This window comes from Phalacrocorax aristotelis, chromosome 9 (genome assembly GCF_949628215.1).
Source record: "Phalacrocorax aristotelis chromosome 9, bGulAri2.1, whole genome shotgun sequence".
In the NCBI taxonomy this organism is placed as follows: domain Eukaryota; kingdom Metazoa; phylum Chordata; class Aves; order Suliformes; family Phalacrocoracidae; genus Phalacrocorax; species Phalacrocorax aristotelis.
In genome coordinates, this window is record NC_134284.1 from 4,910,032 (window position 1) to 5,155,334 (window position 245,303).

A 245,303-nucleotide genomic window follows, 5' to 3' on the forward strand; every position below is an offset into this window, starting at 1 on the left:
AGAAACAAGTCAAATCACCTACGAAAACAACCAGCCTTGTCTTACCAGAACTAGGAACTATAGGATTAGCTGTATATATTTTAAGTCAGCCTTCACGTACAGCGCGGACCACTGGGGCCATGCCTGTGTGAATGGCTGGAGAGAGACCTGAAGTCACTGCGTGCCTGTTTCCATCTAAAAGGAGGTGAATGGCGTGACAAGGTGTTCGAGCTAATCTTAGTAGGCTGTATTATCTTGGGCATAATGCACTGTTAGCAAGGTCACGCAGCATTCAGAGCAAAGCTCTTTATATCTGGCGAGCTTCAAATGTAGACAGAATGACCCTGAGTCCTTCAACACCTGGATGGGGAGGTATGCCTCCTGAGAAAACCCTTTCATTCAGATTTTAGCAGTATGCCAATACATCTCATGCTCCCAAACCAGAAGTTTTTTCCTAAAATTTAATTCCAGTGTATCTCATGGAAGAGTTGATAATATCCTGTTTACTGTGAAGTAAGTGAATGTTCAGGGAAGCTGTCAATGACAGACAGCTAAAGGAGCTCCACAGCCAGTTTTTTAGTTAAAAAGGCAGAAGTACCCTCCTGTAAAAATCTCAAATCACTTTTCCGTATTACATAAACAGCTTTGGGTATTAGCAGCATCAAAAATTCTGCCACCTGTTAGATAAGGGAAACAGCTCTGACCACAGGAGAGTCAGAGCAGGACACTAGTGAGGGGCAATGGTGGCACACCCACGAAAACCGTAACGTTACCGTTTCAGACTTGGCATGGTAAGCCAAGGGGGAGACGATTTTCAAAATCTTTGTTTCAAAATGGAAATATTCTTCTAACATTACGCCTGCTTTATAATGCAGTATTCCATTACTTACTGGTGATTATAATAGGAAATCTTTTAATTAAGAACTTCAGCAGTTCACCTTTAACTGCCAATCACTGGATAATTGGCCCTTTTCTAATAGGCACTGTAGCTCAGGTATGCTAAAATGACTGTTTCTCAGAATAACTTACTGAAAGTAAGTTATTTTTGGAACTCATTTATAAGAGAACTTAATTAACTATTCCAGATCGTTAGGGATACTGCATTGCGTTTTTTTAATCCTCTGACAGGTTCCTCCAGTTATATTAATTCATTATAATTATTTTCAACTTTCTCGGCAGAAAAGGGTGAGAAAGAAGCGCTGAGCCATTGCCGGCTTTCTGTACGAAGTAGCCAGTACTTCCCCGAGAGGAAAGGCAGCTTTGGTGAATTTTATTGTTTCAGCTGCTGCAGCAGTATAGCAGAATGTCTTGGGGGTATCAGCTTGAGAGATGATGCCTTTCACCCACTGTCATATGGCAGAACCTTTTAAGAGCAGTAACACTACACCAGAGATATTTCCTCAGGTGAGTGAGAGCAAACAGATTTTTCTCACTGAATATATTTCAAATAATTTGAAAACAGCATCTTTTTGGGTAAAATACAGATTTGTTTTGAAACCCCACTTTACTAATTCAATTTTGACATATTTCACAAATTCTGGGAGCCAAATCCCACATTTTTATTTGTGCAAATAACTACTGATGTCTTTATCAAATGGAAGCAAAAATTCCAGTCACACTAGAAAATGAAGCAGACTTTGGTCCTGCAGTGTCATATGTAAGTTCTACTTCAAACAAGTCTGACTTGTAAGTGGAAATTTGTTTTTTTGAAAGCTGCAAAACTGAACGCAATAGAACCATCTGCTGAAAAACCAGCAACATTGTATCAGCATAGATTAATAATAACAGACCTTTGAGAAAATAGGGGACTCCAGAATTATTCTCTTTCCCAGATCTTCTAACAATGTTACTTAGAAGACAGCTTTACAAGCCTTCAAATATTTGTTATAAAGCTGAGTGATTAAAGCTACGAATTTTATGGCCTCTCCCTTTTCCAAAGCAGCAGAACAACTTATGTACATGATTTTTGGACTTCCCGTGTATCACTGCTAACTATTGTAAATGAGCATCTTTGAAGTGTTCATAACTACTAGCTGAATTATTCTTTTTTGTGATAATCAAAAATAAAAATATTTCATTCAAGCCCAAAAAAGACAGTGGTGATGTATGATAAAATACACACACACCCCCTTCCCCCCACCCCCGTAAATCAAATACTGGAGATCTGCCCTTTTACAGTTTTCTCAGAGGTGTGGTTATCTTCTACCGGTTCATGTACTATGCAGTATTGCTTCATTCAATTCAGTTATCCCTGCTAAAATCGAGCTCTGAGTACACTGGATTTATATTTTTAATTCAGAACAGGCCTCCACTACCTTTCTGAGCCCAAAAAAAAGGAAGTCCCAACCCCCTACCAAAATCCCTGCCTCTTCATCAGAATTTCACATATAAGTAACCTTCTTCCAGATCATCCAAGATGTTTTGAAGAGCAAAAAAAGCTTTCTAAGAATTAGAAAGCTTTAAGTCATCTTAGCCTAGTCACTAAACTAGAAGAAAATCCAACTGTCCTGGAAGTAATGCCAACATAAGTCAAATATTTTGTCTCATAACTGCTGGCCTGTGATGGCCAAAGCATGAACTGAGGGTTTATTTTTTAACACATGTGTTTTTTTTTGTAATTATTCCTGTGCAGCAAAATCCATGTTGTGATTACTACCTCTTCACAACTACTTATCAAGTAAGCTTCATACTGATTGTCACTTCTTAACTTCTCAAAAGTGTATTTGGGAAGGCATCATCACCTTCATATCTGCCCATAATTATCCACTCCTATTTTACAAGTTCCAGTGACTTACTGTACAAATGACGTGCAGACTCAAATAATCTAAAAAAAAAAAAACCAAAAAACTGCTGTTCAAACTTTTTCATGAGCCGTAAATACGAATTCTTACATATTTGTCTCACTAGGCATTTATTTTGACACATGTATTGCTATAAACAAAATGTTTTTTCTTATAATACTTTCTTCTCTCTTTTCTTCCATATTTTCTCTTTCTGGGAACTTCAGCCCCAACAATTTGTGCGCAAGGAACTTGTTTTTCAGAGGCTTGCGCAAAGCCTGATTGGTACAGATTGTTATATAGCATTGCATAATATCACGTTACGGGGGCTGATAAGTTAGCACTTACAATTCATAAAGCATACACTCCATCCCAGCCCTGAGGAACAAAGCCTTCTATGTTAGCTGCACCAGCTGCTGCAACTAAATTCAACAGGAACCATGAATCAGCATTCCTGGCCACTGCCAATTTACAGGTTGGATCGTAGGCACCAGTGGTGGCACTGCAGAGGAAGACACTGAGCAAGGCAGCACCAAGGCTCGCCCTGAGACTTTGTGCTTGTCCCCGCTGACCCTGCACACCAGGCTCCAGCAAGGGCGAGCAGCCAACAGCACACCAGTGTTTTCTTGTCCCTGCTTTGGACCCACAGGCCTTTTGAATCAAAGCCTGGAGAGCGGTGGGCCCTCAGACTGCTGCTCAGAACACTGCCACAATACCCCCAGCAGAGGTATGAGAGTCTTGAAGTTAGTCTAGTGATACGGTTTCACTGGCAGAACTAATCCACAGGTTTCTTCTGTGACTTGAGAAAAATGAAGTTGTGTCTGGATTCAGACTGGGCACCTGAGTAAGCTTTTCTTTGATTCAGCCTGCAAACTTACTTATATTGCTGTCTGTCATATGCCCTAACAGCTGGATCGCTCAGAAAATTAGCCCAAAACAGGGATGACATGACAAGATTAGATTTTTGGTCTGCAGAAGCTGAACCCAAAGGTGCAGGTGGGCATTTTGTGCTCGCAGGCGAGCACTGAGACCTTCAGCGAGGCAGCCAGGAGGTCCAGTCTCCTCCTCCCCCCTGCTCGCCTCCCGCTCCGGCCTCTCGGCACGGAGTGCTGGAGGACACCGCGGTGACTCGGAGGGGTCCCCTCCATCAGCCGCCCAGCGGGACGCGGTGAGGGGCGGAGGGAGCGCCGCTCTCCCGCCCACCGCCCCCGCAAGCGGCCGCTGGGCGAGCACCTGCCCCGCTTCGCCGAGCAGCTTCCCAGGGCGCCGGGAGCGCCCATCCGCATCCCCGCGGCATTTCCTCCCCGCAGAGCGGGCCCACCCGGGGCCGCCCTGAAGCCGGGCTGCGACTACGCCCCGCTGCCCCCTCAGGAGCCGGCCGAGGGGAAGGGGACGGGCGGGCCACCTCACGCGGCCGCTCCCATTTCCCACACAGCAGTCGCTCAGAACAGGTCCGCCGCTGTTCGCTGTAGACAAGAAGCGAAAAGGCGGACAGGGGGAGACGGCGAGGGAGCCGCGCCGAGCCGAGCCCGCCGCCGCGCCTCCCTCGCCAGGCAGCCCCAGCCGCGGGCGCACCGGGCCTACCGCGCGGCCGCCCTGCCCTCAATAGGCGTCCCGCGCGCTGCCTCCGCGGCCGCGCCGCCCTCATCGGCCGCGCCCGGCCTCCCCCGCCCGGCCGGCCTCCCCCTCCCTGCACCGCCCCGGCAGCCCCGCTGGGCCGCGGCAGGGAGAGCGCGCCTCTCCCGGGCACGGCGGGGCGGCGGCCTGCTCGGCCTCCCGGCTGCTCAGGCAGTCTCCCGGCCTGCCCCGGGAGGAGGGCCCGCTGAGGGGAGGCGGCCAGGCAGTACCGGTAGCCGCGGAGGAGGCGGCGGCGTGCGCGGCCCGGGTTGGCCGGGCTCCTTCCCCACTGCGCTCCGCAGCTGTCACGCACCTCCCTGTTAGCGTTACCGCCCCCGGGCCCGTGAGCAGCATGAGGGTAGTGGCTCTGATCAGGTAACGGGCTGAGGGAGCGCCCATGTGGGCGAGCGAGGGGCGTTCCGCAGGCGGCGGAGGGAGAGCGCGGGGCGAGGCCGAGCCCGCTCGGGAGCCGCACCCGCCCCGCCCCGCGCCGCCGGGGAGACCCTTCCGCCCGGCTCCGCCCGGCCGCCCTGCGCCGCACACCCCCCCCCCCCCCCCCCGCGGCGCTGCGCGGAGCGGGCGGGCTGCGCTGGGTGCCGCGGCGGGCGGCCGCTGCCTGCGGGCAGGGCAAAGCTGGAACGATTTATATTCTGCTTTCCCCACGTTCCCGGCGCGCACAAAAGCTACTAGTGTCTGTTGAAAAAAAAAAAAAAATAAAATAAACAAAACGACCCAACAAACGACACCCAAAATTATTTTCCCCGATCGCCTGCTCCGCGTTATCCCGGTCTCCCGGGTGCGGGGGGAGGCGGCGGCGGGAGCGGCCGCCCCCGGGCCCCGCAGAGCCCCCGCGCCTGCCCTTCGGCGGCCGGGCCTCCTGCCCGCTTGCACTTGAATTTTCAGGTGCTTCGCTTTTCCTTTCCAAATGTCTTAACCTCTCTTAGGATAGATTTTCCTGATGTCTTAGCGATCGATTTTCTAGTGTGTCTTTTGAGAGATTTTGCTCGGTTTTTTTTTAAAGATGAAGCTCGCTCGCTTAAATAATTGAAGTTTGATACAGCCGCGTCTGTCAGGGGCTGCTGTATTTGCTCCCCCCACACGCCGGCCCCTTTTGGTCAGTTTCTGCAGTTTTTGTATTGTAAATAACTTTTTGTGTTTTTTAGAAATAGACGAACATACTTTTCATTTTCTAACAAGGATGCGTGTTCTTTTACTGAGAAATAATTAAAAAACCAACAAGCTAGGAATCCTGCAAATGGAAAAATATTGTGCGGATGCGAGCACAGTATTTTTATTTTTGGGTGCAGTAACTATTTACTGAAGTCTTAACATTTAATGTATTAAATTTTCTCAGACAAAGTCTACTATCGAACCTTGTTGAAATTGGGGTTTGGCCTCAACAATTGCAAAGCATTCCAAACATCATCCAAAGAGGAAAAAATAGAGCAAATGTTATCTATGTTTTTCATTATTTGCTTAAATACGGAGTAGGAAAATCAGCTTCGGTGCTTTTTTGTGTTTTATAGATAAGATTTTGTCTTCCAGGTTTATTTATTTTGATACTTTGTAAGCAGAAGAATGTGTTAAAAGGCAGGATGAAATAAAATCCTAAAAACAGGTTTCTAACACAATTGCTATTTTAATGGGCAATTTTACAAGGATGGATTTAGTTTCACTAATAGTTTTAAGAAGAGTTTTAAAAAGACATCAAAGTGTCTGAAATCTTTGTAACAGAGCTAGCCTCAAAGATCAGAGGAAAAAAGTATTTGAAAAGTGCCTCTTACTTTTGAAAAGGTCAGGATTATGTATAAAACTACCTTAACCTGTTTCTTTTTCTTCTAAAACGTTGGCCACACTTAAAGTTGATAGCCTTGCTTTAAGGTGGTATTTATGGGGTAAACCCTGTATTGTGTTTTGTGCTAAATCATAGGCATTTTAAAGCCCGTCTTCCACCTGAAATAGGATGTTATTCAACTCTTTAATTCTTCTAGAATTTTCTTACTGTAAATGGTTACACTTGTCAATAGAAAGGAATTTGCTCACAAGTCTTTTATAGACCTGTATCTGTATGGTTACCATTTTCTTTCTCCTGGTATTTTGTTTGTTTACAAGCCTACCTGTTAGCATATTTGCAACGTTGTCAAAACTAACCCTGACCGTGACCCAGCTTCATGTTCTGTATGCTAAAGGCCTTGTGATTTTTTTCTGTCATGAGAATTGAGAGGAGTCCCGAGGCTACCTCAGTACCTGCCTTCCTCTCTCTTCTTAAAGCTTTTTTTTTCTTCTTTTTTTTTTTGTTACAATATATTAGACAACGGCCAGGCTGGGAGCGTGCGAGTCCACCTTACTCCCGCAGCACCGGCTGCCTGGCTTCATTGGGCTTCACCGTCATATTTTACAGCTAGAGTAGAAGGCCTTGTAGGTCGGCACCATTTCGGTTTGTTTCTTGGTATGGTTAATTTTTAGGGCCATGGTAACGGTAATACAGAAAATAAGTAACAGTACTGTAGCATGTGATCCAGTGAGCACTCTACAAATTTTGATCAAGTAATTTGTGGTCAAATGTAGGAAATTTGAATATAGACTCCTCTTAACTTTTTTTCTAGTAAATGAATTGAAAAGATTCATGGATTTATTCTAGTGTCCTTTTAATTTTTGATTTAAAAAAATTTTAGTATTGAAATGCTGTAAACAGCATAGGCAATTATCTACTGTCATATAATTATTTTTCTGAAGCTGTGTTTGGAGTTGAAATCAGAATTAGTGTGAAGCTTTTATGTTTTAGAATTAAGTAATTCAGAACGAAAAGAGCCTTTGTCTCATTATGATTCTGTTAAGCCTGAAATTTCACATTATGAAGTGAATGCTGTCTACATTTTGAAGCTACCAAGCACAGCATCCAGAATTAATGAACATGCAATTTTTTAAAAATTGTTTTTGACCATATATAGGTTAGAAGGAAGTTGTAGGTGTGCATGAGAATAATATCAGGTAGAGATGGAACCTTGAATTAGGCATCTATTTATTATAATATTTATATTTACTTTTATAGCACTCAAACATAAGCAACTGCTTTACAAAAATCTGTTAAGTACGAAAAGATGCCATGTTATTTATACTATTTCTACTTTAGGATTGAGTTATACAGCAGATTAGGGTCAGCATACAGAACTTTAGCATGGATGAAAGCAGAAATTGAGGGGAATAGCTGTATGGTTACATTCCCGTAACATACTTTCAAGCTCTTGCATAGATGGCTAGATAAAAGTGGGAACTTCACGTTTAAAATGCTGAAGAAGTTTGTTAGTGTGGTCACAAGGAAACTGATGGTCTGTTGTAGCAAGGACTGCTTGTGCTACCTGTTCTCCTGTTCATGTCTTGGTGACTGTAAGGCAAGATGCAGTTTTACAGAGCTGGTCTATGTCCCTGTTCCGGTTCCTGCTGTGGGCTGGCTTTGATGCCTTGGCATTTGAAGGAGCTGCACAGAAACTACACCTGCAGTTGTAGTTTGAAGGCTGTGAGTCTGAACGTGGATTTTGTAAGCAGTGTGTATTCTAGAGCACTCTTAGTTTTATTTTTAGACTGTAAAATTTCTTTTGATAGTGACTAAAATCCATGAAAAATACTATATGTCAATTACACCAGGAGAGCTGGATTCTTTCCTCACTGATAGTGGAAAAGGGTCCAGTAGATCTTGAATGAGTGTCAAAATTAATTGTCTTCTCTGCATTACAGAAGAATCTCGTTTTCGGTTTTTTTTCCAATTTTTTTTAAATTTATTTTTTTTAATCAGCAGTAATTATTTTTATTTGTGGTTATATGCAGCAAAAATTTTGTATGTTCAATGCAGTGTCAGCTGAACCTACTGCCTGTAATAATCACAGATTTTGAGAATGGGAAGTACATTTAAAATGTTAAACGTTGCCTAAAACTTCAGGCAGAGTATCCCATGAAGGATAAATGTTATTCCTAATGTGACAGTCTTCATTTAAAAAGATGGCTAAGGCTGCCAACTCTCTGGAGTAGGTATTGTTTTTTTAATCCAAGTTATCTAGTAACGAGTACAGATTAATTTGTCTCTGGAGTAAAAGATAGTCCTTGTTCTGAAGTGTAAGTGGCTGTTCTTCATGGAACCTCTCAGATTAATAATCAGATACAGAACTGGATATTTGCTTTATGGGTACCGTATGTAGGCACTATATGTATATGGTAAGTGTCGTGTGGTGAAACCATCCTTTTTCTACTGCTAATATTTTGCAACTTCTTTATTTTTATTTCAAAACTTTATAACCAGCTCTGATGATACTAACTTTTAAGTAGTTAGGCAAAAGCCATAAGGGGCTAAAACTTTTGTCAGTACTTTTAATTGCCACTATTTTCTTTTTCTTACAGTGGTGGGAAGGACAGCTGTTACAATATGATGCAGTGTGTTGCTGCTGGGCATCAGATTGTTGCTCTAGCCAATTTAAGACCTGCCGAAAATACAGGTATGAAAGCCACGTTTCTTGTAGATTATTTTTTTTTTATATTAGAAATAACGGCGGCACAGCTGTGCCTGAATTGAGTTCCTTTATGTGTTTTTATATAGTTTTGCATATTGAAGGGTAATCTAGAAATCTTAAAAGAGGCAGAAAAAAGAAAATGCTCTGGAGATGCATTAAATGTATTTTTCCTCAAAGGGAAGGAAAACACAAGAAGATGATCATCAGTGAAAGAGAGGCTTACACAGTTTGAAAAAAGGGAGAATAAAAATATTCCTGGTGGTAAACAAAGGGATTGTGTGAGGTCAGTAGCACAAACAGTAAAAGGTGGTAGAGGATATCAGCAAACGAAACAAACACTCTATTTCTAGAAAGGCTTTAAACTGGCATAAACCAGTCCAGCTGCCAAAAATATGCAGTTTTGCTGCTGCTCGTTAATTTTTAGCCTTATAGATCTTCCTCCATTATTCTAGCCCATCATTTGTGAACTGGACTGAGGAACTGATCTGGGTTGAAATGGACCTTGATGCACTTCGTTTTCCTGCCTTTTTCCGTACTTTTAGCTTGGACAGGTTTTCTGATCAGTTCCTCACAGGCTGCACCTAGTCTTATTTCTCTGAAAGAGAATGGGGGAAACTCAGGTAGTCTGAGTAGGTGGTGAGGTGAGAGGGTGAGCTGAGCACTTCTGTGTTGGACTAGAGCACAAATTGAACTCGAAGTGACACTTGAAAAAGGCAAGTGAGTTGTTTCCCAGTTGGTAGGGGAGAATGTTAAAGTGTGTTAACATAGCTTAACTGTTCAACATATGTTAAACAATTAAGCATGATATCTGGTAACTGTAGGATAGGAAGATACGTAGAAAGTGAAGGAAGAAGGGAGCTGCTGTCACAAAATGAGTCACGGATGTAACTGGCAAATGCTAGGGAGTACAGGAACAATTTATTTTCTGGGTAGCTAGGACATAATAATCTCTAATCTTGTTGAAATATGTTGTCTTTAAACTAATTTATCCACATCAGAAATGTAGAATATTGTCATTAAAATCATAAAATGCTCTCTTTAAGTGCGTAGTTGGAAATTTTGTGGAAAGTTAATTGAGGTGCTTCAGGCAGTAGCGGATTCTATGCCATTCATTTTATGTTATCTTGTACCACTGTTGCCTAGAGAGTCTCAATTAATAAAGAAACCGTGTATTCTGAACTGAATATCAGTTTAAAGACCTTGTCATATTCATGTATGTTGAAAACCACCGAGTTTTCTTTTAAATCAACTCCTCTGGTCTAAGTTGGTTAAGTCGTGATTATGGGTTTGGATTTGCCTGTGTTGAGCAAAGTGTATCTGTTTTATGGCATCAAATATGACATGACCTAACTGTTAGATCACAAATCTTTCTCTTTGCAAGATGTGCTACATAGGTATATGGCAGAGATGCTTGATGTGTCTGTGTAAATTAAGTTCTGGTAGTACAAATTAGCATTAAAATAGTGAACTGTGTTAGCTTTTAATAAAGCGGACATTTCACCACTAATGATGTATTACTTTATCAATCTGTTTGAAAAATTATCTGAAAGATTTTATATGTAAATGGTTTATCATATAGTTTGAGATTTAATTCAAATCCATGATGTCTGGATTTTAGCTGGTTTTTATTATCTGCTAGCTACAAACGGCTTGTAAGAAAATTCAGTTAACTTTTTCTTCTTGTTAAGGAAATAGTGGCAGAGAGTTGATTTAATTTCAAGCTTAATTCCTAGAAAGAGTGAAGGTAGAAAGGGCCTGGATATTATAACAGTTTTCTTTTTCTTTTTGTATATTGAGCAATGTCAAAACATTGTAGCGGTCTACTTTTATTCTACTTAAGCAGAAATAATCTCCTCTTCTTTCGTGATGACCGTGATAACAATTTTAACAGTAAAGTTTTTGGAAATTTTGACAACCTATTGCTTATTCTCAGTGTTGCAGTGCCTTCCAAATTTCTTGCTCTGAATATGTTGAAATGCATCTGGGTTTGTGCCTCTAAACTGTGTTCCTATTAAAATTACCATATAAATAGGAGCAGGATTGGACCATTACGAGATTTTTGGATGAAGCAGGGTAGAATACTAAAGAAGAAATAGACACCACAATTTCCAAATAGGCAGCATGTTTGTGACAGATGTCTTCCTCTCCGTATGTCTGTTAGGTGGAGAAATCTATTTTTTTTTCTCTTGTTTATAGAGGTATTGTCACCAAACATCTGTTTGTGAACTGAAAAATATTAACATTGAGATTTTCTCAGTGCTTTATAGTATTGTGATTATCTGTAATTGTTGAAATAATGTGCCTAATACGATTGTTTCTTAATTGTGGCAGGGAGGGCTGATGAATTGGACAGCTATATGTATCAGACAGTAGGACACCATGCTATTGACCTGTATGCTGATGCATTGGATTTGCCACTCTATCGTGGTTTCATAAAGGGTACCAGTGTAAATACTGGAAGAGTGTATACGGCGTGTCAGGAAGATGAGGTTGAAGACCTTTACCACCTCATGAAACTTGTTAAGGTACGCTGAATCAAAAGAATTAAATAATTGGGGAAAATTATATTGCTTAACTCATGTATGAATTTAAGTAAATGATCCACTTAAGTATTTAGGTAAAGTTTTGAGAAGAAAATTTGAACACTTTTACAAGTTTTGTTTCTATTCCATTGTTCTTCCTTGCACTGTAAACATACAGCGTAACTTTATTCCTTTTTCCTCAATGTATGTCAGATTTATTGATCTGCATTTCAAGTCATAATCTTGTTCCTGTTTAATAAAACCACCTGTAGCAGGTGCTCGGCATGTACTACAAAAAACATAATTGTAGAAGTTATCTATAAATAAAAGGTTTATGTAGTTTCATATTTGAAATAATGCAGTACTTGGTTTCTAAATGAGAGATCTTTTGGGTGTGTGCATTTATCAATATATGGAAAATAATGTCTAGACATTTCCATTTGTGTACACTTATGCTCTGTAAAGCAGAATCTGTTATTCGTTAGTACGTTGCAGATGATTCACAAAGTGTTACAAAATATTTTGCAATGATGGTTTTGATTCTGGTAGCCCTCTAACTACATTCTCATATGTCACAAAATAGCAATAACATGTTAATCCTTTTGAGCTATAAAACTAATTAAAGGGAGATATTGAGCCTACTCCCTAAAACACCTGAAATTTACTCTCTGTTTTTTTCCAAAATGTTTCATGTAGTACTTTATTTGTCACCGGAATTAAGTCATATCTCATTGAAATAAACAGAAAACCTCCCACTGACTGCAGAGGTTTTACACAAAGTTTGAGTGAACACGCTATGTCTATTCCAGTTAATTCTGTTGATGACTGTAGTGCACAGTACAAAACAATACAATGTCCAGAAAGTAATATTAATTGCGATTTTTAAAAAAGTAAATACGCATTTAAATTTTATTGATCAAACTGGTCAACTATGTTCTGAAACTTAAGCAAAAGATGTTTGTAGTCCTTAGTTCAGGCATTGAACATTTTACAATTAATGTGTTACATCTTCCACACATTTGTATCAGGCAAATCATGTTCCTCACCTGTGTTGGAGTAGGAGACTTTGAAACAGGAGAACATTGCATGTAGGCTGTACGGCCTCAAGTTGCACCAGGGGAGGTTTAGTTTGGATATCAGGAAAAATTTCTTCACCGGAAGGGTGGCCAAGCACTGGCACAGGCTGCCCAGGGAGGCGGTGGAGTCACCATCCCTGGAGGTATTTAAAAGACGTGTAGATGTGGTGCTTAGGGACATGGTTTAGTGGTGGGCTTCGCAGTGCTAGGTTAATGGTTGGACTTGACGATCCTGAAGGTCCTTTCCAACCTATCAATTCTATGATTATGCTCTAGAGTGCTTCACGGAGGTTTTAAATGGAATGTGCATATCATGCAGTATAGAAGTTGAAAGCGATATGGTACAGAAGTGTCGTGGTTTAGCCCCAGCCAGCAACCCAGCACCGCGCAGCCGCTCGCTCGCTCCCCCCACAATGGGATGGGGGAGACAATCGGAAGAGTAAAAGTGAGGCAACTCATGGCTTGAGATAAAGACAGTTTAATAGGTAAAGCAAAAGCCGCACATGCAAGCAAAGCAAAACAAGGAATTCATTCACTGCTTCCCACGGGCAGGCGGGTGCTCAGCCCTCCCCAGGAGAGCAGGGCTCCATCACGCATAGAGGTTACTTGGGAAGGGAAACGCCACCACTCCGAACATCCCCCCCTTCCTCCTTCTTCCCCTAGCTGTATGTACTGAGCCTGACACCATATGGTGTGGGATATCCCGTGGGTCAGTTGGGGTCAGCTGTCCCGGCTGTGCCCCCTCCCAACCCCTTGTGCCCCCGGCAGAGCACGGGGAGCTGAAGAAGTCCTTGACCAGTGTAAGCGCTACTCAGCAACAACTAAAACATCTCTACATTATCACCCCTGTTTCCAGCAAAAATCCAAAACATAGTCTAATACTAGGTACTACGAAGAAATTTAACTCTATCCCAGCTGAAACCAGGACAAGAAGTTTTAAATTATTTTTGAACCACGATAGTATTAGAAATTAGAAGGGCTAGTATATGCTGTCTCTTAAAGCCGCATGCTAACTGCTTTCTGCCACTGGGTAAGATAATAAATTACTGATCAATTTAATTAAAAATGAGCAGATTAGTGGCAATTAAGATGATACTTCCTTTTCGATTCTTGCTGTCTTTGGAGAAATGGATGCCTGACATAAATTAATGCTAATGTTAAATCTTGACAACTTCTGCTTTGAAAGTTTGTACATGATAATTATAACTATAGTTGAAAGAGATGTTATCAAGTTGTCTGGAACTAAATAACTATTTCTTTCCTATATAGAAATATTAAATCCACCATATGATATTTTAAAGACATAAATGTTAACAATATACTACCTTTATGTTAGACTTCAAATAACCGTGCTTTTACAGTTAAACCTACCTGTGAAATTCTGGCGCAAAAGTTGCAGTATAAGCCTTGCATATTCTGATGAAGAATTGCAAAATTGTCAGGGGGACATAAAATACAGCAACTGTAAGCCTTTGTTTTTTTGAGTTTTAAGAAAAACACATGAATATTTTTCTTCTGTGTGTTAACAGTAACATTGAAAGCTTTCTATTTTTATTTTTTCACATTTATTTATAATTGCAGTTTTGTAGCTTTACTATATAAGTCTTAATCACTGAGTGTTTTGCTTTAGCAATTTTTTTCCCCAGATGTTAATAGTTTTAAACACAGAGCTCAATTTGTGTTCTGTTGAAGGGAGGGGAGGAATTCTGCGGAAGCCTTGTCAAAACGCATCCTTGAGTGGACATAATTTCAAAACACTGGTCAAACTAACATAGCTCTGTTTTTCTGTCAAATGGTTTAGGCCCAAGAACACAGGAAAGGTGTGCCTAGATCAAAATCACATAGTGTGCCTCACTTTCATTTGTAAAGAATGCTTGTGTTGAAAGTACTTCTTTAGTAAAAAATTAAAACACATTTGAAAAACTAGTATGAATTTGAAAGTATTTGATGTCTTTAGAAACAGTGCTTTCTAAAGCATTTTGAAACCTTTTAGAACAAGGTTTCTAAAAAGTTAAATATTGCCCTACAGTGCTGGGAAACCCTGGATGACAGTCCAGTTTATAGGTCATGGGTCTCAGAAAGTGGTATTGACTGCCAATGACTGTAAACCTAATTTCATTGTCACAAACCCAGATGATTGATAGGTATGAAGGAAATTTATTTTTTTTAGTTGCCTAATGCTCTGTTTTAGATTCTGTAGTCAATATATATTGTGAAACATACCAGAGTATTTACATAACGTCTAGATGTATCTTACTATGCAGTCCTCACCTGATAGCAGAATATTTACTTTGTGAGACATGTATATCCTGAACTCTAAGGAACAGTTTAATCTGCTCTCCATGTTACTGAATAGGGATTACCAATACCCTTGTTTGTCCGTGTTCGTCGCTTTGCATGTTGGCGCTTTGTCTGGCAAAACATATAAACACTAGAGTTTCTTAGTTATCTGAATTATCCTTCAGGGTTTTATCGTGGAGCTGTCTTTGAAACCAGGAAATATGTGGGAAAACTGTGTTTCTTTCCCTGTAGTGGTTGGAAAGACTGCAGCATGGAGGTGTTTTTATGACACTTTCCTACAACATACTCCTCAATATAGGCATATTTAACTGCTTTCTCATCTTTTCAATGTAATTATGATTGTGTCTAAATAATACCTTGACGTTTTATGCAAGCGCATAAAGAAGTGGTGTTAGATGGGTTGATTTGGATTGATTTCTGTAGCTCGTGGAACTATGGCTAAACTTTTCTTTAGGGCAGAGGTTGTAGCAGCTTACAGACTACACAAACCAATGCAAGATAATTTGTTTCAATTCTGGGTTTCAGGAGACAGTTCTGTCCTCTTCCAAGTTTCTTGCCTTATCTCCTCTGCTCTGTGAAGGCTTTGCCTTTATTTGGTAAGTTTCTACCGCTGGAGTAATTTGTAGAATTCCTGACCTTAGTAAAAATGTTGGGGTTTTTTTCTAGCTTTTAAAAATCTTTTTCAATACCATTTTTCAGTACTTGAGTTTTTTGAAATTAGTGTTTCAAAAGTTGATTCTATTTATAGTTTTTGTCATATATTTCCCTGTATTTATTTTAAAGTAAGCAACTTGATTTTCAGCACATTTTCAGTTTTAACATGTTATTTCTGTCAGTGTTCTTTCTGTGATGCACTTTGTGGGTTCAGAACCTGCAAGCTTACAAAAAACCAGAGTGTACACTTGAAAGAAATTAATATATTTGATCGCAAGACTGAGGATTATTAATGATGATATCATTCACTGATCATCAGCTGAAAAATAAGTATTGACGTTGGATATATTGGATGTAAGAAATATTTGGAAAATAATAGCCTTTGCTTGTGGCACTGTTTAATTTTATCAGCAACAAAGAAGGAGAAAGAAAGAAAATTTGTGTTCTAAAATGCCACATACTGGAGCAGTGGTCTTATAACTCATTCACTAAGAATAAGTAACGTGTTTTTTAGTTATGGTGACAAAGAGCTTACTAATACAGTGTGACTCCTGTATTTAATAGCTATATTTTAAGGTCAGGATCATGATTTTTGAAACACAGACTGATGTTTACTGAAGATGGGAAGTATTATTGCCTGAGAGTTAAAATTGCAATAGCTGTGTAATTTTAGATGTTATTTAAGGATGGTATTTTGTCTCAAAGTACTTTGGCTGTGCAGGTTCAGGTGGAATAGAGGTAACTTAGATCCTATCATTATTCAGTGAAGCTCCCTAAGACTTGGGAGTTCAGGAAACAGTTCTCCATGGTTTGAGATGGATGAAATACAAGGTTATTCTGTGGCCTTTGGATAGGGATTAATTCCCTCACAGAAGATAAAGCTTTCAGTTTGTCATTATTGCTCATAGTCTTCTATGCTAAGGAAACAGTCTTCCTTTCACCCTTCTCCAGAATTTAGCTGCTGTGGCCAGTGGGTAAAACAAGTTCTCAGATTCAGTCTGACTGACTTGACTTTCTGTGGCTTTTGTACAGCCAAATGTCTAGATGCTCCCATCAGGAAAAGTACGTGAATAAATGTAACGTAGTATTCTACTGCAGGCGTTGCTTCACTGTCTTCACTGTTATAAAATGCATTTAAAAGAGAGTATTTAGAAATAGTAATTTGGCTGTTTGGTGCCCATTTTAATCAGCTCTCGGTAGCCCCTGTGACTTCAGTGGTAGTATTTACATGATAAACAGTAATAATGTACTCTTAACTCATACAAATAAGGTTTCCAGGTTTTCTGAGGAGTCTTAAAGTTCTAAACATTATTGGTTATGGAATCCTGATTGACTTCAAGAATCTGTAATCTGAGGACCTCAGCACACTGATCACCAAACTATTTTTGCCGTTTATAAATTCAGACTAGGTAGCTTCCCCCTCTCACTGATGGGATGCAGAGAGTTCAGAAGTGTGCAGAACAGTTTTATTCTAGTCATCATTTCTCATGTTTTCAGTTGAAGAAAATCTGATATTTTTGCTATTATGATTTGAATTATTTGTAGATGTATAGACTAATTCCCCAAACACATATGTCTCAGCATTTTTTAAAAAGATTAAATTGTAGGAAGAGGTATTTGTCTTTATGCTGAATTTCCAAAATATTCACTTCTCCTTAATTTTTCCCCCTATATTTTTAGATTATTGGAAATCAAGAATGCTGTGCCCTTGATATTTTGATAAATCAACTTTTTATATAATTCAGGAATTGAAACACAGAACTTATGTACAGCAAGTGAAATTATAACATCAGTATTTAAAAAAACATCCTAAAAAATCCTCAGTGCCCAGTTAGGGGAGCAGTGATAGATAAAACAATGGAATTCATTTTCTGGGCCCTATAGTACTCATGTTGAGTAGATGAACATTTGGAGACCATATTTCTTAGCACATTTCTTTTTGACTTTAGACATGAAAGTTAAATGTGAACTTTTAGAAATTGTGTGAAATGGCTATCTACTGATGAGAAATAAATAACCGTGCCTCTTCATAAAGTAAGATTTCTTGTTTTTTGAGACAGAATAGTTGCTGTGGTTTTTCATGTGGCATAGACAAAGTTCCTCTACCTTTTATAATGACCAGATCGTTATCTGTGAGAATTTGAATTGTGCCTTTGCACTCATCATGTTCAACGATTATCTTTTTTAATCAACTTGTTATTTTTTCCTTTAATTAATTCTGGAGTGGAGCTCCGTAGCTTCCTCCAGCTAGGGGATGACCATCAGCAGTGAATAAGAGTGTGAATTAAGGGAAGAGGGTAAAAAGTAATTGCATAGTAGGCAGCGGTTTAAGCACTGTAAAAATGATTATGTATCTTGTTCCAGGGTTTGTTTAGATTTAGTTTTTTTAGTTTGAATTCTAAAATGAGATGGGAACAAGGACATTTTTTAATCAACAGGATGCCTGTCATTCTCCATGTCTCATCTGAACTGTTCAGGAAGCTTCAACTTTTTTTTCCAGAAGGGGATCTTGAGCAACATCTTTGAGGTAGTTTCTTACCGTGAGAAATGTTGAGCTTTATGTAAACAAGAAACTCACTGTATTTCTCCTTGTTAGGTGTGTGGAGTTGTTTTCACTCATTCTCAGTCTTGTTGTGTTAATATTGAATAAGCAGAGACAGTCAGGCTGGTGGTGAAAGATGGTAAGCAAGCCCGAGGGCTTGTTCTGGTCAGCTTTAAACCTCTGATTGCCAGGTTTTCCTAATTTCCCATTTCCAGGGCATCTCTAGTGTGACCTTGCCTGCTGAATATGATGTTCTGGGTTGCAAGATTCTCACATGCATTTGGAAATGGGCAGCCAGGCATTGTTTACAGGATGCCAAATGAACCGTGCACTCGGAGCAAGTTTGATAAACACACATTTCCTCCTTTTATCAGTGAGATTGCAGAATGTGAAGTATGAGTTTCCAGTTTTACTCATACCCTTCAAACCTTTTCCTGTTTAAAAACTGAATCTCACTAATTGGATGATGATACATCCTTAGATTTTGTTTTGCTTTTTTGTTATTGTTGTTTTGAATTCTACTTACTGGTCACTGACACTTTATTTCAGTGCCTACCTTGGCCAGGTTTGGCAGACTTTCAGATAAAAGCTTTCCATTTGTTCAGCACAGAAAAGGTTCATCCCTATCAATGTAAAGTGAATGCTAATTAACAGTAATGACTTCTAATCACTTTGCTTTTATACTCCTTTAGGAGCACTGCTATTATCCAATGTAGTTAAGTGAAATGCTTGTATATGAATCAACAATGCTGTATTTCTTCTCACAGCTATTGCTCATAATCAAGCTTTGAATAAATTACGATAGTAAAATTGGTTTTAATGTGCTGTATTGCACGGGGAGAAAGGAACCTCAAATATCTTGTTAAATATCTTGAATATTTAAAGAGTTGTCTATTAACATTTTGGCATTCAGTATTGTAGTTAAATGGAAAAATACATTAAGATGTTTAAGTCAGCTTTGTAAATGTTATCAAAACTTTTTTCACGACTTGAATTTTATTTAAGTGACATGCGTAGACTCAGCAGCCTTAGTAACAGCCCCATTTGGATCCAACGGCACATCTGGAGGACTGAATTACTGAGTTAAAACACAGTTAAGTTTTACATAGAACAAACGTGTATCTTGAGAACTTCAGCTGTTTTAGCCTAGTGTTGTACTGTATGTTTGGTAGGTTAATATGCATCTCTTTTATTAATCTTGTGTATCTAACAAACTGTTAGTTTTGTGTACATGCATGCAACCTGCCTGCCTGCCTGCAATCATATACACTTCAAAAGGAGTATAAAAGTAATACTAGTGAAGTTTTATTAATACCTGGAAACAATAAAATAAAATGAAACTTTATTTTAGTAAAACTAGACTGCTAGAAACAATGCTAATAAAAAACAAGAGCTAAACATTACTAGACTGGTAGTATGTTCAGCAATTTAAAAATATTTCTGATTTAGAAACAGAATTAGTCTAAAGAATGAATACATACGAATTTCAAGTTTAGTGAACTTTCCCACTTAATATTCTACATATAGGGCCTGTCTGGAAGCCAAAGATGGCAAAGGCTGGATGAAACCCATTTCTGACGTGCACGTTAGTTTTTGTTTTTATTTATCTTTTAATAGTAAGTTGCTTGAAATGATTACTTAAATAACTTAGGAGGAATTCCAGCTACCAGTGTCTGTGAAGGAAATGGTGTCTTGCTTGGTAAATATATTTGTGTTGTCTGGTTTTTGCAATTTAAAAAAAAGAAAAAAAAAAAAGGATTTTCATTTTCTGTGGTAGTTTCCTTTCATGGAGTACCTCTGTCTTTGCATGTTTAGAGACACAATTTCTCCAGTTACCATCACAGTTCTTATATATGTGAATGTGAGTGAGTGTCCACAGGCACCGTCTGTGGTTTTGGGTTTGGATTTGTGTGTTTTGTTCATTCATTCACATAGCTGTAGACAATTTTCTGGTAGATGATTTGTTTGCCTGAGCATCTTCTCTGTTAACATTTATTCTTTGGTTTATTACAAAGTTATTGGCTAACTTAATTTGAAAACACCTTCCATGTAGCATTTCCTCTTTAAATGTGAATTTGAGTCAATGTTCATAAAAGTTCTATGTTTTTTTGCTGTGGTACTGTAAATCATGCTGCTTGTGGGTTTTGCCACCAAATTGTTGAATGAGAGCAACGCAGTTCTCTACAGTTTCATTTAAATAGATGGTACTATCCATACCTTATTTCAGTTATCTGGTTTCTTACTTGGCATCTTCATCATGCTTTTTGAGGATAAAAATGAAAAATATAAAAAATTAATTATCTTATTCTGTGCTGAGGTAACTGGCTGCTTTATATTATTTACAATTCTCATTAGGCAGCGGTAATATATGTTTTAAAATTTATTAGTGTTTAATGAAATGTAATCGGGGTTAGTTATAAAATACAGTCAAGGACAGTCGAGCTTTCATATAAATGAACAGTAAAACATTTATCAAATTTGTCTTCATAAATATTTTTATCTCCGAAGCCCATTCTTTGTAAAAATCATTTTGCTTTCTTATACAATTACCAAGTTATTTAAGCTGACTTATTTAACACCCCTACCCCTTTGATATGAATGTCATACTGCAGCAACTGCATGGTTAGATTATTTTCAACTGGGCACTTACTGTTTCTGATCAGTATATTTAGAGGTAATTCTTCTGGAAAAGCTGGGATTTCATTTGGTTTATATTGCACCAATGTTACATTTTCAAAATAGAAATGATTGATTTGTAACTGTCATTATGAAAAGGAATAAAACAGAACTGGCCTTTTACACTGTAAAAGGACTCTACAGTATTGAGTTATTCTATCTGTTGATAAATTCTGCCTGTGGAAGAATTGCATAACAGTCGTCACTCATTTTCATATTGATTATGAGTGGAATTCCAGTAATAGGTTGCTGTTTGCAAAGGATAAGGCGGTGCTGTGATTAGTTACCTTTTCCACGGAAAGTACTACAAAGGAAAACGCCAATGTGTGCACTGCAGTATTCCTATCAGCTTGACAGTCTGTTATGTGAATTTTTTGCAGTCCATTTTCCTTCAGAAATACAGCTTCAGTCTTTTTGCCTTATTATTGTTTTAGGTTTAGTGTATTTGCATGCTCTCCTAACTCCGGATTCTTTCTTTAGTTATTTATTTTCCTGACAGTCTTCTGTTCTTGGGCCCTGTCACCATTGTAACTCCTGATAACTGATACAACAGTGCCCTCTGTAGTTTCTCCCTACATGGTTACTACCTACAGCTGGTTTTGAGCATTCAGGTAAAGAACAGGATGTTTATACTTATTTTTAGCTCAAACAAAAGCCCTTTCTTTCTTAAGGAAACATTTTGATTTTTCACTGTTTTGCATGCAAGAAGGGGAAGAAAAGAGACTGTTCTGAGTAATCTTTTAGGTTTATAAGCTTTCTTGTCATTATCTAGTGTAAATCTGAAATCTTACCAGGCATTCAGGGCAGTCATTAAAACTGGATGGGATTTTCTGAGTTGTGTAGGCTTTCCTGAAGTTTTTATTTGAAGTGGAGCTTCCGAATAATTTTAAACTTCTCCTAAACTAAGTCTTGCATGATCTGACAGGGACTAAAGATATGTTCACATGAGCTTTATGAATGATGTTGTTTTAATTCACACAGTGACTGAAGTAATTGTTGTTCATTAGCATTGATTTGTCTCCAAAACTCAGTTACAATTTAGATTTCTCTTTTACCTCATTATAGCTTAATATGCAAATAACTTTTTATTCTGTGTTTTCTGCAGAACTTGTTGGGCAGGTTCAGTATCGAATACACATGTTCCCCACATTCACATTCATGCACATTCACACTCATACGTTGCCATTTTAATATTATAAACTACAATAAAAAAGCATGACCTTTTAAAAAATAAATGCTTTAACTACAATTAGTTTCTTCTGTAACAGCATCATAAAAGTCACTCTGTGAAAAGTTAAATGGCTTTATTTTATGATGGGGAGTGTTAATGCATGTGTAGAACACACTCTTAATGCACTTCTATGAAATGAAAATCATAAGTCATTGCCGTAAATTATAGTTAATGATATAACCATTGATGGCTATTCAAAACATTCCTGTATCTCTAATGATTTGTGTAAAACACATGACTGCCCACATGCCCGAGTTCGTTTGGAATAGCAGATAGATAAATGCACCAGTTTTCTACATCCGAAGACCATTTTTTCTGTGTAACAAGTGATAAGAATTTTGGTGGAGTAAACAGTACATCACAAACCACTCCTTGTAGTATTTGAGGTCTGGTAATAAATGATGATAAAGATGAAATTAAAATGGCCCTCTCTGATAAGAGGTGAGATGCTTCGGGAGTGTGTTGTGTAGAAGCTTTGATTTTTGTCTGCCTGTTTCGTGGGTAATCTCTAGCCTCTAGTCATATGACGTCTTTACTTTTTTACCATGAGATTTTATATACTGAAATGTTGCAGGAGGAAGCAACTGCTATGGCGTAATATGCACTGGCTAATCCAGAAAATACCCCATATTTACTATCCATTAACATAAAATGATTACAGAATTTCAAAAGGTCACCCGTGGTTTTTTTTAGTGAAAAACCTATTATTCTGCTGGCAGAAGAGTAATGTTAAATTTGGTCAGAATGATTTTACTTCACTCTAAATTTAACTGAAACTGAGACGAGCTTAATTCTTGCACTGATTGCATAATTATTGCTAATCTCAAATGTTGGGGTGATTTTTTTGTTTAGTTTTTGTTAATGAGCTTCTTTTGTTCATGTAGGGATTTTTTATGGTAAGACAAGTATTCTTTTCTTCTACAGTATGGCCAAACCATGGATTGTTATAATTTTTAAAGTGATCTTGAAAGTTTACTTCATGAAGAAAGGGCAGAAATTGAGTATTAAGAAAAAGAGGTGATATAAATTTATACTTTAAAGTAAATAGCTAATTTAGATATGATATTAATCTTTCCAATGCAACTTCATCACAGTTCACTCTCTTTAGACAAATCTGTCATTTAGATCAGTGGGAATTTTGCTTAGAAAATGAAATCTTAATTAAAATAATACTTTAATGAAGAAAGAAATAGAGGTGATTTGTTATAAGTGTGATATGGTGGGCAGTGGGAGAAGGATTTAATTTTAACCTGCAACCTTTAAGACAGATAAGATGCTGTCTATTTGGAAAAATGAATAAGGTGTATTTTCTTGCAATGAAACTAGAAAATTAAGATTCAACATAATTAAAATAGTGATAAATGTAGATTACATTATTGGAGACAATGAATTACAGCTTTTCTGTCTACGGAGAGCTGGCATAATTTACCAAGACTGGGCAAAAAAGTGACAGAGCAGCCACTGCATATGCTTATAGGAAATGTCCTGTTTAGTCCACACACTTTTCTCTTTTTAGTTAAAATGTCCATGATTATTTTACCCCATCCTACAACCATTACCTCCACCCAAAATACCACACTTCATCTAGTTGGATTATGAGAACCTTGTCTGAAATATTTAATGAAGGAGAATACATGTTTAAGGTAGATCTGTAGTTGAACACACTGTTTTCTAATAATTTGCTTAAGAATGATGACTAAATAATTTTCAAATGTCTTTTTGAGTTGATGAAAAATCTAAGTTGATGCAGGGTAGTTAAGGGTATTACTGAAGGTCATCTTAATTTTAATTTCCAGTATTTCTTTGACTCTGAAATACCAAAACATGGGGAGACTGAATGTTGGGAATGTCTTTTGTATAGAAAATAATAAATGTCTACACCAATTTACTTGGTTAACAGTTGCCTATGCTATAACAGTAGTTATAAGAAGAATAATGAATATTGACATCTAAAATGGTACATTGTTTGACATAACAAAAAGAAATACTGACTTTTCTCACTGGAGACATTTCTAAGAATCTTTATGACCTCAGAGGGGTCTTTATGATAAATTTAAGTTCTAAGACTTGTTTTTTTAGGATTTTTTTTTAAAGACATTTCTTCTTTTACTTTTAAGACTTCCTTTTTCTGTGGAACTTGATCACGTGAGAGAGAATCTTTGACAGCGTAATATTTTTAAAGAAAAAAATTAATATTTAGGTTTTACATGGTTACTTGATGGTCTGTCTGGTTTTATAACTATAGGAGGTATAGATGATAGTCTCAAAATGGCTGAGAAGTGTCAGTAGGTACTGAGGAGTTAGGGACTAAAGGCAATGACCACTCTTCCTTTGAAGTATTTTCTTATGGACCTATTTGTTTTACATTCCTTAGGCATCTTGTTTTGCTGTCTTCTACGTTATCCACAGCCCCCCATTTTTTTTTTTTCCCTTTTTTTCTGTTGTTCTGCTTACACAGTGACTTGATGAGTTGTACTCCACAGTTTATTTGAAGCTTTTTGGCCTTTTTTTTAAAATTTACCTTTGGTATCCAAAACAGTGATACCAGTGTATTTCAGGAAGGGACAGTTTATTACAGAATATGTCATCCAAGTAGGTGCATTGAACTATCTGGCATAGCTTTGTCATCTTGGCTTTCTTCAGCTTCTGTGTTCCCTGGCCAACGTACCAGCACAAAGGAAGGGTTAATTTGATAAGGTGTATAATATTTTGTAGAACTTGAGTTTAACCTGTAATGTTTGTGATTTTACAGAGCTAGATAACTGTTGATTTATAATTGCTTGGCTTAATTTATTAGTCTTTCCCATTCATGTAATCATGTTTCATTCTGCTACAGTTTGTTTTATAAACTCCAGTAATTCTTTTTTCTTTCACATTGCTTAACTTTCTTTAGACCTCTAGAGTTTTCCAGTAATCTTGATGTTTTTGTGCTACAACAACCCTTTTTGCCACCTTTAGGATTATCCTTATCCTTTGGAGACTGGTCCTGTGTTCCTAGGGAAAGTCTGTCAGTTATTATTTATTACCCACTTGTCATTGTGACTTATTCATTGCTTACATCACCATTCTCAAAAGTATTGCGTTACAGAAATGGTGAACGGTGCTGTGAAGGAAAGATCAATAAATGCTTTCAAAGGAAGATTTACCTTGAGACTTAGATCTTCTTTTAATACTAAATCTGTGCTGTTAGTTATGAGATTAGTTATGATCGCAATATTTTGACATTAAGTACCCTGTTTCTCAAAATGGAAAGATGTTATTGTGTTAACTAACTTTTGTGGAGCAGCATGACTTTGGCAGTTAAGTTGCATAACATCTGATTTTCCAATTTTCAATACTTAATGGCTTTTCCTGAATGCTTATCTTCTGAGCTGAAAATACAGTTTCCTTCCCTAAGACAAAGTGATAAATCATTAATATAATAAACATTTGAAAAAATTTCTTCGAATTTTAATGATACTGTTGTGTATAACTGAGCAAAAAGACAAGCGCTCTTGTCTGAAATCATCAGTTGGAAAAAAAATTCTCCTCCTCCCCATGCCTATTTAAATTTCTTTGAGAGGTTGATGACCCATGTTGTCTTTCCAGAGCATCCAGTTCCGAATGATATGGTGACTATTGACACCTTTTGAAAGGTGGTTGCTCTAGAAAGCTATGTAAATATATAATATTAAATTTATTATATTAGTTGCAAATTCCAACAGCTGAGAATTTTAAAATGGCAAATGTGTAGTTTCATGCTCTCCTTTTTATTATCTTGTACTTCATATAAGCTGGAAAAGCAGATTTTAGTCATACTATACTAAAGATTATATCACAAAACTCTCTAGAAGAACACTAAACAAAAAGGTTGCATGGGGGTGTGATGTGTCCTAATTTTCGATTTCTTGATTCTGCAATGTTAATTTTTTCCAATATTTTTGAAATGAAGACGATAAAATTCAAAAACATCTATGTGCATGCACACACACTTTGGACCAGGCACATGAGAAGGCTGGGAAGATTTTAGAGCCTCCTTTGCAGTTGAAACTTCTGCGGGATGAAATGAGGGACTACCATGTCTAGTTGGCAGTCTGCTGCTATTTCATAGGTTGGAAACAGGTTTCATGGGCTAGCTTTTTGTGTTTATGAGGTGACTGGGAGTTTCACTGGGAATTTTTGTATGGTCAATTTGTGTGCTCCATCAGTTGGTAGGTGTTCTTAGTGAGGTGTTATTATCAGCTGCTCCCAATATGGTTATATCTGTGTCATTCCAGCCTTGGAATATTCATGTTCTCAGTAATTATTTTGCCAGGCTGTCAGAATTTTGGCTGCCAGAATATTCTTTGGAAATACAATCTAAAGAGAGTGTTTGCCACATTAGTGGCAAATAGGCGTATAGTGCATTATAGAATGGTTTGGGTTGGAAGGGACCTTTAGAGGCCATCTAGTCCAACCCCCCTGCAGTGAGCAGGGACATCTTCGACCAGATCAGGTCGCTCAGAGCCCCGTCCAACCTGACCCTGAATGCTTCCAGGGATGGGGCACCTACCACCTCTCTGGGCAACCTGGGCCTGTGTTTCACCACCCTCATCATTGTAAAAATTTTTTTCTTTATATCCAGTCTAAATCTACTGTCTTTTAGTTTAAACCCATTACCCCTTGTCCTGTCACAACAGGCATTGCTGAACAGGTTGCCCCCATCTTTCCTGTAGTTCCCCTTTAAGTACTGGAAGGCCACAATAAGGTCCCCCCTAGAGCCTTCTCTTCTCCAGGCTGAACAACCCCAACTCTCTCAGCCTGTCCTCGTATGGGAGGTGCTCCAGCCCTCGGATCATTTTTGTGGCCCTCCTCTCTGGACCTGCTCCAACAGGTCCGTGTCCTTTCTTGTTGGGGGCTCCAGAGCTGGACACAGTACTCCAGGTGTTTTCACTTCCTTAATTATGCAATTGTGTCTTTATTAGGCAAGGTTCATCTAATGCTTAACTTCTTATTTCAGTGAAGTGTAGAACTCATTCTTCTCTTTGGTCAGTTGGTAATTTTCAGTAGTTGGCACGCATGACAGGATGTTGCATTCTTGTCAGTATGTATATTTAAAACATATGAAGTACAATCGGCCTAATTTGTTAATTGTATCTTGTTAACAACTGTTGACTGATACCACACTTGCAAGTCTCATGTTATTTTAGTACTGAAATGAAAATAGGTTTGGGATCCTTGACCTCTTCCTCCCAGGCATACAGTCACAGTGCAACTGTATGATAATATAATATGCAGTGTGAACAGGAGACACTGGTTTAAAACATTGAGACCATGAAAAATTCTCAGTTTAAAAACCAGCATCTCTCAATAAAGCAGTAGCAATTCATGTTGAAGGCCTGATATAAATATTTTGCTGCTGTTAAATAGTACAAAAGTATTTGTGGGAAGGCCATGCTTATTTTCTTCTTTGTAATGAGTAAGAAAGCTCAATAGTTGGCAGCCCATCGTGCAAATGTCTGGTCTGAGAACTGGAAGGGGACTGAAACCTTAACAAATGTGAATGGCCCTGAACTTCCGCTGCCTATAAACATTTCTAATGTCCTTGTCCCTATCTGGCTGATTTTTTTTTTTTTTTAAACTGTCTTTTTGTGTCGCACAGCCAGTTTGTGTTGGACTAGACTCAGAGACTGTTCCTTGGCTGGTGGATTCTTTGGTGAACAAAATACTTCTGCTCTTAATAAAAAACTGTTTTCCTCTTATCTTGTTACTACAGTCCACAGTCATTTATGCCAAGGCCACAGATCATGATAAGTACATATTTGCAATTTTAGATGTCTCAGTCCTCTGAAACTTCAATTTCTGCATAAAAACCACCTTAGTAAATAATTGTGGCACTTCGATTAGAGAAAAGGCATACGGTTGAGAACCCACAGTATGAAATTAATGTATATACCTTTCAACAATAAAGCATGCTGGAGATGCTTTTTTAGTTTGGGCAACAAAAATAATTTGGGAAATTCTGATTCAGGTAATATTGTCTTCTAAATTTAAATAGTCAGTTTGTTCTTAGTCTTGGAGAATACCACAATAATCTGCCTTCAGCTGAGTAATGAGTGAGACGGGATGATAAAAGAAGACATGCATTCTCTTCTTTGTGATGCAGTTACCTACTGGCAATACCAGAAAACTTAAAGTTCAGTTTCCTTTGATACATGTTTTTAAACATGTGGAACCTGGGTGGTACAAGGAAAACGCTGTTGGCTTTAAGCGGAGAAGGTACCAAAGGTATCTTTGATGCTGTACATAGGTGTTTTTGTCTTTCTTGCTGTCAGTTTGATATTGAAACAGCACATACAGTAATACTTCTCTTGAAGAGATTATTATTTGGATTGTACTGTAAGTCTAATGTTTTGCATTTTATTAAATCTCAAAAAAAGGAGAAAAGAGCTGAACAGAGGAACAGTGATCAAATGTATAACTTAACAGTTTTTGTATTTTCTTTGAGGTTTTTTTTTGATGTTTACTCATCGCTAGGATGGGTTATAGGAATGGAGGAACTAAGAAAAGTTGGAGTTTGGGAAAAAAAAACCCAAAACATTGAAGAATAATGAGATTTGGAAGAAGAGGAGGAAAGGTATACCTTATCTTTCCTCACTGCTCTGCAACTTGACCCTACATCACCTGTCTTCTTCGCTTTTTGGAATAGATTCAGGATCAATTTAGTTGACAGTTGTCTCTCTGGCAGGGTTCCTGATTTTTCTTTGCAATGTTTTCTTACCTACACCATTTCATTATATTTCTTTCTGCATACTTTTCTCTGTTTTTACTCTCCTTACTTTGTTTCTCTATTGCTAAACATTAGCCTGCATTTAATCTTGGTATCACCCCAGCAGGGTGTATTTTTTCTTATTCTCTAAAACGTTGATAACCTTCCAACCTGTCTCTCTCATTCACCATGCCTTCAATTTCGTGTTCCCTTTCTGGCAGTCTCATGATGACTAAGGACATGTCTTCCTTTGGGAAGGAAAGCCTCACTTTCACCCAATTGGAAGAAATAGAAAGTAATTTTCTCCTCCCCCGTATTCAGACACACATTTGCTTTCAGATTTTAAGGGGGCATAATGGCTACCACTGTGAGAGCAACCTGAGGCTACAGCCCTGTTGATGGTACAACATGTCAGAACTTCACAAAGTTGAAAATAAATTCCACATTTAAGCAAGCTAATAAGATAAAGCAGGATGGAGCAGACTTTATGATAAAAATCAAGAGATTTTTGCATTTTGTAACAAATTTTTTATGCTAAGCTTTAGAGAAAGGTGTTTTTTCTGTAATTTTTTCATCATTATCCCATTACAAAAAATCCTCTGAAAGTTTTACCTTGCTTTACATTTCTCGTTTGATTTTTCTTTTTATGTGCTGATATTTTCTGGTTTTGTCTTTTACCATTTGTTTGGCACTTTCTCATCTGTCTTTCCTTTCTGTTTCTTCCAGTCTCCTTCTGAATGTCCTTTTCAGTTATTTCCTCAAGGCACATTCTCAAGCCACTCTTTCTTTTTGCTACCCAAATATTTTCTGTCTTGGAGAAATAAACTCCCTAATTATCCTTCCTAAGGTATGGTGTTCTTGTCAGCCTGGGCTGGGTCAGTGTTGTTTGCCCATGTTGGCATTTCCTGAAGGTTTTCCACTTACAGCTCTACCTGGATTTAGGGTAAGTTAGACAATATGTGAATCTGATGTTTTAGGGCCTGGTTTACGCTTGTCTTGCTCCTGGTATAAGGAATATCATCTTTCATTTCAGAAGCATCAAGCCTCTGTAAAATGGGAAATTTGGACCAGATTTGCCGAGAATACTCATGCAAGAATAGATGGTCTCCACTGGCAATTTTCAATTCAAAAGCTCAATTAAGTTTTCAGGTTTTGGCCATCCATTTTTATAGAAGGTACCTTACTAGGGCTTTGTTGTGAAGCTGATTTGCAGTCATCTGACTGAAATGCAGAATCTCCATTTTGTAGGAAGAAGATTTCCAGAGGTTTTTGGTGAGAATCTTGAGGAAAATTAGATACTCAAATTTTCCTGAGCAACAAACAAAACTAGAAAAACTGAAATTTTTCTGCCTTCCTAAACTTGAACAGCTGATTCGCCAGAGAAAACAGCTTTGGGTGTTCTCTGCTGTTTTTTCAGGATCCCATCTGCAGGCTGGACAGGGCAGAAACATGTTGTCAGGTTGGGACCAAATGGGTAGGGAAAATCTGTTCCTAAGTTTGCAACAATTCACTATTCACATGGGGAGGTGTGGCCTTTTAGGTAAACTGACAGGAACCTAGAAAGAAAACTCCTGTGTTTACTGGAAACTTGCTAAAACAAATCTCCTATTACAAAATACTTCAGCTTTAATGGACTGGTACTTCTAATGAAAAACTATTCTGTTGGAAAATCCCAGGCACATTTTAGCCTTTAAGTGCTACTATATTACTATTACTAAATAATAGTGTTATAACTTCACCTTTTTCTGCCTATTAGCTTTATTTGTGTACTTGCCCTTAATATGAAACAAACCAAGATTGCTTATAAATGAAGTTACTATATTTTCTCATCTTTGCATCCTGTATTTTAAGGAAGTGTTTTAAGGTAATGTTGATTTTAAGTAGCTGAGGAAGCCTGCTGGAGGTGGGTGGCAAAAGTGCTGTGATGAATTGCGCATTTTAAAATTCTTCTGTCGTTTATTCTTAAGTACATCACAACTCTCTTTCCTGTTTCTTACTAATAACAGATTGTATTACCATTATATAACCTGATGGCACCTCTGATGCATATAGTCAGTTACAGTAGAGTGTATGTAGTTGTTATTAGACTGGAAAGGCAGTGGATCAGGCATAAACTGTACATTAAACTAAGAACCTGTCCACTGTTAATCAAAAGGAAGAGGGGATTCCTTCCTATGCACATCAAGACTGCTGGAAGAGACAAAGAAGGAGCAGCGCCAGTGGTTCCCAGAGAGGTTGGGGATGTTAATCCCTGGCCAGGCTTGCCACTGTCCTTAAAGGAAGAGCTCAGGATGCTCTTGGACCAGGAGTCATGGGGAGCCATTAATTGCCTGGGCAGTTTGCAAAGGAGTTGGCTTTTGTTGGGTAAATCCAGACAGTGAAGGCAGGAGACAAAGGTAAATATTTTCCAAATGTCTGAATAATAGGGGAGCTGAGGAACCCTCTTAAAAGAAAACACACCTTCTCAGGGGCTTGTGAGACTTGATTTTGGTGTTTTTTTGGGGGGGGTTGTCTATAGTTTCTGTGAATCTGCCTTAATTTGATAGGGGACATTGCCTATTTCTGAAGATTTCTTTAGCAAACTGCTCAGAGTAGGAAGTCCTTATGACAGGAATTTGATACCTTAAAAATCCTGCATATTAATGGACAGGTAATGCCATTAAGCTCTCAGCTAAAACAAAGCACAATGAAATAGAGGAGAATGGAATCTAGTGTTTGCAGCTGTCTTACATCCTGATCTTTAGCTATTGGACTCAATCAGGAAATCAGCAAATAATATTCGTGGCCTCTGCCATTCTGGTTGATTAGAATGCGGAATGGTCCCTTTCTGACCTGGAATATCTAACTATCTTTGTAACAAAAGCAGCGAAGAAATTAGGAGTTCTGCTGAGTGCTTTTGTTGAGTAAGCACCTTTTCCATAATCACAAGAAATTCTAAAAGTGTATTATTTATTCAGTATTGTAAGTTATATTTATTAGAAACAAAATTATATGCCATCAGAAGGTATTGAAAATGCAGGTCAAACTAAGAAAAAAAGCAGGGACATCTCATGCCTATATGTTGTTGAAGCTTGGTTCTCTTTAAGTACCTTTTTATTTCATTTCTATGCAAGAGGAGACAAGGCTACGTCAGAGATTAAAAAGGAAATTGAAGAGAAACAACATTCAGTTGTACCAGTTAGTGGTTGCCTATGTTGCAGGTTATGTAGGTTTCCCTGAAAGTAGAGTTCAGACTGAGTTTCAAAGTCTCAGCAGAAGTTGCAAAGATTTCTTAGCTGTCATTGTTCCAGGAGTGTACACTTCATGCAAGGCAAGTCATGAGGAGTTGGAGCATTTGCTTTGAAATAGATTTTCTGGTTAATCTTAGAAGCAAACATAACTTAAAAGCAGTAGGCCCATCACTTTGACTTAGTTTGCTGAACTCTTTTATAATGGATTAATATCTATTTTTATATTTTATTTTCTAAAGTGTGTATAGTGGTTACAGTATTAACCATCATGTCTAGCTACATCTAGTTTTATACTTAATAATTGTCTTTTGGGGTTTGTTTCCCTATGCACTGGGGATAATTGCAATACCAGCTATCTATTAAGAATTTTCTTAAGCACCTATTTAGTCTTTCTAATAGGACATTTGCAAAAAATCTTTTAGGCAGAGTAGCTAGAAGAATCTATGGATGAGAATCTTCTTTTAATGGAAAACAGTTTTTTATTATTACTGTTTTACCTGCTGAGCTTTGATTTCTAGTGTGATTGACCACGATTCTTAACACAAAATCAACTCAAATTTCTCTTTCTGAAGACCTCACAATGCATCTTGTTAAGTGGGGTTCCTCTGGGAGTGGTGGGGTGGTTGGCTGCAGTGCTCCTCCAAACCATTATCATGTTACCAATCATGCTAAGCTTCTCTTCTTCTAACATTGAAAATATAGAAGTTTTCAGTTAGAAAATGGTGATTAAGTAGCTGCTTTCAGATTTGCCTGACAGGATTAATGTAATTTAGCTTTGCATTTCTAGAATTAAGAACTGCAAAATATCAAGACTCTTAAAGAATTAACTCTCTTTTCCCATGTAGCTTTTAAAGATGGCAGTGGTGCCCAGTCAAGGCTGGTTAACTGAACAGGAAATGGAGGCAGAGAATCAGAAAATGTAGCTATGAATTCACATATTATGAAAGAATAATGATAAAATTACTAACATAGTCAGATAAATTAACTACTGTGCCATTGGTACTGTGGTTTATGGCAGCGCTCTGCAGGGAAAGGAAGGAGAGGAGAGTGGTTGTGTGGTTTACATTCTGCTTTTTATTCATACCTGACAAAGAACAATAAACATTAGCTGTAGTGATGAAGTCATCTGTACTGTAACAATAAATAATTAGCATAGCACTGATTTCACAAAGACTTTTTCAAGTGTCTACATACCACTGGTTATTCAGTTTGATTAGTGTTTACTGTTAATGAACACAGTCTTCCATTAGAGACACAGATCTAGTAGTCATTGCAATTGATGATGTCTTCCAAAATCCATCCCTTAATTCACATGCAGCATGGATAGCACGCGATGATTTAGCACATTCAAAGAAGTATAATTTTTTATTTTATAGTAACTGTTATTTTCAATAAAGCATCCAATATCCAAGTAATTTGAACACTATTCCTGCTGTTTCATTGTATTGTAATATAAACATAAATGCAGTGTTAAAAGCTATACCAATGGTGTCAGACTCCTTAAGGACTTGAGAAAACTGTCATAACTTCTAAAATAGCTGATAATCGTTTGTGGGTCAAAAAGAGCAGCATGCTGTATTGCTTAGCTTTCTGCTTTCTTTTTCTCAAGGTTTGTCTGAGATTTAATTTTATGTGAAGTACACAAAACACTGTCAGGGAAACATTATCACTTTGTAAAAGCTGTTTAGAATATGGTCTGGCACAAAATGTGCAGAAAATTAAAAAAGAATACTTCCAACTTTTTGCATAGAGCTGAGCTGTATATATTATTTGAAGTTGTGGCCAAAACTAGTATATGTGAGTGTGACTGCATCTTGATATTTGCAAAATAAGCCTAGAGCTACAAAATTCTATTTTAAAATTTAAAATTATATGCATAAATATATATGTATTGAATTACATAGAAAAAATTGTATAAGGAAATTTTCATATATGTGGTTTTGTGTGTGTACATGTATATGTATGTGTGTGCATATATACATAGCTCTTTACAGTTCTGAGAGGGTTGGTTTCTTTTTTTGTCCTATCCATTTCACAATATTTCCATTTAAATGCATATTTTGATTTTTCTTCTGGGACTAGATGGAATGCCTTTCCATTACACTACTAAAAAAATAATCTACTTTAACACAATATTTCTCCCTAAAGGGATGGTCTCTTCTAGTCATATGATATTATTTTTCACAGAGTGATATTAACATTCATGATGCCGTGATTTTATCTTGATTCAAAAGATGTTTTGTTCTTGTACTAAAAAGATTAAGGACTGTCTTTTGTGTCCTGTTGCTAAAAAATACCTCAGAACCAAGGAAATCTGAAAACCTCCCAAACCCAAAACTATCTGCATGTTCTTTGTTAAAGATGAGGTATTAGTAAAATTCAGAGTACAAAATTTAGAGAGGATAAAAATGCGTGGCACATTTATGGAGTTTAAAAGAAGACAGAAAGAAAACATTCCAAGTGAAGTAAATTGGAAGTCAAAGAATCCTGTAAATTTGAATTTATAAACACCCCTGTATACAAATGCATCTTTCAAAAAGACGCACTTAAGAAAACGTACATATTAATGTCTGTAGTGATGTGATTCCTTGGCATTTTAAAACAAATCTTCAGTGTGCAGTCCTCAGAAGAAGTTTATGTGAGATGCATCGATAATATAGAATGATGAAGCTGCTAATTTTTGATCAGAATGCTACAGCTTTTAAGCTTATTAAAATTTATATATGTTGAGAGATCGAATTATGTTGCAGTTGCAAAGGATGGGAGGAGGAGTGAAATCACACGCAGGTTTTCCCAGGTAGTCGTGCAGAGTCCTGCAGCACGCAGCATAGTAGCCCAGTAAGAAGGAGCACGGTGGGACGCTGGTCAGACACGTGCTGTGCCCCTGAGTACACTGTCATTCAGCTGGCACATCAGTTCACGGACGGGTTCACCCTACATGCTTATGCTTTTACAGTTGGTCCTGTCTTAGGACAGAAAACACAAGAAGGGGGAAACCTTTGAAATAAAAATAAAAGTTGTGGTTTTTTTCTAAAATCAATTTGAGGAAAAACGATGTCCTTCATATGTAATCAGGTAGTCATCGTGTGTTGCATAAACAAGTTGTTTTCTGAACTGTAATGGTCTTTCCCTACAATCTGTATTACATGAGAGGAGTACTTTCACAGCTTTTTAAAAAGATTAATCAAAGAATCATATTATACTCAGTAGTTTTATCTCTCCTTCAGAATTGCAATCAGTTAAAACCTTACTCTTCTAGTAAAATGATTACATTCTTCATCTGTCTGAGCTCTATCTTGTACGCAGGCCTAAATCAGTGCTTCTGTGCGACGTTTAGGATTTTTCAGACTACTTAGTCTACTTCTGTTTTTTTAGAAAAATTTGTTGCTATCAACAGATTGCTTTGTCCTAGAACACCCAGGCAGGGCTGTATTCCCAGAATACTTGTTACTTACAATGATACTCAAGCGATTTATAAATTAAAAGGCAATGTTCTGGAAAGGAAATGAGGATCTGTCAGTGGGAAATAGCCCCACGTCTTGTAATTAGAATGAGTGGCTTATTTTATGGATCGCATAAACTCTATTACAGAAGTAGGCAAGGCCTGGAATAAGTGAACTGCAGCCATGTTGCAGAAACATTACCAACTGTGAAATGTTACATGTTCTGTGTATTAGAAAACAAAAAGGTGAAATTAATGCAAACTTAATTCTATGCTGTACTGTAATACAGTAAAACCAGTAAGGATAACTTAGACTTGTCAGACTTGTGCAGGCATTAACAGTTCAAATAAATCATTGGTAAAACAACTTTTTAGAAACTGTTGCAATTGAATTGAAAGCATAGTCACTGCTAAACCAGATGACCAGGTTTGTTACCAGCCTTAATTTGGATGGGAGACCTTTTTTTTGTGAAAATGGTAAAAGGAAGAAGCCATGATGTAAACCGGATACTAAATTTATTCATGTCTCTTCCATTACTGCACTGACACTGGTGATTTTTTGTGCATGTCTTGTGTGCATCTTACCAACCTGAAAGAGGTACTCTGTAGTGCTCAGTATATCTGCCAAACGATTTTTATACATGCTTTAGAATTTATTTTTTTTAATTATGTGTCTCTTTGAATTTGAATTACCTTGAGGTGTAGGGGAGCTGATCCCCTGTGAGCTCTGGGGATTTTTTCATTGATTTTTGAGGACATTATGCTGGGATTAATGCAGCTAGCTGTGAATGCAGCTTGGACGTTCTGTCTGTACCGTAGTTGTGCTGTGCCTGCTGTGAGCTGCAATACTGTGTGAAAATAAGGTTGTCCCCACTCATTTAGAAAGGTGAGGAATTCTCTCTTCACAAACACTTTGGAAGGGCATCAGAAGATGAGGCAGCAAATAAAACTAGTGAATACAGGCAGCTGAACTCAGACAAGGAGATTTAGTCTCATCAGAGCTGTTGGTAGATACCATGTGATCCCTGAAGAACTAAATGCCGATGTGGGATACTCAGAGACATGATATAATGGACTGCGTAAAAGTTAACTCATGTAGTTCTGTAGATACCTAGTCACAGTGTCAACGTGGAATCATTGCAAAAGCAAACAAAGGAGTTTTAAGTATAGGAATAAAACAGATTGTAAGCCCTGCTGAAAACCTCTCTAGGCTGTTTGTCTTTATTATTTATGGAATAAGTTTGTTTCAGAGAATGAATGGTGTTAATTTCCAGACTTTGCAGAAAATATCTGACCATTATTATTATGGGCAAGTGAGAGTTATTGCTGTCTTTTGACTTTAATGGGGGGTACCAGTAAAAGGTGCTAGGAGATACGAGAGAGAGAATCTAACACAGCATTAATTTCAAAAATATGCTTCCTGCCGGTCACAAGATGTAACTGCAGAGACGCTTTGTTCTGTAGTCCCGTTAACAAGTCAAGCCTTATCAAACTATATGTCAAAGAACTGAATAAAAATGTTACAGAGAGAGGCTACCTGACCAAGTTCTCTATAGAGTGAGAATCTGCATCAGATTAACTACTCAGACCACTCTGAGAAAATTAAATTTCTCAGTTCATCTCATGAAGTAGCAGGCATGTGCTGTGGCTGAGGAATTCCACCCCTCAAGTAATGGATACACGTCAGTTCAATCACTGCTGAAGACATTCAGAAAAGATACATCTTGTCCAATCAGAGATCTATAATTTTTTTTTTTTTTTATATATTACAAAGGTAGAATGTTTTCCTGGTATCGATGCTTACATCAGAGTATTTTACTAGTCTGCCAGATATTGTAAGAGATGGGAATTTTAGTAGTCTTCCATTAAAATAAAGTGAAAGCCCATAATGTGTGTGCAATTAAATGGGTGCTTTGAAGCTTGGACCAGACGGGGAGCTTTTGAGACTTCTTTCATAGAATCATAGAATGTTGGGGGTTGGAAGGGACCTTGAAGATCATCCAGTTCCAACCCCTCTGCTGTGGTCGGGGACACCTTCCACTAGACCAGGTTGCTCAAAGCTCCATTCATCCTGGCCTTGAACACTTCCAGAGATGGGGCATCCGCAGCTTCTCTGGGCAGCCTGTTCCAGTGCCTCACCACCCTCAGATAATAAAGAAATTCACAGTCTAAATGTACGTACCTGTAGCTGCAGGGACTGATGTCAGAGATTAGGTCATAAGTTGTTCGCTCTTCAAAGACCTGAAATTTAGGCAGCTTCTGCTCTGTAAAGTCTTGCAGTATACTCTTTGAGTGTAAGGTATAAAATGGAAACTGGGAGGCAATGTGGACCTGCTGTACTGAGTGTAACAATCTTGCAGCACATCTGACATGCTTTTACATGTATTGCCTTTTTTGTTCAGGGTGTATTGTTTTTCCTTACATGTATTAAAAGTTTGGTTTTTTTCTATTAAGCTCTAAATATGTAAAAATGTATTTATTGTAAATGGGATAATGCTATCATTAAGAATGTATTATTACCTACCATTCTGTCAAGTTTATCTGAACAAAGGTAGATGTTGACAACTTTAAAAGATTTGTGACTTTAGGTGGCTGCAGTGGCTGAAACGTCTGAAATGTATTCATTCAGCATACATTTAGGAACTGAGATTGTATACAAAAGTACTTGTTTCTCCTGTGATAAGAAAATGGGAAGAATCCTTGATTCTTGCTGCTAAGCAGTCCAATGAGGGGGAAGATTTGATTCTTCCTGTAAATTAAGTCTTGTCAGAGAGCATATTTTAATAGTATTTTGGAATGTTTCTCTTAAGACTTGGAATCATTGCTATCATTTCAGTAATGCTAGGTGACCTTGTCTTTTCTTCAAACACAGTGATGGAAAAATAATCCAAACAAAGGCACTTTATAAGAGAATCAAACCTGAAAATCATAGTGTGGCATTTTTTGCTTCACTGGAATCTGGGAAAAAACTTTGTTGAGAGTTACAATATTTTCATCAATAGGAGTAAATAATGTCATAGATGAGGAGCAGAAAATAAGAGTGTTTTCACAAGGTACGTGCAGAATTCTCTTTGTTTTGCTCAAGGTCTTTGAATCCTCAAGGAATTCTCACTATGAGAAGTGCAGTGCAAACACTGGAGTTTTGGAAGAGTAATCAATGGGCAAAAAGGACTCTGTAAATGCTTAAATCTGAAGAGGATCGTTGTACTAAAAATTAGAATAAAATATATACCGTTTTAAAAAGTGATGGTTTTGCTTTTTAAGGAATATTTTATCTTTTAAGGCTAAAATTTAAGGAATATTTTATCATGACAGGCTCACAGTCATGAGTGTGCCTTTGTTTAATTCATTTTTGCCAAGTGGTATTTTCTGATTATTTGGACATAATGATTTCCAGGATAAGTGATATTTAGACAAAAAAGATAAAGAAACTAGATGTATTAACTTGCTGTGATTAAACAAACTTCTGGTGTTGTATTGTTGAGATTCCTAACAGTTTTAAAGAACTCCCAAACCCTGTTGACTTCTGGAGAAGTAACAAAAATTCTGTAGAAGATTAGAGGAGGGTTCACAAGGTTTCTGTTCCAAGTCCGAAAAGAAGGCGGCCTTTCTTTTACACCTGTGTTCCAAATAGAGAGACTATTTTCCTCCAGCTTAATGTCTTAGGAGGTCCTTTGTTCTGCTTTTATGCAAGGAGGAGTGATGATAAGATCAGAAGAGCTGGTTATTGGCAGTGCAGATAATGAGAATATTTCTGAGAGAGTCAGTCTAAAATACGTTGTCATTGTAAAAAATTGAAATTTGGAATATTTATTAGAGATCTATGAGATTTTGCATATGGTACTTCAGAGTCCATTCCAAGTTGATCTGCTTGTAGGAGTAATAGCAACTTAACGATTTAGTAATTTGAAAACGTGTAAAGGAAATTCTGAAGAGATTGTTAAGAGTGATACGATTTGCAAATAAACGTGCAGATGTAGCAGGAGAAGTGACATTGTTTCATGCAGAAAAGATTAAATACTTGCATGCTTACAGAATAGAGTGGTTTCCTAGTGACAGTAATTGATCAGTATAATGTAAACGTTGCCTTTAACTCTTTTGCGTATCTGTGGATGAAGAATAATCTTACTAAAGTTGGTGAAGTTTTACTATTAGTATGGCAATAGGCCTGAGCTGCCTTACTATGCAAATAGAATTCAATATAGTCTGGGTTTAGGTTTCTCAAGTGTCTTTAAGTAGCAACAAAGATGAAATTTGTCAAATAACCTTTAGAGAAAATTAACTCTGAATATAATGTTTTAAGACTTTTATATGTATAAACATAAGCTCCTAGAATGTTTTCAGGTGAAAACTGTGCAGCTTTCCTGCCAGCTGACTTTTGTTTGTCCATAGTGGCCTACAGTTTCCCATTAGAGTAATACCAAATGAGGTAAAGTAAATCTTGCACCCTCAAGCATGCCTTTATTCTTATACATTCATTATAAGATAACTTTGTATTACAATAACTCATGCCACTACAACAGTCTCCAATAAAATAGTAGCTTTATATTAAAAATTGAGACTTTGATGCTTTGGGTGATGATTCAGTTTTGATTTAAAAAAAAAAAGCTATGAAGAAAGTGAAAGCAAGAGGGTTTTCTGTAAATTGTCCATGAACAGTTAAAAATTTTGAACTTATTAATTACTCTACAGATACTTGAGCATTATAGTTTTTGTGACAATTCAGGAACGATTGCAAATATTTTGCATCTGCTCATTGCGTGTTAGTTACATAAATCACGTTCGTGTTGTTAAATGGCACCCTCAGCAGTGATGCAGGCATGATTAACTGTTTGTAAAAGTCTAAGTTAAGAATCTTGAGACTTACTGGTGGAATTTCAGCTTTGCCTTCAAGGGACTGTCAGGCCAAAACGCTGTTTTTCATGTCTATCATATTAGATGTTTTTTACTCAAGTACTTCAAATTACTGAATCTGATCAACATTTCAGGCGGTAGTAATGAACACTTTTGACAATGTTTGCATGACTTGTTCAAATATTGCATTGAATAATATTATACCTCAGTCAACCTTAAGTGGAAGTTCATTTCCTCTTACAGAATGTAGTATTTTGCTCCAGTACCATATGCTCCAGATGCTATTTCTTCAAGGCTAGTTGCCGTAATGCTAAGTTTGACAGCTAAATTTTGATGGAGTATGTGTTTTATAAATACTTTTAGTATCTCTTTCCTACAGATACAGGGAGTAACAAAGCTCTGAATATTTCGTATTATGAAAAGATATTCTCTAAGAGGTAAAGTTTTTGTACAGTTCTTTGGAGTTTAAGTCATAAGGAAAATACAAGCAAATTGCTGTATTCTTAAAAGTCTTTTTTTTTCCTTTTAAAGTAACTAGAGTTCAGTGGTGATGTGAGAGTGCATGTATATCTCTGTGTGTGTGTGTATATATAAATGCACATTAAATAGGTTTCATAAATATGAAGTGCAGTTTTGAAAGATGTTCTTAGCTGTAGTATATGCGAGAGTGAGTTATCTAAGTGTATATAAACATACCTACATGTCATACTTGTTAGTGACAATAAAATTGACTTATTTAATCTGAAGTTCTTACATGATTTATAATGTGTTACAATAAGCAGGGAACTATTTTCCTTTAAATGTCACGTTACAGTATATAAGAGTTAATTTTTGAAAAATCTAAAAAAAAATTCTTTGCTCTTAGGAAGCTATATTCTTCACAAGGAAACAAGGGAGGAATAGAAGATCTGTTTCTAAAAGACAAAATAGCTTATTTTCATTTAAGGCATGTTTTTCTCCCATGGTTCTGAGTCTTGTCCTGTCATATGTTATAAGAGGACAACAAAAGGAAAACTTAGAATTTTGTCCTGGCCTGTCTGCTGTTTTACTTGTGCAAAAAACCCTGTTTGCTCACAGAATTAGTAACGTGAATGAAGTTACTTATGTGCCTCAGTATTTGCCAGCATGTGTTCTGAAATACTTCATTAAATAACATTGCTTTGACAATATTCATATAGAAATAAATGAGGCTAGACAGTTAAGTCGTGTATGACATTTTCCTAGTGTACCTTCCCGTAGCAGAATTCTGTTAATGAGTTGAATTATCCAAACCATGCTGCGTACCTCAGGTAACCCGAGCAAGCTGTAGAGTCTGTTCAGGGTTTGTTTTGGATCTCTGTACTGGGTGTCTGTCTTGTTGGTCATCATTGTGGAGGGGTAGGTTGCCATTAGCATCTAGAAGTTGGTCCACATGGAGCCTATGCGGTCAAAAGCTAATGTAGAGCAAGTAAAAAAATCTTGCGTGTAGATTAAGAACTTAGTTTATCAAGGCTGGCTTTTGGCTATCTTACGGTTTGTTAAAGATACTATTTAAGGAAAGAAATCCAAGAGTGAAATTCTGCCTTGCCTGAAGACAGAGAGTATGATGCAACTGGACTGAGTTGCATTATCTAAATAATGGATCTTCTCTTGACTAGAAACTGCAAACTAATGTTCCTTTGACCTTCTTTTTCTTGATTTAGTAAGTGGTTTGTCTTCAAGACAGTGATCTAGAACATAATGGTATAGGCCAGTACCTGCCTTCATAAGGCGAAGACACTTTTCTCTTTTTTATTTTTTCTGTTCTGAAGAAGCCACACGTAATTGTATATGTTGGTATCTTAAACACTTAGTTTTTAAATTTAAATCACAGTGGTTGGCTACTAATTCTAGATAAATGTGTAAAAAGTGTTCATAAATTTGCTTTGTCTTTCATGTAGTAGCTGTTGATATAATTGCTGTTGATTGCAAAATAGTTACACTTAGAATCACCAACATTTATAATATCTGATCTAGCATGGGAACAGGAATATGTATGGTTACTTGACTCTTTTATAGTTGTTCACTGGCATCTTGTTGTTACAGTGTAATGTCTTTTATTCAATCTGGAGTTGACTGTTCATGCTTAATTTGGTTATCAAATTAAGTAATCGGTCTTCGTTGAGGTAATTTCGTAAATAAGATTTCCTGAAAGAAGTGTCTGCAGGCAAGTTTGCTCTGTAATTATTTGAGCATCTGAGAGTTGAAATCCCAAAGGTGGCACAGACATTTATGTGAAACCAAATCTCTGCACAAAAGCAATTTTTAACAAAAAAAAAAATATTTTTGTGCAGCTGCAGACTGTGGTCTCCCTGTCAAAGACTTTGCAGCTTCTGCTGATGGCAGGTAGGCCTCGTGCACTCACATGAGTTGCACAAAGAAAACAAAAGCTTATAGTTCTCTACAAAAGTCCTTAGGTAAGCTTTGCAGTACTGGATAAGTCTATTGATTTTTATTTTAGTACTCTAGGTTTTTTTGATAGGTATATCTAACTATATTAAATTTTAGTAAATGCATTGTTTTTACCATGACTTATTTTTAATTGGAAAAAATGAATCAGTCAATCTAAATGAAATAATTTAGAAAAAACAAATTGTGAAATAGTGTATCCAAAAAGATGTCTCTATTTGCTTGTATTCTCTGAAAACAGTTAATATATGAGATAACATAAAAACATTCATTAATGAATGATTTGTAATTCCTAAGAGTAATTGTTCACTTTGTAAATGCAGCTAAATGGGGAATCAGTATATCAGGAAAACCTGCATTTATCGAGTGATGTATGACTATAGTGGAAGATTTTCCTGGTTTTCCGTTTCTACTATTTAGAATTTAATTCTAGCCTTTTGAACCACAGTATTTCAATATACTTCTGTTTGATATTAGACTTTGAGAATGGTATTTGTCTCTTTCGCTCTCTGACCTTTTTCATTTGCAGTGGTGTGTGCATGTGCTCCTGTGCATGTAAACGCGCCCCTGCACTGTCTCCCTGAATCTTTGGTGCTTCCAGGTAGCAAGAGGACCATACGCTAATTAAACGTTGCAATTACGTACTGAAAGCTGTGACTGAGAGCTGATTAATGCCCCCCTACACTGAATTAATAGATTTTGTGTGTGTGTGTGTGTGCATGCAATATTTCAATAATTGCATTTGTAAAACTCTTGAAGGTAGGCCATCAGTTTTGCTTAAGGGTGGTTGTGTGTCTATCTGTGCCCTATGCAGGGCATTCGTAAAAATGAATCTAATTAGCTTTTAAAGTGGATTAGTTATATAGTATCGTCTCCTTGTATAGATACTACTGTTGAAAGTAATTTACTTTTGAAGTGAGTTAAGCTAAGCCCACTGAAGACTACTGAAGTTCTTAATGAAGGTGTTCACACAGGGATTTCATGTGAATCCGCATTAAATTTCCACCCCTGTTTTTGGAACTCCTTCTTCCTAAGGAACGAAGGCATGAGATATACATGCTTTGAGGTCTCTAAGTGGAAGACAGGAAAGTCCCAGATGATGTGTAGTGATCCACAAATTGTGCGATTCATAGCTAGTCCGCAGAACCTTACCAAACAACGGTTTTTCAGTTTGAAGTAGAGTTGTTATATCCCTATGTCTCGGGGATATTTCCATACTGTCTTTGATTACTTGCAGCTGCCTCTGACAGACATATCAAAGCTTAGAAAAATCACCTACTCTGTTTGAAATCAGTATAATAAGTGATCTTAGAATGCTTCACAAATTATAAGGCAAAACTCATATTTAAGAATTTTCCACTCAAATAACTGCAGAAGCCTAAAAGTCCTGTTCCTAATGTAAATATTGCCACACACCTGCAAATATGTTGTGTTTTAATTTGAAGTTTTGCAAATAACTGATAATCATTATTTAGACACAAAAAATCTTTAATTTAAGCATGTGTAACAGTTTTCTGTTACTCATGCAAGCTTCAAGGAAGATATTAATTGGGAAGACAATTTTATTTAGAGATAATCTGTTTTATATCTTGGTCATAAAACTAACTATTGTGGCAAAGCTGTGAAGCAAATGTTGAAAATTAAACCCGGTTTAACCATTCTTCAGCTATTTATACTTCAGTTTCTTACATAGATCTGTACTAATCAGTCAATTTTTAGGGATATTGTGCTTTTTCTGAATAGGAATGTTCAAATTTTCTTGCAGTACACGTGAACAGGCACATATAGGCAGAGGTCTAGCACTTCCTTTTTCTTTGATATTGTTTTGGCTGTTGTATGCAATATTTCACTTAAGATAGACATTATTAAGGTGGTGAATACTTATTTGCAGTGATATGCTTAGCAGTAACCTTTACTCATAATGTGATATTGTCAGTATGTCTTATTTTGTTCAGCTTTCTCTGGCGCTGATGAAGCCTAAGGCTGCTGTTTCTTTGAGTTGCTGATAATTTTTTATCTGATTAACTGACACATTTAGTTGAAATCAGACACAGCCCTTAGGCTGGGCATGGATTTAATTTAAAAAGTATCAAAGGTTTGCACTGTGTGCTGTTTAATCATCATGTTTATCAGGCAAAGAAAAATTACCGGAAGGACCATAGGGAGAGGGTTATCTTAAGGAGCAGTAACTTGGGAAATTGATAATAACTCCGAGGTAATTTACAGCTAACTTTTACATTCATTAATATAACATTTCCCACTAATAATTAGAGTGTATGTAATATACTAATTAAATCGAAAACATTAGCGCTAATTTTATTTTTGCTGAACTCTGAGAGGGTCAGGTAAAGACATTAAAATGTGAAATTAAAGAAAACCTCTGTACTAATACTACTGCAATGAATATTTTACTTACTAGTAGAATACTTCTGTCAGTATTATATGCTACAACGCATATGTAGACAGGTCCCTTCCAACCTGTGATTCTGTGATTTCCTCAAATTACCGTCACTACCCTTAATTGAATTTCAGTCACTGAAGTAAAAAAAAAAAGCAAAATTGAAATCACAGTGTGCTAGCATAAATTACTCTTATATTTCTGTCTATATTTTACTTCAGCTGTGAACCAGTATTCAGCCAGTATTGTGCGTGGGTATTACAGAGCTACCTTAACAACAACATAACAGTAAGCATACTCATGGCACTGATGTTTTAGAGCTCTCAAGAAACTGTTCAATTTTTCTCCTATTTTCTGATAGAAAACACAGCTAAAAGTAATTTATGATACACAGAGAGGAGCAATTTTGAATTGTGTTGTTCATCAAACTGTTTAAAAATATATCTCTAAAAATACGAAGCATTAAAAAAGTTGTACATTTTAGTACAGTCATGGTTGCAAAGGTCAATTTGCTGTTCTAACACAATTGTTCATGAAGATTATTCTTCAAGAATGTTATGAACAGGAATAAATTAATGGTTATAACAAGACCTAATAATGGCGTAATTTCGCTTACAGTTAAAACACAGCTAATAATTATCTTATGTACATAAAAAAGCTGTATACTGCTGCTAAAAAATTGTGTTATTTAGATGCTTTTTAAAAGTTGATTTTTATGCCCACCTTTTACAATAAGTAATTTTGGTAGTTTTGAAGGGGAACAAAAAGTTTTAAAAAGTCCTATAGAAAATAAAAAGTTGTTAGCATCTATGCTTATTGTCTGGTTTTATGTACGTGTTACATACTTTGTGATGTAAGACTTTGTGACAGAGTATACTACGCTGAGTATAAATGCTTTCTGCATTATCCCGATATTTCAGAGAGCAGTTTATTTTTACTTTAGACTAACGTATTGCACTAGCAACATATTAGTAAAGTTTCGTGTAGTATAAATAATCTCTTAAATTAGCAGTACCCGACATCTTCTTTAATAATAACAAAAAAGAAGACGACCCAAGAAAAAAACACCCTTCCATATGAACTTTCCTTGAACATTTTTCCATTCTCTGTTACTTTTCATGTGATATAGCACCTAACATCTTTCCTCCAGAATTTTCCCAAATTTACTTCCTTGGCTTTCGAGTTCAGTGCAGATCCCTGATATTTAGCCCGCAGGCGTCAGCCTGCTCTACCCGTGCTGAGACTGCAGTTTTGTGAACATGCTATTTATGGTACCAAACATGATCAGATTCCACATTAAAAAGTGTAGTACCCAAGACCTGGCACCACCGATTCTAGGATTGATTCTCTGCTAACCACAATAAGCTCTGAATGAAACAAAATACTCTCTGTTTGCAAAACGTCCAACAACTTTCAGTACCAAACAGTGAATACAGTGAAGAACTAGTTTTCAGTTAGTCTGTATGCTTCAGGTGCCGAGCTGAATACACTGTGCAACGAGGCTTTATGTAAACTTTGTCCAGTTGAGGAATTTCTGAAGGCTGTTAGACCATAGCTCTTTTCTGTTCTATCCTTCTTCCCTTCAGATCTTCTAATTTCTTGAATTTGTGTTACTCCAACCTTGATTTGTTGAACCGCACAGAATAGGGGGATTGAATTTATTCCATTTCATGGTATGTAAGTATATTAACTAGTTCTCCCATTTCAAAGCATTTATTAAGTATATCGATGTTTTTTCCTTGTGGAAGCTGCTGTCTGGACAGTGATGGAAGTTCATGTTTGGTCTTTACTATCAGGAGAAACTAAACGAAAAGTGATGGTGGTGAATGGCTCCCTGACAAAAGTCTTTAAACATGAATGCTAACCACAACTGAAAAATGACATGATGTACTGCCATTTCAAAAGATGATTAAAACATACATATTATGAAAGGGAATAAACTAGAATAAGTGCAGAACATCTTGTATATGATTATTTAAATCAGATTAAATATAGCTTGTAAGCAGGCAGCCAATGAGTCTTCTGTTCTTTTGTTACTAACTTCAAGATGCATTTTATACTTATGTACATATATACATATGTATATACGTACACAAACAGATATTTGTGTTTGTGTGTGTATGCATATGTTTGCACGTTCATACACATGCACATCCACCCTCTAAATGTGGTATAGGCATGTATAATTAAAAAAAAAAAAAACAAAACAAAACCTACCAAACCTCAAAACAAAACCTATGAGTGATCTACTTGGTATTTTCAATATCCAGTTTGGGCCACTGTTGCAACAATTGCTTAATAGAAGTTCTGTAACCTTAAAGATTATAATGGCTTTATAAATTCTGTTACCATAGGATGATTTTGAAAGTTTCTAGAATTCAGGGCTAGAATTTTTGAAATCCCAAACAAATAGGTCTGTGAAGCAGCTCATTTTCATATAGAAGTATTGTGTTTGTACAAGAACAGGACACTTGTCTCTACTTTCAGGTACTTTTTTTTTTCATTTGAGGGTGTTTTCGTACTGAGTATCTTTGCTGATGTATACATTTTGTAAGAACTTGAAAAACAGAATGAATTTTAAAAAACAGACATGTTTATTGCTCTGTGAGCTTGTTAAAAAATGTATTGGGCACATCAGTTGCCATCTTCATGGGTGAACAGGAGATTCTGTGGAAATGTGTATTTGGGAAATCATGGAAGGAAGTCCTACAGGTATTAATTTCACTGCATATTTGTTTATTATAGGATCACAAATTTTTTGAGGTTTGTGATATAGTTACTGTCTTCTATCTCCGATACAACTATTTATTTCCAATTCTTAGAGAAAGAAGAGTATGTATAATGGAAACTGTCATGGTAATAACAGATTTGTAATGCACTATAATAAATATTGTGATGATAACAGTAAACATATTATTTGTTTTGGTGAGGAAAGAGAAGTGTATGTGTTACAAAACATGTTGCCCAGAGAAGTTGTGGATGCCCCGTCACTGGAAGTGTTCAAGATCTGGTTGGATGGGGCTTTGAGCAACCTGACCCAGGGAAAAGTATCCCTGTCCATGCCAGGTGGGTTGGATTAGGTGATCTTTAAGTTCCCTTCCAACTCTGACCATTCTAGGAGTCTATGATAAAAGAATATGGAAAACTGTGTATAATGTGTGTATTTATGTAGCCATGGAGACTACTCTAGTTGTGAGAAAACAGTCGTACAGCCTTGTGTTTGTTTGTATCAGGTATTTCAAAAACATTACTTAATGAACTTAGTTGATGGGGTAGTTTGCCTCTGGTAACTTAGAACTGAACAATGAAAGTTGTTATTAAATGGTCTTTAGTGTCTGGTTTTCCAGAATATCTAAGCACTCTTTTTTTTCCTTTTTTTTTTTTTTTAATCAAATCAGAGAAAAACCTCTGTGATAAACCATTGGATTAAAACTTTCCTCAAAACATATGGAAAACATATGCTGAATATAATTTCCTAAATATCGTTCACTATCCAGCCACTATGGCTGAACAGTTTTAATTTATATATAACTTATTTTCGATAGAAATAGTCAGGAAAAGCTCAGAACATTTCAAGTGAACCTGAGGGGCCTATTGTAGATGAAATTTGGTGGCAATACAATTTTATGCTGGTCTAAGACAGGAAATCTGGGGCCGCTGCAGGCATTATTTACATTAATACATTCTGTTTCCAAACGTTCAGCTATGAACAGAACTATTTTTTCTTTAAAAATCTGTTAATAAAGGTATTGTACATCTCATTCTTACAAGGACTTCAGAAAGATTATTTAAACGTATTCTCCCTACTCTTTTGCATGAATACTACATCCAATTGGTTATTTTCTACCAATTCTTTCTGAAATACCTCACTATTAGAATCATTAATGCATTTTTATGGATCATCTTGTGGATGGACCTGCTATCAGAAAAGTACTGTAATATTAGAGTTAAGTGATGTGATTTCATTCCTTTGACTCCTGTTATTCTTCCAGTAGATGGTAGTACTAATTGCAGCTGTGATGGCAGTCTGAGAGTTGATATTTGCATGGATCAGAAAAGAGTGCTTATCCTTGCATTGCAATTAGGGGAGGATTGTAAGAAAATTCAAAGTTATTTTCTGGTTGTTAACAGTTAAGGACTGTGCTTTACAAGAACGTATATTCTGTGTCTTCCAACTATAAAAAAAGAGAACTATTTTGTAAACATAGAAGTGGATGTCTAGAAGATGAAATATGTAATATATACATATAGTTAAATGTAGGTAAAATTATTTACTTTGTGACCATAAAAGATTTACTTTTTTTTTTCTTTTTATTGGGAAAAGTCCTGTAAACTGGAGCATGCAGAACTTAATAGCAAAGTCTTACTGAAATCAAAAGGAATGGTCACAGTCTTACCATTAAGCATGTCTTGATGTCATCATATTGTGATGGATTCAGCCAGAAAGGTCAGGTGGCTACTGTTACTGTATGTGTATAAAGTCTTTTAAAAATGTAGAGTGGTCGGTGGTTGGTATTCTATTAGTTAGTGACTTTCTATTGCACGTGGTTCTTCATAAGAACAAATTGATTCATGTCTTAACGGAATCTGAAAAACGTAAAGATTGGATTACAGTCAGCTCTGTTTAGTAGAGTGTAACACTAATGTATTCACCTGTTGGCAGTTTAATGAAAGCAAAAGAATTCTGATACTCTCAATAAGTATAAAATCTGAATAATTCTTTGGTTTGCCTTTTTTCACAGATTTTGCTTGTTTTTACTGTGATCATTGAACCTAGTGTGTTCCATGAAGTAATAAATACTTACGGTTTGAACATATTTGTAGTGTAGCTGTAATGCCAGTAGTACCTGACACATCGGTGCCTAGCTGCAGGAACCCCGCATATATCCTGCAGTTCTTGATATATTAGATGTAGTGTATCATTTGTATTGTTATGCTACCTTGCACGAAGAAGTAGTAATGAAAAAGCATTTGAACATTAAGTATCTGGGAGTCTGTGGAGGTGACTAGAAGTTCTTTGTGGTTTTAGTTTTGTTGTTGTTCCCTGGATCGTAGGCTAAATCTGCTTTACCCTTCCCTTGCCATCGGACCCTACCCTAGTCCCTGGTCTGCTTTATGATCACATAAATGCAGATGCTTTTCTGCAGTGTTTTTCTGGTTTTGTCTTCCCTTATTCCTTTCTGTAGTTGAATACTTCTATCCCTGTGAAGGAATTCCGTTTTATTACCATATATTGCCCTAGTCTCTGATTATCTGCCTGTACTTCACAGCCGGAGTACCAAGTTTGTTTGCAAAAAGTGGGAAGCCTCAGCCGTTCTGGTTCTGTGATTCCATTACAAATATATTACAGCGTATTAAGTTCATTCCTTCACACACAAAGATGTGTGGTGACTTGGAAACACGGACAGTTAATACTTAATGTATTAATTTTTTAATAATATTGGTTCGTGATGTCAGCATCCTGTGCATGGACTGCTTCATGATTATTACCTTTGAGGATATGTTGCCTGTGATTAATTGTTCATATAAGCAGAAATGCAGGTAATATTTCTGGACATGTTGGGTGGTGTCTGAACATTGTGATGGAGCACATTTTGAAGGAATTGTTAGTGTTATTATTTTTACATAAAAATACAAACAAACAGTACTTAGCTGTCATGTTTTCTAAGACGCTTATGCGATTTAACTTCATAATCTTTCTAAAAAGAACTTTGAAGAATGCAACTTAAGTGCAATTGTAGCAGTACAGGTAAACTGCGTATCAAAATTGCATGACACAAAGGAGCACGGGGAAAACATTTTAGAAGTATCTGAAGATCCAAGAAGGCTTCATCAATCATTTCAGCAAATTTATTGAAAGAAAACTCTACTTACATAACTGTTACCTTATAACAAATGTAATTCTGGATGGGTGAGTTAATTGAAATGTCTGTGATTTATCTTTATTCTGAAAAGAGCTTTGGAACATTGTTGCACAGAAAGCTCAAAGAGAAGCAGAATTAATATTGGCTGGATAATAGTAATAATAATGATGATAACAGCAGTGGATGATGAACAGTGATAGATAAGCCAAAATTAATTTTTATCACTACTATTACTTCTGGCTAAGTGAGAAGCGTCAAACTGAGTCCTGTATGATTTGGCATTAAGTTTCATATTAAATGATATGTCCGTTCATGACATTTAGAGGTACCTATATTGAACCGTGATATAATTTTCAGATTACTATAGCTAGGAATTCTGATAAATGTAGAGACTCTTAAACCAGAAGTATAGATGGGAATTTGGTTGGGCGAATATGAGGTAAGAGTTAATGTAAAGAAGAATAAGATAATAGAAAGAGGAAAGAAGATCCCACACAGACACAAACCAGGAAATTCTCTCCTACAGTATAATTATGAATAAACCACCTTCTGCATCATTTTATTGATAAGAAACTGAAAATGAATTTTAAATTCAGTACCATGGCAGGCAAAGACTGATTTGCTTTTGAGATTCATATCTAGGTGTATAGGTGAAAATTTTGTGGTAAACTTTGCTGCAAATTTCACAGGGTTGCTGCCTAACTGGGCAGATCCAGAAGGTAAGTCACGCTGTGTAGTTATGATAAACCCTGGTTAAAGGAGGAACACAACTTTAACTGAAGTCTAGCTGGAGCAAATGTTAGGAAAAGAAAGTAAATTCCACATGTTGACTGGGACTCAGGTAACTTAAAAATGCAAAAGCTTGCGAAATAGTGTAAGTATGTGCATTTTCAAATGTTGTATTCTCAGTGTGTTTACAAAAAAAATACTGTTAGCTCAGGTAATTAAATGAAACAGAGAAAATGTGTCTTGGAAAACCTTTATTATAGCAAAATTTTTAAAAGGTGATGTCGAGTAAGTTGCCTGTGAGTTTTCTTGTTCTGGTGTTAGAATAAAGAGTAATCTCACACCTTCTTCTGCTGCGTGGTGCGACAAATGCTAAAAGTTTAATTAACAATCATGACTGTGTGTTGCTGATATTTATTTGTAGGTGGTGTAGCTAATACCTCAGTTATAGTGAAGAGCTGGAAGTAATTTCCAGGATGTCAGGAAAACGTTAGGATAAGCTGTCAAATCTGGTACTTTTCAGTTACCCTGGTTATTTCCTCTGTAGAACAGTACTTGAGCTGCGTAGATTGCTGTGTTAAAGTAATAGTAGGTCGGCTGTGCTGCTCTCTTCTGTGCAAGATCTGCATTCCAGCCCATTCAGTTCCATATACTGGGCACAGGCAGACAGGCTTGGTTGACTCAGCTAGTAGGCATACTGAACCTCTATTGCGTAGGCCAGCACAAACTGCTATCATTAATATTCCACGTCTTCTTTCAGGACAAAGAAGGAGTGGAGGGTGTATCTGTGGGAGCCATTCTTTCTGACTACCAGAGAGTGCGAGTTGAAGATGTGTAAGAAAATATTACTCTTTATTAATATACACATTCTGAAAAGTGCTTTACGTGTTTGTTTTCTATTTCAAATTCTGGTGCAGAGGCAGTTGCTTTATTTCTCACGTTTTGTTGTAACCACTTCGCTACGTTTTTAATATAAGTATCTTTTGGTTTTTTTTTTCCTGGAACTGTGTGTCCATTAGTAAAAAATCCAGTAGAGACTGTATTGGATTTTTGGATTGCTCTTCAGGTCTCTCGTGGATCTGCTGAAAATACTTTGAGTTTTGATATGAAAATAGTTGAGTAGGTTCAGATCTTTGATTTCAACAGAAAGGTCACTCGGTTCCAGTGACTACAATGTTGTGGTCAAGTATCTCTATTTTTCAACAGAGTTGTATTTTAAAAGAACATCCTGTAACTTGTTATGAGGAATTAAATGTAAGAGAATCCTTCTGTGCATATCTTCCCTTACTTCCTTAAAATTTAAAATCCGTTACTGTTAATCACGAGCTTTCATTCGTCATTTCTACTGTGCATACCCTTTAAGCCTAGGTAGATTGTGATACTTTTAAGAGTCTTAATTTAAAAAAGGATTATGTAATGGCAATTATGTTTGTTATATAGGCCAAGATTTGATTTGGGTCTGGAAAAAAATTATCACTATATATGCAAAACCACCTTGTGTTAAAAATTAATTATAATTTCATGAGTTCATTAGTTATTTGTTGCTGATAAAAGCAAATCTCTGGAATCCTTTATGAACTAAGAATGGTGAAGTTAATGCTGTGCCAGCTCGGCTCACATCAGCAAGTTACACAGCGTGGATGTTTTCTTTACACTTTACATAGGTGGATTGTAGTCAGAAATAGCTCCTTTCTTTTTCTTTTTTACCTTCCACTTAAAACATATTCATGACTGCCTGATCATGTTACTAGGTGTTTCAGAAAAGATTGCTTTTGTTGGTTGTGGGTTTCAGATCTTTTACCACAGCCAAAAGATTGACAGGACACGACAATATTTCAAACAGACCTGATTAATTGCAGGGTCACTCAGTGGTAAAAATTTTTTACATTCATCTGTATGTTTACCCCTTGCAATTAAGTTGTTTCGCATAAACCATCCTGGTTACTTGGTTTCAGCTAATTTGTTAGCTAAAGTTAGGCACCCAAAAGAACTACTACTCATTCAGAGTTGCTGAATGTTTCTGTTAATTTCACAGGTTAGTGCTCTGTTAAAATGTATGAAAGTAATAACAAAACCAATCAGATTATATGGGTGCTAACTGTAGATTTACACACCAAAATTAAACATCTGTTTAAAGTCTTGACATTAATACTGGTGGGTATATCTAGCATATGGGAGAAAGCCCCTATATTAGATAAACAATGGTAATTAGACAAATAAATGTATTTTTTGAGTGCTCTGAGCTAGTCCCATAGTTAAATGTGTTTAAGTCTTTCAGGAACCTAGGCATTACACATTTTATCACCAACTGATGGTGCTTGACAGTTTGCAGAAGGGTTACCTATCAATAGTGCAAATTAGTGATTCTCTAATTTGATAACCAATCAAATGCTGTGTATCAAATGCTGTCTAAATATGATATGTATCAAAACAAATAATTACAATTATATTAACAAGTTGTTACTTTGTATCACAAGCTGTATACATTTTCCTAGATGATTCTTTTCCTTGGGTGTTGATCCAAATCACAGGTTTGTTGAGAGGAACATATGCAGCATATTGTACTAGTGACGTGTGCCACATTTATCACAGAGTGGTAACTCTTGCCTTAGCTGTGTTCATAAAAAGTGATCACTTGTCTTTAAAGTTTTAGGAATGCATTTTCTCATTATTTTACTTGTGTTCCCGTGCAAATCTGTTTACATCAGTGAGTTACACCTTACTTACATAGACAAATTAGACTCACAAGAAGTTTATTTCATTTTTTTAATATTAGAATTAATGTATATACTGAAGTGTAGGAATAGTAAAGTATCGTAATTGAAATTGTAGAAGAAAAATGATTTAAAGGTAGGAAATGAGAGAAATTAATTTTCTTTAAGTTTACATGAATCAAGCTGTGTAAAAGCATAATGCTTGGCTTTATCCAATATTTTGTTTGTTTTTAAGATGCAGAAGGCTTAATCTTCAGCCTTTAGCTTACCTTTGGCGTCGGAACCAGGAAATATTGCTTAAGGAAATGATATCATCTAACATTCAAGCCATAATCATAAAAGTGGCAGCTTTTGGTATGTATTCAGATTCTGAACAATATTGTCTGCTGAAACTTTCCATGGACAAATATATAACATAGCAGAGCGAAACAGAAATTTTGCTGTTATATTTTAGAATAAGAAATGCTAATATGAACAAAATTTTTTTAAATTACATGGCTGAATAACTGTCATGATGTCTGAATAATTAATTTATCGGTATGCAGTTCATTCTTAGAGAAGACATGGAAAAGCTAAAAAGTAATTCTTCCTAGCATAGTCATCAAATTCCTTTTGTAATTTTTTTATTTTAGTTTGGTTTTGATTTGCAGTAAAAATATATGCATAATTCAGAGGTTCACAGTATTGTCATTTATAGATGATGCAGACTGGTGGCTAGACAGTATTATAAAGCAACTGTGAAAGTCTTAATAGAAATACAACAAATTAACATCAAACAAAATGTAATTATGAGGCCAAAACATTTTGTGTAACAACAGTCTTTGAGTTGGTAAAGCATATAGCAAACAGAAAGAGTTCATCGTTGCCTTCAAAAAAAAAATGGGTTTTACAATGTAGTTGTTTGGTATACCAGAAAAGCAACATGTCTTTTCATCGTCAAATGTGTCAGATGAGGTTTGTATAATGAAGCAAATCAATATGAAAAATAAGCTGTTTGTTCATTGTTTGAATGAAAAGATAAGGTCAAATGAAGTTTTATAAGGAAGGCTTATCGAATGACGTGCTCTATAACCCTAAGAAGCACATGAGAAACATGTTAATGGTACAATTTATTCATTTCAGGCCTCTACGCAGTTTTTCATTTGAGAGTATCAAATGAGGTTTTAAGCATAAAGTGTGACCAAAGGAGCTTTTCTTTTTGTGTTGAGTATAGATTTGCAGTCCATTGTACCAAAGAATGGCTAGTATAATACGAGAGTGTGAGTGGCATCGGTGGTTAAAGAGGTGTGTTTAAAAAATAGGGTTGTATAATCTTGCATTAGAAGTCCGATGGCAGGTTTATCTGGGCAACTTTTACATCAGTTTCCTAATGTCTGTTTTCTTTAAAGCATGCTTTATAACAAAGTAATTTCTCCTTAAATATTAACCAAGAATTGAATTATAATCCCTTTAGACTGGATGATTTCCATTACTTTTAATTAATTCTTTTTTTCTTTTTCTAATTTATTTGTTCCTCTTTAGCTGGTATAGTTTCTAACTAGTTTTTACATTATCACTATGACGGTCTTGCTGTATTGTTCTCTAGGATCTGCTAGAGCTGCTGGTGGGATTAGAATGATAAGAAATAACACATTCCCTCATTCACTTATTTCTAACAAGCCACGTAATTTAATAGCATTTTCCTGAATTTTGGAAGGCCAGTTACAAATACATAGGAATTAAATGCTGTGTTTTCTGCTATAAAACACTTCCTTTTTTAAATAGGAAAAAGAAAATCTTTATTAAAGGAATAGTTTTCAGGCCATGTAAAGTACATTTTTATATTTATGTTACTTTTCCATAAAATAGAATGCCTTCATTGTTTATGCTGACATGAAGAGAAAATAAAAGTCCACAAAGAATGTGTAACATGTTCTTCACATCAGAATTATTTTTTAAAGAAAATATATGATTAAAATAATAGATAAAACTATTTCACAAGTAGACATCACTGATGACCTGTCTTATGCCCGAAGCAAAATGAGCTTGTCTTTTGTATTCTACAGTCTTGAAAAAGCTTAAAACGCACTAGTTAGTGCACAAAGAGTGTTTTGTGGGCTATTCATTGAGGGAGAGAATACCATAAATACTTGTAGATAGCAATTAGATTGGAAAATCACTCTGAGGTGTTTTTTTTTTCTTTTTATTTTTTTGGCTACAGGTAAAAGAAAGATCTTATCAGAGTCAATTTCTCACCTGCCTCAGGCAGGCGTAATTAGATGTAAGCAAATTTAATGGAGCTTGTGTGCTCTGGGGCCATTCTGTAATGCTTTAATAATTGCATGCCTTATTAAAGTGGATTTAAGGTATGAAGGCTGTTTAACATATCAAGTGGCAAAGATGATAAGATACAGTTTAACTTTTTGCCTTTCAGATTAATAATCAAAGCTAAACTGCAATGAAAATATTTAAAATAACAGATTTAAGAGTCTGAAGGGTAATGCATTAGATGGCACATTGTACAAATGTTAATGCAGAAGCAAATCTGTAACCTGAGCTTGACATTCATCAGTGCTGGCATACTTGTACACCCGCCTTGTCCTGTTTTCCATTAACTTAGTGCCAGTATTGGCAAGGTAAAAGCCTGTCATTTTCTGTAGAAAACACATAATTATGCAAGTAAATGAGCATTAGTTTAGTACATTTCCCTAAATCCACCATTACAAATTAATACCATAAACTTTGCCAGTGGCAAGAGTTTTCTATCTGAGTAGTGTGCTTTTCCAGGTGCTATACCAATTGCTCTCACTTACATGCAAAAGAAGTATTGTTAGCAAGTCTTCTTCACACGCCTTCTGTTCATCTATAAGTAGATCAGCTTTCTTTCCTTTAGAGCGTATATCAGAGGCTTTAATGATGAGGGAAAAACATTCTATGATCTAGCAGCAAACCTAAGCTATACTAAAAAAAAGCTGTTCATGCATATTTATCTTCAGTGCCATTTTCTTGGTGCAAAAGATGCCTGTATGATGCATGATGCTTCTATATTTGAACTATACCCCTCTTCAGTGGAAATCCCAGAAAGTCAGAATGAGGTTACTCAGTAATAGCTAAAATAGAAGCAGTTATTGATTGTTTTTAACATGCGTATGCCTGAAACTCCAGTAATACCCATTACTCATGTCAGACAGTGTAGTATGGCACCGTGTAATATGATAGAGACAGTGTAATATAGCACAGTAATAGGATGCATTTTTTATATCCTTGCTCTCTGGACACATTTTACAGATTAAAATACTAATTAACTTGCAGGGTATGTATGTAACAGAGTCAATTCATAATCTTGGTAACTTTATGTACTGGCCTTACCTGTGCCATGTTCTAAAGCAGATTGCTTTCACTGCAGCACGAGGTGTGACACTCAGGTGGAAGTGAGGGATGGAGGAAGGTTACATTTGGAAGGAATCTTTGGGTTCCTCACAGTATGGTCCTCATTTTTAGTTTTATTTTTATATCATTATTATTATTATTATAGTTTTACTTTACTTATATAGTTAACTATACCTAAATCTTGTTAAGAATTAACATGAAAATTTAAGTGCCACTATACATTTTAAAATATGAAAAATTTCAGTTCTCATATATATTTAAGAATATAGTTGAAATTGGCTTTGGCATGCAGTTAAAGCAGTTTGTCCTCAGTGATTCTAGTTTTTCTTAAAGTTTTAAGAGTAATGCTCACCTTTAGTAAGTTACGTAAACACACCCTGTTAGTTTGAGTAAGTGGGGGAAAAAATAGCTTCTTCAATGTTTCAGTCAAAATCAGAATATAAACTCAAATTTTTATCTTTATAGGATTAATATGCATTATTTACCTTATACATTGCAGTTTCTTCCCAGTTTGGTTCTAGTAAATTACTGATTTACTTATTGAATTAAACACCTGAAGGAACAGGTATTGTGAGAGAAACATGTAATTATGAGATCAGATAACAAAAATACCGCTTCGAAAACAAAAACATTTTCATGGTGAAATTATGTTTCTAGCTCTTCTTTGGACCACACTGTTGGACAATAATAAAAGGTGAAACTTTGTGTCAGGGCTGGTTAGCTTGTGGTCCTCGGCCTACATTTGAAGTGGGGCTTTTATGCATGGCTGCATCCTTTATCTTGTAGGTCCAGCTGCTGGAGTGCTTCTAGACAATGTGCATGCTCAGCCACGGGTAGAGTTGATACCACAGGGGCTGTGGAAGCCTACATTTTGAGGTGCTGTGGGCCCTAGTGGCTTACCCAGGCTATTTCTGTCCAACAACGGAGTAATGAGTCCTTCGGGAGCCATTTCCGCCTCCTGTCTGTCAACAAGTCCAAAAGGTCCTTCTCTAAAATTAGCTCTCTGAAGTACATATATTTAACTTGAGTGCTGTGAGAAGACCTTGACGCTTCCCTCATAAGTTCAAGATCGGTATACTCCTGCTGTCCATAGAATCCTCTGAAAAGCTGATCATTTAGGGATGCGTATGCTTTTGTATATGAGCTTTTAATTTAGAGAGAGAGAATTTTACTTCTCAGAATAATGGAATCTGTATGTGGAGCTTTTGTTTATTATTTAAAACGTTACCACCTAGGTGTCTGCCTTTTTGTTTATTATTTGCGTGCCACTAGTGTACAGAAGTGAAGTCCAGCTGAAATTGCTATCCAGACTCCCATTAATTTTCATGGAAGTAAGATTTACGTATAAAGTAGTACATTAAAAAAGAACTAGCACCACACAGTTCCTGATTAAGCTCCTGAGGGTGCAATTTAGTGTCACAGATAAACTGATCTAATAGGGAGCTGCTGCCAAAAGGTTGATCTTTCCTTCCCCTTTCTAGCTGACTCTTCCAAACCACAAGTCTCTGCTTGCTTCTGCCCCTGTAAAAGCTCCAGTGGTTGTGTGGTTGCAGCTGGGTGATCCAGCAGAGATCCAGCAGAGAAGTACTGCTTTTTCCTGTGTGCAGGGAACTTGCTGTGTAGATGCCACGGCCGCATGGAGGACAAAACTCTCTCTTTTAGTAGAAAGCTTACCACTAAATTGGGTTGGCTCTAATGTCAGATCATATCCTGAAGTAAAATCAGTGGTTGTGTGAGTTTTGTCTGAACACATCATCTATGCAATGGATAGGAACAGTGTTCATTGAAAATGTGTCTCTAGTATTTAGTACTGAGCAAATTTAAAGTAATCATATGGGAAACTGAAGAAACTTGTTATATCGTCATCACAGGGGAACATGCAAATATTCCCATGCAAAAAATATCACAGGGGAACATCTAAATATTTTTTAAAAATTCTCAGACAATTCACAAACATAACAGAAGAAAGCGAGGAACATTTTGTTAAGAAATCAAAACAAGATCACAGGTTGTTTTCTTCCATATTGTATTGTAAGGATTTGTTTACTTACTTATTACTAAATAAACTAATCATTGACATTATTCTTTGCTAGTTCAGCTTATATAGAGGTGATGATTCCATTGCTTTTTCCTTGGGCAGTTACCAGACACTGGAGCTATAACGGTGTCCTGGTTTCAGCTGGGATAGACTTATTTTCCTTCCTAGTAGCTGGCGTAGTGCTGTGTTTTGGATTTGGTATGAGAATAATGTTGATAACACACTGATGTGTTAGTTGTTGCTGGGTAGTGCTTACGCTGGTCAAGGACATTTCAGCTTCTGCCGGGGGCACACGGAGCTGGGAGGGGGCACAGCCGGGACAGCTGACCCCAACTGACCCACGGGATATCCCACACCATATGGTGTCAGGCTCAGCCTATAAAGCTGGGGGAAGAAGGAGGAAGGGGGGATGTTCGGAGCAATGGTGCTTCCCTTCCCAAGTAACCTCTATGCGTGATGGAGCCCTGCTCTCCTGGGGAGGGCTGAGCACCCGCCTGCCCGTGGGAAGCAGTGAATGAATTCCTTGCTTTGCTTTGCTTGCATGTGCGGCTTTTGCTTTCCCTGTTAAACTGACTTTATCTCAACCCATGAGTTGCCTCACTTTTACTCTTCCGATTGTCTCCCCCAACCCATTGTGGGGGGAGCGAGCGAGGGGCTGTGCAGTGCTTAGTTGCCAGCTGGGGTTTAACCATGACAAATGGAATCTATGACAGTTTTCACAACCTTTGCGTTTGATGATGTTTGGATTTATTACTATGAAAAAGACTTGTTTATCATAATTTGTAATCGAGCATAAAATGACCAATAATATTTTTCCAAGTACTGTCAAATTTTAATGATTGTCTATTCTGTTAAGAATAATGTCTTCTAAAAAATAGCCTTAAACTTTTATTAGAACTATTAGCCCTGAACAAAGTTAAAGTATTATCTTGTATACACATATGATAGCTTTTAATTAATTTTTATTGTGATTTTTTTCAGATTATAAATTTGGTAAATTTATGCCTATCATGTACTTTAGGAAAGATATTGTTATTAGCCTTTTCCCTCTTCTAATCCTTGTTTCCTAGCTAGCACATACTATTGTCATTGAATTTTCAAACAAAGCTTCCAAAGCTTAGTTGGTCCTGTAGAGTTTAAGAGTATTTTTGACACTTTTGCCTTAGGCTTGTTCCCTAATACATTTGTCTGCTACCTTATCTATCTACATCATTCATGTTATTTACAATACAAGAAAAGGCACCACACATGTTTGTTCACGAGACGTTGTATGACAAGACTTACTTAGGAACAATTATGAAACCACAGGAGCCATTTTAGCTCAGGCTCTTTTTTTTTTTTCCTGAGGGAAAAGATTCACATGGGAAAAGATCAACATGAGAAAATTGGAACTGTATGCAAGACCAGAAATCAGTCAAAATTAGCTGGGGATTTAAGAAGAGTACGATGCAAAAGAGATGAGTAAGAGAAAAGAGAACGAGGGATGGACTTTAAGTGATGAAAAGTTTTGATTCAGAGCGTAGCTGAAAGGTTAGAAAAATAAGATAAGAAAATAATCTTTGTATTTGGAATGTTATTTGCCTTGATGCTTGTATATGAGCAACAGATACTTTGTTACCAGTGTAAGATGAGGTTTTAGAAAGAGCTTTTAGTGCATGGGTATAAAGAAATGTTTGAAAATAAAGTGTGTTACAGAAAAATAAATAATGTTTTATAATTGTTTACATAAGTGGATCTAGATACAGGTTAGAGAGATATATGATTCCCTCTCTGCTATTTCTTGAGCCTATAGGTTGGAGATTGGGAAAGATGTCGATATTTTCAGTAGAAACAGATGACAGGAGTTAGAAGGAAGAGCGGGAAAGTGAATGTGCCTGAAAACAGAAAAGTAGTTGAAAGTTGACATTACTGAGTGCGATGCTTCTTAAGGAGGTGTCAGAGACAAAGAGAATTGGAGAGAAATGGCTTAAGAGTGGAAAGATCACTTTGCACTTTGGGGAGATCAAATCATATAAAGAAAAAGTGAAATGGAAGCAGCAGACTAAGAATTAGGCATTTAAAGTGAAAGAGAAAAGGAAGTAAGTGTTCTAGTGAAGGAGACAGAAGAACAGTCAGAGAACTCTGAGCTGAAAAATAGTGGAAGAAAAAGAGCTTAGTAAGTGATGTCCAAAGCAGAAATAATCTTAACAGAATGAAAATCAAGAGGGAGAAGTGGTGTCTTGTTAATACACCTTGTAAGCTTGTTAATACTAGCTGCTCTTTAATGCTTGGTATGATTTTAAGTTATGGATGCACATTCACTGTGCAGACTTCTGTGCTGAAACAGAGCATAAACTCAAACATTTATAGGCATATCTGTGTAGTTAGAACCATAGGTGCTTGCTTTCCAGTTCTCACTGAGTTGAGGGAAAAAGCAGCAGAAAAATGAGAGAATCCCTCACATTGTTTTGATTGTTGGTATTAAGTCAGAGGGAGTGGGAAAGGTCGTCTTTGCTGGCAGGGTGATCCCATCATCTTGATGTCAGAAAGAAAGTTTTTACAGTGAGAACAATTAATCACTAGGATAATCAATCGGACCTCCCCAGATATGTAGTAGAGTCCCCATCACTGGAGGCTTTCAAACGTGACTGGACAGTGTGCTAGATGATCTCATCTAGGCTCCCTTTCCCAGGAAGGGTTGGACCAGATGATCTTTTGAGGTCCCTTCCAACCTGGGCTGCTCTGTGATTCTCTGATTCTGTTAAGTTTTACAAGACTTCTTGTCCTAATCCGATCCTTTATTTCTGCTCTGGCCTTTGCCCTTCAGTAGGTGGTCTACTGATTTCCCCTGTCAGAAGTCGTTGTTGATCCATTTGGAGACTGTGACTTCTTAAAGGTTTACAACATATCTGCATGAGGATGGATTTAATGAAAGTCACACAAATTTTACCACTGGCACCATGACTCTTTCTCTGCTACTGAATCAAATTTCAATCCTTTTCTTCAAAGCTTATAGCCCTAGAACTGTTCAAACCATAGAAATACCAGAATTCTTTAACAGGGACAAAACAGCGCATCCTTTTTTATCCAAATTACGGTGCTGTAATGGTTGAACTCTCTGAATTAAATAGATTAGTAAAAAAATAATGCTCTAAAGTAATTATACTCAAAACATTTCAGTATGCTGAAATTAAAAACACTGAAAACAGATTTATATTAGGGAAGTCATATGTATGTGGCTGAATGAACCGAACCTATAATAACTTTTAAGTCTTGGAATTCTATTGAAAGTCCTGAAAGGAAGTTGACTGGAGAGTGTTTTCAATGAGCTAAACCATTTGCTGTATGGGTCTTGGATTTGATTAAAAACAATTTAATGCTGTTATTACAAGATTCTTCCACGGTCTCTTTTTAAATTATGAACATTTTAGAGTTTAAAAAGTATCTGCTTGAAAATATTGCCTTGTTATTTGAAGAAAAAATACAAAATTTCTTCAAAGATGTATTGAGGTTTCTGTTCCTGAAATGGCAGAACTAAGTTGCTTTGAATCCTAAATGTAACTAGAACACAAATAACTTTGATGTTTAAAAAAAAATCACAAAGGATTACAGATAAAATTGACATTGCTGCTATGAAGAGTTTTAGAGCCTTTTACCTCTTAGAATTCTAAAATGCGATGACATCAAAATAACCTGGTTTAGAAAATATTTTATGAACTTCTGAGAAAGAAGATAAACTGTGATCCTAAGTAAACTGCCCTGGAAACATATACTAGAACCACTTTGGGATTAACATTTTATAACTCTACCCCTTAGCTTGAAAAGAGCTACTATATCTTCAGATTCCATCCCTGTACTATTCCCACACTGGATAAATTACCCCATACGAAAAAGTAAAGGAAAAAAAAAAAATGGGGGGAGTGGGAAAAAAAAGTAGACACATAATCAAGTTGCAAGAGTTTTGCTCTTTTACACAATACATTAGAAGTATATTAACCTCAAATCTTTTAGAGGTGGAGTAATATCCACTATTTATTGAATTTTGCTTTCCATCATTTTTATATGAAAATTAAGCAGCTTTTACAATTTTTTTTATGTTTTGGAAAAGGAAATTCAAGGAATCCATCCAGTTCACCATTGTAATACAGCCTTTCATGTGCGAAAATTACGAGGAAGTTAAGAATCAACTATAAACCTGTCAAGTTATGCTACCAGGCAGAAAGTTCACTTCCCAACTCTTCATAGAAATGAAAGCTAAATATGACACCAGGAATTATTTACTTCAATGCAATTTAAGGTATAAGTTTACAGTGCGTTAGTATCTCTGTGGCAGGTGCACTCCTACATCCTGAAGGGTATCTGACATTCCTGCACTCCTGCAGAGTAAACCTGCTTTCCCAGCTAATACATTTGTGTATGGGCTTTTCCTGTGCCACTGGAAATGTACTCTTTGATTCTGTATCGTTTAAAGAATAGTGCTTAATCCTGCTTCATGAAAATAAGTGATTTTTTGTGGTATACTCAGAAAGAAAAAAAAATAAACACACCTAAAGTTGAGGATTTTACCTTCAAAAATAGTCCTATTCAGTCTGTTCCAATTCTAAGATGGGTGGTTGCATCTATCCTTATACTCTTTTGCCTTCTTTCTATATTTCTGTACCTTAAAGGTCCAACCATCTCCTTGTTAACCCTGCTTTCTTCCTGATAAAAGGAATTGAAAAGAGAGAGAAAGAGACTGGTTTTGGTACCAGAAAACTTACATCTTTTATGGCCTCTTTTCTTATTCAAATATCTAAATAACTCTGGTTTTGGTGAGCAGCTGATTAGGATCTTCCCAGAAACCTTATTGTGCAATTATATTGTCCTCCATCATCAGAAGTTAAGTCTCGGTCGCTGACATTCATAATGATGACAGTTACTAGTCTTCTCAACAATGAACTCAGAAAAAAGAAGGAAACTTTAAGTTGCTGTAACTTTAAAACAAGTTCCAATTTTGTCTCCAAAAGTCTATGCTAATTCTATGTACATGAAATTTCAAGATTGATAATAGGTAGTGATTTTGGATATTTGTTTTTAACTTTATTTTATGGAAGAAGTCAGAGAGGAATAAGATGTACTTTTTGAATGGTAACGTTGGTTAGTCAGGGAAGGACAGAGGTTTTTCCCTATATTATCACCAGATAACCGTAACTCTCATTTTACTGGTGTGTGTGTGTGTGTGGTAGTGATTCTTTCACAATGTGTTTGTGTATTATGGGTTAGAGTTTGGTTCACTGTAGCTTTCAGAGAACTTTATGTACCACCATTTCTTAAAACAAATAATTATGATATATTTTTATTTATTCAGCATTTTTCTAAGAGGCGAAAATAAAATTGTTTATGTTAAAAGTCTTTCTTAAAAACCAAGACTATTTTTAAATGCTGAACATGTATAAAACCTGTTCTTGTTAGTAAGATGAGACTCTAGAATGGGAATTTTATTAGCTGAATGTAATGCCATGAAAATGGAACTTGATTTTCTAATGGTCTTGATAAATGCAAGTGATATCAGGTAGTTACCCCTCAGGTGAGGGCTTTATGCTACACTAATACATGTGTACAAAGTGAACCATTTAAAATACAGTTCTTTTGCATAACTTAACAGTAGTGAAATGCCTTTTAGTAATGTTCTTTGGTACATTTTTTTCACTACAGAGCAAAGCCCTGCATTTCTGCCCCGGTCTTTTGAAATTGCTGCAGTGCTCTACAGCACCTGTCTTGTGGCTGTGTGCAAGAGAGCTCTGCAACCATTGTGATATCTGCAGGAAGGAGTTCTGCTCCTGTCGGTGGATTTATCAGGAATTACAGATGGAGTAGAAATTATTTTGAAGTGATTATACCGTTTGCGCTATCACGTACTGATTTTACAGTAAAACTAGGCCACAAAACTGGAGATGAGAGCACAATTTGTTTTACCGAACACTGTTAAAAACAGCATTATCAAATCTTTCGAGATGCTTCTGTCGTCATGTACCGGTCTATCTCAAAGAAATAAAGCCCCACTTGCTCTCTTGACAGCACATAATAAATTGACTGATGTAGTTCAGTTGGGGAGTTAAAAATGAATTGAAAATAATGGGGCATAACATTCTAGGGTTAACATTTATTCATAGACGATGCAATTAAATAAAACAGGCATTAACTTCAAGGTCAGTCAGTAAAGTAATAAAAGTGAATATTTTAATTGAATTGTAATTGCTTCCCATTGATACATGCAAGTTAAGTAAAATGGATGTCAGTGCTGCAAATTATAGTTCCCTTCCTAATTAATTTCTTAATTCTACATACAGTCATCCAGGCCCTGGACCTTGCTGTTGGTTTATCCACCCATCCAGCTTTCTTCACATCGAGTTTCATGAAGGAAAAGTCTGGAGGATGTGGTTAAATGGAATGTACTAAGAATTTACAATACATTGTTTTTCTTTTTAGCCTAAGTAATTTTAAGAATTGAATCAATGTACTGCTTTGTTTAAAGAAAAGCATACCAAGTAGAAGTATAGTTTTATATTAACTGTTCTGTAAGTATGGTTATAGATACTTTATTATACTGGTAGTAGCAGTAGACATGCAGCTTCATCTATACATGCATATCATTAGAGATTTGAGACGTGGATTATGGGTTCTGCAAATTACAGGTTACATTGGTTCTTGGTGCCTTTAACAGACAGTCTCGTCTCTATTCACTCACAATACAAACCTACGGGAAACTAAAGGAAATAATGTTTTTCCAAAGAAAGACAAGCTATCCAAAAATGGAATTCTACGCAGAAACAGAAAGGGTTCATTGCACTTTCACAGATTTCTTTCATGTAGGTGTGGGTTATTACTAAAGAGTTTACCCATAGTGTATACACAGTCAACGTATTTGTATTTTTGTATACTATTTCTGTAATAGTTTCTTTTAAATTATTCTTTTGTGTTCATTGGGGGGCAAAACAGTAGGTATAACCTTCTTAATATTGGAGAGAGGCTGTGAAAGAAATAATGCATTAGTGTGTCTGGTTCTGACGACTTTTTCCCTTCACACACGTTTGCAATGTGTCCCTTGGTTTAAATTTGGAAACCAATTTGTTTTTACCAAGGAGAGGGGTTGTGCTTCTTAGAACAGTAATTGTGTTAATGGAGAATGTTAATGTAAGTGTGTGAAATGAGTACTGTAATGTTTCTTGTTATTATTCGTTTATTTTAAGAAAAAATGCTAGTTTAGCTTACTACCTATCCCATTAAAATCAAGGACATAATGCTAAGCTGGTGTAAGTTGGAAGACATCACCGGAATCACTGGAGTTCTTGAAATAAAATGAAGATGTTTCAAAATTATTTCCACAAGCATAACTTACCATTATCTTATATCTAACAGCACACATTTTTAGTCTGTTAATAAAGAGCCATAAACCAATATCAAAAAAGAATAGAGGGAGGAAAAAACTCTCAGTCCTCTTTCACTTCAATTATTAAGCAGTTTTTAAAGTGTTCCCCTGGATAGGGAATTTTTAATGTGCTTTAATGAAATATTTAAAAATTTTATTAATGTTTTGAGATCTCATTCACTCTAACTTGTTTTAGTTTCACAGGAATTTAAATATACCAAGACCATCATTGTAAAAATTAAAAGGCATATCAGCTATTTGAACTCAGCAGCATCTTTATGTAATAGTGTACAATACATTTATATAACAGCTTTCATCATCAATGATCTAAGTGCTTTGCAAGGTACATACTTCAGAAATTGCTTCTAAATGGAGTCATTTTGGTGGCAGCTCTTTAATGATACCCATTATTGTATAAAGCAGTGGAGTAGGAAAAAATAGACAAGTATGGCGATCAGTACCAAAAAACCCCAAACCACAATAATTAAGAGTAGTAAAAAAAATGTGATCACTGAAAATCTTCCAGCGTTCCTTCACTTTCTGAAGTCATCATTTTGGTTTTTCTCATTTACTTTGAATGTTAATACCTTTTGAACAATTCGTATCAAATCCAACTAGGATATTTATTTGGTTGAGGAAGGTTTCAGTTCTTGAAACAGTTGTTCTTGGGTGATTTTTGTCTCAGCACTGATTTCTGCCAATTATTTGATTTATTCCTGAGAAGTGACCATTTAACAGCCATGAGTTGGCAAAACTCATAAAGTCAAAAAGGTGAAACGAGCACAGAGGGGCAAGTCAAAAGGAATTATCAAATGTTAATTGGACTTAATTTTTTTACCAAGAAAAATAAATCAAAATGTAGATATCATACAGCGTATTTTGTGATGGATCAAAAAGTACAACATTCAAGACATTCTGTAAGTCTGAGTTTTCTTTATATCTCCATCCTTTTTAATTCTTACTTCTTTTCTGTGGGTCACACACACACAGAGAATGTGATTTAGCAAAAAAGCTTTTGTTGCAGAAAAGAGTCTGTGTCCCTTCCAGTGATTTGCAGGAACTATAAAAAAATTAGCTTGAATTTTAATTTAATAGGTATCTACACAGGTAACTTCTGACTCAATGAGGCAATTTCTGTGTAGTATTTTTATTACCATGGACCCTTGTGTTTACTTCACTGGTTAGTGAAATTTCTAAGAAAGGAAAACAGCAGCTTTTCCAGTTGACATGCAGTAATTGGCCTTATTTTTCCACAAACATGGAAACCAGTTGCCCAGAGGGGATAAGAGAAAATTCTGACTAAGTGTGTTTTTAGAATAGAAATTATTTTCGATACAGTGTGACTAGTTTCTAAGGGAGACGTGGCTGTATTAAAAAAAAACTGAACACAAACCCACAAACAAATAAACCAGAAGAAAAAAAAACTTTCTTGATGTCATAACAGTCTCAAAAAGTATTTTTACCCTTCTCTTTTTTGCAGGTTTAGATCCAGATAAGCATCTAGGGAAAACTCTGGATCAAATGGAGCCTTATCTTTTGGAGGTGCGTATTACTTAAAGGATACTCATACAAGTCAAGTTGCAATTAAAAAGTAACATAGGCAGAAATTCAGTAAAATTAGCTTAATAAAAAATTACTTAGTTACTTTCAGAAATTAGGTACTAACCCAAGACTTATCTTTGTACATAGAATATAAGCTTCTGCTATGCACTTTCAATATGAAAAACATTCTTTCTGGAGGTAGTTCACAAATGGTGCTAGTGCCGTTAGAACAAACAAAAGGCAAGAAACGTCCATATTAAGGGAGCTGTAACTCCTATATCATATAAACTCCTATGTTTATATGATAAAGCTAAGTAATTGCATGGAAGTTAGAGACTTTCACAGCAAGGAATGGTAGTGGCAAAATCGTAAGTGATACAAAACTCCCCCACAGATATCCCCATCTGAAGGTTTCCTACCATTTTTACACAGTCAGACTACATACAGCAGGACCTTTCAAAAATGGAATAAGAGGTTTATTCCAGAGTATGTACTTAATTCAGTGCAAAGGGTTATGCAGTCCGCAAAGCAGGAAAATGCTTTAGGCAGAGCTAACAGATTTATTTAAAGAAATACTATTTAACTAAGGAAAGAGACCAGATTTTGTACATGAGTCTTCTTTGAGTTTAAGGTAGAAGCATCAAACATCAAGCGAAGAGTGACAGCTCTGAAAGCATGTTTACATATATTTTCTGTGACAAAGCCAATTTACCACAGTTCCTTATCCTCAAGCCTGTTAAAACCCCACAATTATCTGCATGTTCGGCTATTGAGAGAGACTTGCTGTAACTTTTATCAGTGTAAGCTCTCTAAATTTGCGCAAAATGATCTCCTAAAAATACTTTTTGTTGTTAATCTGGATAGTTACTGTTCAGCCTGGCTTTGTAAGCAGTTTTTCTGGAACAATTAAGGGCATTGCAAACTTGGAGAAGGAAAAAGCATTTGTTAGGAACTTTAAAAATCTCTTGCTGCTGAAAGATAGAGAAGTTAAATAGGAATTTTATCTTGAGTTTAATTCGTTTTGTTAGTCATTGACATGGCTGGAGAGAAGAGGATAGATAATAGGTACTTGGCAAAGCTGAAGAGGAAGAATCAAGGTCCGTGACATTCAAATAGTCTTTCTTGAAGGTTTGTTGTTGGTCTGTTCTTAGCCTGAAGTTTGCTGCTTCTGCTTCAGAGCTGGAGAATCTGCCCAGAAACCTTCTCCATCCTTTGCTATAAAATAGTTGATGTAAAAATCCCCTTCATTATCTCTTTTTGTAAGTCCTCCTTCACTTACATCTTTAGATCATCTCAACTACAGCAATGATTCAGGAATACCAGGGGTGGGAAGGAGAGATGCTTTCTCCTGCTCCAGAAAAAGGGAAGGGAAGCAGGGAAATAGTTATCTTCCTAAATACTTGTAGCATGGGTAAAAAAGCAGTGGCAGGGATTATAGTAGGAGTATACAAAAAATAAGTATACATTAACTATATATAAAATATTTGTTCATATTGTTTTATTAGCAGATGTTTTATTTCATGGGGTGATAATAAAGGTAGACTTAAACCAGTAAATAGTTCTAAATCTAGGGATATCAATAAGATCCTAGAATAATTAGAAAAGAGAGTGGATTTATTCTGTCTGAAAAGTATAGATTGGATTTTTACAGGAAAAGGAAGGAAGAGGGAATGGGATCACCCCTTCAAGCATCAGTGAGCTTTTGGATTAGGTAATATAACCTAACTGAACACTGGGCTAACTTTGAATTGGAAGCTGTATTATTAACGTGGCTGTTTGGCTCAACAAATAAGCCCCTGAGAACGAGAGCCCACAAGTTTTAGCTCACCACTTGTGAAGAGGGTTAGACTGCTTCCAGGAGCTTGACTGCAACGTTGGCGTTGCACTGCATGAGCATGCCGGACCGGAGTCTTTGTTGCTCTCAATGTTTGTGTCATAGGCCTGCTCTGACACTGGCATGCTGCATAGTGCAAGAGTAGCCTTACTGTGGAACAGCATTCCTACTGACGCGCGAAGTCGTCTGCTACGTGTACTGTAGAAACGGCTGTGGATTGATAAGTTCCCAGAAAGGTTGTTTGGAAGATCTTTGGTGCCACGAGTAAATAATGGTTGTAATAATGGTTTTAAGGGTATGATAAACGTTTAAGTGATCCTCCCCCAGTGTGTTGGTGCAGATCACTAAAGCAATGTTTCTCTTGGTCAGAGCTGCTTCTTTAGAATCCTAGTAAGTGACGGCTAAGGAAGGGTAAAACTTTGTAATCAGGAAACAATGAGCAATTTAGCGTGGAACAGATTTAACAGAAGCATCAGCTTTAGTGTAATATCATTTCCCTACCGGTCAGTCACATTTGGATGAATTAATATTTATGTGGGACTTGTTAAATAAGCCAAAAGGAGAAAAGTACAGGCCCTGTGTCCACAGAAATCTTCTGTTAGCAAAATTCAGGTTGCAACCTCAGTGGGGCTGCAGACGAGTAGCTGCTCACCTCAGGTGAATCAGTAGTCTTGACTTTCTTTAAAACTGTAGCAGATGGTATTGCAATTTTAGTTATGTTAATAGGGTATATGAAGAAGCATTCTTCTCCATTTGATTTCACCATCATTAATTTTAAAAAGAAAATAATAAACTAAGAAATCCAAAAGTACCTGGTATTTTGGGGAATTAAATGTATTCTTCCTGATGTTTGATGGCTGAAGTGAAGTGATTCTTACTTGGTTTCATGGAAAATCTTACTGTCATGGTTTAATACTTCTTGAAACCCACGTTTGCAGGTTTTATCTTTTGTTCCTACAGCAGTAAGCAAAGCAATGGCTGCATAGCTTAAGGTGTAGAACTAGTAGGGCATTCTGACCCCACTTGGAACTGTGGCCAGGCCATTGTAGGGGAGACTGCACAGCTGGTTATTTGTCCATGTAGCTGTTTCTTGTGCCTGTACATGCTATGAAAGTCAAAGTCAGTCCAAATAAATCGGTTTTTACTGGATACTTAGTTGGCTTTAAGGCCTCATAAAACCAAATCATTAACTATAAACTGAAGAGAAATGCCTAGGTTTATGATGTGAATAATACTCTTTTGCAAACCAATGAAGTCTTCAGCATCAGAGGTTCTGGTAGACAGAACGTGAGAGCAAGGAGGTCACAGTTTTCAGTAAGAAGGAGAGATAAAATTTAATACTCTGACCACACCAAAGCAAACAGCATAATAAATTAATTTTTAACATTGCAAAAACTATGATAGCTTTATATATTCTTGTATTTTTGATTTGTGTTGTATTATTGAAACAGTAATTTCAAATTTCACGACAAATTCGTTGGAATTTGTTGTTCTTGTTGGTTTTTTTGCCAATTTATGCTTTTTCCTATTCTTGTGGGATTTTCCTTTGGGCTCTCTGTTGACATCTATTGTTACCTTACACAGTTGTTCGTTCAGCTAGGCGCAGGGCTGTTTATTACAGCATTTTCCCAATATGGTGTGCAAGTTTGTGAGAATTTTTGCAGTTCTGTTTAAAATGAATTAAACGGTGTTCCACTTGTTTTGTTGAAAACCATGTCATATCTTCATACATTCGGTGCCCAGAAAAATGCCAATGTTGAATGTAAGAGAGTCAGTGATATTGAACCGCAACATGTATGACATGGTGAGTCATCTGGGATTGGTAGGGAGTATCCTGCTTTACGTTTTAGCCTGTACTTACAAAGTTCAGCTTCTCTGATACTACAGCTCAGGTATTAGGACTTACTTAGTTCTTTTTATACTAAAAGTTTCCCTTAAGGAACAGGCAATAAAATAAATGTCACCTTGTATTACTGTAATGTGCCTATTATAATTAGTCTTTTGGACGTATAAGAAATAAGCTTGAAGTAATAATTTTCTTTTCAGAAAAAAAATCTCTTGTTGAGACATTATAAGAGGCGTGTCAATGTTAATAGGGGAAAACAACAACAACAAAAAAGGAAAATCAAACAATAAACAAAACCAAAACAAAAAAACCCAACACCAACACAACAAACCCACAGCTCAGCCCTCATTTCAACCATGGAATTATTTAACTTTGGAAAAATATATTGTTACCTAAATTTTCAGTCTTCTGATTTACTTTAGTTTATGTGTACAATAGAAATGATAATAATTACTGACATAAGGGTGAGGTGGTTTTGCTGCTGTAGCAGCAGAAAAATAGAGGAGTATTGAGTGGGAAAAACTTTGATTTAATTTTGCAATTTTTTTTCTGACTTTACATATAGAAGGTTGAACTTATGAGTACAATGATGATCTGCAACCCATCCTTTTATCGGGGTGAATTTTACTGGCCCAGGACATTGGCATTGTGTCAAGGATAGTTCTTGAATTAATGCTTTTTTCTAAATGTTAGGTGTTTGATTAATTATTGGTGAAGGGTTGCTACATAATTGCTAAATTATTAAATTGCTTTCATGTCCCACTCTTCCCTATATACAAGGGGCCCTAGCTTTTTACACTGAAGACTTCGTTGGCAACTTGCCAAATCTCTTGGGCTGCTTACACTCGCCTTAGAATTTATTAATAGAATGGTAACTGCATGGTATGGTTATATTTGTCGGTACTTCTGTCTCTGCTAATAGACAATAAGAAAACGTTTAGTCATTTCTATGCTTGCCTTAGAAGTTGATGAGTACTTCTTGATGTTAAGAGCATTTCTGTAATTATAGAGAATTTACAATTTTTGTTTGGGAACAAAGTCTTGGCTTCATATAGGAAGCACTTGAATTAATATCTTTGATTACTAAACTTAAATGAGAAAGTCGGCTTTAATCCTTGTGTTTCATTCCCAAGGTAGTAAGAGACTGTTCTTTGGGTAAAGTTTGGGCTGATCTTTTATGTACCTTGTGTCTCACTGTGGTTTTGGGTTAAGATTAATTTTACGTAGTCTAGAAGATGTTTTAATCATATATTTCTTTTGGCTTTTGATTTGGACTTGCATTTTTAGTTAAGTCTAATTTGTAAATTTGCTGTTTTCTGGCTCATCTGAACTAGAAGGCAGATTTAGCAATCATAAAATTTAGTTTAGAGTCTAAGCTGTTATATTGTTATGAATGTAACATCCAACTTGCAAAACAAAATAATTGGTCTTCAAAAAACATTAATGTTCTAAATGACTAAAAGGCAAAGTTCTGATGTCATCTATGACATGTAAAAAATATTGCTAACTTCGTTAAATGAACATTAAGAATCTGTACTGTGAGCTGCTGAATATCCTCAGTTCCTGTTGACATTAGTGGGAACTGAAAATCCTTTAGCACCTTGTATAATTGGTGTCAGGAATGATCTTGAAGCCAGTGACATTGAAAATGAGGATTCCCCACAACAAAGATAGGAATAGTCTCACATCTTTTGAGTACGCAATGTTAATTGCCAGTAATTGTTCCAGGCACTGATGTTTACAAGCAGAGCTACCGCTTTTGAAAGTGGCTTGCAAACAGTCACTCCTCGCATTCACTGTGCAAAGGTTACAGTTAGAAAGATCTTTCCTGGTTTTCTCTCTTTCATTTTTTTAAAATATTTTTTTTTAGGTTTTTTTTTTGCATTGGAAGCTATGATGAGAGCAAGAATAAAAGGTTTTGACTAACTGTTTTGTAGGTTGTTCCTACTTATTGCATCAACATATTATTCTTGATGTATTTGTCCTATGGAAACCTTGTTGCCATTGTTGACAAATGGAGTTCTCTTTTATGTCAGGAGTGTAATTTTTTAATGAGCACTTGATTAAAGACTTTCTTCTGTTCTGTTTCTTTAAAAGAGAATGTGAAAGGAAAAATGAAAAATACCTCTCATAACAAGACATTGAAAAATGATTTAATATATGTTCCAAAAGAGATTTAGGTTCTATACCACCAGACAACTAAACGGTCACATGGAGCACTACCAAGTTATTGTTTTCTCAGAGCATTTATACTTTTCTCCAAAATAGAGGCTGAGGAGGATTCAGGCCTTTTGTTTGCCTGCATCATGGGTGGGCGTCTGTTCCTCTAAGGAAAAACGTAAGAGGCTTAAATCAATATGCCCAATAGGAACATTGGTCTTTGCAATGGAGTTGAAGACTGCAGTTCACGTTCTTGTGAACTACTTGAAGCAGAATGTTAATGCTTGCTTAATGTGAAAAAACTTAGACAGGTCTTGGCTTGAAGCAGCTAGTGCTGGGACACTTTGGAAGGTGATATAATCTGCTGATGAGGAGACAGATTTCTGCTGCAGAAAAAGGGAGAGTGTCCCCATGCTCAGGCGTGGTACAGGTGCTTGATTACTACCTATCAGTACAGTACGTAAATACAGAATTACAGTGAACTATTCAGCAGTTGTGCACTCCTTACTCCAGGAAAAGAACCTTTTTTCCTGCTCCACAGCTGCTCATTTATAAAACAGGGAGTAATTAAGATAGTCATGTCTCTTATTTTGAATGTAATGTTTTATTTAGTTACGTGTTTTAGTGGGATATCCAGAGCTTCAGGACTATTCATTAATGTATATGTTGATTTATAAAGTATATTCAGTACAATTTAAAGGAAACAGCATGTTGCTACCTCTTTAGATCTTGCTTTAGCTTTTTGTTTCTGACTTAGAAAACTCGTGTTGGTTCTGTTTGTTAGAAGTTTTTGAAAGAATGGATATTTACCAAAATATAGAACACAGTTGTTGAATCTGTTGCCAAAAACTGTGTTCGTTGCATTCTTCTTTGTGAAGTGCTACTTCTTGTGTTGATTTACAGTACAAGCTGCTCACAGAAGTGGTCTGTGCTAAAGAAAGATAGACAAGTATGGGAGTCTGAACAACCTTTCATGGCCACTGAGGAAGGAGGACTAGGAATTCATTCGTTTATCTGAATGTTACAGTGCCAGTTCTACTTAAAATAAAACACATCGGTAATTTTTAGGTCGCTGTAATGCACATACAAAGAAATCAAGAACCCTCTGTATGATATTTGGGGTTTTTTAGCCTTGTAATGGGTACTCTTTTAGAAAGTGCGTACTGAAATTTTCAGCAAAATATATTTAATAGACTGCTTTAATGTAATACTTACGTATTTTGATTTCCCTTTTGTGTTAGCTTTCTGCGAAATATGGAGTCCATGTTTGTGGAGAAGGTGGAGAATATGAAACATTCACTCTGGACTGCCCTCTATTTAAGAAGAAAATAGTTGTGTAAGGAACAGTTTCTTCCATTTCCTTATATTAAAGCAATGGGAACATATTCACGTTTAGCTTGAGGCACCTTTTGTTGGCAGAGGTGAAACATGTCCTCTAAGTTCACAAACACTCACTTTGTTTAACACTGGCAAAGTCCTCTGAAAACCTAAATCAATACCTGACAAGACGAGGCCTTCATAGAGGGCTATAAACTTTTTAGACATTTGCTCTTTCGTTTACTTGCTGATTATGGCCTGCAGTAAAACTGGTACCTACACACTGACACTTTTATCCTTTCATGAAGTGCGAATTGCCTGTAATATTTATCTTTCATTACAGCTACATTTGATAAACTGCCACATCAGTAGCCTGTGGGTTCCATTAACTCTGTGTGTGTGTGTGTGTGTGTGTGCGTGTGTGTGTGTGTTTAAGTTTAGCAACTTAGAATGATAACAATAAACATTTTTCTTCAATTATTAGAGAATATTTTATAGCTTGTATAACTTTGCATGTACCCATCTCATATACACTGAGTAGTTTATTCCTTTGACATAAATTGCTAAAATCTGTGCAGTGGGATATAGAAAATATTTGTGTGTTGATGCAAGTTTCTTTTTAGTCTGCTAAATATCTAAGCCTGCTTGCTTCGAGTGAGATGTTTTGACTGCTGTTCCTTTTCTTAGCCAAGTAAACAGACTAGTAATCATGTGTTGCTGATAGTCATCTTAGGGAAGGTCAAGATTATGGAGCATAATGATGAAGGCTTTCATGGTGAAGGTCTATTTGTTTCATTTTTCTGTAAGACTGGGATCTGTCCGTATAAGGAATGGAGAACCAAGAGCTGTTAACTGTTTCATTGCATGGCATTTGGGAGAGAAGAGCAATAGACAAGCTGGTAAAAGGGACATCTGCTGAACTGTTGGTTGACTGGGAGATATGTCCTCTGGAGTGAACTAAAAAACTAAATAATTTGAGTCTGGAGATACTTCCATGCAGGAAAGCTATGGAATTCTTTAGTAAGGAGAAGATTCAGAAAGTAACAATGTAGAATCTTTAGAATGTATGGGCCAGGAAGTGAGGCTCTTGGAGAATATTCTCTGAGGGGAACCAGGTGCTAGGTGGAAGAGGTAGGTTGTGAGCCAACCTGCTGACTAGTAGGAGTTAGAAAGTTAAGCAGGAAGTTAGAATAAAATGTGTATGACGCTTGGGTACATCTTACCACAAACAAACTTTGCGACAAAGGACAAAACTCCCCAATACACCCATGGATAGAATCAGTTCAGTCTCTTCTAGCAAAAAGGAAAATATTGTGAAATCGCTGCTAGAGCACCATTAATTTTTTTTCATTTAAAGTCTGATATGATTTCTATTAAACTAACAAATTCTTATCAATTCCAGTAGGCGTCAGAGGCAGAATTTTGTGAAACTTTGTAATTTAGACTGATACTGCCTGTTACCAGTCAAACGTGGCCTATTTAGTGCTTATATTGCAACACTTGCAAAAAAAGGTATACCTCAGAAGAAAGCTTGATTTTAACTGAGAGATTAAATGTGCTTGTATCATTTTTTGCACTTAAATGTGTTTGGCTGATTATTTACATTCTTTCTGTTTATTTTGAGGCTTCTTATATTACAGTTAAAATCTGGGAGCTCATTGGAATTGAATGCATAATTTCCCAGTGCTCCTTTTCAAAGCTCTCTTTGCATAGATACAACAGATTGGAGAAAACTATGTCAATTCTCATGAGAAATTCTTGTTTGGTGTAGTATGGAGAGATTATTTTTTTTTTTAATAAAATTTGAGGAACACTTTTAGGAAAGTACATTGTGCCCTTGGTTTGGGATCAACCAAATACCAGTTTAAGTAGGAATGTCTTATAATACATTCTAAAAGTATTTCTGGCTATCAGTGATTTAATGACCATTCAAGCAAATAGGAAAAGCTGGAACAGAGATGGTCTGGCTGAGTTGTCTTTATTTCTGTTGGCGACACTCCAAATAATAATAAATGTTAACAATAAATGCACAAAAAATACAGGAAAAGACAACTATATAAATCAGTGGGTATTTAATAATAAATATATGGCACAGCAGAATGTTGAACAGCTACTCAGCTAGTTCTAAATATACATTTCTGTAATGGAGACTGAATAGCTACACTGGCATTGTGTGTCTATGGCTTGATTAGCCCTGTTTAGCTCTTACATTATTCATGTTGTAATGACATGCCTTTTGAGGGGCCATTCATGTGAAATCTATTACTTAATGAACTTCTAAAGAAAAACATTTTGTAGTTTCTTTGTCATTAAATAAGTTATAAGTTTATTATTCTGTGTCTTTCATTCTTGCTTTTCATATACACTGAATCTAAACAGACTTTGTAATCATGTTGTTAACTGTGCTAGTATAATTTCCAAATATTTAGATAGCCATGGCTCTGGTATGCATCCTGATACAATTTTTGAAGCCTAAGTGGAGTTAGAAGAATTACAATTTAGAGGTTAAAACCTGTCAGGGTTTTCAAGGTCCCTAAATTCCTGAACTCCTCCAAGACGTCTTCCTAGAGAAAGTTTCTGAGGAAGACACTGAAGATTACTTTTGCCTCCAAAACAGGTGTGATGGATTAACCTTGGCTGGCTTCCAGGTGCTCACAAAACTGCTCTCACTCCCCCTCCTTAGCAAGACAGGGGGAGAAAATAAGATGAAAAAGCTTGTAGGTCAAGATAAGAACAGGGCAATGGCTTACCAATTACTGTCATGGGCAAACCAGACTCGACCTGAGGAAAATTAATTTAATTTATTGCCATTAAAAAAAAAAAAAAGAGTAGGATAGTGAGAAACAAAGACAAAACTAAAACCACCTTCTCTCCTCACCCCGTTCTTCCCAACCTTAACTTCACTCCTTTGTTTGTGACTCTTCTACATCCTCCTCACTGAGCAGTGCAGGGGGATGGGGAATAGGGTTTGCAGTCCACTCATAACACTGCCCCTCTGCTGCTCCCTTCTCTTCACACTTTTCCCCCGCTCCAGCCTGGGTCTGTTCCATGGGCTACAGTCCCTCACAAACTGCTCTAGTGTGGGTTTTTCCCATGGGCTGCAGTTTTTCAAGAACTGCTCCAGCAGAGGGCCTTTCCGTGGGGTACAGTCCTTCAAGAGCAGACTGCTCCATCATGGGTCCCCCATGGGCCACAGTTTCTGTCAGAAACCCTGCTCCTCTGCGGGCTCCTCTGCACTGGCCACAGTTCCTGCCAGGAGCCTGCTCCAGCATGGGGTCCTGCACAGGCTACGGCGTGTGTATCTGCTCTGATGGGGGCCTCCGTGGGCTGCATGGGGACAGCCTGCCTCACCATGGTCTTCACCACAGGCTGCTCTGGTGCCTGGAGGACCTCCTCCCCCTCCTTCTTCACTGACCTTGGTGTCTGCGGGGCTCTTTCTCTCATGTTTTTCTCACTCCCGTCGCAGCTGCTTCACAGCACTTTTACCCTTTTTAAAATACGTTATCGCAGAAGCACCACCAGTGTTGCTGCTGGGCTCAGCAGCCCCCAGCCGATTCTCATAGAGGCCACCCTTGCAGACCACCCCCCGCTACCAAAACCTTGCCACGTAAACCCAATACAACAGTAGAAAATCTAATATGCCTGTCACTTATAACACTACTTCGGGATAGTTTTTTTCACTGGTCGATGTTTTTGTCATGTGAAACTTGTGTTTGTGTTTCTACAGTATGTCCTTTGAAAAAGAAAGAGATCCACTAGTTCAGGAAAAGAAAAATATAGCCTTAATATGTTACTAGGGAGAAGTGGGATTCTCCTTAATATAAGACTATATGATGAGTTTTGCTTTTGAATGTTAAATTGAATTCTTGCCATTATTCTTAATCTTCATTAAAAAATATACCCCACAAAGGAAGCATGGCAGATTGAATGAAATATTTGAAAATAAACAAGCTCTAGCAGTGAAAGCAAAATCTTACAATCAAAATATTCGACCAAGAGTCAGGTGGGTTTTTATCTGTTTGATTGCCATCTCTTCAAATCATAAAGATATATTTCTCATCTATGTGAATGCCATCTAATATCTACCTTTATGATAAAGGCCCATTTATATTTATGGAACACAGACGAGTTTGATTTTTTCAGGGGGAGGGGCAGATAAATTGGCATATTCGAAACTGTTCTGTGTTCCATAAATGCCTTTATATACCTTACCGTTAGTTCTGTGTTCAGGTTTGTAATTCTAGGTTTGGAGTTAAAAGCAAGTCTGTAAACATGAAAAAATAATCATGTACTGAGAGCACTGGTTGTACTCTCAGACTTGCTCTAATTTGTTATATTTGTCCTGTGAAAATGTTAAGGAGTGTTTTAAAATGGTTAGAAATTTCCTAGATCTTCAAGGATACTGGAGATATCAGACGATTATGATTTCAAAAAATAGATAATTAGGACAGTTTTTCAACTGTTCGTTATTGTTTTCCAGTCTTCTGAAAATGTTCCTCAACAAAAGTCCTGTGTTTCTGTTATAATCAAACATGGATTGTTTGATGACCTTATGTAGTCATGTTCCTACTAAAAATTCAGATTTTCAGCATGAAATGACTTTTAGATAATTATCGGGGTCTGTCAAGTCACTGTTTTTAATTTTAGTCCATGCTTTTCGTATGTTCTGCGTTTGGAGTTTGTTTGTTTGTTTGTTTTTACTATTTTCTAAACTTGATATGTAAGTTCAGGACTTACTGATTTTTTTTAACTGGTGACTCATCATTGGACACAGACAAAACTGTTCTGCTTTCCACCTATTTGTTAGAGTTACTATTGAACAAGACTGTAAATTTTACCAGTTAGAACAATGATATATGTTTGGAGAGTCTGACAGAAAAATGAAGTAGTTAGGAAAAAATATTTTATTTTGATATGTATTGTAATACTATTTTCAGCACAATGTAATCTACCTATTGTGATCCATCAGCTGAGAAATACTGTCATATTAAACTAGATATCTATTATGGTCCCATCAAATACCCATGTATTAGCAGTATGTCGTAGGAAGGTACTTCATACCAAGAAGAAATATTTATGATCTCTTAATATTTGTAATAGTTCTTGAGCAACAAATAAGTACTCAAAATTCTAAAGTTATCGAACAGTTAGCATAGGAATAAATGCTTAGCATCTGTTCTGCTGTACTAGTGAATTGCAACATGCAGGGATACAAGCAGGAGTGCTCCTTTTACTGTGGAGTTAAATGTATTTTTTAAGTTCCTAGGTGATCTTTAAATTCAACAGACACACGTTTAATAATCCTACATTTTTTTTTCCTATCTGATTTAAGCTTTTCTGTTAATTTAGTTTCAAGTAGTTAGCACATCACTGAAAAGTACTAGTCTTCCCCATATAGGGCTTGAACAACAAGCAAGAACTGTTTATTGAGAATATCCTCAGACGCTGAGGATACTGAGGTACCAGGTACTACTTGAGTCTTTGTGCCTTTTTTTATTATTTCTATTTATCTATTCCTGTCACTAAGGATTTCCAAAGTTACTTTCTGCCTATCTCTGTTCGAATTAGGAGACACCATGGTCATTTGGAAAGAATTATTTTAATCATAAGGGAATATCTTTAAGATACCTTAAAGGAATAAGTGATATTTTAATCATAAAGAATCTTGGTAATAACTCTCCAGAATGAATCTGAAGGCTTATTTCTCAAAATACTTTAACATTTTACTAAAAGGGAAGTGGAGCTTCTTATGTTAAAGGTATTTGTCAGTGCTGTGCAATGTAGTGGTGGTGATGATCTTAGGAGTTTTGTTATTTTAAATCCCAAAACACATTTTATAGAAGAGATATTTCCATTAATTTTACACTTCCATTAAGTCAGTGAAATCTGGCCAAGACTTCAACTATTACCAGTTTGCATGCCTTTTATGTGGCATTACTAGAAATCTATCTCGTCTCATTGAATACGGTGAAGGTATCAAGGGCGCTGTGGTTTCAAGAAAATTATCTGTGTGTCCTTAGCCTTACTTATACCAATTTTCAGATTTTCTTGTACAGTTTTTCTTTTTTTTTTTTTTTCCTGAGTTTCTCACCTTCTGATGTTTGTTTCCTAGAGCTACCTTTTTCTTAAGCAGTAAAACTATGCAGATGGATATAACAGATACTGCCTCTTGTGAATCAAAATGTGACAGATTGTGTCTGTAAAAATGAAAACTAAAATTATCTAATTTGAATCAGCACACAGGAAGTTTATCATTGTTACCAACACATTTGGCATTAAAAAGTTGTGTCTAGTAGTCTTCAATATCAAATGCAAGATGGTCAAATCAGTCAGTTTCTCAGCATGAAATATTGTATGTTGTTAATACTTCAAGAACTAATCCCTGGAGCGTTAATCAAGAAGAATGGACTTTTAAAAAAATCTCCTGTTGATGAAATTAAAAGATTGCTTTACATATTAGTCTCTAACATGTAAAATATGTCATTTATGCTTTCATAGACTACAGCTAACAGAAGCGCTCAATACTGGTTTGGAAGTATAGTTTATTCCTTTTGAAAATTGTAAATTAGTGAAGATAATAGCAAACTATTTTTTCTTAATTTATATGAAAACTAAATAAGAAATTAATAGATTTTCAATTAGTTGCCTTGGAGTCTGTGTTACACAGCAACTAAGTATTGTTTGTATGTAAAATTGTATGCTAATATTTGATGCTAAGAATTTTGTATTTCAGAGATGCAGCCAAGGTGGTGGTGCATTCAGCTGATGCATTTGCACCTGTGGCCTACCTTCGTTTTTTAAAATTAAAGCTGGAGAACAAGGCAAGTAGATTGCAGATGTCATCTTTCTTTAAAGCTCTATTCATGCTTTCTGTTTTTATGTTGCTTTGTCACAGTTTCGAGTGAACCCACACGTTCTCATGTGGGTGTACTTTCAAATAACAATGTACATATGTAGTTGAATTTCAGAACTTACCATAAGGAAGAACTCAACACAAATGCTTCCTTGTGTCAAACGAATGAATGGAGGTAGTATATTTGCGTAGCATTTTTCATCTTGAAATCTGAAGGTGCTCAGCCAACGTGATTCAGTCAAGCCCCTGTGTAACCTGTGTAGGTCAGCTAGGCACACTGTGGAACACGGCGGTATTAGGAGACTGTGTGAACAGGGTTGATTTGTTGGGAGGTGGCATCTCTTTTTGCTCTTTCTGATATAAAATGTGGATGATTTCAAAACTTGCTGACCTGCAAATGCTTGATTTTTAAAAGTGCTGGTTTTTGTTTTATCTTTTCCATATGAAAGATACATCTAATGAATGACGTCAGATCATGTAGAGGAGATTATCCTGGTGAAAGATCTTAAAGGAATCATTAGTAGTTCACTGGGATTCACTCTGTTATCTTATGATTCCATGGAAACAGCAGAACACGCATAGGAACTCCAGTGGTTTAAATATTGCAGACTTTTATGTGAGCAGAGCTAAGGTGATCGAAACAGAAGTTACTTTTCTTAGTATTTGTCATCACTTTTCTGTTTTTCTTTTCATTATTTTATTGGCAAAATGATTTTTTTTCCTCCTGAACATCTCTAAGTGCTAGTATTTCATTGAAGAGAGCGCCTCATGATCTTCCTACTACTATTGCAGCCATCTTTTTATAGGTCTTCCTACTTCTTTCTACACTTTGAAGATCACTGAACCTCTTCTATGTGCAGGGATTGTTAAAGAACATTATTATATTGGTATTTTACATTTCATGTCTTTTGAGCTACTGCATTTTCTGAAATTCTTTCAATTGATCATGCCCTTTCCATCCCCCCCCCCCTTTAATTTAATTTAATCGTTCCAAACAGATAAAATACCTGCACATTTTAACATTTTTCTTCCATGATGGCCTCATTCTTGCCTTGGAAAGTAAATTGTATTTCATCCTGACAATTTCTAGTTTGGGATTTCTTTCAAAAATAAAACATTAAATATTTGTGTGGGAGACTGTGAAAAGGATACCAGCTAACTGTGTGAAGCAAAACCAAATAGGCTGAATAAAGGAAAAATTGGGAGCAGGGAATGGTGGGGAAGAATGATAATATATTAATATTTCTTTGGGGGCACTGACTTTATTGCTCATGGCAAACTTGATGCTAAAATGCACCATACATCACTACAATGTGACAGGCTAGGGAAAATGAAAAACACAAAGCTTTACATAAATCAGGCAAAAAATCATATTAAAATGCATAACATTTTATATAAGAATCAAGATTTTACTTTTATCTGTTCAGAAGCTCTTTTCCCCTTCTTATGTAGATGTCTTAGATTTGGTTAAAGCCTCGCAGTTTCAAGCAGTGTTGTAGTAAATCATATTTCAAATCCATTGTAGACAAAGCTTGTCACACTCTCAAAGGGGCAAGGCTTACAGAGGTTTGCCCTGGATTTTAGTATACAAACTAACATCTTGTGTAGTTAAAAGGAAAATAGTCTATTTTCTGCAGTGGTTGTCTCATAAGAAAAAGCATTAGAATCTTTTGGCTCTACATTATTTTAAGTCATAATAAAATAAGCTAGGTTTTCAAAAAGTTATGAATATGGAGAAACAGTCTTTCTAACTTGTTACTGAGTTAGCATGGTTTAACTGCATAATGATAGAGAGATGCCTTCTAGATTGATGTGCCTGTAGTACTGTACTTCTTCTCACTATTTGGTGCTTACAAGCCCTACAAAAAAATTTAAGTATCAGTTAGTAATTCAGCACTTAAAAGCCAATCCTACAATAATAAATCACTGCAGGGAAAAACTGCTTTAGAAGGAGAGCTAATTTTACTTTCAGGCTTTCAAGGGATTACTGAAAATTGGACCAAAAAATACTCCATTATGAACAATGTCTAAAAGTAGCCACTTTTGTAAGCGCTTCGTAGAAACCATTAATAGACTGCACACTGATGTGTAATTCTAATAAGTATTATGACATCAGTTTTGTTATCATTTGAACTGGGTTATACATATTTTTAACTTTTATTGTATATTAATTTTATCTTTCTAATGTGCCACAGGTGTTAATTTTACGTTATTTGAATTTACTTTTATAATCATTATGCAATTATAGCTAGCATACCTTAGTTTCTGCTGTCTTTCCTCTTCTATAATGCATTTTCTTCAGCTAAATCTCTTCATGTTTAACTACAAAGCATGCACAGAAATTTGTTTTAGATTGTTTCTGGCAGCAAAATGAGCCCTTGTGCCTGGGGGAAAATAACATTTTACTCACTGCTCTGGTTTAATACATTACTGTGCAACTTCAAGGTCTGTTTTTGCATAATAATTGAAGCCTTTTTTTAACACACCCTCTTTGCTTTCACTACCAGTGATACAGAAAAGGCTAAGGAGGTAAATAAATATAAATTTTTTTTGTTAAAACATTTTTTAAACTCTGGTAAACATGGCTTAAGATAACTTTTTTGGTAGGCATTTTACAAAAACATGAATAATAACGCTGATAAAGCACTAATGTTTGAAATTTGGGAATGCCTCATTTACTTCATGATAAAGAACAAGGTCACCACTGTGATACAGATACCTAGCTTCATCAATATTTTACTTTGCCAATTAAACTGTCTCCTTGTAGATTTAAAATGTAGAATGTTTGGTTGTTTGGGTTTTTTTGTTTGGTATTTTTTGGTTTGGTTTTTTTTTTTTGGGGGGGGGTGTGGGGGTGTGGAGGCACTTTCTGAAGCATATTGCAGAATCTTTAAATCAAGTGTACCAGCTTCTGTATTCAATACAAATTTAATTTTGATATTTTCAATTAGGAAAAAAATACAACTGTGAAAGTTGGTTTTTTTGCTTTGTTTTGCAAGTTCATTGTGCTGTCATTTTTATTTTCCCCATATTGTACTATTCTGTTACTTATTAAGTTGCGTTGGCTTTTGAATGATCAGAAACAGAAATTAAAGCTGTTGGAACTTCTGCTGATGTGGACATACTTCTGATGAGTAGCGAATATTAGCTATCCTTCATGCTTTAAGGTTTGTTCATTCCCAGATTTAATAATGAATACTTAGTTCCTGGAGTTCCAGTGAGTAGAAGCACACATACATCAAACAATACAAGCCATGAAACTTCAGCCCCTTAAAAAACTTAGAAAAGGTGTTTGGGAGATATTTGCATTCTTTTGTGCTAAATGCATGATCCTGCAGGTTCCATGTTATTTAACTTTGTAGCTATTTCTGTCCAGTTCCTTCTGGCCTGAATAATTTTAATCTCCATTTAGGGCTTTAGCTGTAGAATTAGACTTTGTAGGTGATGTCATGGGGAACAGGAAGGAATTTCAAGCTGCAAAATAAGTTTTCTTAGTGGCATGATGGCATTTTTTGAATACTTTGTCGTTACTGAATGATACTTCTCCTAGGCAACCTTTAGTTTCCCTTCCGCATCGTAAAAATATAGATAACCCTTGCAGTTATGTTTTCAAAACTTTGTAACAAATGCTGCAGTATTTTTTTTTGTATGCTGATGTATTTCACACTAAGCTAATTTATAAAGGATTTTCTTTCCTACTCCATTTGATTGCAGATTCGGTCCAGTTCTCTGAGAAAAAAGAATTTTTTGTTCTCTTTTCATAAGGAAGAGACTTTATTTGAAAGTCTTTCAGAGTAAAGGAATTTTTCTCCTATGTGTATGTGTATCGTACTTGAAATACTGCAAGGAGATGCATGTGGTCTCTCTCATGATATTTCAAGGAACTCTGCTATCAAGCTACGCCACAAAGAATAAAGAGATTATCATAGTCTTTCTGTACGTCTTCCGAGCTCTCTGCCCCACTGTATTCTCATTGCTGCTCAGTGGGAGAACTATCAGTTTTGGAATTGTGTTGTGATAGGTTTTTATACCAGTTTCTGTAGTGGAGAATGTAAGCTTTTTAAGAAGGCAATCTGTTGTTTTCATAAAAGACCACTGCATGGAATTTCAGCTATATCAGTCAAAGTCCTAGCTCAAGGCTTTTTCAACAGGAGAATTTGGATCTTGGAACACTTGTGCATTTGCTTAACTTCATTCTGAGCGCACTTGCATCAATGACATGAGTTATGTGAATATAGTTAAGCGTATGCATGCATGCAGGCTCTGATCCAAAATTAGGTTGGTATCACAATGTACAGTGGGTGTGGGAGAAACAGTATAACAAATGGGAAAATATATTGCTTCTGTGAAGTAACATGAAAATGTTATGTGATAAAATAGGTTCTGTGAGATATAATTAAAATGTCATTACAGCAAGCTTGATTTCTTGTTTTTAAAGTGATGAGAATATTATTCAGGGAAAGTTAGTCTGTTTGTGGCAGCCTATAACTTTAAGTTTTAAATTCTTAGATTTCTTTCTCTGTCGACAGGAATGGAAGACCAACATTTGTATGAGATTTGAATATAGCTACTAAAGAGAGTCTGGCAGCTCTGCTTAGGCTGGCGTTGAGCCTGTTGTTCCTCTAGTGCCAGGTTCCACACCTAATACTTCTGCTGTAGCCTGCACCTGTGCTGCTGTGGAAAATGATTGATTACCTATGTTTCTGGAGCATTGTGGGAGTCAGCCTTGAATGAATCACTGTGATGTATCATAGGCATTGAAATCAGCAGCAGTCTATAATTATTTTTACGGTCTTTGGTGTATGGAAGAGACATTGTGGAATTTCTAGTATTTCTTATGATTTCCAAAAATTTTGCAGCTGACCAGCTGTTTGTGTATGTGTATAAACACAGATGTATATTTTTTATTTATATCTGTGAAGCAGTATTGACATAAGCTTAACAATTTATAAAATATTGGCATATTTAGGAAAAAGGGATGTGACTGTGGATGATATGAAAATTTCATGGAGCACCAGTCTGGGATATTTGTAGTATTAACAAATTACAGAGCTACAGGGGAGTTCTATAGGTTACACCAAACCAGTTGTGATACAGTCTGTGAATCTCACAACATCCCCATGAATTTTTTATGGAGCGCATTTTGCAGAAAACATGTTTCGAAACATAGTTGAAAGAACAATTTTCACAGATGGCATAAAAATGGAATAGGTGCTCTTTTCACGTTCACTTGCAGCGCGTATAAATTCAGTCTTCCAGGTTAGGGAATGGAGAGAACTTACGGGTCTCTAACAGTACCTAAGGAAGATATCCGTAGCTCTAGATCTCTTAAAAGGTAATTTTGTAAAGCTTAACAAAAGCAAGAAACAAAGTGGCTGTCATACTGGCAAGCTGGAACTTTTAGCTTTCCCATTAACATATTTTTTACCTAGTAATGGATTGTTATACCATATTGAAGTTAAAATCCAGGTGATGTAACAACAAAACCCAAAGCAGCATTGATAGTATCATTCATATCACCATGTCTGTGCATGCTTACTCAGGGAGTAGGACCAAGAGGTGCAAACTCTGTATTTGTTACGTTAGTACTCAGTGAATGCCTGTATTACAACGCAAATGGATTGTTTCGTGATGGACGTTAACGATTAGCCAGTGAAAGCAACTAATGTAAGAGAACAACAATTTGCAGGAAGGAAATGGTAACCCTTTTAGCACTGCATGCCACTGTACAGCCTATACATTTCTATAAAGCGACATCTCTGGATAAAAAAATAGAAACTTTAAAAAAAATAGAAAAAAATTCAATTTTCTTGTAGCATAATCCAGCTAAAGATCTATTTCAATTACAGATTTGTGCTTCTGCTTCTTTATTTTCTAAGTCATACCTGAAGGGTTAGGGGCTATCAGGCAGTCCTCTGGATAACGGCAAAATATATCAACTGACAGCAGTAGTCGGAGGTGTAATTCAGCGAGTGGGAAACGGTATAGGTGCTGTTGGATGCTTGTATATTGTCATGTTGGAATGCGTGTCATGTTTGTGCTAAATTGCAGTTTTCATCTTTGCGCTATTACGTTACATTTAGTTGACTTCTTTTAACCTCTCACGTACAATTGATTCACATAAAGTAGATTATTGCCTTGACTTTCATGCCTTTCTTGGAGGAATGAATAAAATGAGGCCCAGTCAAAGAACATCAGCCCTTCTTAGAGCATAGCTCTAGTCTTTACAGTGCTTATAAAACTCCCCTTGAGCCCTTTTAGAGGCAGCAGAGCCGAGTTTCCTCTCATAGGTAATGACCTTTTTGTAATTTAGCTTTTCCTGAGAACTTCCAAATACACTGCTTTAACTTAACTGGATGCTTTTTGTCTCCAGTGACGTCAAACATCGATGTAAATGCTGAGTTCTTATTGCAGACTTCTGATGCATACCATAGTTTTATGCCTGGTTTTTTTTTTGCTTAATATCAGGAGAGAACTTTTGGAGGTGCAGTGTGTCTTAAAAATACAATAAATTTACTTTTTTGAAAAAAGTCTATATTCAAACTTGATTAGTAATTTTTAATATATCCCATTCTGTTTGACAGCTTGATGAGATCTAATTGTTAAAAAGCAGAGAATGCAGAGGGTGAAACTTCAGGTGACCCTATGAGTGCTTCGCTTATAATGTTAATATTCTTTTTCGTAGACATTTTGCATGGAAATTCTATATTGGTATCGATAGAACCAGGAGTTATCGCATGCAGTGATGTTTGGTTAAGGTTTATTAATAAATTCTGACATAATTCATATTGGTTTTGGGCAAACACAAGTAGATGAGCCAAGCTAGTGATCCCAAAGTCTACATGCTTTGCAGATCAGGCTGCCTTGGAAAATCAGATGGAAGAGAGTAGGGGTTCTGATTGCTCTAAAATAATAATAATAAATATATATATAAGTATGCCATAATTACATGACTTCTTGAAAATATAACGAAGACAGAATTTTGGAAGACTGGTCAGTATGCACTCTGCCTGTGTATTTTGCTTTAAAAGGTGCACTGCGTAGTTTTCCTAGGCCTAAGAAAGCATTTGGGAAGAAGAGAAGGTACAGTGAATTATTTTCTTTCATTGTCAAGAAATTACTTTGATGTATAAATCTTGGGAAATGATCTTTCCTGATCTCAAAAGCATGGTGAGTTTGATGGAAAGGATAGTCTTTGTGAGATGAATAGAAAGAGATTTTTGTTCTACCTGGACTGTATTCTTTCAAGGTTCCAGAAAATTTCAAACCTTTCTTGTTAGTCTTTTGCTCTTTCAAGTGTTTAGTGACAGTGTTAATTATCAGATTGTTACTTTTGTACTTTTGTTCCTTTTTTCACTGAATTTGTACTATTTTTGGAAAACATAGTTGTCCTATATGTAACTGTGGAATAGCATTTCTTCATCATAGTATTCCTTCTGTCTCTTGAGTCTTACCGTTTTTCATATCTGTTGTCCTTATTTACTGCTAAGTCTGCATTTTATTCCATATGATGTGTCAGCACACTTTGTATTCTGCCAGTTTCTGCATTCTAAATAGTGGGGAATCCTAGTGCCGTTCTTCCATGAATTGTTCTAAGCTTACGTACCCATTGAGCTATGGTATGTTTTGTAATTGAAATCCAAAATCTGAATGACAAAATGTGCTGATTTCATACTGCTTGGCATGCTGTTAACTTGCTTACTTTATAATGTTTGTCTCAAGCAGGAGGAATCTCCTGGTACATTTATGGTCAATAGCTGTTCTTGTGAGGCAAGCTGCGATGACGACGATATTTTCCCTTCATCAGAAGAGGATGAACCACAGAAAACCATTCCAGTCATCTGGAAGTCATCGAAACATAATTCTCTGGACTTCAGTGAGTCTTGCACAGCTTTCATTAGAAAAATAATATTGAATACTTCATGCTGTGGTGGAGTACGCTATTAATTACTATAAGAACACTCCTGAAAAGAATGTCTATGACCTTTAATATCCAGTCTGAAAAAAAAGAGATCCTGCTACAAAGTAGTTTTCTGATAGGAATCAATACATATGCGGTAATGAAGCATTTCAAGTTATTTTTGTAGAAGGAGCGTAACTTCTTTCTTTCTTTCTTGGTTTCTTTTCTTTGGTTTCTTTGGTTTCTTTTCTTTGGCTTCTCTTCTTCCCCTTCTTCCTCTTCTTCCCCTTCTTCCCCTTCTTCCCCTTCTTAAAACACACATTAATGTGTTCTGTTCACCTGAATGGAATTGCTATAATACAATTGTTCATTTGAGTGGAGGGATTGAGTTTTATTTAAAAGGTCTAACCGCACCTATACTGACACTCTGCTGGTTTTAAATTGAAGATAGAAAAGCAAACTCTGAAATGAAGTACAAAACGCAACCATTCAACTTACATAAGTCTGTGTGTCTGTCCCCACCCACGCAACCTCAGGGTGACATGCATGATCAAATTTAGCAGCCTAGCAAGTTCCTGTCTCTTAGGTGAGCTGCAGTAACTAACCATATGCCTGATACTAGCACTGTTTCAAACACGAGGTGATTAATGCAAGATAAACCTGAGTTCATAGATTGCTACCTCATTAAAGTACCACAGCATCACTGTTACCCTACACCCAAAGATTAGTAAACTTTTCCTGAAACCTAAGTTTCATAGAATAACGGTGTTTGATACTGAATGGTATTTAGGCTCTTGAATATGGGTAAGTGCCTGGTGGGGTGTTAAAAATATCTAAACATATTAAGCATCTGCTAAGATCATCAGAACCAGGTTAAACACCTAACTTCCATTAAAATTTGGCATATAAATTTGAAAATCTGTTCCTGTGTCACTTAGATGCTTTTGAAAATTTTAGCTTTTCAGTGTCACATCTTGTGCCAAGTCTGTATCAGAACAGGTAGAGAAATTTTAAAAGGTCAGCAAAAAGGAAAGGAGGAGAGAAAGTCCTGAAATTCTCAGCTAAATACTACTTGCAAGTGTATTTTCGGAAGGCAGTGTTGGAGAAGGATTTGTCAAGCAGCATTTGGAGCTTTGTTACCAGCACACTTACTTTTAAGCTTTTGGGTTATATCTCTTTGTAAAGTTTTTTGAAGATGTTTCTATAGTTTTATGATTTTTTTTCCTGTAGAAGTTCATCTTATTTAAATTAAATTATATCTTAAATCTTTAGTTATACTAATCATAGTACTGTTCTCTATTTCCCATAGCTGAGATGCTTGGAAGTTCAGGAAAATCCCTGAGTGGCTACCAGTGGTTTTCAGGCATCGCTGCCCGCTTCCTTCCATCAAAAGGCAAAAATGCTCAAGAGGCAGCAAGGGAAGCATTTTCTTCTCTCCGAGGTGCTTTTCTCAGTTCATGCATTATCTGCTGTTAACTATACTGTTTTTAATGTGGTATTAAGTAAGAATCTGTATTGTCATATGGTTTTATAACTTTAAATGTTGCGGTTGTCAGTTTGCCATCTCATTTTGCATTTGATTGCAATCATTGATACCAAGTCTGCCAGCTTTAATATCGAACACATCATAATTTGACTGGCTTTTGAAGACCCTCAAAAGCAAAAGTAGTGTTCACATCACTGTAACGACACTATTTCCACAGTACTTGCTCACTTTATAACTTGCTTTATAGCTTTCTTGCAATATATGCTGTGTGTGAATATGCATGTGTGCTATGGATGCTGCTTACTTGCTAAAGCACTTTTGTAGCTACCATAATTTTAAATTAAGTTTTCTAGAAAGCTGTTGCACATTTTGGCATCTAGGATTAGGTCAGTAGCAGTAAATCTCATTTATGTTCTTAGTGTAAAGTAAAAATCGCTACCTTGGGAATCATGAAATACAGGTTCCTTACTATCCCTCTTTTACAAGAGACTGACATAATAAAATAAAACATTCATATTTTTGTTTCGTATTTTTTATTCTAAATTTTAAGTAAAGTTTGTTTACACCAGCTTCTTTTAATTCATAAAAATGTAAATAATTTTTAGTATCTGAATGGGTAGGCTCATATTCTTGTTGATAAATTTGCATGAGGCATTGTCCTATAAAATCTTATATTTTGCATGTGCGGCTGAGTATTCATGATTAAGTATAGGATGATAAAGAAACCCTAGAATTTTTTTCAGAAGCAAAGAAGTTATACTTTGTAGAAAGTCATTAAGCTAATTTTTGATTGCTTGGAAATCAGCAAGGTGGGTGTGATCAAACTTTAGTAAAAGTCGGTAGTATTTAGTGTAAATCTTCTGGGAATAATCTTTAAACTGAAGCAAAAGGGTTGTGTAATGTTTGATTTTGTTCTCATTATATTTGAACAGAAATCTGCCAGTACAAACATTATATATTTTTGCGTTGACATCTGTCAAAAACCATTGTGTCTCTGATTAGTACAGTAGCCTATTGCTTTCAGCAAATTACTTGCATTAACTGTATTATAGTAAAAAAAAGGTAATTTTCTGATCCTTGGTAGAAATGTCAGCTCTCACATTTCCTTTTGATTTTCTCTTTTTGGAAGTAGGTGTGGAAGACTGAATGAATTATGGTTCTGCCATGGCAAAAAAACAGTTTGTTTCTGAGAACTTATCTGCAAATATGCACAAGGCTTTTTCTGACCTCATATTTAGATCTATACAGAAGTTGAGCCTTCAGTGCTGTGAGAATGGAATAAGCATAGTCTTTTTAACCTAACTGATGTAATCACCTCTAAAGAGGATGAATGCTGCCAAAAGGATTCAGAAATGGAAATGTATTCCTGGACGTTGTGAAACACAGTTGATCTGTGAAGTGGATGGAATTCTCCCATGACGCCAAGACGGGAGGGAATGCAGTACATTACTGTTTACATTTATTTTCTCAAACTCTTTCATTAGACTTTTCTTTATATATGATTGGAAGATGACAAAGGTTGCTGTGCTTTACCTATAAAGCAGCTCTGGTGCAGCTGTACCACGGCAAAACTCCATAGGCTTGAAGGGAACTACATAAATTTTTATTATATGAAAATTTAGTCTAAAATGCTACTTCCTGTGACAGTTTGGTTACTGTCTTTTGTGGCTGTCGGCCTAAGGACCCTGGATAACCCATTTTAAAAAAATTAAGCTGTACTTTGGCCAGTGTTATCTTTTGGGTCATTTCTTTTTAGTCATTTTTGCCTAAGTGAAGATGAGTCTCACCTGGTCAAACTGTATAAATTATTAGGAACAGTGAATGGCTTGAAATTCAATAGAAAGACTGGATGGTTTCCCCGTGCATCCTGGAGATGTGCTGTGTAAGAGTCCTCTCCTTGGGAAACAGAGCTTGTTGTCAAGAACCCAAGTGGTGGATCGGTAACTGGTTCATCATTCATGCCTTTCTGCTAGATAGAGTGTTTTGAGACATCAGTGTTTCTGCTTACAAGCTAGGGAGAAATTATTTCCCAGCATTCCTCTAATTAATGCAGAGGAAAAAGGGATTGTACTTTTACTTACTTTAAGAAGATTTTTTAAAAAATAAAGCTAGAAATTATGAATTTATCAAAATCATTTTGCCTTCAACTTGCTCTAATATTGTTGCATGTCCACAAATCAGAGTTAGCTTGTTGGCTTACGCATTTTAAATTTAGAACTGGGCTGGGGGGGGCAGTTTGTTCCCCCCTCACCAGTTTTCCATGTAATGCTGCAGAATGTTTATCTGCAGGCAAAAACTCTTTCTTCTTGACTAAAATGCTGGTTGGAAATGTGAAAAATGTCCTTGTTTCCTCCTTGACTGATGACGTAGCATTGACCTAGTGATTACTATCAGGCAGCATTCAATTACATTTACAGAATTACAGAATTATCATTGTGTGCTAATTTCTCAGCTGATATTTCTGGACATGTATCTTGACTTCATAGGAGTTGTGTGTCAATGGCAATTGCTATATAATCTCGTATATCACTTGGCACACACTTCCTTTTCTGTCAGTGAGAATTGCCCTATTCAGATTGCCAACACTAACGGCTGTATGACTAAGTAAAGGTGAAACATTTAGAGCAAAATTTAGTATTGGTGTGACCAAACTAACCTTTATGGAAGTGTGCCAACTCCTGAACTGTCTTTAAAAGCACAGAAAATTTTAGAAAAGTTTTACACAAAAAGTATTTTACTTCTCATTAAAGCAACAGCCAATAGAGACTGTCTTTATACTCTTGTAGTTCTCCACTGGAAGACAAATATATAGGTGTATACAGGTACACACGGTAACATTAAAGGTCAAGATCCCCACAATTACACTGAGAAGAGCTTTACCTAGCTCTTTTAAATTAGGTCACATGGGACTCTCTTTTTATATATGTTCTATATTCAGAGAAGATTTTGTCTTCATTTAGTTACTATTGCTCCTGAGTTACAAAAGGTCCACCCTGCAGAGCTGATTCGCATATCTTGTTATGGTATTGACTATGTTAGAGTAATACATCCTCCTTAAGTGCTATGACTGGAATCCTTTATGCATACACATTCGGATGGTCTTGACTTCCCAGTATCTTTTCTTTAACTGTCTGCTTGAGCTTTCCTCTGCTCTCGTCTTTCCGTCATTTCTCCTGTGGCCATTTCTGTTTCCTGTTGTCCATCTTGCCATTTATAACTCTGTTTATGCAGAGATATTAGTATTGCAGGGTTTTTAAAATCAGCCTAGTCGAGCATCCCTCTGGAATAGCATATAAATATTTGATCTTTCCTTTGAAGAGGGTGATGCACTAAAGAACCTCTTATTGTCCCTTCCAGTTCTGTACTTTTGTGATTCAAAGTCCTTTATAGATTACTAGCTGTCATAGCCTGAAAATAATAATAATTAAAAAAAGGACATAATAAAACTTACGGATACAAGGAATTCAGACTATAACATATCTACATGCATTAATGCATGATATGTTTTCTTGGGGCAAGAATTCACCACTGCTCAGGGTGGACAAAATTTATTTGTATTCTGTTTCCGTATATTTGGAAAACTAACATCAGAAAGAATTTCATGAAAAAAATAGGTATTACATGGGGAACAAGAAGCATGTTGCAAAGCCTTCAGTCATGTTTAGACAACTGTTAGGTTATTACCAGTTGGATTTGCTGAACAAAATCAGGATTCCTCCACTGTCTTTCTATGCACATTTAAAATATTCTGCCTTTAACAGCTATATTATTTTTATCCTGCAGCTAATATGACTTCAGAGGGTTTGAGACTGAAGGATATTATTTTGGTTCATCTGTATATGAAGAGCATGAAAGATTTCAATGTTATAAATTCAGTTTATGTGACAGAATTTGATTTGTGTCCACCAGCGAGGTAAGATTAGAGTACTGCTATAGTATATTTATGATACACTGTAATGTACTGGATTATTGTTACCATACTTATGAAGCTTTTGTCCAAATGCTTGTGCCTCACAGCCTTAGAAGTAGACTTTTGCTGCCTTTTGGAGTAATCACATCAGGGCTGCTCACTCAAAAATACTAGGGTTGGAAATTCTTGCCTTAATATACACCCAGTGTAGACCCAGTGTAGACGCCTGGGGTACACTGCTGGTTACTGGCCACCTGTGAGACTTTGTGCCGCTGATCTCCACCCTCTGGGCCTGGCTGTTCAGCCACTTTTCAGTCCACCTCGCTGTCTGCCCATCCAGCCCATACATCAACAGCTTATCTATGACGAAGTTACAGGAGACAGTGTCAAAAGCCTTACGGAAGCCTTAATATCAATCATTCAGTCTTCCTAGCAGTGATGAGGTTAGGAACCTTCTAGGTCCCTGTGATAAACCTTATTCACCTTGTGCTGTTTATTGTGTTAAATACAAAAGCAAAAATCGTTCGCTGAGGAGGTGCCCGAGATGCACATCATGAGATCCTGGGACTTATTTCAAGACAGTACCAATATATACTTACTCTGTTCCTTTTCTTCCCCTTCTTACATGCACTTGGGTGTGGCTGAAAATGAATACTGGACTAGATGGATTTTTGGCTTGCTGCAATGTGGCTATTCTTAATGACTTGTGTTTCATCAGATAATGATTGTTAGTGGGTAGCTTAGCTGCACTTAACTATTCAGTAAGAATGCAAATATGAAAAGAAATTATTTCACGCTTCTGAATATACTGATGCTAACACTATCATTCATAGTTCCCAAATCATAGCTTTTTAGTATCTGTTGTACAGCCTCTTCAACACTGCATTCAAGGCCACCTCTGACATAATGAAACACCTTGATTGTCTAGGTATGCAGTATGTGATTCCTGTGTTATTTGGGTGTGTTGGGGTTCTTTTCCCATGGAAATTGGATAACAAAACACCTAGCCCATGAATTTTTTGTTCTTTTTTTTTTTTTTTTTAATTGTGTTGTAAAACTAATTTTTGATTTGTAAATTCTTTATTGCCTTTGTCAAAAGGGCTTCTTTCTTACTACAGTAATTCATGTTCTTAAGCATCTCAGATAATATGCTCAGTATGCAGAACTGCTATAGCTTGAAAAATTCAACTGGGATCATAGGTTAATACAGGTTGGAAGGGACCCCTGGAGGTCATCTAGTCCAATCCCCTGCTCAAAGCAGGGTCAACTGTGAGGTCAGACCTCATGTCTTGTTCATCATTCTAAAATCAACTGTTTAGCAATTTTCTAATGTAAAATACTATATTTTATACTCTTACTACAGGATATGAAGTGTAGTGTAGGCATGTGAATTTTTAGCGTAGCATGACAAATAGTTAAAAGACATTGCTAAGATAATGTACAGCATCATAGATTCACATTCTCCTACACTGTCTGGGCCTCAGAAGAGACTAAAAGAGAGCAGGAAGAGGCTTCTTTGAGATGCTGATTGTAGGCCAGGGTGACTAAATGACAGAGGGATAGAGTGTTGGTTGTGTGTGCCTTCAGAGGAGGGATCTAGTCCCAGCTGTAAACTACACAAAATGACTCTCCGCTCCTATGTATCTTAAGTTCCTTTTATGACACTTCACTTCTCCCGATTTAGCTTCCTTCATTTCTCATGCTGCTGCATGTTTTAAGCCTCCACATCTGCATAGCCAGCCACATAGTCTTCCATCACTAAAATAACAAGTAGAAAGATTGGGAAATTGCAGGAAAATGGCATTTGATGATTTTTTTATGGAGCAAACAGTTTTATGTTGCATTTTGTCCAGAAGAAAAATTACACAGCAGTTTGCATGGCTGCATCATTGCATTATGCACAGAGACCTGGTTGTGGGAGTTCTCACAAGCAGTGTGCTGGAAGCACTGACTCAGGGGTGTGGATCTGCACTAAATTTGCAAAATTGTCTTGAAAATTTACCAGCCCAAGCAGAAAATCCATTCATCCATGCTTATGATGATAGTAATGAGGAAAAAATACTGTATTTGCATGTGGGAGGAGGAGAGGAAAACAGTTTTCTTGGAAGAAATAAGCAAGATGAGAAGAGTTTTGTAAGGATATGTTATGTGATATGTAAAGAGAACAAATAATTTTTTGTTGGGTTCCTGCTGGGAGCTAAATGACTTTATGCATGGACTGCAAATACAATTATTTTTCAGGCTTGGAAATGTTGATTTCCCCCCACACACGCCCTGCTTTTTCACTGGCCACATGCAACAGACTATCTGTCTCTCTGTCTATCCAGGCACTCCGTCTTCCTTGGAGCAAACAAAAGTGGACTTTTAAATGAATCCTTAAGTAGGTTTTCAGTCCTGCCATACTGTGTATGACAAGAGTCACTGTCCTGTGTGTGTCTGTCATGCAACTTGAAGTATAACAGAAAAATATGCCCAGTATTGCATGATAACATGTGAGAAGGGTGTAAAGGAACAATAAACTGCTGCTTTTTAGAAACATGAACCTCTAGTCCAACCATGGAAGGAGATTCAGTGAAAAGTGTGTGGAAGTAAGAATATGACAATGATACACTCAATCTGAAGGCTGCTTAGCATAACTTATCTGGCATTTCCAGAGTTTTGTGGTCAAGGTCTTTTAATAAAAGGTCTCATGTATTCTTAATAAAGTCATGCACATCATAAAATCACCGAATGGAAATGAGCCATTGGCTATGGTGGCAGTTTTTCTTTGGTAATGGCAGTTACCTTTCTGGAAGTCTGAAGCTGATCATTATTTGGAGAGGAGATAACAGCGTAAATGCTAGCAGGTTATTGCGATACCATAGCTTTTGTTTTCTCTTCCTGACAAAATGTCATAACATAGTATCCAAACAAAAAAATCCATGGAAAATAAATGCTGAAGGTTTGTGCAAGCAAACTTTCTGTTTGAAAAAAATAATTGTCTTGTGTTTTCAGAGTATGTGTAGAAACCCTGTTACCTGATGGAGTACTGTTTTCTATTGACTGTCTTGCACATAAGTATGAGATTGCAACGGAGGATGTGTTACGAGATGAAAAACTGGTCATGCATGTACAGAGCATTTCCCACTGGGCACCTGCTAGCATCGGACCCTACAGTCAGTCCATCAAGGTAGGGAATCTTTGTTACTTCACGTGAACTATATGTCATTTTAGTGAAATGAGTACAGTTATAAAGTCGTCTTCTCTCCCGTCTGAATATGCAAAAGAAAATGTTTTTTTTAAAAAATAGCATTTTGAATGCATATTTTTAAAACTTACGGAGAAAAGAAAAGCTTAACCACATCAGTCTTTCATTTTGTGATCGTAAGACAGGTTAAATTATTCTTTGCAGAGAATCTCAAAAACGCCTACTTCTGTTGTGTATTATAATGAGACCAAATAATTGTGTTGCACATACACTTTTATAATGTGCTTAGAATTCAAACACAATTTAGGAGCGTCTGAGGATATTTGAAATTTGTTTGTTTAAAGCAAGCAAGTTCAAACATTTTTACAGGTAAATAAATCCTAAAATGCTTATTTAATGAAATCTGTCTTGACGCTCTTGGTACTGCTTAACCATTTGAAAGTACAGCAAGGTTAAAAAAACTGTGGTTTTTTCCAAATAATAACAAACCTAAAAGAATATTACATACTATTTAAAAATATGGAAAAGAGGCAGTAAAGTGTCATGGAAATCTGGACCAAAAATTTGAATAATTTTTTTTTTTCCCTGATACAGTACCTCTTCCCCAGCTAGTACCGTTCTATCAATGAACTGTCTCATCTTTTCTGTTACAAAAAATGTATATATCCCTTTCTTACCAATACTCCTCCTTTGTAATATGTTGTCCAGTCCAAATTATTGTGTTGTGCAAACTGATTTAAGCAGCAGGTTATGGCATCTATTTACATTTCCTGAATCAACTTTGAGCCTGAAAACCCACCTAGTGCAACGGCTGTGGAACTGTATTGTGTTTTGTCCTTGTACCATTTTACAGAAAATTCCGGGAATAATATTTTGCTTCAGAAGCTCATTTGGATTTTGTTTCATTTGCAGGACGAAATGTTGGTAGATAACTCCTGTCTTAATCTTGTGGTTATAGCAGGGTGGGTTTTTATCATTTGTGTTTTTCTTGAGAAAGCAGGAAGTTGGTTTATTAAGCTTTATTCCATTCAGTCTTACACCTTGATGGTCATAATTGTATCATGCCATGCGTAGTCCTGCAAAGGTAAAATCTGATAAGCTTCGCACCTTTGTATTTGGAGAAACTTCTCTGATATATAATCGCAACTAATCTCTGTCGTACTGTCCTGCAGCTGGCGTAGGCTAAATTCAGAAAAGGGTGTGGGCTGAAAATTGCTTTAGTAACCCAATGAACAGTCCCATACACAAATGAACAAGAAGCCTGCCAGTCTTTTGGATCTCCTGGTGGTATGAAACAGTCAGCATAGCCAAGGAAAGGCTCATTTCTCTTCAAATATAGTGTAACCAGTAACTCTGTTCAGCAGTTTAAACATTAAGAAAAACTTTCCACTGTTTTTTGTTTGGTTTCCCCCCCACCTCCCCTGAGGGAACATTTTAGTCAAGCAACATTATTTTCCCTTCAGCTAGAAAATAAGTATTTTTACTTTTAAAATCCAATGACCACAGGAGTAAAGAAACGGTAATGAAAAGCTGCACCTCTGCTACAGGACCAGTCGTCTGTCTTCCTTATGGCTAAGTCCTGCCTTTAGTCCACAAACACTGGTGTTGGTAATATACATACCAGCAATATTTTTAATTTTCATTTGCCGGGTTTTTCTTACTGCTACCACCAATATGTTTCACCTGAGTGTCGGATTTTAACAGTTTTGTCTTGCTAAAAGTCTTTGACTTTTTGGTAACATATTTCTATTCTGCAGAGCTTGATCCAGTAAATGTAAAAAAAGAAAATCTTTTTTTTTTTTTTAATTTAGTAAGTGTAGTTTATATTTACTTTTTTTTTCTTTCTAAAATAACATTTAAAAGATAAAACCTGTAAAACCTGTTCATAGAGGAATGCATAAGTGCATAAACAATGTATTTGCATTTGAAAATTTATTAATGGAAGGTATGGATCTCATATCTTCTTAAATGTGAATCTTCCAAAATTAAAATCTTCCTTAGGTGGGTTTTCGGAACTTCCTTGGACTATGTATGGGCAGATATTAAGCTCTTAAAGTAAGCAGCAGAAGCTCTTAAGTATGTTTTAGGAATAGGATATATTTTCCAGAATAAACAAGGAAGGAACAAAGGTGGTTTTTAAAATCTTTATAGTCAACAGAAATTATTATAAATGATAATAATTTTATGAAGATTAAATATTGACCAGTTTTTTATGTCTGAGGAACAGAAGCTTAATGTCCTTAATGTTTATTACCCTTATGTGGTGTATCTGTAGATTTTGTTTGTCATTTGCTTGGCAACAGTTGGACAATTAAATGGTTGTCTTTTTCGTTCAACATGAAGTTCTGCGGACACTGGGGAATAATCATTTATTTTATCACAGTGTTTTGCTCAGTTCAGAATAGGCCAAGGACTGTAATATTCAGGGTATTGCAAGTTGGGATTGATGTGCACCGGCATGTAAGAGCAGAGCTGGCAGCGGAGAGGTGTAGGTAGGTAGTTCATGCAGACTCTGGAATTCACACTTCAGGCTCAACAAATCACTCAGCAGAGCATCACTTTAATTCTGTAGTGACCTTGCAGGATCCTTCCAACAGTGCTATGAGGACAAAAAGTAAAAATTTGAAATTTACCGCAAGAATGTCCTGATCTAAGTCTGATAGATGCCAGGCCAAAGTGGCAGAACGAAATCAGGATTTTCAAAGTATTTATAGCGAAATCAAATATTCTTCCTCTTTTGGGATTAACATTCTTTGAAAACAATTTCAATGTTTCTAATTGTAAGAAGTAGACATAAACTGTTTTAAGATACAATATGACTGACTTTCTTATAATTAAGAAACACCTGAGATCATTTAATATATTTTTCTTGGTCCAACTGTTTTATTGGTGCAGAAACCTCTACTGATCTTCATGTCTGTGTCAGCAACTGGAATGTAAGCTACATCAGAGTTACTGTAAAGGCTATAACGCTGATCTCAGTAACGTATAACGAGTGTTCTGGTTATGTCCTCCTAACAGTAGTACCACAGACAATGTAGGCTATTCAGTCTAGGAATATGTGATGATACACGGTTTGCCTTCCTCCAGATCCTTCTTCCGCAGTAAGTACCAGCCCAATTTGTGCTGGTCACTTGTAGTAGCTCAGTATTTTTACTAAAGGTACTTTATGTTTTTGCTTCTTACTGTTATCAGATTATTGTTTTATTTTTAAGCTTGAATTGTGTTTTACGAGCGGATTAGCGGATTTGTCAAGAATAAGCAGTAATTGGTAGCTCATGTAGAAACAGCTTACTTATCATCTTCACAAAAGCTAATGGCACAGTTGTACATCAGGGAGTTAAACGTGAAGATGCACTGCAAAGCAGTGTTTGGGGTGAGAAATTTATACTGAGACCTTATTCACAATTATTTCGTTTGTGAGAACATTTTTTGAGCATTTATGATCTGTGACCATAATTAATTACAAAATATATAAAAAAAAAAAACAGTGCAGCTGAAATACTAACCACAAATACTTATCTAAGAACGCATGGAAAGTTGACAGTGTTTGTAGCAGATGTTCTTCTAGTATGTTAACGTAATTTAAAAGTCTATTTGCGCTTACAGTTTGTCTGCTTTGGCAAAGTTTCTTGATGTTTTTCTATCTGGAAATGAATAAATAAACTGCCACGGTAGAATTTATCGTACTCTCATATTCTGCATATCATTTTTGATGGTGACATAAAGTAGTATATACACATACCGAATGTGTGCATCTATGACTTGATTATGTCTGTTGAACCTTTTAGCTTTTCTTTGTGACCTCAGTCCTTTCCCTCTGACAGCTGCCAAATCCCAGTTTCAGCCATCCTTCAGGCATCTTTCTCAGTTTTCTCCTCTGCGCTGTCTGAAGCCAGCAGCACAAACATAAAAAACAAATGAGTATTCTTACTCTCTGGTTCCAATGTCCAGATACCCATAACCTGATCAAAGTTGGGTTCTTTTTTTTCTGTTTACATGCCTTAAAATAAATTAATATTTCCTTTCATTTTTCTGATCATCAAAGCACGATAAATTGGCAGGTAAGTGCTGTGGGAACAATAGTGGGAATAAAGAGTCTTGCATCTGGCTTAAGGGAGTGATACTTGCAGTGGTTTTAATGTTTCCCTGTTAAGAAGACGTAGTTCTTTCTCTTGCAGTGAAACTGAAAATGGTCCAGTAGAGCTTAGTGCACCATTTGTAATAGACGGCTTTAAAAGGAGAAGGTGGTGGTGTAAATAGGCTTGTCCGTTATGACCAGGAAAAATTACCCGGCTACTTCAACTACCTGACTGGTTGCAGTTTTCCAAAAGCATGCTTAGCTGTTGTTAAACAAAATGCATGTTTTAAGGAATCCATGCATTTAGGGATGCGTGGATTATTCTTGTGAGAAGATCAGCTGAAGAAGGATGAAGATGGAAAGATGTCAGAAAATTCCTGTTTGTGAATCAGGGATTGAAAAAATCATTATATGATTCTTAAAGATATAGTTAATCCTTTAAAATACTGCTTTTTCACATCCTTATAGCTGATAAGTTGTTTGTTTGCTCCCTTCCCATCTTTCCCTTTTGTGATTTGACAAATGTATATTATATTACACCATATATAGTAATATGGGGGTGGAATGCATGGAGCTTCCAGTGAGTGGAAAAAAAAAAAGTGGTAGTCAGCAGTTCAAAGTCTAAGTAGTGTTCCTCTGGGATCAGTACTTGGGACGATACTGTTACTATCTTAACAACTTGGACAATGGAATTAAATACATGCCTAGGAGGATTCTGGATGACAGTAATCTGGACGGTGGTTGATGCACTGGAGGGCAGGACTGCCATTCAGAGATACCTAGACAAGTGACTGATAACAGGAGCCTCATGAAGTTGAACAGAAACGAAGGAAAAGTCCTGCAGCTAGGACAGAATAGTCCCATGCAACAGTGTAGGATGGGGACTGACTGTCTAGGTAGTAGATTACAAAGAAATAACTGGAAGTCCCGATTGTCAGCAATCTAAATATAAATTGGAAGTTCACCACTGTAGCTATGAAGGCTAAGTAAGTACAAGGCTGCATTAGCAAGGCTGTAGCCAGCAGGTCTTCAAAACCTGACCGCAAAAGATGCTCAGCAAACTGGCCTAATGTCTAACTTAGCCCTGCTCTAAGCATCTGGTTGAATTAGTGACTCTAGAAGTTCTTTCCAACCTAAGTTTTTGTCAGATTCTATGAATAACATTAAAATTACAGATTGACTGACAGGATAACAGAAAAGAAACAGCATAATTATAGAAAAAAGAAGCCCTTGCTATAAAACTTTCTCTTTGGGAAATCATTAATGGTGCTGTATGGAAGAGCACTTAGGGCACTGTAATTTTAGAAAATGAAAGAAAACAAGTTGTACTTCAGTGGCACTGTCATGCCCATTCCTATGTAAGTAACCTGGTAACTGATATAAAAGTTATTGTTGTTGCTTCCCTAGACATTGCCAGAAAAAAAATACGTATAACATTAGGGCAGCCTGGAGACTGTTATAAATTGTGTGGAGACTGTAAGTATGCACATCAGGGAAAAATGGAACGAAACTGAACTCTGCATCTTTGCTGTTCATTTCTGTGTCACATGCTTCTTGGCTGAAGATTAACCAACCTGGCTGTAAAACATTGTATTTAGTTAGCACCATGGGCCAAAACATGGACCAAAGCTGTCTGCCTCCACTGGGGGACACGGCATGCAGTCACACCCAGTAGCTCAGAGTCCACCAAACAGCAGGGGATAACTGTATTACCTCTTGGAGGGTGCCCTCAGCTAGGCAGTTCCACTTTAATGATGAGACATCTTAAAAAGAAATGTTAGGGAGAATTAGAACCACTGTCATCTTCTCAGTAAATCCTTGCTTCTGCCAGTAATTGTGGTTCAGGCCTCAAGGCATGCAAAAGTAGAAGTCAGTTATTGATACTGATGTTGAGAATGGGATCAGTCATCACTGGTAGGACAATCTGGTGCAGAGTACTTGAAACGGCTGTTTAAAGGGAAATTTGGAATTAATTTTGGGGTTTTGAATCCAAGCTTCTCGCTTTCTAAGAAGGTGAAATATGAAGAGATAACTAAGGATCTGAGGCAACAGTTAGCATGAGGGACCAAGTGCGATTTTTTTTTTTTTTTTTTTTTACATTTTTTTTTCCTCACTGGGATGAAAACCAAGACTACCCTCTTAGTCTGCTCCAAGCCATATTAGTATTAAGGAAAAACACTGAATTATTACACAAGTGTATAGTAAGCAATGTTCTGCATAGAATGCTTTAGGGCTTTTCATCTTCACTTCAGCATCGTTAGGGCTGTGTTCTGGAGAAAATGCAGCAGGATGGTCTGTGATAGAAAATTTAGATGCTGACAAAGAATATTTTAGCATATATATCTTGGAAAGAGTTTTCTGCTGAAAATTTTATATGTAGTTTACAAACACTTAAAAATCAGTCATAATGAGTTGATTTAAAATTGCTATGTACAGGAAAGTCTGCTGGAAATATTCCCAGATTAGAAAATGTCTCAGAGGATGAAATCTTCATCTTCAGTTTCACAGACCAGAGGTAATGTTAAGAACTATTACAGTGAAATTTGTGAAAACACTATCGCTTAGTTAGGGAGTGACTGATTGTCACGATTATGTTCCTAGTCTGGACGTTTTAACTCATTTATAGATCAGGGATCAAGAAAGATCTGAATATTAAAAGCTTGGTAGCTTTTAGAATTTGAATCAGTAGTTAATTTAGGCGGTTTGATAAGATATTTCCTGATATCTTTTTGTGGTTTGATGGGAAGCATGATATCCTGAAGAAAGTTCCCAAATATATTTTTTTTTTCTTATGACTCAATCGATCCTAAATCCTGTCTCCCTGATGTATTTCTTCTTAACCCATTCTTTCCCTCTATTTTGTTGTTGCTTGCATAAATCAGGAATTGAGGGTTTTACTTTGTTTGTACTGTAATTACTAAATGGATTTTTATAGCGAAGAGCAAACTGTAGAGTTAAAACCAAGTAATCTGTCATTTTCTGAGTCAGAAGTTATTATACAAGCATCTTTTTCAAATGGTGCCGATTTTTTACTTCGTTGATACAATCAAGTCTGATCCAAGAGGCTATTTAGCTAAGAATATCATCTTCCTAAGTTTATCAGTTTGAAGTAATTACTCAAAATTATTACTCAGAAGCATTGCTCTGCCAAGAAAGGGGCCACAAGGTTTAATTCTGGGTGTGCTATTTACAGATTAATTAGGACATTTAACTTCATTTTTAATACTAAAGAATTAATCCCATAAAAATTAGTGATCTCGGAGGAGTCAGTTGTCAACTTCTGACAGGATCTCTTTGCCATAATCTATTAAAATGCTGCTTTTATCTTGTCTTGCCTGTGTCATATTTTATGGATTTTTTCATAAACACTGCCTATACTTCATAAATGTCTCAATTTTCTAGTCTATTAACATTACTTCAAAAGCAATTGATAAAAGAGTAGGGCATGCATGAAATAATACACCAATAATGTGAAGTGCTGGAGGCAAGAACAGTGGGTAGTATCTGCACCGCTTGTGAGCTGAAACAATGAAAGGATGTTTTATCTACTACAATAAAGAAACAAATGATCATTTTTGATAGTAGGAAAAAAGATTGCTAGTAATTGGGCAGATGAAAAATGGGTTACATGGAAAATATAGCATATCTTGAAAATGATAACTGAATTGAGAAAACAAACAGCTGTGAGCATGTATTTAAATTTTCCAAACCTTTCCCCTTTGATTATGACGGGTACTGCAGTTATTTTCTCATTGTAGATATCACATTTTTTAAATATTTGCAGTAAACTTCTAAGTGTGCAAATATATAGGATTCATAAGGAAATGACACGCTTGTGAATGAGGAGTTAAAAAAAGCAATGCAAAATAAAAATACAGAAATAAATGAACACTTTGGAAGTGTTCAGAGTTGCTTTGAATTTATGATAATTCCCAAGTTAAGGAAAGATCAAACATAAACGATCAGTTTCCTTATCTAAAGTATTACGTTTTTTGCTTTTACCACATTTCTGTGAGAGATCCCATTTTTCCAGAATTAGAAGGCCAGTTTCATTCATGAAATGGAGTTTTCCATCTTCCCTAAGGTTTGAGATCCAAATAGTGATTAAGTCAGAAAACAAAGAGAACTGGTAACACAAAAATGAAGTCCAGCCTGCAAGAGGCCTCCATATGCAGAATATATGCAAGTACACAGTGTTGTAAATAAAAACACATTTGATAAAATCTTAAAAGTAATAGAGGTTTCTAAAAAGGCGTCTATCACACTGCTTTTAGGTATTCTGAGCTTGCACTCTGAAGAGCCTATCAGCTCCCACTCACACTTCAGTGACTCTCAGAAATCACATGTTCAGCCGAGGTGCTAAGTGCCCTCACATGTGCATGCCATCATTTAGAAAACATAAACATTAAAACAGATGAAGTTACACTGCCTTGACATCTGTCTGTCAAAGCTTCAGTGGCTATCATTTTACACAAAGCTGACTAAGGCACTGTTGCCAGGTTCAGCTGCCTTATTTAGGACAGTCATTCAGAGTGCCTACCCTTCAGTTCTGCTTCACTCTGTATCTATTAAATTTTACAAGGTAATTCTCTGTTTGCTTGAAAATTCTCTGGCTGTCTAAACTTTGATTGCTGCTGTTGCCGTCTGGGGGGACAGACATCTGCCTGTTTTGTCACTTAGTTCTACAGTGATTCAGATTTAAGAATATGCAAACCTAAGCCGTCCTCCCCAGAAGACCTTAATAGGAGGAAAGGAGAAGGATGGCAGTCATGCTTTGCTTAGGAAGTGCAAAAATTAAATCTGGGTCCCCTGTAGCCTGCACATTTGATTGAGAGCTCACCCTTCCCAAATGTTAGTCTGCAGGGGATACTGGAAGGGTACTTCACTTTCCTCGTTCAGAGTCACAATTCAAAAGTGGGGGACCAAGAAAGAAAGTGTCAAACTGCAGCGTGGTTAGAGAGTTTAGATTGGGGTGAGTGGGCTTGCTTTCAGGACTGGTTTTGGTTTATGTATAGCACCCCTGTAAAGTGGGAGATGTTTCCCATGTCCTTGGGTAAGGGGGCCTACATTTCAATTCTTCTGCATCCTGAAAAAGTGCTCTAGCTTTTGCATTAAGGTAGCAATTTCTTCTTCAACTGTAGTGTAAAGGAGCAACTTTTTTTTTTTTTTTTTGAGGAATGATTGACACTGGAATTTCTTCAGCCCTAGACTGTGACTTTCCATATGACTTAGGGTCTGTCCTTAAGACTGAGTTTAAGACGATGTGGTGGACTTCATTGCTTCTATTTGGCTAGTTTAGAAAGTTATTCATTCGTTGTGCTAGCTATTGTAAATCCCAGGTAATTTCTAATTCAGAATGGTGAATTTAACACCAAAAGAGAGTAGCTTAAAAGCTTGCTCTGTAGATCTGTGAGATTTTTTTTAGCTGCTTAATAGCAAATAACCTTTTTTAAATAATCTCAGACAGCATTTTTCCTTTACCTAAGAGAAAGAGGACTTAATATTTTTGTGGTTTGGACTTCCACCTTCTTCTGACAGCTCTCAAGCCTTACATGCTCAGCATATGTAGCCTTATGTTTACTGATAACCCAAACTGTTTTTCAGTATTCTAATAAAGCTTTAAGCCTGTGATTACAGCTTAATTATTGGCAGATATGAATACTTTCCTGATAATGACATGTATGAAGGCTGGTGGCCTGCCATTTAGCAGTCTTATGGAAATGTGTTGTTATTGTGCTAAGACTATAAGCACTTACGAGTGAATTTACCTCTGTATGTGGGAGGAATCCCACTGAGTTCTGCTCATATACTTAAGTTTTATGTATAAGAGTTTAATTTATGGGTGAAATGCTTGCAACATTTATATTAATGGAAAACCTGCCTGGGATATAGTAATGAAGATGAATCATAAGTTGCTTGATTATTACAAGCAGCCCATTCCAGTTAACTATTTGTTCCTTGATTTGATGTGAATATCATACTTTCCAAGCAACTGAGCATGTGCAATGCATGACTGAGTGTGTGCTGTCAGTCATATTTCTAATTCTCCTAAACATTGCCTTGATTTTTCCAAGACAATCCTTTGGTATCTGAAGGGTTTTATTTAAGTTAAAATGTATATTTTTCTACTTATGCTTTTTTTGTGAGCAACCTTGGTTTTTCTCATCTAGCCCCCATCAAGTCCAGAGGAATGCTTCATCTTTTTGAACACCACTTAGTGTGAAAAGGCAGAGCCTCTTTCCAGATATCTCTGTAATCAAAGGACACATAGAGCAAGTAGTCTTCCAAGTCATACCCAGCCAATTCCAAGATAAGAAAATCTTCAGCATCTGTTCTGAGGTCCAGCTGTCTCTCTTCAGCAACTGGTGGTGTCAGTGATGTGCTGACCCTACTGCTATGCTAACCTTGGTGGCATGCTCATTCTGGTACCTTCTACCCAGATGAAAATCTTTAACATAGCATCAACAATACAGCAGAAACTGTGGGTCTTAGTGTGTTTTGAACACTGTTATCAACTTTGGACCAGTAAATGACTGACAGTTTTCTTCCATGATGTCGCAAGGAGGGGACATCGTAATTTAGACCTATAAACCTCGCTGCTCTCTGCTTGCTGATCCCATTGTTGCAAGGGAGTCTATCCCCTGTATTGTAGGTACTGTATTCCTACTCCCATAAGAAGCTTTATTTCTGAGGTTCTTTAAGGCGGGCTGATGCCTAAGATCAGTTTGACTTTTTGCTTTAAGGTAAAAAGCATAAAGAGGGAAGCAGCTCTATAAGAAATAACCATAGCAACATCTAATCCCAATCTTATTCTACAACATTATCAGCCTAAACAAGATGACCAGTTCTGTCCTTGTGAGAGACCAGTGTTTCTGACCTATGAAACAGAGGAATAATTATTGTTAGGCAGAGAATGAGAAGATTTTTTTTCACCGTGTTCTTCAAAAAAACATTTCGAAGCCACTCCTGGTGCTATTGTTTCATGTGACAAATGCCAGAAGATCACCGGTGTCATCAAAAACATAGGATTAAAAATGTTATAATAGACAAAATCACACCTTCAACTGTTGTACTGATTGGCTTAGAAAAAGATTTGGCTTGGTAATAACCAGCATTAAATACCACAATCAGAAACTGACATTGAGAGAAGTGCTTTAGAATTCATAAGATGCAATGTCCGGGTAGTGGTTAAGCCAGGAACAACAAAAGGCACAGTTGAAGTAATCATAAACCATGAGGACTGTATAAATGACGCTATCACTAATGTCAAAAGCTCCCAAAGAGAGAGTTCAAAGAGATCATTAGTTCTCTTCCTTCTGAGATTGAAGAAAAGTTTTCACTCTGACTTGCAACTCCTTCTCTTCATCTCTTATCCTTTGGATTGTTTACTAGCTCCCTCAGATCCACAGACAAGGGAACCTGGGCAGGTCTACTACCATAGGGTCCACCTACTACGACTCTATCCTTGAAACCCTCACCAGAACCTCAGTCCCTTGTTATGCATACAGCAAGTTTTCCACAGAAAACCAGAGGCTTTCTCCACAGATTCCATAACAGAAAAAGCCTCTTGACCAGCAGACTCATAGTGTTCTCTGTATGCCCATATGCCACCTCATGATGGTACCCCCTTGAAGGTTTACAGGAAAAGGGCCAAAATTTGAAAAACTGAAATAAACATCTCTATTTCCCCATGCTTTCACTAATCTCACCTGCACTAGATTTTATAAAACAATGAACATGAAAAGCCCCTTTTCATTGGCTGCCTTGAAAAAGAGCTTTTAAATAATTATACTATGATATCATGGCATATCTGACATACACAGATGAAAATTTGATCTGGACTGGAAACTTAGACTCCTTTATTGTTTTCCACCACTAATTCAGTAATTATCAGATTTCTGCCAAGCCATCTTTGGAATGTTCCTACACTGACGTTACTGTCCTAGATGCTATCATCAGTCATCAAAATTGTAACCTAAAAACTGCAGTATGTAGAAAAAACATGAGTCCACCTATTTCCCTAAAATAAAAACCTGTACCAAACTGTTAAAGGATGTGTATACAGTCAGACCCTTAAATAAGATTTGTTCTGAGCAGAACACTTGATCTGCTCATTTCAGTCATCTAAAGGGGGTTTTATTCAATAGAAACACTCTTTTGAAAAGAGCCACCCAAATACAATGTTAGGAATTTGAAATAAAATGCTACTGCTAATCCTAAATCCTTAGTTGTCACCATCCATCTGTGGAACTTTTAGAACATCATTACACAGTTACAGCCTATAACAGAAAAAAGATCCTACTTTGAAAAAACCAAAAAAAATCTTCCCAGAAAAATCTTCTCAGAACCACCCGTTCCAGTGTTCAAACAGCCCTCTAGCCTTGCTGAGCTTATTGGTAGAAGCAAACACTGTGCGATACCAAATAAATACACTTAATGGATCAAGAGTGTGCCTGAGCATGAAATGGAAAACTTGCCAAGACATCTCTAAAGTAAATAATCCCTACAACAGACCTATTTCATGTCTTTGTATTCCATACCAGCACTTCCAGGGTTGTAATATATTTCAAGTGCTTTCACGGTAACTTTGCAAGTGAAACTGAGCCACCAGTATGCCTCAGACTGAATGGTACAGAAAGTCTGTAAGGAAAAATCATCCAAGTAAACATTTCTAATAAAACGATTGTTCTGTAATCGCCGAGTCCTGATCCTTAAGAGAAACTCACAAAAATATCTTCAGAAGATGAGAATAAGGACTCAAATTTATAATTCTACTGTAATTTTTAAAAAGTGATTCTACTAAAAATAGTGCTTTTGTTGTACACTAAATCTTCCTTAACTTCTGTATGCTTTAGAGGCCATAACCTACCTTAGCGTCTCTTCTAAGTAGTATCTTCTCATTTCCCCCCCTTACCTCCTCTCCTGAAATCTCCTTTCCTCCATAGATTCCACTGTTCTTATAAAGGTAGCACAGTTGTTACTTTTGTACTTCTCAAATTGTATCTGGCTTCAAAAGCTGTTGCATTTGTTCCAGACCAATCACCCACATTATTTTCTATCAACATGCCCATTATTCATACTTTTTGCTGCTTCATCATGTTCTGCTGCAGTATGTTTTAAGGGAGGGATCCTAATCAGAGTTCAGACATCTTTTTCAAAATTATATATTCACTACTGGCAATTTTATTTGGGTCCACTACATTGTCTTGGCGTTTTGGCACCACAGATCTTTCCATCCCCCATCCCAGTTTGTTTCTGTTCGTGAATTTGATGCATGAGAGCCCGAGGGTTGAGCTCAGTAACTGAAACATTGTCTCTTTCTCTAGAGGTTCAGTTATGTGATTATTGTGACAGGTTTGAAGTGCTCGTGTTCTTTCTCTTTGAATTTTCACTAGGTTAACTGTTTGTGAGCTATGCCATGCCCTGGATAATTCAACCCTAGCCATTCTCTAACATATACAGAAATGATGTCTTGGTCCTTTGTGTAGCTGGTATTTCTCCTGACTAGATTTGCCCAAATTCCGCTTGTAAGGACACCTTGTGTTACTGCGTACCTGCTGGGACACTCACGTGGACCAACCCTTCTTTCCTCTTCACTTGTTTCCTACAGTTATCCTTATACTTGTTCATTCATAATAGATACCTTCTGCTATAGTCCAGTTTTACGGTTATATGGGAAGGTATCCAAAGCCTACCCGATGTTACAAGACATCTAGTTAGTAATTTCTCCACCCTTACTCCTCTGCAGAAGTACTCTTCTACTGAGACATCAACATCTCCTGATAAGCATAGCTATATTTTTTCAATAGTACTGAAAGTCAGTTCAAGCTGAACTGGTTGTGATAAATTGATGCCCTCCATATCATTACACACTGAAATGGTACTGAACCTCAAAAATATGTCAGACTTCTTTTTTCCGACCAGCTTTTGGTACTCAAGCACTGGCATCTATTTTAAATGTGAAACCTCTCTGCTTTTAGCTGTTTTTTACTGCTGAAACCATAGTCAGCTGAGTTGCAGAATTCAATCCAAAGCACTGTGCCACTCTTTAGACTCTTTTCCTTCTTGCACTCTTTCAATGCAAGTAAACCACACGGGATCTATCTCCCTCAGGCAGTGCTAGCAAAGATGATGGTTGTCTTGAGAGCCCATATGGGTTGTTTCTACGGCTCTTGGTGAGGTCATCTACCTTTTAAGGACGTAGATCATTAGCTGTTTTCCCACCCTCTCTTTCTGAATCCAAGGGACCACAAATAATTTTAATCCTTTGATTTCTGTTGACCAAGCTTCCTTCTATTACTGTAGAAGCTTGAAAAAATCATTCTTTCCGGGCAGCGTTATTGTCTGCTGTCCATTTTTAGAGGGGCACAGCTTTCAGCTCAACTCCAGGTAAATGTTTCAGGGATTGTACACATTTTATCCCTGAGTTCAATTGTACTGTTTCTCCCCACAAAGTCTGTCAGCCTAACTAAACAACAGCCTTGGAATCCGGTGAGAGAATTCTGTTTCAGCACGTTATATATGACATTTGGTCATTCATTGCTTCCTGAAACAGTTCTCTTTTTCAGTAAGCACACTGAAATCAAGTTGAGGGTTTTGTAACCTGTGTTTATAATCCAGGTAGGGTTTGAAAATAAGAGCCTTGGCTCCAAAGTTCTGGTCAAGTTCATGTTTTATAACTAGATATCTTTTAAGAGAAAATTGCACATTTACTGACTGCTAGGTAAGATGATTTTTCTCCCAGTTATTATATGGTGTTAATGTGACATGTGTCTTCTCTTTGCAATTGGAACTGTGTATCAGTGTTGAATTAATTTTCCCCTAATTATCCTAAAAACTGTTTGTGAAGTATTTTGTGATCCTTGGAGGTGAAAAGTACTGTGCAACTGTAAGGTGATTTGTTAGTATTAGGTAGAGAAGTTATTTTATTTTCCAGTTATTTTTCATATTTGTTTTGCTCTGAGTCTTAGCACTTACACTTGGTGAGAAAGGGATTTATTTTTTTTTTTTATGGTATGGTGTATTAATTTTCTTTCCCTCCTTCTTTCCCTCTTTCTTCTTTGCCATTTTATTGCCTCATTTTAATAATTTGAGAAAGAGAGTTCTTCTGTAAGAAGCAAGCTTTTTCCTTAAAGTCACAAGCTTTATATTATAAGGCATCTGTTACCTTGGAATTTTGATTTTTCCAGGCATTTGAAATGAATTGGGGACAAACGGAAGAGGAGTATGTGTACATATATGAGTGGATAGTGAAAAAAGTTCCAGTTTAGATAAACATCTTGATTATTAAATATTGCAGGTTCTAATATGTTAATATTATAATTTTATTTCTGTTCAGTTCACCTTAAGAATTTTCCTATTTACTGTTAAAGGCTAATTCATTTCTGTGAAGAGGCTTATTGTAATTCCACAGAAGGATGTCTTATATAGTACATCTAAATATTCGGTAAAATTTCAGTTTCATGATATTAAATATTTGTGGTGAGAATTATTTTAGCTCATTGTGTCTGTCATCTACATACCTGATGGTCGTTGATTCCTGTGTTTATGATAATTATTACCAAACCATCCAGCAACATATCATTAAAACATGCTAGTAAATGAAAAACATTGTTTAATTGTGCAGGAAATATTTTATAAGTATCTACAAAAGAGAATAATTAACTTGAAGCAAGCATTTACAATTTTAAAAAAGTCATCTAGATGCGTGAAAGGAAGTAAAAAGCACAGAACAATGAATATATCCTTTAAATGTGTGTCCTGATCTCTTAAGTTTCCTAGAGATTCTACTGCTCTTTTTAAAATATTGCAATACAGTGTGATGGTTTTTTGTTTTTTTTTTTTTTAATACTGCTCTGATAATACTCTCCATCTTTTTTTTTTTTAATCAAGACTGTTGATAAAGACGGGTGGGATAATCACTGGCATATCTGTTGAGGTATCAATTTTTAAGATAGAATTTTAATGCCAATCTGAATCCCAGTCTTAAGGAGGAACTGGGTTAGCCACAAGCTTAACTTTTAATTTAGTGTTACTCCCTAGTATATATGCCAAGAGTTAGTTGTAACCTTCTTTTGTACATACTTCCTACAGTCCAAAATAATAAATAGATGTACATAAAATTATCAGATCACCACTGTTGCCTCCATTTATATTTCTGCTTAGTGTTCCTCATACTGCACCATGGACCTGTAATTGTAGTATTGTATAGGTATTATTGTAATCCCATCCTTTATACATTACTCCGTCAAAAAAGTAGCAGTACTACTAATCATGTTAAATGCCAACAGTTGCTACTTGTGGTGGGGACACGGATGTTGGTAAGTATATCCAGTGCTAAGTAATTGCAGTAGGGTATACTCCTATTGTAGTCATGGGATTTTTCTCTTAACTTCAGGGCGTCCAGGAGCTGACAACGGTACAAGAGGAAAGGAAAGAAAGAAAAGGAAAATAGCTAAGAATAAAATTACAGAGGGAGAAGGTTGCAAAGAAAACACAATAGTTAAATACATCAAATAAAATAAAGTAGACATTCAAAAGGTTAAAGCTATGGGTTGAAAAGGGAATGTTGTGAAAGGTCGGTTAAGAAGAGGTTAGCTGTAGAATTATAAACAAAAAAAGAGTTGAAAAAAAAGACAGAAACTAGAACGAGCCAGACAGAAAGTAGGCAAAGTGGAGAGAAATGAAGAGAGAGAAGGAAATTCATCCTGCTGGAGATAGTTTCTCCTGTCACTCACAGATAAGTATTGCCTCTAGAAAGGTCAGTTCAGGCATTGCCAAATGACAGAAGTGATAGGGGAGAACCACATCATCTGATAGAAGGTGAGTAAAACAGGGCTCAAGATGTAATTTTTATCATTGATAGGACAGTGTTTACTTTGACAAATCTGTGAATTCCCCCTTGAAATGTGTGGGGAATTCTGGTGAATATGACTAACCTTTTTTTTTTTTTTCCTGCCGTTTCTGGAGTCACAAATTTCTCACACCTAAATGCACGGTATAGCATATTCTCAAGTGGCCAGAATGTTGAAGCCTTAGAAAGAAATTGATATTGAAAGAGGTACTGAATACCAGAATCATACTTTAGAAATTAGGTAATGTAGTTAAAAAACGGTTTGTGAAGCCTTAACTTACTTGAAAACTATCCTTCATAAAACAGATCACATTTCTTCACAGAAAACACAACGTTGTCTTGTTTCAGTGAAGATGTTGCTCCAGACTTCAGGACTGTGCCTGCAACAGAACTCCTGTTTCAGGTTTTTCTTTCTACGTTTATGCTTCCTTTCATCCTGTAATTGACTGTTAGGCATTTAGGGTCTGCAGCTTTTTATAGAAATCAGCGCTTGGTAGTGCTGACAGTAACAATAGGAAAAACAACCACTTGCCAAGTTATGTATAAAGCTTCGGGATTTAATTTTTGTGGAGGTTAAAGTTGCCATATATTTTTGATCCTGTAGATCATGTTAATAATTATCTTGTTGCAGTATTTTCCTTGCATAATTGACAGAACAGGTAGCGAATCCTTTAGACCAGTTTGGTTTGCTCTTTTTGTATTTGTTATTAGTCACATGAGGTAATGTCGAATTTATAGTTAATTTCCTTTTACTTGAATAAAAGTGTTTTACAGGATAATTTCAGATTATATTAACAAACAGAAAGGGCATGACAGAAAGAAAAGAAAGCAGCATGATAAACGTTGTGACCTTCTAGTGAGAAACAGTATGGCATGCATAAAGGACTGCTGCATTAAATGGAGGAGGGGGGAGAAGGAAGTGGGTAATTATTTGTAGCAGTGCTTTTACTGTTGTTGGAATGAGACAGACTAACAGTGGCAGCAGTCATTTTGCTGAATCAAAGTCCATGTTAGTCGCATTATACACTGCCACAAAAGGTTGTTAAGGCTGGTATTAGCATGTACCACTGAGGACATTGGAAGGACTCGATCTGTCACACTAAATCGCCTTCTTGCCCTCAACCATTGAAGTCTCCAGCTCCTCTGACATGTTCTTTCATTAATGGCCTGGCCTTGACAACTGATCCTAATTGCCTCTGAACCACACTTCATGTATTATTGGTGTCTGCCTGCCCTGGTTCATGTCAACAAGCCGCAGCATGCACAGGGTGTGCCCGGTGCCTTTTGCTGAAATGATGCTCACATAGTCATTTACCTCTGAGGGTTTGGGTCTCACTGGGAATGAAGTATAAAGCTAAAGATCCTCCTGTCTCTTCTTAGTAATACTTTAGTGTGGATCTGTGCTATGTACTTATTAGGCATGTATGAAGACTCAGTAAAGCATCGAGCCAATTATGCAAGATTCCATTAAAGCATAGACTGTAAATGCAAAATAAAACTTGTCTGCATTTTAGTTACTGAGTAAGTGTTTGTTTATTCATTCTGAAACGGTTATTCATCTAGAAAGTACGGCTTACACTTCATTTTTTATAAATAAAATTTAAATTTACTAATTTAAAGTAATAGTATGAAAGAAATATTATCTGTAATATTGACAGAGTTCCTGTAGATTGAAATGTTCTGACTCTATAAATAGGTAGGAAAAGGATCCCATTAGTTGAGATGTAAATTAAAGCAAAAGCTATTTAAAAATCTTAATGTTCTCTCCTTTTCAATGAAATGGCTTCATAAATATCTTTATTAATATTCCTGAGAATGTTTTTAAAACATACATTTAATTTCATAAAGCGATAAATTTTTTTCTTTATTCTAAACCCTGTTAATTTTCGGTCTTGCAGATTGCAAAACCTGTGATACATTTTAATTCTTCTCTGGCAGTATGTATTGTATTTTTACCATGAAGTTTTATTTTGAAATCTGTGATAACGTATCTGCCTGCCCGACACGTTTATGTATTTTAAGCATGGCTATGATTTAAAACTTGTATAATTTTTTATAAGAATTTCTATGATTACCTCAGTCATCGAGAAAACTGAATAATTTGAATGGGGAGCCTTTTAAGCATGCAAGTTCTACTAGTGATAATAAAAAATAAATCACAGAAGCTCTTTGGTGCTAGGTATCATTTAGCCTAATCTAGACAGTGACATTTGGGCCACTAACAGCATAATCATAGTTATTGCTACAAATTGCTCCATGTTTGAGTTTTAATGTTATAAGTAAATTATGCCACAGGATAAAATATATGCTTCTTTGGGAATTAAGCATGTTTATTTCAGCAATGCGGATATGGAATACTAGGCTGATGGCAAGTTTCTTTCATGTGGTAATACTGCCACCTTCTGAGCCAGTGAAGAATGATTCAGAGGTGCAGCTGTTTTCTATCCGAGGGACTTTCTGGAGAATGTGTTGCAGGTTGGTGGTTTGCTTTGAGTCAGCAGCATTACCACCCAAAGTCAAAAGTGATCGAGACCAGAAATTCCCTTAAACCTATTGCTGAAAATGTTTCAAAATCCACTCTGGGAGGTAATTTAACTTTTCACTGAGATTGCACTCCTGCTGGGAAAGTCTGGCAGACTAGAAGAAATAGGCAGAAAAAGTCTACGGGGAAAATTTTGCTAAAAATGCTTTTCTAAAGACGTACTACCATTGAAGTCCAGAAACAAAAAAAATCATTCTTATTCTCTATACTCTGTCAAAAGACTGACCCTGAGTTAATTCTGATGCAAGAATTACGTAGGAGGAAAGGTTGCTCGGTGGTTTTAGGGCTGAGGTGGCCACAGCTGGGATTAGAAGATGAAGGGGATTGCGAATGTTCTTTCACCATCATTCATTCAGACAACGTGCCCTTCAGCAGAACAGCAAGCCCTTCTGATTTTCTCGAATTAGGAAGATTAGCATGAAGCGCATAATGCGGGATGATGGAATTTGTCATAATTTGCATTGTCCTGGAAAGATTCAGTTTGATAGAGCGATGCATCTCGGAGCATGTCATGTCCCACGGGCAGGTCATGGAGGAAGCTCGGCAGAAATAATTTTGCGATATGTGCATCAGTTGTAAATGCCTCATAACCAATTTGTCAAAAAAGAAAAAAAAGTGGAGGTCAGGAGAGTTGAAGGAGGTGGGCATTTGCTCAAACACACGTGGAAGTTAGATACGGTAATGGTAAATTAGACTTGTGTTGTTTTGGAATAAGACATGATTACGTGCAATAAATTAACACATTGACTAGATACTTGGGAGGTTGCTGGTACAATTTCTGTTTCTGTGGTGTGTAGGGACGGTAGATTTTTCACTAATTGCATTATGAAGTTTATTTATGAAAATTCCTTGCAGAAATTATCAGACACAAGAGCTTCAGGATCAGTTTTCTGAGCGATTGCTTCTGACCTTGATAATGTTCCCAAACTGCAGATAGAAAAGGATAATCAGCATGTAGTTGACAAAACGGACATGACAGTGTTACTTATATGCTGCGGCATTTCTGGAAATAGGCATGTAGAATTCAGACAGGCAAGGGGAACACACTTATTTACAGTAGCATAGCAAGAAGAAAAGGTCCAATGTCATGAATTGACCGTGGCTTATTTATGGACCATCTGACAATGAAGCAACAGTCTTTGATATTTAGAGATCTCTTCTGCCCAAGAACATTATAACTAGTGCTCATAGGTTATGTTATTTATCATTTCAATATCTGGTTCTACTTGAGGAAGACATTTTGCAGTGTCTCCTTTATTTGTCTTTCTTTATACATTTCAAACAACAGATTAATGCCGGTGGTTCAGTAACACTGATCTTTTGTGACAGTTGAGCATTTGCGAGTTGAGGGTCTAGTAACAAAATCAAAATAAAAAAGGGAAAAATAAAAAGGAAATTGTCACTTCTAAGGACCTACTTTACTGTCCGTGGGATTCAAATAATTCTTCCTACCTGAGGTTGATCATCAGGCTGCTGTCTTTCAGATCGTTATTATTGTAGTATTCTGATTTTTGAAAACTGAATTACCTTAGGGTACTCCTCAACATAAATAAATCTTTCAACGCCCAGTACCTGGAATCAAGATACATGTGAAACTAATAACACTGCACAACCGCAATTTGATCAAGCGTGTTGGTGTGGGTTTTTTGGAAGAAAGTATTTATAGGGTTCTGCATAAACCCCATGTTCTAATAATGTCAGCCCAAGCCATTCAAAATAATTTTTTGTCTGCAAAATAGTAGCGCTCTGTATAGGTTCCATGAGTTCTCAATCCCTTTCTTTTCCAAAGTTTTCAGCTTTGATTAAGTTTTCAGACAAATTGCTATGCTAGTCAGAGATCGTAATTGATGTGTGGTACCAGTGAAGAAAAAATATGATTTCTGTAACGAGAAAAGGTTCCTACATCTTGTCTATATATTACAAAGTGAACTATATCTTTTATTGAGTTGGAACCCCAGATCCTGTATTATTTAGTGTTTCACTGTACATGGTGACAGAATATATAATCTTTGCATCTCTGTATTTAAAAGTTGGTTAATATTTTATTCTTAAGATATATTCGGGTAACTTTTGAGTGAAAAGCAACAAGTGTTCAGTTTTTCTATAATTTCTTTACTGACGTTTCTCAGAAAATGTTTTGCACTGTCTGCTAGCCCACTTTGCTTTTGTCGTGTAGCTTGACTTTGAGTTTTGAGGGCTGATGGTGATGAGTGAACGACTTTGATTTAGTAAGTAATCTCTAAAAACCTCAGAGCAAAGAATCACAATTGATAGCCTTTTCCTGTGTGACTTAATTACGGACTATAGAAATACAACATCTGATGATATGAGAGTAGAGCTCGAAACATACAGAACTGATTAAGAAACATAATAGCTTTAAAACTTTCCATTTAATTATTTGTATTAATTTAATCTTGAAAGAGAGTTTTCAGTCAATATTTTTACATTGGGCCTCTTTATAAAGTGTACTTCTAGTATCTGGTGATGGATTTAGAACATGTCCATAGAATTCCCCTTCCTGGTAGCAGGAACTGTGTAAAAAACTTAAATTATGATATGCTCTACACATGATATTCTGTTAAGAATGTGTCCAGTGCAGGATGAAGCTGTGGAAGTAGAAGAGAAACAGGTGATAGAACTTCTCATGTAAAGTTTTCTCCATATTTGCCATTTGTCATCATGAGAGTTCATTTGCCATTTTTATAGGGTCCATGCGGTATCACCATGGAATTCAGTAGCTTATTATGTTCAGTAGGATTCACACATTTCTTTTTTTTGGTTGCCTTTGGAGAAAGGCAGTAGGTGATATGAGATATTTGGTGTCACTGTCATTTAAATGGGGGACATTCTAAACTGAATAAAACGCTGAAATAAAGTATGCTGTGTCTGAAGAACGTATTTTTTAGCTAATAGTTAATACACTGTGTGGGAAGATAATCAAAATCTAATTCTATTCTGTGAAACCATACCCTACTAAAACCGCTAACGTAAAGGAAATGAGGTGATATTGTTAAAAAGGAAGGAGAGGAGGCCGTAAGAGGAAAACTGGGGACTTTTTTCTAGATTTATAAGGATTTCAGAGACAGCACATACTCCAAAGTGGGTTTTCTCTTCTGTGTTTCCATTACCTTATTCCATGCATTTCTTTCTTATCTTTCACATCTGGAAATCTTCAGAGAAATTAATGGAGGGTAGACTTTGCGCATGCATATTAAGTGTTGTTCTTTGAAAATTACTTTGCTCTAAAGGGATTTTGTCTGTTGACTGTCAGTGACTTCTAATGTAGTTTATCAGCATGTGTGAAAAAACACACAATTCTGTTTTCCCAGTATTTCATGCCACAGATTCAATCTAGGAATTGCTGGTTGATCTATGGTCTTTCTATTCTCACAGTTCTTAACTAAAAAGATTCTTCAGATTCCATTCTGCTGTAATATCCACTTATGTATCTCTGTCTCCCTCTGATTCCTTAGAGCTTCCTATGTAGTTTTGAACTTCTGAATGAGGAATTAACCTGAAGATATTGAAAATCCCCTGTCTGAAGGCAGAGATTGGAATAGTCTGTGGTTTTAACATCCTCAGTAGGCTGTGCCAGTCACACAACACAAAAGAAGACAGAACAGGAGGACAAGAACAATCATTTTTTTTATATAAAAAATATTCTCTCTTCAGAAGAACGAAGAGCAAATAATACACAGGGAGAGGGAAGTCCTTCTTATATTCACCTGGAATCTTTTACTGGACTTCATTTTCCTAACCAGTAAGGCTTTGGGTTTGATCCTTTGAGAGCCAAATGTTTTTCCATAAAAGCCGAGTAGTGCAAAACATGGCCAGTGCAGGGGTCAGGTATGGATCTTTATGACTTGTTTTGACATCAGATTAGGGGATGTAAACCTAAAACCTTAGGATGTCATTTGGCAAGTAACTTTTTTCAGGGAAACAATTTATGTAAATAAAAGCTGGTTTCTGCGCTATAATTACATAACTACTATAAAACACCAGAGACAACCTAAGTATTTAAGTAATTTTCTTAGTTGGAAATTCATAACTAAAGCATCTGTTTTAAAATTCTCCTAGAGTGTCTATGAATTCTCTAGAAATTTTGCATAATATTTTATAAAGTTCTATTGCTGTAGCTCTTAGGCATAGTAAAAAGGGGAGGAGGCACTGATTCCCATTTTGGGAGACACAGAAGAAAAGTATAAAGTCCAGAACCGGACACAGCACTCCAGGTGTGGCCACACCAGTGCTGAGTACAGGGGAAGGATCACCTCCCTTGACCAGCTGGCAACGCTCCTACAAATACATCCTGTCACTCTCTGGGCTGCAAGGGCACGTTTCTGGCTCATGTTCAACCTAGCGTCCACCAGGACCCCCAGGTCCTTTTCCACAAAGCTGCTTTCCAGGCAGCTGGGCCCCAGCATGGGTTTGTTCCTCTCCAGGTGCACAACCTCCATCTTCTCCATGTTGAACTTCATGAAGTTCCTGTCAGCTCGTGTCTCTAGAGGTCCCTCTGGATGGCAGCACAACTCCGGTGTATCAGCCACTCCTTCCAATTTTGTCTCATCTGCAAACTTGCCAAGGGCACACTGCCCCATCTTCCAAGCTGTGAATGAAGGTGTTGAAGAGGATTGGACCCAGTGTTGACTCCTGGGGTGCACCACTAGTTACTGGCCATCTGCGAGACTTTGTGCTGCTGATCTCCACCCTCTGGGCCTGGCTGTTCAGCCACTTTCCAGTCCACCTCGCTGTCTGCCCATCCAGCCCATACATCAACAGCTGCCCTAGGAGGGTGTTATGGAAGATGGTTTCGAAAGGCTTACTGAAGTCCAGGTAGACCATATCCACTGCTCCCCCCTCATCTACCAAACCAGTCATTTCATCTTAGAAACTTGGTCTGTCCTGTCTTCTTATTCAGTTCCTCTCTGCCTCTGTCCTGGGTGAGGGACTCTCTACTGAGTGTGTCTGGATGGGGGTCTGGGTGCCAGCCCATGGGTCGGAGGGCCCGCGTGCCTGGGTGGCCGTGCCTGCAGAGACCTGCGTGAGTGAAACCAAGGCCAGCTTTGGGTGTGTGTGAGTGTGAGCGCAGGGTCTGCACCAGCAACTGGCATGGGGCTGCAGCCTCGGGGACTCGTGTGTGCAGGTGACAGCTGCTGGGCAGACTGAGAGGCTGAGTCTAGCTCCTGGAGGGATCCACGTTTGCCTGTGTGTATTTATATTCTTACTAGCGCATCTCCATCCTGCTCAGCTAGGGAGGGGAGTGCGACGGGCTTTTGGTGCTGTCTCTGGTCATGTGAGTGCTCTGCACCTCTGAGTGCATTGATTGGCGTGGCTGGCTGCATATATTTGGATGTATGCGGTGCGTACGTCTGATCTGTGTGCGTGTACCCACTGGGAGTACGTGCTCAGCCTCCCTACAGGTTGGACCGGGTGCATGGAGCTGCAGCAGCCTCTCAGGCTGTCGGACCCAGCCTGATTTCCCCCCCAGCTAATAAGACTACCAAGCTACAGAAAAAAGGAAAGCAAAACACCAAGATAGAGGAAAAAAAGTAGAGGGGAAGTGAAACAATGGAAAAGTGTAGGAAAACTCTTTGTTTAAATTTGTATTACTATGAGGCCTTTCCAAGCTTTAATATGCTCATTTCCATGTTACCGTTATTGCAATTTGTGACGAGAAAAGTAAGGATTCTGCCCAAAGAATTGAGCAATGCAAAGTGCCCCTTTCCTACTACAGATCTCTGTGTGTCCTCAAATAAAATAGGCAAAAGAAGTGGAGGACTGTAGCTGTGGGACGTAGCAGAAAGAATGTTTTCAACATTGGTGCTTGTTTAAATAAAGAGTATGAAATTTGTGCAGAAAGTAAACTGAATGTGTTTTTAATTCGATGTTTCAGAGTTTGGAGAAAAATAGCAGGCATTGCCAAGGTTTAATTTACCACTGTTTTTCTAAAGCTTCTACTTTTTTTTTTTTAATTTGAATCTTTTTTAGATTTAAAATTTTGAAAGAAATTTCCAGCGAAAATATTTTTATTTATTCTTATAAAATAAAAATTCTTATAAAATAGTTATTTAATGTTTGCTTTCTCAAGAAGAATGTTGCAGGATATTAAGATCTCAAGCACACCTGCAGACATCTCATTTACTGAGTCAAAACTGTTATTCTGAAAAGTACTTGACGTAGGGCATGCAAGACTGTAAATTGAAAAGAGAGTAAGATGAGGAAGCAGGAGAGAGCTATGGATGAGTGAGACCTCTGGTGTAACGGGTAGGGTTTTCCCTTCCCAAGAGGGAAAACTAAGGCGGATTAAAGATGAGCAGGTTCCAAGTGATTAGTTCAGTTTATTACATTCTCAGCTGAATCCCTCTGTGTCTGTGTGCTTCCCCAGCCTTCCCCCCTGTTCAGGGTACCAAAAAGTTAATTACTGGAATTTACAAAAAGTATACACAGTGTCTCAGTGCATGTAAATCGTGGAGGTGGGTCTGGAACGCTGCTAGTCTGCCTTGGCACCTCACCACAATTTTTGCCACTCTTCTTTATTTTAGCTTTGTACTATGACTGCTCACAGTTCAGTTATTATCTATGCTAAGCAGGAAAGGTGGCTGTTTATATTTGTCTCCTAGCCTTACACACAATTTTTATTCCGGTGTTTTGTTGTTATTCTTCCCTCCTGATTATAGAAAATCATTCTCTCTGTAAAAAATTTAAGCACCTCCATCATTTAACTAGTGTTCAGGAGGGCTCAGCATGACAGTACTTTAAAATAAAATTCCTTTATTTTCAGTGTGCTAGTAGTTAACTAACTGTATTTTCATATTAAGATTCTAGTTTGTAACGTTTTCTATTTTTCTGCGTTGTGCATTTCTCCATGGGAGCTGCTAGCTGCTGAGCAATTTTGAAAATCTGGTCATATGCAAGGGCGACTGAAAACTTTTGAAGTATGCATTTATAATAAAGCTGTTGAGATTTTCTGAAACTGTGATTTTATATGAAAGTTGAATAACTGTAGCAGTGGTTATTGTGGACGTATCTTTCTCTTTTTGTTCATCGTTGACACATCCGCACTTCTGGATATTGAATGTCTTTTAATAACGAGATTCTGCTCTAAGTTACACTTATCTAGGTAAACTTCGAGTGAAACCTTGTTCTATTATGTGCCAGTTGTGGTCCTAAACAGACAATATGGTTGTACTGAGCAGTGGTAGGGTAAGAAATCGACCCAAGGTATGAGAATCTTTTTAGTGACTGCAATTATTATTTCCTATGAGGTGCTAATAATATTCATTAAGTGTCACCCTGAAAATACTACTGTTGCATATGTAAAAACGGAGTCTAGAGAGTGCGGGGATACAAAAATTCCATGTACCCGTTAAAAGATCCAGGGAGGTGGAGGGATGAAGAGTCAGTGCAACACTAGTAGGGTAAAATGCTGAGATTTATTTGTTTCATACTAATCTTTTAGCTTTACCAGGGTATATTCTTGTGTAATATGCTAATTCCATTTAAACTGAAAGATTATAGCAGTAATTACAAAAGTAGACACTTAACTAAGATTTGTTTCAGGATTTTTATTTATTTATTTTCTAAACAGGTTGTTCAGTTAAATGCAGTCCATTGCACATGTAAATCTGCTTGAAGGTTAAGTTGAAGGCAACCCCATAAAAAGAATTTGGAATAACTTTAAATAATCCAAAGGACTCCTATCAGGTGCAGAGTTCTTATGTAACAGGGAAGTCTTATAGTAGAAGTGTCAGATTGCTGTGTGTGTATCTCATAGGCTTGATATGTACCTGTATGGCGAACATGTCTGAAACGTGTATATTCACAAGTGCATTTGAAGTTTCTACTCTGGCTAAGCTGCCAGATGTCCGGAGATGTATAAACACAGAATAAAATTTATGGACAGAAGGAAGCAAAGCAAAACAAGTTAAAAATGATAGGCTTATTTATGCAACTTGCTTTTTCTGCCTGCCCCCCTTATGTGCAACCATATAATTTCCTATTTGAAAGTATATTCTTTATGTGCTTGCTTATATTCAGTTTTTCAATTATTATGTATTTGGCTCTGAAGGCTATTAATTTTCAGTGACTAGTTACAAAAACTAATCAGGTAGTTACTAAGTTTGTTAAGTATTATTAGTCCTTTACTTTGATTAGAGGCTCTGCATGCATCTTCCAGCTCTTATCTTGAATCTCTGCTTGTTTTAAGCATATAAAACCAAACTGAGAATTGAATCAAAGGAACTAATTTGTCTTGTCTCTTTACCATGCTTTAAAACACCACACAGCTGCAAATCACAGTCTCTTCTTCCAGCTCCCTGTAGTTCCCATTGACTTGCACAGACTTCTGAAATTTATACCAGCCTGTGAATTACTGTAAGGTTCTATCCAGAGCCTTCTGAAGATTCAGACGAATTTAAAATAGGAAACCAACTCATCTTTCCTCAACAGTTTAGGACCTGGGATTGTTCCAAATTGCTTTTGATGAGAGAGATTGTTTTGTCAGCAAAAATGCATTTAGCTTTTAGGGGTTTAATAATATCTCCAAAATGAGAAATCTCAGTTACAGTTTTACAGTTTTCTTTCAGATTTACTTTTTCATGTTTGTGGGTCCCATTTCTCTCACAGAAGGACTTAAAATATTCTCTGTTAAGGTTGTAGGTTTTCCAATGGCTATATATATGCTATCCAATTTAAGATTTTGATTATTAATATGTCTTGATGCAACTGTGGCTCTCCAAAAAAGTGGTGAAAAGATAGCCATTTATTTGCTAAAGATAGAGATTAGTTTCAGCTGTAGTGGTATTAAAGATATTGCCTTTAAAATATATAAACAAAATAAACAGTAGATGGAAGATCCATAAAGATACTAATTTTAAGCTGCACTTGGAAAAGCTACTCATGAAAAACCTACTACTACAAGGGAAAACCAGAAATTTCTACTCCGTCTTTAACCTTTACTCTGACTTCCAGATCAAGTGCTTTTATAATTATAATAATTAGGTATAGGAAGCTTTAAAAATTTAGCATAGTTGCACTCTGTTTTTCGACAGTAGTATCCTGAAAGAGTTGGGTTGTTTTTGAATTATTTGAAATATTTTAAAAATATGTATTGTTTTAATATAAGGGCTGAGGCATACAGGTGTCAGGTTTACTTAAAATCATAATTTTAACTCATGTACGAGTTAATCCACTAATGTGTATAGTTTCAAGAAGTGTGTGTTTGCGATTAAAAACGTTTTATTAGTTTGAAAGAGATTAAACTTCTGCTGTAGGTGTAGGAGCAGGTGAAACCTGCCTGTGGCATTGTACTGGGAGATGCCGTAGTTGTAATTCTTGTTCCATTGCCCATGACTATTTCAATCTTTTGTCCCAGCTGGAAAAGCAGCTATACCAAAGGCTATGTAGCTCCGTGGAATTGAATCATGGAACTGCGAGTTTAGAAGCCTCACTTTAAGTCAGATTTCTCCAGTTTGCTATCTCATAGTTTTTTAAAGTCAGCTGGACAAAGACACTTACATATTGTGACATTATTGTGGCAGAAGACACAGAGTTAGAGAGCTTATAGTTTGTAGGTCCTGTTACCACTTTTGATAGGGGGAATGTCCAGGGATGTTTAGCGTGGACAGGTCTAATGCGTATCTACAAGCAAAAGCTTAAGTACTGAGGGAAATCTACTGTGAAAACTTACACTCTTAGGACTTTGGGCAGGAATTTCAGGTGAAACAGTCTTTGACTTGGAGATCTAATTTTTGCTAAAGGCACACTTGAGATATACACATGACAATAATATGGTATGTATTTCCATAGGTTAATATTTTGTATTAATTAGGTGATGGATTCTAAACCTCAGGTATTAGGAGAGTCAAACTGATAGGAACTGATGTTACTTGTGGGGTGGCATTTTAGCACATCAGAGTGTTTTTGATAGTACGAGCAGTGCAATAGTATTTCACAGAAATCATGCTGTTGGATCCATTAATTGTTCAGGAGGCACTTGGATACTGCGAGGCTTGGGGCTTTATCATTGCAGGACTTTTTGTTTACTTCTACTGTGATCCTGTAACAAGTTTTTAAACCAGCATGTTATGCCCTTTTTTTTTCCTAAACTGGGTGACTGCTCTCACTATGCATAACAATTTTGACTTAACTGTGGTATTTCAGAAGACTGTACTGCAGTACTCTGTCAGCTGCAAAGCAAATGACTCAGCTGTCCTGGAGACTAAACTCTGGTGTCCTCCCAGAATAACTTTAAGCTTTACTGACAGAGTGACTTCCAGGAGCTCTGGGTGATGCTGTGTATGTTTGTAAATAAACATTGGGTTTAAGTCTCCAGCACTATTGCTCACATACCCTTCAGGATCAGCTTCCTGACTATTAAATCCTTACTATGAATTAAAATGCTTTTTAATATACTTGGGTAAATTACTATTAAAAGAACATTTCTGAGGATGAAAGCAACATGCATGAAAACAGTAATCTGATTAGGAGTGTCACCTGCCACTGTTTCAAAACACATGGTGTTTCTATTACTGGACTCATGTTATACATCTATGTGCATTGTTTTACTCATAATTGAAACAGGCTGGACTAAAAGATCTAAAGTATAACTGATCAAGGTGGGACAAGAAAGGTAGAAAGATCTTGCGATGCTCACTCAAAAAGTATCTGAATATCTGTTTCACATACGAGACTGCCTTTGTAAACCTGGGCAAATTGTTTACTTGTACTAGGTCTCAGTTGTTTATCTTCAAATTAGTATGATATTGCTCTCATTGTTCATTTTTCTTTCTGTGGGCTCTCAGAACCCTGGAATAGTGCCCGTTTGTAAGCACGGAGAGAGATTAATACTGTAATTCACTATCTTGTTACTTGTGTAACTTCGGTGCTAGAGAAAATTACGCTCCTGTCTTTTCTGAGAGCGCTACTGAATAGAGTTCCTGTCTGGGGAGAACAGGGGCGCCTTTCCTCATCTTTTCCTTAGTCTCCAGACACCTGCCCAACTCCACACTCTCTCAAATTAGTGAACAAGATATATTAGGGAGGCCAGTGGAAACCAGCAGTACTCACTGCTTGTGGTTTAGAGGGTCAAGTGAATGAAATGAGGCACAGTCCTTGCTTTCTCAGGAGAATGATGACAGTGCTGTGTGAATGGGTCAAGGAAGGTGGAACTGCCAGAACATGAGAGAGGCCGGTTCGGGAGACCATTCAAAGCTGGGTACCATGTGGTGGATGAGAGACGAAAACATAGATTTAGCTGCATAGCAGTTTTAAAAAGCCAAGAAACCAACCCTGTAATATGTAAACATCTGCTTGCTAAATGAATCAGGGATCCTGCACAGAATGTAGAGGCGATTATGTAAAGAATTAATTGTAATAATGGATATAAGAGGTTGTAATCAGAGTTGTGCAGCCTGAATTACTTGTGGGTATACCTTGCTTTTCAGTTTTAAGTGACAACATTAATATAGAATTCTAACTCAGGTATTTATAGTCTGATTCCAGTAAAGGTGTATTTCTGTATCTGAGCGTGGAGGCGACTTCTAAACTGCAGTGTTATGAAACTTCTTTGCTGTTGTGTAGTGTGTATCTCCCCATGACAAAAATCAGTAGCAGTTTCTACCACATTTCATCACGAATGACTTTTCCTACACTGCTGACAGAGGTGCTCCTTTAAGCTGTCTATGGATTGTTTCTCTGTGGGTCTTCCAGAATCAAAATTTTCAGTGGTCACTGAGAGCCGCAATAGAGGTGGCTATTAGACTCCTGTTCAGCATATAATGAAGAGGGCCTTAGAAATCTAAGGCTAAAGTTCTGGAACATTTGGAGTACAGTGAGAAACCTAGGCACCTTATTGCTGGAGTCCTTTTGGTGTATAGGAAATAGTTGTTTCTTAGATTAGTGACTACTGTTGGTCTGATAAGGTAGATTTTTGCATTTAAAAATACAGCATGAATTGTTAAGACATTGTAAAGGAACTATATGGTTCAACACAAAAATTCTGAGCACTGTGGAATGTTTCTGGAAACTAAATTACGTAGCACATCCATATACTATGTAGGCCTCATGAGTTATGAGATACATGGTCTAAGCAGGAAATTGGGTTATTGCACCACGTTTTTTGCCAAATACTTATCTTAGACCGAAATAGTAAAGCAGTTGCTTCCTGGTGATTTTTATTTCTGGGGTTTGCTGTTGTTGCATCACTGGTATTGTATTCCTGACAGGGATATAGTAAACTTTTAAAAAACTATATGCTTTACCTTTAAAAAAATAAAAAGTGTACAGTTATGCTATAGTTTTGCTTTATAACGGCTAGAGTTTGAGTTGGTTGAATTAAGCACTGTAAATTACATGGTGTACTTGGTTTTGTGGAAGAAAGACAGCAGACTAATTCTATTGAGATCTAATGTATGCATTTCATATATCTAGAGGTAATTATCTTCTTTAAGTTTATCCATACGTTACCAGTTAGGGCAGATGAATGCAATGCCTTTATGATAGAAAGAAACCGTCTTTGTTTGTAAGGAAGAAACCCCCTTCACTGTCTTAGCAATCGAAGGTTGATCAGAGCTGATACAGCAGATCAATGCCACATTGAAATTTGTAACACACTAGACTTCTACAACAGTCTGATTTCGTGGCAGTAAAAGTCATGAATATATCGAAGGAAGAAATTGCAGTGACATTCCTGCTTTGGGAAACTGGGCATTAAAAGCCCTAAATTTTTAATAAGACTTTTCTCCCATTAAAGGGCAACCCGAGAACTGCCCCTATCAAGGTCAAATAATAAATAAGGTAGGCAATGTTGAGACTAATGCACCAGCAGAAGAGGCTTCTGTTTACTTCTCTGTACACATGCCGGTTCCCTGCCTCTGTGGAAAGGGCGTAATTATAATAATGACAATTGAACAGGATGGGATTCCTGTGAAGGCTGGGATGAGTGTTGTAAATAATAAATTAGCACTAACTGCAACTGTATTACTGAAAAATATTTGATTGACTTTTTGTCGCGTTGGGGTCATGCAGCTAATGTGGCTTACAAATGTTGCAACTGTTCTGTGACAAACACTCAGATGGGACACACTTGATTTTATTTCCTGCTGGTTTAACTTTGTTATAATTTCCTTGGTAGATAAGTGAATTCTAGTCATACTAAATTGGACTTTGACAAATGTTATCAGATGTACATAATTTCTGGAGTTATTAGATTGATCTCGTCCCTTGGACAAAGAGCACATAAAGTGAAAAAGAGAGATTTATAAGAACATATTTTTATTTGTAACTGAGTCCTCTGGAGACAGTAGCAGCAGTCTTCTGCTAGTGGGATGGAAAGGCTTTGAATATTCCTTAAATGGTTAGATTACTAAACATTCACCAAACATTTTTTTCTGAGCCTTTCCCTCATGTGGAGGAATCTGTCAGATCTTATTCTGTGTTTGAGGAAGTGATTGAAGAATCTCAGTCAAGCCTGTTTGCAGCTCACATTGTGTGACGTTCCAGCTTTCTTCTTTGTAAGAGCAACAAATCTGCAAGGTTATTTGTTTCCTAAATTCTGAAAAGGTAGCACTGATTTTGAATTCTATAAATGAAACGTAGACCTTAGATAAAAACTGGATGATGGTGGGTTTTCTGTGATTACAAAACATTCATTCAACTTTATCCTGTAAATGCCTGAGAAGTTAAGAAAAAAAAAAAAAATCCCTGGTTTGAAATACATTGCTTGCTTTTCATAACTGTTGAGTAAATTTCAGAAAAATTTAAAAAATCACTTTAACTAAGCAGTGAATTGCAGAGTCTTCAGCAGGAAAAGTGTTGCAGATTCATATAATGTAAATAAGAGGTGGCTGCAGGTAGAAACTTCAAGTTGCCTTTTAGTAACTCCTCTCAAGAAAAATCCCTTTACATACGAAGAAGATTAAGTATAGCAATTGGAAAGCAAAATCAAGACAGCACCAGCTTTCTTGAAAAACAAAAATTCTTCTGATATCAAAGTTAAGGAATAAAGCATTGCAAAAGTCTGTTAATGTTGATTGTTTTAATGTGTTTGTCATAACTTTGAATATCCTCACATAAGTTCAGGTATATCTTCTTAAGTGTAAATGTATATTTATAACGCAGAGGCATGTATATTTCACTTATAATCAAAAATACATAAAGTTTCCATATGTATCCTGATTTTTGGTATTTCCTGATCAGTGTTTAAGTTTTCATCTCTGATATGTTAATAGAAGTATATGTGAGTATTTGTTTATATATCTCCGTGGATGGTAATACTAAAACTAAAGTTGACATCGTCAATAAATTGCTTCCTTGTTATGCTACTCCTATAGTTTCTCAATAATTAGACTAATGTTAGAACTATATGTTTAATACAAGGCATATTCTAAATTTATGGAATTGCTTCTTTTTTCTCTTGCATTCTCCCTGGCACCTGCATGCAAGAAGTAAGTATAAGCCAATGCCTATATTGCTGTACTTTCCCACACAAAATAAGCCCTGATATTGCAGAAATGCTCAAGAATAATGAGCACCCTACCCCTTTCATATTTTACTCTTTTCAATCCAGCTGAGTGAACCCCTTAATTTAAATTTTTATTTCCTGTATTTTTAAGAACCATAGCAGTGATTCTGACTAAAGCAGACTCAGAATGATGTTTCTTCTGTGGTAATGGCAACAGGACTGTAATGCAAGCTACAAAATCTTTGTTAGGCATCTGATCCACTGAATATTTGCTCAGTAAGTCACAATAAATTTTTTATTTGTTCATCTCAATTTTTCCTTATAAAAATAGCAAATACAGACAGGTTTGTGTTAAGCTGCCCATTGTTCAGTTATGAACTTGGAATGGGATTGGTTGCTTGAACCCTTCTACCTCCACAGTACAGTATAATACAAGTCCTGATCTTGCCATTAATCACGGAGCAACTGACAGTAATGTATTCAGCAACAACACTGGTTACACATTTCTTGTAGTCACCATCCTCATCCAAAACAAATGGTATCTGTGCAGCTCTGTGCTCTTTGGAAATGTCTGACTTAATCCTTTTTGCTTTATGAAAAGTCCATCATGTTTTTTAGCTTTCTAAAGGCAGTGAAGTTTGAGAAGCGTGTCTTCCAATTAAAAGATATGATTATGAGTTCAGTGATTATCAAGTTTTGTGTCCGAATTAGTTCTCTGGTCTCCAAGAAAGCACCATTTCCCACAAGGGTGAGGCTATATCTGCATGTTAGAAAGTGTCATTCTTCCCAAGGACAGAAATTTTCATCCCCGCCTACAAAAACTATGCTGGCCACAGGCTATTGAGAGTCAGGAAGATTTCAGCTAAGATCTGAAAATGTCACTGAAAATGTGTATTTGAGTAAATTAGAAAGTGACTATTTCCAATGTAAATTTTGAAGTAGTGCAGACAAACTGCAGTTCCTTAAAATTAATCAAGGGTCTTTTGTAACATGAACATACATGCTTTATTTCTGTTACAGTAATATGTTTATGTGCATATATTACAGCTGTATGTGTGTATTTTATGATCAAAATTTATTAATCTTGCCGCATGAAGTACTGAATTCACTGCAGTTGTGTGTTGCCATTAGCACCAGTTATAAATGACCAGCTCCTTCTAAGATTGCTGGTTTTATAGATACTACATCCTTTGAGTAATGAGCTGTTCTTCAATTTGACACTTTTCATGTCTTAAATGCTTTTAATCACGTACTGCTTATATTACATTGATTACCTGAAAGAATGTTGAAGCTTTAATGATCCCTGCTTTGTCAGTGCAAGAACTTTGCAGTACCCATCATGTGAAGTTATTCAGTATGACAGTTACTCAGCTTATACTTCAGGGAAGATATCAAAGCTAATACCTAGTTTGTAGTATAAGTAATCTTCCATGATTATCAGTTAGGATGATTTGGGACTGCCATCACCCCAGTCGCTCCACTATATTCAGCTTTTCTGAAGGTTTTATATTTTTGTTAGTCTTTCTACTCTTCAGTTGCAGTTGCTAGAACAATAAATGTGAATATTTTTTGCTTCTCAGTCTTACATCTATACTACAAATAATAAAGTCTAAAATATAGCAGCTCACAGAAACTGTCCTCTGATATGCTTTATCTGAAAGGAAATGCAGGAGAAGATTGTCGTGACTGCAGATTTATTGGACATTTATCTGATATCTGTATGGTTACGCTAGTGTATAGTGCTAGGCTCTTCTTGCAATAACTTTAAAGCCAGTGAAGTGACTGCCGGATTGACAGGATGAAAGTAGTAATAATAAAAGAGGGGAAGAGAAGACAACGTGCATTTATAGTTGAGACATTTAAAACTTGGTTATACTTCCTCCAGGTCATACAGATATAGAAGGAATGTGACTGACCTGACAACTTCAGGATTTTTGAGCAATTACTGCTTAGCCTTCAGTGGAACACTTCCAGACCCTTCACGACTTAATCCTCATTTGCGACATTCCTGCTTAGCTTCCTTTCTCCGATTCTCAAAATGACTGAGATATTATGATTTCTCTATAAACCGTGATAAATATGCCTATAGCGCTTCATGAACAAATGAAAACAAATCTCTTCTTTCATATGTGTCCTGTATGGTTAAACCGTACAAATAGATACTAATAGACAGAGTCATTAATGACAACATTTGAAATCTTCTCTCTTAGTTTAGCTAGAAGTGTATTTTTCAGGAAGCACAAGTGCAAGGCAGTAAATGTTGCAAAAGGAGATCGTAGGCGGGAAAAGTGAGGAATGTTGGCCTGTGTCTTCTTGGAAATTCTTTCTGTCATTTTCCTGCTATTATCAGCCCTTGGTCATTTCCGCTGGATTGATAAATATGGGCAGAAATATGGAAGAGCCGCAAGCACTTCTGCTCTCAACTCCTATGATTTGTGACTTTGCTCCGAGTATGACTGACTAACCATTTGGCTAAAATGGCAGGACTATCACAGCCATTTCAGCTGCTATCACCGTCCATCCCAATGAAACCGAATGGGTGTAATTATGAGATATTTTTAGGAAACATACTTTATACAGGCAGGACCTCTGAGGGCAATAAATTCTAGGACATAGGGAAGAATGTGCAAGAACAATACTTTCCACTTTAAAGTACATGTTTTGATGTCTAATTAGAAAGTTTCAGTGGTTTCAGTGCTGACATCTGCTTTGTGTCATAGCAGGGAAAGAGTACAGATTTTCGTTCACTTTTTTTTACAGATTTACTCTGTATTTTAACGGTATTTACACTTCACAGAATTAAAGCAAGAAAAACTTTGCATCACCTTACATGCCTCATATATTGTGGACCAGTTATGCATCTAGAGTAGAGTTATAAACTGTGGTTGCAAAGTAGGTTGCAAACAAATTTTGCCTAAGGCATGAACCATAAATTAAAGTAATAATCATCTCTGTAAGAGACAACTTTTCTACACTGCTCTTTTAAAATCAAAAAGAAAGTAGGTCAGAGAAATTTAGGATATTTTAGAGTATGTACAGTATTGTATTGTTTGCCAGCACCTAATTTACAATTACAGAGCTGCATGAATATTGAAATGATTCAGCTTCCCATTATAAATGTATGTGGCAGTTTGGTTGTTGATCAGTTTATGAAGTTAATGCAAATGAAACTGTCTTCCTGTCAGCATTTGAAATATATAATGCAGTCATGTTGTATATTCAGGGACAGGCCATTGACAGTCAATTAACAAGTTTGATTGGTATGTCAACTCATTCTTTTGAATTGTTAATAGTATGTTAATAGCATTCATTTCTTTGTGCAGTCCCATTTGCAGCTTCACAGTTACAGCTATTTTTTATGATTCTGAGTAACCTAAAATAGTGCCTTAATAATAGATTATTAAACACCTGTCTGGTGTAGCTTAGGGAGGTTTTTCTAGACTGGGAGTTTGCAGTGGATCCCTTTGATATTCAAATCAACAAATGATAGCCTTTTTATTCAAAACGTAAGTTCTTTTGATGGTTAGCTTGTTAAGAAATATTCAGCTCCAGTCTGACCTGATCTGGTTTCCCATGGAAAAGATCTGATGCTGTTTGAAGGTTCATAAATGGAATGCCAATGACAATTTGTTGTTGACGTTTTGCTGCCTCAGCCTTCAGATGCTGCTGGTTGATGTGCCGCTTTAGCTTCACCAAATAATGCTTGCAGGTAAATGATCTTCTGATTGATCAGATAGTTTCAAAGCAAAGAGTTCTCTTCTGTGGTCTGTAGTCATGGTTTTTAGGCTTGGAGGGGTACTTTAAAAGATGCATCAAAGTTGACAGATGAATCTCGAGGCAAGGAATGATGGGAGACAGCAGAATTCTGGGAATATTTTTTAGAGAATAACATATTAGTCAGAGTTTTGAAGACCTTCAAAGGTCTATCAAACCAGCTCCCTATAGCAGATTTATTCTTCCTTTAAAAAAAAAAAAAATTTCAAAATTGAGTACACTAGTTAACTCTCAATTTCCTGTGTTGGGAAGGTGTTGAGCTGATTTATTGTTCTCTGATGGTGTTTTGAAGTGCTTATTTCATTTGAATTTCACCATTATCTTGTTCTGCATCCAGGGCCTGCAAGGTGCAATTGCTGCTTCTACTAAATTTTACACAGTATCAAAGCATTATATCACCTTACAAGGTCAGTGTGTACAATGAATAACATTCCTTTACATAAACATCCATGACACTATGAGTTAGCATTACAAACAACAAATAAAAATATCAGCTGGAATTACTCTGTTTCTCCTCCTTTCTTCATATTACATGCATTATTCTTTCATACCCTTCTTCATTCAGTGTTACTGTCCGTCCTGATTCCAACACAGCCATTTTGCTGAAGAATCAGACTAGCTATTAGAAGTTGAAAACATACATCATAGAAATAATTAATTTCTCTTTGGTTTCAGCATTTAATTATTCACTATCAGCATGTGATATTTTTCTGCAAAAACATGATTGTTTTTTGTTGAAGAGCTATCAGGTTTAACTCCTTCAGGCCTGAACGGCAGAAACCCTGAGGTTCAGAGTTAAATGCTGCAAACAGTTACATTTCCAAATGCAAACTGCAGAATCACACATTGTAAGATGCTGTGTATTAACTATACTTCGCTGGACTTCATAACAAGTAATTCTTGTTGGTTGAATTTAGGCCGAACTTTGTTAACCACAAAACCCAATCTCTTCACAAAAGCTTAAAACATTACTTAAAACTGATAGATGAACAGTCAAGTCATGCAACTTCAGTCTTATATGGCTTGTAAATAGAATGTAAAATTTATTTGAGACAATTACCATCCCTGGAAATTTTGTCATTTTTGTGTACTTTTCAAATACTGTGCACTGTTTAGCTATAATTAGAAGCTCTTTCTCTTGGGCTGAAGAAGCAAAATATTAGAGATTCGTATCGTCATACAAGGTCATGTTTTCAGTGAAGCACCTATAATTTTCCTAAGATCAGAAAGTAAAATTAGATATTTAAACTGTTCTGAGCATAATTTGTAGACTTTGATACAGCTTCTGTTTTTGAAGAGGTATTCTGTTGGTTTTTTATGAAATTCAAATAGAAAGTTCAAAGCTTTTCTGATAATAATGTCATTGATATTGTTTCTAATTCATCATTTCTGTGCTTAAGTAAGTTCTAACCATTATACTTCAAAGAGAACTTTTTTGATCACATGTCACATTCACATTAGGCTTCTGTAATTATTTTTATTTTATTTTCAAAAACAGTAATCAAATCTAACTTCCCCACATGATTTCCCATTTTATGATCTCACTCCTTTTGAAGTAGCCTAAATATTTCACAAAAATTGTGTTCATGTAGGATCATCTTGGTCTAAATGTTCTGCAGTGTAAGGCTTATTCTATGTTAAGTATCTTTCATATTGCTGAATGCTTAGTATTTCAAAAATCTACAGGTAATAATGACCATCTCATAGCACTTTGGAATACTTAGAATCTCAGTAGATCATTTCTTTTTGGATTATGTTGAATTATCAAGGTAGAAATCGTAATCAGGAATGTATCAATTTTGATATAACATTCAACGTAAAGCTTTTTCCTTACTTTTTGTCACAGAGAGGGATCTTTCTATCCTATATTAACGTCTAGCGTACTGATTACAGCACTTGTCAAGAAACAGAACAGTGTCTTGGTCCAAGAACATGAGTTTATAGAACAGTTCCAGCAGAAGGCACTGAGGGGTTTGCTCCTGGACTGCCCATTGCTGCAACAGCACTGCCATTACTGGGCAAAAGACCGAAGAAGGGATCTGAACCTGGATTTCTGCAACATGGCAGCTGATTAACGTAATCACTGGACTTTTCCTTACTGCATTCTGCCCCTCTCTTTCTCTTATTTACCCCCTTTTAGTTTCAGTGCTTTGCTTTGTAGCCATCTTTATATCAGAGGGCTTGACTCTGCAATTAGTTTTTACTAGCCAAACTAACTACTTTTATTAATAACGCAAACAGAAAGGGCCAAGCACATGGTATGTTCGCAAGCACTGGTTCTTGACCTCACTTTGTGATGTAAGATGGTTAGAAATATGATTGCAGCTTGGTTGGCAGAATGCAAGATACGTATTTTATTAGTAATCTACCAGGGATTAATATACTGTCAATATACTGCAATTTCCAGTTCCCAAGTTTTATCCTTTTAAACCATCTAGAAAATTCAGTGAAAATAAGTATTACAAGAGAACAATAAGATGAACATACCAAAAAAAAAAAAACTATGAAAAATTAGGAAAATGTATAATGCAAGATTCTAACTCCATACCCAAATGAATATGTATTACAGCACAGAATATAATTATAATGCAGTTAGAGTCCAATTATAAGATGGTATTCAATTTTTTACAGAAGCTTAGTTTTTAAATGGCACAAGTTACCACTTAGTCAATAGGTAACTTCTTGTCACAAAGTGCCTGTGATCTAAAAGAAAATCTGCCCTCTGAATGGTACATAGCAAAATCTGCCTGACTGCACATTTAGGAATTTAGCGATATTTTATGTAGGGATGCTGTCTACACTGCAATTCTGATACAAGGTACAACAAATAAAAGTTGTGAAAATCTGTTTGGATGAGCATATTTAGTGTATTTCTGAGATTGTTCCTGTCTTTCTCTAGTTTCCATTAATTTTATTTTGTTCTAACTGTTAGCGATCTTTAGATTTTAGGCAATTGCATGCACGTAGCAAGGCGTTACTTTCGTAAATATTTTTTTTCTTGGATCGCACTTCATGAACATTGTATTTCAGGTTAGGTGAGAATGTGTAATACATCGTCACTGTCAAATTACAAATTCTTTAGATTTATGGATTGGGTCATGTCTTACTGCTCAGAACACAGAATTTTAACTATCGACTCTTCCTCTACTGCTGGGTTCCAAAGGATTTTGCACCTTATACCATGGGGTTTCTAATACACAAATTCATCTCTTTGTCAAGTTTGGTTTAACTGATGATGGAGAAAAGATAATATGACATTAGGTTGGCCAAGAATATTAAATATGTAGGTGGATCTTTGTTACAAGTTTCAGTTTCTGTAAGTATAATCAGAATTCGACGTACCTTTTTGCGTTGGAATTTGGGTCCCTAGAGGAAGGTATTCTGTTATGTAAGAAAATATTATCACTGCAATATGAATAAATAGGTAAAATATTGTGACAAATACTCTATATTGTATATTTTGTATTCTTATGCATTACTATTATGTGTACTGTACGTGTATGTTCCGTTGTACAAATAAGTCTCATTACCACAGGGAGGTGGTGGGTATGTCTGTTATAAATGGGACTTCTGCACGGAGTAATCTTTGGCATACATTAAAATGCTCCAATGTTGATTATTATTTAGGCAGTCATAAGTAAAATCCATGTCAGACTGGGTATATATAGATGATAGGTAGAGGACGAAACCACACTATGTGGCCAGGGTAAGAACCATTGCTTTTAGCTTAGTAATACTGCTGTTAGAGTTAACTGTTCTCAAACAGGTTATTGGTTTTATGGAACTGCTTCTTTCCTGTCTCCCAATTATTGCAAACCAGTATATGAAAGTAGCCAGTGACATTCATGAAAAGCATATTTTGAGTAAGAAAATTAAGCCAAGTGATGGCTGGGAACGAAAACTTTTCTGTAAGAATAGAATGTCACGTTGTTAATGTGTTTTATACACTGTGAATTACTGTTGTGTGATGAACAGCTTTCACCTTTCAATACCGAGTATTTTCTCTGCCTAGCTGTCCTTCTTCTGTTTATAATCACACTAACCTATCTGACAGTTGGCATGAGTAATGATTGTAAAGACAGGTAGGAATGGAAAAAAACCAACTCACTCTTCATAGCTTTTATGACTGCAATCTTGATTCTCCTTGGATGCTGTGTCCCAGAACAGTGGTACAGCCTCAAGCAGTAGCACCCTTATTGTTAGGAGAAACTTCAACCTAGAGAGTTCTACTGTAGTGGTAGTTTTAACTGATGATTTAGTATAAATGGGCATCCTCAGTAGAAACTTAAGTTAATGAGATCCCTTTCTAAGGTGATTGTATGTATAAGGATAAAAGTAGAGACAAGGTTTGTAATATAAACACATATAGGTATATAAAGACATCGCATCACTTTATCTTCCTTTAGATATTCTGTGTGTGGATACAATTACCTTATAACCTCTCTCCCCCGTATTAAATACGTTTTCCAGTCCCCTGTAAGTGTAGATAGAGGAAAATGTAGAAATCAAGGAGGGAGGAATGTCCCATGAACATGCTAGCTATATATATGTATTTTTTTTTTAATACAGAACTGACAAAGAATGCTGATATATTACAAAGCTATCCTTATCAGACTAAATTTAGGATAATAGTCATAAATAGCAAAACCGCAAATTAAGTGTATGGGAACCCCAAGTGAATGCTTATGTCGCCTCATGTAAGGTTTAGACATTTTCCATTTCACAATGGGCAAAAAGGGATTTTTTTTTTTAAATTTTTATATTGTTACCCTGGCAGATTGAGATACTTTTCATACTTCGAATGCAGCTATGCTAGCCTATAAACTGAAAATCGGTGTTAATGATGAAATGTAAAAACTTTGGGAAAAAAGTACTTGATCAGCTCTGAATAATCATCTGAAACTTTGATATCACCTGATCTTTTGCAGCATTCATTTTGTAGTATGGAAATAATACCTTTCCTAAAGGGTATGGTACTAGTTTCTGACGTTTTTTAAAATGTCACTATTTCATTAGCCAAGGGTAGGTGTTACTTATCCTGGAAGAAGTATTTGGTAGATCGGATGAATTACACCTGTTTCATGAGAATAGAGACTGTCTTCTTTTGTCCTATACTGAACTCGCTTCTAGTAAAGAGCAGTTGCGATTTAATATAAACTGTTCGGCACTTCTGCAGTCAAGTTTTCTCCCTTGTTATGAATGCCTGTATTTCAAAATATTTTTGCCATATGTTCTGGCATGAGTTTTCATTTCTCCTAAGTTAAGTCTCATTTTCTTATCTCCTGCCTTATTTCAAACCTATCTGTGTCCATTTTTATTATTTCTCCTGGTGCACATTCTAGTTTAGTATCCTCTGTGGGTTTCATTACCATGCTGTTAATCCATTCTTCCATTGACTTAATGAAGATGTTAAACAAAATCAGGCCTAATACCAATCCCCACGGCACCCCACTTCAGTACATTGCCATTTTCATTACTCTCTCCTTACAGACTATCAGCTATTTAACAGCACTTATAATGAGGAGAGTTAAAAATAATTTCCAAATATGCTGTATCAGATATTTTAAGAATCTAGATGATTTGCAACCATTATCCTCCCTTATCTATGCATATATAATTAATTAAAAAACACAATCAACTGTGGTGGACATAATATGCCGTTTCTAAAAATGCAGTGTATCCATTGCTCAATAGTCCATGTCCACACTGAGTCGTTTGCATCGCTTTACACTTTTAAATACTAATCTTTTTCGCCTTGTTTTTCTGGACCCTGAATATGCCTTTACTTTTCTTGGTATATATTGATTTTATTAAGTCTGTCATTCCCCCACCCCAACCCGAATTGTTGAGGAATAGACTAATCTTAGTTCTTTTTTTTTTTTTCATTTGTTTTGTTTGGCATCTTTTTGCAAAGTGATATGAATAAGAAATGAGTAAATGATAATCAGTTTGGAGGTTTTACGCCATCTTTTAGGTAAGGTATGTTCATAAAGCTGGGAGTTCTGCAGTTTTTCACAGTTGGCAGATTTTGCTAATGTGGTTGCGTGAGAACTTGTGATTTTTTTCAAAAGCTTGAGAGGAGATGGTAGGCTTTGTAAAAGGTGACAGATTAATAGTCATTAAGACTAGAATTCCACTGTCCCAAGGAAGAAATGCATCAAAGATTAATACTCCTGTTAGCTTGCTCGTTTTCAAGTGGGGAGTCTGCTCTTCTATATAGGAAAAACCATCCTTTAGGATGTGGAGAACAATTTATCCTCTACGGCAATTAAGTCTTTGAACTGCCTACTCTAAGTTTCCGTAAAGGAATAATAGGAACCCTGTGTGCCAGTACAGGACAATGGCCAAAATGCACATAGTAAGTACAGAATAGTTTACCTCCACTTCCTCTCGCTGTATTGGAGATTCCAAGTGGACCAAAACAAGAGTCCTGGAGAAGACTTCAGACTAGCTGTCCTGCCCACACGGATGTATTAGATGGCAAGCCTTTATCTCCCGCGTCATTGGAACATTTCCTAGATCTATGTAACTGCAGTTGCTGACTTTAAAAGCTACATTTATTTTGTTTTGTGTCTCATACTCCCTTGGAATGAGAACGACAGCTTTTGGGGTGGGGTTTTTTTGTGAAAATTTCAGTTTCTGAATCTTTGTCTTCTGTAAATGAGAAGTATGTGGGTTTTATTTCCATCAGTTGTAGAGCAGAATAAAATTGATTTGGCATTGATGAAGATTTAAATATATCCAATGCATTGCCAAAAATATGTAGGCAAATATTACCATTTTATGTGATGGGATAGAACATTTTTTGTAAAAATGGTGTTCAAATCTGAAGCTTTGATATTACCTTCTCTTAAGCTTTCTGACCTGCTCGTCCCTCTCGAAGTCTGTGCATATAGCATTTGGTTGAACTTCAGGGTACTACAGACCCTCAAGAATGTATTACATGTGATTGCCTGCTGTAAATCCAGCATAGTCTAAAGGCTCGGCTTGAATTATTTGATTTTTAGAGGATTGCAGAAGTGTTTACAGTTGGGCAGCATAGCGTATGATTAGGAGGTACTAGGATGTAGTTTTCTGAAGTTGATTTAGTATTCATAACAGTTAATATTGTGGCTTCTTCAGATGCATCGTTGAGTTAGCTGCCTTTTTAAAGACCTGCCAGTTTTTGTGCTTCTCAGTGTATGCATATGGCATGACATGATACTTCTCTTTTGTGTAATTTCCAATTAGGAAATGCACAAAAGTTTTAGGTGTGTTGGTCGCATTACATCACTGTGCTCAGTGTCAAATACAACTTAGTGGGACGGTGTATCTTAATTTTACTAGAGCGCAGATAAAAAAATTATACAGCCTAGTTTAGCATCCATAAAATTGCAGTATTTTATTTCAGTTGTTGATCAAAAATGTCCTGTGAATTTTCAACCCACAAACATATAAGTTCAAAGAGAAAAATTTAAATCACACTTTGATAAAATAAACTTTACTAGTAGAGAACAATGCAAAACCATGAGTGTTTTGTAGTCTTGCAGCTTAGGTGATCAAATACATTTGGGAACGTGTGAAGCTCCATCCCAAAATGAGGATTAGCAAACTGGAGTCACCGCATTTGAAAATTGAGTTATAAATCGCTGAAAATTGGGGAAATATTACAGCTGATTCAATAAGATAGCAATAATATGCTACTGATTAATTATACTTTTTTGACCTAACTAGGAGAAAATATCTTATTTAAAGGGAAGCTCTAGAGTTTTGGGTATGATATGTAAGCATTTTACTAAGTTGTATGTGGATTCTTAAGAGCGTCAGTTTTTTTTAGTGAAAGGTATGACTTTGGTTTTTGTATTTTTCATTTGCGAATATACCCGTCATCTTTCAGTTACTGACAACTGTACACATTTTCTCAGAAGAAAGCGTGTATCAAACTATACTATGTGTGATCAACTCATTTATGGAATTTTTAGACTACAAACTTGTAACAGTTCAAGAAAAACTTGTGAATTATATTGAAGCTTGTGATGTATTAAAACCAGATTAGTCAGATACAATTTGTGTTCATAATGTGAACTCAAAGCTTTTCGGTTACTGTTGCCTAAATGGTACCTCTAAAACTTTATTCACACTAGGTAGTTGAATAAAAGATTTCCCATTGCAAAAAGCAATTTAACCGTCATTAGCTAAAATAAGAGGGCCCTAGGAAGAAAGGATTATCATATATTAAATAAAAAGTTCACCACCTTGCAGCTTTAATCCCGTTAGAAAAGATGATTTCTATCTAACTCAATCAGCCAGAGGTCTTTATTGCCTGGAGTATTAATTGATTTAGGTCTTCATTAAGGTCAGAGGTACACATGGCTGACCAGAGGCAGCCTATTAGCACGTTGTCAGTTATGCTTATTTACACTGACTGAACATAATGGTGGCTTATTTCACTGTTAGGTCAGGGGGTCACTGAATCTTTTGTGTACCCTGACCTGTTAAAGGGCAGCAGCCCCTCAGACACCAAACTGCATTCATAACAACGATTTCGCTGATTGCGTATTGACTCCATCCTTTCCAAGAAGCAGGCGTTTGTTCGTATGGTGCAACTATTAACATCGGCCTAAATACCTGTGGGTAAATGGTTGAAATGTCTCCGTTAACTCTTCCCTGCAATTTTTTATTATACCAGTTAATCGCTAGCAAGTTTTAGTAATACCAGCAGGAAAAGTTTAATAGAGTTTCGATAGTTGCTGTTGGCCTTTAATTAAAAAAAACAACTCAGTGCATTCTTATAGGTATCCTATTTACTTCTATTTCTAATTAGCAATACTTAGCAATAGCTTTCTCTTGCTAATTGGCAGCATGAGTTAGTCCTTTTGTCCAATTAAGCTTGTTTTTCTCATTGTTTCTTTTTGTGAATTATGTTTTGTGGGAGATGTGTTGTGTCCTTTCAGTAACTTATAATACTGTCAAAAGCTTTTTCATGGGATAGAGCAGTTCAAAGCAGCACCAAGCTTTCTTCTGACTTTTCCTTTCCATGATACTATAGATCCTTTCCTTCTGCTTTCCTAAAAAGCGAATGCAGCTTAAAAAAAAAAAAAAAGGTGAGCTAAAATAATAATTTGCTACTATGCTGTCTTCCCTCTGTATTAGCTGTGATCTAACTCTATATTATACTTAATTCCTGCAGTACAGCTACACTATGAAAAGTAGTAATTCTCAGCGTAAGCTTAGCATTCCTATCTGTTAGAGTATGGATTGCATACTCTGAGGTTCCTATTGTCCATTGAATTCCCTTGATTACTTACGGTTGTGCTAACTGAGCAAAACGGCTGCTAAACTACTATGTTAGCTTATTAAGACTCACCTTTCATTTAGCTTGTAGTGATAAAAATGAAAATAAAAAGGGAAGATATGTGGAATTGCATGAGGCTCCATTTATAAACTGCTTACTGCTGTGGACCTGTATTGGAAATAAATTGGTACAAGTGAGCATCTCAGCAGTACACGTTTTTTTTTTTATTTTTGGTTTGTCAAATCTTTAATGAAATTTTAGCACTGGAAATGTGTGTAGGGGTTGCAGCGAAAATTAAATCATCAGCGTAAGCTGAGACATCTAGTGTATAAATACCATTACATGGTAGTTTTGTTTCTATGCTGAGTTTACTGCATACACAAGTCCTCTAGACTTGATACACTGTGAATCTATAGCCTGAAAGATCTTCTGTTGTCCTTGTAGATTCTCCAAAAAGATAAACTGTTGCAAGGTTCTAGCAGGGTTTTGCAGAATACTTTCACAACACAAGGACCGACACCATACATTGTGACATCTCCCGTTGTAAGATTTCAGTACTGTGAACAAGATATTATGATGTCTTCCCTGTTTTAAAAGCTTTTTACTCTGCTAACAATTTTCTGTGTAATGCTTCAAACATTCTAGAGACAACCTCTTGAAATCTGCTAAAACACTGTACTGGTTTGCTGCTTTGCCCCTGCTGATTGTTTATTTATGCTTGCTTTTCATGACCAAGTCACTGGGAAAGAGAAGAGGAACATCCCTCCTCCTTCCCTTATCTTAAATCATGTCCCCCTGAAATAGAGTCGCTGCAAAACTGTGGCCGTGTTGTGACCCTTTTCCTTCTTTCCCCCTTGCATCCACCCTTCCATAACATGGTGGCATTTCAGGAACACTGTTTTTTCTATTAATTACGTCTTAAGATACAAACAAGTATGTTAGGAACAGAGGGATTTTTTTAAATTGATTTTTAAAGAAGTGTGCAAAATTCCCACTGAATCTGAGCCAAAAGTGGTGCCAGTTTTGCTCAAATCCTTCAGAGATTTTTTTTGACCTTGCTTATGACCAGTGGGGCTAATTGTATCAGAACTATCCAGGATACTTTAAGAAAGTGCTATCTTGGTCCGTATTTCAAAACACTGACAGATATTTTATCGTTAATTAGTATTCATATTATGTCTCAAACAATCTGTTCAAGAATAGGGGAAGTGAACTGGTTGAACAGCTCTTCTGTCTACCTAATAATTAACATGGGTGGTTCATGGAAAACCAGCAGCCCAACAGGAAAAAAAGAAGAAATATTTCCAGTGTGATTTTTTTTGCTGTAGAATTATAAACTACCTGTATTGGAGTTTGTGACTAATGCATGGATTTCACTTTGCAGAGGTGAAAATGAATGGCTTCCTTTAAAAACAAACCTGTGCCCCTCTGAATTATATCTTCCTGAATTTGTTTCTCATCTTGTCAGCATGCCACTTGGTAGCTGGCTGGACTCCCTTGTTCAATGGCACATATTTTAAAATAGCACTGTAAAAAAAAAAAAAAAGACCATTTGTTCCTATAAACCAAAATATTACTTGCATATTTTTTCCAAATTCAGGATTATATATAGCATTATCAAAACAATATTTCAGATATTTTAAACAATTTAAATAGTTGATGGGTGTCAGTTGATATCTTTCCTCACTGCCTCCTCCCCCTCTTCAGCTGCTAATCATAGAACTTGTATGCCAAATTGTATGAGATGCTCTTCCAATAGTTACATGTGTGAGTCTTTTGTGAGACACAGACAGTTATGAGGACAGATTTGGAGTTGCATATGGGTCTGTCACATGGTTTGATTGCCATGTCTTCTAGGACGCAGATTTCTTTCTTAATTATTCTTAATTCTGAGGAATTTTTACAGTTTATACTGTAAGTTCTGCAAAATTCTTCCTAAAGATTCCTTGCACAGTCCATTTTCCCTCTCCGTACTCCTAGCAAAACGCTTCTTGTGCTGACTTCAAAGCTGCTTACGCCCACCTCACCTCCCACTTCTATACTTAGTTTTCTTTTGATATTGAATAAAATTTACTGCTTCCCTGATCAGGAGATGTACAGACTTTCTAGAGAAGTGCAGCGTAAGAGGATGAAAAGTTTTGATATTTACATTAAGATTGTATAATAAATCTTTGACATGTCTGAATAGTAAGAATAAACATTTCCGTTGCTGGCTGCTGTTAAAAAAAGTAGGTCTTCAGGACGTTGCCAGGAAGACTTTGGAAAATTGGCCCAAAGTAACTGCATTGCAGCTCAGCTTAAAGCATGTATTGATGGTATATCTGGCCACCCATTTAATTCCATTTTCAAAAGGTGAACCCGTCTCTTTGGTCAAATGACATTCTCCTGCATCTTATTTTCAATCTAGAGTTTCCTTTTACCTTCTGGTGGATTATCATGGCTTTGTCATATACAGTCTTTTAGCTGTTCTGCAGTATTATTTTTATAATAATTTAAAACCAGTTTACTAAAGACGTTACAAATATATACTTATACTTTCTTATATATACTTACATAAACCAAAGCTTAACGTAAGACTTAGAAGATTTCAAAAAATAACACTGAACCTAAGGTAGTGTGCATCATCACTCAAAAAAAAAGAAGGTAAGAACATATTAAAACCATGTTGGTACATCAGTGTGATCCAGCAGCTGTAACCGTCAGGAACATCAGATATTATTGTTTTGAGCTGACACACACATCCATGTGTTAACTGTTAGGGTAAAGTTTATTGCAGAGCTGTGTTTCCATATTGTAGTTAAATCCCCATCAAAAATTATCTTTCGACTGGCAAGTTTGCTCCATTTGTGACAAATGATGGCAAGGACAGTACTGTTGAAAGAAACTACCTGGAAGAGAGAAAAGTGCTTCCCTTGCCTTCTATACACACCCAGAATCTTATTTGCCTATTTTTATTTTCTTCTAGGTTGGAGATATTCTCTACTGCGCTGGACAGATTGCTCTAGTACCTTGTACGATGCAACTTGTTAGCGGGGGCATATGCACTGAGGCCGTAGTTTCCCTCCGTCATGTTGAGCACGTTCTCCAAGCTATGAGCCAGAAGACTGCACTGCACCATGTCATCACAGCCAGCTGCTACGTAACTGACAGCAAGCACATTCCTATTGCTCGCTCAGTATGGCAGAAGAAATTAAGAGAATGTAAAAAGGTAGCTGTGATATCTGTTTTTTTTTTCTTTCTGGGTTGCCTTTTTCCCCCCCACTAAGCCTTGTAGTAATACCAGAACTTCCTCAGCACATTTCAGAAGGGTTCAAGTAAAGCTGGTATAATAAGGTTTGATTGAGCTGTTTTGTTCTGGCTCGTAAGTGGTTGTGCACAACTGAGAAAGAAAACTGCTTAATAGAAGGTTATAGTCGTCACTAACTTTGTCTTAATTCCCCAAAGCAGTACGTTAAAGAACTCTCTAAGAGCAGTCAATTCCTCCAACAAAAATGTGAACAACACCTTACTTGAATTACCTCTGACCATATATTTTTACGTAACAGAAACCGGTCATTTTACTTTAACTTCCTGTGAGTTGTTCTGTTGAGGTTTTTTCCCCACTCTTTCTTACAAGCAATATTGTCATGACAACTGAGTTTAGCAGTTTACTGCTCATTTTTGCTTATTATTCAGCTGAACATCTACGACCAGATCAGGGCATGCCTGTCTATGGGTTGACCTAGATTATCTCTAATAGCATAATAATTTGCACAGTGATTTATAACAGTACCGTAATCATTTCTATTATGTATGTACCATTTTTCTTAAATAGCCACTGAACACCCTGCAAGCGTTAAAAAGGTAGTGGCCACAGGTCTTGTAAATAAAGCGTAACTTCTCCGCAAATGAGTAAAAAAAGAGTAGTAACTATATAATTGCTGTATAATTTAATGTAACTTAATTATTATGGTTTCTCAGGGAAATACATGGCTTGAAAGCATTAGTATGTGTTACTATTGCCATAAAAGAAGGAAAAATGCACCTGAAACTTTCCTTCTAGTTATCTTCACTTTCAGCCTCTGCACTAGGCAGTTATCTTTCTGAGTAAAGATATAGGCTTCACTTAGAAGCTTACACATTCAACCTTGTTTTATTAATAAAGGACCCTCTTAAACAGTGTTTACTGCTCCTCCAAGACCAAGTGTATTGAATCTGAATTCAATTCAGATTTTTTAATTCAGTTCAGTTTTTTGCTATGTGACTGGTTAGTAACATGTGCCATGACCATGAAGCCTACGTGCTTTCTTATTTATAGTGCGTAAGATGTGAGGTCAGATTGGTGCTGTTTGCCAGTTCTTTGAAACTTTCCTTTTTCCAGATCTTCCATAGTTGTTATACATTTCTGCTACTCTTTATTGAGTCTGTTATTTCTTCCGCTTACTGAGTTGACTAGGCAATACTTTCAGATACATGAAAAATACCGTTGAGATTGCTTGCTTTTGGGCTATCACTAGTATCTGGCCCATGTACATATTTGATTGTTCAAGCCATAGCTTAAAAAATGGATTGCTGCCTGTGCATACTTCTGTGAGGAGTTAGCTGCCCAACAGTTTTCAGGAATGTTTAAGAAAGAACGTTCTAGAGAAGTATCAAGCAATCCTAGAGGATGTTCATCAGTCTTGTGCTGTGCTTATCAGATCATATACATTAATGACAATATCAGAAAGAGCAAAAAGATATTGTAGATGAAGTAATGTGTGCCATAATACGATCTAAAAATGCTTCGGAAAAAAAATAAAATATACGTGGGAATGAGATATCAGCAGCCAGATGTTCCAATTTCCCTATCATTTTGTCAATAGGAGGTTCAGGCAGAGGAACTGAATTTTTCCTCAGGCTGTGCGTACTTCTTTGGTTAGTAAGGGTTTGTGTACACAGCAAAGCAGAGAAAAAGATGTATCAAACACTTCTGTGAAAAGGAACCAGAGGGAGGAATTGTCCTGCCCTGAAACTACGATTGTCCTGTTAATGGAAATAGAGATTTTGTATTGGAGGAGAAGCACTAGCTGGAATGCTATTAGGACTGTTCCTTTTACTCTCAGAACAAGGAAAGCAATAAAGTTTGAAATTTGGAAGAACCTTGTAAAATGACTGATAAATTGTATGACAGTTGTACTTCTCTCTCGCTTACTCCATAGAATTGGTGAAAACAGGAAATGTAGTTTTTACACCTCTTAATATTCGCTTTGAAGCAGTCTGTGGAGTGCTATTGTCTTTCTGTGCGGAAGCCAGAACACAGTAGCTTTATTCTGAAGACATCTGTATTTAAGAGTCTAAGTAGCATATCCCTTACCGTGTGTGGTTCTATTTTTGATATCCCAATAATACTACAGACAGTTCTGTCAAATACCATGACATGAAATAACGGTCTGTTTTCTGCAAGTAAACTAAGTCAGCCAGACCGAAAGTATTTTATTATTCTTGAACTGTATTTCAAGCAGTGGCCAAAGGCCTGAATCAATAGCAACCTACAGATTACTTGAAAACAACAAATGGTGCCTCAGTTGAAATTGTTCTGCTTCTGTCATCCATGGAAAAGGGGGTTTGTTTGTGCAAACAAAACGTTGCAGCTCAGGGCTCATTTCTTATAAACTAGACTTTATAAACCACAGAACTAATTATGGTTTAAAGGCGGATATTGGAGTCTGCATTTGTTTGTTGAACGTTCTGTATTTAATAGCAAAATGATGGTATACAAAGATTGAGGTGTTTGTAGTTAACACAGTGACTAAATCATACGCATTAGAACAGCCAAGGTTTTTTTTAAAGCACCAAAAATTATTTGCATTCCGTCATATAGTGATGTCTGGTAGATATCCTCTAGATAAATAATTCTGTTCAACAACCTCAGTTGAATCATTCTGCATATTTGATGGCGGCAGTCTGTAAAGCACAAAAGGGGTTGTATAAATTGTTTAGGAAACAAATAAATTGGATCTAACAGAACATAATATAAAGAGAAGTGTGAGAGCTTTTCTCTGGGTGGGTTTATATAACACAAAAGTTTTACTTGTAAGAGCAGGATGTGGGCATGGAGTTGATCATAGCTTTGTTTGAGATACGGCCACAGGGTCAGACACACTTACCTAGGCTTTAGAGGACTTCTTGTCATATTCTTGACGGTGTCAGTTGTCTTTTAGGAACTTCTTGAATTACGAAGAGAAAGATAAATTGGATATGTTTCAGGAGAACCAAATTATTTCACTGATATCCAGAGGAGTGGCTCTAATGAGCATCCAGGATGGAAGGGGACTGTAAGAGAGGGACAAAATAGTAACAGTAAGCAGGCTGGACCCCGTAGCAACTCCCAGCTTGTTCCAGTCACCCAGTCTCTGGCCCCTTCCTTATTCCAGCATCATTTCTTCTTACACAGCTCTTTTCCACTGCTGTCATCCTGATTTCCCTCATCCCAGATGGCAGCTCAGTACCTGTGCTCCCAGCACCATTCCCTGCAGCCCCACCCCTCCAGTCTAACCCCGAGCATTGCCTCCCTGAACTCCAGTTACCCACAGGCATCAAGGGTTGTGTCTGCAGAACTGGAATGCCATCCCTGTCCCTCTCTCTTCTTCCTTCCCAAGCCAGTTTGAGTCACGGTGTCATTGGAAAAGCCATTTGGGGTGACACTGGAAACAGAAGTCTGGTGGAGGGATGGAAGGTTGTAGTAGGACTCCACCATGGAGAAATCAAAAATAGCGGGGAGGGAAGGATAAGAAAGCAGCCCGAGTGAGGTCTCACTCACTCAAAAAAAAAAAACCCCAACTTAATCACTGGACTAATGAAAAGATCTTTGGATCAACATTTTGAATGCACACAAGATAAATTTCCATTGTTAAAACTAAGACCGTATTGTAGGAACTGAGATCTAGAGTAAGGGAGCTGAGGTAAGCATTTAAGTTCTGTGGATAGATATGGCTGCATTGTTAAGTAGTGGTTGTTGTAGAAATTAAGATATAGTTGAGGGAAGCAGTGGTTAGAATCAAAAGAAAAGACAGGCTGCTGTTGTAGAAATTAAAATCTAGGTGAGCGAAGCAGTAGTTAAATACAAAAGAAAGAAGAGAGGCTGCAAAAATAGCATAAAGACAATTATGCAAACAAATAATCAAAGCCAAAACCTAGGAAAAATAATTGGAATTAACAAGTACAAGTGCCAGCCATTGGTAGCTTCCCCCCACCCTACTTTTTAGTTACAGTCCTTCCACAGTTTCTTTGTGATACCCAGGCACACTTTGGGACCCTTTTCCACTCTTGAGGAGATACATTTAGGGCACTTCTCCAGCATACCTCGTCAGAAATAATAACAATTGTGTGGTAGAACAGTTTCTGCCTCATCCAGTAGTTAGCGTTTGGAGGGCTTTGGGTTTTTTTGGTGGGTTGTTGGGGTTTTTTTTTTAAAGTAGCCAAAAAAAAATAGCTTGTAGCATTGCTGAAACTTTCTGGAAGAAGAACTGACAGTTTTCCAATTAAATCTCATCTTGTGTTTTTCTTTACTTCACATCTTTTAATGACAGTGTCATGTAGTATGATGATTTTATAAGCGGTTTTGCTAACTCATTCAGCAGAGTAATCAATAGAAAAAAATAAGCCAGATGGGTTGTAGTCCATTTGTATTGGGTGGGACAGATGGCATTATTGATAGATGGAAATATTCCAAATAATTATTGTATAATGATATAACAGTGACTGTGCCTGCAAGATTTTATTAATTTACTTTGTGTGTGCACTTCATTCAGTAGGGGTTGAGCTGTACCGTTTAGACAGTACTCCCACTATATTTGGTTGGGAGCTGAGTCCACCCCCTACCTTCTTTTTCCCCTCCCCATGGGATTTCTATGCAGAACCAGTCCTGTAGCACTCTGTTAGAGAATTTCAGGTGGTGGATTGTACTTCTGTCCATAAAACAGACTCCACTAGAGTAACTGAGATGGGCAAGAGTGTGATTACTCTTTTTTTTTTTTTTGGCACCTCTGAATGCCTGCTTTTTCTTGCTTTTGTTATCCTCACCGATACAGAGAAGAAACATGCTGTACTGTATCAAGATTTCAGGCATTCCAGCTTAACTGCTGTGGTTTATTCTTTTTGCATCTTGCTAATCCCCAGTAAGATTTGGTTTAGGTAGGCCAGTAAAATATATCAATTTTGATAAACTGTTTAATAGATACTGGTTTGGGCTGCTGCTATTCAAATGTATATTCCGTGGCAAAGTACTATTAATTCTCTTTTTTTCCAGTGAGTTAAGAGCACATTAACTTAGTCACAGAAAAACTTGGAGGCCATTTGTGTCTTTTGGCTTTTATAACATAGCTTGCCTTTAGACGTTAGTTGTCTAGTCCTCTCCCTCCAATAAATCCCTGAGCAAAGGTACTACAAACTTAAAAGCTCTCCAGCCCACCTTCTTCTGACAGAAGCTTTCTGGTTTTTTCTGGTAAGCATTCAGGATGAATGGCTGTGATCCCATGATTGTTTCAAATCCAGCAAAGAGCGCTACAGTTGACTTTCATTCTGTCAGGAATGCCAGTCAGGTTGTTGACAATGTGCATCTTAATAGCACGTAATGTAGAAGTAATGGAAAAAAAAAATCACAATGTTTTCTCTGATATATATTGTGAATGGGTTCCTTGCTTATTTCAGCACTCGGGTAACTTGATGCCAACTTTAAGTATCTAAATTTAAACCTTTTGGGCCAGAACTACAAACTGTTCACATGTCAAAATATGTAAATGAGTCTGAACTAGGATTTTTAAAAAATATCTAAGAGCAGTCATCTGGGGCACTGGGCCCATCCTAGGGAGCCCCTGCATCATACCTCCTTCAACACTCCTGTAAATACCATTGGTACTACCCTGTGTCTTTCCAGTTTGCCTACCAAATAATACAGAGGTCCCAAGTTATAAACAAGGTAAATCCCGAACCAGAAGCTCTCTAGCTACATGCAGTGGTTTTCTGGAGTAATTATTATGTTTTCATGGCAGTCATTTAGAATGGCATCATGCATCTGTAACACAGCAGTCTGTTGCATTGTTCAGACATGCCTGTAGTATTTGAAGTATACAGACTGTCATGAATTTAAATAAGATTCATGCATTCTCTGACACTTTATCCTAACCAGAACAGAAGTAGCTTATGCTCAAATAGTGGAAGTCGAAGGTTTTTCGTGCTGCAAAGGATTGGACAGAGGTTTGAGATCCTCTTTCCCTATGGAGAAAATTACCGTAAAACTTAAAGGAATGTAAAACCCCCCAGATTTCTGTGAGAGGATACGTACTTTTCCACCATCCTGAACAGATGTTTGTAAGCCCATAATATTGAGGTACACAGTTTTTGTATATGTGTATTATATGTATTGGTTAATATCTATGTTTAATACAATTGTTTCTTTTCCAAAGAGTATTGTAAGTTCTGTGCCCTATAGATGATAGTATAGGTAATACTAATTTAATTGGTCTCCTCCTTAGACCAGTTCTTGAACAGAACAGTTAGAATGTGCGGACTAGAAGTAATTTAATATTATAAAGGTATAAATGATAGATTAGAACCCTGCTACGTTTACACTGTAGTAAAATCTCATGTAGGTTAATTAATATAACTGGTAATATTACCAGAAGAAAACTAAATATTTTTGAAAAACATTGCCACCAGCCATTACCTACGCCTATCAAAAATTCAGTAGGAAGAAAATACATGTTTCCGTTTCCTTTTTTTCACTCACCAGGTTTACAACATTTATTTTGCTACTAGATGCTATTTTGAATGTTCTGCAGTTTGATATATTAAAGCAGGCTTCTTTTATGGCCCATGTTAAGAACATGCAGTGCATTCAAATAGCACAGTGGTAGTGGGTCTTTCATCTTGTGCCTAGTGTATTTCATTTCCCCTATGTTCAGATTAAACAAAGCTTTTGTATTCATTTGAAGCAACTGTAATGAGAATATTTAACACAGGTCAAATGCAGGTAGTGGAACTCCAGAGGTCCTTGAAAATATTCTGCCTTTTGACACTGGGCCGTGATGGCAGGTGAAGGGGTTGCCACTTTTGTTTTTTTTTAAAGGAAGATTATGATAGGCTATTTGTAACATTAGTGGAGCCTCGATGAATTTTAAAAAGGAATATAGTCAATAAAAAGAACAATGGAGGAGTCTACATGATCTTAACTAAAGCCATTATTAGATATTTAATATATATATACATGAAAAATGATATGATCACATAATGTTCTAAACAGTATACGTGAATAGTAGACTATAAACATAAAATATGAACAACAGAAAATAAGAAAGGAGAGCATTTCTTGTGTGAATGCGTGTGTAGATAGATACAGATACAATCAAATCCTCAGCTGGTATAAGTCAGCATAACTCTCTTGATTTTCATGAACTGATTTACACTAGCTTATTTGTCATTTACAGGTAATATATACATGCTTTTGAACATTGTTTTTCAGTTAGACACAGTGAAGAAATGCATGTCAAGTTATTCAGGGTGGTAAACAGCCTAGTTCATCCAGGCTGACTGATTTTCCCCTGCAGCAGTTCCCTTGTAAGAGTTTTTTTGAGTAATTCTTCATCACATTTGCTGAAAATACTAATTCTGTTTCGAGCCTGTCGCTTTTGTGCTAAGCAAGAGGGCATATATGCATCCACTGTTTGCTTAGGCCAGAACCTCTGGTCAAAAGTCTTAGGTGTGATGACTGTGAAAGCCATTAACAGGATTTCAGCCCCAAGGCTGGTACCTGTCGTCAGTGCCTCTTTATAGAGGGGAGAATGCCATTTTGGTTGAAAAGTGATCAAGGTCCTACTTCCACTCAGGAAACTTCTCTATTGAACTGTAGTCCTAATTACATGTAGGACACTTTAAATCCCCACAATGAAGGAAGGAATTTCAGGAAAATCATCCGCTTCAGAGTTTTTTTTCTGCTCATCTGGATGAGTTAATCCTACGGACCAGGACTGAAAGAAGAACCAGATTGCCACCCCAACCTACTTAGTTTTATGAACAACCGGTCCTTTCTACAACTGCAGCAGGTTAATCTCTTCCAGACACCACAAATGTTCCTTCCAAGTCAGTGCTTCCAATGAGTAGTTTGATGTTAAGTACTAACTAACTATTCCAGGTCTTGTTCTTTTTCCAGGGAGGGTATTTTAACTTGTCTCTTCAGTGTGAGCTCAGCAAAAATAAGAAAACTCAGGTCTTTAGAAACTAGTCAAACTTTTCTAGTGAAAGTACCCCCTTTAAATCTATGGGCAATATTCTCTTAGTCATGGTTATGCAGGACCTGGGAAAGCACCCTTGTTGCAGGAAAGAATCTCAGCTATTGAGTAGTGTACTGGGTCTGGCTGGGATGGAGTTAACTTTCTTCATAGCAGCCCCTAGGGTGCTGTGGTTTTGATTTGTGACTAAAACAGTGTTGCTGACAGGCCAATAATGCACAGTTTCAAGGCTTTCTCTTTTTCCCACTCTGTCCCCCAGAGTGAGTAGGCTGGGGGTGGGCAAGAGGCAGCCAAAGGACTATCCCATACCATCATGAGCAGCAATAAAAACTGGGGAGTCTCCTCTTCCAAAGTGGCTATTCTCCAGAGGCTGGCTGGGCATCAGTCTGCTGGTGGGAGGTGGTGAATGGCCACCTTTGCATCACTAGTGGTTTTCTTTTCACTTATTACACTGCTTTATCTCGACCCAAGAGTTCTCTCGTTTTTGCTCTTCCTATTGTCGCTCCTGTTCTGCTGGGGCTGGCGGGTGAGTGAGTGGCTGTGTAGGTGCTTAGCTGCTGGCTGGCATCAACACCACAAACAGACTCAGCAAATTACCGCTGAAGAGAAACTCCACAATTAACTAGGAAAATTCATACCTGGACTTCTCCCTCATGAAGCTCCAGCCAAAATCAGAGCTCAAAATATAATCTTTTCACTTTGAAACTGTGCAAGAATCAGATACCATTATGATCTTCTGCCACCAAAAACTTGAAGGTAAAAATGGAAATTAACTCAGGCAAATATCATCTTTCTTCCAGTGGAAGTACTTCTTTATTAGTGTATAGCACAATTCAAGGGATCCTACGAAATTTCAGTACTTGATTATCCTAGTCTCTGGTTCTGTGTGCTGGTCATAACAACACATCATTTCCTCTTCCTCCTCCTCTTCTCTGAAGGGTATCACGTGGGCATCAAAATTAATAATAGGTCTTCAATTTACTTACTTATGAAAGTAAAAGGAAACCAAAAATTATTTATCCTTTCCTATACTCCACTTTCAAGGAAGTAGGTAAGACAGCATGAAAGCGAGCTAGCATTATTTTGAAACCCCTTTAAATTTTTGCATAGCAAAAATGAGCAGTGATAACTGGTCGATACCCAGTAACATGCGTGCCAGCTCAGCAGTGAATAATCACTTTCGGCTTCCTCTCTCTATTTATTCAGCTTCATGGATGAAGCATAAAAATTATTCCAGCTGATATGATGAATGTGTATATTTCTCGTCAGTCGTTTAGTTGTAACACAATGAACACAGCTGGTAACACTTGAAATCTGACTTTGATTTTCTTTTGGGCATTATTCAGTGTTAATATTATGCAGGTCTTTATGTGTCTTGCTTATAAGGACCTTCGTGGAAACGTCCTGGCCATCTCCAGTAGTTGACATAGTAGTTACTTCTGCATATATCTCAATGAAGAAGCAAGCGAGTCTGAAAGAGAAAAATGTAACTGTTCGCTGATGAAAATATTAAATGCCAGTAAAAAGACTAATTAAGTCAGTATATTTGGTAAAGTTTTGTCATAATTTGCCAAACGGATGTTAGCATGGAGCTGTAGGTACCTGTTCAGTAATGCATAGTCTCATAGTCTCTCTGTGCATGTTCTGCAGAATTACGTGGGGGAAATGTATAGGTATACAGATTTTCTCTTTCCCTCACTCCCCGTATACATATATATGCATATAGATTAGTATACATTACACACATATCCATGAAAATATATTTGTATTTTTTCTTAGTATAACTTCTAACAAGCACATATATTCATGCATGTCACTAACGGCCATTTATTGAAAACTTTCTATTCTAATCTTCTGTACATGGACTCACCTGCCTTCAGGAACGCAAGAGTTAAGATCCTGTTATATATTTCAGTAGTAATCTGAGAGACGTATCTTCAGAACAAATTTGCTTTCCATATGTCTCATTCCAACGACTGCTGAGGACAGTTACGCATTTAACTCAAACTTGGCTTATAATTTGTAGGTTACTGTGAACTTCCTCTCATGAGTGGATGTAGTGGGTCTGGCTGGGGTAGAGTTTATTTGCTTCATAGCGGCCCCGATAGCGCTGTGGTTTGGACTTGTGACTAACTCCCTGTTGCTGGCAGGCCCGTGCTGGCTGTTGCTGAACAGTGCCTGCACAGCGTCAAGGCGTCCCCTTTCCAACTCTGCCCATGCCCACCAAGCAGGCTGAGGTTGGGCAAGAAGCTGGCAGGGGACACAGCTGAGGCAGCTGACCCGAGTGGACCAAAGAGGTATTACATATCAAATAAATCCAGGCTTGGCAATAAAAGCTGGAGCAGGGGCAAGTTTTTTTAAAGTAGCCATTGCTCAGAGCCTGGCTGGGCGTCAGTCTGCTGGTGGGGGGCGGTGAGTGATTGCTTTTATTTTTTTCTCTTTCCTTCAGTTACTAAACTGCCTTTATCTCCACCCGTGATTTTTTTTCTCACTTTTGCCCTCCTGGGTCTCTCCCCCATCCCACTGCGGGGGACTGAGGGGGTCTTACCTGCTGGCCAGGGGCATCCCCCCACAGTGGACTGTAAGGAATTGCCTGAATTGCGTCACCTGAGTTTGACTGCTGTAACATTGAACTAAGGGAAAACTTGTCCTGCAAAATCAAGGTTCCAAACTGTATGTAGGACATTAGTGACCAATATAAATGGCTTGACTTGAAATACAGGGCATGTGCAGTCCTAATAGTCCTGTTATATTCCATTTAACTGATCTTGCTTTGCAGTCATACCATATTAAAAGCTGAAAGTAACTGACTGCACTGCTGAACACAAACGTTTGCCCCAAAATTACTCATACACATAAGATGAAGGAATTTAAATGTTTGTATTTTCCACTAAGAATCTTTGTTTACTAAAAAGTGCCAAATTCAAAATCAATTTCAATTCTGTATTTCATATTACTAATAAAGGTGGCTGTCTCAGTGAGGGAGAGCCTGGCAATTAATAGAAGTGTAATAGTGCCACCGGGATTTTCAAATTGTTTCTTCTGCCTCCAGCAGCATCACAAGTTTCTTCATTGCATACTGCAAAATTTAATTACAGGGTTAACAACAGCAGCTAATGGTGCTGTATGCGTGCAGGTGAACAAGTGATCATAGAACAGGTGAGGTAAAAGCTGACATTTGGTTTGAAAATTGGTTCCAGAGCTCAAGGTCGAAGTTCAGAAGGAAAGTAGACTTTCAGAGAAAACATCTTTGCAATCAGGATCTGAAATATAAATTCTAAATCATAAGATCGGTTATCCTTAATGCCCACAAAGTAGATTTTGACCATTAACTTTTCTCATTTTCTGTCCCATTTGGGTACACACCCTCAAATGATTTTCAAGTGGAATCTCTCCATCTTGAACGTCCTTATTCTGTTCAACTCTCTTTCCTAAGTGCTTATTTTTGACACTACACATGAAGAATAAAACCCTCAGAGTGACAGTCTGTGATCATGTTTCATGTGGCAGACTTCATTTGCTTTCAGTTTATATTGCTATCAATTTATGACTTTGTTCCTTAACTAGTTATCTTTTTTCCACATTGTAACTGATATATTGAATGATGTATATTTGAGAGGTATTTCAAGGAATCTTAACTTCAGTCATTAACTGGTTATCTCTCGGCTCAGGAACCTTTAGTTTGTTGAGAGAAAGTTAATATTTTTAAAGCAAATAAAACAGCTTTTCAATATGTAATTATTTTCTTATGAATTCTACATTTTCATGCCCTCTTGAGCATCTAGCACACAGTACTTGAATTTACATTTAGCTCTGCAGGAACTGCTTTAAATATTATTATTCCGAAGGAAGAAATCAAAAATGAAAGTGAATTTTTAGCACAATAGCGAGGTATAGGAAGCAGTAACAGCAGCCTGCATTATTGTATAGAACTAACTCACAGCTTGACAGAAAGTCCCTGCTGGGGAGGAAACGTAGGAGAACTGGCAGAATTTTGCTACATCTGCTCCCTACTGCTAATAAGCTTTAACCTGTTTCATTTTTATTATGCTTACTATTTAGATATTTTGCTTCCGAAATTATATCTGTAACTAGGAGAACACATAAAAGGGAGCACAACAGGTAGAGCTGTTTAAAAATTTAAAACTATCACCAAGGGATATTAAAGGCCAAAATGAATAGGCTGGTTGCCTTCCCAGTGTGGGTTTTTAGAGTTCAGGCACTGCAGCAGTGGTGGAAAGACTGAGTGTAAGTAGTGGGTAAAACAGATTTCATGGCTTGAGTAGCTTGTACAGCCAGAAGGCACCATTAGATCATTTAGTCTGACCTGTATATCACAGACCATTACGGAAATGCCTATTCTGAACCCTGTGAGTATACTTAGACTAAAATATATCAGACCTTAAGAGTTTAAAATGCTTTATGCCACAAGATGAGGACCGAGAGGCTGAGCTTCCCATGCAGTAGGAAGGGTGTCTATCAGGTTGGTAAGTACACTACTTCTGCAGAATAAGCCAAACAACCAAAGGCTTGTACGCATTTAACAAAAGTGAATATCCCTTCCTGACCCCTTTGACTTAGGGGAAAAATATACAGGTATTCATATTGTATATGAATATATACAATATATTGATACTGTATCAGAGCACTTGCTTACTGAAATGTTCTGCTGAAGCCATAAACTGTTCCTTCAGGAAATAAGGAAAAAAAAACCCCACAAACCAAAAAACCCACCAAAAAAGGAAACTACCACCTCCCCAGAAACAAACAAAAGCAACCAGAATAACCAAAAGTTAGGCTTAATCCGTCTCATTATGTATCAGTGGGAGTAATTAAGGGCCCAGTAAGACGGGCGATCTTCTTCAAACAGTCATATCCATCTTTAAAGCTTAATATTCATTGCTTATTTCTGAATTTCAGGCATTATGCCCCTTTGACAGCCATGCTGGCAGTCCTGTGCTTCCCAGAGTCTCAGTCCAGACACATTCATCTGAATAGCTATAGCTGAGGTTTATAACCATCTAAAAATGTGGGGGAAATGGTACTGTACGTTTTCCATTTGGTATTATCACATGCTTCCCAAGGCTGATTATCCAACATCTTAAAATGTTTCTTTTGCTCTGATGGTGGCATAATTGTCACATAGAATTATGAAATCTATTTTGAAAAGATTGAAATGTATGAAGTTCAGTGGGTAGTTAAAAACTCTAAGTCCATGGGGCTACTGAGACTGTGCCTTCAGGTAATGGGATAGAGCAAGACTGTGACACTTACCTGATAAATCGAGCAAAAGTGAAGTCTGTCTTAAATAGATTATTCTCCATTACGGTGCATGCAGAGGTCTGTGTCTGTCTTTCAGCAGGCCAGTTTGCATTCTTCTATATTTCTTTCGATTTATTCTAACAAGTAATTATTTGAGCTTACTTTTCAAGAAAGCTTCCAGGTTCGTAAGCCCAGAAAGCAGAGACGTTAGCCTAGTTATTACAGACTTTGTATACCGACTTCAGGCTTTCAATTGTTTATTTGTTCTGGAGACTCCTTCAAAGCTGACTGTGTCTTCATGGAAATGTGATACCGATCGCTCTTATTTTGATCACATCACAGAGCTGCTCGGTTTCCAGAATGAAAGGATGAAAAAACAGAGATCCAACAATAGAAAAGAGAAGCAAAATTAACAAGCAAATTATATCCTTATGTACTAAATATAATCAAAAGAGCGCTTGTAAGGTTAGGTCTTTAATTTCGGCTGAGTCCTTTTGTCTATCGCACAAAAGTGATGAAAATTTATACCGCTTCTTGGCCTCTGTTGACAATAAAGGCAAAAGATAGAATAGCAAGGTGCTAAATTATTCTGTTTGAGTGATACAAGATATAGATCATTTGTAGTTATTGATCTGATTTCTTATAAACTCTGTTTTCATGAGTTTCCATATTTGCTTGTCTTTTTTATGTAATGCTGACATACACTTACAATAGTACTATTCAGAGACCATTTGTCGTGAAAGTTTTGACTCTGCAAAGACTTAAACATATCCTCTATGCACCAAAAAGCTGTCTCAACTTATAAAATCAAATTTACACTAGATTTATTGTGGGATTTGGGCCCTAAGAGTGATGTTAGTTAATTTTTGTGGTAGTTTCTTCTGACATACTTGGTTGACTACCATAAAATTTTAGCCCATCACATTGACAAATCCTAATAATAGCCAGCAATATATTGTATAGATTTCAGATTTCCTATATTCTCGCTAATATAACTTGAGGTATGCTCATTTTATTCACCTGCAAAATGCCTCACTGGGAAAAATTAAGCTGTTGTGCTTGGCATGTTAACTGCGGACCATTTAATATCTAAATAATTAATTTTGCAAGCCTACCACACCTGCATGCAGAATTTTTCACAATTATAATGAAGAAAACTTAATTTGGATTTTTTTTTTTTCCAAATGTCAGCGTGTGGAAATATGATCGTTGTCTTGAGAGATGACATTAATTTGAAATCCATTCAAATTTTAAAAAATAATTAAAAATGCCCTTAGAAGTAGCACTGCCTCTAAATTTCTATACCCATATTTGTTACCCTGTATCTACTGTCTGGTTTTTTGTGTTTCTGTTTTTTAAAGATAGATAAGGACAAAAAACAAATTATGCAAAACGTGCTGTCAGATGCTGACAGAAAAGGTAAAGAACCACCTTGTTTTCTCTGGATTTTCCCTGGCTCAGTGACACCAAGTAAGTACAGGCTCAGTTTTCCAGCTGACATTGTATAAGATAGATGGTACAGTGGTAACTGAACTACCGTCGGCTTTGTCCAACACGTTGTGGAGCTGAGAGGACTGAAATTTCTGAAGAACTTGTTTCTTTTTATATTAACATATTTATTCCCTGATAAATATTCAGGTTTATAAGACCTCATTTTTTGTCTGCCAGTCTTGTGTTAATGTATTTTTGGCATGCAGCAAATAATCTGTTTTATTTCGGGAAGGCGTACTAAATGACAGACTTTCTTATTTTTGTAAGGTTTGCAAAAAGAATATTTTTAACAATTTTATTGTTATAAAACACTGTGGTATTCATTCTTTGAATTCTGGCGTGTTGTACCAGGAATGCATGTGGCCTATTTATTAGGCAAACTAGGATGTTGAAAAGGATTGCTTCTATCCTACTTTCTTCAGGAACTGACATTTTTATTCTTATGCCGTTTTCCTAGTGGAATCTTTACTTTTTAAAGTCATAAACCTATTGTTGTGGGAGACTCTCTAGCAAAGCTTAAACTGGATCTCAGGAGTTTGATGCACTCTGTTTAATGCAGGCGGTGTAAAAGAAATTTTAAATGTATTATTTAAAGGCACATTAATCTTGCCGCTATAATGGTGTAATAATGCATACCATAGAAGGTTTTCATAAACTGAGCTTCTAAAAGTAACATCACAGTATCTTTCTTTTTGTTCTCCAAGTCAATTCTTTGTAGCGATAGCAATTACACATTCGTCTCTGTCTCTTACAGCCTGATTCCATATTCAGCTGTGAGGTAGGTAGACCTTAGTCCTTACACAACAAAAATAATATTTCTCATTTGGAACAAATGGAGGATAGTCAAAATAAACAAATCTATGTAAGAAATTTTAATAGCTGAAATGTGTACCTTTTTCAATTAAATTAAGTGGTCAAATACTTATACAATGGACTGAGTATAGGTTTGACCTGTACTCATTATTGCTCTGTTCTCATTGGAATTTTAATAGGTCTCCCTTGGATATTTTTTTAATGAAGAAATACATTATTAGTTAGAGAAATTCGTTTCTAAGGTTAGCACTTTTAAAACCGCACTCTGTGTAAGTTGGTTTCCAACGCTTACAGCCCAGCATTTTTCATTTAACCGTGCTCATTGCATTGGGTTCTGGTTTGTTTTGTAGCAGTATTGCGAATGCATTAGCTGTTCATTAGTGTAAGAGTATTCTTTGGCTCTCCTGAATACGCACAATGAAAATCAAGTGAATCTTTGCTAAGGCACGCAAAATGCAAGGACTTGGTAATGCTGTGAACCTACGTGGTAACTCAGGAAAGCATTATGCGCACAGCAGTTCAGGTAACCATTTAATGCAGCGATACAGGTTAATTACAAGTTTTAAAACCAACTGACAACCTCTGTCGCTAACCTTCCTTCTTGTGATATGAAAGGGCTTGTGTTTCTGCATTAAACATGTTCATATAAGTGTTAGTTAAGGAATGTTTCTATCAAGCTACCTTTTCAGCTTCAGCCTATGCATGAATATAAGCTATAGGAAGAGTTCCCGTTCTTGTTTCTCATTATTAGATATCTTACTGAATTGGATGTCATTTGATACCTGTAATACTGTGGCCTTTGATAAGTTTTCAGCCGAGCTCTTCAACCCTTTCTCCTTCCAGCCAATCAACCTTACACTTTTGCAGGTTTGAGTTAAAACATCCATTGTACAACCTCGTTAGAGGGGTTAAAACAGAACAGACTGTCTGGGTGGCTCAAGTGTAATAGGACTCAAGATCCCCATTCCTGCGGCAGGTGCTTAAGGCAGACAAAGCTCCTGCTTGGCACTGTGTGGGACTGTCTTTTGTGTTTTGGTTGTCTGTGCTGTCTCTATCAGTATAAGCAGGGACTGAAGATATATGCGCCCCCCTAAAAGTGGGATTCCAGTTCTCTTAATGATTCTGATTTGGGAAAAAGGAGAAGAGGAACCATTGGTGTTTTTTTCTCAGAAAGATGCCAAGAGTAACCACATCAAACTCACACTGCTTCCAGCCCAATATTCTGATACCAATACCTCTGCTCATCTAGCTGAAGAAGCACTTCAAAGCTGTTATCAGTATTCTTCTGTTTGACTCTGTGTTCATTGCTCATCTATGAAATCAGTCCGCAATATCACAGATGAACGTAAAACTCCCTTAGAATTACAGAAATATTGGAAAGGACTAGTTGTTGGAAGGGACTAGTTGTGAAAATTCAGCCAGTCCAGTCAGGAACGCCCAGTTGTTTTTCTTCACCAAGCCCACACTGGTATCAGCATAAGCATAAACTCTTATGTAAGAACATAAGAATAGCCATGAACGTGTAGGCTCTGCTTACTATTCCGGCTCCAAACAGTAGACCTAAGCGGATGTGAATAGTAAAATCAGGAAAAGCATATATCCGCCCTAATGTTCTCCCAACCTCAAACTATTTTAATTCATATTTAAATTAATTAAATTAGTTTTCATAGTTATATAAATAATTTCATATAAATTAGTAACTATTGTATAAGTTAAGAATTAACTAAGAATTTTAATATGTCTCTTATAATCCCCACTGAATCTGTGTTCTGGGTACTTGTTCAGGCTACCGTTGAATCCCTGTAAAGTTCTTGCAACCACAGCATTCTCCATCAAGGAATTCCAGGTGTCACCCACCATTGTTCTTTTTGAAACCATGCTCTTACTAATGTCATTTGATGATCCGTAGTTCCCGTACAGAAAGACAAGCCTGCAAAATCAAATCTTACCCCTATCCACCCTTCTTATGTCATGTATGATCTTGTAAACCTCTGTCATAATCTCCTTAAGAAGGCTGGAGAACATTTCCAGTCAGACCCTCCAGAGCTTTTGGTCGTCCTTCTTGTCCTTCTCTGAACACATTCTGGATCTAATGTGTCATTTTTCAGTTGAGAGATCCAGAGCTGTAGATCTTACTCAAGGTGCACGTGAACTGTGAATTGCTACAGCGGCATAGTGTTACCCACTTTGTTCTCTATTCCTTTCCTAAGAATTCATAATGTTTTACTTGCTTTCTTGACTGCTGTCAACTTCTGTGATTCTTTATTGTCAGTCCATGAAGACATTACTTAGCTTAGCATGCCACTCTTCTCTAGTGTTTACAGTAACACGGCATCAACCTACTCTGGTATTACAAAATGTCAGGTAAATAACATAACCACATTCTCAGTCCTCCTAAAATCTACTCCATACCTTCTGTTTTACCCGAGTTAATGAAATGTGTATTGTAACACCAGAAGAATATCAGTATTCTCTTCACCGTGGGAGAAGTCCTTCACTGAGTTGTGGGTTTTTTCAAAGCAGAGTGTTCAGAAATCAGAGTGTTCATAGTCCTCTGGATAGGGCATGATATAGATACAATGCATGTATTTAGGAAAAAAATCTACTTTGGGGCTTCCTTTTCCAAATTTTCTAGGACTCCATCTTTCCCACCACTGATGAACTGAGTAGCAAATGATCCTGTTGGCAGAGGGGAGATAACTATGAATCATATTTTGAGAACAGTCTAACATGAGATTTGGTAAGAGCTAAATCACTTGTCATATCAAATCTTTGTCCAAAGTTTGGGGATCTCCCATTTCATAGCATGACAGAATCAGAATCCTCTCATAACGTGGCCTCTGAGATGATCCAGTTTGCATCCATTCCTGAAAGACGGCATTGTTACAGAGTCATTTCTTTTCGGGGGGGCGGGGGGGGGTGTCTCCTGCAGAGCAAAAGGATGTTACCTGGCTTCCTTCTCCAGCCCTCTTTGAATCAGACCATGGAAAAGTGTAGCACAGAAGTAGCATCAATCTCCACATTATCTCAGCAGTCAGACAACAAACCTTTACAATCTGCTCATTTTCCCCTATGGTATCTGAACTTTTCCTGGTGCCAAGTTACCTAGCGGCATCTGTTTTTAGAAAGGATTAAATCCTGTGGAAAAGCTAACAACTGGAAATGGGGATCTTCAACAGGCAGACCCACTCCTGTGAACTGAAAATCATTTGAATACTGATAGCTAGGAAATAAGTGTTTAAGGGCAAATACCTTTAAGTGACAGCTACACCTACAGCCTAATGAAATTTGCAAAGATTTGTAAACTTCAGGTCAAACATACCTTAAGGAATCACTGCTTTCAACAGTGTTTTGCCCAACAGTGTTTTCTCATCTCTCAGTAATAAAAATTTTACAAAGGTGGCCAAGAATTATCTGTCACTTCTTTTTCAAGAATTACAAGCCAGACTGCTTCCTCTTCTACCTCAATTTTTTTCCCCAAGACTGTGAAGACGTGGTAGGAGCAGGCCAAGACCTGCGCAACTTTATAGAACAGTCTACAACAGTATCCTCGGGCAAGAACCCTAACAACATGTTTTTCTTCATAGTACTGCAGCTGTTTGCCAAAAGTACTGCATCTCATTGATGAGAGAGCAGAATCAGTTACAAAGAGCAACTTAGCATAAAATAATTCCTCTTGATTTTCACTACTAATACTTACTTACATTGTTCCAGCATCCTATGAATAGAATTTCTTAGCAGACCTTATATATTCATCCTCTTTTACCCTCACAGGCTATCGTAAAGATATTCAGCTGTTCAAGACAGTTGTAAATCTATGAAAGGTAACTCATAAACGCAGCATCCATGTACAACACAAATGTCAGCGATTTCTTGAAAATAAGTCAGGAGAGGTGATTGTTAGAAGTATTTCTGTAAGATTCTGCAGCAGCTGATGAAAGATTATTAGTCCCCAGTAGCTCCATCACTTGTGCTTTGCGCAAACTCTAAAGTTAAAGGTTATGAGTACTATGGTACTGTACAGGTGCACCGTGAATAGTCTTTCACTCAGAATGATTCTCATTTGTTAAATTTGGAAATGTACTTTCTCCTGGCCTTAATTTTCATGTAGTTCTTCATATTCTAAATGGCAGCTGAAGGCAAGCAGAAATAGTGAGTAATTGATTTAACAGCCTACGACAAGTACAGGGAAGTAGAAAAGTTTGTCTTAGTGCTTGATGTGACCTGAGAGAGCTTCTTTAGACTTTTCTTCTAAACAGTACCTCAGCACCTTGGGCCAGCAAAGTGGCCTTTAAGCCTGAATGAGCATGACTTTTTTTTTTTCCTCAGTGCAAAGCTCCAGTATTTCATCTTTTCAAACTGTTTTACAGCACTCAGAGCAGAATTATATTGACAAGGTTAGAATTCATCTCCTAGAGGAGAATACTGGGCTCCTTCTGTTAAGTGCTAATATAACATTTATGTGTTAGTACCTTAATAACAGCCCCGGCTAGCCTAATGAAAGTACTGAAAGCAAACAGTACTCAGTGAGATTTTATTATGACTGAAGTGACTGCAAATTTGAGACAAATTATCCCTATTTTTGTTCCCATATCAAAACCAGAAATACTAAAGCAATTGCTACATGTTTGGTATAGAATTAGACTCTACTGTCGTTAATATAGAAGTAAGTGCGTTTTTCGTGTAAACAGCTCACGGGAGTCAAGCATCAAAGATATTCTGTGCAAAATGCTTGTCAATAACTTTGTGAGTGAATTTTGAAATAAAGTGCCTGTAACCTGTCATTATTTCTTCCTCTCAAAGTTGAGAGCAAGTGGATGAAAATTGAGCTTGTGAATTGAAGGTACTGTGAGTTATATGGACTTATCGACTTCAGGCAAAACGACAGGTTTGCCTTGTTATTATTTTTCCTTTCAGAGGTCAGGCAATGGACAATATTACCGGTGAAATCTGCGGTGTAAGCAAATTGGTATATAAACAAAGTTATTATCTGTGTGCACAAAGAAGATGGCGCAAGTCAGTAATATTAAAAATGCTTAATATATTGTCTCTCCATAAAAATGGAGGAGAAAGTAAGAAAAATAATCTGCTGGCCAGAATAAGCATTTCAACTGTTCAACTATTTGAACAGTTGTTAAAAACAAGTGTGTTCAGACAGCTGGTAAGTTAATGTAAATTCATACTTTTTGAGAGCATGTATATGATAAAATGGGGTTGCTTTCCGTAAAAAGACCTTGCTCTATACGTAATAGGAGTATGAGTATATGCATTTAAGTATAAGGTAACAGCAGACCTGAATGTATGTACTGGTTTTGGCTGGGACGGAGTTAACTTTCTTCATAGCAACCTGTATGGTGCCATGGTTTGGACTTGTGAGCAAAACAGCGTGATAATGCCCCAGGGTTTTTAGCTATTGCTGAGCAGTGCTTGCACAGCGTCAAGGCCCTCTCTGTTCGACACACTGTCCTGCCAGCGAGGAGGCTGCCAGCTGGGAGGGGACACAGCTGGGACAGCCGACCCCAACTGACCAAAGGGATATTTCATTCAATGTAACATCATGCTTAGCCATAAAAGCTATGGGGAGGGGCTTTGGGGAGGATAGCCATTGCTCACATTCTAGCTGGGTATCAGTCTGCTGGTTGGGGAGATGTTGAGTAGTAGCCTTTGCGTCGCTTGTTCTGTTCTTCTCCTTTCTTCTTCCTTTTTTCTTCACTTATTAAACCATCTTTATCTTGATCCACAAGTTTTCTCACCTGTGCCATTGGCGAGGGAAAAAGTGAGCAAGCAGCTGTGTGGTGCTTAGCTGCTGGATGGAGACAACCCACCACAATGTGTGGTTCCTAGTTTAAAGCTTTAAGGTTGTTTTTGTTAATATTTGGATGAAAAAGGATTGAATACATAGCAACAATACAGGGACAAGCTCATAATTCTGTTATGAACTCATCTTAGGTTTGTTAAGATTAAAGGTAATGCTGCTTAATGCACCTAGGTACAATTAATTCGGGTTGAAATGGCTACAAATTCACAATTTCTTCCTCTCCTAGAGAGTTTCAAAATTTGAAACGTCATATTCACTTCCTATGCCCATTAACATGCTACAGAGCAATTTATACTAATTTTTTTACAAAGAAGTAAGCAGAAAGCCTGACCTACTTCTGTAATACCGTCAGAAGAACAGGAACTCAGTTACTCAGAGTTAGCTAATTAGATGCGCTGGTTGATGTGAAAACAATTTAAATTACTTTTTAAATGAGTTCTGCTATTAAGAAAACACATTTTATCTTCTAGGAGCTTTTGTTCAAGATCATTCTGCTGTTCAGATCTACCTGAACTGTATCATTGCTGTATCTGAACTGTATCTTTAGTACTCCGACTTTTAAAATAAATCTGACATGCTTTACTGACTCATTTCTGTAGTTTTGGTGGTTCCTACCATTTCTGTTCTTCAAAGACCATTGGTGCAGGCAAAAGTTGCTGTATGCAAAAGGATTTTTTTTATTGCAAAATTAGTGCAAAACACCATTTTTTAGATGGTACAGGCATTATAGTAGTTTGAGATTGCAAAAATGAGCAGATATTAACTGTCAGACAAATTTGTAATTGCTCAAGATGACTTTTCAGTAAGAAGGAAAATTTAGGGGGAAAACAGTCTCCATGAAATAACTGTACTGCACATACTTTTTTAATATATCTGCTGAATATGAACAACTTTAATTTCTACCAGCACTGTAATATGCACAATATTTTGTTTTTCTTTTAGGCTGAAGATTCAGAGACATATCATGATGTAACTGCCGTGTGTGGGTTGCTTGCTGTGGTTGTAATATCTCACCTACCCAGAGATGCTGCCATTGAGTGGCATGTCGTTGCAGTAGTTGATGATCCACTCCAAAGAAAACATTTTGCAATGAAGAGGTTGTCAGAGGGCTTCCAAATTGAGTGTGAATTTGTGGAGTCTAGTTCTGCATCTTGTGCATCAATCTCTGTATGTCTGAGCTTGATTTCACCATCCGCTTCTCAGCTTGATTTAGATGGACCTCTTCATGACTTAGTTGCCATGTTTAGACAAGCTGTGGAGAAACTTTCAGAAGACTGCAGTGCAAGTCCTTTGTCTTTTAGAGCTTTCTTCAAGGAGGATGTCTTTGATGCTGAAACCCTACAAACAGGTAAGACTTATGATGACAGAAACCAGGTGTTGATACTAAGCATGCGTTAATCTTTGTTTACTTCCACATAAGGTTTCATTGGAAGAAGACATTTTAGAAGTGCCTTTCAAGGATAGATGGCCAAAAAGGTGAATAGCATCCTGGCTTGTACCAGAAATAGTGTGGCCAGCAGGACTAGAGAAATGATCATCCCCTGTACTCAGGACTGGTGAGGCCGTACCTCAAATACTTCAGTCAGTTTGGGGCCCCTCACTACAAAGAAGACATTGAGGTGCTGGAGCACGTCCAAAGATGGGCAATGAAGCTGATGAAGGGTCTAGAGCACAAGTCCTACAAGGAGCGGCTGAGGGAGCTGGGGTTGTTTAGCCTGGAGAAGAGGAGGCTGAGGGGAGACCTCATCGCTCTCTGCAACTACCTGAAAGGGGGTTGTAGCGAGGTGGGGGTTGGTCTCTTCTCCCAAGTAACAAGCGATAGGACAAGAGGAAATGGCCTCAAGTTGCACCGGGGAGGTTTAGATTGGAAGTTAGGAAAATTTCTTCACTGGAAGGGTTGCCAAGCACTGGCACAGGCTGCCCAGGGAGGCGGTGGAGTCACCATCCCTGGAGGTATTTAAAAGACGTGTAGATGTGGTGCTTAGGGACGTGGTTTAGTGGTGGGCTTGGCAGTGCTAGGTTAGCAGTTGGACTCGATGATCTGACGGGTCTTTTCCAACCTAAATCATTCTATGATTCTACGATCAAGATATATTTGTTCTTTTTCTGGTTACCAGGCATGCTTCTCATATAGAAAGGCTCTATTTTGGCATGTTTTGAATTAGTTTGGATTACTTGTTCTGATCTCACAGCTGACCTGATTTTGAGTAGGAGGTTGGATTAGATGATCTTGCTCCAATCTGAGTTATTCTATGATTTCATGAAAGAGAAGTTGCTGATAAATCCAGCCACTTCAGGGTGGAACAAAGGGAGAATGAATCTTTTGCATAAAAGTGTTTGAATAGTAGTCCATTTGGTAGGCTATTTTTGTCACGATCTAGAACTATGTTCAAATAACTAAATTCTCTGTGCTAACAGGAACTCTTTTGAGAATAAAGAATGAAATGTTAATGTTTTTAAACAAGAAAATGGTATTGTGTCCTCTAGATTAGAGGGTTTGAACATGAGCTGATTTCTTACCAATTTATTTAAATAGAACATACTAACCAAACAAAGTTACTGGTTTTTCCCAATGTTTATTTTTTCAAAATCTTATTCCCTTACCAAGTAAAGAGAATACAGAACAATAAATATAATGTTGCAACTATATTTTATTTCTTACGTTATACATCTGTATTTTGGGCTGTGCTCAATTTGGAACAACTAACATTATGCAAGAGCACAAAAGCTTGTTCTATCTGTCAGGCCTACAATACCGGTAGACCATACTTGTCTTGAAATCAGTAAGAACTTTGTTATAATTTGAGAAAGAAAGAAACCAGATCCTTAGTCTATTTTTATCTCAAACATGCATGCACTTTAAAAACCCGTGTACACCACAACTGATCCATATTAATTAGCTGACATAAATGTTAGCCCTCAAATATTCTACTGTCCTATTTTTTTTTCTTAACCTGCAGCAGTTTTTGAAGAAAATTCAACTTGACATTGTTTAATAGATTTAAAGTACAGGAATTGAAAGCTATAAAAATGTGGCATAGAATAAGCATATTTAATCCAGGGAGCAAGGAATGAACAGAATGTTGTTGTTTTTACTACATCTTGTTTAAGAACTAAAAGGAAACCTGATAAAGCGTGTTCCTGGCATGGGATTAACATTACTGTTTTGCCTGCTCTCTTTCTGATATTTCTCAGGCCATAGAGTAATTACTACCAAATAAATTTCATTTGCTTTATTAAATACATTGCTCAATATAATGTATAAATTGTGTGCATAAAAATTTGATTCAATTCCATTCATGCGATACTACCTATGGCATAGACATGGAAAGATTTGTTGTGATTGTCATATATTCAATCTGGTTGTGTTCAGATCTCTGCACTGTAAAAATAATTCCTGTCATTATAGCAATTTTATCATTATCCCCACTGGTAAGAAATACATTCTTGCAAATCTGTAGAATACATAGAATACATTAAATTTACAAGTAGCACTAATTCACTGATAAAGAGTTTAAAAATAGCTTTTTTCTACTTAGGAAAAATTTCCAGGAAGTTCATGTAATGGGAAGAAGAAATATGCTATATATTTGAAAATAATTTCTCAAATTAAAATAGTTGTTGCTGAAGTGTCTCTTACTGATAGTTCCAATCTGATACAAGACTATTATATATATATGCTGTTTCTGATTCAAAATCAGAAGGCAAATTTTTAATATATTATTAAGACATGGACATATTTAAGTGTTCTGCTAATAAGTGTCCCTGGAACCTTGAAAGGCATGTAGTCTCCAGTGAAGTCTTCTCAGCTTTCCAAAGGATGCAGCATGTTACTAAACTATGTCCTCTGTCTTTTGTACTCTTATTATAATTGTACTTCTCATAATTTAAAATGTATGCACATGTATATATTAACTCTCAGTTAAAAATGCACAGTATAAGGTCTCCAAGATGTTCCCATTCATTTCAGTATCCCCTAGACAGTGTCCATAGGCAAGATGACATATTCTATGTTTTATCTTAGTTATTACTGGCAGTCTTTACTTTTTGACTGGCAGAATTACTGCAAATGTGTGTGTCCTTTAGTGTGCTTCACGGGTACCAGAACTAATATCAGGTCTTTCTTTTGAATTCCATGATATTTTAACCTGCCTATAACACCAGCCCAAGGTGTTAGAGAAAGTTAAATTCTGATGACCTCAGCTTCTTCCACTTTCTCATAGTGTATTCCTGTTTTCCTCTAGAGCCTTATGGTGGTCTTCATGTTTCATCTGCAACAGCCCATTAACTTGTCAGCCTTCTTCCTAAATCTGGATTCAGGGCCAAGGGAGAAAAAAAGGCATGTTTTACATTACCCAGAAGTTTAATTCATTACCTGAATAGAATTCAAAACATACATATAATATATTTAGGCAGGTTCAAATAAGCTTGTACTGCTTACAGAATGCATGAATCTGAATGTGCCGGGTCACACGAGGGAACAGTACTGGCTTCTAAAATAGCACTTGTCAGCTCTGAGCATGGCCAAAACTTGCTCATACCTGTCTCCATAGACTTGCCCTAAGACATTTTGAGTATTTGGATGTCTCTGTGGTGATTTCTAGTACCTCCAAAGGTTACTTTCTGTTGCAGAGTATGTCCAGGTGACTATCAGAATTTTCTCATGCTACTGTGCTGGTTTTGTCTGGGATAGAGTTAATTTTCTTCCTAGTAGCTGGTATGGGCTATGGTTGGGATTTGTGCTGAAAACAGTGTTGATAATACAGGGATGTTTTAGTCACCGCTGAGCAGGGCTTACACAGAGTCAAGGCCTTTTCCTGCCCCTCACCCCACCCCAGCAGCGAGGGGCTGGGGGGGCACAAGGAGCTGGGAGGGGGCACGGCCGGGACAGCTGACCCCAACTGACCCACGGGATATCCCACACCGTATGGCGTCATGCTCAGCCTATAAAGCTGGGGGAAGAAGGAAGGGGGGACGTTTGGCGTGATGGCGTTTCCCTTCCCAAGTAACCGTTACGCGCGATGGAGCCCTGCTCTCCTGGGGAGGGCTGAGCACCCGCCTGCCCGTGGGAAGGGGTGAATGAATTCCTTACTTTGCTTGGCTTGTGCGCATGGCTTTTGCTTTACCTGTTAAACTGTCTTTATCTCAACCCATGAGTTTTCTCACTTTTACTCTTCCGATTCTCTCCCCCAACCCAGCAGGGGCGAGTGAGCGAGTGGCTGGGCGGTGCTTGGTTGCCAGCTGGGGCTAAACCACGACAGCTACTGATCAGATAGTTGGTAAAACTGTCATTCAAACACAGAGTAGCATTTGACTAGAACACAGGATAAAGCAAAAATGTACTGATCTTGACTTGGAAATCTGCAGGCCTAATACACAAACTTTTAAAAAATATTGTTTCCTTGAACAGACTGCGGAACACAAATTATATTGAGAGAGCAGTTTTTCAGCTGCCAGTTATTAATTCAGCTCAAGTAGTGCTGGTTGCTAAACATCTGTATGATGATCCATCAGTGACATGTTTGATCTCCGACATGTGTTAGACATCGTTAATCACACAAGTAGGTCTGTCCTTTTAGAGTCTTCGACTACCATCAGATGCATTGTCTGCGTGGGAAACATAATATTAATAACATAGCAGGGGATGCTAGACACTGCTATTCAAATATTTTTAATGTGAAGCACATCAGACAGATGTATCTATAATGGAAAAGAGAAATTATCATGTCTCAGAAATCAAGAGAGATGGTTGAGGAGATAACTAGTCCGGTCTTACTGGATTTCAGGTGGACTTCCATCATGTCATAAGATCAGCAAACAGTCAATAATTCTTGTAAGATCTTGAGTTGCAATGTATTGTCTCCTCTAGCAAAAGCATGGAAAAGAATAAAGGTACTTTTTTCTGATTAGAACTTAAAATCATTGGAGTGAAAAGAAGAAATACTGCCAAATGAGTCTCTGATGAGATGAGTGCTTTTGGTGCAAAGAAATTGTCATTTATTTAAAACCGTCCAAATAAATTAGAGAAATTTGTTTGTACCTGACACAGTAAGATGAGAACCAGCAATATGTATACTCTGCATATTGTGACAGGTTATTGGAAATTATTATAGCCGGTGTTACTGATGTCAAAAGAAGCTAAAGGTTTGTAATGCAAATTTGAAAGAGATAGCTTTCTGTCATCCTAAGACCAGATGTAAAGTTTTATTGAACAAAGTGTAGTCCTGATGGTGAACTTCTTAGAGGCAATCCCTCATAACATACGAGAGCATTATGGGCACCGTGCTGAGACCACAGACCGTGTTAGAAGTAGGAGGATTAGATTAAGCTGACATATATACTTAGTAAGATGCTGTTAAGCCTTTAGAAGTCTTTAACATAAATTTGACTATTTCTTTCTTATTCTCATTTAAATATGCATTAATATAAACGTGTCAGGACGATTTGCTATACCATCCAGTTGACTAGATTATACTTCAGTATAGGAAAGATGAATGTTCATAAGTCATCCCATTATGATTTCACAAGCCTTGTTCACAGGATGTATGCAAAATATTTTTGAATATTTATTAGGAAGTAGAAAAGGTCCTGCATTCATCAGAACATCATATTACATAATCTCTTTTTAATGCTATAGAAAAAAACGAAGTGGGTATATAAAAAGGCAAAAGAGAACAGGAATAGAAAGACAGTCTGGTAGCAGCATTAAAATGAATGTATAATTAGTTTTAAATGTGGCTCTACTCTGTAAACGCTTAGGACTAAAAGGCTCTTAGTACTTATGTGTTTATCAAGTTTCAATGATACTGTAGTTTAAAAAAAATTCTAATATGGGTCGAGTATAGTTCAGCTGGACTGTAGCAAATCTTGCTTAACACATGGCACTGTTCTGTTGAAAGAGAAGCCCTAGCGATTAGGCATTCAGTTAGGAGTCCTTGCACTGACAGGTAACACCCTGACGCATGTACAACATACTGCTTCTAAACTAAAGATTTTCCATCTGATAAGATTTAAAGTATTCCATTTATTAAAACACTGCACGTTTTCCAGATGTTTTCCAAACCACTCCGTTTCCAGTACTGGTAGATAGACGTTATATAGTGTAAATCTACGAGAAGTGGAAGAAGATCAAGTGAAGATACCAAGATGCATTTTCATAATAACACATGTCCATGTGCATTAGAGTTTAATATTTGTTAACTAATGCACTTTAAAATCACACTGGGAATTTATTTCAACTTTACTTTCTTGGTGGATATGCCCTTCTAGAAGGGAAACTGGGAAACAATTCTGCATGGGGACAGCTGGAATCTCAACCTCCATACGTTTGTATGCAGGCCTACATGTTCTCATGTGAGTAACTGGTACTTACGCAGCAGTCGCGGAGAACTACTCATGTGAGTAGAAACTAAGCGGTCGTTAAGAACTGTTTACTGAGTAACAGTTAGGCAGGTACATAAGTGTTGATAGTTTTTAAGTGTTGCTCCTTTTGAAATCAAGCTTTGCAGTCACTAGCTAATGAAGTAGTTGTTGTGACTAACATATATAATTTGGCCAAACAAAAATATTTTTTAAATATCATGATGCTGTCTGAAATAGGCCGTAAAAATTGAACTGGTTTTCTATCAAATTCTATTAATTTGGGCTATATGGAAAATGTGAGAACAGTTGCAAACCTGAAAGAAGAGGAAACTCAAAATTTCACTTTAAATTTCTTGGGTTTCCTGTTAAGAAAACAAAGAATTTGCCAAGTTCAAGCAGCAGACCTACAATGCTCCTGCTCAAAAAAAGAAAAAAACCAAAAACCAGTACTTGGGGAAATTAATCAGATTAAAATATACATAAGCAATTAGGAAATACTGATATGATTCATGAGTGTATTTGAAATGACATTTTAAAAGGGTAAAAGTAGCTAAATTTGGTCTTGAGCTACCGAGGTGGCTTTGCAATCTTGCTATTGCTGCTCAAACTATCCAGTCAAGAAACCTAGTATATTAAATTACTGTTAACATGCTGAAATTTTAAACTTTTTGTATCAGTTTTCAAGGCTGTGCTGTTATCATATCTACTGCAAGTAACTGTATACATATTTTTAGCAGAATATCTCACATGTAAGTTTGGGGAAAGGATTTTTTTTGTTTGTCTGCTAACAAAGACATGGGGAAATTGTTTTAATAGTAATGTTGCCTCTTAAGTGAATTTGCATAGGAAAGTGTTTTATGCCTGTGAGGCAGCTTAAAATAGATTAGATCCTACTTCAGGGCCGTGGCCTTCTGTCCTTTAGGATGGGAAATTTATTTAAGAGCACAGATACTAGATTGAAAAAAATGCAGCTACTTGGTGCCAAGGCCAGGTAGCAAAGTCAGGACTCATCCTTATTCAAAGTGGACAGCATATGACATCTAAAGGTTATGTATTACACAGTCAAACATAAAAATCTTGGCTAAAACTTTAAATGGAAATAAATTCTTTAATTGCTTGACCCAAGATTGATCTAGAACATATACCTTTTATCCTTGATACAGAACACTAGCAATATATTGGTAAGGTTGTTTTAAAGCTACTGAGTACAACTTCATATTTCTTTCAGAATTTCTGCGACTAAAATCTAAGATATATTTATAGGTTAGCCTATGCCTCCTATCGTGTTTTCACATTGTGTTGAAGTGCTCCTGAGCGTTTCACCAAATGAGTTATTTGTATGGACTTTTTAATTTTCCTGTTGAAGATTTACATGCAGTGACCTGTAGGGCAGAATGAACCTGTCAGAAAACAGACTTTTTGTAGAGAAAGTCATAGATTATCAAGAAGAATATCTTGAGTTTGCTACCATGTCAAAAACTGATTTGCTTTCCTCACATAATCAGTTTGGAAGATGACAGACATTTTTTTACGGTGATCCAGACAGTGGCTTTGCTGCTTCATGTTAGTTAATAAGTTATCTCAATAAATATTGGAATCTGTTAAAAACAGTAGGCTCTAAGGTGTGTATCGTAAGAGAACAGATGTAAAGAATCTTATGGAATGAGAACCCAGTCTGTTCTGTAATGAGTCAGAAAGGGTGATTTTGAGAATAAGCTCTGCAAGGAGCCTGAACAAATTAATACTCTTGTCGAAAACTGGTATCTTCTAGAGAGCTGTATGTATACGTGGTCTATCCATATATGTGTATCTGTATATGTGCATACAATGCATAAAGTACAAACGTCCTACTCCAATATCAAAATTAACTTCGAGAAACTTTGTTTAGTGCTTTGTTGACAGAGAACAACTATAAAGCATCTTATAACAATGGCATCAGGCATGCAATCATTGCCAAATTTGGATCATCTGGTGTTTAATATGTGAGGCATATATGATCTGTCTATCTATCCAGAAACCATTTGTGACAAACTCAGTTTTAAGGACACATCACAGATTACGGTTTACAATTATGAAGGAAGTTTTTCTCTGAGACTGTTTCAACATGCCAACATTTTGGCACCAATTCTGCAATTCTAAACCAATAAACAGTGAAAGAACTGAGATTTCTAGACACCTCTGCATCATTTGTACAGATCCCTCTCTATATTACTTTTTATTTGTAAGTGAAGAAAAAAAATATGGTGGTGTTTAAATCAGTGAAATTACATCTGACTTAGGAAGTCCACTGACCTTAAAATAATTGTAGGCTGAAAGTGAACTGGGGATAATATCATACCTGCTTCCCCTGTTATTATTCATTCTAGAGATTTATTTAGGACCATTGCTTGAAGCAGAACACTGCACTAAATGCACCTTTGGCATGACTAACTTGTCTTCTGTATTTCCTCTTCTTTAATACCAAATTGCTTGCCATTCGCTCTTTGTCTAGCAGACTTAAGAAATAGTTCGATGAAAGAAAAGAGTGAATTTTGCAAGGAAGAACTGTGTACAGAGTTACATTTCCACGCAGTAGGAATGTAAATAACAGCACTCTAATGGTGGCAGGAAGATCAGTGAGCAGGTGGGTAGCTTGTTCCTGAGGAGGTTCCTGGGTTGGTTCAATGTGTCTGCTGTCCCATCGAATGGATGATCCACAGGAGGGCTGAATGACCGTTGGCTGGCTGACCGTTGTCAGTCATTCTGGGACATAACCTCTACACTAAGTAGTACCAATTCAGTCTTCTTCTATGACAACTTTTCCTAACCCCCTTTGAAAGTGTTGCTGTTTGACAGCAGAAGCTGTACTTCAGTATTTTTCATCCAGAGAAATCAAGGATTTTTAGCACTGCTAATATCAATAGCCTGGAAAATATTATTATGTATTAGTATATTAGTATTATGTCTGCCAACTGTCAAACTATTAGGTTTGACAATAAAGCTAAATAAATTATGACTGCAACCCTCCTTTCTCCTCGTACTGTCACGTGACAGTTCACATGTGAAGTTAAGTATTTGAGACTGGGAATTTTCTTGCCCTGGCAATAGGTGTAAGAAGATGACAAATCATTATTCCCATGGTGATTTTTTCTCCTCCAGTTTCCTAAAGCTTTTGGGCGCATCACCAGATCCTTATTTCCCAGGCTTGGGCTACTCTGCTGAGTCCGCTCTCCAGAGATTGCCCTCACAACTGCAGTTCTGATACCAAAATCTCCCCCTCACTTGGTCTACATGCTCAGAGCAGTAATGGGCATCACTCTTGGATAGAAAGAGGAAACGCCAGGTGTCAGAACTAGCACTGACTGATAGCCAAAACCATCAAGAAAACTTACCTGAAAGCCTTCCACTTTCTCTCCAGTTTCCCCTCCAGTTCTTACTTCTCCAGTCTCTCAAAGTTAATTTCTTTCTGTGAGATCTTGCCTTTTGTCAACTGTAGACACCACTGATGGAGCCCATCAGGTTTTGTCAGATGCCCTGACTATCAGAAGTCATGCTTAGCTTCCTCTCTGGGACTTTCCGTAGAGATAAGCAGCTGCCAAGAATCTAACTTTTAAGGGCTCTAATAAGTATAATAAGTAAATGGGCCATGGCTTAAATTCCTTTTGAAAACTTGCAGTATCAGCCCTGTGGAAATCGTCTGTCCTGCAAGCAGTAGGACATAGTACCTTCTCTTCTCTGTCCGGATGTATCTGTTCAATATGTAGGTATCAAATTCAGCTATCAGGAGTCTCTCAGCAGTGCATCTGAACAGTCTCTGAGGTTATGCAAAAATTTTGCATAACATAAAAGATGTGAAACTGAAAGATAAATAGAAAAAATGTCCTGATTCAAACCACAAATACAGGCAGAGACTTAACAGTATGGGAAGATGATGCTGTGGGCACAGTCTGCTTTAACAGCCTAGATCTTTTGTTCATTTGGGTAATGGAGGCCAAAGAGGCTACCTTCCCGAAGCCCAGGGACAGCATAGCCACGAGGGTGATTTATTGCTCAGAGTGAAAAGTGATGAAATGCCTCTGTTCCCCATTGTCCATTTGTTTCCCCTGCCCTTGCCCCTTCTCCATAGTTTAAGGCATCTCTCTTTTGGACTTGGGGAGGAGGCCTGAAGACAGAAGGCAGGGCAAGGAAACAAGGCCTGTATGTTTAAGGCAAAAAAAGTCTCCAGTGTTTAATGCCTTTGGTGCATAGTCAGTCGAAGTTGGACTGTGCAGCCAATCTTTGCATCCTAAATACTCAGCTACTGTTTTCATTATTATTACTCAATAACATCCCTTCTCGGTTTTTGTATGCAAATGAAGAGATACATATACGTTGGGGTGGGTTTTTTTTGACATTGCTAAAATGTGGATCTGGCATTTCCTTTAATTGTAGTCTCACAAATTCTGGGGAAACTACAACTGGAAACTCATCGGAAGGACGCCACTTAATAATTCTTGTCTTAATCTTAGAAGTATGACAAATCAGATATCTGATTAAAATATATTCAGCGTGCATTTGTAAAAGAGGGGGTTTTTGGTTTTGAAACACCCCTCAAAGTTATGCTCTGACTTAGAAGGAACTACATAAAAACTATGCTTAGCATCCATACAAGTACTGTAATTTTGTTCAACTGCTTACCACCCATTTAACAAGTTGGGCTTGAGGTTTAATTTTATTTATCTGATATAATGATGCCATTCCACCAAGAGAAAGTAAAGAGGAGTTTGTTTTGTTGTTTTTGCCATCTGCATTGTAACTTCTAATGCAAGAAAATAGTTGTAACTAACCATCAAAAGGAAGTACTTTGCCATTGTCACGCTTCGTGCAATTTGACTTTGCATGGTAGTCTTCTTAAATTTCTGATAGATTTAGGTTTAATATAGCATAAAGTTACTGGGTATAATTGAGACATTTCCAATCTTTAGAAAAACAAGCAATGAAAAATTCGGGTTTTTTTCCTTCCTTTTGACTTTGCTCAGCTTTTACTAGTAATGCATCATATCCGCTATGTTAAAATCCAATTAATAGCTCTAATTCATTGACACTGAAAGCACATTTATAACATAGTCCCTTTAGGCAGTGTACTTCTGCTCTCACTGTTAAGTCTAGAGTATCAACACCGGATAACTGGAGAACAGGTAAATCTTTTCCATTGTAACAAAATAGAAATTCCTTCTCTTTCTACATTATTTCTGACTGGCAAGAGTGTAGCCAGCAGGTTGAGGGAGGTGGGCTGGCACACCTGGGGTACTAGGTTAGGGTAATAAGAGATCACCCAGCTGGAGAAAGTCCAGAGAAGAGCCACTAAAATAAAAGGTGAGGTGGGTGGCGTATAGAACATGGGAGAAAAGACTGAAGGAACTGGGTTTGTTCCACCTAGGGAAGCGAAGGTTATGGAGGACCCAAACTGCAGTCCTCCCTTACCTAAACAGGCATTGCGGAGGAGGAGACAGGATTTTTTCCAGAAAAGGACAAGGAGCAACAGTCACAAGGTGCAGCAGGAGAGATTCCAGTTGGACACGAGGAATGAATTTTTCTTCACAAGAGTGTCTGCCCAGAGGCTGCGGAACCTCCACCTTGGAGATCTTCAAAACTTGACTGCACAAGGAGCCCGGCAAACTGGGCTAATGTCTAAACGTACCGCTGCTCTGAGCATGAGGGAGGTTGGAGTATATGATTTCCAGAGAACCTTGCCAACCAAAATTATTCTCCGATTCCCAAAATTATCCTATGATTCCATATTATTATTAAATTACAATGAATTGGCCGAAAAGAGCGGCTTTAACTGCAGATTCTGAAAAAACCCTCAGTTTCTTTCTGTCTGTCATTAATACTCCACAGCCTTACAAGAGATGACTGCCACTCCTTACTTGAATAATAGTTACTGAAACCAACAAACAAGTTTCTCCTATCGGAGTACGTCTTTGAAAGAGAAATGTTTCTTTAGAAGTGTCTGGATTCTTTGTTGTTCTTCGTTTCGTTTTGTTTTGGTTTTAACTTATTTCTCTGTAGCGCACATTTGTCCTTTTCTCTTTCCATCTCTTTATCTTAACAGAACTCGTACAAGCTCAGAATTGGAATTACCATTGGGCTGTGATATCTCTGCAGCATTTCTTATGACAATGTAAAGCCAATGTCTTTCCAGAGTCTAATTCATTTGATAATGATTGCGACACCTGAGGATGAGGAATCCTGTGTGAAGTTAAATAATTTATGTCGTCAGTAATGTCATATCTTCAACTGGAAACCCCTTTGTTTTCCTCTTTTAAACATAGTGTTAGATGGTTGTATGATTTGATGTGGAGGCTAAATACTAATTTAACCTGGTTTCAGTGGGATTTGGAAAATAATTTTAAAATAACAGTTTGCAAGAGATAAAATTTACAAATTTTAAACCTCTCGAGAACTTCAAAACTGTGTTCAAAACGTTTGCTTCTCAGGAGATAAACACTTTATGAAATTTGAAACTAAAAATTAATTCTCTTTACGCACTAGTAATATTGCTGGAAGAAAAATAACTATGTTGAAGATTGCTGTTTCTGATATTTACAGAGTACTGACTTGTCTTTAAGCATCCTGCCAGGAATGTATGAGTCAGTATACCAGATAATGGGGTGAAATTAGATGTACGAAAAATAACAGTATCTCACCCATTTTACTCTCAACTCTATCACATCCGTATACTGATGCCATGGATATAAATCCATTTGAGATATAGAAGGAACTTCCTGTTTGTGACACAGTAGGATTAAGCGACTTGGTAACTTCACACAAGATGGCCAGAATTAGAGCTTTATTTTCCTGAAGTTCTTAGCTGAAGTTACAGATGCTCAGCAACTCTCAAAATGAGGTGCTGTTTAGAGGCAGCACAATAGTAAGGATAGGAGTAGAGCCCTGAAGAAGAATAATTCATTGAAATGCATGCCTTGTTCCAGAAAGGAGTCTGAGATCAAATCTGTTTTGAGATTGCTCTTCTACTGGGCAAAACTTCATCATTTTAGAATTGTCAAGGGATCTTGTCATTTCCAGACTTCTATGAAAAGCATGACTAATTGAAGCCGGCCTAAGGCATTTTCCACAGTTACATACATGAAGATAAATATATTCTAATTTGGCTGATTACTCTATTTTTTCTTTGCATTAACTACATGGAACGTGCTTTGAATTCTTTTGTTTCATATCGTGTAGCGTAACTTACCTGCTGTGATTTAATCAAGTATTTGGGTCACTCAGACTGTAACAGCAACAGAAATAATCAGGTTTTCTGTCTTTAGATTGGGCTTTTTTAATTTTACTTTTCTTCTAAATGGATTTTTTTTCTTGTGATTGTTTTTAGCTGTAACGGTATGCACACCACTCAAAACTTTTGATCCTTTAAAAATTTTGAAACAGAAACCTCCGCTGTTTAACTGTGCTTTCATTAAAAGTATTGTGTGTCATTTTGGGCTTAACTTGTTTGAAAATACTTTATGCGGGAGTTTTGAAGACTTTTTAAGCATTTTAAAATTTCATTTTGGTAGGAAACATGCTGCGTAATACTTCCTGGCTACAGAAACTAATGCCACAATGCTTATTTTGCAGTAAGTTTATCGTATGGTGCCGCATAAAAAAAATGTCTTTGGCAAGTATTAATTGGAGGGAACATTTTGGTCTTTGGTGTTAGGCAGGAATTATTCTAAACACATTGCTTACAACATTCTTTTACCTTTTTCCCATGTTCTTTGTGTTTCACTTTTCATTAATATACTACAGACAGGCTGAAAAGCATTTCAGAAGTTTTTATCACTTAAAGCATACTCATTCAAAGTCAATAATTATATTAAAAAGATTTAATCAGTTCCAAGGTGCATTGTTGTCGTACTAAAGTAGATGTACTATGAGAGACGATATGTTTTTAGTTCTGAGCTAGCCAGGAACCCTCAATTATCTTTATCATTGCAACACACATTAAAAAAATATCCAGTCAGTGCCTCCCACTATGTCATTTAGGAGAAAAAAGACAACAATACACTTCTGCAAGACAGTAAGACTCAAATATGCTTGTCCAAAAGCATAGGAAAAATTGTCTATTTTTCTGGCACAGAAATGAAAGCTGTCCAAAGGTTGTGATGGAAGAGCATCACATGCTGGACAGGAGGAGCTATGGAACTAGAGGCAAGACCTTGGCCGGTTTGAACCAGAATGATTCTAGTGAGAGATTGCAGCCTCTAGGTCATCCAAGGGATGGTCCCTGCTCTGATATATAACATGCCAAGACACATAAAACAAGCCCAAGTTTCAGAAAATACTGAGAACCCAAGCTCTGAAAACCAAGTCAAGCTGAACATCAAACATCATGAGCTACTGTGGTTTTGCTTTTTAGGTGAAATGAAATCCCAGTCTATTGAAATTAACAGAAATTATGTTTTTAGTATCACTGGGAAAGAACTTCAGCACAGTTGACCCAGTTCAAAGGCATATTTGATCCTTCATTTTCGACAGAGAGATGAATATGCTAGGCTTCACCTTGAAGACCACTTGCTTGGTCTTTTCTGCTCTTCCATTTTAGTCTCCTATTCTGTTTTTCGCCCTTTCTTTTTAGTTCCATTCGTCCCTTGTTCTGGACCACATAAATCATGTCTCAGGCTGAGTCATGGAAAACATGATACGAGATAACACTTGCAGGCAGGCACAGTGAGCCAACTGCAACAAAACGAGATGTAAAAATCAAGAGGCAGCAGTCTAAAGTTTCTCGATCCAGAAAAAGGAGATGTGACTGACATAAACCAAAGTATAGCAAGTGGGATTATAAAGCCAAAGCTTCTGTTTTAAAAATATCGTCTTCTGCGCTGAAAGTAAGATTGGTAGCAAGAAGTAGTAAGCAAAAACAGGTACAGAAATTCACAGCTTGGATTCTACTGGGTGTTATTTGTTAAATTAGGAGGAACTAATGTTTCCTTGTCCCCGCTTCAGAAGGAAAATAGTGGCACAGAAACAGAAGAAATTTGATGGATCACACACAGTCCTCACACCAACTTAAAGGCAACACATCCTGTTGGTTGTTGCCAATATTTTAAAAAGAACAGGTTTTGTATTAACAGGAGGAAGAGACGTATTTGAAGACAAAACATTCCTTTTGAGGCCTCTGATACTGTGAAGTACTTATGTGTCTCCTGTAAAGTGCTGAGTGCTGTTCATGGCCGTTGGAATTTACATGGAGACAGCTGGACTCCATTTAAATTAGGGGCAGAATCAGTGGCCAGAGCAGCACAGCTCTGATGCAGGAGAGAAGTTCAGCTTTGCTTTGGTATCGTGATTCCTAAGCAAACTGGAACTTTCTTCTGAAGCAATATGCAAGTCAGTGATTATGGTAGGCCACAGCTTGCATGGTCAAGTCCAAAGTTCGGGTTTAATTTGTTGAGGGGTTACAAAAACAGTGTCACCTCTCATCATACACCACAGTTGCTTAGCTGTTAATTTGTAATCATGGGCTGTTTTTCGGTTAAAGAGAACATTTCTGTGTCTTTTGAAATGCTCATTCTCGTTGACCAAGTAGGCTTAGATTGCTGTCCCTCTGTCACTGACCTTGTGCAGTTTGTCCATGACTTCAGTACATGTTTGTGCAAGATCACCGGATTCCCTAAAAAACTCATGGCCTCCTAAGTATGTTATGCTTAAGCACCAAAAACTTTTCATGAGTTCAAATTATCTTTGATTTATTAATGTTTTTCAGATGGTGTCTGTCTTTCCTCTCCTTATAAAAACACAGAACTTGGGGTGTGTGTCCGTATTCAGGACTTTTTCCTGGAGAGAACAGCCTCCTTTCACGTTGATTCCATGATATCATAATGCACATTTTAAAATCCGGCAAAATAGGGGAGAGAAAGAGGAAGGCAATGCAGTAATTTTCTTCTGGGTTGTTGGTGATGCATCACCTTTTAGTTTGAAAACAGAACATGAAGCAGCCTCTGCATCGTACTTTCTGTGGTACATTCACTTTATGGTACACACATTTGACCGATAGCAGTGATAACTTCGCCTTTTAATCTTTATATGAAATCAACTAAGAAATAATATTATTTGTACTGTTCTTAAAGTATAACTCACGTTAACAATTAAGAAGAGCAAGACGGTTTGATTCTTTCAGTTACCGCAAAACATTCACGGATAATGTGGTTTATAATGTAAATCCTGGTCATGTCTCTAGGATACAAAATAGCCATGAATTATTACTGTGTATTTTTCACGAAGCCTTTCAGAATAAAAAAATAAATTGAACACTTAAGAAAGTATGTGGGAGCTGTAGGAAATGCCATGTTATCCTTTATTAAATTACACTGGCATCAAAGGGGGAAAAGCTGTGAAAGAAAGGGCAAAATATGACTGCAACATGTTCAGCATTATAAATTCTTTATGTATGTGTGCATGCAGCGTGCAAATTGACCAGTTTGAAATAGTATTTATTTTTAAGATACATAAATTAATTTACTTAAGAAAATTGCACTAGCAAATGTGGCACCAGTTCAATACATATGCACATGCGTAACCTGCCCATATAAATGTCTACTTTTCTGAACTGAAGCTTATGTCTAAAATTATCCTGCTGAAAGTGGCCCCATATAAAGACTATAACGGAAACGATAAAAATCCTACAACAAATTTATAACAGTCCTGAAGAACTAAGTATCCAGTACACAGGCGACTGTGATCAATGCCTTAAATCAGAAGTGAGATTAGAAAATTAAATTAAATGTAAAAATTTTGCATTGTCCACACAAGCACAATTCATATGTGAAACTAACCCTTAGAAACACAGTCTGTGAAATTAACCTATTTTGAGCAACTATTATTATCAGAAAAGGTCAGCTTCTGTGCCACAGTAATGTTGTGCATGCAAATATTTTCCTTTCCCTGTTTAAAAGCATAATAGATTTTTTCTGTGCTTTTTATGTTTATACGATATATTTAAAAAAAAAATGTTGATATTTTCAATGTATGCTTTCATTATTCTCTTAAATGATAGGAATTTCACTTTCATAACAAAAATAAAGATATTTCAAGCTTTTCCATGCTGCTCAGGGAAATTAAGTGAATGCTGACATTCAGTTACCTGACAGGATACAGAGATAAAGTATACCAGTAAGCGTAGATGCTCAGGAGAAACTTGATTTAGGCCGTATCATTTCCTTCCTTTGAAAAACCTAAGATAACCTACGGTGAATTCTTCACTTCCAGTAATCCAGTTTTTCTGATACAAAGCTCATTATGACACTGCAGTAAAATAACATTTACAAACTTAAAATGTACAGCTTTCAGATATGGTTATTCCAAAAGCTGAAATATTATTTAAAGCACTTCGCTTGTTATTACCTATAGAACTCTCATTTTTAATAAGTCTGCTGGAAAAATATGTAAAACCTGATATTTTAAAAGATGCAAAAATTATTATATAATACTATAGTTCCTTTCGTTATCACTTCCTGAGTCAGTTTGATTTATCCCAGCTTGGAATATTAGACTAGACATGAAGGGGTAGGAACATTCTTACAGTTAAAAAAAGTATATATACATATTCATATCTATATCTATATATATGTGTATAGGTGCACATGAATCTCCTCTGGCTCCCAGCACTCTGCCGAGAAAATTTTCCTCTTGTCAGTCAATTGACCCTAATATCACCTTAGAATAGAGAAGACACTTTGCAGTACAGAATTCTTGTCCTTCATGCTGTTTTAACTATGGTTTATAAGTAGGTAAATAAAAGCCCTTTGTAGTTATATTTAGCTTTTAAGCTTTTCTTTTCACCTTTGTATTGCAGAACTGCTTAATGTTTTCTGGGTTTTTCATGTGTTAATTATTTGGCTAAGCAGGCTGTTGACTCTTCCCGAAGTTTTAAGAAATTTCAGATATTTTCTTCTGAGATTCAGACTTGGTCGGTTTAGAAACTATTTTAAGCTCACAGAATTATGAAGTCTATCTCAAAGATTTTATACTTCAGTTTTCACGCAAAATGTTATTTGTATCTGATCGCAGCTTTGCATCTTGGCTTCTTCTTAGTTTGCAGTGGACTGCATTTGAAGTATTCTGTCTATTCATAAAACAGGAGCGGCACTGGCAGTAGCTGCTCAGGCTTCTTCAAACTAATTTTTTAAGATACCAGAATTCTATTTTGGAGAGACTGAAGTAACAGAAACACATTTTGGCGTTATGCTGTTGATCTTGTACTTTACAGGCTGTTTCTCGTCTATTATTCTGCCATCCATTGCCTCACAGGAGACTAATGGCAGATGCATAGTTTTCTTGCAAATGCTAGATTATATAAGAATGAAACAATTCTGCTTGATTTTCATATAATTGCAAGTTAAATTGCAAGACTGGAAATGGGGTGCAAGGACGTTTTGCATCTGAAATGATCGGATTCAACATTAGAGCTCTTAATACAGTTCTCGTGGAACAACCCTTCCCCAAATTGTTCACCTTCACTAAAAAACCAGACTTGCAGACACATAGTAATCCTCGGCCAATACTTTCTAAAACAACTGCTGGTGGTCCTGCGGCAACGCTTGTTAGTTTTACCGGTAGTGTTAAATTTGCAAAGTGACAATTCCGTGTTAGCTCATTTGATAAATGCTCTTTGACCAGATACGAATCTTTATCTCCTCCTAAAGGCTAAATATTTCTGCATGTTTGGAATTAATTGCATTAGCTTCACTACTCTGTTTCATGATCTTAAAGCTCCTACGGGTGTTTTAATCTGGTGTCTGAGGTAACTTTCTTCATCAACCCCCAAGCTTCATCCTGCAGTTGTGAACCAGAGTTGACTAGTTCACTAGGTTGACTTAAAGCTGTTTGACTGTGATTGTTGTTGCTTGCCTTCTTTATGGATCACAGATTTTATGTTAGATAAAACTCATAAAAAGTCAAGTAATGAACATGAAAGAAGTAGAATTTATCTAAAATTTGCTAAAACCTTTTATTGTCTCTAAAACCATAAGCATGACCTTCTGCTGAAGTGGATAGAAGCTGTAGCCACAGGGAACCTTTCACACACATTTCATTGCAAGATTGAAGCTAAAATGAAAGGCCAGATAGTTAACAGCCATTCTGCAGGCTGTGGACCAAAAAAAATTACAACTACTGGAGTAAGTTCAAACTGTTAGCGATTCAAGAAAGACTGTCATCTTGCTTAGTGTTCTGTCCATGCAGAGCATGTTGAAAATTCATGAAATGTAGCATTAGTGACATTTCCAGGGTGATACACAACCTACTGTGACAAAGAATGACCTGGAAGTAGAGGTGCCACTATGCTGACTTTTTCTTAATAAGCATGTTAATTGTATTACGGACTTCCACTTTTATTCCTCAACTGTTTCCTTAGTAGTCAGTCATGTGTTCACGTACAGAATGCTTTTAATAGCCGCCGCTGTTACCATCTTAAAAGACTGTTTTCTTTCGTACACATTCTCATTAAGTAAAAGAAGGTTCTAAAATTCCCAGATATGTTTTTCACCTTGTGCCTTCAGGGATATCACACTGGTGTCTTGTTGGAATTTAGTAAGCATGTTTTTAGTAGTGAAAAATTTAAAAAAAAAAAGAACCAAACCTGGATGTAGTCCTGTTTATCTTTTGATCTCAGGGGACCTTAGAAAGGAGTTTAGTATCATCACCTGAATTTTACTGAGAAGGAACCTGGACACAAAAGAAGGAGGTGGTGACTTATTCAGGTTTTCTCAGTAAGCCTGTGACAGAAATTAAACCTTTGCTCCTGAATTCTCGCCAAATATTTCCTCCAGCCTACTCTCCTTCTGCGCAGGAGTGCAGATTCCGAACTGCTGAAAGACAGAAAAAGCAGACGATGTAAACAGATGTAAATGAACACGCAGTTCATGAAATCCTGGCTCCGCTTAAGTCGGTGGCAATACTCCCTTCAACTTTAATGGAGTCAGAATTTTCATCAGGTCAGACCATCTCTTAAAGAAAATGGTGCCATATTTACACTAACAGGTCTTTCAGATCTAATCTCTACTTTTTTCCTGTATACAGTTTGAGCTGCCATGGGTTCTCTAATTAAACTTGGTACATAATTTGCTGTCAGCTTGTATTTCTTAACCAGACCTTTACACCTTTCTTTTAAATCCTTTTGCTTTAAAGAAAAATACAGGTACTGACTGTTCTGAAAAATACTAAGCTTGGTTTTTGTCATCATTCTGACAAATCTGTTTTCTTGACTTAGTTGCTTTGTATTGTCATATAGGTAGTATTTTATCTGTTGGTAGCAAATTTCACTGTTACTTATAGATACAGTTCAATGGAATATACTTTCATTTATGTTGTGGCCACAGAGTAGGACGAGGAAAGATTGGCTATTGAAATTTGTGTGATTTGGATTTAGAGCATGCATGTTTGCTATTAAAAATTTCTGATAGCTTTAAAGATTAACACAAGTTAATTTTGCTCAGTAAGTAGTAAATTTACTAATAATCTGTGAATTAGTAATTAAAGGTTTAGATGAAGAACATGGTTTTCTCCTGACAGTTGAGTTTGTGGTAGTGGCTCTGGCTAATCACAGTCTTTAGCCTGATTTTATTTCATTTATTTATGATTAAACTGAGCTTTTTCCTCCTTCAAATAATAGTATGTAGCGGTGGGAAATGAGAATGCACTGAGACATAGAAGACAAGGAAGCAACTTGGTGGCAAAATGAAGTAATTTGTAATTAATGGGAAGGAATTGTTCTCAGAGTAACCAGAATCTTTAAAAAAGCCTGAGAAAGAAAGTACTTTTATTTTCCTTAACGTTTGCAAGGAAACTTGCAAACTGCTGTAAGCAGTAAAGTCCATATAGTGAACTGTCATTCAATCATAAAATAGTCTTTGACACAGTATATTGATACTGATTTACACAAATTTGCTCAGGAGGGTAAATGCTTTCTTGAAAAAATTATTTCTTGAGGACAGTATTCTTCCCTTCTCCTTTTCACCTACTCACCTTCAGAGAATTCTGGCTAGTACCTAATTTAAAGTGGTTCCAAAAAGAGTATCACAGGATCACAGACTGGTGGGGGTTGGAAGGGACCTCTGGAGACCGTCTTGTCCCACCCCCCTGCGTGAGCAGGCACCCCCAGAGCAGGGGCACAGGGCCGCGTCCAGGCGGGGGGTGAATGTCTCCAGGGAAGGGACCCCACAGCCCCCCTGGGCAGCCCGTGCCCCTGCTCTGGCACCCGCACAGGGAAGAAGTTCTTTCTCACGTTTAGCTGGAACTTCCCGTGTTCCACCTTGTGCCCGCTGCCATTGAATAGTGGCTTATTATTCTTCGCAGGAGGGTCTGCTCTGTTTGGAGAGAAACGGTGACCAGGATCTAAGACAGGAAATGTGTATGAGAGATGAGAAATTCCATTGAGCGTTGCATAAAATTGAAGAGAGAAAATCAGAATAGGACAAATCCCATGTATTATGGGAACTTTTAAGTAGTGGTAGTTTCCTGAGAAGCTGCCTTCTTTCTTTGAAACTGAAGAAATGAGAAGTATTAATGAACAGTGCCTGCACCAAATTACAGTGTCCTTTCCAACATACCACTTCTAAGAATATATTGGTGTAATGTTAGAACAGTAAACTGAAAAGCAACTGATACAGAAATTAAACACATCAGCTGGTCCTGCAAAAGTGAAATTATTATTGGTTTTATGTGTGGTGGCATGGACCACACAGGACATGTATTTCATCTTCTTTTGACAGCTTGGATTCAGTAGTTTGGTTTGTTTTCTAACAATGTGTTTGCTATAGAAAATATTTCATTCTACTAAGCTGGCATACTGTTGAGCAATAAAAGGCCCTGGCTTACGCAACGTGTGTAAAGCTGTGCTCAAAGTGGTAGATACTGACCTGTCACATGGTAACTGGAACTTCAATATCATGTAAGTTAATGAATGTATACATAAACAAAGATAGGTGGTCTACACTTATTATGAGAGAATTAAGCCTTTCTTATTAAAATGGTTTTAGTGGCTGTGACAAAGACCAAAGAGTAAAAACTAAGTATTTTTGAGAATACTGTGGCTTTAGGCCAGGCTTTTTGAACATTTCATATATAAGACTAATTTTGCAAGTAAAGCACCAGCAATGTATGCACATGACCTGTAGTCAAACCCATGAAACAGTACTGGTAAAGTAGAATTATATAGGCTGTGCTCTAAGAATTCATAATAACAGTAGTGTAACCAGTGGAGCATTATCAAGAGTCAGTGATGTGATTGTATTTCATGCACTTAAGTCTTATTTCGTATTGTCAGAAGTAATATTAAAGTCATACTTACATTATCTTTCCTAGTACAGACATGTCAAAGATAGTATAGTATAGCCATATGCCAAACTGTAGCTTTCTCTACAATACAGTATATTCTCTGATTTTTTTTCCTTAACATGCGAGGCTAAAGCTAGCACTGTGAAAAGTCATAGGAATTAGGTGAGGTTCCCGTATAAATTTTACCAGTACTTGAAGAAAAACTGAAAAGCTACTCAATCTCAGAATGGTTCTTGCTAAAAACATTTAATTCTTACCATGTAGTAAGTCCAAATTATTGAGAAGGCACATAATTGTCAGCATTCAGGCATTTTTTAATGTCTGACACTATTCTATATGTATATGTATGTGCAAGTGATATAGATATATTTCGTATGTATATGTATACATATGCATATACAAGTGATATGTATATGTATATGTTATATGTTTTATGTGTGTGTATATATATATGCAAGTGACAGTTTCTTTTTTGATGTTCGTAACAAATGAAGAGTTAATATTGGGCCTTTCTGGAAAATTATCATGGATTTCCTTTAACAGCAGTGGTTCCTTTCCTGGAGTTATCTTGAGGCAGGATACCTTTGCCTCGCTGTGCTCTGGCTGCCTGACTTTAGAAAACATTTTCATTGATTCAAAAGGTGACAGAGAACTGTCGGGACTGAAAGACCTATTTCTAATTGATGGCTAATCAGTCTTGAAACAAATCAGAAGGAAAAACAAAGGATGCTGACGGGGTGATCTTCTTTCAATCTCTTTAACATAGGTGGCTATGTGAGGTTAATTTCTTTGTGTCCCACCAGCCAATAGTCGCTTTTTGTAGGTAGTTACAGCTACATCTAGGATGGTATAGTGCCAGAAAACATCCCCAGTTGTCAGCATTCTCTGTACTGTCCTGCGCAGTTCCTCTCTGCAGCACTTTGTGCAGTTTTCAGGAGGGTTTTGGGCTGGGCAAACTAGTGGGTCACTTGGGCCAGACTCTCGTTTGTGTCAGGTGTATTTGTTTTCTTCAGTGTTTATTGAAACCTTATCACATGGTCTTGGGGTCCCGATAACCTTATAGAAATTACTAGTTTTACCACTGACTTAGAATGGGGTAGAATTATTTTCTTTAATCCGGTTCCAAATTTAAAATATTTTTTGCATTTCTTGTATTGATTGAACAGATTAACAAGTTCAGTATTAAAATCAGCACCATAGAATCCCATACTTATAGTATGTGTGAAAGAAGAGAGCTCTCTAAACTATGCAGATCGTAGTGATCCACCTCCAAGTGTCCCCAGTCCGGAGATTCAGGAGTTTGCTATATGAATGGCTTTTCCTTAACACCCTGCTACGACATCCCTGTAGGCTACAAGCGCGACCTTCTGCAGTCATGCTGCTACTGCATGCAGCTATTTAAAACTCTTTAGTTGAACCCCAGAGTGTAAGTGGCAACGTGGTCCTCCAAAATCCTTTCCCTACTTCCCAGCTCCACGATGCTTTATAAGGATTCTGTGCCAGTAATCCTATAAGTGTAGGGAAATATATCCCTGAGCTAGCACCTCTTAGTTTCACAAAAGCAGACGAAGGTTTACTTTGTGACCCTTAGTTAAGAATTACATAAGCTAGAGCAGAACCAATATATTAGTCTGAGCTAAATTTGGTTCCTTAGGGCTAAAAGTATGTGCATATAGCTTACCTAACAGTATGTATATGATGTCCTTGCTGCGTAAAAAAATTGCTTTCTGTGCTGCCTCCATTTGACCATCTCATCTGCACACTGCCCACCAAATGTTGCCACTAAGACTACCACTGACATGCGTATCCTTGGGCAGATTTAAACAGCTTGCTTTATTTCAATTAACCTGTCAGAGAAAGCTTCTTTGTTTTCAGCACTTAAAATTAAGCTTGGCCTGAAGTCTAAATTTAGCCCTGCAGCCATGATAAATGTGAAGACCAATCACTTCTATGAGGGTTTTGAAATGCTCTCACAGTTGCAAAGATAAGAGGAAACGCAGACTACAAACTAGCAGATCTGAGTAAGAAGCTTCCAGTTTACCTTGTTGCTCTTCTGATTATAACCGCTTCTAAGCAGCTAATCTGTTTCCTTTAAAACTTCTTCCAAGCTAGAACCACTGAATGGCAAACTTCTGTATTCTGCACCTTTTTAAAATTAAACTCTTCTGAGCAATGGGAGTGACAAGGAAAAGTTTACTAGACAAAGAGATTGTAAGTAAGTTATCTCTAAATAAAGTATGTCTAAATTGTTCCGCTGTTACAAGTGTTAAATTTTGTCTTATTGTCTTTTATGAACATTGATTAAATTTCCACTTGAAGCTGATGTTTTGAGACTGGAAGCCATTCCAGAAGAATTAGGAATAGGAAGGATTCGCTGATCATCTCACGTAAGGGACTATGCAATGAAGTTGTCTACAGCAATAACTCAGTTAACCAGAGGTCCACTTAAATTCCGTGTTGCTGCTATAAACAAAAGTGATGCAATTCACAGTTGCCTGGACAGCTTGGATAAGATCCATTTTTTCTAACTGCCTAAAAGAAGTTAACTGTTTTGTTTAACCTAATGACCTAGGTTCTTTGTGTTGGGCAACAGACACCTCCAAGGGACCCTTCATCCTATAGTGTATTTTACAATGGGATTAATAATCTTTTGGAACAGAGGGCTGCTTCTTATTAGATGTCTGGCTTTTAAACTGCTAAATTACAGGAGAGTAATTCCATGTTAAATTTAAACCAGAATTTGTTCTTGGTACAAACCAATCCTTTTGAATTTGAGTTTTTGTGTTTTAAAAAAGATGTTTGTAACACTCACAACTAATATTAATGAATCACTGTAAATTCTCGTAAAGTATTCCTCCTAAAGGCAATCAAGTCAGAATTGAAGCAGTATCTCTGAATAGTGTGTATCATGCCGTTTATTTCAATGGACACATCATTTTGGTAGGTCTGTGCTGAAACCTCAATCTGTCACTATAGGTATCAGCTCTACTAACTGTTCCATGTCCGATTCTTTTAAAGAAAAACTCAGCAGGTAACTTTATTCTGCATCTCAAACGGCCTTAGTGTTGTCTCTCTCATCTGGCTGCCGCATTTCCCAGCTGCTCTCTCACTCTTGACAAAATTATATACATGTAAGTAACGAATACCCAGCTCCTGAAAATGTGGTGGTAGTATAAATTACCTTAATTTTACAGTTGACTTTTTCGTAGTATATCTGATTACATTCTTTATTTTGTAAGGTAAAATAATATATTTCTTTAAGGAGCTGCAGAATTTAATGCTTGAGAAATATACTAGGTCTTGAATTTAACATGCCTATACAATTGATTTGTAACTATTTAATTGAAAAAAAAATATTCAGTCTAATCACTTTTAGTGCATGAGTTATATTCAGCATGTAAACTCCTTATTATTCATACACAGAGGGATGTGTCCAATGATTAAGACCCCAAGGATTTGGTTGATAGAATAATCTGCATTTCTAAAGAAAAAGTAAGCAGCAGGGTATTTAATTCTTTAAAAGAAAAGCCAAAGGATAACCCTGATTCATAGTTTTAAAAATAATATCTGCAACTTGCTTGTCCGTTGGCTGGTTGACTTGTACATCTGTAGCGTACAGTCTTGATCTAATAATTGCTAATTATGCAGTTGTTTATCAGCTCATTTGGAACATCCTGAAATTCAGTCTAGCTCAGCAAATTGCTGTGCTTAAGGCGTTTTTACATTCTAGGAAATTATAATATCCCCAGAAGGCGAAGAATTAATAATAAAAATCCTCTTTTGTAAAAGATTATCATTGCAGAGCAAATGGAGCAGATCTTCCCTATCTTAGTGCATTTAATATTCTCATTTTTTTCTATGAAAGTTTGATGGAAAGACTATGTGGGGATCACTGTTTTATTAACTTGTTAAGATACAAATTTACTGAACCAGTGCAGCATATTGATTTCAGTGTCTGCTATATGGAAAAGCAGCAATAGTAATGAATGACTTTTAGACATTTCCATATGGAACCTAGCTCATTCTTTAGATGTTTTGTGGTCTTGATTTATCTGTTCAGGCTGGCATTAAGGAGTTAGTGGTTAAAATTACAAGGATGCTTTTTTGTTTGTTACTTACAAGTTTTTCCTGCCTTCCAAATGATTTCTTTCTAATATGCCCACCCTTATTGAGTCCTGTTCAGAGAATCATTTAATCATAGAATGATTTAGGTTGGAAAAGACCCGTCAGATCATCGAGTCCAACTGTTAACCTAGCACTGCGAAGCCACCACTAAACCACGTCCCTAAGCACCACATCTACACGTCTTTTAAATACCTCCAGGGATGGTGACTCCACCGCCTCCCTGGGCAGCCTGTGCCAGTGCTTGGCAACCCTTCCGGTGAAGAAATTTTTCCTAACTTCCAATCTAAACCTCCCCGGTGCAACTTGAGGCCGTTTCCTCTCGTCCTATCGCTTGTTACTTGGGAGAAGAGGCCGACCCCTGCCTCACTACAGCCTCCTTTCGGGTAGTTGTAGAGAGCGATGAGGTCTCCCCCCTCAGCCTCCTGAACAGTGTCAAAGCCTTTCCTAAAGTCCAGGTAAACAACATCCACAGCCTTTCCGTCGTCCACATCTCTGTGTCTCTGGAGTGGAGGAGCTTAATAATTTATTTCTTAAAATCCATCATATAATGCAGATGGCTTGACCTAATTATCTTTATAGTTCCAAACACACAACGGTAAATATCGTACCTAAGATATTTAATGAGGAGGAGAAAGGTAGCTGTCAAAATAATTTGAGTTGCTATCCTTTAGGTACTTTTCTTGAAGTTTCTCAAGTCCATAAGCATACCTGTCTTCCAAGTTTTATTTTTTGCTTTATATTTTGGGGAAGAAAAAACTTGCTGCTTAATCTAGGAGTCCAATGCTGGCTTTTATTTCCATTATTCATTTTGGCACTGCATGATTCAAGTATCTCATAAAAAAATAAGATCTCAGAGAACACGCAGGCGTCTGTAGTCCTTCACCCTACAAAGCGAGTGATCCATGTAGGCAAGGGCGGACATCATAGCAACACAATTCAGAAACTGATTTTCATATATCTGCACTCTTAAAATATTTCTAGACAAATAGAAAAGTTTGTAAGTTTATTTTCCAGCTGGCTATGTTGATCTCTTAGGAGTCACAAGCTGATTTCTGCTAAGAAATCTTAATTATCTAGGCAAAGAGCCTTTGTGTTAGCAGCATTAAGACTATGCAGTTCAGTGATTTACAGGAATTAACGATGGGGTTTTTTTGGCTAAGCTATCATCAGAAGTATCTTCTGGAAATTTTTACCAAGCCTGGCCTGAGAAACTGAGATCTGTTTACCTCTGTAAGGTATATGTGACACCTTCTTTTCTATTAAAAGTCTCAACATGGAGGAGAAGTGTTTCTGTGACGCGTTTTGTCCAGAAAAGGTTTACTGAGCTAGGTGGTGAAGAATCTGTACCACGGCTAGTCAAAGTGTTAATCCTAAATTTCAAAAATATGAGTAATTCCTCCAGAAATAGAAATTAGTGTAGCATTTTCATGTCAGTAAAATTTACTTCTAATGTAAATTTAGATCAAGATTTATTATTTTTATTTCTATTATCAGCAAAGAAGTTTTAGAAGTAGCAGACTTGTGTGTTCTTGTGGATATACAGTGACCTACTTTGTAGATGTGGACAGAACTGTGTCTGTAAAAGTATGTAAAGTGGGTCTGTAATGTAAAAGATAGTTTAAAAGAGTCTTACTGAGGGATGCATTGAAACAGCATCTTTTACATGAGCTCTCAGATATGCTAAGGCAGTAACAATTATTCATTAGGCGACCTCAAAGCATTTCACAATGGCGGGAAGGGATTTTGTCTATTCTGAAAAACTGAATTAGGAAATTCATAGATTGATTTTACGAAGCATCAAGAACTGCAGTTGCTCAGAATCACAAAACTCAGACGCAAAGGTCCTGCCTGAGGCTTAAGGAGACACCTGTCTTTACAGCACTGGGAGCCCTTGCAAAATTAAATAAAGCATATCTCTGTAAGTGCTGCTGAAGCCAAAAGAAGCTGCCCAACAACTTGCAGCAACTCGGTGGCAGAGCTGGCGTCGGCGTTCCTGCCCCTTCGCCCTTCATGCTGGGTCCTTCTCCCTCAACCACCACCTCGTCGGTGCGTTGCCTGGAATGTGGAATCCTTGTTGTTTTTCCTGTACCACGTTACAATAACAGGTTAGGAGAACTGAATACGAGGAGGTGGTTCATCTGCGGAACGCTGACAAGGTGTGTCGTACGCAAGTGAGCCAGAAGCGCTTTATGACACGTTCAGAACGTGGAGACTGAATTACAGTTTTAGTAATCATCAGTTCCCCTTCATCTCTGTCATTTCTTTGTTTAATATATTGCATGGAAGAGACTTACGGTGCAAGTTTTATAAGCTTGCAATAAAAATATAACAACTGTTGTATTAAATTATTTAAGTTGTAAACCATTGTAAAAAGCAGAAAAAGTTATCTCGATATGGAGCCAGAAAAAATTACTATGATGGAATATAAAATATATTGTGCTGATTACTACAGAATTTTTGCCCAGTTTAGCATATTGTAAATCTTCAGTTGGCCTGAAGAATGAAACTGCGAGTAGATTTTACGAAAGGATTGTGGCAAGTGGTTTAAGAAAAATGAAGCTAAAATCGGACTTCTAATTTAAAAGCAAATCAGCAAAAGTATGACAGCAAACAAAAAATATCTAAAAGGTCAACGAAATGGTGGCAAAGCGAAGGATCAATGAATCTAAAACTTCTAGATTTCCCCTGAGAGAAAGCTAGAATTCTGGAGGAATAAATAACCAACTTTTATATTTTAAGCAAGTAGATAATTACTTTATACTTCTGTGCTATCCTTTACCAAGAAGAGAGGTGCCAGTAACTTTGAATCTGGCTGTACTGATGTTAGTAGTGCTACATTTACCTTAATTAGTTGCTAAAACTACAAACGGAAGCATTTGCAGGAGGGCACAAATATATTTAGCATGAAGTTCTGACTGTACATTATAAGATCCAGTTAGTTTTCCTTTTGTCTGCCTCTTTGCTTTAGATAAGCCAAAAATGAAACTGATTAGTAGTTGTTGTAATATTACTATTAATGTTGCTATTAACAGAAATAATAATATAATTTAATTATACAATAATAATTACCATCATCCTTTGGCATCACCATGTTTCACCTTTTTGTCTTACCCGATTTTTTAGGGCTTTAATGACCCTAAGTGTTCTTGTGGCAGGTTGTAGATGAGTTTTCTTTTCTCTGAAAAGTGATTTGGCAAAAATTCAGCTAAGCTGAGCATATTTTGTTGCCTTCCTTTCTACCCACACGTGCTTTCTACTCATTCAGGTAATGTGGTGTAGAAAATACTGCCAAGGCCACTCCAGTGACGATGTTCCAGGAGAAGAGTGGCTCTCTGTGAGCAGATGTTGATGGCTTTCTGTAGCCTGTCCTTCTCCCTACCGTGCACTGCAATGCAGCCGGTATGACACACCCTGACAAGTTAAGGCCCATGGCACAGGTATCAGTGTTGACCAAAGAGAGGGCTGTGTGGGCATCTTTGCTTTCCTTTAAAACTGACATCTCTTTCTTGAACAATTTATTTCCCTCTAGCAGTGCTGCAACATTGTTAGAACCAGATCTCATACCGCAGATCCCATCTTTAAAACAGGAGGAGGCACAAGGAGAGATCAAAAGCATGTTTTGCTGTGCCTTATAGGTTGGCGTTCTGTTCGTGGGAAGGATAAAGGTCACCCTTCCATCACTTTCACTTCATGTTTCTTAAAAGTGGTTAAAGCATCACATCCATTTTCCTTCTTAGCATTTTCAATTTCATTAATCCAGTGTCTCTTTGAGCTAACATAGTTTTTGGTGGAGATGTGGCTTAAGGCTCCTGAACTAGAAATTCCTGTTGAAGGAGCCAGTGTTCAAGCAGAGGAACTGCTGCTTGACTGACTGGTCACCTGTGGGGACCGGCCCACCTCGGGGAACCTGGAACCCCTACGCAACAGGCCGGATGAGGCAGCTTTTCTATTCGCTGCTGGGCTGTGCTGTGCACTGTACCTCTAATCACAAAGTGTACAACAGTTATGGAAGGCAGTACAGTCTGTGTAATTCTAAACAGCCTTCTCCAAAAGTTTTTTAAAAACAGGTGTTTAGGGCCACGTACTTTGGTGATGAAACATTCTCTTTTTTTAACACGTGTATTTGTGTAATAACTTAACTTTATTGCAGCCTTTCGTGATACGCTGTGGTATAAAATGTACAGGGATGTTCATTAAGCAATCATAAGACAGTCAGCTGTATAGCCCCTTGACAGATAAGATAGACTATTTTGGCATAAGGGCCACAGGTAACTTTCAGATAATCCGGAAACCACCTCAGCTGTTGACAGTGGAAGAATGGCAGAGGCCTCCAAGGAGTGAAGTTGTTTGACAGCAGAGCAGGTGGAACACGGGCAGCAGTGCTCTTCTGGGACTGTGATTTTAACATCCAGAGATCCAAAAGCAGTCCAAGTGAAAGGACGATTCGGTTCTTGGCGACCGTATTGCCATCCGTAAGTGAGCTCACTGTGGTGTGCTCTCAAGAGAGAGGTGTACGGTGGGTCAGAATTTGAGGTCAGTTGTTGGCTTTTCCACAAATTACCTTAACAAATTGTGTCATTTTGGCAGTTTTCTATGACTCAGTTTCCTACCTGTCCTACATTCCCTTTTCAGCTCTCTATTTTTTCGTGTAGATGGCAAAATCTTTGTGGTAGACCTTGTCTGTTGTTTTGTGGGTTTTTTTCAGTGCCTGATAGAATGACACAAGTCTTGCTGAAGGCTTTTATAAATTATGCTGTTAATAACTTCAAGTTAGAGCAAAAATGACTTGCGGTTCACATCACTATGTAGCCAAGTCTCAGACCTTTTTTCCTTCATTTTGCTGTCGGTTGACACAGTTGAATGACTCTCCCAGTCTCCCGTTCCCAAATCTGTAACAAACTATGAGCTCACATTACACAGGAAGCATTAGCAGTGAGATTTATTTGTCATCCTTGGAGGCCATGAAGAGGAACAGAAGACTCTCATCTCTCTCCTTTTGTTCCTTGACTGTAGGGAAAAACAGGGTACTGATAGCTTGAGTCACTGCCATACAGGATAAAAATCCAACTAATGTAAATCAGCCAGACCAAGGGGAGGTAGTTGTGTGGCTATCAAGAGCCCACAAACTGCTGGGAGGATCATCAGCAACCTCTGGCAGCATGATTTCCCCACTAAAAACAGAAGCTGGGTTTTGTTCCACCTGTAAATACTGGTCTACCTTTCTTTTTTTAGCCTGCTCCGGCTAATTTCGCATAAGTTGTCAGATGCAGCAGTAATGAAATTTTAGTCATTTGTAGACCCACTCTGGGATTAAATGGGTGACCTCAGGACGAAAGGCAGTGAATGCTGTGACCACTCTTTGTTACCTCTTCCAGGCAGCTTTGATTAAACTGTGCTGTGAAGCCAGAGCTGGATCAATATGAATGATCTCCATCGACCTAATAATGTGTTTAACATGTTTGGTGCACTTTTATCTGGTTTTGTTACGATAAGTTGTTTACATTAGTGCAGCAGATTGATTTAAAGTTTCAGAGCTCTTTACAGTGGTAAACATCTAGAAATAACCTCACTAGTTTGCACATGATACTATATATAAATACGTAATCTACTGTGCAAGCTCCTTGGCAGGTATAAATTAGCATAGCTACAATTTACAGCAGTAGAGAATCTGGCCTAGAAATGGAAAATGATTATTCCATCAGTATTATTTTAAAGTATCACAGCTTAACTTGACATAAAGCAAGGACCATATGCTCTTCTCTGCACCTAGTCTAAAGATGCTTACCGCAAAGTCTTTTCTATTATTTGTAGACTAAAGTCTCCCACTAGCAGAGGTATGTGGTGTCCACTAGTTATATAAACATCTCTTCATGGTCAGGCCTTTTGGATGCACTATGTCCAATCAGGTATTTCTTAAACCCACCGGTTTTAGAGACTGTGTAGCAGACTTGAATAAACAAACGAATGTGGAAGCTGTACCAAGCATATCGTTTGGGGATGTCAAAGCACTTAACAAACATCGTTACAACCAAGTCCATGTGTAACCACTGAAGGACATATTTGCTTCAGTATGTCTCATGACAGCTTCTTAAAAAATATACTGAAGTGAATTTAACACTTGTGAAAGGTGCCAGATTGACAGACCCTGGAGATAAAAGTTCTTGAATTACCAGGAGGCACAGCCGAGCTTCCCACACACAGCGCCCCACCAGTGTCCCCAGCCCTACCTGGAGGGCACAGCCACCAACTGTCCTACAGCTTGCAAACCTGTGCCATCTCGTGCTCGTGGACTACGGGCCAAGAGTCAGTAGCTGTAACGCGGCCTGAAGGTGAGAAAGCAAGTTTCATAATTGCTGCACAGGTGCTGTTGCAGTGGATCATTTTCACACCATGTTTTCAATTAATCTGACAAAAAAAAAAAAAATCAAGAAAGTGCACCTTTATCGGATTTTGCGTACAACAGAAAACACGTGTGCAAGCCGCTAGTGAATCCTGCCCTTTTATCTGTCCGCACAGGCACATTCAGATGACTACATGAGGAAACTAGTGCTTGCACGTACTGTGGAGTGCATTCTTAGATGCCTCTTGAAAAATGGGTCCTTACTGTTTCACGTGTTTGTAATAATCTGTCTCCATTCGTAACTCATCCCTGCTTGGTGTCATTACAGCCCATCCTCCCCAGAGATCTTGAGCACAGCTGGCATACAAGTCCAATAACTCCCCTTAAAGAGACTGGGTCATTACGGGGTTGAAAGATAGCACACAGGGAAAGCAGGTTCGTGATCTTTGCACTCTGTCGTGGTTTTTAGAAAAAGCACAAGTTCTTCCCTGAGCGAGTGTACTCAGAAAGTTCCGTCCTCCATTCTCTTTGAAATTATATTTAGACCTCGCTGTGAGTACTGGAAGGGCATGCTTAAGTGTTTCTTTATTTAGTGCAGAAGGTTAATGCCATTTTAAACAAAAGTGCACATTTATAACCTTGTATAGGCCGATTCTCAACCTGTATATAGGACGTGGCTAAAAACAGAACACTGGAAAGCACAAAGCGATGAGTTTTCATGCTCTGCTATTTTCTAAGCTATAGCCGGCAGCTTGAAAGAATTATTGTGGAAGCTAAATCTTAATTCTTTCTACTGAGAAACAGCCATAACTAATGTGCAGAAGAGCTCAGCAACATTTGTTTGCCTTTAGAAGAGTCACATTTCTTTCTGCAACTTGTCGTTGATGTACAGGATAACTTACCTACTTTGACTGGTACTGGGTGTATTTTGGAAGGTACCTTCCGTATACACGGAGTTAGGTGGTGTATAATTGTCTTAGGGATGGCATTTGGGATTGAAATAGTAATTGTTATAGATATCAGTATAAAACCTCATTTGATTTTTATGATTGCCTGATTTGCTTATCTCCTCAGCACTCCTGGTGCATCTGTCACATTGGGCCGCTGTAGGAAGAGTTCATACCAGCTGTCCAACTAAGCTGAAGTTTAGGTTTCAAAATTTGGAAGGAAGTTCAGGAAAGAATATGTACTTGAGAGAGGATGTTTTAAGATGGCAGTATCCATGAACACTGCTTAAATATCGTACCTCCTTCAGCCTCGGTTCTCTTGCGCAGGCTGTCTGCTGGAAAATAGAGATGGATCATTTTAGGTCATCTTCTTCACAGGTTTGTTCTCTTTAGTACGTGGGTTTTGTCTGCTTGTATTTGCATAGTACCCCAACGGCGTTTTCATTTCATTCATTTTATTACATAGTTCCTAACTTTAACTACATCATGTTATAAATTCCACTTCAATCTGCTACTTATTACCTACAAGTACTACTGTGTCTTTTTTTCATCAACCACCTTTCCAAGATTCCGCGAGCTAGTAGCTGGCCTCTTGCTTGCAGAAAGGCAAAAGGCTTTTCTTGTCTGCTACTAAGAGTGGAGGAGAATGCCAGGGACCTCCTCTTATGGAATGACAACACTCCCAGAAAAAAGCAGAGGAAGGGAAATAGATGTTTACCTGTTTTTCCTAAGACGTATAGTATTCTTGGCTACCACTGAACACATTATTTAGAAGCAAAGGCTTCCTAAAGTTTACCTACCCCATGCTGAAGCTCCAAGGATGTGTCTCAGTTTATTAGTTTGAAAACTCTTTATAGATGTGAAGTATTGTTTTTAATTTTGTTTAGGAAAGGCCAGAAACCAGAATTCCATATTAGGGAAGGAAAGGAGAGAGGTTCTTTTATGACTGCATTAAACAGAAGCCTTCAGAAGAATAGAAGGGGGTTGGTTCATTCCCATCTTCATGTAACTTGAATTACAGGGTTTAGTAAGTGAAACAGATCATAAGCTAAACCCTGCAGAGTCCAGAAAGCTCTAATTAACGCCCACAGTGAGTAACTTTTCTGAAATTGGTCTTTAATCAAACTTTGCTCTGAAAACAAAACAAGTATCGTGGCAGCTTGATAAAAGAGATGCATTGCCAAGGCTGACAGGCCCACAATCAAACCAGCACTAAAAATAACTGTTTTGTCTACTAATTTTCTTTCAGATGCTAAAAAAAATGTATTAGCTACAGTCTAAAAAAACTTCCGTAGTTACTCAGCTAAGTGACTCGGCTCTAAAAAAGTGAGGTTCCTCTAAATATTAATGCCTTCCCTGATTATGAGTGAGCCCTCTTTCCTTCCCACACCATCCTGTCGAAGACGAGGAGCAGCAGAGAGGTTGGTGAGGTGGGAGGGGAAAAGGCAACTTCTGGATTCCTTCAGAGCTGGTCATTTGAGGCCAGCTGTCCCCCTCTTCTTGCGCTGGCGGTGCAGCGCACAGGCGTCCTCACTGACCAACTAATTTGGATTAAGATAAGCCAGTCACTCATCTTGTATCTCCCATGAGCAGTAAGGTCCACGGCTGAAAATGGGGGTTTTTTTTAAAGGCTAAATTATGCCAGCTACTTTTAATTTTTTTTAAAAAACAAATGTTATTATGTATTTACCATGCAACAGGAAAGCTCTTTCATCAATTGCTGACTTTGAAAGAAGGGGAGGAAATCTAGACACAGCTTAAGTCTTCACAACACAGATTCGGTTTTGGAAGTTATGTAGCAAAGAACACTAATTCTTTTATTGTCATAGTTTCAAAGACTGCCTTAGTTAATCACAGGTTTAAAGCAGTTTCACAGCCTCATCCAAATTCATATCGGTCATTTATCTCATATATCATGGCAACAGACTTCCCCTGCAATTCAAAGCAGCTGCTTAACCCATATTCAGGTAAATATCCAAGGCCAGAGTGAAGTGCGTCACCAGCATTGCACGCAGGAGCTTACACCATCTCTAAGGGCTGTGCCTAATCTGGTCTGCCAAGAGGTGCCAGGGAGCTGCCCTCCCTACCAGTCCTTAAAAAAGCTCAATTACACCCTGATCATCATTACAAGTATGCAAATCATCACTATCCTGATTTTATAAATACGTAGCCAAAGTCAGGCTGTAACTCACTCAGTACCAGAAGGACCAAGGGAAATTAGTGTAATAACCAGGATAAATAATCAGGAGTGGTTGGCTTCCAAAGCAAGTTCCATTTCAATCCTCCTAAGTTAAGTTATAGTTCATTTCCCTCTTTTTTTGGGCATTTGAATGTTTCCGACTTAAAAAAAAAAATCATGACTGACTTCAAATTTTACAGTTTTGGAGGAAATTTATAAAAGTATTGAGTAACATATCTTTGGCCAGTTTTCCCTGGAACTGGTAGGCTCTTAGTATTTTTGAAGACCTAGCTGATATGTTTTCAAAATGGAAACACAATTATTTACAAAACGTTGCCTCCATTTTTGCTGTGGGCAGAGCAATTTTGAAAACCCAGTCCCTTGACAGGGAAATGACCAACATGACCAGCATGGAATAATGTCATCAAGAATAGCAGAGAAAACCATAAGGTACCATATGAAAAGCCAAGTATTGGACTATGAAAGATGTCCACATTATTGTAGTTCAAAATCTTCACGGCTGCAACAAAAAAAATATCAGCACAAAATCCTATTTTGCAAAGTGACTCGCTTTTATATTCCGGCAGTATATATTTTTTTTTTACTGGGCTAATTTTGGACAGGAAGGTATTAACTATAATGAAGCAAGCCAGTTGTACAGGGTTTGTTTTAAAACCTTATATTCCGCTATGTCGTTGTACATTATCTTAAGTAAAAGTGTGGGAAAAATCCTGAACTGATTTCTCTGGCACTTAAGCCTCATAAACAGCAGTAAAACTAGATAATTTTTTAAAGAGCGTGTTTTCCATCCTTGCTACGTTTGGAAGCCACAGAGACAGTCAGCGGGATGTTTAAGAAAGGGAGGGGGTCTCCAGTTCCTCATGTTTCACCTTTTCATTGCTCTGCCTGATCATTTAAGGCAGAGGCTTGTTCCAGGCAGCTTTAATTAAACTATGCTGAGAAACTGTATATAGATCAATGGAAATGATCCATAACAAGGGGCTAATTGTGTATTTAACAGTGTTCAGTCCAGTTCAATCACCTTCTACCATTTCTGTGGCTTTACATTCATGTGACAAAGCCCTGAATGTGTATATGTATTTTTTAATCCATCTCATTAGTGACCATATGCTTTGGCTTCAAGGGAGACAAGAACTGCCTGCAATCTGCCAGGGATTTAGGGACATCAATAATTTGTGAATAGTCATGTTGGTACTGGTCGAAGGGTTAAGTGTTCTGCACACCAGGGGCACATCTTTTGGGACTGGAACTCTTAGTCAACTGTTAGGAACCTGATCCCCTGTGACGCATCTTTTCAAAGTACATGCTGCATGTCAGATCTCCGCAGCTGAAGCAATGGAGCTTTATTAGCTCAGGGATTTAAAAACCTGCTCTGAGCAATGTAACAGTATCTTTTGGTTAAAAAGTGAAGGAAAGATAGTAGTTGTAATATGAAAGTGATTTTTTTTTTAATGTACTGGGCCAAATGTGATCTTCTTTTTTGTTACCATTTTCCTTTTCAATACGAGCTATTAGATTACTCCTCCCCTGCAAGTATCCAGTGAAGCAAGAGTATGGCAGCAATAATGGGGACCTGATTTTGGAAACATAAGTGCATCCTGTGGCCTAATCTTATACTGCCTAAATCCTGCTGAAGCCAGTGACGGCACAGATGTAAAAATCACCTTCCTAATCATTTGGAACGACCCTTTAGGGGCTCCCAGGACATTGTTTTAGCTACTTAGTGTGAAAAGCACCTTTAAAAACAATAGCTTACAGTGTTAGATTGTGCCGTGTTATATGGAAGGGCTGCTAAGTCAGCATGAGAGATCCTCAAACTATTGATCTCCATCTCCTGTCCTTACAGCGAAATGGCAGAAATAGATTGCAATACCAGAATTTTTGGTGAGAGAGGGAAAGACTTTGAATTATTTTTGTTCATTTTAAGTTTTGACTATGTCCATATCCCTCAGCTGTACCCAGGTCAACAGAAAAACACATAGGGGTGCAGAAAGAAGCTCTGTATGGCACCTGTGCCCTGAACTTCTGCTGACCAGTTGGGAGTAGCGGGGATCCACCTTACAGGATAAAGCTCACCAGCTTTCAGCAAATTTCATGTAGCAATATTAATTAATGCTGACTGTCACAGGAAACGAAATGAAAACACGCACAATACACACCACTTGTTTGCTGCTTGCTAATCAGCCGGTTCTGTTTGTAATTTAATAATTATTCTGTATGAGGGCGGCTTAAATAACTTCAAGACTGATATCAATCATATATAGCTCCTGTTAAAGCTCTGGTAAACACACTCACTGTAATCCTCTGTCCTTTACTTGTTTTCACTCTTAAGATCAACTTTTTAAAGTATGGCACGCAACTGAGCAAACATTTCCGTAAGTGATAGAAAGGAAAGAAATTTTTGAAATCTTTGTATTTGAACAAGGAGTTACATACTTCAGGAAACCCTTATACTCATGACTGAGGCTTTTATTTATCTAAAAGCATAATCTGCATGAGTGAAGAAATCATAGACTGTGTCTTCATTAGTGTCACATCATTAAAAATATACAATTAGTATTGGAGGATTTAGTGTAACTTATTATAGCAAGTAAAATACATAGCTGTCAATTTTTGGATTGTGTCAGCTATGATTACACAGGCTGACACCGACTTACTAGTTGTGTATTGTCCACAATATTTAGATGTATAAAGATGCATGTCTAAGGTAGAATGTTTTAATATCAAACTATTTGATTTATAAGTATAATAAAACATATAGAGGCATATGTTCCAGATTTTTATCCACATTTCAATTATACACGCTGCAGCAGTTTGCACTTGCAATAGAAAAGCCGGTGGTCTTTTGGAAGGGTGGTTCTTGCTGGCTGGCTACCACGTCCACTAGGGCATGTTCAAATGTAAATATTTATGGCTATTTTGGCCACTTAAGAAAAAAAAAAAAAAAAAAAAGAAGTTATATTTCCTCACTTTCAAATTCTCCCGTTGAAAGTAATACCTAGTTTTGTTATGGTAGCTTTCAGCACTGTTTCACAGCTTTTAAGCCTGTGAAAAAAAGTTAAAGGCTAAAATTATATTTTTACAATTTTAATTGAGGAACAAAGGAAATGTAATTTTAATAGGGTGGAATGGTGATTTTTGGGGTGTCTTGCCTTTACCCACTTCCACTTAACGCCTTCTGAGCCAGCATAGCTATGAAGTTTTCTGAAGTCAAAGTTTAGAATGAAAATGTTAGGTGACCCTTAATTATCTGGTCACTGCTGAATATCTGCAATACTTAGACTGAGTCCCTTTTTACACACAACATGAAGAAGTCCTTTGACCTTTGAGGTGACTGTTGATCTTTGGCTCACCCTTGTCTGTTTTCACCTTTAATGACAACCACATTAATACAAAAGGAAGTCAGCAGAATTTCAGAAGACGGGTACTGTCTTTGCAATATTTCATAGGTAGCATCGCCAGTATTACATTAATTTATGCTGCTCCTGCCAGGTAACAAGAGAGAAGAGTTTTGGCTTCAGTGAATACAATTGCAAAATTCTTGTTTTATCCTGCATGAGGTAACACTTTGCCTGAACTGCCTCTGCACAGTTTCACAGGCAGTGACACCAAAAGAAAAAAACCCTGACAGTCTTCAAGTTCTGCCCTCTTTACACCCTCCCTAGCCAAGACTGCTTAGTGTTATAAAGAATTGCCATAATCGCAGAAGCTGCAGACAGACATAACTTACTGAAACCAAAACCCGTGCAGGCCATACCTTGCCATTAGGAAACTCTCTTTGGAGGGTTTTCAGAAGTCTTCTTTAAGGGTTCTGTGTGGCTGGATTTCTAGCACGTCCACTGAGGCTGCAACACGACCAGGAATGTCATGATGCTGAGTTTAAATTTTCCATTCTTTCCTGTTCGCTCAAATTCTCGTAATTATTATATATATATACAGACATATCTATAATTCTCCATTACTAATTCTGTTCCCATAATAGACTTTAAATTTACAAACCTCTGTCACATACCCTTTACAGCTCTTTATAGCTAGATTCTATATTTTTATCAGTTTGAACCTCTATAATCCTAGATATGCAGTCATATATGTTGCCATCCCTGGACCTGCTCCATTATATCTTCAATGCGGCGTGTTTCCATTGATTTCAAAGGGAATTCCTGTTCACAGTGGTTTTAACCCACTTTAACTTTCAGCAGACTGGTGCACCACGGTGGGACTTGAGAGCAGAATTTCACTCAGAGGCAACTACGTGCTGATCATCCGAATATCAAAAATTGCAGAGAACTGAATTTCAGCCGGCCTTTAGTTATTTTTACTACCTGCGCTTACTTTCAGCTTGCTATACCTGCAATCAACAGAACACTCACTCACTCAAGGCTGAGAAACATGCTTTTAACTATTTTGCTGAATTATGGCCTTAGGCAACATGTAAAGTTAATCTCAAATTAGTTGACAAGGAGGTGGGAGATGGTGATTCTTCCTTCCATATAAAGTGAAAACTCAAGAGTTGTATCTCACTTCTGTTTGTTAATCGCTACTCCACAATAATTTTCAAAAATGTATTTAGACATCATTTTTAAGAAACAGGACAAAATAGAAAATGAGACAAAGAGGATTCATTAATTGTTTTGTTTCTATTTTAGGATTGCAAGAATACCTGGGAAAATATTTGGGCAAGAAGACCCCAGCTCTGATTTTAGTACCTGTGGTGGATTTACCTGGCAAGGAAGTTATTCATATCACATGCTGGCTAAGCTAGCAGTTTAGAAGAGATGAGCTGATATCAAAACACACATTCCATCCAGGAAAGAACAAAGAAAGGAATTGATCATAACTGTGTTGGATACATTCATTAAGGAGTAGTGTTTGATTTAAGCAAAGTCACATTTAGCTTGTTAATGATGCCTCATGGTACGTGACAGAATCGGCTTTGTATGAACGATAAAGGTTTCTTTTCAAAACATTGTGCTTTTTTCTCACTTATTTTTAGATACATCCTGGTAAGAGCAGGCGGCTCTTGGGAGATGTCAGTTGCTCTGATCACATCAGTTCTTTTGTTTGATATATTTAGGCCTGGTTACAATCAACTGATCATAACTTCAGCTATTTTGGATGGAGGTGAAATCAGCATTAGCTCCAGTACTGTTTTAAAGACCTGATTCCTTTCAATTCTATGTTGAATTTACTGTCGGCAGGCCAACTCATGAAGACTCTATTTGTGGCCAGATTTTAATCCTTTTGTTGCACTGGGGAAGAATTATTCAGAGGGGTATTCGGGATGCACATTTTACCAAAGTGAATAATGGAGACGATGGCCAGACTGGGATTTGCCATTTCTGAGGCAATAGTGGGCATCCTCGTGCTTTACGTCTGGAAGGCAGGTCTTATTAAAGAGCTACCAGTATTCCCCAGGGCTTCAGTCTTCTCCAGAAAATCAACACAAGTTTTACCAGTACTTTCTTTAAAACAGGCTCAAACACATAGGTGAGGCTCCTATCGATTTCATTGCAACTGATATTTTACTGATAACATGATCTAAGACCAACTTAGGAAAGACAGCCTTTTGGACTTTGCTTGAGGCAGTAAGGCATTGTAGAGAAATCTTATTTTCAGACAAAGGCTATAAAATTAAACCTTCAAGATAGAGTACCAAACCTTTGCCTATGTTCTACATCTATGTGTTCTCACTTCTTCTCTTCTAGTGTGTGAGCATTGGAGCTACATAACGAGCCCTCCAGTTGTCCTTCTCTTACAGCAGCGTATATCTGAGATACCCCACAAAAGTCAACTGTGCAGCAGCAAGTTTACATTGAGGTGACCAAGAGGTGGACACAGCACTCCAGCTTCATTTTCTTACCTGCTACCAGACACGCGCTTGGCAGCAGCTGATACGAAGCAGTGGCTAAAGATAAGAAGGTTTTCCTCTGTTAGACACTTTGCGTGTCCAGAATATTATGCTGATAATTACTTGAAAGTAGAGACTGTAAAATAGCATTGTTCCTCACCAGTACAACAATATAGCAGAGCTGCCATCCTTTTTAGTAAGAACTATTTTGTTCAGAGTTATTTAAATATTCTTAGAAAGGGGAAGGCAAAGAGCTTTTTATATATCAGTGTATAAATACATGGATCATTAAACTAGATTTCATGAGAAAAAAGGGAAAAATCTGTTAACAATGCATTAGTTCATTAGCATTCAGTATCATTTTTAGGTTAGACTTAAACATATTTGATACTTATTCTTTTCCACAATCGGAAAATAACTTGTTAATACCTGGATGTGTCTGTTCTGTTTGAATTCTGCTCTTTTAGAAGGCTAAATGGTTTTCTTACTTCTCCCTGGAAATACCAGTATTTTATTTCTTTCAGTGTGGAGTGCCCACCAGACACAAGCTGGACTGAAATAGGAAAAGAGAAGCAGGCAGTACGTTCAGAGAGATGAGGGCAAAAGTTCATTTTTCATAGACATGTATGGAAACCAAGTAGATGGCATGGGTTTGACTATGTCTCCTGTAGCAGCCATTTTTTTCATAGTGAGTTTGAAAAAGACAACCAAACACGTTGATCTTGGCTTTGGTACTGTAATGCGTATTTTAAGGTGGCAGGATATTTACTTCTAAAGAACCCAGCTCCTCCTGCAAGTTTTCCTGCAAGATTTGTGATTCAAACTGTCCTTCTTTTCCCCGGTAGATGTGAACTGAAAAATGGTAACAGAACGCGTTGGCCTGAAAAACAGTGTGATCGGTTTTTTTTCCCTCAACAGAAAGCAAACCTTTTCCTTTTCTGAGACAACCAGGACTTCAATGGGTTTACTTTGTGAATAGCTAAAAAAGAATAGTTTGCTGACTTTTTCTCCTTGAGAGGCTTCATACAGCTTCTAACTGGTGTGAGTGACTAGAAGTATAAGCTGGGTCTGCGGTGTTTTAAGTATGAACGAGGCAATTTGTTCAGCATTGATATGCAAGGCAGGTGAGTAAAGTGCCACTCCGTATAAAGACCTAAGAGTTTTATAATAGAAAGAAATAACACCATTTTGCCTGCCTTTCGCTGCCATACTTTCATTGTAATTACTGGGTCCTACTGTGAGTAAGTTGTTTCACAGAGCTCTTTTTCACTTTCTTTGCACTGGAAGTACTAGCTGAAGCCAGGAGCTGGGGAGACGGGCACGCACACATGTGTTCCTGTGAAAAGAAGGAAAGGCAACTAATACGCAAGATCTATAGATGCAGGGTTTGTTGGTTTGGGGTTTTTTTTCCACCACCAGCTTTGCTGAGTGTTTATTCCAGCAGGTTTTAATCCTGAGACTATAAATTCATATACTGTCCTACGATGCTGCTTTTGAGGACTTTATATATACATGCACACAAATTCTTCTGTTTCTCTGATTTCTACTAAGCCTGCAGGAAAACGTTTCGTGTGTATATTACAACGTGAAACATTGGCTGATGCAGGTTCTAGCATGAACACAGAAGGGCGATGTAATAGATGGGAAAATGTCTTTAAAAATGTAACCCTTTAAAACCCTTTAAAAATGTCTGTAAAAATGAAGGCTTTCATTTTTCTTTTCTCTGCTGAGACAAGGGTTGGAATATGGCTGACATCTTTTTTTTACTTTCAAAGAGAAATCTATGTCTTGTTATAGATCTCTATGTCAGTGAAATTTTGTCTCCTGCTTCTTTTGAAAATCTCTGTATATCAATTTCTTTAATTGCTTGAAAGCATTTTAAAGTGAACTGACCAAATGGGACTGCAAGACCAAAACTGATTTAATAACTTTGTGTTTTACTCATTTCAAAACCCGGTGATGGCTACAGTACCAGTGAGCCTTTCCAGTGCACATGGCTAAGCTGCTATAAAGGCACCCGAGCTGATCTTCCTAAATAGATTTTAAAATGACATTGAGATATTTTAAGCAGAGCTTATTTAATTTTTTTCCCTGTGAGTTTTATAGTTAGGTGATTCAGGAGCTGATTTGTTACACCAGATAGCATTGGTGCATCTTTCCTCTTAGCCTTCAGAAGTCTTACGGGCACTGGAGGCAGGATGTCTCCTGAGTATTAAAGAGGTGATCTGAAGCAGCTCTTCTCCTTCAAGGACACCCCGTTCCGTCCATTATCTCCTGCCTATGTGCAGTAGTCCAGTCTATCCAAATACAGTGATTGAATAAAACTTTTATTTCAAATAAATGAATGCATTGATTTAATAAAAGGTTTGTACTGCATGGTATAATAGTTCTCTAAATGAACACTGAAATCGTAAAATACAGAAACTCTTCATGTGTCCAAGTTAAATCTTCGTTACTTCTTTCAGGATGGGTTTGCTGAAGCAAACCTAGTTTATTCTGTCTGTTAAAGTAAAACTGTCCTGAGCTTTCTGAGTGCTAACTGGCACTTATTATTTAAGTAACCTGCTTTTAGTATTGCAAATGTCTGGCATTGGGAATACATATTAAGAATACTTGACAATTTACTAATTTATGATCTCTTTAGTTGTATTTTAATATTTTTGGCAAGCCAGCCAGCCTGTGTTGATGTATTAGCCAAACATTCAAAATACAGACTTGAGATCTTGAAAGCTTTTTTTTCAACTTTCATCTGAACGCTGAATATTTTTGACGTATTTTAAATTTTAATTTTAAAAAACAGACTGGGTACCTGTGAACTGAACCCGTATGTTATATGCAAGTGCCCTTTTACTGATGACTCACTGCTCACAATTTCTTGGCTTTTACTTCTGTTGGATTAGTTCACGGCGAGGTTTTGCCTGTGGTTTCCTGCTTCTCTCATATTTTAGAGCACTGTCTGCTTTTTCCCTATATTCCCAAATAGTCAGGTTGTTCTGAGGATCTTCTCACAGGATGTGTCACTGGCAGCAGTCGCCTTGTCATTGCCTTGACTCTCCATTTCATTTGCAATGTTTGAAAACCATTTCTTGGATACGCGTGCTCATCCTCCATTTCCTATTATATTGCTGTTTTGTGATTGTGTCATTTAATCCTAAATCGTTTTGAAATACAGTTTGCATAATTTAACCCAGTTGACAAGACTTTCTGTCCACAGTAAAAACAGGATGTGCTCAAAATAGGTCAGATTTCACTTTTATCCTCCCCAGCTTTCAGAAATTCCTGCTCTTCTCTAAATTATGCAGATTTCCAGTTCAGAAGAAAATAATGTTTCAGAACAAAAAGATAAACTGAACTAAACGCCCTGATCAAATTGACAGCTGCCTCAACCCGGTAACCTGTTAGGGGACTCCAGAGTCAGGAGACATATGTTAGGATCACATCGCCCCTTTCCTGGGTAAGTTTAAGCATATCCATTAGTTTTTCTGTGCCTCTGTTTCCATATTTCTATCTTTGAAATAATGTTTTCTCACCCTTATAAAGGTGTTGGCAAAGAGTCGCTATGTTGTAGTCATACAACCTGCAACAACAAGAAGTTTAGACTGAGCGAGCAGCACACAAGAGTGTGAAAGTAATGTTGTAGTGGGAACCATAATGAATGTGATCACAGATATCGATTTGCATGAGCACAATCTGGAGAGCTTTTCTCCCAGCACGCTGCCTGCAGCAGTCTCAGATCACAGGAGAAGTCTATAATGCATCTAGTAACATTAATGATACGTTTTGCGGGATGATTCATCCCCAACAATCCCAAAGTGCTTTACAAGTCCATTGTGTTAAATTTGCTTGGGACAGCCACACACATGCTGGCGGTGTGGGTGGAGACAGGTCTCTGCGGTTACGCTGCTGGGAGAAGAGCTCCTCCGCTCTCCGCAGTCCCCAGGTAGGGGTATTTGCTTTGGCAGAAGCACAGTTACCGCAGAGAGACCACATCAGCAGGCAGCTGGCGGCATTACTTTGTTACTCATGAGAAGACTTGTTCCACTTCAGATTTTACCATGAGAGAAGGGAAACATCCCTCTTCTGGGCTCTGTCGGGCAGCAGACTATATTCTCAATAACCATAACATCCTTGGTACATCGTCTTATTGCCATACCCCCACTTCACAAGAAGGACATTGTTTCTCTGGGGTAGGTGTGACGTTGCATCAGGGGTGCAAGGTCGTGCAAGCATTGCTTCACCTTTGCTGATTCCCACGGTTTTGTTGGTCACTGCCTTGACAGTAGTTTATTTTGCTGCTTATAGAAGAAGAGGGGTCCAGAAGGAAGAAATATATTTCTCAGATGGAAGAGTTATCTCGTTTCAACAAAGTTCAGTCCTACTCCCACACAGACCCAACCGTTCTGCAGCAAGACCCAGATACATGCAAATGTAGAGCCTTTTGTAACTGAACCAAATTTGCACAGCTCCGGAGCTGGATCTGTTAAGGTTCAAAGCAGGAGGTGTTAAATGGTATGAAATAATAGAAAGGAAACACAGACGAGAAGTCAGTGCCAAAGGAATGGTATTATTAGGAACTGGTGGGGAAGCCAAGCTTAAAAGGCAAACAGCAGGTCCAGGGACCTAAAGGGGTTATTCTTTATTTATAGGATGCCTTTGAAGGAATGGACCCTGGACTGCCTTCTCACTATTTCTAGATGTAATTATAAAAGATTAACGTATGAAGAACAAAGAGGAATAAATAGACTTTCCAGGAAACAGATCCAGAAGTGCACTTCAAAATGTATCTCATCCTTTCAACACAGTATAAAATAGTAAATGCTTCAGCGACTCTAACAGTGTGCTTTGATCTGGCTTCTGAAGGTGAAGATGCCTGAAATGAGGGTAATATGCAAGAGGAGCCACCAACTGCGTGCCCTCGTGCTATTAGGGGACATTTCTCTTGGGCACTGCCCCAAGGACCGCGGCCAATGGGTCTTGACTGGAGAGCTATAGCCCATGAATGTGCTTCTCATTTGTACTCCTCCTCCATCAAGGCACCACAGTGTACCAAGATGTTGATTCAGGACTTGCCTTTGATTGTCGTGGATCTTGTTTAAAACTAACTATTTAAATACTGAAATTCAGACTGTCTCATACTGCTGCTCAGATTAGGCAAGCCAAATGTGATTCTCTTTACGCTACAGTCCCCAGTGCAGACAAAAAGCTTTCTCAGGTTGAGATCCTGCCACTCACGTAATTATTTAGAGAAAGACAGCTCCGCTACTTCAGCTCTGGTACTTCACAAGAGGAATGGAAACATTAGGAAAAGTTTTTTCTTTGATGTAGAATATGCTGCCACTTTTTTGTTATTAAAATAGGAGCTAACTTTAAATAAATAAAATTTTGCCTGGAGGCTTCTGAAAACTAATGTTGTGTTTTGACAGTGTCATTTTTCTGATTCCTGAAAGCATTATGTGAGTTAGCTCAGGACTTCATCACGATTTTTCTTCTATGCTACATACAGTGAGTTATTTTTTCAGCTCTGGATTTTATTTGATTTCTCTCTCTCTCACACACACACACATAGAGTCACATCACTGTGCAACTTTCTTATTTGACAGGCGCTCCCCAAAGCTGTTTTTTCCCCCTTTTAAAGGACTGGTCGATCAACCGCCTGTAGAGGAAGCAAAAGAGAGGGTGTGGAAAAGCGGAGGCAGCTAGCATTATTTTTTATTGGGAAAAATGGATGAAAAGCAGTCGTCGTTGAAAGTCTTTGAAAAAGAAAATAAACTAAGGAACTGAAGAAAGGTCACACAAAAAACCTCGCAAGAGGACAGAATTTTGTTTTAAAAAATCACACTACCTTCAATGTGCAATTTGTATATAATGCCTTTTTAATTGGGCTTGTGGTTTTCTATCCTCTGAATTCATGCTTTGCTATAAAGGATATTGATGTAAGGATTATATAGGACTTTCAGAAGAAGCAGATAGTCTTCAACTAACAGCTGATTTGAGACCCCGGTTTTTGATGATAATTTGTGGCCCTCTTTAAAAAAAGTAAAAATTCGTTTAGGTGTATGCTCAACTAGAAAACTCAAATAATGTGTGCTTAGTGAGAGAAAAAAGATTGCTAACAGCAAAATGTGTCTTACAGCGTAAAGTGTGACCCTAAAATTGCACATTGCTGAGCATTCTTAATGTGCTGTGAGCAATTTCATATTCTGTATTTCAAATGCTGAGTGCACACTCTAACATGTATCAGGGGTGGCCAAACTTCTTGATATCTGTCACAAAGTGATTTCAAGAGATAAAAAGAGCTGGCCAAAGGCCTTCAATTCCACTTTACAACACTATCAAGGTTTCAAATTTGTATTTATTTCCTATTTGAATGCAAACAAAAGACTTTAAATGGGACTTCTTTTGGTCTTGGCTGTGTTTTTTTTCCCCGAAAAAGAAGGAATCAGGTCAAAGTCTTTATTTTCATATTGAAAAGGTCAGATATTCTATTCAGATTCTCTTTTTTTTTTTCTGAAATTACCAGAAAGCGTTGGACCATGGAAACCTTTCTGTTGCAGAACTTGTTGCAATTTGCATCTCTTAAAATGTTTGGCTAGAATGCCAAATTCTATTTAAAAGATTTTTTTTTCTTCTATGATACTTTCAGACACCTTATTTCAAAGAAACAAAGAACCTCTCTCTGGTGCACATGGAGTTCAGGTATGTGTGAGCACAGTCCTCAGAGACAAGAACTTTTAGCTTGTGACACTGGCGTTGAACTTTGCAGTGGTTGTAAGTAAGCTGTGTATTTATGGCCTCTTCCCTCCTGTAAAATGAGGACGGCAGTAATGGGTCAGATTAGGTTGTTGTGAAGATTCCCTTGTAAGCAGTGACAGGTCAACAGTGAGGTATCCTGCAAATGGTATATGGCTATATGTCATCAGAGAGGAGAACATGCCCAATGCTCTTTAGGTCCTTAGTTGATGAGGTAGATAATTTTTGAGTCCTGAGTCAGCTGTGAATTACAGAGACCTTTTAAGATACAACACTGTGAGAGGATTTCACTTGCTTTCTGGTCTACCTAGCGGACTTCAGGATGGTGTGGGGATGCTGTTGCAGGTACAGGTTGGCCCAGGCGCCTGGAGCATAGCACAGGCTTGTGTCTCCTGTACAGCTGCAGGGTAACTGGCCAGACTCTGTTGGAATTCGTCGTCTTTGCACTACACAGCAGCACATGGCATAGGCATACTTAGACTTTGGGGGCTACTCTTACATTTTCATAGTTTTCTCTGTGTCCTCAGAAGTAGAAAACGGTGTTTTTACTGAGATGTAAAAAAAAAATTACTTCTCTACAGAACTTGGGGGGTTAAGAACTGTAAACAGGGCAGGAGGATTGACAAAATTGTTTTTTCTCTTTTGTCGTCAGACGTTGCATGCCTTCGCTCTTGGGACGACTCTTCCTTCGTTACCACCATGTTTCTCTTTTCTCCCCTTTCTATCTTTCTTCCCCCCTCTTTCTGTTCCTATTCCTCCTTTTTGATTTTCTTTTCTGCCCTCTCTCCCTGATACTGACTGGTGCTGTCCAGTGTACGGTCAGTAAAAGGAAAGCCCCACGTTAACTCTTCTTCTGGAGCCCCATCTAAGGACGTTAAAAATCCAAGTTAGGATGAGGACCATAAGCATAAGTGAGCTGGCACCTGGAAAAAAAAGCTGACCATTACAGCTAGCCCCCTTGGCATCAGGTGTACCTAGAAATACAAACTGTAAACACCTGATACTGTCACAGATCCGAAGCAAGGTGAGCAAGCCTTCCATGCTTTTACTTGGGTTTTACTTGCATCTCAAAAATGAGACTTGGTAGTGAAATACGATCTGTTGCCTGCACCGAGCCCAAGCGCTCCATGTACATTTTTCAAAAGCGCCTCTGTGACTGGGAACATAATTCTCATTTTGGCTTTGAGTAGAATTTATGCTCCCAAGGCACGGAAGCACCTTTGACAAAATGTTTCTTGGGAAGGTAATGGTTTATGGTAGCATTAACCAAGATTTCCAAAATTTACCAGAGCAGACCTTATAAATAAACTGTAAAGTGTATCTACTGCAAAAGGCGTTAGGATAATCCCCATTATTCCTCGTCTCTTTTACTCCTGAGATGTACGCTTTTAAAGGCGCTGCACAAAGAGTGCCACCCTGCTTCGGCTGGATGTTGCAGAGCAAAGCCTGTCAAAAAAATCTGAGCCTTTGCATAGTTGCTCAAAGAGGAACTGATCTCTTCAGTAGTCAAACACTGGCACGGCCTTCTTAGAGACATAGTTGATGCCCCAAGCCTGTCAGTGTTTAGGAGGCATTTGGAAAATGCCCTTAATAACATGCTTTAATTTTTGGTCAGCCCTGAAGTGGTCAGGCAGTTGGACTAGATTAGATTGTAGGTCCCTTCCAGCTGGAATTTCTATTCTATTCTATTCTATTCTATTCTATTCTATTCTATTCTATTCTATTCTATTCTATTCTATTCTATTCTATTCTATTCTATTCTATTCTTCTGAGTATCTGGCCCGTTTTCAGAGCACCGAGCACTCAATACTCTGGATCTGTTATTCAACGTAAGGTCCCACGTTTTTGATGAATATGTTTCAGGTTAAGCACATAACGAGTTAGAAATCCTGCTGAAAGCCTTTTGAATGGTTCCCAGGCAGAGGTGTCACTGGCGCTACAGTGAGCACTAGGTGCTGGCGCTGACCTGATTTTTTTTTATCTTTTTTTTAAATACCTCTCCCGAAAGAGCCGCGATAAAGCCGCTCCCGACTACGCCGCAAAGAGAGCCTCAGCCGAGCCCGAGGAGGCACAGAAAGGGGGAAATTTTTTTATGATTTTTTTTTTCCCCTCCCACCTCTTCCCCCTCCCTCCCCCTTCCTCCTCCCACCGCCCCCCGCCCCGGCCGGCGCCGCCATTCCGCGGGCAATGCTGCCCCCGCACGCTCCCGCCGCGCAACGGCACCGCCAGCGCCACAGGCCCCGCCACCGCCACAGGCCCCGCCACCGGCCCCGCCACCGGCCCCGGCCCCGCCACCGCCACAGGCCCCGCCACCGGCCCCGGCCCCGGCCCCACCACTGCCACAGGCCCCGCCACCGCCACCGGCCCCGGCCCCGCCACCGGCCCCGGCCCCGCCACCGGCAGCGGCAGGGCCCCGCGCCCCCGGGCCGGGCGGGCCGGGGCAAGGTGGGGCCCGGGGCTGGAGGCGCGAGCCCCGAAGGCGGGACTGAGCCCCCAGGCGCGGCTGGGACACATGAACTTGGCGGCCTCAGCGGACCTCTTGGCGGGGGCCTTACGAGCTTGGAATTCTGCTCTCGCCCTGCTGTTGTGCAAAAGTGGGGCACTAGGGCTACGATTAGTGATTCGCGACTGGGATTCCTGGTTAACGCATGAAGTGTACGCACAGTGAACACACACAACACCTTACCGTACAGTTTTCTGCATTGCAAACTAAGTTTTTTGTTAATTTTGTGTAACGGGTAACAGAAAGCTGTTACCTTTCCAGTCCTAGAACTACAAACTCAAGAATTACATTCAAAGCAAATCTAGAGAGATCTGAGTATAATTTAACAACTAGGAGGGCAGGAGAAAAAGGTTGTAGCGTGAACCATTGCCAAAAGGAGAGTGAAAATGCACTAAGAGAAGAAGTCTGCTTTGTCTTATACGCCTTAAAACCCTTCTGTTGGTTGCTTTCTCGTGCCGAAGTTTCTTCCATATGCTCCCTACACCCACTAACACACCCACCTACACACACTCACAATTTACCAACATACTTTATGTCTTTGCTGAATTAAAATCCACACCATCATTCAAATAAAATAAAATAAACAGCTGTTTTCTTTCCACAAAAACCCTAACATTTTCTGACTTGGCACTTGAGAAGCATTTGAAAGAAACAGGCTGCAGGAGATGCTTTTATTGTGACACTGCACAGAAGGCCCAGGGCTGGATCTAGACGCACACCAGTGCACTTAGGACCACGCCGCTTTGGAAGGGGATGCTACCCAGGAGGAAAGACAGGACTTAGAAGCTACACAAACAACGGCAGATTGTCTTAGCGGTCACAGAAAGTCCAGTGCAGGCGTCAGGTGGCTGTCTGGCCTGATGAACGGTATTTAAAGCAGCACTGGCAGGCAGAGCACTGCAGGATCTCATCACAGGTGTTTATTTCAAGGGTTCCCTTCCTGCTGGAGAAGTACAGCTCCAAGAAGTGCAGGCACCAGAGACCTTACCCTACCTGTGTTAGCTCCCAGCTTCAGACCGAATTCCCCGCTGAAATCTGAGAGCGCCCAGCACCCCAACAAACAGTACGAAGGCAGGGCCTAGACTGAGCCTGCAACAGATTATATTGCTGTGACTCCTGTGTTGGCGTTTATCAGCCATGGGCCATTGCACCTAACTCTGATGATCAAAAGGGTTGAAAACAAGACAACCACCTCAAGGTGCCACCTCTGTATGAGCATGTCTCTTTGCTGTACTTTCTGGCTCAGCGTTACAACGCAGCTGTCCTAACAGCTGTGGCAGGAACTGTTCTCTCAGATCGTGTTGGCCACAGCTGAGGGAGCAAGGATGCTGCCCTTCTTAGAACGACGGATTAAACATAGTTCATTTCCCCTATCTGCTCTAGTTGCCACACGTCGTTTTCTGTTGTCCTTCTCAAAGGCTTCTGGTAGAGCTGCTTGACATCAGCAACATGGAGAATCAGGAGGGTACCTCTGTAAATAAACTTTTAAAAGACGTTAGACAACAGCACAGAAAATGAAGGGTCTAAGACATCAGTAATATCTCCTAAGAGGCTACGCCTCGTATTGCTTTTAGGATACTGTAAAGTATTTTATGATACTGGTTTTAGGATACTGAAAGCGTATATTTCTTGGCCTAGAAGCTGAGCAGACCATTTTAGAGAAATCCTGGCTCTCCAAAGCAATGGAGCATTCAGCTGCTGCACACGAGGTGGACAGAAGGGAACGCACGGGCTCCAAAGCTGGAGGAGGGCAGTGGTGATACCTACTGGTTTACTGGGTCTGGCTAACTTGAAGATGGGAATGTACTGGGGAGAAATAGAAAATTGAGGCTGGAGGAAAAGGAAAAGAAGGAGCCATGGTAAATAAATTAAAAGGGAGCAACAAAAGAAATAAGGAAAATGCAGAAGACTAGTCTTTTACCTTGTCAAAACCACTACTGTTCCTCACCTTATACATAGAGGGCAGGAAATTAGAGTTATACATGAGAGAATGCACTATATTGTGAAATGAAAACAGCCACATTTTAAAATCAGTATTTTCACTCTTTCGTTCTGTTCTCTTTTCCTGTGGTACCAGTTATATTCAGAATTTATGAGCGAATAGGTCCACTACAGCAACCGTACTGGGTCTGTCTGGGATTAACTGGGAGTTACTTTCCCTACAGCAGTCCATATGGTGCTGCTTTTTTGGATTTGTGGCTAAAACAGTGTTGATAACATGCCAGTGTTTTGGCTACTGCTGAACAGTGTTGCACTGCACTCTTTTTCCCACTCTGTGCCCGCAGCGGGTAGGCTAGGGCTGGGCAAGAAGTTGGGAGGGGACACAGCCAGGACAGCGGACCTGAAGTGGCCAAAGGGATGGTCCATACCATACGGCACCACGCTCAGCAATAAAAACGGAGGTAGAAGGCAAAGAAGCGGAGATTTTCTTCCAAGGTGGCGTCTGACAGGAGATTGGCTGGGCATTGGGCTGCTTCTGGGAGGTGGTGAGTCATTGCCTTTGCATCGCTTGACATCACATCTTTTTTCTTCACCTATTAAACTTGACCCATGGGTTTTCTCACTTTTCTTCTTTGTATTCTCTCCCCTATCCCACCAGGTAGAGGAGAGAAATAAGTGAGCAGCTGTGTGGGTGCTTGGCTGCTGGCCGGGGTCAAGCCACCATAGCAACAACCACCGAATTTCATAAAGTCAGTCAAAATGTCTTGAAATTACTCATATTGCTATATTAAGCAATGTATTCTGGCATCCAGAAAATCAAACAAGCTACAATATTTTCAGACCCTTCAGTTATGTTTTCAGTTGGTTCTATTATTCCTCTTACATAAATCTGGCTGTCATGGCAGGCAGGGGAACCTTTGCATTGCTTTGACTACATGAGGACCTGAGGAAAAGAAACCTGTTACAACATGTCTTCTGGGATGGACATTAATCTGTATTATTTGCTGAAGAAGCCTTGGAACATGGTGCCCCAGGCCTCTTTATTTGAGACACAAGAAAAGTAGATAGTGAAAACTAATGGTAGGAAGCAGTCTGCTTCAAAACTGATGACAAGAGGGGGTAAAAGGGAAAAGGGAGAAAAAACTCTCAGCACTCCTTCCCTGGCTACTGGGAGGCTGATTTTGGCAGCTCTGCAGGCTCAGAGCTCTGCTAAGATGTGTTCTTTCTTAATATTTTAATGAGCTGAGCAATTGACAGTCCCAGATGAGTACTCGTTTTTGTTGCTGTTGCTAAGCGAAACAACAGCAAAAAAAGCTCCTTTTTTATCTTCTAAATCATACATACAACCAAACCGTTTGTTTGGTATGTGCAGAAATTCATTCTACCTCCATGCCAGCTCAACCCACATACCTCAGCTCACTCTCATGTTTTTCATACATACTTGTTCAGTCTCTCCAACATCACCCAGGACATGTCCCGATTGGATCGTCCTGCGTGTCCTATATACCCTCCAGGCCACACAGAGTTCATTCAGCTTATCCTCTTCATTTGGACTCTAGCACAGCCCATGGTAATATAGATTGATGCAGGTTCTCTGTTCTTCTCCATATTGGCTGAATATCTTGCCTTGCCAGCTCATATATTTTAACATTCAGCAATGAACTCTATGACTAGAACAAATGACTGTAGATGTAAGAGATGCTGGGAGATTTTTGCGTTCTTTTTCTCTCTCCTCTAGTGACTTCCTGTTTTCCTACAAAAAACTTCCTGTTTTCCTTCCTTTTCAAATAAAGAAACCTTCCAGATTCCCTTCTCTTTGTTATCTATTTATCAAATAACTTTTTCTAATTCTCCCTTTTCCCGTCTCTCTTACATTTCTTTAGCCATCTGTCTCTATTTTCCTTAGCCATTCAAGTTTTCACTTACGGATAGTTAAAAGAAAGTCTAGTCTCACGTACATTTTGATAAGGTCTGATGCCGTTTCTCCAACCCTGTTCTTCAATGGCTTGTCTGCTCAGAACCTGCCTTGAATAGGGACAAAGTTTTATCTAATGTGATATTAAACAATTTTGTCTGTAATGTGAGTAAAGAAATTCCCACTTTAAACCTTAGTGAACCATAACTAACTGCAGGATCCCACTTTGCATATTCAGAATATATTCCTGGTTCCACTCTTCAGTCTTCTCATTATATGTTTTTGTTTACTGTAAGCTACACTTAGAAGCGACTGGCAGGAAGTTCACTCCACATCAAAAAACCAGCCCTTCCTGACCAATGCTGGTCTCTGATCCTGAACACGGACCTGTAAGGCACAGTCAGCAAGCATTTCTGGGGGCCACAGATAACACCGTTCCAGACTGAATGGAGAGGCAGAGCAAAATAAGCAAGCGATTATTAGCCCTCCACAGGCCATTGCTACTAGGGCAGCAAAAAGGGAAATCTCTACCCCTTGGTGAAACTGTCTGACATAAGTGCTTTAATGGCAGACAAAGAAAAGATGCTGAAGAAAGAACAGTAAGTAGGAGAGAATATTTTCAGTCATACTGCGTGTTTAGCTTTGCTGGATCTTCCTTTGACTATGGAGTTCAACATTACAGCTGTGCTACCCCCAGGTTTTTAATATACTGAGGTTACTATAAAAACACCACCAACAAAACAAAAATCCCCTAACACAGCAACATTTTTCACGTTCCAGTATAGTAGTACTTCCTGTTCCAGCACAGGAGAACTTTCAGCACTCATGAGCTCATCATCAATGAGCACCTTGAAGACAGGCTCCTGAACCTCAAAAATGTTTTCTGTGTTCACCACAGTTACTTTTTTGTCTGTCTGCTGGGTACAAACCTTAAGCAAGCTACAATGCTCTATCTCATTTTCTTCAGCCTTTTTCTCTCATCTCTGGAATCCACACCTTTCAAGTGCAGTTAAGCGATTACACAGGGAAAAGGAATTTAATAAATCACATAGGCACACTGTAAAGGATTTTCATGCATTCCTTTCCTATGTAAATGGTCTGTAACTTTTTCATGAATCAGGCCCATAGACTCTTTATTTCACACTTCCATCTTCCTTTCCCTGTAGAATTGCAATTTAAACGGTCCTAAAACATTTGAAGACAATTAAAGGTTAGCTTTGCATATCAGTGACCTACCAGCAATTCCCCGTAATGCTCTGAGGTATATAAAGTGTTTGATCTACAGCTGCCTGATTTCAGGAAGGTAGAAGTGTTTCCATACTGCTCTGAACTCTAGGTAGGGTTGGAAAAATAGGCTCAGAAGACACCACAAGATAGCTACTCCTTCCTTAGAGCTTCACAGATTTCTAGGACACCACTGTGGATTGCCATGACTCTTGACTGCCTTCAAGTTTTGAGCAACACATAAATCATTACGATGGTTTGGACTGTTGTGCTAGCAACATTTAAAGGACGTTCAAAAATACGTATGGTTGGTTATGCATTGGTTTTTCTTACATCAATCCTTAAGAGTATTTTTTTAGAAATTGTATAGCCTTTATTCCCAGAGGCAGAAATGGAGACTTAGAACTGTGGCTCTCTTCCAAAGAGCAAAGTTATATTGGTAGAGGGATTTAAATTAGTATACCGTACTGTGCAAAGAAAACCCAACCCAAAACTTGTGATTTCTGTATTGCAGCAGCCCCACCAGGCCTGATCTGCATGTGTTCTTAGGGGAAGTGAAGGCTGCCTGACAGCTTGGAGTGACCATGTGCAACTTGATCAAAGGTGGAGTAAGAGGTACCAACCAGTAGGGACTTCGGTGGAGACTGGAACAGCGTATGTTTTGAAACAAGGGCTGAAATATAGTCATGAAAGCTGACAGGGACTCAGCACTTAACTAGAGTTTGAGTGAATTGTGAAATATTTGGACAAGATTCTTTTCCTTCCCCTCCAGCCCTTTCCAACTTCCTCCCTCTGGAAAAGCACTTTAATATGTAGAATATAAATTAACAGGTCTCCAAAAGAGTTGATACACATTTGAGAAAATATTGTTGCACAGCATGACTGGACAGTTTTATTCCATTTGAGACAGATTCAAAAGATGGAAATTACTATAATATTGGATGATGGAATAGCTCCAAACTCCTTCAGCTTTGCCTGGAACAGGCACAGCTTAGCCACTATTGTCTTACACAGTGGCTAAATACAAATACTATAAAATATTTATAACTAATGAGTGCCAAATTGATCACATTGTGGAGTTTTACTGGAACATGTAAGTCCTGTTATTAACCTGCCATATAAAATTTTTACCACCAATTACTTAAGACAGTCATCTGTCCGTATATGTCGTCTGAAAAAAATAAAAATGAGGAGATGGAAACAGCTCTGTGATTTATTCAAAATCTCTGAGACTGTTTCTGCCAGTGTGTGTGCTGATAAATGTTATGTTAACAGGTTCTCTGTTTGTTTAGCATTCCCCTGAGGAGGGCTCAATGTGATTTAAGCAGTCTCATATATTTAAAGTACAGCATTAATATCTAGACTGCAATGAGAAAGACAGGAAGGGTCACAGGTGGCACAGTCACTAGTCTCACAGTTGATACCCTTTGTCTTCCTTAGTAAAAGTTTATTCACATCACAAAATATTACTGATCTTGAAAATCTTGATTTAGGAAAATGTAGTGTGGAAATTACATCCTGCATTGCAAGGCCAACAACGTAATAGGAATTTGTCCAATAGTCTAATGTCTGTTTTCCACTTTTTTGCCTAGGTTAGCATGTAATTTGCTATATGTCGGCTTTTCCTTAAAGGAATCAGAAGGCTTTTTACAAGAGATTAATAATTCCCCATGCTCAGCACACACACACAGAGGCACACATTCACACTCATATCCTTGAAAGCTATTTTCTAGAGCATTTTTCCCTGTCAGTAATGCCAATGTGATGAATCAGGCCTCGATTATGATTCCAGTTGCACCCATGTTTTCCAGAGAGCATTTGGAATTGCTAAAGTAATTCAAAGTCTTAGATTATTGCCTTTTTGTCATGAATATTTGTTATGCCTTGCCTGCATTTGATGGGCATCTGATTAAAATGAAAGAAGCTGAATCTGTATGACACGGAGGCTCATTTTTATCATGGTAGACAGACTGAAAGTAAAAAACACTCTATAGATAGCCCACTAGATCAAGTAATCTCAGTAAGGTTATGCAAAGGTGGTTGTTTTTTTTAAAATCTAACATTATAAAAGAAATGTTATCATTGAGCATCAGCCGTGGGAGACCCAGGCTGTTAGAACTTAATGAGATACTCGGTGAGAAGAGATAATGAAGACTGCTCTGTGTCCCCAGTTTTGGTTCACCTGCAATTGCGAAAAAACACGCATCGGGCTCCAGTGGGAGAGTGCTCTCGAAAGGAGGACTTAGAGAGTAGATTATCTAGAATCTGTCAGTTTTCCTTTGGGTGAAATGATAAAGTTGACAACCAGACAGTTTTAATTTTGGATGAGCTGGCTCTGAGGTTGCAGTAGTTACAGAAACTGAGGTTGCTGTAGCCCCTCTAACATCTCCCCTTCTGAATTACCTTTCATGTAATGTAGTGCCTGGTGTGTATAAATGAGATTATCCCTAAGAAATATTAATTCCAAAAACTGGGTCTGCTGTTTATTCATAGATTCAAATAACTTCCTCTTGGTCTTCAAGCCCACGGGCTCACTAAAGATTTCAAAAGAAGGTCAGAGATTCAGCACGGCAAGGCTTTTATCACCCGACACACAGCTGCTCTTAGGCATTTTTCTGGACATTCTAAAATACATCACCTGACTACAGAGGCCAAGATGATTTTTTTCAGATATTATCCTGAAGATATTGACAACTTCTGGTGACTTTACTACCTTCAGTTTAGGATGCTGGTCAGCAGCAGCCTCCACTACCTGAGTAACTACTGATCGGTCATCATCAGTCTCTCAAGTCCACAATGAAATATTAGGACAAGTTCAAATCACAGTCTATTTTCAGAATCACTAGAAGGGCTTCACTGCTTCTGCTACAACATCGACTGTTATACACACAAGCAGAAGTCTTGATGTATTTCAGTTAATAGCCACACTTCTAGACAGATGATTACTCCTGTAACCGAGGGATCTGCCAAAGGGAAAACAGAAAATGTCTGTAACATTACCACTGAGGTCATGTTTTTATTAGATGCAGTAAAGTGTCCTCAAAGTGCAAAAATTAAATCATCTTTCCTTGTAGTATATTTAATTAGAAGATTATGTTATGTGCAACTACACATTGCTTGTAAAGGCCCTTTGTCAAAAGTTCGTTTAAAGGAGAAAGACAGAGATGACACAACACAAATGACTGAGTACCTGATGATCCTGTTTATCATATCTCTCTGTTTCTCCACTTTTCCTCACCTGAGTTGGGTAAAACCAACACTTGTCACTTGTGGACTTAAGTGCTTTGGACGTTTCTGAACAGCGCATGTTATTGGGGTTTTTATGTCAGTCCTAATTAGCTGTTCTTTTTGCCTTCATGCTTGCTGGTAAGTTTAATCATACCACTCTCTGTCAAGATACAGTTCTTTTTAATGGTGCAAAAATGTAGTAGGTTGACAATTACTATTGTCACCGAATCCTTACGGTGTCTTTGAAGTAGACAGAGATAATTATTTATTATTATTTCACTGAAGTTTCACAAAATGAAAGTCCAGCTATAAGACGATGTATTCAGTCTGTGCTTTAAAACCTCGGCCTTAGTGGCCAGCACGCTGATTTCGTACAATCAGTAACAGCCTGGAATTCAAGGTAACCAGCTGCAGTGGTGCAACCACATAAAATACTAGGTGTGAGGAGACACAGGAAAAAGTCAAGACAGGAAAATTAGAAACATGTATCCCCAAAGCCTTTTTAGTGGTTGCAGCTAAGGCCAGTGAGCTATATTAAAGTGAATCTGATGTAAAGGAATCCAAGATCTGGACGCTCTCTAAAATTTACCATGCAATGGGTTAAGTATCTCAGATAGAACATAAACACTGGGGGAAGCTGCTTCTCTGAGCCAGACAATGAAGACAGTTTGCCAATATGGAAACAAGTCAGAAATGCCACAGTGAGGGAGAAGAATTTATTTAGCAGATTCCTACTTTGGCAAACAGACAACATAAGAGCCCTTGCTCTTCTGTGTGGATCTGTGGACACCTGCCACCCAGTTACACCTTGCGGCTTTTTGTACTTCACATACCTTAGGAAAAAAGGAATCAGTTGGAGTTTCTGTCAAACATGACACCAACATACAGTTGGCATGAAATGATTCGATTGGGTCGATGCGACTAATCAGGGACTTGGTCATGTGTGTAACCAGTGAAGAAGATGGAGAAGAGGAAGGAGAAACTGCTGTGGGATACATCCTACTCCTCCTGAGCCTGGACCTACAATCTGCTGGGTCCCAGACAGTGACAGGATCTCCACGTTTTTAACTACTGAAATAGTATTTTTCAGCTGCTGTCATTTCTGCATAAGCCATTGCTGAAAACAAGCAAACCACATCCTTTTGTTTGTTCTTACGGCACTGTCATCAGCTTCATCTGGTGGGCGATCTTTTCTTGCACAGGAGGAGATGATAAGCAGTAGGTACCTACCCAGCTCCTCCTTTGCTGCTCATTCTGGAATGTATGATGATTTATACTGCAGAATACTGTGCCATATAGAGATTTCGACAGAACAGTTATTACTACAGTATACAAACTTTTGTCTGCAGTGCATTAAGCAACATATTCCAATATCCACATATAGTCTTCAGCAACAGCACAGAGCTGGAGGGCCTTCCCCATAGCCTGCAGGTTAAGTGAAATTTGTAAGAGCAATTCAGTTACTGACATATGTCATTCTCTTTCCTCACTCTTTTAAATAAGGATCAAAACACAGACAGATTGTCCTGGCAACCTGCTTAAAGGATCAAACAGTTCCTCTCCCAGGTACGTACATATCAGGTGACAAGGGATGCTGATATGCTGGTCATACATCGAGCACATCTGCTGGTGACCATATTCTTCACTTCCTTCTTTCTGCAGTTTCTTCAGATGATTTATAAAACATGCTTTCAATATAGGGCAGGGGGCGTACAGGGGTTTTTACGAGTGGGATCAGAGTCTAGTCGTTGTTTGGGTTGTTTTTTTTTAATAGTACCAAAACCATGCAGAATTCTCTCTGTTCTTCCTAGAAGAGCTGACAATCCACTTTAGACATGAGGTAGCAAAATGAAATTTTAAAAAAATCCCAAAACATAGGGCAGCTGGAAGAAGGGTAAGGACAGAGATGATAGCATTACAGCTGCATGGTTAGGCAGCAAAGGCTAGCATGTGAATGTAATTTTATGACAATAAAAGAAAATAAAATATAAAATAATAAAAAATAAAATAATTAATAAAATAAAATCTATGCCTTCTATATGGTGGAATTTAGTAATAATAATAACAGAGGTCTCTGTAATACTCCAAATGAGGTTATCCTTGCTATTAGAATGTCCAACTCAGAAGAAATAAAAGTTAACAACTGATCAAATCAAATTAAAATATAGAGTCCCCAGCATACCCTTTCATCATGTTTTAATGGCATGTAAAAAGCACATACTTAGATAACCAAGTGAATCTGAGCAAATCTTTATGCACAGATGTCATGGACAAGGACTTACCTCAGCTTTCTACAATATTCTTTTGAAGAGTTGCAAATCTAAAACTAAATCCAAATGTATAATTACTTAGGGATTTTATATCCAGAGAGCTGAATCAGATCATTTGAGAGGGAAAAGCCTGTCCAGCATACAAGAAATCTTTGAACTGTACATCCCATTTAAGTGTACGTTATAACCTTGTATATAAAGAATAATATGCAGCTGAATAAAAAGGGGCAGTAATGCTAGCCTTTTATTGAACCAAGGTATCTGATGGAATTAGCTTTGCATCATTATTTGGACGGTGGATTCAGAGCATACCACTATCATCCCAAAATATTCTGCTTTTATGGAATTAAATTTTGTGTATTAATTCTTTATTTCTCTGTAAAAAGAAAATCTATGTAAGTTACTCTCCTGTCCCAGCTTCAAAATCCTGGAGGTTGTTTCTGTCCTCATTAGGGTCTGACTGAGTTTTGCTATTAACCTTCAGAAGGAACAGGACTTGATTTTAATACTACTTCAGGGGCCTCCACCAGATTCAGTTGCTAATACACTTTTGTATGTAAATCACACAAATCATTGATTTATATGAAACTCAGACGAATGTGATGCCTGTGATTTTGCTAAGTGGAGAATCAAGGCCTAAATAATGGTCAGCTCTCAGAGTCAAAAAATAAAATCAAACCCCTTTGGAACAGCAAGAGTAGCCAGTTCGTCAGCACTCTGCAAACTGGTACCCTTTATGGTTTTTGCTCTTTTTCTTTTCCATCCCCACTGTTCTTAATAATTCAGTACCTTCTTTCTTTAATCATATTATTAAAGGCAATGGACTGATGATTCATTTTGCTTTCTTTGCTCTCTCAGTGATGTCCATTAATGAAGACTTACTTTTCAGCGCCATTGACTCACTTACCTAAATTATTTATTTGGTTGAGCAGTTGAGTGTATCAAACTTTCTTTGCTCAGTGTAGCAACTACTTATAGCTCAGATTAGAGTTTCATATTGATTTTCTCCTGGAAAATGTATATAAAATGGATTGGGCTTCAAAGTGCCCAAAGTGGGAAACGCAGGGCTGTAGAAGGTATAGCGAAATAATAACAATCATTCCTCTTTCTGTAGCAATTTCTTACATTTGTTTTCCTTTCCATTTGGAATGAGTAAAAGACTTTTGAAAACCTTAATAGCTCTGAAATTCCCATAAAGAAGCCTGTTTCCTGCTGGTTAGGGTACTGGCCTAAGGTATGAAAGTCAGACATACGCTTTTTGCCTTTTGCATTTAGCACAGTGGCCATTCCCTGGCCACTCCAAATCAGAAAAAAGATATCTGAATGTCTTCCCCACCCAAGGCCTATACACTAAATCATCACCTCCAGAAGACTTCATGTAAATCTTCAAGGAAAGAACATGTATTAAGAAAATACATTTTAGAGTAATTTTTGAGCCATTTCTCTGTGTCAATGATTGCCTGTTGCCTTCTTTGTCCTGACTGTAACTAAGGAAATCTAGGTCGTTTGTGGGATACATCAGTGCGGCTCAACTTCATTTTATCCCCCTTTTTCTCTCCTATGACCATCCAAATTCATAATCCCTCCTTCAGCTCCTTTCACAACTGATCCTACTATCTTCTCCTACTCCTATCTCCTAATCAATAACTTTTTAAATAAGCAAATTGCTTTCAGTCTTTCATGTAGTCCAATCAACAACTTGTTTCTGCTTGAATACTTGGAAAAGAAGTGTCTGATAAATTTCAAGATACCCAAATTCTCTTCATGGTGCTCCATGTGACATTTTGAAAGCTATTTTCTTTGTAATGCCCAGATTCATAGATTTCTGCATAATGTTTATATCACTGTTTCAAACTCTCAGTTGCAGTTGAGACTCTTTCAGTCTCAAAAAAAAAGGAAAAGAAATCTCTGTGAAATAACATTTCTTTCAGGCAACAATATTTTCTTCACCTAAAGAGAGTGGTTTGGGATGATGGGGAGAACTTCTTTCCATTCAAAGTCCTTGATCTTCTGGTATTTAGATTCCTAGGATTACCTGTACAATTCTGATATATTCTGTAGAATCTCTATAAAGCAGTTATCAGAAACAAGGGTGGGAGCTTGATTATGAGTACAGAAGAGTAAAAATTGGCAGAAACTATAAAGAAAAAATGGAAGGTGAAACTTCTGATAAAGTATGACTGATATTTGGCAGATGGGAAGGGTCTTTATTGGCTATTTAGTTTGTTATGGAAATGATATAGAAAAAGCTTTGAATGCAGAAGCATTGGAAATTCCTTTACTTGAGACTTAGTGCCACCTCCTGTAGACATGTCTGTGGAATGTGACTCTGGGAGAACCGATAGAACCTATTGTACTTTCTCCAGGTAGCAAGAATGTTTGTTCACAGGCATTATATGACACTAAGTATCATGGTGTTTCAGCACTTCACAAGTAATAACAAATTTTGTTTTAAAGTATATTTTGATCAAGAAAATATTCGCTTTCTCCATTTTACATGAAATAAACTGAAGCACAGAGGAAGTCTAAAAGTCATGTTTTCCTCTCTACTAGACCATAAAACCATTTATATGTGGAAGATGAATGACATTTTCCATCAGACTGAATAACACTTACTCCACCCTTGCAACTAATTACATATCGGAGCAAGATCAGCCTTTAAATTACTAATCTTTAGTGAAAAAGAAGTCTTTAGCAAATAAACCGAGAAATGTTACCCAGATCCTTAGAGTACATCATATTAAGAAACAGATTGGCAACACTTAGTTTCCAGTGTATCCCATTATTGCTCCTTAATTCCAGTAATGCAGAGCAGATCCCTTCCTCATTACTGCTGGAATAAATTACACAATCAATATAACAAATAAACTGTTTTCCATTTGACACCACAGATAATCATGTACTTATTATCAAACCCAGTCCAGGCCCTGCTAGCCCATGTTTTCATAGCCTGAAATCTCCATCACCATTCTCTACTGAAAAAAATTGAGATGGATAGTATTTTAATAGTGTTTAACTGATAAGCTTAAGTAGCTTTTAGTAAATATTTGTTGAACTTAAATGCCTACTAAATGCTTGGGAAAATAATGTGCATTTTAAAATATCAGTGCAATAACTTCTGAATGAATGAAAGCTCTCTACATAAAATTCTAGGTGCTTCTTAGAGTGGTCTCCTTCCTAGCCACCTCTTGCACAGCAACCTCCCCTCTACACAAACCTTAACTCAACATGAAAGACTAGATGTGACACTGCTCATCTGGACTCTTAAATGTTACAGCAGAAAAAGCTAATCAATATGAAAAAAGTAACAAAAACTGAGGCAGGAAAAAATTGCAGACATTTACCAGTACCCTGAGTGCAGCCCCATGCCCCTGCTCCAAGGGATTTGGCTGTCTGTTCTGAAGTCAACGCAGACATGGTGCAGCTGCACAGTCTTGGTTCAGGCTGTTGAGAAAAGAGTTGTGTGAGAAGGAATTGTAAAAGGGGGATGGTTGTCCTCCTTGTTCGGAAGCTGCTTTCACACCCCTGCCCTTGCCCTTGGTATCTGCCAAGGCTCCCTGCCCACGCCTGGCCATGTACCCCACTGATCCAGACCTGATGCTGACCCACTGACTTCACTTCCCAGCTTGGACTTGCACCTACTGTCTCAATTGTCTCACCACTACAGATTTGTGTGGCAGACCCTGGACTGTTGGCTGACCCTCATTCCCACCACCAGACTTGCTCTGCTCTTCTTCTTTGGGTGCTACGGGACTGCACCTTTGTCCATGCAGTCACAGCCCCGTGCCTGCCTTGGGTCAGCCTCGGCTCCTGGCTCTCCTTCCCTTACAGAGCATCCTGCTCTTGCTGCTCCCTGACATCTTTATATGCCTTAAGAAATCCAGGCCTAGCACGCACAGCCCCCCCTCAAATAAATGAGAGAAAAAACAGAAGACACACATGGCAAAGGATAAAGATCCCTTGCAGGTCACCTTAAGCATTGCTTTTTGGCAGAAACCAATCTGAGTATTTATAGCCAAGCTAAAACCCATTGAAAGCACAGGTCAAAACGGAAACACTGACCCTTACCTACTGCAGGGCTAGTTAGCGCCACCTCTGTCTACGTACTTGTAAGCTGCTTGCAATAAAAAAACCTCTTAGTTTCAGCCCTCCAAATGTCAGTCCTCTGTACTGGTTAATATTATCAGGGGAATCCTTGCCTGACAGAAAGTAATTTAGGATCCATTAAATATGATTACTTGGCCTTGAAAATGATGGATATTGAACAGAATTATAGGATCACTTTACAAAAGAAAGGTCTCTTTTACATCCTTTCTTGTGGGGCATTAAATAAAGTCTGAGAAAACTCCTAAGGGATTCCTGGCATTTATAGGTTACATTTATGAAAAGAAGGATTGATATTCATATTAAAAACTCTAAAAAGTGAACAGGGTGATGTGGGAAGCACATGGACAGCTGTGACATGTCTAAAAAGTGAGTGACATGTTCACCAACTGTTTTCCTTGCTTCAATTATATGAGAGATATGAAAAGTGCCCTTAATTTCAGACTAATCTTTCATGTTCTCTATTGGAATATTAACCCCAAGCGGTTTCCTGAGTTCCCCATATTTCTCACTGTATCTTCATCTGTAACTGAAGTACTTATGCCAGAGGTTTTCAAAATTCTCAGGTCACTGTTTTCATCATACCCTTTACTAGCCACATGTTGAAAGTGAGTTTGTATAGAGACTCGATATGTTTATGCGTTTTAAATGAACTGAAGTCTAATCTTGAGAAGACTATATTTTAGGTACTGGGGAAGTTTGACTTCTTCATTACTAAAGGATCCACCCTAAAGTTCAAACATACAATGAAAATTGACAGACAGTTTGATCTTCCTCACTTTTCTGTGATAAACTGAAATCAACTAACATTTCTTTTTATTCCCTTTTCCATGGAGAAGGTGGGTTGGCTAATTTATCCTATGGAGAAGGCTGGAAATATGGTCCCAAAAATTAGAAAAATAAGGTTTATGGATAGCTTTCCCTGAAAATGGAGGCAGAAAAGGGAAAAATAAAGGGAATAAAATGAAGAAAAATGAGGTCGTCTGCTTTGATCTTCCTCATCTCACACTGTTTCCTCATAACAAGCTGTCCTAGAAACCACAGTATCCTGGAACACCCATGTTCACTCTGATTGGTCTCTGTAGATAAGGGTTCACTTTACAGACAGAAATTCTAGACGCTTTACCTGAATCTTCCTTGTTAACCATAAGGCAGCAGATCCATCCCTAAGACAAAAAGCACATTTGTCATCTACTTCATAGACATAAACAAAATCACAGTTATGTCTGGGCACAGCACAAGACATGGCCCACTGACAAATCTTGGCTTATATGCTTTCTGTTATTAGATGAAGAAGAGCTTTAATATATTTTAGGTGTAAAATTATCAAGCCAGTATTGTCAATGGATTCTCTGACAACTGATTTTTGATTACAGTGTGTATGTTGAGCACAGATTCAGACAATACAGAATTGTTGATCTATACTTTGAACCATTCACATACACTGGCATCCAAATTTTAGTTATTTTTTAAATGTTAATATATCATCTCAATGACATTTAATCACCTCTCCAGTTTCTTAGATCTGACTATATGCAGTGCACACCTGAAGCAAGTTTGACCACTTCCAGAGGCAGCCTTTCTGCTACTTCACATTATGTGTGAACATCTGTACCTGTGTAAAGAAGGCACAGTGTTTTATGGGACTACAATGCTTTAATTTATACTGACAACAGCTGCTACATGCATCTAGAGCTGGGCAGATTTCAGGCAATCTCTGATTCTACAGTAAAGTAGGTTTCCTCTGAGCTGGGTTTTTTAACTAGCAGAGTAGCGACACTCAGCAGCTTCATGCCTCAGGCACACATCACATACATACACATGGGTTTAAATTGCAGTTTCACCAAATTCAGAGCAGACATCTGAACTGGGATTCTCCACATCCCTTGTGAATGCCTTAGCTATTTGTTTGTTCAGGAAGAAGGCAGTCTTACTTTCCAGTTTCAATCAGGAAAAGACATGCTTGACATGCCATAACTTCACCAAAAAAGTTTGTGTTAAAACTGATAGGTGGCTCAAAAAAATTAGTTTTAGTGAAGGAGCATTTTCTGATAAAAAGGTGGTTTCACCAAGCAGTTCTTGACCAGTTCCACTTTTGTGAGTTTTGCATTAATTTTGGTGACTTTACAATATGTAAGAAAATGAAGAATAAAGGCCCTCTATTACTAATTAAATTTATGCAAAAATATTTCCTGGTAGTAACATAATTTCATAATCCTTAGGATATAAACTAATGCAGTGCTTAACCTCTCCCTTTTTTTTGAGGAATCTATGATTACATATCTGGGAATATTTAGCAATATATGAAGTTTATTTTTGTTTAATTTTTCTTTTCCACACGTAACTGGAATCTTCTTGGAGATAATGATACCCAAAAAGTTCTATCTGCCAAGTATAGAAGGAGATGCAGAGGAAAAAAAAGATATGTGGTGTGAACAAATAAGCATTAGGCAGCCTTTTATCTACCTACTAAAAATCTTTGTTAACTATGTTCCAATGTATGGAAAAGCACATAAAACTGTATTTTAATTATGCATAATTTAATAATTCCTTAGACAGCAATCTTAGATAGCCAGACTAGGTCAGAAGCACGTTTTTATGGTTGTGACATAAACCCTGGCAAACAGGAGCTTATAATGGAAGTGCTAACACAACCTTAGCGCTTCAAGTGCAAAGGGTATAGTCAAATTTAAAAACAATTGTATCTCATCCATTAAGTATATTGTATCAAGCTGGCTGTACAACAGGAAAGTAGATGACAAGAGCACGCAAGCAAAATAAATCAGGATTAACTGATGTTTGTCATATGTATTTGGTAAGTTTTAAGAACAAAACACATTACACAGTTTTTGGTGATGCATTTTTGTATAAATGCTGCTATGATGCTGAAGTAGTCCAGCAAGTTGCTTTGCAGTATACATTTTCTTTGCACATCCCTCTCCTCTCTCAGTTCTAGGAGTGAACCTAATGAGAAGCTGCAACACCCAGACTGAAGTGAACAACATTTCATTCTGTGAGACAGTTTAAAAATGTGTCCTCTGCTTCACTTTCATGCAGCAAAATATTATCCTAAGTTTTTAGTTTCAGGCTCTTCTAGGGTTACATCTACTTTTGAAATTTGCCAATTTTTTCCTCAGGGTTAGATGATTTGCAACACCAGCTCCCACCTCGCTGTGCTCATACATACACATCTAAACATCTTTCCTTTGTGTTGCTGTGATTACACTGCACTACAGTGTTTTCAAAAAGGTGCTGAACATCATGGTCATATATTATACTGCTCTGCTGTGCGCTGCATGTATCACAGGATTTATCACATCATGCACTGTTGGATCCCTATCAGAAAACCATAAAATTTCAGACCAGGAGTGAAACTGAATAGCTCTTATAACTTCTCCTGCTTCATTCCATCGGTTTTTTTCCCCCCAAATAGTGCCATTTTCAAAATACTGGTAGGTGGAATGGAGAAAACACTGAAGACCTGTTATTCTGTATTGTGATTAATATAGCTAGGCTCCTGAAAGATATCCATCATGCTGTGACATTAAAACAAAGATTCTGAAGATATGAATGAAGTCATGGCTCGGCAAGCATTGAGCAGGAGAGAAATCCTGTGGTCCACTCAGACCAAAAACACATGATGGTGCAGGACCGTGGTAGAGCAGTAAAACTGTTATGAATTGACCAACTGGACTACTGCTGATTAGCAGATAACTATGACAATGTGTACTCAGTTAATCATTCATTCATCTTGAAGTTAAGATGTTTACGACTACTGAGTGAATGCCTTTTCTCTGCCTCATAAAGTGAGTAAAACATAAGAGGTTCTGTTGGTTTGTGGTCATTGGATTCCCAGAATGTACTAAAGCAAGCAATGGGATACATGGAACAATCTTTCTTCCCCTCCAGTTGTCATCATGCTATTGAAGTAGCAGCAAGGAAATCTTCTCTTTGGACTGGTGTTTTGGTTTCTAATCTTTCTATATATTGTATCGGTCTCTGCCAGGTGACTTTTAGGCACTGGGATTGTCTAGTTCTTCATCTGTTCATTGGATGAACTTCTACCAGTTATGAAGTCTTACTATCTTTTCGAAGCTCTTACTATAGAAAAGAGGGTGGTTTTATAGCAAATGTCCCACCTAAACTCAGAATTCATCATAAGATGGTAAAATTGTGTTATGCTTTTGCTGAACCAAAGACAGACTCTCCAGAGTGAAGCACCTTCAGCTTTTGACTTACTGAAACAATAGTTTGAATGGAAAGTTACCAAACTTAGTCCACAGAGTCCAGGAAGTTCTTCATAATATTATTTGCTTTCTGACTAAGATAAAGCCGAAGTTACAAACTAAGGAATGCATCAGGGTTTTCAGAATTTCTGTGTAAAACCCATACATACCTATACATCAGCGATCACACTACTGGGCAGAAGCAGTCTCAGTGTCAGTTTTGAAGGCAAACATGTCACTTATCCATACTGTTTGACTACAGGAAAGCTGTCAGGGTTAGCTCTGAGCAACCCATTCAGTGCTACTAGCACGTAAGCTGCTTCTTATAGGTGGCTGAGGATATACTTTGTGTGAAGACAGGTACTGGAACTTCATGCCTAAGGCTGGCAGCTTGCTTATGCCATCGATCTGTGCGGTGATGTCAGATCACTGATGTCAATCAAACAAGGTAGTTTGGACTTCGTCCTAGAAAAGCCCCAACATCCCCACTAGGGCAAGGTTAGACAGGGTTTGTGAACAGGTGAAATTCACACTGCCAAAGAAGGAAATATGGCTGCTTCCAGATTTTAAGAGGATCCTGGATCACTCAGAGCTCTCAGGATTGACCAGACATCCAAGCTATATCCATATCCCTTTGCTTAAAGGGCTTCAAGAATACTTATACTACAAATAGAAAGCTGACAACTTCAACAACTTATGGTAAAAGTTAGCCAGTCTGTGGAAGGGAGAGATGGACCCTGAAGAACTGGCATTTTCTAGCTCTCAAATGCAAAGGGCAGCAGACAGCTGCAGGCTGGTACTTAAGTGGAAAGGCATTACACTCATGAAAATTCTGCAGTAGGGGACACACAAGTAAATGTGTGGGCTGACATGAGTACCCATAATATACTATGGTAACTGAAGGACTTGGAGGGTGTGTAAAATTTACAAGTTTTCTTTTTGTTTCACTATTTTTGTTACTTATGTTAAGCATAAGTTAATTTAAAGCTGAAGTCAGCAGAATGAAGGACAGTGAGATGAAAAATATCTTTTACTTTAATATGCAGTCCTACAGATCTTATGCAAGTAAAAATCTATCTGTAGAAGCTAAATGTGTATTTTTCTCCAAGTTAAAAAATTTATGCTATCTGCAACATGGCTTTAACTGACATTAAGCATATCTATTAAATTTCAACATATTACTTGATTTATCAGAAATATTTAGGCTACTTTTAACTATGTGAGACTCTTAGTTCCTGATTTTCAGAGTAGCTTTATGATGAGGATTCTTGTACCTGCAGAGAGCTCTACTGAGTTTTAGACAACTCTACACATGTGCAGGCACCCGGCTGCGGAGAGGTGCTTGCAAGAATGAGTCTAGATTGTTACTCAAGTGCTGATCTTGAAATTTAAAACACTTAATTATTAGTTACCCTGGACAGATAATTGAACCATCTGCATCCCACTGCATTTACATTCAGTGATGGTCTTTACTTTCTAAATTACAAGATCAAATCTAAACAAAAACATTTATGTTACAAACCAAGATAATTTGATTTGTCAAGATTCTCTGTGGTGTAGAAAAACCTAATTGTATTGATGGATGGGAGTTTTTGTGCAAGTCAATACAAGAGAACTGGAGTTTAAGAATAGAAAGGATTTCTTGGCTCATCAAATCCAATTTCCTGCTGTCACAGGTGGTCACGTGTTTCATATACTACTGCCATTATAATTCTGAAAAAATAAACATACAGCTTTCCTAACTGACCCAGTCAAGCTTTACAAGTTTTGCTGCTACTTCAGATTTTCAGACCCCCTTTCATCTATCTTGTGATCCACATTGAAAACTGAGGCAAAATATTCAAATACTTTTTGAACCATGCATAATTTATCCTCCATTGTTCCTTCATCTTCAGTGTGCTGTTCTCTGAAGTTTATGTGGCTGAAGAACCTTTGGTTATATATTTTCTTAAGACTAATAGTGTTTGACTTTTGGCAATTCTTATTTCACCACTACACTTCCCATCACTGAGGTTTAGCTTCACTTGCTGAGCACTCTTCGATTTAATTAATTCATTCTCCTCATTTCTTGAAGTTCATCCTTCCTTTTGAAATCAAGAAACATAAAGATCAACTTCTGTTAATCCTCCAGTTAATCTAAATGTAATCTATATGTGATCACTTAAAAGAAGGTTGTTTTTATGACCAACTGTTCTTTAGTGCACCTACCGCTTGCCAAAACCAAATGTAAATCAATTCTAAAATAGAATCAGCAAAATTGATTCAGCAATCATTCAGTATTGTCTACCACATCCAGGAATAATTGGCTCCAAATATTGTTATTGACACTTGTCTCCCAGGGAGTGGCACAGAAACTGGTCTATCAGTAATTTTGACTAGTATGTTCCCAGCTCATTTATTTCTCCTTAACTCAAGCTGTGGTCCCACAGAACTATGAGGCAGTTTAACTGCTAGCTCCTTTGGTCTTTCAAGCCTCCACCCCCTCACATTGTGGATCTTTTCCTCTCCCTTGTACTAGTTCCAGTGCTCTTTGAGCCTCTTTGAACAAAACCACTCCAGAAAAATAAATGACAAATAAAAAGCTCTGCCCTGAAAACTTATAAAAGTTAGTTGCTGCCAGTGCAGGAAAATTCAAGTCCTTTGTAGATTTAGATCAAGATTCTCCGTGAAATCATATGCTTAAGAAGTGATAATGTAACCTAGCTAGATTCAGTGCCATACTCTAACAGTGCAATATTAGTAGGTACGTAGATGCTTATGCTGCCTTGAGTACACAGGCCTCAGAAACCGACTACCTCTCAATATAAGAACCAGCACACTACATGACTAGAAAGCAGTTGTAAAAATGAAATATTAAAACAAGTCCCTTACATGTTAAGCATGTTAACAATAGCCATAGAATCGCAGAATGGCTGAGGCTGGAAGGCATGACTGGAGATTATCTAGTCCCAGCCTCTAGCCAAAGCGGGGTCAGCTAGAGCCGATGGCTTAGGGAGGGGTTAAGCCAGGTCCTGAAATCTCCAAGGATGGAGGCTCTACAACCTCTCCAGGCAACCTCTTCCAGTGTTTTACCATTGTCAATGCAAAAAAGTTTCTTTTTTTCATGTTTAGGTGAGATTTCCTATATTTCAATCGTGCCTCTTGCCCTTTCAGTGGCTACCAAGATGAATCTGCCTTCTTTGCTCCCTCCCATTATGTATTTATAAACATTGATAAGATCACCACTAAGTCTTCTCTTCCTGAGGCTAAACAGTCCCAGCTCTCTCAGCCTCTCCTAATGTAACAGATGCTCCTTAATCATCTTAGTGGCTCTTT

General features: G+C 37.5%; 1 protein-coding gene across 13 annotated transcripts; it reads left to right on the forward strand.

The window, feature by feature from the left end:
* The first annotated feature begins 4,132 nt into the window (after positions 1–4,132).
* On the forward strand, positions 4,133–212,943 carry DPH6 (diphthamine biosynthesis 6). 13 transcript variants are annotated; one of them, XR_012662249.1, is made up of 19 exons: positions 4,620–4,751; positions 8,769–8,863; positions 11,210–11,403; positions 52,309–52,382; positions 54,498–54,616; positions 68,537–68,598; positions 75,680–75,774; positions 82,489–82,576; positions 90,331–90,484; positions 91,818–91,949; positions 95,778–95,907; positions 98,899–99,073; positions 149,042–149,284; positions 171,649–172,054; positions 196,476–196,582; positions 198,838–198,947; positions 205,161–205,267; positions 205,907–206,157; positions 212,626–212,748. XR_012662249.1 is itself a non-coding variant. In XM_075103242.1 (16 exons), the coding sequence occupies exons 1-15, from the start codon at positions 4,729–4,731 to the stop codon at positions 196,547–196,549; spliced, it is 2,064 nt and encodes a 687-aa protein (XP_074959343.1). In that variant the 5' UTR covers positions 4,620–4,728; the 3' UTR covers positions 196,550–196,578; positions 212,626–212,712. The 13 variants fall into 13 exon arrangements, 7 of the variants coding, with proteins under 7 accessions (XP_074959345.1, XP_074959343.1, XP_074959344.1 ...); XR_012662251.1 differs by lacking the exon at positions 198,838–198,947 and having other exon boundaries at positions 196,476–196,578; XR_012662252.1 differs by lacking the exon at positions 205,907–206,157 and having other exon boundaries at positions 212,626–212,710.
* Positions 212,944–245,303: the final 32,360 nt, after the last annotated feature.

Excerpts from the sequence above, each read along its gene's own strand:
- DPH6 (XM_075103240.1), top strand. The coding sequence starts at position 4,729 with ATGAGGGTAGTGGCTCTGATCAG. Across the intron at positions 91,950-95,777 it reads AGCATTTTCTTCTCTCCGAG|CTAATATGACTTCAGAGGGT; the intron begins GTGCTTTTCTCA and ends TTTATCCTGCAG. Across the intron at positions 149,285-171,648 it reads AATTAAGAGAATGTAAAAAG|GCTGAAGATTCAGAGACATA; the intron begins GTAGCTGTGATA and ends TTTTTCTTTTAG.